This window comes from Choloepus didactylus, chromosome 4 (genome assembly GCF_015220235.1).
Source record: "Choloepus didactylus isolate mChoDid1 chromosome 4, mChoDid1.pri, whole genome shotgun sequence".
In the NCBI taxonomy this organism is placed as follows: Eukaryota; Metazoa; Chordata; class Mammalia; order Pilosa; family Megalonychidae; genus Choloepus; species Choloepus didactylus.
Window position 1 is genome coordinate 40,480,777 of NC_051310.1, and position 243,793 is coordinate 40,724,569.

At 41.4% G+C, this 243,793-nt stretch overlaps 1 protein-coding gene and 1 pseudogene across 6 annotated transcripts; one reads left to right on the plus strand and one right to left on the minus strand.

The window, feature by feature from the left end:
• Positions 1-31,320: 31,320 nt before the first annotated feature.
• Positions 31,321-32,045, minus strand: LOC119531294 (annotated as a pseudogene).
• A 38,693-nt stretch (positions 32,046-70,738) lies between these two features.
• On the plus strand, positions 70,739-240,221 carry SLC8A3 (solute carrier family 8 member A3). Of its 6 annotated transcripts, none has more exons than XM_037832412.1 (8): positions 70,739-71,337; positions 88,813-90,658; positions 223,495-223,598; positions 228,461-228,478; positions 232,388-232,512; positions 233,100-233,199; positions 235,360-235,635; positions 238,080-240,221. In XM_037832412.1, exons 2-8 carry the CDS (start codon positions 88,875-88,877, stop codon positions 238,454-238,456), a joined length of 2,784 nt encoding a protein of 927 aa, XP_037688340.1. In that variant the 5' UTR covers positions 70,739-71,337; positions 88,813-88,874; the 3' UTR covers positions 238,457-240,221. The 6 variants fall into 6 exon arrangements, with proteins under 6 accessions (XP_037688340.1, XP_037688341.1, XP_037688343.1 ...); XM_037832413.1 differs by having other exon boundaries at positions 235,363-235,635; XM_037832415.1 differs by having other exon boundaries at positions 89,389-90,658.
• The last annotated feature ends 3,572 nt before the right edge of the window (positions 240,222-243,793 follow it).

A 243,793-nucleotide genomic window follows, 5' to 3' on the forward strand; every position in this document is an offset into this window, starting at 1 on the left:
TCCTAAAAAGTTTTATTTTTGTGTATCTTAAGAATTCACAATAATATAGCCTACACATTTTAAATATCCAATAAAATGTTTTAAAAAGAGTGAAAATAAGTTGCCTGTATCAGTGGTCAGAAAGAAACATAAATATTGTTCTATTTTTCACATACATATAATTTGTTTAGTTAGTTCTATTAATTACTACTAACTGCCACAATTAGTCCTATTGTTTCATTTAAGAAATAGCATTTATGTAACAGAAAAGTCAATAACACAGAATGATATGTAATTTCACATAAACACGTTTTTCATATTTTTGTTAAAGTAATAAATCATATTGAATATTTATTATATAATAGATATTTATTATATATTACATTATTTATTATATATTATTTGATTGGGGGGTCTAGCATGGCTGTGTCCCAGGTTGGTGCTCTAAAAAGTTGGTTACCCTATTTAATCCTCACATAAACCCTATTATCCACCAATTTATAGATGAGGAAACTGAGGCTCAGATATATTAAGTAACTTACTTAAAACCACAAGATAATAAATGGTGGAGTTTTTTCCTCCCTCCCATCTAAGTTTCAGAAATTAGTAGCCCATGGTAGTGTGCGTCTTTGCACATATATGTGTTTTGGCCAGCAGTGTATTTTTTTTTATTTTTATTTTTTGTTCTTGAGATTGTTCAGATACCATACAACTATCCAAAGATCCAAAGTGTACAATCAGTTGCCCATGGCACCACCATACAGCTGTGCATCCATCAACACAATTATTTTTTTTCAATTTTTAGAACATTTTCACTACTCCAGAAAAGAAACAAAGACAAAAAAGAGGAAGCTCACATCCTCCCATACCCCTAACCATGGCCCCCCCCTCCATTATTGATTCATAGTTTTGGTATAGTACATTTGTTACTGTTGATGAAAGAATGTTAAAATACTACTAACTGTAGTATATAGCTTGCAACTGGTATATATTTTTTCCCCATATGCCTTTCTATTATTAACCTCTAGTAGTGACATACATTTGTTCTTGTTCGTGAGAGAGGTTTCTAATATTTGTGCAGTTAATCACGGACGTGGTCCACCACAAGATTCACTGTTTTATACGTTCCCATCTTTTAACCTCCAACTTTCCTTCTGGTGACATGTGTGACTCTGAGCTTACCCTTTCCACCACCTTCACACACCTTTTAGCAATGTTAGTTATTCTCATTACATGCTACCATCACCCCGGTCCATTTCCAAATATTTGGAACACCCTAGTTGAACATTCTGTTCATAATAAGGAACCGCTCCCCATTCTTTAGCCTCATTCTATATCCTGGTAACTTATATTTCATGTCTATGAGTTTGCATATTATAATTAGTTCATATCAGTGAGACCCTGCAATATTTGCCTTTATGTGTCTGTCTTATTTCACTCAATATAGTTCCCTCAAGGTTTCTTCATCAACCCGTTTCTTTTAAGATGGTTTTGTTCAAACACTATACATTCCATCCTAAGTAAACAATTGTTGGTTCCCCGTATAGTCACGTATTTATGTATTGAGCACCATCGCCACTCTCTATATAAGGACATTTCTTCCACAAAGATGGAGGAAGAGTCAAAGAAGGCAGAGAGGCAAAAGAAAAAGGCAAGAGAAAGAGAGAAAAACAAAAAAACAAACAAACAAAACTTGATAGCTAGAAGGTGACAAAAGGAAAGACAGCATTAACCTAAAGTAGAATAAAGAGTCAGACAACATCGCCAATGCCTGGAGTCCCATACCCTTCCCCTATTCCCCACCCCCCTCCCCATAAGCATTTAGATTTGGTATATTGCTTTTGTTACATTAAAAGAAGCATATTACAATGTTTCTGTTAATTCTGGCCTCTAATTTGCATTGATTGTATTTTCCCCCCAATCCCACCCTATTTTTAACACCTTGCAATGCTGACATTCATTTGTTCTACCGCATGTAAAAACATATTTGTACCTTTTATTACAATTGTTGAGCAACCTAGGTTTCCCTGAGTTACAGAGTCCCAGTCTTTATTGTTTGTCTTTTGTTCTGGTGTCCCACATGATCCCAGCCTTCCTCTTTCAACCATATTCACAGTCATCATTGTTCAGTGTACTTACATTGCTGTGCTACTATCTCCCAAAATTGTTTTCCAAACTTCTCACTCCTGTCTTTTCCTTTCTGTCTGCAGTGCTTTCTTTAGTGCTTCCTGTAGAGCAGGTTTCTTGTTCACAAACTCGGTCATTGTCTGTTTGTCAGAGAATATTTTAAGCTTTCCCTCATATCTGAAGGATAGTTTTGCTGGATATAGGATTCTTGGTTTGTGGTTTTTCTCTTTCAGTATCTTAAATATATCACCCCACTTCCTTCTTGCCTCCATGGTTTCTATTGAGAAATCCACACATAGTCTTATCAAGCTTCCTTTGTATGTGATAGATCATTTCTCTCTTGCTGCTTTCAGGATTCTCTCTTTATCTTTGATGTTTGATAATCTGATTATTAAGTGTCTTGGTGTAGGCCTATTCAGATCTATTCTGTTTGGGGTATGCTGCGCTTCTTGGATCTGTAATTTTATGTCTTTCACAAGAGATGGGAAATTTTCATTGATTATTTCCTCTATTGTTGCTTCTGCCCCTTTTCCCTTCTCTTCTCCTTCTGGGACACCAATGACACGTAAATTCTTGCTTTTCGTTTTGTCTTTAAGTTCCCAGAGATGATGCTCATATTTTTCCTTTCTTTTCTCTATCTGTTCTTTTGTGTGTAGGCTTTCAAGTGCCTTGTTCTCCAGCTCCTGAGTGTTTTCTTCTGCCTCTTGAGATCTGCTGTTGTATGTTTCCAGTGTGTCTTTCATCTCTTGTGTTGTGCCTTTCATGTCCATAGATTCTGCCAGTTGGTTTTTTGAACTTCCAATTTCTACCTTATGTACATCCTGTGTTTTCATTATATGGTTCATCTCTTTTGCCATGCCTTCCCTAAACTTTTTGAATTTGGTTATTATTAGCTGTTTCAATTCCTGCATCACAGTTGAAGTGCAAGTTTGTTTCCCTGACCAGGCCATAACCTCATTTTTCTTGGTGTAGGTTGTAGTTTTCTGTTGTCTAGGCATGGTTTCCTTGGTTACCCCAATCAGGCCTCCCCAGACCAGAATGGGCTAAGGTCCCAGAAGGAAGAAATAATCAGTATCTGGTTTCCCTGAGGGTGTTTCTTAGAAAATTGGTACACCCTCTGATATCACTGTGCTTTTCTGCCCAGCAGGTGGCGCCTGTTAGCCTATAATTCTTGACTGGTGTAAGTTCTGAATGAAAGGCAGGTAGTAGAGCTGGACCCCACCCCTTTCCTCTTAGAGAAGATAGACGTCCTAGGGGGAGGTCATTAGGATTTCAGTGGTCTCTCTCTGCCTATGCTATACCCTTGTCTGGGTCACAGAACTGGGAACTGAAAATGGCTGAGGGTTTCTCCACTGAGTTGAAAAAGGAACAGAGCTAGTCCGAGGTGACTCTCCAGCTCTCCAAGGTCAGTCATCACCCAAAGCCTCTGTCTACTTGTTGGGGATTCATACCTCATAGTGAGCAGTTAACTTGCTAATTAAAACCCCAGTTAGAGCTCAGCTGAGCTATATTCGCTTGCTGGGAGAAAGCTTCTCTCTGGCACCGTGAGACTTTGTAGCTCAGGCTGTGGGGGAGGGGTCTCCCAATTTGGAGCCGCAGTTTTTACTTACAGATTTTATGCTGTGATCTTGGGCATTCCTCCCAATTCAGGTTGGTGTATGATGAGTGGACGGTCATGTTTGTACCCCTGCAGTTATTCTGGATTATTTACTAGCTGTTTCTGGGTTTTTTCAGTTGTTCCAGGGGGACTACTTAGCTTCCACTCCTCTCTATGCTGCCATCTTAGATCCTCACAATCCAGCAGTGTATTTTTAAATTGGGCATTTTCACATAAAATCCAGATTTCTCTCCTCTCTTGAAAACTCAGATGGTCTGGCAACACTGGGCCCACATTCTTCCACAACAGCACTTGCTGGGCAGTAGCTGTCCCTTTAGTCACTCTCCAGTTTGCCACAGTTTCCCCTTTTCCTTCTCCCTTTCACTTATATCCTGCCAGCTTCACTCGCTGACATTACTCTTACTTTGGAGATGGTAGCATATCATAGTAGTTAAGACCATGGCTCTGCCACTTACTGGCTCCATAACCTTGGACAAATTACTTAACCTCTCTGTGTTTTGGTTTCTTCATCTTATAAAACTGAGTCTTAATAATATGTTCTTCATAGGGCTTTTTAAGGATTTAAAGTAATAATTCATGTAAAACCCTTAGAATACTACTCAGCATTTGTGTTTCCTATTGTTATAATTACTACCTGTCACTCCATAGATACTTCAGTTTGCATGCTTTGCTGTAAAAGAAATTCAATTCCCCCACCCTCCAAGGTATGGTCTAACTTCTGACTCCAGCTTTACAGTTAGATCCAATCATAATAGTTCAGCAGCTGTACATTCTAGGATATTCTATACCAAGTACCTTTACACATGGACATCAACCATCCAACCCATATAAAGCTAAGCCACGGCCAGTGGTTACTTTTTATATTCCCTGTTCTGAAGGGAAGATCCTGCCTTCACAGGCTTCCTGTAGTTTTCAGTTTCAGATATCCTGCATATAATTAATCAGAGAGGATCACTGAGGAGACTCAGGCAAGATGGCGGCATAGAGAGGGTGATGACTCACCTGGGAGAGCCAGAGGGTTGCCTTGGACTGGGTCTGAAGGGGACTATCTGTTTCTTTTTTGGCTCAGTGGAGAAAGCCCCAGTCATTTTCAGTTTCCAGGGCTGTGACTCTGGGAAGGGTAGAGACACCACAAGCAGAGAGCGAGACCATTGAGATGCTAATGACCTCCACCTGAGGGGTCTCTCTTCTCTAGGAGGAAAGGGGTGGGGCCCTTTCCATTCAGAACCAGACCCCAGAGCCTGGGGGAACACGGCCATACCTCCTCACACCAGTCAAGAATTATGGGCTAACAGGAGTCACCTGCTGGGCAGAAAAGCACCGTGACCTGAGGCATCAAAGGGGGGAGCAATTTTCTAAGACACACCAGCAGGGAAACCAGATACTGAATATTTCTTCCCTCTGGGACCGGAGCCTGTTCTGGTCTGGGAAAACCTGATTTGGATAACCAAGGAAACCATGCCTAGACAACAGAAAATTACAACCTACACTAAGAAAAACAAAGTTATGGCCCAGTCAAAGGAACAAATGTACACTTCAACTGAGATATGGGAATTTAAACAACTAATGCTAAATCAAATCAAAAAGTTTAGAGAAGATACTGCAAAAGAGATAGAGGCTGTAAAGGAAGCACTGGACATGTATACGGCAGAAATCAAAAGTTAAAAAAACCTACTAGTAGAATCTATGGAAATGAAAGGCACAACACAAGAGATGAAAGACACAATGGAAACATACAACAGCAGATCTCAAGAGGCAGAAGAAAACACCCAGGAACTGGAGAACAAAACACCTGAAAGCCTACACGCAAAGGAGCAGATGGAGAAAAGAATGAAAAAATATGAGCAACGTCTCCGGGAACTCAAGGATGAAACGAAGTACAATAATGTACGTATCATTGGTGTCCCAGAAGGAGAAGAGAAGGGAAAGGGGGCAGAAGCAATAATAGAGGAAATAATCAATGAAAATTTCCCATCTCTTATGAAAGACATAAAATTACAGATCCAAGAAGTGCAGCGTACTCCAAACAGAAGAGATATGAATAGGCCTACACCAAGACACTTAATAATCAGATTATCAAATGTCAAAGACAAAGAGAGAATCCTGAAAGCAGCAAGAGAAAAGCAATCCATTACATACAAAGGAAGCTTCATAAGACTATGTGCGGATCTCTCAGCAGAAAGCATGGAGGCAAGAAGGAAGTGGTGTGATATATTTAAGATACTGAAAGAGAAAAACCACCAACCAAGAATCCTGTATCCAGCAAAGCTGTCCTTCAAATATGAGGGAGAACTCAAAATATTTTCTGACAAACAGACAATGAGAGACTTTGTGAACAAGACACCTGCCCTACAGGAAATACTAAAGGGAGCACTACAGGGTGATAGAAGACAGGAGTGTGTGGTTTGGAACACAATTTTGGGAGATGGTAGCACAACAATGTAAGTACACTGAACAAAGGTAACTATGAATACGGTTGAGAGAGAAAGATGGGGAGCATGTGAGACACCACAAGAAAGGAGGAAAGATAACGACTGGGACTGTGTAACCGGGTGAAATCTAGAGTACTCAACAATTGTGATAAAATGTACAAATATGTTCTTTTACGAGGGAGAGCAAGCAAATGTCAACCTTGCAAGGTGTTAAAAATGGGGATGCATTGGGGGAGGGATGCAATCAGCATAAACTAGAGACTGTAACTAATAGAATCATTGTATTATGCTTCCTTTAATGTAACAAAGGTGATATACCAAGGTGAATGCAGATAAGAGGGGGGGATAGGGGAGGCATGTTAGACACTTGACATTGGTGGGATTGTCTGATTCTTTATTCTACTTTGATTTAAGGTTATTTTTCCTTTTGCTGCTTCCTAGCTGTCATTTTTTTGTTTTGTTTCCTCTTTCTTTTGCCTCTCTACCTTCTTTGACTCTCCCTCCTGCCTTGTGGAAGAAATGTAGATGCTCTTGCTTAGTATGAGCAGAATGTTCAATTAGGATGAACTTAAATGTTTGGAAATGAACAGGGGTGTTGGTAGCAAGATGTGAGAATAACTAACAGCGCCGAATGGTGTGTGAATGAGGTGGAAAGGGGAAGCTCAGAGTCATATATGTCACCAGAAGGAAAGTTGGAGGTCAAAAGATGGGAATGTATAAAACTGAATCCTATGTGGCCCTCTCTCTCTGGCTAAGCCAACTTGAAAGGTGAAATCACTGCCCTCCCCCCTACGTGGGATCAGACACCCAGGGAAGTGAATCTCCCTGGCAACGTGGAATATGACTCCCAGGGAGGAATGTAGACCTGGCACCGTGGGACGGAGAACATCTTCTTGACCAAAAGGGGGATGTGAAAGGAAATGAAATAAGCTTCAGTGGCAGAGAGATTCCAAAAGGAGCCGAGAGGTCACTCTGGTGGGCACTCTTATGCACACTTTAGACAACCCTTTTTAGGTTCTAAAGAATTGGGGTAGCTGGTGGTGGATACCTGAAACTATCAAACTACAACCCAGAACCCATGAATCTCGAAGACAGTTGTATAAAAATGTAGCTTATGAGGGGTGACAATGGGATTGGGAAAGCCATAAGGACCAAACACCACTTTGTCTAGTTTATGGATGGATGTGTAGAAAAGTAGGGGAAGGAAACAAACAGACAAAGGTACCCAGTGTTCTTTTTTACTTCAATTGCTCTTTTTCACTCTAATTATTATTCTTGTTATTTTTGTGTGTGTGCTAATGAAGGTGTCAGGGATTGATTTAGGTGATGAATGTACAACTATGTAATGGTACTGTAAACAATCGAAAGTACAATTTGTTTTGTATGACTGCGTGGTATGTGAATATATCTCAATAAAATGATGATTAAAAAAAAAAAAAAAAAATAAAATAAAATCAACATACGTAAATAAAAAAAAAAAAAAAAAAAACAAAAAAAAAAAACTGAATCCTATGGTGGGCAATGTCCATGATCAACTGTACAAATACTAGAAATCACTTCATGAACCAGAACAAATGTATGACAATACAATTAGAAGTTAATAATAGAGGGGCATATAGGGAAGAACTATATACCTATTACAAACTATATACTACAGTTAGTAGTATTTCAACATTTTTCAATAAACAGTAACAAACGTACTATATCAATACTAGGAGTCCACAATTGAGGGGGGTTGGTTAGGGATAGGGGAGGTTTAGAGTTTCCTTTTCTTTTTTTCTTTTTTCATCTTTCACTTTATTTCTTGTCTGGAGTAATGAAAAGTTTCTAAAAATTGAACAAAAATTAAGTGTGGTGATGGATGCACAGCTGTATGAGGGTACCCAGGGGCAAGTGATTGTACACATTGGATCTTTGGATAATTGTATGGTATCTGAACAATCTCAATAAAAATGAAAAAAATAAATAAAAGCATATTAAAACTTTCTATTTGGAAAAAAAAAAAAAAAAAAAAAAGAGGATCTGATAGCTTTATAAAAAGAAGGAACACTTGCCAAGGCAGTGCTCTCTAAATTCACACAAGCTAGCAACAACATCCTCTCCACCTTTACCTTGAAGTTAGAGTCTCAGAGACAGCTCCAGGTCAAACACACTTGAGAAGGCCCATTATCAAAGAGAATACTGGCCCCTTAATCTATATCTTTTGAGTAAGATGAAGGGTGGCCCCCCACCCACATGTGAAATCAACTCTCCACCTCCTTCAGGACTGAAAAATGCCCAAAAGATTCCAAAAGAATCTTAAAGATCTGGATTTAAATGATTATATCTAAATATAGATATAGATTACAAATATAATATGCATATAATATAAACAAAATAGATTCTACTATCCATAATATCTTAAAATCTGCTCTCTTCACTTAGCACTACATAACCAATATATTTCCATTTTGACCATCTACTTCTGCAATATTATTTTTAGTGGTCTTGTGGTATTTGGCTGTATGATTGTATCAATCCCTCTTCTTGGACATCTAGGTTGCTTCCTGATGTTCACTTAGACAATAATGATGTGATAAATATCCTTGTAAATTAAATTCTTTGAACAACTTTTTTTTATTTACCTTGGAAGGTTTTCCCAGATGTGGTTCTCCTATGTGCTGCTCAATCTTTGGGAATAATCCATTTGTACAAAAGAAAACTAAAATCCTTAAAATATCTAATTTGAGTATTTCATCTTTTTTTCTGTTAGACCCTGAATGACATAGAGCTATTACTTATCAAAATCTGTGTGTCCTGTATTTTATATTCTTTACTTAAATTGCCCAACAACCATTTGTGATGGGTATTATCCTCATTTAAGAAATGAGGCTCAAAGAAGTATAATGATATGCCAAGCTAGTTAGTAGCAGAACGGAAATCTGAATTCTTTTTGGTCAGACTTCAAAGTTCAGGCACTTTTCTTTCCACCATTCCTGAAGAGATTCCATGATTGGATTTTTTTAGTAGTTTTATTGAGATCTATCTACATACCATAAATCCATCTAAAGTGTACAATTAATGGTTCACAGTATCATCACATAGTTGTGGCTTCATCATCACAATCAATTTTAGAACATTTTCATTACTTCAAAAACAAAAAAAAAACCATACCCCTATCTCTTGTTGCCCCACCACCACCACCCCGTGATGGTTAGAAGCTATATGCACCCAAGAAAATCATGTTCTTAAAGCTAATCCATTCCTGTGGGTGTAAACCTATTGTGGATGGGACTTTTTGATTAAGCTATTTCAGATGAGACATTCTGCAGGTAGGTCTTAATCCTGTTACTGGAGTCCTTTATAAGAGGATGAATGACAGAGAGAAATATACAGAAGCTGAAAGAGAAAGCCAAAAGCAACAAAACCCAGAGGAGAAGGGAGAGACCAGCAAATGCTGTGTGGCTTGCATCTGACGGAGGAGTCCAGGTATCATATGATGATGCCTTGATTTGGACATCTTCATGGCCTCAGAACTGTAGGCTTGTAAGTTAATAAGTCTTCATCGTTAAAAGCCAGTCCATTTCTGGCATAGTGCATTTTAGCAGCTTTAGCCAACGAAAGCATCCCCTATTATTAACTCTTACCATTAGTGCAGTATATTTGTTACTGTTTATGAAAGAATATTAAAATATTATTGTTAACTATAGTCTATTGTTTGTAATAGGTGCATTTTACCCCATATCACACTCTATTATTCACTCCTGTGACAGTGATGTACATTTGTCCTAGTTTATGAAAGAGCATTTTTATATTTGTACTATAAATCACAGTCATTGTCCACCATGGTTTTCGTTGTATTTAACAATCCCATGTTTTATCCTCTAGCTTTCCTTTTAGTGACATACACAACTCTAAACTTCCCCTTTCAACCACAATCACATGCATAATCCAGTGCTGTTACACTTACCGTAATGTGCTACCATCACCTCTATCCATTTCCAAATACTGAAATTCAACCTAGTTAAAAATTCTGCACACATTAAGCATTCACTCCCCATTCTCTATCCTCGTTCTATCTCCTGGTAACCTATACTCTAGATTTTAACTCTATGCATTTACTTATTATAATTAGCTTATATTAATGAGATCATTCTATATTTTTCCTTTTGTGCCTGACTTAATTTACTCAACATTATATCCTCAAGGTTTATCCATGTTGTCTCATGCTTCAGGATTTCATTTCGTCTGACTGAAGAATAATATTCCATTGTATGTATATACCACAGTTTGTTTATCCACTCCTCAGTTGATGGACACTTTGTTTCCATCTTTTGGAAACTGTGAAAAAATGCCACTTTGAACATCACTGTGCAAATGTCTGTTCCCAGTTCTTCTGGGTATTTAACAAGTAGCAGGATCGCTTGATGGCAGGACAACTCTGTACTTAGCTTTCTGAGGAACCACCATAGTGTATTCCACAGTGGCTGTACCATTTTACATTCCCACCAACAGAGAATAAGTGTTCCTATTTCTCCACATCCTTTCCAACACTCATAGTTTTCAGTTAAATAATGGCCATTCTATAGGTATGAAAATATATCTCCTTGTGGTTTTGATTTGCATTTCCCTGATAGCTAGTGATACTGAGCAGATTTTCATGTACTTTTTAGCCATTTGTATTTCCTCTTTGGAAAAATATGTATTCAAGTCTTTTGCCCATTTTAAATTGGGTTGTTTGTCTTCTTATTGTTGAGTTGTAGGATTTCTTTATACATTTCTTTATATACTGTAGGATTTCATTATATATCCTTATTGGATATGTGGTTTCCAAATATTATCTCCCTTTGAATAGGTTGTCTTTTCACCTTTGACAAAGTCCTTTGATGAACCAAAGTACTCAATTTCGGGGAGGTCCCCTTTATCTAATTTTTCTTTTGTTGCTTTGGGTGTCAAGCCTAAGAAACCACCTCCTACCACAGATCTTGAATATGCTTTCCTATATTTTCTTGTAGGAGTTTAATGGTCCTGTCTCTTGTAGTTAGATCTTTGATGCATTTTTAGTTAATTTTTGTATAAGATATGAGATAGAGGTCCTCGTTGGATATAGATATCCAGTTTTCCCAGCACCATTTGTTGAAGAGACTGTTCTGTCCCAGTTAAGTGGACATGGCTACCTTGTCAAAAATCAATTGACTGTAAATGTGCAGGTCTATATCTGAACTCTCAATTTGGTTTCATTGATCAGTATGTCTATCTTTATGCCAGCATCTTATTGTTTTGACAGCTGTAGCTTTGTCATATGCTTAAAGCCAGGCAATGTGAGTCCTCCAACTTCATTCTTTTTCTTTTCAAGATGTTTTTGCTATTCAGGGCCTCTTACCTTTCCAAATAAATTTGATGATTGGCTTTGCCATTTCTTCAAAGTAGGCTGTTGGACTTTTGATTGGGATTGCATTGAATCTGTAAATTAATTTGGGAAGCATTAACATTTTAATTATATTTAATCTTCTAATCCATGAACATGGAATGTCCTTCCACATATTGAGGTCTTCTTTGATTTCTTTTAACAATGTTTTGTGGTTTTCTGAATACATGTCCCTTACATCCTTGGTTAAATTTATTCCTAGATATTTGATTTTTTTTTCTTTTTTTTTGCTATCGTAAATGGAATTTTATTCTTGATTTTCTCCTAAGAATACTCATTACTAGTGTATAGAAAAACTACTGATTTTTGCATTATGATTTGCATCCACTTTGCTAAACTCATTTATTAACACTAGTAGCTTTCTCATAGATTTTTGGGGGACTTTCTAAATCTAGGATCATGTCATCTGGAAATAGTGAATGTTTTACTACTTCCTTTCCTATTTGGATGCCTTTTATTTCTTTTTCTTGTCTAATTCTCTAGCTAGGACTTCCAGCACAATGTTGAATAAGAGTGGTGACAGTGAATAAAGAGTTGTGACAGTGGTCATCCTTGTCTGGTTTCCAATCTTAGAGTGAAAGCCTTCAGTCTTTCACCACTGTGTAGGATGTTAGCTGTGATTTTTTTCATATGTGCCCTTTAACATATTGAGAAAGTTTTCTTTTATTCCTATCTTTTGAAGTGTTCTTATTAAGAAAGAATTCTGGATTTTGTCAAATGCCTTTTCTGTGTCAATTGATATGAACATGTGGTTTTCCCCTTTAATTTGTTAATGTGGTATATTACATTAAATGATTTTCTTGTGTTGAACCACCCTTGCATACCTGGAATAAAACCCACTTGATTATGGTGTATGATTCTTTTATTGTGCTGTTGGATTTGATTTGCAAGTGTTTTCTTGAGGAATTTTGCATTTATATTCATTAGAGGGAATAGTCTGTAATCTTCTTTCCTTGTATTATCTTTATCTGGCTTTGGTATTAGGGTGATGTTAGTTTCATAGAATGAGTAAGATAGTATTTCCTCTTCTTCAATCTTCTCGAAGAGTTTGAACAGGATTGGTATTAATTCTTCCTGGAATGATTGGTAGAATTCACCTGTGAAACCATCTGATCCTGCGCTTTTCTTTTTGGCAGGTTTTTGTTGACTAATTCAATCTCTTTACTTGTGATTGGCTTATTGAGGTCTTCTGTTTCTTCTAGAGTCAGTAAAGGTTGTTCATGTGTTTCTAGGAAGTTGTCCATTTCATCTAAGCTGTCTAATTTGTTGGCATACAGATATTCATAGTATCCTCTTATTTTTTTTTATTTTTAGTGGTGTCAGTAGTAATGCCCCCCCCATTTCTGATTTTATTTATTTGCATCTTCTCTCTTTTTTCTTTGTCAGTCTACTTAAAGGTTTGTAAATTTTAATGATCTTCCTGAAGAACCAACTTTTTATTTTCTTGATTCTCTCTACTGATTTTTATTCTCAATTTCATTTCTTTATGCTCTTTGTTATTTCTTTCCTTCTGCTTGCTTTGCGATTAGTTTCCTGTTCCCATTATAGTTCCTCCAGGCATGCAGTTAGTTCTTTGATTTTAGCTCTTTCTTCCTTTTTAATGTAGGCATTTAGGGCTATAAATTTCCTTATTAGCACTGCCTTCACTGCATCCCATAAGTTTCAATATATTGTGTTCTAGTTTTCATTCATCTTGAGATATTTACTAATGTCTCTTGCAATTTCTTCTTTGACCCACTGATTTTTAAGAGTGTGTTGTTTAACCTCCATATATTTGTGAATTTTCCTGTTCTCTGCCTCTTACTGATCTCCAGCTTCATTCTATTATGATCAGAGAAAGTGCTCTGCATAATTTCAATCTTTTTAAATTTATTGAGACTTGATTTGTGGCCCAACATGTTATCTGTCCTGGAGAATGGTCCATTCATACTTGAGAATAAAGAATATTCTGCTGTTTTGGGGTAATGTTCTATAAATGTCTGTTATGTCTATTCATTTATCATTTTATTCAAGTTCTATGTTTCTTTATTGATCCTCTGTCTAGATATTCTAGCTATGAAGAGAAAGGTGTACTGAAGTCTCCAACTATTATTGTAGAGACTTCTATTCCACCTTGCAGTTTTGCCTGTGTTTGCCTCATGTATTTTGGGACACCCTAGTTAGATGCATAAATATTTATGATTATTCCTTATTCTTGGCAGATTGCCCCTTTAATTAATCTACAGTGTCCTTCTTTGTCTTTTATAAGTTTTGTATTTAAAGTCTATTTTGTCCAATATTAGTATAGCAACCCTCTCTCTTTTTTTGGTTACTATTTGCATAGCATATCTTTTTCCAGCCCTTCACTTTCAACCTAATTGTATCCTTGAATCTAAGGAAGATAATCCTTTGGTCTCTGGCTTTTGGCTTTCCCTACCCTTTCTCCTCCATTGGCCAGCTTGGGCCTCCTCCCAGTCAGCCCCTGGGGAGGCCCCACCCCTCTGTCCACCTGCAGTATGCATCCAAGGTCAGTGCTCAGGCCTTCAGACTAGGTTGGTACCTCCTCCACCTTGGAGTGGGAGCTGGGGAGGGAAGGGTCTTTAAAAATTAATAAAAGGAAAAAAACAGTGTAAAGTCACTATCAGTTTCTATCCATTGATATCCTCTAAAGCAGCAAGGTTTTGCTATTTGGGATTCTCTAGGAATTTCTCCTTGCTCAGCCCAGGGCCCTCCTGTGAGCAGAGCCCTCCCGGCCCTGGGTTCCCACCATCCCATGGGCCTGGCCTCCTGGGGCCTCTGGCCTGAGGCTGCTGAGCCCTCAGATATCTGGGGCGGCCTCCCTCAAGAGGTCCCTCTCAGGGGCCAGAACTCCTCTGCCCCCAGCGTGGATTCCTCAAGTTGGGACTGCATCACAAAAGCAGTCGCAGTTTTATAATTTTTTTTTTACAGCTTTTTTCCCAAAAATGGTTTGTAGTTGCATGTGAAGAACTTTGCCCTGATATGTGTGCTTTACAATAAAAATCAAATCTAATATATTTTTAAAACAGAAAAAAGATGGTTCATATTTTTAAAATCCATTCTGCCAATCTGTGTCTTTTGATTGGGGAGTTTAATCCATTAACATTCAATGTTATTACTGTAAAGGCAGTACTTATCTCCATCATTTTATCCTTTGGCTTTTATATCTCATATCTTATTTTTGTCATTCTTTTTACCCTTTCAGTTATCCTTTCTGATAATTTTTATTTCTGTATTCTCCTCCAAGCCTCTATCTCCTGTCTTTTCTTTTCAGTCTGAGAATTCCCTTTAGTATTTATTGTAGGGCAGGACTTGTCTTAATGAACTCCCTTAGCTTCTGTTTATCTGTGAATATTTTAAACTTGCCTTCATTTTAGAAGGACAGTTTTGCCTGATAAAGAATTCTTGAGTGGCAGTTTTTTTCTTTCAGTATCTTTAATATGTCATACCAGTATCCTCTCACTTCTATGGTTTCTGATGAGAAATCAGCACTTAATCTTATCGCAATTCCCTTGCAAGTGACAAATTGCTTTTCTCATGCTACTTTCAGAATTCTCTCTATCTTTTGCAGTTGACATTCTGATCAGTATGTGTTTTGGATGTGTCTATTAAGGTTTGTTCTGTTTGGAGTACACTGCTTCTTGACTCCTTTCCTTATATCTTTCTTAAGAGTTGGGAAAGTTTCAACCATTATCTCCTTGAATATTCTTTCTCCCCCTTTTTTCCATGTCTTCTCCTTCTGGGACACCCATGATGTATATGTTTGTGCACTTTGTGTTCATTCAATTCCCTGAGACCCTCATTAAAATTTTCCATTCTTTTCTCTATCTGTCCTTTTGTCTGTTCAATTCCAGATGTCATGTGTTCTAAGTCACTGATCCTTTCTTCTTTCCATTAAAATCTGCTGTTGCATGCCTCTGGAGAATTTTTAATCTCATCTGTTGTGCCTTTCATTCTCGCAAGATCTTTTTTTCTCTGCATACTTTCAAATTCTTCTTTATGCTCACCCAGTGTCTTCTTAATATTCTTTATCTCTTTAGCCATATTTACCTTTATCTCATTGAATTGGTTTAGGAGATTTGTTTGAATATCTTTGATTAGTTTTTCCAAATTCTGTATCGCCTTCAATTTTTTAATTTGTTCCTTTGGCTGGGCCATATCTTTTTGTTTCTTAGTATGTCTTGTAATTTTTTGCTAGTATCTGGGCAGATGATTATCTTGACAAGATTATTATGAAGGTTGTCTAAGATTTTTTCTAAGATTTTGTTCTTGATTGCGTTCATGATAGAGTTCTTCTTTGGCACTTGGTTTGTCAGTATTTCCCAGCCAAAACAGGATCAGGGTCCTATGCAAGGGGCACTGACCAGTTCCAAAGGGCCCTGGGGAGAGGGTAAGGAAAGCAGCTTCCCAAGACTGCACTTTCCCAGGCTGTCCAGCAGATGGTGATCTTGGACAACCTATTCTCACAGCCCTACAAAGCCAAGTTATTTTTAGTCCTCTGTCCCCTGTACTTTTGACACAGGTGGAAACAAGGGCACCATGGGCTCCTGTCCAGAAACAGCCAAGGCTGCAGTACCCAGAGGTCCAATTTCACCAGCCAGCAGTTGGATCATACTGTGCCACATCCCTCGCTGTTCCCTATGGGAGGGCTTCCCTGACTCAGTCTGCATCAGCCAGTCTCAAGTGTGGGGGATGGGTGCCATGAGCCATGGCCAAACAAGGCACTCACTATAGTTTCCCCATTACTTTGTCCAACAGTCCCCTGTATGTTGCATGGTCCTCCCCTGGTCTCCTGAGCCCCAGAACAGCTGCTTTGCCCAGTTTCTGCCTCTTCTCTAGGTATTTTTGGTGGAGGAATGAGTTCTGCCATTCCTTATTCCACCATCTTCCTGGAAGTCCTCTTCTATAATTCAGCTTTTATATAGATCAAAATTATTGTGTATACTGTGAAAAAGATGACCATTTATACTGTCAGTGAACGAATTTGCAGTATAAATGTTCATCTTGTTCAAAGCATATATGAATAACCACCCAGTAACTAAAAATTAATGGAAAATAAGATGTTTAGTTATTATATAGTTGAAATCAAGAGGCACTTTTTATCAACTGCTGTTCGATAGGTGCATGCTTAAGCTAAATGCCATGCTTTCCCCCTATGCTTGTACAAAGCTCTTTGAGAGTTCTCTATCAGAAGTCTGTCCATGCTCTTATACCATATGGGTTAATTTTTCTCCTTTGCCTGTTGTCAAAAACATAAGTGCTAATACTAACATGTTTTAGATTTAATAACAAAGAACACTTTTAAAGAATATGTCACAATACCTGAACTCAAGGCATTGTGAAATATACACCTTGATTGGTTCCTTTTCTCCCATTCTGATCTAAATCTCTCAATCTTCTAGAATGATCAGTCTGCACCAGTTGAAGGACAAATGCTCCCCTTTCACCCACCTGGGCAACTCCTAAAATTGAATTTGTTAGTTTGTAGCTTTGCAGTTACTATAATATTGAGACTGCCCTTCAGAAATGTTGGACCTTTCACTCATTCACCACCTTAAATCTGCATCAATTAGGACAGGTTGAACTGCAAGAAACAGTGTTTTGGTAGTTTGAATTATGTACCCCAGTGAGAGACATGTTCTTAATCTTAATCCATGTTCTTGTGGATGTGAACCCTTGGGTAATAGTTAGGGTACTCTAGGGAAACAGAATCAACAAGAGATATCTATAAATATAAGATTTTATAAAGTGTCTCATGCATCTGTGGGTATGCATGAGTCCAAATTCCATAGGGCAGGCAGCAAACTGGCAACTTCAATGATGGTATTCAATGAAGTCCTCAGGCAGCAAACTGGGAACTCCAATGACGGTGTTCAGTGTACTCCTCTGGAAACTCTTCACTGGCTAGCTGAAGAAGAAATGAAGGTCCTCTGTCTTTCTCACTTAAAAGTCTTCAACTAATTGAATTAAATCCAGCTGACTGAATTCTCTCATTGTGGAAGACACACCCTTTGTTGATGTAATCAGTCACAGCTGCAGCCAATTGACTGATAATTTAAAAAACCAGCCTTCTGGCTACTTAACCAGCCACAAATGTCCTTGCAGTAATGGTTAGGCCAGTGCTTGCTTGACCAGACACCTGGACACCATCACCTGGCCAAGTTGACACATGAACCTTACCATCACAGTCCACCCCTTGTCACCTTGACAGTTATATACATCACATTAAACCATACTTTATCTCTAAGTAGAGAACAATAACAGACATATATTTTGCCTAACAATACTCAGCTGTCCTGCATACAACCAGAAATGCATTAAATCTCTCTGGAATAGGGTGCAAGTCCTTGGGTGACATTAACTCTTAAACTTGATTTGCTTTAACTTAAATACTGCAAAATGAACAATACAGCTTATGTCATATGATAAGGGGATAAGATAGAGAAGAAAACAAAGATCTTTGCTTTACAGACAAATACAAACATACTCATAACAAAACAAGGAGGAAATATTCATGCCATCATAGTCCTCATTTCTGTAACTGGTCACGTGGGCGTAGTTCATATTTATTGCTACCTTCTTCCATTACCCATTCCATGTTCCCTTTACCCTCAGCAAGCACTTCAGCTGGCCATGGTTCTTTGCCTAGTGGGGTGACCCAAACCTTCATTCCTGAAGTTTCTTGGCCATTGGTAGTCCTGCCTGGATTGGGTTGTTGTAGTTTCCCATTGACTTTAATCACAGAGATGCCTTAAGGGATCTCCTGTATTCCAGGAAAACTCGTCTTTACTTCCATTGTGTAGTTGCAGTGTTATTTCCACTTGATAGTGAGGATCAATCACCCCAGCCAGTATAGTAATCCCCTTCTTGCCTGTTGATTCAGAGGCATAAGAAGTCCAAAGTGGTCAGGTGGCAGTCTTAACTTCCAGTTCAATGGAATTATTGTTGTGTTTCCTGGTGGAAGCACTCCTCCTTTTGGAACAGAGACTTGAAGACCAGCAGAGCTTAAGCTTGTGGAGACAGGAAGCAAAAATTTTCTTAGTGGATCACTAGCAGTGATAGTGAGTGGTGCCACTCCTGTTTCCACCCATTGATTCCTGAAACTGTGAATCCTGGCTATGGGATAAACAGCACCATAGAGTGGGTGCTGATTCAGAGCATACACAGTCTCCTGGAGAACACCACCCCAGCCCTGCAAGGTATTGTCATCTAGTTGGCAGTGAAATTGAGCTTCAGCAGGCCATTCCACCTTTCTATCAACTCAGCTGCCTCTGGATGATGAGGAACATGGTTAGAACAGAGAATTCCATGAGCATGTGCCCATTCCCTCACTTCATTTGCTGTGAAGTGGGTTCCTTGGTCAGAAGCAATGCTGTGTGGAATACCATGACAGTGGATAAGGCATTCTGTAAGTCCACAGATTGTGATTTTGGCAGAAGCATTGCATGCAGGGAAGGCAACCCTATATCCGGAGTATGTGTCTATTCCAGTAAGAACAAATCACTGCCCCTTCCATGATGGAAGTGGTCCAATGTAATCAACTTGCCACCAGGTAGCAGGCTGATCACCTCGGGGAATGGTGCCATATTGGGGACTGAGTGTGGGTCTCTGCTGCTGGCAGATTGGGCACTCAGCAGTGGCTGTGGCCAGGTCAGCCTTGGTGAGTAGAAGTCCATGTTGCTGAGCCCATGCATAACCTCCATCCCTACCACCATGACCACTTTGTTCATGAGCCCATTGGGTAATGTCAGGAGTGGCTGGGGAAAGAGGCTGACTGGTATCCACCAAATGGGTCATCTTATCCACCTGATTATTAAAATCTTCTGCTGAAGTCACCCTCTGGTAGCATTTACATGGGACACAAATATCTTCATGTTTTTTGCCCACTCAGAAAGGTCTAGTCACATAACTCTTTCCCAGACAATTTTCTAATCATGTTCCTTCCAAGTCCCTGACCATTGAGCCAAACCATTAGCAACAGCCCATGAATCAGCATACTAATGCACCTCTGGCCTGTTCTCCTTCCAAGCAAAGTGAACAACCAGTTGTACTGTTCAAAGTTCCACCCACTGGGAGGATTTCCCCTCACCGCTGTCCTTCAGGGACATCCCAGAAAGGGGCTGCAGTGCTGTAGTTATCCACTTTCAGGTGGTGCCTGCACATCATGCAGAACCATCTGTAAACCAGGCCTGAGTTTTCTCTTCCTCAGTCAACTGACTGTAAGGAACTCCCCAAGACACCATAGCTGTGAGCTGGGAAAGAGAAGGTAATGTGGCAGAAGTGAGGGCCATGGGTATTTGGACCACTTCCTCATGTAACTTGCTTTTGCTCTCAGGACCCACTCAAGCTCTATCTCATATATACCATTTCTGTTTAATGATGGAGTGCTTTTGTGCATGCCCAACTTTATGGCTTGGTGGGTTGGACAATACCCAGCTCATGATAGGCAACTCAGGTCTCATTTTCTGGAAATCAGGAGTTTTCCAGATTATCAGTTTCTGGTTTCTTTGCACCAAAGGGTTCAATTCTCAGTTTATCTCTGTCCTTTCACATTTTACTATAAGCTGCAAGGAGAAGCCAGGCTACATCCTCCACACGTAGTCTAGAGATCTCCTCAGTTAAGCATTCCAGCTCATTGCTTTCAAATTCTGCCTTCTATCCAATACCAGGACACAATTTTGCCAAATTCTCTGCCACTTTAAAATAAGACCTTCTTTCTAGTTTGCAATGACACATTTATCATTTCTGTTCAAGGCCTCATCAGAACTATCTTTAGAGTCCATATTTCTACCAACAGTCTCTTCCAAGCTGTCTAGGCCTTTTCTATCAAGCTCCTCACAATTCTGCCAGAATCTTCCCCTTATCGATTTAAAAAGCCATTCCAACATGCTTGGTATTTGCAAGCTCAGTAGCACCCCACTGTTGGTACAAAATTGTATTGGTTAGGGTTCTCTAGGGAAACAGAATCAACAAGAGATATCTAAAATATAAGATTTTATAAAAGTGTCTCATGCAACTGTGGGTATGCACGAGTCTAAATTCTGTAGGGCAGGCAGCAAACTGGCAACTCTGATGAAGGTGTTCATGAACTCCTCAGGAAATGCTTTGCTGGCTAGCCAAAGAAGAAGTGACGGTCCTCTATCTTTTTCACTTAAAAGTCTTCAACTAATTGGATTAAATCCAGCTGATTGAATTCTCTCATTGTGGAAGATACACCCTTCATTGATGTAATCAGTCACAGCTGCAGCCAATTGACTGATGATTTAATAAACCAGCCTTCTGGGTTCTTAACCAGCCACAAATGTCTTTGCAGTAACAGGCCAGTGCTTGCTTGACCGAAAACCTGGACACCATCACCTGGCCAAGTTGACACGTGAACCTAAGCATCCCACCTTGTAAATAGAACCTTTAGGAGATGTTAATTTTTGGTTAAGGTGTGACCCCACTGAATCAGGGTGGGCCTTAATCCAAATTACTGGAATCCTTTATAAGCAGAATAAATTCAGAACACAGAGAAAGCCATGGAAGGGAGCCAGAAGCAGAAGTCAGCAGAAACTGGAAGAGTAGGCACAGGAAGAGAGATTCCATGTGATGAGTCTGAGATCCAAGGCAAGGAACCCCAATGAATGCAGCAAGCCAAAACCAGAATGCTACAGATTTTGGGGAGAAGGCATGATCTTACTGAAACCTTGATTTTGGACTTCTAGCTTCAGTAATCATGAGACAATAAATTCCTCTTGTTTCAGCCAACCCATCATGTGGTGTTTGTCATAGTGACTGAGCAAACTAACACAAGTGCATTAAACCATAAGGAATTTTCTTGTTTCTTAGGAGGAATTACTGGAGTGGAGCAACTCCTGAATTGATTGGCAACTTAAAAATGTCATCAAGGATCCAGGCACTTTTTAACACAGCTGAAGTATCCTTAGCATGAAAAGCTACCTTTTCATACTCAAATTTTTGTCACTTCAGTATCAAACATGGTTGCCACAGCTCTAAGCATTAGGTTTTCACACTATATACATTTGAAGATGAGAAAAGGGAGGCAATGAAAAAAAACACATTTCCTGTTGTCAGGAAGCAAAATGTTCCTGGATGTCTCCCATCAGTTCTTTCTTATGCCCCACAGTTGGAACTGGACCACAAGGTCATCTCTAACTGCAAGATAAGCTGAAAAGTGAGTTTAAGGCAAAAGAGTTTAAGATTCCTGTGACTGACTTAGTTATGTTTATTTGACCTTTTTATTCCTACTTTTTGGTGGCTTTGTTATTCTTTTAACTCTTATTGTGGCCTAGGCTGAAGAAAGAGGAAATGATGTTTGGGCAGACAGCCTGCTGTCTGCTATTCATTTCGTGTGGCATCTCATCTGATCCTTTGAGCCCTGATAAGCAAAAAAGGACAGTAAATTTACTTACGTGCTCTGATTAGGGCTTGTCAAGAAGTGAGTTAGGTCTGTGATTGGCTCATGCTTCAGCCTTGGCCACAGTAAGAGTGAAAATGAGATTAAAGACACTAAAAAATGCAGAAATAAAAATGCCAATAAAAATCTTCTATTGGTTGAACACTTCCTGATTTCTTCTTCCAATTGTTCATTGCTTGTGAATAAACACACTCCTGAATTTTGAGTGTTGATATTGTACCCTGCTACTTTGCTGAATTCATTTATTAGCTCTGTGAGCTTTACTGTGGATTTTTCAAGATTTTCTGAATATAAGACTGAGGCATGTTAGATAGGGAGGGAGGGAGGAGGGAAGTGACCCAAAGACTCATAACAAGTTCTTTTGGCCCGTGAACACCTAGCTCCCACACACCTAGCATTCACTCAGGTTGGTGCCTGGAAAGAATCAATGAAAAGTGCAGCTCATCAATTCCTTATTAGCATAACTAGGGGGGAAAAGGCTCCTCCAAATCCTTATAATGCAAGGATCCTGACCTCAGATCTCTTCTCCTCCTTTGGAGAAGGCCCACACTCTCCTCTGTGGGCAATGCCCCTGCAAGTATGTACTTTTGCATTGGACTTTTTGACCATACACCCTGACTAGTCCTTGAAATCTTTCCTGGGGCTGAGTCAAGTATCTTCACAGAGTCAGTCCCTGGTTGAGGTCTCAATTTGAGAATTCCCAGGGCTCTCTGACATCAAGCCAAGAACTCCTGAGGCTCTCCAGCATTGAGCTTATTAAACTATTTGGCTGTACACACTGACTAGTCCTTGACTTCTTTCTTGCAACTGAGTCAAGAACCCTCACTGCACCAGCCCTTGGTTGAGGTCTTGATTTCTCTGAAAACTCCCAGGGCTCTCCATCATCAGGATAATGTCATTTACAAATAGGGAAAGTTTTATTTCTTCCTTTCCAATTTGAATACTTTTTATTTGCATGCCAAACTGTTCTGGGAAGAATTTCCAGTACAATGTTGAATAACAGTGATAGTGGGCATCCTTGTCTTTTTCTTGATCTCAGAGGGAAAGCTTTTAGTCTGTCACAATTAAGATGTTAGCCATGGATTTTTTCACATACTCACTTTATCACTTTGAGTAAGTTTCCTTCTATTCCTAGTCTTCTAAGTGTTTTTATCAAGAAGGGGTGCTGAATTTTGTCAAATACATTTTCTGCATCAATTGAGATGATCATGTGTTTTTTTCTCTTCATTTTTTTAATGTGGTGTATTACATTAATTGATTTTATTATGTTGAACCACCCTTGCATACCTGGGATAAATCCAAATTAATCAAGGTGTATAATTCTTTTAATGTGCTGTTGGATTCTATTTGCTGGTATTCTTTTTTAAAAAATTTTTGTACCTATATCATAAAGGATATTGGTCTGTAGTTGTATTTTTTTTTTTTGTGATATCATTATCTGACTTTGGTATGAGGGTGATGTTGGCCTTGTAGAATGAATTAGGGAGAGTTCCCTCCTCTTCAAATTTTTGGAAGAGTTAGAGCAGGATTGTGGTTAAGTCTTCTTGGAATGTTTGGTGGAATTCACCTGTGAAGTCATCTGGTCCTGGATGTTCTTTGTTAGGAGGTTTTTGATGACTGAATCAATCTCCTTACTAATAATTGGATTGTTGAGATCTTCTATTTCTTCTTGCATCAGTGTAGGTAGTTTGTGTGTTTCTAAGTATTTGTCCATTTCATCTAGGCTATCTAATTTCTCCAACAGGAGATTTAGATATCGGAAATATCACATACAGACTTTAAAATAACTGTGAGTGATATGTTCAAGAAAAAGATAGATGAAAAATTTCAGTGAACTGAGAATAAATCAGTAGAAAATATGGCTGAAACATGAAGATAAATAAAGAATAGAAAATCCAGAAAAAAAGCATATAAAAAATATGGGGCATACTTAAAAGGATTAGCAAAAAAAGAATAGAGAGACAATAGGACAGACATATTATTTAAAGAGATAATAGTGAAAATTTTTCAAAAATTATTTAAATTTATCAAATAGCAGATTCAAGTAATGCAATAAACTCCAAATAAGATATATTCAAGGAAAACTACACCTAGACACACCATATTAAAACTGATAAGAACCAAAGACATAGAGAAAATTTTAAAGACAGCTAGAGCAAAAGAGTAGTAATAAACTGACAACTGAAAGAGACATTTTGGAGATGGCCATTGAAGCAGACCTTAGCCTGCCCAGAGTTTTCCTGGAAGAAACTAAGAGAACACTCCCAAGATGCTTAGAGGGAAATGTCCTGGGAGAAAGCCATTTTGAAACCAGAAACCTGGAGCAGATGCCAGTCACGTACCTTCCCAGCTGACAGAGGTATTCCGGATGCCATCGGCCATTCTTCAGTGAAGGTATACGCATGTTGATGCCTTAATTTGGACATTTTCTTGGCCTTCAGATTGTAAATCTGTAACCAAATAAACCTCCTTTATAAAAGCCAATCCAATTCTGGTATTTTGCATAGCAGGGGCATTAGCAAACCAGAGTAGATTTTTTGTTTCATATTTTATTTTTAACTAAATTGAATGAGATCCATCTCCTCAGTCTAGCTTAATTTTTCTTAGTTACAAAATGGTTATTTCACCTCCTTGGCCTAGGGGTCAGGAGAAATCAATTGACAAGGTAAAATAAAGAGCTGTAACTGAAGATGCATTATTATATTGTCCCAAATACAAACATGAGCCCTTTACTTCTTGAAGGAAAGACCCCAAGGCATCCATTGCACTTTTATTTGAATGTAATATTTAGGATAATTTTCCAAAAGGACCAATATTTCTCGATTTAATCTGAGGTCATAGTAGAACCTCAACAAAACAGTATTTCAGTTCCTCGCCCTTATCATTAAGACTTACTGCCTCCCATCATCAATATTTATTGAGCATTTACAGTGTACTAGGTACAATAGAACATACAGAAAACATTGTCCCTGTTCTTGAGGAGCTTCCATTCTAACAGAAAAAAAATACACCTCTTTTAAAATGGTAATTTTGTTTGGCATTTTCTGCAAGTACTGAGGAAATAGTCTGTATGGTGAGCTTTGGGTATAACTTAGACCCATCATTATTTAGAGAATAGAGGAAGAGGAAAAATTTAAAGGCAGAAAATGACAGACCATTCAAAATAGGTAGGGCTTAGAGGGAGATAAGCACAACCTTTTCAAATAAGGAGAGATTTGCTTAAGTAAATAGGATGGGGGAAATAGTTTGTTGGATGCAAGCAAAGGAAGTAGGGTAGCATCTTAGACACTGAGTGGAGCCAGAAAGATCATGCAGTCTTTTTCCAACTACATGGCCACCAAATAGGAATGATTGGTGATGACAGAAGAAGGCTGAAAAAGGAAGGTAATCCTGTGTACCTGACAAATAGAAGGAATAAAGGATCAAAATTGAAGGCAGGGGTTATGGCATTAACACAGTGATGTAAGCAGCTACTGAAAACTTCTCTCCAGAGATTCAATGACAAAAAGGACAATTCTGAATTGTTTGAAATCATGAAAGAGGATATAGACTGGATAAAGGCCCTGCAAATGCCAAACTGAAGAAAGAGAAGAATATCAGGTAGGAATCTTCTGTCCTGGACCAGCTGGTCCTCTTCTCTCCCCCTCACTCAGTCTCATGTGGGAAAGGCACAGAATCAGCAGACAAGACCCCTCCCACAACAGGCCAAGACTATAAAATCTCTCAAAGCAGTAAGATATAACCCCACAGTTTGAAGACCTGGGGGACAGGGGAAGACATTTCAAAGCCCAGGTAAGTGAGAGAACAAAGAGACTGAGAAAATGTGGATGGAGACTGTGTTTCCAGCCCTGGGTATGAAAGCCCTTCCCCCACCCTTGAGGGAAGTGGCAACTGGTGGCCGTTTCCTTGCCTGGGGGGTGGCTGGAGTACTGGGTCAGCTGAGGGAGTACTTTGCAACATGTGGAGCCCCACGTCTAGCCAGATTTTGGATGGCAAAATGAGGGCATAGGAATTCCACAGTTTCAGCTCACCTGTGTAGATGCAGCCTGTGCTCAGAGGCAAAGCAGCTTCTGTGGTCAAATAAGTTACTGAACAGCACCATTTGCTGAACATTTCAGAAGGTGCAAGGGAATTGAAAAACTTTTTAAAAGATACTTTGGACTCTTTTCTTAGGATGACAGGAGCTGGTCTACATGCCCTGTATGGAAACCTGGCCCTATTTTGGCTGAGAAATAGGGAAGACCGAACTATTAAAGCAGGGCTCTAAAACAAACCCAGTTCTTGCTTGCTGGTGGAAAGCAGAGCACCACTGGAATACAGCAGATTTGTATTACCCCACACAATGAACCTGCTGGGGTGCCAAGTGCCTACCACCCATCACTGTGGCAGGCCATAGTGGATGTGTGATTTTGGGGGGAAGATTGGGAGCAGGGCCAATCTGAAAATTGGCCAGTGGGAGAAACAAAGAAAAGATAGAGATCTAAGAAAACCCTAAAAAGAGAGAAAACAATCTCCGGAATAAAATAATCAAGAAAATCAGATGCCTTGGACAGCAAAAAATCATGAGCCATACCAGGAAACATGAAGGTATGGACCAGTCAAAGGAACAACCCAACACCTCAACTGAGATTCAGGAGCTGAAAGAACTAATGAAAGATTTTCAAAGAAATCTTTTAAATCAAATCAATGAGTTGATAGAAAATGTGACAAAAGAGATGAAGGATATAAAGAAGACACTGGATGACCATAAGGAAGAATCTGTAAACTTAAAAAAACAAATGGCAGAACAAAGACAAAATAGAAGAGATGAAAAACACAATGGAGTTATACAACAGCAGACTTAGTGAGTCAGAAGAAAGCATCAGTGAACTAGAAGACATGACATCTGAAATCCTACATACAGAAGAACAGATAGGTAAAAGAATGGAAAAATATGAGCAGTGTCTCAGGGAACTGAATGATAATGTGAAGCACATGAATATGCATGTCATAGGTGTCCCAGAAGGAGAAGAGAAGGGAAAAGGGGCAGAAAGAATAATAGAAGAAATAATCAATGAAAATTTCCCAACCCTTATGAAAGACATAAAATTACAAGTCCAAGAAGCACAGCATACCCCAAACAGAATGGATCCAAATAGACCTACTCCAAGACACTTACTAATCAGATTTTCAAAATGTCAAAGACAAAGAGGCAATTCTGAAAGCAGCAAGAGAAAAACAATTGATCACATACAAGGGAAGCTCAATAAGACAAAGTTTGTAACTCACAGCAGAAACCATGGAGACAAGAAGGCAGTGGTATGTATTCAAGATACTGAAAGAGAAAAACTGCCAACCAAGAATCCCATATCTGGCAAAACTGTCCTTCAAATATGAGGGAAAGTTTAAAATATTCTCCAACAAACAGACACTGAGAGAGTTTGCAAACAAGAGACTTCCTCTACACAAAATACTGAAGGGAGTGCTACAGACAGATAGGAAAATACAGAAGAGAGAGGTTTGGAGAAGAGTGTAGAAATGAAGATATCAGGAAATAAGAAGAGGATATACATCAGACATTTGATGCTGAAGGAGTACAGAATGTTCAAGAGGATTGATTGTATAGATCTGGAAATGGATAGCACAATACTGTGTGATGGTAGCATAATATTGTAAGTACACTTAACAAAGATGACTGTGAGTATGGCTGAAAGAGGAAGGTTAGGGGTAGGTATGACACCAGAAGAAAATATAGAAGATAAAGACTGGAACTGTATAACTTAGTGAAACTTAGAGTGGTCAATGATTGTGATTAAATGTATAAATATGAGGATGTTTTTACATGAGGGAGAACAAATGCATGTCAACTTTGCAAGGTGTTGAAAATGGGATGGTATTGGGGAAAAAATACAATCAATGCAAACCAGAGCCTGTAGTTAACACTAACATTGTAAGATGCTTCCACTAATTGTAACAAAGGCAATATACCAAAGCTAATGTCTATAAGAGGGGGATATAAGGGAGAGGTATGGGACTCTTGGTGTTGGTGTTAGTGTCTGACCTTTTTATTTTATTTCATTTCTTATTTATTTTGGCATTGTTATTTTTTTCTTTTCTCTTTTTCCTCCTCTTCCTCTTTCTTTGCAGAAGAAATGAAAATGTCCTTATCTAGATTGTGGTGGTGAATGCATAACTATGTGTTTATACAGGGAATGGTGATTTAAAACTTCAACTTCTGTGTGAGACCAAAGGAAGAGGTGTTTATTTGGTGCAAAGATCTCTATTTTCTGTAGCAGACTATATAATTTAACTCATATGGTCAGTTTATTCAAACACCATAATTACATGGAACTTTGAACAGGGAGTGAGATCTGATTGGTTTGTACAGGTTAGTGTGAAGCTCGATACATCCCAGAGTAATTTGGGCAGAGAATAAAAATGTTTTTGCAAAGCCCCCTTGAGTGACTAGGGGAAAATGTGGAAATATTAAACTTCACCACCTGGGGAATTACTGATATTCTCCTAATCATTGGGGACTACCAATTTAGAAGGTCAAGCCCTTGATCTTGGGGCTTGCCCTTATGAAGCTTTTTACTGCAAAGGAGAGGTAAACCTACTTATAATTGTGCCTAAGAGTCACCTGCAGAGAACTTCTTTTGTTGCTCAGGTGTGGCCTCTCTCTCTTGGCCAACTCAGCTGGAAAACTCACTGCCCTTTCCCGTACATGGGATATGACTCCCAAGGGTGTAAATCTCCCTGGCAATGTGGGACATGACTCCTGGGGATGAACCTGGACCCAGCATCAAGGGATTGAGAAAGACTTCTTGACCAAAAGGGGGAAGAGAAATGAAACAAAATAAAGTTTCAGGGCTGAGAGATTTCAAATGGAGTTGAGAGGACATTCTGGAGGCTATTCTTATGCATTATCTAGAGATCTCTTTTTAGTTGTTAGTGTATTAGAATAGCTAGAAGGAAATATCTGAAACTGTTGAACTGCAACCCAGTAGCCTTTATTGTTGAAGATGATTGTATAATTATATAGCATACACTGTGTGACCATGTGATTGTAAAAACCTTGTGGCTTATACTCCCTTTATCCAGTGTATGGAGAGATGAGTAGAAAAATGGGGACAAAAAGTAAATGAATAAAAGGGATGGATGGGGGATGGGATTTTTAGGTCTTCCTTTTTACTTTAGTTTTTATTCTTTTTTTTTGCAGTAATGAAAATGTTCAAAAATTAATTGTGGTGATAGAAGTACAACCATATAAAGGTACTGTGAACAACTGATTGTACACTTTGGATGATTGTATGGTATGTGAATATATCTCAATAAAATTGAATTAAAAAAATTGAAGGTGTGCCACAAGATTATCAATAAATTTTTAAAAACCAAAAGTGGAAGCACAAAACTTACAGTTAATGCTACCCAACATCACGATGGGCCAAGAACATTGTGGGCTGTGGATTCCTAAGTTAGAAATGCCATATACCAAAAATGTAAATGAAGCACATTACTTTTATCCAATTGACAGCCCCCCCCCAATAGAAATTGATTGGGGGTGGAGGGAAGGAGGGAGGCAAAGGACAATAGGACATGGTTGGGAACAGTAGTTACATGAGTAGTATTTTTGTCATTATGATAAACTTCTTATGTAAACTTTGTAAAAGCCCATTAGCTGCCAAAAGGGAATAAGGAATAAATTTCCAAAAATGTACAATTTCTTTTAGAGAAGTTTCAAAACTTCTAATTTACATGAAGAAAGACTAATTTACGTGAAAATCTCTAGAAAAAGCAGTTGAAAAGTTCATTCACAAAATTTTTATTCCACTTACATCAACTTAATTCATGTATTCTTAACAATTATGCTTGGATTGTTCATGAAAATATTATAAGACATTAAACAAAGCTAGCTATCATCAAGTTATTTCCCTGTTAACTATTTTTACAGCAAATGCATGTTGGGCAAGTGTTCTGGTTTGCTAATGCTGCCATTATACAAAATACCAGAAATGGATTGGCTTTTATAAAGGGGGTTTAATTGGTTACAAAGTTGCAGTCTGAAGGCCATGAAAATGTCCAAAATGAAGGCATCAACACAAGTATACCTTCACCAAAGGAAAGCCAGTGGCATCCGGAAAACTTCTGTTAGCTGGGAAGGTACATGATTGGTGTCTGCTGATTCCAGGTTGTGTTCCAGCTCCAGTCTCAGCTCCTGTGCACTCTTCAAAACGTTGCTCTTATCTGCTCTCTAAAATATCACTCACAGCTGCTCTGAAGTCCTTCTGTTTGTGAACTCTTGTATACGACTCCAGTGGTTTAATTAACACCCCCCCGGAATGGGTAGGGTAACACCTCCATGGAAATTATCCAAACATTACCCTCACAGTTGATTGAGTCATATCTTCATGGAAACATTCAAAGGATTTCAACCTAATTAACACTAATATATCTGCCCCCACAAGACTACATCAAAGAACATGGCGTTTTGGGGGACATAATACATCCAAACCGGCACAGCAAGGATCAAAAAAATCACAAAAGCAAAAAACCTAAAAAAAGTTAAATACATGGGTTTTTTGTTTTATTGCTTTGCTTAATACCCATGAAGTAATGGATATCAAGCAACTCATTTTTACTGTATCATTACTTGTACATTTGTTCTAAGGTTGCCTAAAACATTTAAATACAAATAAAATAAGTGTAGGAAAAAAATAACACAAACAACAGGTAATTTTACAAATAATGGAATGTGAACCATTCTGCCCTTCTTCAGAGTAAAGTGGGTCAAAATTTTGTCTTAAGCAACAATTCTGCAGCTGCAGTCAAGGGTGTGGACATTGAAATTGTGTAGTCCATAGATACACATGGATCAACATGTAATATCTATGGGATATCTATTTCTACCACAGCCTTGAAAGTGACCCAAACCTTAAAGCACCCAAAATAACTACGTGTATGCCTGGAACCAATTATCCCTTTTATCTTCCACCAGGACAAACCAATATGTATGCAGTTTTATTTGCTTAGACATGGAAGCAGTTTTAATACTGGCCCTTGTGAAGATAGAATGTACCAAAAGTACTATGTCAAACATTTATAACTTGTATAAAAATTCCACATCTATATATTGGCCACCTCAAGATGAAAACAGCTAATTCTCTTATGTTAACAGGCTCCAATCCCCCTAATATTAAACATAAAAACCACATGAGAAATACAGAAATTCAAATAGAAGTAACATAAACCTGTCATAAATTGTAAACAAACAAACAAAAAAAACTATTTGTGGGATAGCATGGGTGACAAATGGTCTACTGTGTAAATTTTAGAATGAAGTAGACAGAAGTTAGAAATCTGGTTAATTTTCCCCTCCTTCTCCTGCTTCAGCTTCATTTCCTTGGGTATCTGATGGCCCACAATGTCAAGTTGTCTCTCAGTAATTACATTATTAGTGTGCTGTCTTTGTATGACTCCTCACTTAATGTGTCAAGTTCAGCAATGGCTTAATCAAAAGCTGTCTTTGCAAGACAGCAGGCTTTTTCCAGGGAGATCAGAATCTCATAACAGAACACATAAAAGTTAAGGGCTAGACCCAATCTGATAGGATGCATTGTTTGCATTTTTGTTTTGCTGATTTCAAATGCTCCTTGGTATGCTCATTGTGACTGATCCACAATTCCTTTCTTGTCATCATCTGCAGCAACCTCAGCCATGTAATGAGAGTCGTTCTTGTTTCATTTTCAAATAGAAGACTTGCTCTTTGCTTGTGAGGCAATGGGGATCAAGAACTTTTTGAAAGAGACAGTACATCACTGCAGATATCTCTTAGCTCAGTCACAATTTTCTCTGTATTCTGCGACCAAAGCTGTTTTTTCTCAGCATCTTCTGTCTTTGGCTTAATACTTGAGATGACCCTCCAAGATGGCTATGAGCTCCTACAACATTTCTATAAGCAACTGAGAGAAGATTCCTCTCCTCATTGGATAATTCTACTCCTTGCTCAGTTACAGACTTCATGATGGCTGCCATGTCATCATATCACTCCTGCTCAGCCAGTTTGTCCTTCTATACCAACCAGTTCATTTTTATCCATGACTTGATGTTTTGCATCCAGAGTAGGTGGTGGCAGATGGATGGGGCTTAGCAGTCTCTTATATTAAATTTTATAAAACAAGGTACATGTTGTACTCTCTAAGCCAGAGGTCAGCAAACTTTTTCTGTAAAAGGCAAGATAGGAAATATTTCCCACTTTTCACACCATACATCTCTGTTTCAACTACTCAACCCTACTGTTGTAGTTGCAAAAGCAACCATAGACAACACATAAACAAAAGGGCATGACTGTGTTCTAATGATTTTTTTATTTTATTTTGTATTTTTTACAAAATCAGGCAGCATGCTGGATTTGGCCAACGGGTCAGTTTGCTGACCTTGCTCTAGGCTAATCACTAAAAAAGGAGTAAAAGAATGTGTAACTAATAAGCCAAAAGAGGGAAAACAAAATGACAAAAAATGGTTGATTATTTAAAGAAGGACTAGAAAGGAATGGAAGAAGAGTAAGACAGGTAGCACAAATAGAAACCAAAGAGTAAGATCGTAGATTTAAACTCAAATACAAGTGTAATTATATTAAATACAAATTGACTCCATGCAAAACACAAATATTATCAATAAGGGTTTATAGAATGCAAAAAAATTAAACTATGTGCTTCTTAGAAGGGACACATCCTACATATAAGAATACAGAAACGTTGAGAGTAAAAGAGCTGAAAAAGTCCATACAAACACTAACCAAAAGATGGAAGGTATGGCTACAGTTATATGAAACACTTTAAAAGAAATATGAAAGAAAAAAGAGACGATAATAGCAATTTGAAATCTATATGCACCTAATAATATAACCTCAAAATATAGAATGCATATGTTGTCAGACTTAACTCCAAATCATGGTGAGAGATTTTAATATATTTTTCTCAGAAACTAGTAGAACATCCAGATAAAAGGTATAGCAAAATAGATTTGAGCAATATATTTAACAAACTTGACCTAACTGAAATAGAGAACACTGTATTTAATAGTTGCAGAGTACACATTGTCCCCAAGGACTTATAGAACATATAATTGGATGCTGGACTATAAAGCAAGTTTCAATACATTTCAAAAGACCAAACTTAAACAGAGAATATTCACTGAACCTGTGAAATTAAGCTAGATATCAATAACAAGAAGACAATATCTCCAAATGTTAGAAATTTAGAAGTACACTCCTAAATAACTCAAAGGTTAAAGAAAAATTCACCATGGAAATTATGAGATTTTTAACATAATGGAAACTGAAATTACAACATAAAAAAACTTATGGAATGACGCTAACACTGTGTATGGAGTGAGACTTATAGCTCTATAAGAACATACTTAAAAAGAAGAAATATTAAAAAAATAGAAAAATATGTATCACAATAAGTTAGGGAAAGAACATTAAATCAAACCCAAGAAAAGAATAACAGAGCTAATAACAAAAATTAATGAAATAGACATTATCCAATAGAAAAAAAATCAACAAAGCTAAAAGTTTTTTCTTTGAAATACCTTAAAAAGACAAATATGTAACCGTGAGATATAAAAAAGGAATATTGGTTAAAGAGACACAACACTGCTGGCTTTGAAAAGGGAGGATGGGGACCATAAGCCAAGGAATGTGGGTGGCCTCTAGAATGTGGAAAAGGCGAGGAAACAGGTTCTTCTCCAGAACCTCCAAAAAGGATGCCAGCCCTCCTGCCAACACTTTGATGAGATTCATTTTGGACTTCTAGCCTACAGAACTGTAAGGTAGGATTTGCATTGTTTTCAGTTATTAAGTTTCTAATAATTTATTTCAGTGACCACAGAATACATATACAATTTATTAAAGGAATTGAATCCCTAATTTAAAACTCTTCCCACATAAAAAAAAACTCCAGGCCCAGATTGGCTTCACCTGTGTTACACAAACTCTTCCAGGGAATATAAGAAGGGGGAATACTTCCCAATTCATTTGATAAGGCAAGAAAGCATGATACCAAATCAGAGAAGGACATTACAAAAACAGAAAATGGCAGGCCAGTTTCTCTCATGAATGCAAAAACAGAAATCCTTAATGATCTATACACAAAACAAATCCAGCAATAAATATGAAATGATAGTACATCACAACCACTTGCTTTGGGGGTGGGGGAAGAGCACCTGGCATTGCAATGCACTCCCTTTCCCCCGCCTCTCCACTCATGTACCCAGTGAATGCCTTGGGCCCCCATGGAAAAAAGATTGAGGCAGCGGGTTCCAGAGTGTCTCTCTCCAGCCAACTGTCAAACAGGCAGTTCTGTGTCCTTCTCTCCTGCCAAGGTGAGGGCTTTCCAGTCTCTTCCAGTTCCAGTTGCCCACAACATCCTGTCTGATGGATGGGAGGTGAGCACTGGGCACCACAGCAGAGTCTATTTTGCTATACCTTTTATCTGGATGTTCTACTAGTTTCTGAGAAAAATATATCAAAATCTCTCACCATGATTTGGAGTTAAGTCTGACAACATATGCATTCTATATTTTGAGGTTATATTATTAGGTGCATATAGATTTCAAATTGCTATTATCGTCTCTTTTTACTTTCATATTTCTTTTAAAGTGTTTCATATAACTGTAGCCATACCTTCCATCTTTTGGTTAGTGTTTGTATGGACTTTCTCAGCTCTTTTACTCTCAACGTTTCTGTATTCTTATATGTAGGATGTGTCCCTTCTAAGAAGCACATAGTTTAATTTTTTTGCATTCTATAAACCCTTATTGATAATATTTGTGTTTTGCATGGAGTCAATTTGTATTTAATATAATTACACTTGTATCTGAGTTTAAATCTACAGTCTTACTCTTTGGTTTCTATTTGTGCTACCTGTCTCACTCTTCTTCCATTCCTTTCTAGTCCTTCTTTAAATAATCAACCATTTTTTGTCATTTTGTTTTCCCTCTTTTGGCTTATTAGTTACACATTCTTTTACTCCTTTTTTAGTGATTAGCCTAGAGCAAGGTCAGCAAACTGACCTGTTGGCCAAATCCAGCATGCTGCCTGATTTTGTATAAAATACAAAATAGTGGTTGTGTGGAAGAGACGGCTCAAGAGTGCCATCTGCTGAAAAGACTGGGAAAGTGCAGTGTGGCAAACTGCTTTCCTGCCTCTGACAGCCTTTGGAGAGAGACTGCATCATCTGTAGGAGACCCCAGCCTTGGTTTGGCTGGGAATCATGGACAAATCAAATGCCAAAAGAGATCCTTAACAAAAGCAACAACAAAATCTTACTTGAGCAAGGGAAACCTATTTTCAAAATAATCTTATGAAGATGCCAAGAGACTGACAACAAAAATCAAAAACCATATGAGGAAGAAAGAAGATATGGCCAAGTCAAAGATCAAATTAAAAAGTTGGAGGAGATACAGAATTTGGAACAACTAATCAGAGATATTAATACAAATCTCCTAAATAATTTCAATGAGTTGGCCAAAGAGATTGTCTTAGTTTGCTAATGCTGCAGAATGCAAAACACCAGAGATGGATAGGCTTTTATAAAACGGGGGTTTATTTCACTACACAGTTACAGTCTTAAGGCCACAAAGCATCCAAGGTAACACCTCAGCAATTGGGTACCTTCACCAGAGGATGGCCAGTGGCGTCCGGAAAACCTCTGCTAGCTAGGAAGGCAGCTGGCGTCTGCTCCAAAGCTCTGGCCTCAAAACGGCTTTCTCCCAGGACGTTTCTCTCTAGCAAGCTTGCTCCTCTTCAAAACATCACTCCCAGCTGCGCTAACTTCCCTCTCTTTGAGTCAGCTCATTTATATAGCTCCACTGATCAAGGCCCACCCTGAATGGGTGGGGCCACGCCTCCATGGGAACATCTCATCGAAATTATCACCCACAGCTGGGTGGGGCACATTCCAAGCAAATCTAACCAGCACCAAAATTTCTGCCCCACACAAGACCACAAAGATAATGGCATTTGGGGGACACAATACACTCAAACCGGCACAGAGATAAAAGATAATGTGCCAGTTTGGATGTATTATGTCCCCCCAAAAGCCATATTCTTTAATGCAATCTTGTGTGGACAGACTGATTAGTCTGTTGGTTAGGGTGGAAACACTTGATTAAATTATTTCCATGGAGATGGGGACCCTGCCCATTCAAGATAAGTTTGAATTAAATCACTATAAGAGAGCTCACAGACAGAAAGAACTCAGAGCAGCTGAGGGGGATATTTTGGAGAAAAGCTAAGAGCTGACACTGATGCTGACACTTGGAGATGTATGGAGAAGCTAACCCAGAGTTTGCTCTGGAGAATCTAAGAGAGACAAGCCAGAGACATTTTGGAGAAAGCCATTTTGAAACCAGAACCTGGGAGCAAAGTTCAGCAGACACCAGCCATGTGCCTTCCCAGCTAACAGAGGTTATCCGGATGCCATCAGCAGTTCTTCAGTGAAAGTATTCTATTGTTGATGCTTGGACATTTTTATGGCCTCAGAACTGTAACTGTGTAACCAAATAAACCTCCTTTATAAAAGCCAATCCATTTCTGGTATTTTGCATACTGGCAGCATTAACAAACCAGAACAGATATCAAGAAGACACTAAGGTATGGGATTCTTGGTAGTAGTGTTGCTGTGTGATTTTATTATTATATTGTATTGTATGGTATTTTAAATTTTTACCTTTTTTATTAATCTTAAAAATTTTTTTTGAAGTAATGAATATGTGAATATGTTCAAGAGCTGATTGTGGTGATGAATGCACAACTATATGATGATACTGTGAACAATTGATTGTACATGTGGATGATTGTAAGGTGTGTGAATATATCTCTATAAAGTTGCAGGGAAAAATATAAACAGAGGGATACATGTGCTGGAGAAAACAGGGAGAGAGGGATGTATCTATTTACTGTTGATGGAGAAGTAGAATGGTGTAGCACATCTGAAGGACAGTGTGGTGGTTCCATAAGAAGCTAAGTATGTGGGTGCCATAAGGTCCTGCAACCACATTATGGGGTATATACTGGAAGATATGAGAGCAGGGACATGAATGGACATGTGCACACTGGTGTTTATAGCAACAGTATTCACGATTTGCAATAGATGGAGGTGGCCTAAGGATACATTGACTGATGAACAGAATGGTGAACTGTGATGTATGCATACAATAGAATACTGAGCAGCTGCAAGAAGGAATGAAGCTGTGAGACATGCAACTAGGTGAATGGATATCGAGGACAGCATTTTGAGTGAAGTACAGCAAAACAAAAAGACAAACCTTATAATGACTCACTAATACGGACTAACTATAATGTGCAAACTCCAAGAACTGAATCTTAGAGCACAGCTTATCAGGGGAATGCTTACTGCAATGGTCCCTAGACTGTAAGCTCTTATAGCAGTCACATCTATTCCTGAATTGTAATGGTTATCTCCAAATTCTGAGATGCTTAGCTCTTTGTGTATAACCTGGTCATTCTCTGGAACTTTGGGTATCTGTTTGACACCTGAAACTCAGAGCTGGAGTTCAGTAGCTATGAATGTCAGTATTACCTCATACAGCAACTGTTAGAAAAAAGCTGAATGAGAATTCAGACTTCAATTAGAGATATGAATGATGTGGATCTGGTTAGGATGAAGGCCAAAGCATAAAGAATGATACTCACTGTGTTTTAAAACTTCAACTTCTGTGTGAGACTGAGGGAAGAGATGTTTATCTGGTGCAGGATCTATATTTTCTGCAGCCCACTAAATAATTTAACTTGTATAATCAGTTTATTCAAACACCATAATTACATGGAATTTTGAATAGGAAGTGAGATCTGGTTGGTTTGTATAGGTTAGTGTGAAATTCCAATACTTCCCAAAGTAATTTAGGCAGAGAATAAAAGTATATTTACAGGGCTTCCCTGAGGAACTGGGGGGAAATGCAGAAATGTACTTCTCAATCTGGGTTATTCCTGTTTTTCTCACAAACTTTGAGGACTAACAATTTAGTAGGATGAGCTTGCAATCTTGGGGCTTGCCCTTATGAAGCTTGCTACTGTAAAGGAGAGTCTAAGCCTATTTATAATTGTGCCTAAGATTCTCCTCAGAGAATCTCTGTTGCTTAGATGTGGCCCTCTCTCTCTAAGTCCACATGGCAGGTGAACTCACTGCCCTCACCGCTATGTGGGACATGATCCCCAAGGGTGGAAATCTCCCTGGCAACATGGGACAGGACTCTTGGGGATGAGCCTTGACTTGGCATCATGGGATTGAGAAAATCTTCTTGCCCAAAAGGGGGAAGAGAAATGAAACAAAATAAAGTTTCAGTGGCTGAGAGACTTCAAATGGAGTAGAGAGGTCACTCTGGAGGGCATTCTTATGTGCTATACAGATATCCCTCTTTAGTTTTCAGTGTACTGGAATTGCTAGAAGGAAATGCCTGGAGCTGTCAAACTGCAACCCAGTAGCCTTGATTCTTGAAGGCAATTGCCTAACTATGTAGCTTACATGGTGTGATTGTCTGATTGTGAAAACTTGGTGGCTTGCACCTCCTTTGTCCAGTGTATGGACAGATAAGTAGAAAAATGGGGACAAAAACTAAATGAAAAATAGGGTAGGATGGGGGAATGGAATGTTTTAGGTGTTCTTTTTTACTTCTATTTTTATTTCTTTTGGAATAAGGAAAATGTTCAAAATTTGATTCTGATGTTGAATGCACAACTATATGATGGCACTGTGAATAACTGATTGTACACTGTGGATGACTGTAGGGTATGTGAATATATCTCAATAAAACTATACATATATATTTAAAAGAAGACACTAGAAGAGCATAAAGAAGAATTTGAAAGAATGGAAAAATAGCAGATCTTGTGGAAATGAAAGATACTGCAGAGCAAATTAAAAATACACTAGAGAGACTCAACAGATTTGAGAAGGCAGATGAAATAGTAAACAAACTAGAGGACAGACAACTGAATTTGAGCACACGCACACAAAACAAATGGTGAAAAAGATGGAAAAATTTGAATTGGATCTCAGAGAAATGATGGATGACAAAAGAATCATTGGTGTCTTGGACAGAGAAGAGAAGAATAAAGGCTAGGAAGATTATTTGAGGAGATAATTCATGAAAACTTCCCCACCCTTATAAAAGACATACATACGCAAATCAAACAAGCCCACCAAACTCCAAATGGAGTAAATCAAAATAGAACCACTCCAAGACACATACTAATCAGATAGTCAAATGCCAAAGAGAAGGAGAGAATCCTGAAAGCAGCAAGAGAAGAAAAGCTATATAAGATTAAGCACTATCATTAGCCACAAAGGTAAGAAGGCAATGGTACAATACACTTAAGATTCTGAAAGAGAAAACTAACAGCCAGGAATTCTTTTATTATTATTATTATTATTATTATTATTTTACTAGGTAAAATCAATATTGTTAGTTTTCTCTGCCAAATAAATAGCACATACTTAAATAGGTTCAAAACAAAGCATCTTAATATAAAACAAAGGACAAAGTTTTGTAAGAATTTAATTTGTAAACAAATACAGAAAAATAAGCAGTATAGCAACAAAAAAATTTTGCTTGTTACATAGCAATTTTAAAGACACTAAGGCTCTCAGCACAAAGTTTACATTACAATGGAACTGAGATTTAGTCTCTGGAGATTTAAGCCACAAATATTAAGATTCCTGCTGGTAAAACCCCACAAATACTTCCTGCCTGTTCTTGCTATTAGCCTACATCTATATTAATTATCAATCATAAATGGCATTTTTATTTGCCCATTACAACGGAAATTTTATGTGAAGCTTCTACTCTAAGTGCAGTAGGTTGCTGCTGTAAAGTACACTTGTATTAATGTTGTCCATTTAAAGTCTTTTAAATTTCTGATAAATCTCCTTTAAAGGGGAAATAATTCACATCTAAGGAACACAGCACTAACCTAGTAATGGTCTTCAAGCATGCCCATCTTGAATTATTTGAGGAACTATTGCCATGGAAAGTGATCTTCTTCCTGAGAAAGTTGTGTTACAAAATCAGCCAAGAATTCCTTATCCACCAAAGCTGTCCTTCAAAAGTGAGGGAGAGTTTAAAAACTTCATAGATAAACAAATGCTTACAGAATTTGTTAACAAGAGATGTGCCATGCAAGAAATACTAAAGGGGGTTCTGTCAGCTGGAAAAAAAGATAGGAGAGAGAGAGGCTTGGAGGAGAGTATAGAAAAGATGAATATTAGTAAGGGTAACTAAAAGGATAAAAAGAGAAAAAAAACTAGATCTGTCAAACAAAAGCCAAGAGGAAAAAATATTTGAAGCAAGGATAGTTTTTACAGTAATGACATTAAATGTTAATGGATTAAACTCCCCAGTTAGACACAGATTGGGAAGATGCATAAAATATATGATCCACCTGTATGCTGTTTACAAGAGACTCATTTTAGAACCAAAGACACAAATAGGTTGAAAGTGAATGGATGGAAAAATATATTCCATGCAAGTAACAACAACAACAACAAAAAAGCTGGTGTACATATACTAATATGAGATAAAATATAATAGACTTTAAATGCAAAGATGTTATAAGAGGCAAGGAAGGACACTATATATTAATAAAAGGGGTAACTCACCAAGAAGAAATAGCAATCATAAGGTGCTCCAAAGGACATGTGGTAAACACTGACAAAATTGAAGGGAACAATAGATGTTTCTACAATAATAGTGAAAGACTTCAACACACCACTCTTTCTTCAATAAACAGAAGAACAACAACTAGACAGAGGATCAATAAGGAAATAGAAAACCTTAAAAAAATGATAAATTAATTAGATCTAACAGACATATATAGATTGCTGCACCCTAAAATAGTAGGATACACATACTTCTCAAGTGCTCATGGAATATTTTCCAGGACAGATCACAGGCTGAGGCATTAAAAAGTTCTTAATAATCTTAAAAAGATTGAAATTATTTGAAGCACTTTCTCATCATAATGGAAATTAGCCAGAAATCAATAACCACTGAAGAACTGGAACTTTCACAAATATATGGAGGTTAAACAACACACTCTTAAACAATGAATGGGTCAAAGAAGAAATTGCAAGAGAAATCAGTAAATATGTGGAGACAAATTAAAATGAGAATACAACATATCAAAACCTATGGGATGCAGTGAAGGTGGTGCTGAGAGGGAAATTCATAGCTCTAAATGCTACATTAAAAAGGAAAAAAGAACTAAAACCGAAGACCTAAGGGAACAACTGAAGAAACTAGAGAAAGAGCAACAAACTAGCCCTAACGCGAGTGTAAGAAAAGAAATAGCAAAATTAAAGTGGAAGTAAATGAAGTGGAGAACCAAAAATCTATAGAGAGAATCAATAAAACCAAGTTAGTTCTTTGAGAAAATCAACAAGATTGGCAAACCCTTAACTAGATGGACAAAGTCAAAAAGAGAGAAGATCCAAATAGATAAAATCAGAAATGAGAGGGGGATCATTATCACAGACCCCGAAGAAATAGAAAAGATCATAAAAGGATACTATGAACAACTGTATGCCAACAAACTACACAACTTAGATGAAATGGACAATTTCTTAGGAACACACAAGCAAGATACAGACTCAAGAAGAAATAGAAGACCTCAACAAACCAGTCACAAGTAGAGAAATTCAATCAGTATTCAAAATCTCCCTACAAAGAAAAGCCCAACACCAGATTGCTTCACAGGGGAATTTTGCCACACATTCCAAGAAGAATTAACACCTTTCATGCTCAAACTCTTCCAAAAAAATTGAAGAAAAGGGAACACTAACTCATTTTATGAAGCTAGCATCACTCTAATACCAAAACCTGATAAAGATTCTATGAGAAAGGAAAACTACAGGCCAATCTCCCTAATGAGTATAGAAGCAACAATTCTAAATAAAATACTTGCAATCAAATCCAATGGCACATTAAAAGAATAATACACCATGACCAACTGGGGTTTATTCCACTAATGCAAGGGAGGTTCAACACAAGAAAATCAATTAATGTGATACAACATATTAACAAATGAAAAGGGAGAAGTCACATGATAATCTCAATTGATGCTAAAAAGGCATTTGACAAAATTCAGCATCTTTTCTTTATATAAACACTTCAAAAGGTAGGAATTGAAGGAAACTTCTTCAATATGATAAAGGGCATATATAAAAAACTCACAGCCAACATCACACTCAACGGTGAGAGACTGAAAGCCTTCCCTCTAAGATCAGTAATGAGACAAGGATGCCCGCTGTCACCACTGTTATTCAACATTGTGCTAGAAGTTCTAGCTAGAGCAATTAGACAAGAGAGAGAAATAAAAGGCATACCAATTGGAAAGGAAGAAGTAAAACTCTAATTATTTGCAGATGACATGATCCTATATTTGGAAAGTCATGAGAAATCTATGACAAAGCTACTTGAACTAATAAACAAATTCAGCAAAGTAGTGGGATAAAGGATCAACATGCAAAAATCCATAGTGTTTCTGTGCAATAGTAATAAGCTAACCAAGCAGGCAATTAAGAAAAAAATTCCATTCACAACAGCAACTAAAAGATTCACGTACCTAGGAATAAACTTAATCAAGGATGTAAAGGGCCCGAACACAGAAAACTACAAAACATTGTTAAAAGAAATCAAAGAAGACCTAAATAGGTGGAAAGACATTCCATGTTCAAGGATAGGAAGACTAAATGATGTTAAGATATCAATTCTACCTAAACTGATCTACAGATTCAGTACAGTACTAATTGAAATTCCAACAGCCTACTTTGTAGAATTGGAAAAGTTAGTTGTCAAATTTATTTGGAAGGGAAAGGGAGCTCGAATAGCCAAAAACATCTTAAAAAGGAAGAATGATGTGGGAGGACTTACACTCCCTGACTGTAAAGATTATTATTAGGCCATAGTGATCAAAAAAGCATGGAACTGCCACAAAGGTAGACATATTGATCAATGGAATCAAATTGAGAGTTCAGAAATAGATCCTCAGATCTATGGTCAACTGATTTTGGTTTTGGTTGTGGTTTTGTTTTTTGTTTGTTTGTTTTAGAGTAAGTGGCAGAAAATTTATTAGGTATGCATGTGCAGGCACTCTCACAAAGAAAAGAAAGGTCAGAGGTGAGAGACCCCAGCAATGTGGGTCCATTTACTTTTATAGATTAGCTTTACTTACTCCCCCTCCTCCTTCCCTGTTGGGGGCTTTCTCTTTCCCTCCCCTCTCTCCCGAGTGGTGCCTGGTGGTAGTGCATTTGGGTGGGTCAGTTGGCTCCACCCTTTTCTGTAGATGACTCACTCAGCTAGGGGTCATTTTGCTCCAGGTGGTATCTTTCTCTTTGAGGCCTGATTACTTTTGGGAATTTGCCCTTTGCTCAGCCAAGCCACCACCCTAATTCTAACCCTATCTCATTTCCCCCTCAGAGACTTCTAACTCCCCTTAATTTAGGCCAATGGTCCATCTTCTGTAATTGTTTCAAGTTGTCAATGGGTTGCAGGCCCTACTTGTGGGAGCATAGAAGTCTCTGGCTATGCTATTGAGGGTGGCTCGTTGAGCATGGAGAACAGGAGCATAGCCTCTGGTGAGAAGTTTATTTGAAAGGCTTCTAATCCGGAAAAAGCAAACTGGGTGAGAAATTGTATACACAGTGTGAATAGAAGCAGGTGAAAGATGGAGCTCAGGGTATTCCTTTGCCTTCTCAGGAACATTATTGGTTAGGGCTTGGCATCCTATGATGCAAGGGCCAGGCTCATCATTAGGAGTTATGTTTCATGTTGCCAGGGAGATTTACATCCCTGCAAGTCATATCCCACATAGGGAGAAAGATAGTTTATATGTGGAGTTTGGCTTAGAGAGAGAGAGAGAGAGAGAGAGAGAGAGAGAGAGAGAGCACATTTGAGCAACAAAAGTTTTCTGGGGGCGACTCTTAGGCACTAATTATAAGTAGGCTTAGTTTTGCTATTACAGAAATAAGTTTCATAAGGGCAAGCTTTAAGATTAAGGGCTTGATTTATTAAATTGGGAGGCTTTATTGCTTAAGAAGATAGTAGGATTTCCACAGGTGGGGAAGTTTAATAGTTTCATGTTTTTCTCTAGTCCTTTAAGGGACTATGCAAATACTTTTTATTTTCTGATTAAGATTTTATTCTTTATCCTAGGTTCCATGTTAAATAAAGCTGAATTAGATTGTTTTTATGATCTGTAACTTTTTAAAGAACTAAAACCATGACTAACAACATCTAACATCACATGGATCAGTTGTAGGACATAACATAGACAATGAGAACATTGTTAAGTTTTTAGGAATTTTATACAATTTTAAAATATGACAAATTTTAGTTTAACAGAAGAATCTAAACACTTTTTATGTAGTATGTTAAACTATTTTAGCCCTTCACTTTTTTTAGTTTTTTTAAATTCAATTATACTGAGATATATTCACAAGCCATACAATCATCCAGAGTGTACAATCAGTTGTCCACAGTGCCATCATATAGTTGTGCATTCATCACCACAATCAATTTCTAAACATTTTCATTGCTCCAAAAAAAGATAAAAATAAGAATAAAAATAAAAGTGCAAAAGAATATCCAAAAAACTCCATCCTCTCCTCCCACCCTATTTTTCATTTAATTTTTTTCCCATTTTTCTACTCATGTGTCCATATATTGGATAAAAGGAGTGTGAGCCACAAGTTTTTCACAATCATAAAGTCAGAGTCACACCATGTAAGCTACATAGTTATGCAGTCGTCTTCAAGAATCAAGATTACTGGGTTGCAGTTCAACAATTTCAGGTATTTCCTTCTAGTTATTCTAATATTCTAAAGACTAGAAAAGGATATCTATATAGCACATTAGGATATCCTCCAGAGTGACTTCTCAACTCCATTTGAAGTCTCTCAGCCACTGAAACTTTATTTTGTTTCATTTTGTTTTCTCCTTTTGGTCAGGAAGATTTTCTCAATCCCATGATGCCAAGTCCAGGCTCATCCCGAGGTCATATCCCACATTGCCAGGGAGATTTACACTCCTGGGAGTCATGTCCCACATAGGGGGGAAGGCAGTGTGTTTACCTGCTGAGTGGGCTTAGAGAGAGAGATAGCCGTTCACTTTTACAAGGTGAAAGAACAAATCCTATGTAACAGTTTTCCCTTCAGAGTGAGAGTAAGAAGACTTGTCTTCTGAAATAAAGGATGATAAGGTTGACATAAACATTAACAAGAATATTCTTCTGATATGATATAAAGTTTTGTCTTCTAGACAGTTCTTAGATGGTTAAGAAAAACTTCTTTTATAACTTTTCATTAAGAGCAGTTTAACAGAGAGCAGCATTGGCTATGATAGATGGAATTCATTTTTATAAACTCTATAACTTTTGTTTTGGAGTCAACAGTGACTTCAAACAAAACTCACTTTCATACTAGGAAAATGTTAGTTCACAAAATTAATATATTGCAAGACTATGCTTTGAGGTAGCTGGAGGTCAGTAAGGTCTGCTGCTAAGCCATTCTTAAAGATATAGGGAATATCTGGAATCCCTTGGGGCATCACTGACTAAGTGAGAAGGGTGAGAATCTTATGCTTAAGGCTTGCCATTTAAAAGCAAATGGGGGGAGGAGCTAAGATGGCAGCATAAATGACCAAAAAACTAGTAAATAAGCTGGAATAACTGTGGGGAGACAAACGTGACTGTCCACTCATCATCCACCAACCTGAATTGGGAGGAATGCCCGAGATTGCAGCATAAAATCTGTAAGTGAAACTGCGGACCCATGCTGAGAGCTGAGAGCCCCTCTCTCATGGAAGCCTCACGGTGCTAGAGAGCAGCACTCTCTCAACCCACCTCCAACTGGCATTTTAATGTTAACTGCTCAATACAGACAGCAAATCCTCAACAAGCAGACAGAGGCTTTTGGTGACAACTGACCTTGGGAGAGTTGGGGGACATATCTGTCTCAGGAAGGGGAGCCCAGAGGATTGGGTGCTATTTCTGGCTGATGGGTGAACCTGGGAGCTTTTCTGTCCCTTTCTCTCTCTGTAGAGAAAACCTCAGCTGTTTTCAGCCTGCAGCGCTTTGCAGTAACTACAGCCTCAGCCATTTTAAAATCCAAACACTTTGATCAGCAGAGTCAGAGAAACAAAGAACTTATTGATATGCAGATGGCATCTCTGGAAGGGGCATAGCTTCCCAAGAGGAAAGGGAGGGGCCCAGCTCTACTGCCCACCTTTCCAGAACCAGACCCCAAAGCCTGGGGGAGTAGAGCCGCAGGCCAAACCCTCTTACACCAGCTGGTGACAGGCTGACAGGTGCACCTGCTGGGCAGAAAAGCACAGGTGTATCAATCCTCTAAGAAAAACCATCAGGGAAACCAGATACTGAATATTTCCTCCTTCTGTGACCTGAGCCTGTTCTCATCTGGGAAAACCTGATTAGGGTGGCCTAAGAGGTCAGATGCCTAGACAACAGAAAATTACAACCTGCACTAAGAAAAACAAAGCTATGGCCCAGTCAAAGGAACAAACATACACTTCAACTGAGATACAGGAATTTAAACAACTAATGCTAAAACAATTCAAAAAGTTTAGAGAATATTTTGCAAAAGACATAGAGGCTGTAAAGAAAACAATGGGCATACATAAGGCAGAAATCAAAAGTTCAAAAAAACAATTAGTAGAATCTATGGAAATGAAAGGCACAACACAAGAGACAAAAGACACAATGGAAACATACAACAGCAGATCTCAAGAGGCAAAAGAAAACACTCAAGAACTGGAGAACAAAACACCTGAAAGCCTACACACAAAGGAGCAGATGGAGAAAAGAATGAAAGAATATGAGCAATGTCTCCAGGAACTTAAGGATGAAACAAAATACAAGAATGTACATATCACTGGTGTCCCAGAAGGAGAAGAGAAGCGAAAAGGGGCAGAGGCAATAATAGAGGAGATAATCAATGAAAATTTCCCATCTCTTATGAAGGACATAAAATTACAGATCCAAGAAGCACAGCGTACTACAAACACTTAGTAATCAGATTATCAAATGTCAAAGACAAAGAGAATCCTGAAAGCAGCAAGAGAAAAGCAATCCATCAAATACAAAGGAAGCTTAATAAGACTATGTGTGGATCTCTCAGCAGAAACCACGGAGGCAAGAAGGAAGTGGTGTGATATATTTAAGATACTGAAAGAGAAAACCTGCCAACCAAGAATCCTATATCCAGCAAAGCTGTCCTTCAAATATGAGGGAGAGCTCAAAATATTTTCTGACAAACAGACAATAAGAGACTTTGTGAACAAGATACCTGCCCTACAGGAAATACTAAAGGGAGCACTACAGAGTGATAGGAGAAGACAGTAGTGCATGGTTTGGAACACAATTTTGGGAGACGGTAACCCAGCAATGTAAGTACACTGAACAAAGGTAACTATGAATACAGTTGAGAGAGGAAGGTTGGGAGCATGTGAGACACCAGAAGAAAGGAGGAAAGATAAAGAATGGGACTGTGTAACTTGGTGAAATCTAGAGTGTTGAACAATTGTGATAAAATGTACAAATACGTTCTTTTACAGGGGAGAACAAGCAAATGTCAACCTTACAAGGTGTTAAAAATGGGGAGGCATTGGGGGAGGGATGCAATCAATGTAAACTAGAGACTGTAACTAACAAAATCATTGTACTATGCTTTCTTTAATGTAACAAAGACAATATACCAAGGTAAATGCAGATAAGAGGGGGGGATAGGGGAGGCATGTTAGACACTTGACATTGGTGGTGTTGTCTGACTCTTTACTCTACTTTGATTTAAGGTTACTTTTTCTTTTGCTACTTCCTAGCTGTAATTTTTTTTTCCTCTTTCTTTTGCCTCTCTATCTTCTTTGACTCTCCCTCCTGCCTTGTGGAAGAAATGCAGATGCCCTTGTATAAATAGTGGTGAAGGTGGTAAACACATAAATATGTGACCATACAGAGAACCACCGATTGTTTACTTAGGATGGGATGTATGGTGTGTGAACAAAACCATCTTAAAAAAAATGGGTTGATGACAAAACCTCAAGGGCAATATACTTAGTGAAATAAGCCAGACAAATAAGGACAAATATTGCAGGGTCTCAGTGATAAGAACTAATTATAATATGTAAACTCATAGACATGAAATATAAGGTACCAAAATATAGGGTGAGGCTTAAGAATGGGGAGCAGTTGCTTAGTATGAGCAGAATGTTCAACTAGGATGAACTTAAATGTTTGGAAATGAACAGAGGTGTCAGGAGCAAGATGTGAGAACAATTAACAGTGCCAAATGGTGCATGAATGACGTGGAAAGGGGAAGCTCAGAGTCATATATGTCACCAGAAGGAAAGTTGGAAGTCAAAAGATGGGAATGTATAAAACTGAATCCTATGGTGGGCAATGTCCATGATTAACTGTACAAATATTAGAAAACTCTTCCATGAACCAGAATAAATGTATGACAATACAACTAGAAGTTAATAATAGAGGGGCATATAGGGAAGAAATATATACCTATTGCAAACTATATACTACAGTTAGTAGTGTTTCAACATTCTTTCATAAACAGTAACAAATGTACTATACCAACACTATGAGTCAACAATTGAAGGGATTGGTTAGGGATATGGGTGGATTTGAGCTTCTTTTTCTTTTTCTTTTTTTTCTTTTTTCATCTTTCATTTTATTTCTTGTCTGGAGTAATGAAAAGGTTCTAAAAATTAACAAAAATTAAGTGCGGTGATCGATGCACAGCTGTATGAGGGTACCAGGGGCAACTGATTGTACACTTTGGATCTTTGGATAATTGTATGGTATCTGAACAATCCCAATAAAAATTAAAAAGGAAAAAAAAGAATAAAAAGAAACAAAAGTACAACATAAAAAATAAAAAAATAATAAATAAATTTAAAAAAGCAAATAGGTACTGAGAGTTAGGGTGAAAATGGATTAAAAAAAAAAAATGTGTTATTTAAGACCCAGGACTGAGAACTTGAATGCAGACAGGGGTTACTTGGCAGGCTCCCCTGGGTGTCTTTATCCCATATAGACAGGTTTATTTGCTTAAGGATCTCCTTTGGCATGCCAAGAGGCCTGGATCCAGTAGGGACCTTGGGGCAAACAAGTGATTAAACACTAGCCTCTTCTACCAGTCTTAAATTGGCCCCCAGGGAGTAAAGAAGATCCCTCCCTAAAAGGGGGGGGCATTCAGGAACAATGAGAAATTGCTGGGGCACAAGAATGTCTCCAAGTCTACAAAGGAGAGGGGTAGTAAAGGTTATAAGTTGTGGCTTTACTGTCAACTCCCATAAGTACAAGTGGAGGTAGGTCCAGAGTGGCAGTTTAGGACAGAGTGGCTTAAGTATTAAGAAATTAATAATCTTAGCTGCCAGATTGAGTGTCACCCAAGTCTCCTCTAGGTTGATGGTCAGATGTGAAGTCAGCAGAACCATAAGCAGCCTTGGGCACTCTCAGTATTCTTCACCTACTGTAAGCAGGGTTCAAGGGGCTGTCCTTTGTGAGACAGTGCAGTCCCTGGCCCAGTGCCCATGTTGGAGGCACTTGGGGTAAGGCCCCAGCGGGTCCTGAGGTTAAGAGTTGTCTTGAGGTTTCTGGCATTCTCTCTACCAGTGACTCTCTGACCCACAGTGGAAGCAAGGCTTTTGAGGCTTGGAGCCATGATTTGGGTGAGCCCAAGGGGGCAGTGCATCTTTAACAGCAACTGCAATAAACTGAGCCTGTTCCCTGATCTTTTGCTTATCTCTCTGCCTTCTCCTCCTCCTCAGCATTCTTTTGATTGTTAAAGACAGAAAGGCAGTTTTAATAGGTCATTAATGGGAGTTTGCAGGCCTATGGAGAGATTTTGCAGTTTTCTCTGAATGTCAGAGGCAGACTGGCTGGTGAAAGGGATGCCAAACAAAATGTGACTTTCCTGGGAGTCCAGGCTGACACTGGTTTACTTTTTAGGGCTTCCACTAGCCTCCCCAGGTTTTCCATTTTCTCCTGTGTGATCTCCCTTAGCTTATCATAATTAACTGGCTTGGTGCTACATTTTCTTATGCCTTTTAACAAGCAAGTTTTAGAAGGGGATTGTGATGGTGTTTAGGTCAAGCAAGCACTGGCCTAACCATTATTGCAAGGACAGTTGTGGCTGGTTAAGAAACCAGAGGGCTGACTTATTAAATCATCAGTCAATTGGCTGCAGCTGTGACTGATTACATCAACAAAGGGTGTGTCTTCCAGAATGAGAGAATTCAATCAGCTGGATTTAATCTAATCAGTTGAAGACTTTTAAGTGAAAAAGATAGAGAACCTTCACTTCTTTGACTAGCCAGCAAAGAATTTCCTGAGGAGTTCATGAACACCCTCATCAGAGTTGCCAGTTTTCTGCCTGCCCTACAAAATTTGGACTCATGCATACCTACAGTTGCGTGAGACACTTTTATAAAATCTTATATTTACAGATATCTCTTGTTGATTCTGTTTCCCTAAAGAACCGTAACCAATACAATTTTGTACCAAGAGTGGGGTGCTACTGAGCTTCCTGTTTCCTGAGGGCTAAAATGTGACCATGCTCTAGAAGAAGGGGAGCTTTATATTCGGCTACAATGGGTGTCAATAGAGGCTAAACAATTAGGACCTGGAAGGGAGACATTCTCCTTGGAAAGTACCTAGTTTCCATGGGCATAAACCAGAGGTGACTCCCTAGAATATTAAAGAGAACCCCTTGTTTGGTACAAGAATCCTTGGCTCAGAATCCTGTGTTACAAAAGATGGAATGTCTCAGAAGACACTGAAAACCAGACAGAGGAGAAAGAGGGAGAGTCTCAAGGAGACAGGGGAGAGAACCTCTGTGGAAGAGGTGAAAAGAACAGATCCAGCAGGAGGATGGGTCTGGGTCCCCAGAGGGGAGGAAAAAGAGTGTGGGGAATTGTCAGAGAACTGAGGGGATGGGAGGGAGAGAGGGAGAGGGAGAGAGAGAGTGTTCTAGTTTGCTAATGCTGCCAGAATGCAAAACACCAGAGATGGATTGGCTTTTATAAAAGGGGGTTTATTTGGTTACACAGATACAGTCTTAAGACCATAAAGTGTCCAAGGTAACACATCAGCAATCAGGTACCTTCACTGGAGGATGTCCAATGGTGTCTGGAAAACCTCTGTTAGCTGGGAAGGCATGTGGCTGGTGTCTGCTCCAAAGTTCTGGTTTCAAAATGGCTTTCTCCTAGGACATTCCTCCCTAGGCTGCAGTTCCTCAAAAATGTCACTCTTAGTTGCACTTGGGGTATTTGTCCTCTCTTAGCGTCTCTGGAGCAAGAGTCTGCTTTCAATGGCCATCTTCAAAATGTCTCTCATCTGCAGCTCTTGTGCTTTCTTCAAAGTGTCCCTCTTGGCTGTAGCTCCTCTTCAAAAGGTCACTCACAGCTGCACTGAGTTCCTTCTGTTTGTCAGCTCATTTATATGGCTCCACTGATCAAGGCCCACCCTGTATGGGTGGGCCCAAGCCTCCATGGAAATTATCTCATCAGAGTTACCACCTACAGTTGGGTGGGGTGCATTTCCATGGACTCACTCAAAGAATTACAATCTAATTAACACTGATAGGTCTGCCCACACAAGATTACATGAAAGATAATGGTGTTTGAGGGGACAAAATACATTCAAATTGGCACAGAGAGAGAGAAAGAGAGAGGGGGGAATGGAGACTTGATTCAGCTTCCATTGACTCCTACTCAATACAGGGAGAAGCCCCCAGTGAGGTCCCAAGGGCAGTATCACCTGCTGCCCTGAGCCTCCTTGGATCTACATGGTGTGGAGATGGGGTCCTGCCACCTCCAAGGAGGGAGTCAGAGGCTCAGAGTGAACCAATTTTATGTCATTGGGGAGCCATATCAGAGTCCCTGGATTCCTAGAGGAACAGATTTGCATGAGGACATGGAAGAGGATAGCAATGAGCTGAGCAAGAAGAAAAAGTGAAAGCATGTGGCCAAGCCTCTCCATAGCCATGAATTACCAGTTCAGATGGTTGGAGAGAAGTGTCTCCTGGCTGGCTTGTGAAAAATAAGTTGCCAGATTTTGACTTCCAGGTTCTTGGCCAGGCAATGAGAAAGAATTCAAGGGCACAGCACAGCACAGAGTAAGCAGTCAGAAAACTTATTAGGCACACATGAGAGAGGAACATGTGGGCACTCTCACAAAGACAGAAGTTTAAAAGGCAAGAGGCCATGATCAATTAATTTTTGACAAGGCCCCAAATCCACTGAGCTGGGACAGAATAATCTCTTCAATGAATGGTGCTGGGATAACCAGATATCCATATGCAAAAGAGTGAGAGAGGACCTCTATCTCACATCCTATACAAAAATGAACTCAAAGTGGATCAAAGACCTAAATATAAGAGCCAGTACCTAGAAGAAAATATGGGGAAACACCTTCAAGACCTAGTGATAGAGGTAGCATCTTAGACCTTATACCCAAAGCACAAGCAATGAATGAAAAAATGGATAAATAGGAACTCCTCAAGATGGAACACCTATGCACTTCAAAAGACTTTATCAAAAGGATGAAAAGGCAGCCAAATCAGTGGGAGAAAATATTTGGTAATCATATATCTGATAAGGGTTTGATATCCAGTATATATAAAGAAATCCAACAACTCAACAATAAAGGGACAAACAACCCAATTATAAAATGAGCAAAATATATGAATAGACATTTCTCCAAAGAAAAACTACAAATGGCTACAAAGCACATGAAAAGATATTCATCTTCATTAGCTTTTAAGGAAATGCAAATCAAAACCACAATGAGATATTATCTCACATTTATAAAAATGGCCACTATTAAACCAACAGGAAACTACTAGTGTAGGAGAGGATGTAGAGAAACAAGAACATTAATTCACTGCTGGTAGGAATGTAAAATGGTACAGCTACAGTGGAAGACAATTTGGTGGTTTCTCAGAAAAGTAAATATTGAGTTGCCCTATGACCCAGCAATTCCACTACTCAGTATATACCCAGAAGAACTGAGAACAGGGACACGAACAGGCATTTGCACACCAATGTTCATAGCAGCATTATTCACGATTGCCAAAAGATGGAAACAATCCAATGGTCCATCAACAGATGAGTGGATAAACAAAATGCGGTATGTACATATGATTGAATATTATGCAAGAGTAAGAAGGAATGAGGTCCTGAAGCATGCGACAACATGGATGAACCTTGAGGACATAATGCTGAGTGAAATAAGTCAGACATGAAAGGGCAGATATTATATGATTTCACTAATAAGACCTAACTATAACATGTAAAGTCAGGGACTTAAAATGTAGAATGTAAGGTACCTATAGATAGACAGAAGTTAGAGAAGGGGGAGCAGTTGCCTGATATGTACGCAGTTTTTAATGAAGTTGAATTTAAATGTTTGGAAATGGAGTTTGAGTAATAGCACTGCATGTTGAGTGAATTTGGCTGAAAGGGGTTGTTTACAGTCATGTATGTCACTGATTAACACTACAAATATAAATAAGTTCTTACATGAACTAGTATGATTGTTTGACACTTATAAGAAGAATTAATAATAGAGTAGGTTATGGGGAAAATTTACCTGTTGCAGGCTATGGACTATGGTTAAAAACAATACCTTAATGTTCTTTCACCAATGGTTGCAGATATGACACAGAGATGTTAGGGGTCAAAAATGGGGAGAGGATAAGGGATATGGGGTGTGTGCCAGTTTGGATGTATTATGTCCCCCAAAATGCCATTATCTTTGATGCAATCTTGTGTGGGCAGATGTATTAGTGTTGATAAGATTGCAATTCTTTGAGTGTTTCCATGGAGATGCGACCCACCCAACTGTAGGTTATAGCTCTGATTAGATAATTGCCATGGAGGCGTGGCCCACCCATTCAGCACGGGCCTTGATTAGTTTACTAGAGCACTATATAAGCTCAGACAGAAGGAGCAAGCTTGCTACAGCCAAGAGGGACACTTTGAAGAATGCACAGGAGCTGCAAGAGGAGCTGCAGTTTACAGAGACATTTTGGAGATGGCCTTTGAAAGCAGACTTTTGCTCTGGAGAAGCTAAGAGAGGACAAACACCCCAAGAGCAACTGAGAGTGACATTTTGGAGAGAAGCTCTAGCCTAGAGAGGAATGTACTGGGAGAAAGCTATTTTGAAACCAGAACTCCGGAGCAGATGCCAGCCATGTGCCTTCCCAGCTAACAGAGGTTTTCTGGATGCCAATGGCCATCCTACAGTGAAGGTACCCGATTATTAACAGGTTACCTTGGACACTTTATGGCCTTAAGACTGTATCTGTGTAACCAAATAAACCCCCTTTTATAAAAGCCAATCCATTTCTGGTATTTTGATTCCCAGCAACTTTAGCAAACTGGAACAGGGTGTTTTGAGTTTTCTTTTTTTTTAAATGTCTATCAGATATTTTTCTTTTTGAAACAATAAAATGGTCTAAAATTGAGTGTGATGATTGCACAACTAGGTGATGACACTCTGAGATACCGATTGTATACTTTGGATGGAATACATGGTATGTGAACAGATCTTGATAAAATTGAGTCTAAAAGTCAGTTAAAGTAGAATTGATTTCTTAACTGTGTTTAGTCTTCCAATCCATGAACACTGTATATTCTTCCATTTTTTTAGGTCCTGTTTGATTTACTTTAGCAATTTCTTGTAGTTTTCTGTGTACAGGTCTTTTGTGGCCTTGGTTAAGTTTATTTCTAAATACTTGATTCTTTGGGTTGCTATTGTAAATGGAATTTTTTTCTTGATTTCTTCCTCATGTTGCTCATTACTGGTGTATAGGAGTACTACTGATTTTTGTGTATTGTTACCATGCCACTTTGTTGTATCCATTTATTATCTCTTGTAGCATTGCATAGACTTTTCTGGATTTTCTACATATATGATTGTGCCAGTTTGAATGTACTATGTCCCCCAAAATGCCATTATCTTTGATGCAATCTTCTGTGGGCAGATATTTTAGTGTTGACTAGATTGTAATTCTTTGAGTGTTTCCATGGAGATGTCACCCACCCAACTGTAGGTGATAACTCTGATTAGATAATTTCCATGGAGGCATGGCCCTGCCCATTCAGCATGGGCCTTGATTAGTTCACTGGAGCCATATAAAAGCTCAGACAGAAGGAGCAGTTTTGCTATAGCTAAGAGGGACATTTTGAAGAATGCACAGAAGCTGAGAGTAGCTGCAGATGAGAGACAGTTTGAAGATGGCCATTGAAAGCAGACTCTCGTTCCAGAGAAGCTAAGAGAGGACAAACACCCCAAGAGCAACTGAGAGTGACATTTTTGAGGAACTGCAGCCTAGAGAGGAATGTCCTGGGAGAAAGCCATTTTGAAACCAGAACTCTGGAGCAGATGCCAGCCACTTGCCTTCCCAGCTAACAGAGGTTTTCCAGACACCACTGGCCATTGTCCAGTGATGGTACCTGATTGTTGATGACTTACCTTGGACACTTTATGGTCTTAAGACTAACTTTGTCACCAAATAAACCCCCTTTATAAAAGCTGATCCATTTCTGGTGCTTTGCATCCTGGCAGCATTAGCAAACTAGAGCAATGATCATGTCATCTGCAAATAGGGAAAGTTTCACTTCTTCCTCTCAAATTTGGATGCCTTTTGTTTCCTGTTTTTTTTTTGTTGTTTGTTTGTTTGTTTGTTTTTGCCTAATTTCTCTAGCTAGAACTTTCAGCACAATGTTGAATAACAGTGGTGACAGTGGGCATCTTTGTCTTGTTGCTGATCTTAGGGGAAAAGTTTTCAGTCTTTCCCAATTGAATATGATGTTAGCTGTGGATTTTTCATATATTGTCTTTACACTATTGAGAAAGATCTCTTCTATTACTATCCTTTTGAGTGTTTTCACCAAGAAAGGATGTTGGATTTTGTCAAATGCCTTTTTGCATTCATTGAGGGGATCATGTGGTTTTTCTGTTTTGCTTTATTGATGTGGTGTGTCACATTAATTGATTTTCTTGTATTGAACCATCCTTGCATACCTGGAATAAATTCCACTTGGTCATGGTGTATAATTCTTTTAACTTGCTGCTGGATTCAATTTGTGAGTATTTTGTTGAGGATTTTTGCCTCTATATTCCTTAAAGAAATTGGTCTAAAGTATTCTTTTTTGTGTGTAATATTTTTGTTTGACTTTGGTATTAGGGTGATGTTGGCTTCATAGAATGAGTTAGGTAGCTTTCCCTGCTCTTCATTTTTTTTGAAGGATTTGAGCAGGATTGGTACTAATTCTTTCTTGAATGCTTGGTAGGATTGACATGTGAAGCCATCTGGTCCTGAACTTTTCTTTTTTGGGGGCTTTCTGATGACTGACTCAATCTCTTTACTTGCAGTTGGTATTTTGAGGTCATCTATGTCTTCTCAAGTCAATGTTTGCTGTTCCTGCTTTTCTAGGAAGTTGTCCATTTCATCTAAGTTGCAGTTTATTAGCATATAGCTGCTCATATATCCTCTCATTATCTTCTTTATTTCTGCAGAGTCAGTAGTTACGTTCCCTTTCCCATTTTTGATTTTATTTATTTGCATCCACTCTGTTTTTTCTTTTTCTTTTCTTTTTCTTTCTTTTTCTTTTTTTTTGTTAGCCTAGCTAAGATCCATCAATTTTATTGATATTCTCAAAGAACCAAGTTCTGGTTTTGTTGATTACCTATATTGTTTTCATGTTCTCAATTTCATTTATTTCTGCTCTAATCTTTGTTACTTCTTTCCTTCTGTTTGCTTTTGGGTTAGTTTTCTGTTCATTCTCTAGTTCCTCCAGGTAAGCAGTTAATTCCTTGATTTTGGCTCTTTCTTCTCTTTTAATATAGTCATTTAGGGCAATAAATTTCCCTCTCAGCACTGCCTATCCTGCAACCCATAAGTTTTGATATGTTGTGTTTTTATTTTCATTTGCCCCAAGATATTTTCTACTTTCTCTTGTAATTTCTTCCTTTACCAGTGGTTGTTTAAGAGTGTGTTGTTTAGCCTCCAAATATTTGTGAATTTTCTGACCTTCTGCCTATTATTGATTTCCAACTTCATTCCATTATTATCCAAGAAAGTGTTTGGTATAATATCGATATTTTTAAATTGGTTGAGACTTGCTTTGTGACCCAATGTGTGGTCTATCCCAGAGAATGATCCATGAGCACTTGAGAAAAATGGGTATCCTGCTTTGTAGGATGCAGTGTTCTATAAAAATCTGCCAATTCCAGTTAATTTATAACACTATTAAAAATCTCTTTTTCCTTATTGATTCTCTGTCTAGATGTTCTATCATTGATGAGAATAGTGTATTGAAGTCTCCAACTATTAATGTAGAAGTTATCTACTTCTCCCTCAGTGTTGTCAGTGTTTGCCTAATGTATTTTGGGGCACTCTGGGTCGGTGCATAAATATTTATGATTGTTATGGCTTCTTGATGAATTGTCCCTTTTATTAATATATACTGTCCTTCTTTGTCTCTTTTAATTGTTTTACATTTGAAGTCTAATTTGTCTGATATTAATATAGCTACTACCCTGACTCTTTTCTGGTTGTTGTTTGAATGAATTCTATTTTTCCAACCTTTCACTTTCAAACTATTTTTGTCCTTGTGTCTAAAGTGAGTCTCTTGTAGACAGCATATAGTTGGTTCCTGGTTTCTATCCATTCTGCTAGTCTATATCTTTTTATTGGGGAATTTGATCCATTAACATTTAGTGTTATTACTGTAAGGGCAGTACTTTCTTCTACCACTTTGTTTTTTGGACTTTATATGTCACATATTATTTTTCTCTCTCTCTGTTTTTACCCTTCCTGACAGTATTCATTTCTACACTCTTCTCCAAACCTCTCTCTCCTGTCTTTTCCTATCAGCATATAACACTCCTGTGCCAGTTTGGATATATTATGTTACCCAAAAAGTCATATTCTTTAATGCAATCTTGTGTGGGCATATGTGTTATTATTGGTTAGGTTGGAATCTTTTTATTGTTTCCATGGAGATGTGACTCAGTCAACTGGGTGAAAGGTTTGATCAAATTATTTCCTTGAAGATGTTGGCCCCACCCAATTCAAGGTAGGTATTGATTTAATCAGTGGAGTCCTATAAAGGAGCTCACAAACAGAAGGAGCTCAGAGTAGCTGAGAGGGACATTTTGGAGGGACATTTGGAGAGATGCTTGCTGATGCTTGGAGATGGGGACAGAAGGACATTTGGAGATGCTAAGTAAAGAGATGAAGTCCAGAATTTGCCCCTGAGAAGCTGAGAGAAGACCCTCAGATGCTTAGAAATGCCCTGGGAGAAAGAAGAAACAATGCATAAGAGCCAAGAGAGAGGAGCTAAGGCAAAAACCCAGAGACCTTTTGGAGAAAGCCATTTTGAAACACAACCTGGGAGCAAAGGACCAGCAGTTGCCAGCCACATGCTTTCCCAACTGACAGAGGTGTTCCAGACACCATCAGTCATTCTTCAGTGAAGTTATCATTTTGTTGATGCCTTAATTTGGGCACTTAGAACATAAATTTGTAGCTGAATAAACCCCCTTTATAAAAGCCAATCCACTTCTGGTATTTTGCATAATGGCAGCATTAGCAAACTGGAACAGATTTTGATACCAGAGAAGTGGGGTGCTGCTGAGCTTGCAAATACCAAACATGTTGGAACAGCTTTTTAAATGGATAAGGGGAAGATTCTGGAAGAATTTTGAGAAGCTTGATAGAAAAGGCCTGGATTGCATTGAAGAGACTGTTGATAGAAATACGGACTGTAAAGATAGCTCTGATGAGGCTGTGAATAGAAATGTTGAATGTGTCATTGGAAATTGGAATAAAGGTGATCCTTGTTTTAAAGTGGCTGAGAATTTGGCAAAATTGAGCCCTTGTGTTGGATGGAAGGCAGAATTTGAAAGCTACAAGCTGCAATACTTAGCTGTAGAAATCTCCAAGCTAAATATGGAAAATTCAGCCTGGCTTCTCCTTTTGGCTTATAGTAAAATATGAGAGGAAAGAAATTAGCTGAGATCTGAACTCTTGGGTACAAAGAAACCAGAAATTGATGATTTGGAATATTCTGGGCCTCAGCTCCATGTGATGATATAATGGAATGTGGAACCAGCCAGCCATTTCAGTACAAGCCAGTATTGGAGACAGAATTATCCAGAAAGGATATGTGGAAAATCCTATTGTCTGGTAGTTTTGACCCCTGTATACTGCATGCCAAGCCAACAATTTTTTTTTTTCGGTGAGATCTGTATAAATGGAACCACTGCCAGCCTGGACCAGAGGGGATGGAGAAGGAACAAATTGAAGGGAAAAATTCTTCAAAGATGGAACCATGGAAATTGAGGTCTGGAGTTAAGAAATTGCAGGCAAGAAATTCCTTTCATTCCCATAAGTTCCGCCAATTGTTTTTTCACACTTTTGATTTCTTCTTTATGTTTGCCCAATGTCCTCTTTATATCCTTCATCTCTTTTGCCATATCTTCCCTCAACAAGTTGATTTGATTTTTGGATTGATTTAGGAGATTTGTTCAATTAACAATAGGTTGTTTCAATTCCTGCATCTCAGTTGAAGTGTAAGTTTGTTCCTTTGACTGAGCCATATCTAAGGTGATTTGAAATATTTTATTGTCTAGGCATCTGGTTTCCTTGATTACCCCAATCAGATTTTCCCAGACCATATGGGCCCAGGTCTCAGGAGGAAGATGTAATCAGTATCAAGTTTCCCTGAGAAACAGGTTATCTAACTTTCCCATGAGGCCTCTAGACTCAGTGTTTTTCTTATCCTGCCCAGCAGATGGTGCTTATCAGCCCACAGTTTCCCACCGGTGTAATTCACAGTGGACCCTGTCCTGGCCAGGGGTGGAGTGTGTCAGAAGCAAAGCTTAAGTTGTTTCTGTTTTTTTTTTTGTTGCCCCCCAGGCCCTGTGGTCTGAGTTCTCTGAGGGAGGGCCACCACTTGAACTATGCCCTGCCCCCATTTTCTAAGGGAAGATATGCTCCCCAGGGAATCTGGCTCTGAAGGGGGGCTTCTGCTCTTTTTCCTTTTTTTCTGATTTTCTTAATTAGTTTATTCTAGAGATCACCTTCACTCTTTTATCTATGATTTTCTTGTTGGTTGGCTTTGTTCTCTATTTGTTCTTTGACATTCAGTTCAACTTATTCTAGACCTCTAACATAGCTTCTGTTCAGTTGATCAGAATTTTTCAGCTCTTGTTTTTCTGGTTCTTGCCCTGCCTCTCTGTAACCTTTTTGTGAGGGGGTCTCTCCAGATATGATCGACCCCAATCAGATTTTCCCAGTTTAGACAGGCCCAGATCTCAGGAGGAGGGTGTAATCTGTATCAAGTTTCCCTGAGAATGGACACCCACACATTGTCAGGCCCTCCTGTGAAGCCTCTAGACTCTGGGCTTTTCCTATTCTGTCCAGCAGGTAGCACTTATCAGTCTGCAGCTCCCCACTGGTAAAAGACATACAGTGCCTCTTAATTTTCACAGCCCCTGTTACTGCCAGGGGCATGGCTGACTCAAGCTGTTTCTGTTTTCCAGCTCCTGGGGTCTGAGTTCTCCAAAGAAGGCCCGCCAATTGAGCTGGGCCCACCCCCCTTTTCTTGGTGAAGTTACGCCCTTTAGGGAATTATCTCCTCCACTAGATTCATTGCTTTGTCTGTTAGACCTATCTTAGCTCCACCCTTGCCTGGGTCCAGCTGCCAATTGTAAATATCTGTGGCTTTCTCTACTGTGCTGCTTAGAATAGTTTAAAAAAAAATTCCTTTTCTGAGCCTTTCCCAAGCCTCCAAGTTTTGCCAGCCAATACCTGGCTCCGTGCGTCCCCCTTCTTGGGACAGAGCTCCTTTCCAGCTCTCTGAGCTCAGCCAACTCCAAAAACATCCATCTTTATTTTTTATTTATTTCATTTTATTTTTTCTGTCAACCCCACCTCCTCTCTGCCAGAATTAAAGCTACCATTTTAGCTTTGCCTAGCTACTTTCCCTTGCTCCCAGTATAGACTATTTAAAGGTACAACTTTAGGGAATTATCTCCTTCACCTGATTAGTTACTCTCAGACAACTTTAACTTCTTCCATGCCCTGGGCAGTGCTGACTCTTGAGAGTTCCAGCAGCTGTAATGGGCTATTGAAAAGTTAAAAAAAAAAAAAATAGAGTATCAAAATGAAAAGAAAAAAAAGAACAATATTTTCAGAGCTGGACCCTAGCTCCCTGGATTTGCCAATCAAGAGCCATAGTTTGTATCATTTCTACGTGCCTCTGATTTTAGGTCCCAGCCCTTTTTTTCAGTATCCTGAGTTCCTCCAACTTCAAAAGTCTCTTTTGTTGTTGTTGTTGTTGTTGTTGTTAGCCCCACCTCCTCTCTCCTGGGCCAAAACCTCCTGGTTCCTTTCATGTTTGCTCTTGAGTTGTCTGTGCTTGGAGCTTTTATTCAGCAATCCAAATTTGTTAATTAATTCTGCAACTGGAGCTTGGTTGAGCCCCATCCTTATTCCCAGCAGAGACTGCTTCTTTCCCCCTCAATAACTAGCTCCAATACAGGCTGCATGCCTGTGGGGGATGGGCACCAGCCCCCTGGCTGTGGAAACTTACAGTTCTGCACTGTGATTTCAGCTGTTCCACCCATTCCAGATTGGTGTATGATGTTTTTCCACTCACAAAAGTCCCTCAAACATTTGTTCCAGATAGTGCCTAACAATTTACCAGCTGTCCTAGAGGAGTAACTAAATTCCACACCTCACCACTCTGCCATCTTGCCACTCCCACCTCAGATCTATTCTGTTTGGTGTACGCTGCACTTCTTGGATCTGTAATTTTATGTCTTTCATAAGAGAGGGGAAATTTTCAGAGATTATTTCCTCCACTATTCTTTCTGCCCCACTCCCCTTATCTTCTCCTTCTGGGACACCCATGACACATATATTCATGAGCTTCATGTTGTCAATTCCCTGACACTCTGCTCATATTTTTCCTTTCTTTTAGTTATCTGTTCTTTTATTTGTAGGATTTCAGATGTCCTGTCTTCTAGTTCACGAGTCCTTTCTATTGCCTCTTCAAATCTGCTGTTGTATGTCTCCATTGTGTTTTTCATCTCTTCTATTGTGCCTTTCATTCCCATATGTTATACCAATTGTTTCTTCAAACTTTTGAGTTCTTTCTTATGTTCACCCAATGTCTTCTTTATATCCTTCATCTCTTTTGCCATATCTTCCCTCAACTCATTGATTTGATTTTTGAATTAATTTAGCATATTTGTTTGACATCTTTAATTAGTTGTTTCAACTCCTGTATCTCATTTGAATTGTAAATTTGTTCCTTTGACTGGGCCATATCTTCATTTTTCCTGGTGTGGCTTATAATTTTTTGTTGTCTAGGCTCTGGTTTCCTTGATTACCCCAATCACATTTTCCCAGACCAGACAGGCCCACATCTTAGGAGGAGGATGTAATCAGTATCAAGTTTTCCTGAGGACGAGACCCAGTAGATTGTCAGATTTTCCTGTGAGGCCTCTAGACTCTGTGCTTTTCCTGTCCTGCCCAGTGTCTTGTGCTTGTCAGCCTGCAGCTCCCCACCAGTGTAAAGAGGTATGGTGCCTTTAGTTCTCAGCAGACACTATCCCTGCCAGGGATGGAGGGTGAGTCAGAAGTGAAGCTTAAGCTGTTTCTGTTTCTTTTTTCCCTAGCCCTGGGGTCCAAATTCTCTAAAGGAGGGCCACCACTTGAACTGGGCCCCATTCCCCTTGTCTTAGGGAAGATACACCTTTTAGGGAATTATCTCTTTCACCTGAGTTCTTCCTTTGTCTCTCTATTTTAACTCTACCCTGTCCTGGGTCAATGCTGGCAACTGAAAATGCCTGAGGCTTTCTCTAATGAGCTACTTAGAATGAGAGAAAAAAAAGAAAAAGAAAGAGATCCCCATTTTGAAGTCAGTCTCCAGCCCCCAGTTTTGTAAGTCAAGAGCCTGAGTTGGTACCAAGTTCTATGTGCCACTTTTCTTGGGTCACAGCTCTTTTCCAGTATTCTGAAATCAGAAAACTCTCAAATCCTCTGTATTTATTTATTTATTTATTTATTTATTTATTTATTTATTTATTTATTTATTATTCTATCAGCCCCACCACCTCTCTTCTGGGAAAGACTTCAGGGTTCCTTTCTTGCTTGCCCTAGTTTTATCGGTGTTCAAGGCTTGTATTCAGTAGTCCAAATTTGTTAATTAAAACCACAATTGGAGCTTGGTTGAGCTACCTTCCCTTGCTCCTAGTAGAGATTGCTTTGTTTCCTCACAGGGAAGTGTTCCAACTCAGCCTACCATGCCAGTGGGGGAGGGAAGCCAGGCTCTGCCATTTAGGGGGCTTTACTTACTGTGCTGTTTTCAGCCTTCTACCCATTCTAGACTGGTGTACGATGTGTGTTCAGTCATGGATAGCCCCCCAAACAGTTGTTCCAGATTATTTACTAGTTGTTCCTAGCTATTTCCTAGTGTCTCTAGAGGACTAACTAAGTTCCACAACTCCCTATGCTGCCATCTTGCCCCACCCCCTTATAAGATTTTAATACCCAGAATATATAAAGAAATCCTACAACTGAACAACAAAAAAGACAGACAATCCAATTTTAAAATGGGCAAAAGATGGATATTTCTCCTAAGAAGATATAAAAATTGCCAACAATCACATGAAAAGATGCTCAACATCCAGCCATTAGGGAAAAGAAGTCAAAACTACAATGATACACCATTTCACACCCACCAGAATGGCTACTATTTAAAAATTGGAAAATGCCAAGTATTGGAGAGGATGTTTAGAAACAGGGACACTCATTCTTTGTTGATGGGTATGTAAAATGGTGTACCTGTTGTGGAAGACAGTTTGGCAGTAACTCAGAAAGTGAAGTATAGAATTACCATATGAACCCACAATCCCACTATTAAGTATATATACTCAAAAGAATGAAAGTAGGTGCTCAAAGACATATTTGCATACTGATGTTCATAGCGGCCTTATTCATAATGGGCAAAAGATGGAAGCAACCCAAATGTCCATCAACAGATGAATGGATAAAGAAAATATTGGATCTATCTATTATCTATCTATCTATCTATCTATCTATCTATCTATCTATCTATCTTTGTATCTATCCACAATAAGATATTATTCGTTATAGAAGGTAATGATGTTCTGATACATGTGACAATGGAGGAACTCTGAAGACATAATGTTGAGTGAAATAAGCCAGAGATGAATGGATAATTATTTTATGATCTCACTAATAGGAACTAATAAGAATAAGCAAATTCATAGAGTCAGAAACTAGAATACAGGTTACCAGGGGGAGGGATGGGGGTATGAAATGAGACGGTGGGGATGAGCAAGTCTAAATTCCATAGGGTAGGCTGTAAGCTGGGAACTCCAATTAAAGTTTTCAATGAATTCTCCAGGAGACATTGGCTGGTTGAAATAGAGATAGAAATTCTCTTCCGCTGAAATCATCACCTCTCCTTTTAAGGCCTTCTACTGATTGGATGAGACTGCTCATTGTTGAAGGCAATCTCAGGTGATTTAGATGTAATCAGCCATAAATGCAATCAACTTAGTGATGATTTAAATCTATGAAATATCGTCACAAATACAATCAGACAAGTGCTTGCTTGACCAAACAACTGGACACCAGAACCTGGCCAATTTGACACATGAACTTAACCACCACACTTGGAATGACAAAACCCAAATACCTAGGAATAAATGTAATAACATATATGCAAGACTTTTCATTGAACATTTTAAAACATCACTTGGATTAAATAAAGAAGATCTAAAGAAATAGATATTTCATGCTCATGGGTCAGCCAACTTAATATTGTTAAGAGGTCAATTCTTTTCTTTTGTGGAAACTGACAAGCTGATTTTAAAATGTATATGGAATTGCAAAGGGACAAAAATAGCTAAGATACTCATGAAGAACAAAGCAGAAACACTCACTGTACTAGATATCAAGACTTCTTATAAGCTACAATAATTAAGACAGCATGATGTTGATTCAACACTAGAAAAATAAATCAATAAAAGAGTAGAAAGTCCATAAAAGACCCACACATACCTGAGCGTTGACTGATATCAAAGGTGACATTGCAGGGCAGAGGGGAAATGATGCCTTTTCAATATATTGTACTGGGTCATTTGTATATCCATATAGGAAAAAATGGAATTCCATCCCCACTTCACACTAAATACAAAAATACAATTTCAGGAAAATTGTAGATATAAATTTGAAAGGAAAAAAAAATTCTAGACACTTAAACAGAAAAATATTCTCATGACCTTGGGGAGACAAATATTTCTTAAACAGGAAACAGCACTTAGGATAAAAAAGAAAAAAAATGATAAAACGATAAATTGACTACATTAAAATAAAGAACTTCTATTCACAAAAAGGCACAACTGAGAGAGTGAAAAGGGACTGGGAGAAGATATGTGCAATGCATGTAACTGTCAGAGGACTCATATCTAGAATATGTAAAGAATCCCCACAAATAATAAGAAAAAAACAGACAAGCCAATAGAAAAATAAGCTTGACTTGAGCAGACACTTAAAAGAGAATATCCAAAAAGCCAATACACAGGAAAAAGTTCCAGGTCATTAGTTATCAGGGAAATGCAAATTTCAGAACCACAAATTAAAATTTAATAAACACCCACCAGAATGGCTAAAATTAAATAGAATGACAATACCAAGTGCTGACAAGTATGTGGCACAATGTTAGGAAGGGGGTTATAAATTGTTGTAACTAACTAAAAACTTATTATTAATTAAAACTGCATACTTACATACCCTATTAAGCCAAGAATTCCATTCCTACTTATTACCCAAGAGAAGTGACTATATATGTGAACCAAAAAACATGCATGCAAATGCACATAGCAGCATTATTCAAAATAATAAAAAATTGGAAACAACTCAGTTGTCAATCAACAGCCGAATGAAAAGTTAAATTTTGACATCCTCATACAATGAAAACTATATATCAATGAAAAATAACAAACTGCTGTTACATACAACGTGGATGAACCTCACAAACCTAATGTTAAGTGAAGAACCCAGACACATTCTATATGATTCCATTTATATAAATTTCAAAGCCAAGAAAAATATTGTATGGTTTTAGAAGTTAGAATAACAGTTACCTTTGGAGAGGAGGGGAAGTATGCTTGAGAATTGGCACAAGAGGAGTACCTGGGGTGCTGATAATATTTATTGTCTGGGTGGTGATTAAATGAAATGTATTTACTTTGTGAACATTCTTTAAGCTTACACTTATGATTTATGCTCTTTTCTGAATGTATGTTCTACTTCAATAAACAATTTTATTAAGGGAAAAAAATATTAAGTGACAAATATAAATTCAAACAAGGTTAAAAATAACATAACCCATAGGGAAGATGTATGTCTCATTAAACTTTCCTCATATCAAATACTGCTTATTAAAGTTTTATCTCACCTCGAGAGCTGGTCCAGAACTTACTGTAAGCTTCAACTTGATTGTCTGTTCCTGTCACTTCTTAGCTGCTATTAGGTGGTAAAGTCCAAGGGCCTGTGGAATGGTGGCATCTGGGTACAGCAGTGGCTGTGACAAGGAACATTATGATTTGTGTGGAATGCTGAGTTAATGACAGCCAGGGCAGGCAGCTCTGCTCCTTGTGAAGTTCCTGAGGACCTCTGTTTGGAGAGGCAGCAACTTGTGGAGTCTTGGGGCATAACAGTACATAATGGGGTATAACTGAGAAGCCATTCGGGCCGTTTCCCTCTATTTATCCCATTTGCCCTGCCCCATTGTGCTGTCTAGCCTCTGGAAAAAGAAAAGCATCTGCCTTTTCCTGTCTGTGTGACCTTAATGGATTCACTTCACCTGTTTGAGATTTCTTCAGCAGATAAAGGGCTAATATTTACCTCTCAACATGGGGTTGAGTTCTAAATGAAAATAGACCTCCTAACTTAGGGGCTTGTCATCTGAGTTACACTCTTCCTTCAGACAAGAGTATGGCTTTCTCCCTCATCATCTTTGGGTTTCTTGCTTGAATGCCACTTTCTCAAAAAGGCTTCCCCTGATACCCCTCCCATCTGCAATTCAAAAGTCTAACAGTTTCTCTCCCCCTATCACCTTTCCCTGCTTTGTTTTTCTCCATAGCACTTGCCATGCGACATGCCCTAGGTATTTAATCAGTTTATTTTTATCCTCTGTTTCTTCCTTTAGACTATAGGTTCTGTGGGGCAGGAGTTTTGTCTTCTTTGTTCCAGGCACTATCCCTAGCACTTAGAATAGTATCTGGCATATGGGAGCTGTTCCATAAACATTTACTGAGTAAATAACACTTGTAAAAGTGCATAGCACAGTGTTACAGTAGGCATTCAATAAAAGCTGGTTTCCTTGCTTCCTTTTTGTTAAATTGTAAAATCCAGGATGTTCCAAGTAACCCCAGGCAACTCCTTGAATTTGAAATAAAACAAGAACTCACAAAGTCAGCTAGAATACTTGGATTCTATCTATTCCTTGCTGAGCTCTGTAACTAGGTCAAATCCCCTAATTTGTCTGGGCCTTGGTTTCCTCCCAACTTGAAATTGAGGTTTGTGATTCCCTTGCTAGCTTTCCTGTGAAAATCCCAGAATTAAATGGACAAGCAATAGCATAAGCAGATTGTCATCAAATTTATTGTTTCCCAACCCTGTATGCATGTCAGAAATGTAAGGGGGGGGGGGAGAGAGAGAGAGAGAGAGAGAGAGATGGATAGATAGATAAATTGAGACCGTCTAGAGTTTAAAGGAAACTTTCAAGGCCATATGAAACTTGATTGAGAACTTACAGTAGGAGAGAAGCAGATTGGTGAGGAGGGGAGAAAAAGCAATTGGGGAGAAAGAGTATTAACATGTATTTGGGAATTACTCTATACCAGAAGCTGTAATCTCACTGACTCCTCACAGCAACCCCATGAGGGAGGCATTATTGTATTTGTTGTTTCCATTTTGCAGGTGAGGACACTGAGGTCCAGAATGCAGACTTGGGCTTTGTCCATTCAGTCTACCCAGAACCCAGAGACCCCACACAGGTCAGCTCTGCTGTAGCAATGGTTGAACATGCTTTGGCACTACCTTCCAACCCTGCAATGCCCTGTTTCAGGTGACAAGAGGAAGATGAAGCTCCTGTCTGGATTTTTAGTTGTTCGTCTACAAAAATACCAAGACCAACTCTGCTGTTCATGTTTAGTGAATAGGTAACGTCCACTGAAGAAAAATCAATAGATATAAATAAACAAAAGGAAGAAAATTCTAGAACAAGCATAACTAATCTATGGTGACAGAAAGCAGATCAGTGGTTGTTTGAGGGTAGGGGGTTGATGATAAAGGGGCCCCAGAGAACTTTGAGGGTAGATGAAAATATTCTATACCTTGATTTCAGTTGTTATATGTGTACATACTTTTGTCAAAACTCAACAACCTGTATTGTATGCAAACAGTATCTCAATAAAAGTAATCTAAAAAGAAAAATATATCACCAATAATCCCACCACCCAGAGATAACCACAATTATCATTTTGGTGTTTTTATGAAGCCAGAGCTCTTTCTATACAAATATATAGAACAAAAACTGTATTGCATTCTACGTTCTGTTGTCACACCACCCCCATCCCCCACCCCAACCCTTGCCAAGAAAATATCATGAAAACCTTTCCTCATCAATACATAGAATGATTGTCTCTGTTGGGATATTAAGATGTTTCCAGTTTTTCACTATTGTAAACAATACCATGAATATGCTTGTAACTAACTATTTGAGCACATCTTTAATTATTGCCATAGAATAAATTTCTACCAGTAAAAAACTTCATCAAAGAAGATTCATGTTTTTTTAAAGAATTTGAAATATCTTTCAAAATTGGTGTGCCTTGAAGGCTACACCAATTTACACACCCATTGGAATGTCTGAGAGTGCCTTCAAGGCCATTTCTTGGTCTTGACTGTGGACTGATCAGCACCATAGATCTACATGGAAAAAGATACCAATGGGCATATCCTAAAATCCCACAATATTTGCAGTCATTGAAACCCTATTACAGTCAGTGTCTCAGCCCCAACTTTAACTGAATTCAAGGCCCATAAAGTTTCAGGGGTCTGTCTGAGAGCACAGAGCTCAGACTCAGGACTGAAACCACCACATGACTTATTGAAGGAACCCTAAGCCAAGGGACCTGGAAAGAACTCACACCATCCCTGGTTCAGAAGCTCTCTAACCCTATGCCCACTTAATCTTTTTTGACCAAATCTTGTTCCAGAGCAGCATCCTAGTGGAGCCAGGAATCCCGGAGGTTGCACATAATGTTGTGTGAACAGGCTGGTTCCACCTTACTCCAGTCCTTGGTTCTGTTGCATATGGCCTTGGATGGTCATTTAACCTCTCTAGGACTCAATTTCCTCAATAGAAAAATGGAGTTAGTAATTGTACCTATCTCATACAATTTTTTGAGGATGACATAGATAATGCAATCAATTTCATTAGCACCATACCTGACCCTAAGGAGGTGCTCATTATGGTCTGTTGGCCCCCTCATCTCTCCTTATACTTGGCTTTAGGGAGCAGAGCCTGTTACAGCATCTGAACTGGTGTATCTACAGAGGTTGGCCACTGTGATCATTTTAGATTTAATGCCACCAATAAACTAGGGACATGAAAGCCCATTCCTAGGAGAGGCCTGCCCACCCTTCATGCTTCCAGAACCAAGCATGACAAATATAGCAGAAATTACAGGCATCTGATTTAAGACTACATGTGTACACTTCTCCTGAGCCAAGTCCTAAACCCTGGTTCTGCTGCTGCATCAAAGGACCATCTCTCTTCCAGGCTACAGGCCCAGAGTAAGCAGCAATTTGGGAGGCAGCCCCCTTTTATTTTTGGTCTTCAAAACCCCAAAGCCAACATACCAGCGCTCATCCAAGCGCCTCTCACAAGCTGTTGTTTGATTTGGGTTGGGAAAATGACAGGCTGGATTCTGCACCAAGGGAAGAAAAAAACAGGGAGGAAAAAAGGAGTTTTATTTTCCCTCCACTGTCAACCTCCACCCCCCTCAACCCTTCCCCTAAGCCTGGGTGGACCCTGCCTGGGTAATCGCCCCCTGCTATATTTAAAAACCATAGATGTGTTTGGTGGAGACTTAATTTCGGAATTGCAGGCGGCGTCTCCTGAGGACAAGGGGAAAGCCGGTGCCGCGCCCCGCCTGCCCGCCCTCCGCGCCTGCTGCCCAGAGCGCCGAAGAACTCCGTGGAATCCAGGTCAGGACACGCCGGCGTCTCGGAACTGCTGCCGGCCAGGCGACGCCGGCCGCCAGGATCCAACCATTGGGAGGGCGGGCGCGAGGTAGGGGTGGCGTCTGAATTCAGTCCGTGGGGGCTTTCTGGACGCTAGGTGCAGGCTCGGCTTCCCAACTGCTGATCAGGAAGCTATCTAAAAATCCCCTTCGGCGCCAGAGGATAAATATGCGCGGCTTGTCATTCGGTGCAGCTCTCTCTCCCAGCTGATAGGGTGACGTTCGATTTGGAGGCTTAGAGATTGGCTTTTTGATTTGGCTTCTTGCTGCAGCTTAATGGGCAAAGCTCTCGGGTCGCCCAGAAACCAGCCCCTCCGCGCGTTCCCTTCGCGTGCCACGAAACCGAGACATCTCCCGCGGTGACGGCGTGATAAGTGGAGAGCCCGCACGCTCCCAGCCCGGGAAAGCCCGGGCGACGCCACTGCAAGCCAGGGTCCCTCGGAGCCGTCAGGACGCGCCGGGCTCCTCGCCCTCCTCCCCATTCCGGGAGGGATCCCCCCGCTGCCGGCAACTCTGGGTCTCTCCCCGGCGTAGCGCAGAGCCCGCGCTCCCGGCCCAGGGTTTCTAGGGGGCTTTTGGTGGGATTTTCACTGTTCCTTAAATCAGCGCGGAGGAACCCCTCCCCAGGGCTCCTCACCCTGGCCCCAGCCCCCCTCCCCCCGAAACCTCGCGCTCCAGATGCGCTGCGGGGCAGCTCCCTGACTGCTGCGAGCCGACGAGCCCCAGCAGGCGGGCGGCGGCGGCCGACTGACATGACCCGGACGCGGCTCCGGCCAGCGGGCAGCCCGCGGGGGTGATGAGCCGCTGCCGCCGGTGAGGAGGCCCGGCGGCGAGGGCATCGCGCACCTCCCTCACCCCTCTACCCCCATTTCCCCACTCCGCTCGGGAGACCGAGAGGAAACGGTGAGTAATGGGGTGAGCCTCTTGCCCTTCCCCCCTCAGCGGGTGGCTGAGGCAGAGGAGCCAGAGGTTGGGAAGCTTGGGATGCCCAAGAGGGTCCCTGTTTGTGAATAATGGTGTTAATTAAGTTATGTCTCACGATCATTCATACGAACTGCCTTCCAGTGGGTTTAGTGCCAGAAAAAGTGGGGGGAGGGTGCCCCAGAAAGTGTCCGTTGTGTATGCGGCGGTGGGGGGTGGATGGGTGGGTGAGTGTTAGCGAGGGTTCTGGCACGGTGAGTGTGACTGAGGATGCCGGGGTGGGGGTCGGGTTGGGGGAGATGCCTGGAAATGTGTGTCGGGTCGGCGGGTGGGTTTGCTGGATTAGTAGCGGGTGCGCCCTGGAGCGACTGAGGGCAGTGTTGCATGCTGGATGCATGTGTGCATGTGTGTGCTGGCTGTGTCAGGGTGTGTTGTGCACCTGGGGCTGTGAGTACCCGTCGGGTTTGCAGGGCTAATGGGGGGGGGTGGTGTGCGGTACCCACTCCGCGCGTGCCCGCATGTACACGCACGCGCTCACCCCTACCTTGGATCGCCGCCGCCGCGGATATGGAACTGCAGCCCCAGCTCACCCGCCGCCGGCTGGCCAAGGGGGCGGGGGAGAACGAGGGTTTCTTGAGTCCTGTGCTCTCCACATCGAGGTGGTCTGAGCGGTCCCGGGTCGGGTGGAAGAAGCGAAGTATATAACTAAGTCGTTAAAGGCACCCCACCCCTGCCCCCATCACCAACACTACACACACACATACACACACACACACACACACACACACACACACACACGTAGGGACACAGACCCTTTTTTAGAGGCTAGAGCTGCTCCTGCAGGCCCTGATGACCTGCCCGCAGGACCTGAGCCACAGGGGAAGATGAGGAAAGCAGCGATTTGCGCCAGGGGAAAAAGAGATCAGTTTTAAGTCTTATTCATTGTGTTTCATTTTTAACCGTGGGGGAGGGGAGTTAAAACGCCCTTAATGCAGTGCCATAAATTTACCCGCTCGCTGCCTGCCTCCCCCCTCCCCCCACCACACACACGTCTGGCGATTAAAGCAAAAACGCTCGGTGGCTCAGTCGCCTGAGCTGAAGGATTAAAATTGACCGGGATACAATTTATCGGAAACGGAGGCTGCAGCTGGGAACATAGCGCGGAGCTTCTGAGTGGTCAAGAAACACTCAAAGCTGAGGGGTTTGTGGGTACAAGATACAAATACATCCGGCCTTCTGGTGGGGCATCAAAGGGAAGCCTCCAGGCCTCTGGCCACCGGGTGACATGCAGCCTCGTCTGACTAATCTTCTACCGCTGTTGTACCCTATCCACTTGAGCTGAGCTCTTGTTTACCTCTGTTTTCAAATATAGCTGCTGCGCCATGTTCTTCCTGAAATAGAGGGATCGGTTCGCTGTGTATGCGAACTTGGCCTCCGGCTGGCCCTTCTTACCGGCTTGGCTGGATCCAAGTTCGAGAGGAACCTGCCCCTTCATGCCTGGCAGTTCTCCCGGGCATGGTTGACGGTCCGGGCTTGGAGTGACGAGATGAGGGCTGATCACATCCCGCCCCTCATTGCAATCCACAGTTCCCATCAGCAGCTCCCCCCCACCGCACAAGTCTGCTCTTGTTCTTTAAGTAAAATATAGATATTGGGTTAAGAAGAACCAGAAGGAACCTACAGAACTAAATTCGGCTCAAGTTCTTTAACTTAATGGAGACAGAAGTCCGTTGTTCATACAGTTTCCTCAATCTGGAATGCTTTTTTTATTCTTCCAGCACTCTTGTACTTCACCCTCGTCCTTACCTAATGTACTCCCAGCCCCCTTCAGCTCTCAGCTCATTAGTTTCATCCTGAAGGAAGTCTTCCATACCTTCCCTGTCTAGACCAGATCCTCTTATTTTATATCCCCATAACCTGAGCCTGTCATTTGGAAGTCATTTAAAGATGCAAATTAAATTTATTTATGTGATTGAGTAATGCCTTCTAGGGAGTAATCTCCCTGAAGGCAGGAAAGATGGCTGTTGTTTATTCACATTGAAATCCCACCGCCGAGCCCTCAGTAAATGTTGGTTGAATGGACTTGGAGGGAAATTACACATCTTCCCTTCTCTGTTCCTCTTATCTGTACTTTGGCATCTCTTGCACTGTCCTCCACTGCCTCCTGGTCAGAGAAGGCAGAATAGGGTTATCAAACTGATCCTGTAAAAAAAAAAAAATTCCCTTCCTCTGTGCTCCTCCATGGACTGGGACCCTGGAGCTGACTGAGTGCTGTTCTTTTGCCCCAGCCCTTCCCTGTTCCTGTATAAGGCAGTTCCTTGTACGATCTCTGGGCACAGTTGTTGGTATTGTCCATGGGGAATGATTGTGGGCTTTGTTCCCTGGCCTGCATGAGCCAGTCTTTGCCCAGAATCTGGATTTTGAGATTGTGTCACCCATCTTGGCTTCTCCAAGTTTGGATAAGAAGAGAGGAATAACTCCTTCCAACCCCCCAAGCCTGGTTGCTTTGTCTAGAGATTCAAATATTTGGTGAAGTTCAGAAATGCACTGGAAGGAAAACTGTGGGGGTGGGGGGTGGAGAGTGGGGGGGGTGAGGAGAGTTATATATGGGAACTTTACTTTCTGCATGATTTTTCTGTAAACCCACAACTGCTCTAAAAATAAATTAAAATTAAAACTAAATAAATCTGAATAAAATATGGACTTAAGAAAAAAATACACTGGATCCTAAAACAGAAAGCATTCATCTTTTTATTGTCAGACATTTATTCAACAAATATTCACCAACAACTTACTCTGCCAGGCATGTGATAAGTACAAAGGCAAATAAAATAAGCATGGCCCCTTCCCTACCAAACTTATATCTCGGTGGGGATAACCAACCGGTGAACAGGCAATTACCCAATAATGTGATTCCTGCCAGTGGAGGTCAAGTCCCTGGTGCAATGGAAGCATATAGAAAGAGCATCTCCCCAAAAAGCTTAAGGAGGACTCCCAAGGTCAACGCTGCTCAGAAAGGATGAATAGGAGTTAGCCTGATGAAACTGGGATGAAGCAGAAGGGAAGTTGTTGGAAAGACAGTGTTATGAGCAAAGGGATCAGTATGCAAAGGCCTAAAGTGGATAAAGAGCTCTTTTAAGTGGCTGGAGACAGAGGGTGAAATGCAGGCATGAGTTTGGAGAAGCCATAAGGACCAAACCTTGAAGGGCATATACCCCATGCTAAAGATTTCCACTTCAACCTGAGTTTATGGTGGGGGGTTATGAAGGTTTTAAGTACTGAACCAAATGCTCACATTTGTGCTTTAGATAGTATGTTGAAACTGGAAGGTAGGTGGGGATAGAGGCAGGGAAATTAGGAGGCTGTTGTAGAAACCCAAGTGTGTGATCCTGGTGGCTTGTGAGGGTAAGGAGGGTCTTCTTTCTATTTTAGTGTAGAAACCAGAGCTGCCCTTCTTGGGAGACGTTCCACTGCATCTGTCTCTCTCTCTCTGTCTGTCTCTCTCTCTCCCCCCTGATATGGAGAGTGACTAAAGGCTAATTCCAGAATCAAGGGTACACAGATATGGTATACAGAGTCATATGTACTAAGAAAAACAGCTCTATTTCATCTGAGATGTAAATTGGAATAGTACAAGTATTTACTGCCTCAATATCTGGAATGACAAATTGGCTTTTTTCTGGTTGTGTGCAGGAACGCGGGGTCATGTGGAAACTGGATGTGGAAGTGGGACTAGAAAATGTAATCCTGCTCTGGCTTCCATGTGGTAATTTCCAAATCACTTGAGAGGGAGAGCACCTCAAAGCTATGTGGTAGTCCATGAGAATTAAGCCAAACAGCATAATCTTGGTTAACAGTCTTTTATATCTGGCTTTGTTCCTCATCTTTCCCTTTCACTAACTTCAGAGTAAAAAAAATCCTCCTTCCCCTCCTGCACAGTGCCCTGGAGTCACCCCTGTCCCATCTCTGGAATCTGCCTTGGGTTCTTTCTCTTATCTCAAGTCTCTCCTTCATCACTGAATCCTCTCCCTCCAATTATAAACATGCTCAATAACCCACACCTTAAAAGAAAATCACTTGTCCGATTCCTCTTCTCCCCACCTTGCCTTCAACAAATTCTTGAAATTTTAGGTTGATCATCTGTCTCTATTTCCACATCACTCATTCACTCATTTAGCCTCTTGCATTCCCACTTTTTTCCAACCTCTGCCCACCATCAGATAACACTGGCCATTCCTCCTTTTGGCATCTATCACAGGGATCTCTCCAGATTCCATGAATTCTCTAGGTGGTCCCTCTTCCATTTCCTTTCCAAGATTCTCTCCTTCCTCTCTGTTTTCCCTTTCTCTGTTACCCCTTGGCAGTCTCCCTCATTGGTTCGTGCTTTACTCCAACATGGATAGTTCCCTCTCCAAGCCCAGTTTCTCATTAACAACCACTTGCACAATCTCTCCAATGAGATGTCCCATCAGCTCCTCAAATTGAAGTTTTAGTAAACTGATTTCATCTTTGTTTCTAGGAGCTGCTCCTCCTAACTTCCCACTTTTCATTGATGACACCAACTAACTTCCAGTCACATGGGCTCAAAACCCCCAAGTTTATCTTTGACTCCTTCCTCTTGTTTCCCAAGTATTGCTTGATGACTTCTAAGCCCACTCCCCTCTTCTTCATCCCTACTACTACCTAATGCAGGTTTTTATGACCTCTTGCATAATAATAATAATTTTTATTATTATAGCAGCCAACATTTGAGAGTTTGTCATCATTCAGCTATTCTGTTGCACAGTGCTTCACATTGATTTTTCCCATCCAGTCCTTACCATACTATATGAAGTAGTTATTATTTTACTGTAAAAAAATGAAGCTTTCTAACATATTTCCAACTTCAACATCTCCCTCCTTCAATTCACTTTAACTAGTGTTACAAGATATGCCTCCTCACCCACTCTTCTAGGCTTGTCATTTTCCTGTGCAAAAAGTCTTGAAGGGCTTCCCATTCTTTTTTGCAGTAGTTCCTTGCATTGCTTTTCCACTCCATGTCTACTCTCATTTTTTACACTTCCTGAATGGGCACCTGAATAAACTCTCCCTTTCCTCTTCTGGGCCCTTATTCATAGTTTACCTTTCACTAAGAATCCTACCTGTTCTTCAAAGCTTAATTCAAATGCCTCTCCTAATGGGAAAGCTTCATGGAGAAGCAATCCCTTCTACCCCTGAAATTTGATAATACTGCATCTGTTTTTCATAAGGCTCTTACACTTTTTGAAATGGCAGTTTTTTGTTTTGTTTTGTGTTTTTAAAAATTTTTTTTTGCATGTGGCTTATCTCCTCCACTGGACCAACTGCCTTTTCTCTCTGCCACTCCCTATGGCATAATGCACAGTGGGTGTTCAATGAATGACTTGCCTTACTTTTGAAGTGGGTGAAACAGGTCAAAAATGATCCACATCATTTTTCATAAACGAAGCCAGTGGTGGAGTAAAAAATCAAACCAGGAACAGGCAATGTGGTTTAAGAGAAGAAGAATTCAGTTGGCAGAAAGAAGGTTATGATCTAGTTCTTATCACTTCTGAAAACCTCATATAAGACCCACTTCTGCTCTCTGGGCCTCAGATTCCTTAACCATCAAAAAGGTTATGCTGGATGTGTTGTCTTCTGGGCTGCCTCCCATTGCTGACAATTTTTTATTCTGTGACTCTTGTTCAACTGCTTATAGAGTGTCTCCTGCTAAGGACACTTAGTGCTGACAGTATGTTTCATTTCAGAATGTTCCAGCTATAACTTGAAGCCCCTAGTGTGTCTTTTATCACTAGGCTCTGACGTTGAGTCTCTAGAGGTCAACATAGCCAGCCAACTCAGCTAGCTGCATGTCTGGCCTGCAAGGCACCCTGAGCTGCTCCGTGTGCCTTTCTGCCTAATGGGCCCTAAGTAGGCTTTCCTCAGCCTGGAGTTGCCTCCCGGCAGCAGCCCCCCAGGAGATTCACAGAATGTGTCATCGTGTGCCACGCCCCCAAACTCTCCTTTGCATCTGCCTTTCCTAAAGACCCCAGGAAGGGTGTGTTTAGAGTCAGGTAGACTCTGTTGAGAGGTCTGTTGAATCTCTGTGCACTGTGGCTTTCCAGAGGTTCTTCCCTTCCTACCATACCACTGTACTCTCTGCCCGGAGAGACAGGAGGAATCTTCTTGAGTCTGTGCCTTTCAGCCCCTCAGAAGGAACTAATGGAGGAATCAACTTCAAGGGGGGATGATTAGGAGATCAAGGAGAGGGTGCAGCTGCAGAGACCATATCTAGATCTGCCAGGAGTCCTAGGAGTCTGCTCAGAAATGAAAGGATGAAATGATGGCCCAGAGCACCCCTAGAGTTGATTGTGCAAGAGAATCCCCCTACCATTTTCCAGAGAGATGACTTTGACTGATTGCCAGATTCCATGTGTCATTCATTCAGGCAAAGATGTGATGTAATTCCATATTTCAATATTTAAAAAATTGAGGGAAATTAAATGAGTTAAAATAAATCAGTCTCCTGGGGGATGAGCTGAAGAAAATGTACAAAAAAGGCAGCTGATCACCAGCTTCCCCTTGATGGGTAGGCAACAAGGAAGAGGGGTGCCAGCTCCCTTTCTGTGGGTATCCCCAAAAGACAGAGTCCAGGTGGTGGTGGGCAGAAACAGTGTCTCCCTCAGGCTTCCCTGGGTTTCCCACTCCTCACCCCAGGCCTCATTTCCTTTCAGTGGCAGGGGATGTTTTCTCCTGGTCTTTCCTGCCATGGCACACTCCTTTAGGCCTAGTGGAAAGAGACCTCCTGGCAGCCTGAGAGCCAAGGTTTGGATCTGGCTCCACTATATATTGGCATAGACACTCTTGGCAATTAACTGAACCCTGGTTGCTTCATCTGTACATCTGGACATCCTCACAAGAAGGATTAAATGTGATCATGTGAGTGAGAATGGTTTTGTGAACATTTGGCACACTAAATATTCATTGAATGAAGGATGCACTATTAATATTGGTTATAATTATGCCATACACTGTTGAGGAAAAGTAAGAGAGAATGAGAGGAGTATGCTGAAGAGAAAGAACTGTGTTTAGAAATAGACTCACAGCTGCTATCCAAACACCATGAGGTCCTGTTGGTTCTGAATGAATAAAACTACCTGCCCTCTGAGGTCACTGGCTTTGCCATTACTTCTCTACCCCAAGGCTTCCCAGGAAGTTTGAAATCTCCCCTCACAGGTGGATCTTTCCAAAATCACATAATCCTGTAGAGTTATCATTCATTCATTCAACAAATATTTACTGAGTGCTCATTATGCCAGGCTCTAGTCAAGGCTCTGAGAACAAAAAATGTAAGTTTCTTGTTACCATGGAGCTTATATTTTATGAGGGGAGATGTGTGATAAACCTGTAAGCAAACAAAAACAGTGATGATTTTGACAAGTGATATGTGCTAAAAAGAAAATGAAAATGACAGAGACTATTGGAAGTGAGGGGAGAAGGATGGGATCACCTTTAGATAAGGAGGGAGAGGAAAGCTTCTGAAAAGGTGGCATCTAAGACCTGGGTGAAATAAAAGTGAGCAATGTGGATATTTAGAGTAAGGGTCTTCTAAGCAGAGAGAACAGTAAATGCAAAGCCCCTGGGGCAGGTGTGTGTTTGGTATGGTGTGGTAACTTCAGAGAGACCACCTTAGTGGGAGTGGAGGGCAGAGGGAGCAAAATGAAGTTTTAGGAGATGAGATGAGCAAGTTATAAATTAGAAGGGAAGTCACTATAGGGTATATGTGTGTGTGGTGGGGGTAGTGATACAGGGAGAAAAGAGGGTGCCAAGAATGGCATGACCTATCTTAATTATATTTTAAAGATATTTCTGGTTATTTAGTGGAGAGTACACTAAGAGGTGGGACAAGATTGGCAGCTATTGCAGTAGTATAGGCAAGGGATATAATATTGAATCCCCAGTAGTAGAACTGAGTGTGACACATATTTGGCAACCAATAAATTTAATACATTCAGGCAGAAATGATCTTCAAAGAACCTATAACTTTGATGGGTGCATAGTAAGTGTTTGACAAATTTTTTTTCACTAATCAATGAGCAGAAACAGTCTTCCTTCTGGGCACTATGGGCTTTGAGTTAATCACAATATTTTGGATCTTTTAAAAATAATTTCAGTTTTTTCTTGGGAGAAATGAGTTCCCAAGAGAGAATGAGAGGAGTATGGTGAAGAGAAAGAACTGTGTTTAGAAATAGACTCACAACGGCTATCCAAACACCATGAGGTCCTGCTGGTTCTGAATGAATAAAACTACCTGCCCTCTGAGGTCATTGTTTTCTTCTGTGTGAATTTGTTTTCTTCTGTGTGAAACGTCATTCTCATTGAAATAGACATAAAATGTTCAACTTCACCACTTCCATGATGCTGTCAGCCAGTGTTCATAATTCCCCAAACCCTTTGTCCACTTTTAGTTATCAACCTTGTGTACTTTTCTGTGAGCTCCTCCAAGGAAGGGACCAGATCTGCTTCATCAGGGCATCTCCAGAGCTTATCACCATCTGAACTATTGCATCACCAAGTGGTTATTATCTTGACAAGACTGAGGAAGACTGTGATGCTTTGATGCAATTCCAGGGCTTCCTGCTATCCTTCCAGAGAGCCCAGAAAGCTCACTAGTCTGATTTGTCTCACAATTACAGGAAGACCCCAAAACTAAGCAGTTGTCTTAAGTTTGATGGTTTTGTGTTGATTCCTTCAGCTTCTGTTTCTTTGGTCCTGACTATCTGGAGATCGCTGAACTTTGCAGGGCCAGAAGGATGACAGATGTGCCTGGTATAGTTTGGTCTTTGCTATGCCTCGTAATTCTTCTGTTACCATCACCTTCTGTTTTCAGTTGGTCTCCAATGTGTACTGATTCTACTTTTCAAATAGCTCTCAAACCCACCCTTTCTTCACCAGCCCTACTCTCATTGTCTCAGTTCAGGTTCTTATCACCTCCCACCCAGAGATTGTGATAGTCTCTGAACTAATCTTCCTGCCTCCAACTCACCTCTCTAATTTCCACCCTGTCATCACTGTAGTTCTCCTTTCAAAAAGAAAAACATTGATTTTGTCTGTCCTGTAATTAAAAATTGTTAAGTGTTTCATTATTGCCTCTAAGATAATGCCCACATTTCTTGGCCTGGCATACAAGACCTTTAACCTATTCTTCACTTATTTCTGCAGTCTCTCTCTAGGGGCCCTGACCTTCAGCCATTCTGCTCACCCTTCTCTAAATACAAACTGGTCATTCATGCTTCCATGCTCTTTATCATGGCCATTTTATTGCCCCTGTTTGAAATGCAATGACTTATACCCAGTCAACTCCTATTCATCCTTCAAATCCTACATTCATGAAGCAGGTCCTGGCAATCCCAGGTAGTGTCAGACCTCCTTTCCTCTGTGCTGTTTTGGCACATTGCACATGCTTCCAAACCTAGTACTTGTTTTGTGGTATTGTATTTACTTGTTGTTGTGTGTTTTTTTGTTTGTTTGCTTTTTTACTGTTCTCCAGTGAACCATGTCCTCCTTAAAGGGGATTGTATTTTTTCCTATTACTCAAATTTGACAAACCTTGCTCACAGCATCCCTGACAGATGGCTTTCTATTTGAACACTGCCAAGTGTGGGAGAAATCACTGAATATTATCCCATCTATTTTTGCATATTCATTCAATGTATCCATTCATTCAATAAATGATTTTTGAGCACCTACTTACTATGTGCCAGGCACTGACTTAGCTGCTAGGAATATAGAAGTATCAAGCAGACAAAAGTTTGTGTCCTCTCGGAACTTATATTCTATTTTTTTTTTGAGTGTGCAAAAAAGTGAATTAAATACAAATCAGAGTAGCCTTCTTCCCATAATTCAGTGGAAGTCAATCTATGACACATAGAATGGACTTATTCAAGTACATGAATGAATGAATTAATGACAAGTGTGGATAAATAAACCTGTTATTGTCATTGAAAGGAAAAATATCTAGAAATATGCTTTGCTTAAAACAGATGAGTAGCGTCATTTGCCTACAAAGATGAGAGAACTCTTGATCTTTTATATTTTCTCAGAAAAAGTATAAACCAAGTAGAAAGTAAATTTAGGGAGAGACAAAGAGAAAATCTACTTAGTGGATGGGAAATTGGTGCTGACTGTCCTTAGCAAGGTGTGAAAGTCAGTGAGAGTCCAGAAGGAAGGGTGATTTGTCCAGTGCACAGAAAGGCCTCTTGGTAGCTCTTCATGAGTCAACTTATGATGTACTGACAGTCCTTCTCCTGGTCTAGAGAATGTCCCAAATGGTTGGAATCCCTGAGATCTGGATATCATAGTCAGGCTGTGTTCCTTGTCTTCACTCCCAAGATTCTCAATCTGGACCATTCCTTAAAATCAACCAGGGAGATTTTCCATAACCTAGATGTCTAGGCTCTACTCCCAGAGATTCCAAAACCTAGATCTGGGGTAGAATCCAGATGTCTGTATTTTTAATAAATCCAAAATGATCCTGATGTGCAACCATTTTTAAAATATGGTCCTAAGTTCTATCACTGGCTTCAACTTGAGGGATGACTTAAACGAAGATGTAGATCCAGCAGTGGGAGGAGAAGTATTTGAATTAAACTGGGCAAAGCCCTTCCTCTTCCTGGCTCTCTGCCCCACCCTTAGAGACTTCACAGTCATGTTAAGGATTTGCAGAGGTTCACAGTCCTCTGGCTTCCATGGAGTGGGGTAAACTTTAGGCTTTTTTGACTTATTGAATTTTAGAGGCAGAGAAGATATCAGGTGAGCTCTCATCCCTGTCAATAGAGTTCCAATGAGTGCAACTCCTCTTTGTTGCAGAAAAAAAAAAAAAAAGATTCCCTATATTGAGTTGAAATCCCTCATGGAGCATCCAGATGAGTGTGGAAGATAGACCTGTTAATAGATAAGCTCAGTACAGTGTGAGTACTCTGGTGGTGATATGGACAAAGGGCTAGAGGAATCCAGGAAAGTAAATCACTCATTTGGAATGTGAAGGAGGAGGACATTGTTAGGGAAGGCTTCCCAGAGGAGGTAGAGTTTTCTGGGATTCTGGGTTCTTGACCTAAGAGCTACAGATTCCTACCCTATTATTGTACCATTCCTTTCATCCCCTGAGGTTTAAAAGCAAACTTTGGTAGTCAACATATCAAATTTCATATCCCACTTGCACCACATGCTCAGCAAGTGGACTTATGTGAGTTATTAATCTTTGAGCCCTAGTGTCCTCATATATAAAACAGAGAACATCTGTCTCATTGTAGGGGTATGATATTAGTGTGCCTACTTCAGTACCAGTCATTGACTAGTACTCAACGAATGGATATAATTATTGTTGTTGATGTTACCTTTTTAAAGGCCTTGGTTTATATAAAGTACAAGGAGACAGGCTTGCTGGTGCCCAGGGCTGTCCAGGGGGCCTTTCTCTTCTTGTGTGGTGGTGACTGGGATTACATCAGTAGGGTATGAATTGTCAGTACGACAATTGCATGAGATCAAAGAAGCAAGGACGATATATCACCTATTACTGCAAGATTCTCTGTATTATAAAGCCATGCTGCATTGCAGCCACTGCCCGCATGGCTAGAGGCAGTTGTACAGTGACCAATCTGAGAGCTTAGAGCAGAATAAGAAAAAGATATCACTTCCCAGAACATAATTGTAATCAATTATTCCTGTAATGACTTGTATGTCTCTGACCCTCATCAGAAGATAAACTCTGTAAGGTTGGGGATGTGATGCAGCTCATTCGTGGCTCTATCCCCAGTCAATAGCACAGTGCTTGGCCCATCACAAGCATCCAATGAGCAGTTGTTTAAAAAAGAATGGATTTGATCCAAGGTGCTTTTGGTAAATCCAGAATGTAGGCGCTCCTTGACTTCTTGGCTGCCCCCTCTTCCCACCACTCTCCGTCAGCTTACTCTTTTATTCTCTGAGTCTCCTCCAGGGTCTAATATCCATGCCTGGCTCTCAGACTGTTCTGGGTCAACATAACTTAAATATGCTGCCTCACTTCTCTGCTTTTTTGAGAGACAGTCTTGCCTGTAATCAAAGCATTTTTGACCAGAAGGAACTAAAGAGATGATATGACAACCTGAATTTTATAGATAGGGAAGACACCCAGAGAGGTTCACTGACTCTCCAAGGTCTTATGGCTCATTGAGATAAAGCTGGGAAGCAAGTTCCTGCCTCCAGCTCCCAAGTTTGGGGCTCTACCACTTCCCCATGCTGCCTTGGAGTGCATAGAGCCTCCAAGCTTATGATGAGGTCTCCATATTCAGAAAGACTCACCCTGCCCTCCATGAGCCCTGCTCAAAAGGGTCCCCAAAGCCAGGGCTCTTACCAAACACAGTGGTTAACACTGTATGCTCCGGGTCAGACTGCTAGAGTTCTCCTTAGTAACTGTGATCGTGCACAAATTACTTAACCTCCCTGAACTCCAATTTTCCATCTGTAAAATGGATCTGATGATAATAGTACCTCTTTCACCGTGAAGATTCAAAGAGATAGTAATGCATGGAAAATGCTTAGCAACACTCTGTTTTCCTTGTTCGACCCGAATTCCAGTTCTGACTGTCAAACTGCCTAAGCAGCCAAGGTCACATCTTTCCTATCTTAAGAGAGGAGGGAGATTTGTCTCTGTGTTTCATGGAGGCAGAGGAAGTACAGGAGGAGATACAAAGCGCTTGGACTCGGGTGACATGTTGGAGCTGGTGACTTGCCTGGTTGTACCTAAAATTTTAATGTAAATTGACTGTGGTGTCTGTGCAGCGGCCCAGATTTAGAAGCAGAGCAGGACAGCTCTACCCAGGCTGGTGACAGGCCTGGTGGAGTGTTCCCATTGGAGGAAGTGGAGGGGATAGCAGGAGGGGGAATTTGCTCGGTCTGGCCTGGTGGCACTGTTTTATTAATGATCTGGAAGAAGAGGAGAACAGTGACTTTAATTAAATTTGCCAGAGATATTAAAAGATGTCAGGAGCTGCTGCTAAGGACACAGACACTTGCAGATGGCCCTGAGGGCATTAGGAAAACAAGCCAGGAAGGAGATGAGAGGCCTGAGCTGAGCTGGGGCATTAGTTAAGCTGAGGGAGAGGATTGTGATATGGGGAAGAGGGTCGTTGTAATGCAGAGTGTTCCATAAGCCCACCCTCATTATCTTTTTCTGTTCTGTTTGCAAGAGTTTTCTAACTTCTTGCTCCAGTGTTGTGCCTCTTTCAGCCATCCTAAACCCTTTGGCCAAATTGATTTTTCTGAATTACCAAATCTGACCACATCATTCTTTGGTTTAAAATCCTATCATTGGCTTTTCACTACCCGTAGGATAAAATCCCATCTTCTCAGTCTGTCATAGAAGAATCTCCATGAATTGAATCTTCCCTGCATTTCCAGCTCCATCTTCTTACACTCTGGCCTCACACTGAATTCTTTGTAATCCCATGAACATATCATGTTTTTTCATGTCTTCATGTCTTCGCTTGGGCTGTTATCTTTGACTTGAATGCCCTTCCCACTTTTCTTTTTTGATTAAGGTTTACTCATCCTTGAAGACTGGTTTCAGGGATCACATCCTTCAGAATGCCTCTCTGAATCCCTAAGCTGGCTCTGCACCCTCCTCATGCTCCCAAGCCTTTTGTCCTTACCTCCACTTATTGTGGTAAAATTGTCTATTTGTGCATCTGTCTACCCCTGCTAGATTGCACCTTCGAGAGCAAACCCTAAGTCTAATATTTCATTTTACCCACCAGCATCTAGCACCAGTCATAGCAAATCACAGTCTTTTGTCAATGTCTGTCATACTGAACTGAAAGGAAGAATATTCAGGTGGGACACTGCAGCAGGCAGCCAGGACATCCCGGGTAAGCCTGTGGACTAGGCATCTCTACCAAAAGGCTAGTTGCTCCAATGGGGGAGGGTGGGCAGTCACTATGTTCCAAAGTCCAGATCTGACTGGTGGCTGATCAGGGACCATGGGACATTCTACAACCAAGTGGGAACATCTCAGAAAATGCAGTGGTTAAAACCATAAATTTTATGTCATTTGTGTGCAAGTTCTGGCTCTGCTACTTTCTTGCTTTATACTTTGAGTAAACAACTTACCTATGACTCAGTTTCCCAAAATGTAAAATAGAGATAAGAGTGGTACTTGCCCCATAGGGTTGTTATGAAGATTAAATGAGAAGGTGCTTAGCACTATGCACACAGTCAGCACTTATAAATGCTAGGTATTATTAATATCTTTATTATTTTGGGTGCTCCTGGGGGTCTTAAGCTGAATCATATTACTGAGTATGCTTGGGGGCTGATTAAATCACCTCAGCTAGAAACCGTTTCCTGGCAAGCCTGGAAGAACAACTGGAAATTCACAGGCCCTTTCCCACCTTTAACTCTAAAAACTCAGTGCAGGCATCTAATAGCCACCTTCTTGCCTTGTTTTCTTTCATCCTTTCCTTTAGTTCATTTGTATTCTTATGCAATAGCCTTTCTCAACTGGCCCCTGATTCCGACCATGATAGCATATTCTTCATAAAAACCTGTCGCTGGGTAGTTTCTGCAAGACCAAGGGAGAACAAAGACCAGGATCTTAATTCCCCCAGTGGGTAAGGTAATAGGAGTCCTTGTCCCTGTTAATCAAGATGACTCCACTACCTCAACGTTCCATGTCTTTTTACTGCAGATGGCCAGCTGTCTCCCCATACTCTGTGGATACCCCACACTTGGGGTTTGCTGCCCCACAAGCTGCTACTTCCTGTCTCACCACATTGGCTCTTGGTGAAAGAACTGCTCCAGCTGTACCTACCTTCTGTCTCTTTGTGCATGGGGCATGTCAGAATCCACAAAGTGTCAGAGTAATTAGAGGTCAAAGCAAGGAACCAAGATCCTTCTCTGTCCACATTTCTCCAGGGTGGGTGAATACCAAACCTGTGAAGGGGTGTCTCTGTGCACATCACAGGTTATGGGCACTTTGTCAGCCTGGGAATTTGGATGCTCAGTGGCTTCTATCACGCTACCTATCCAAAGGCATCCTCACAACCTCTTTGAGTGAGATCAAAGCCAGAGGCTCCAAGTATCTGGTGGGATGACCCCCAGTACCTAGACTGATGGGGAATGTGAGCCTCAGCACTTCACTGTCATTCTGGGGAATTTGAAACCAAAATAATCCACAGAGCATTTGCAAGGAAGATCTTCATGGTTTTGGTATGCACCCTGGAGTACAGTGCTGCAAAAGGAATTTAAAAGGGTCCTACGTAGCCTCTAAAACCTAGTCAAGGTATTTTTATGATATTTATGTATTTTTCCAGAGTAAATAGCTATTATTAAGATCATAAAATGCCTTTAAAGAAGGCTGATGTTTGAGGAAGCTTCCTTCTTCATGCAGTTACCGAGCACTTACTCCAAACCACTTAGAATACCACGGTAAACAAAAAAGACACAGTATCTGCCCTTGTGTTATTCATAGTTTAATTAATGAGCTAGACATTAAGCATATGATCCTGCAAATAAACAAGTCATTTCAAAGTTTTATAAATGCTATGGAGGAAAATTAAAGGGTGGGATAAGAGGAGGAACCAAAGGGAGTTGACTCATTTTTAGGGCGAAAGAAAGTTTTTCTGAGAAAGTGACACTTACGCTGAGATCTAAAGCTTTAATAAGATTGGGGGTGCAAAGAAGAAGCACTTGTTTCAGGCATTGATAATGGCATGTGCAAAGATCCTGAGGTGGAAAGTAACTTGTGATCCAGGAGGTGAATGAAGGCCAGTATGGCTGAAATGTAGTTAGAAGGAGAGAGGCAGGAGATGAAAGGGGAAGAGGAGGGAGGAGGTAACTCACGCAAGGCTTTGAAGCTCATGGTTAGGGACCTCGTCTTAAATTAATGGTAAGTGAAACTACTGAAAGAATTCAGATAGAGAAGTGATGTGGTTAAGTTTGATTTTTTAAAAAAGTGACTGTGGCTGAATGAGGAAAGTGGAATAGGGGGTGTGGTGAGTGCAGTTAGAGGCTACTGTAATAAATGTATTAGGTGAATTACGGTGGCTTGGACTATGATGATGATGGCAGAGGTGGAGGGAAAGTTGATAGGATTTAGTGCTGGATTGGACAAGGGACAGGAAGGAGAGAAAGGCTTGCAGATAAGCTTCTCTGTTCTAGCATGAGTAACTGAGTGAATGAAGGTGCTATTTTATTAGATGGGAAACGGGAGAAAGAGGAGCAGATATGAGGACAAGGACTTTGAAGGTGTTGTACAAATGCAAATCAGGATTCCTCTATTACTAAAAGTATCCCCACATGGTTGAATCGGGGCGGGGGGGAGGGATGGTTTCATTTTTAGCCATTTCTTGGTATTTGCATTGTCTTTCCACCTAAATGAGGTGATATATAGAAAGATGAGTCTGTGGTTTTAGTTGAATTACTTCCTATTCTTCTGAACTCATACTCACCTATTGGTGGTTCGAGGCCAGCAGATGAGCAACATTTCACTCAAAATTATGTCTATAGTTTAAAAAAAAACAGTGATTTGTAGAACCACTTGCATATTTTAATAGTGATTTCTACCACTTGACCTTTCAGGGTTTGGGTTTGGAATTTGAATGACTTATCGATGTGCATCTTTCTATAACAGGCTGTCCAAATTGTTTGATAAGCATGTTCTACTGGATGGTTAGGGCTGCTATGGACTGGATCTTGAGCACAGGCTTACTGAACCTGTGCATTCATGCAGAGGGAAACCAACACATGTGAACTCCCTTATTTAATTTCTTTTTTCACCGATTTAACATTGTTCATTTTCCTTGTCTTTCTGCAGTACAGGCAGCATTCATTATGGAATTGACTCTCTTGATTTCCTAAGCAATCTTAGAAGCACAGCTTGCCCCAGAAATTTGAAGTTTAGAGGAGGAGTTTTTCCCAAGTGGGTTCAGTTACACAAAGAGCAGGGTGTTCTCTCTTGGAAGATTAGCCCATGATAAAAATTCAATTCAATATGCATTATTGCACACCTATGATATGCAAGATTCTTGAATATGATGACAATGAGGTAAGGAATGCTGAAAATCCTAGGAACAGTACGACTGGGAATGAAGATTCAGATCATCCTTGGCCTATTTTAAGCTGATTCTTGAGAACTCTCACAGTTCAGAGTGGGTTGGAAGGCAGGACTAGCAGGGTATTGCTTATACTTTCATCTCCAATATCCCCAGCTATTTTAAACCATTCTTCAACTGAGTCTCCACCAGATGGTCCTGAGGACAGAGCAGCTATTTGTTCCTCCACTGACATCTTTTTTCCGAGTGAGAGACTGCCCCATATGTTAGTGCAATATGTTGCTCAAGGTGAAGTATCAGTTCATATTGCTGGACACCTGCCATTTTCTGTCCCCCTGCCTCATGCTTTTCCTGCCTCTCTGGTCTTTTCTAGGTCTCGGGCCTGTCAGGAGGACCATTGGTGCTGTGGTGGAAGCCAGCGTCTAAATCTTGTGTATGGCGTGGTTAAGGTTGCAGCCTCTCACCTCTGCCTTCCTCCATTTTGGGCTGGTTACTTTTGTGCTCTTCCTGAATGGTCTTCAGGCAGAGGCTGGTAGCTCAGGGGATGTGCCCAGCACAGGGCAGAACAATGAGTCCTGTTCAGGGTCATCGGACTGCAAGGAAGGTGTCATCCTACCGATCTGGTACCCAGAGAACCCTTCTCTTGGGGACAAGATTGCCAGGGTTATTGTCTATTTTGTGGCCCTGATATACATGTTCCTTGGGGTGTCCATCATTGCTGACCGCTTCATGGCATCTATTGAAGTCATTACCTCTCAAGAACGGGAGGTGATTATCAAAAAGCCCAATGGAGAGACCAGCACAACCACAATTAGGGTCTGGAATGAAACTGTCTCCAACCTCACCCTTATGGCTCTGGGTTCCTCTGCTCCTGAGATCCTCCTTTCTTTAATTGAGGTATGTGGTCATGGGTTCATTGCTGGTGACCTGGGACCTTCTACCATTGTAGGCAGTGCAGCCTTCAACATGTTCATCATCATTGGCATCTGCGTCTACGTGATCCCTGATGGAGAGACACGAAAGATCAAGCACTTACGAGTCTTCTTTGTCACTGCTGCTTGGAGCATCTTTGCCTACATCTGGCTGTACATGATCCTGGCAGTCTTCTCTCCTGGTGTGGTCCAGGTTTGGGAAGGCCTCCTCACCCTTTTCTTCTTTCCAGTGTGTGTTCTTCTGGCCTGGTTGGCAGATAAGCGACTGCTATTCTACAAATACACGCACAAAAAGTACCGCACAGATAAACACCGAGGAATTATCATAGAGACAGAGGGTGACCACCCCAAGGGCATTGAGATGGATGGGAAAATGATGAATTCCCACTTCCTAGATGGGAACCTGGTGCCCCTGGAAGGGAAAGAAGTAGATGAGTCCCGCAGGGAGATGATCCGAATTCTTAAGGATCTGAAGCAAAAACACCCAGAAAAGGACTTAGATCAGCTGGTGGAGATGGCCAATTATTATGCTCTTTCCCACCAACAGAAGAGCCGCGCCTTCTACCGGATCCAAGCCACCCGTATGATGACGGGCGCAGGTAATATCCTGAAAAAACATGCATCAGAACAAGCCAAGAAGTCCTCCAGCATGAATGAGTTGCATACTGATGATCCTGAGGACTTTGTCTCCAAGGTCTTCTTTGACCCATGTTCTTACCAGTGCCTAGAGAACTGTGGGGCTGTACTTCTGACAGTGGTAAGGAAAGGTGGAGACACATCCAAGACTATGTATGTGGACTACAAAACAGAGGATGGTTCTGCCAATGCAGGGGCTGACTATGAGTTCACAGAGGGCACTGTGGTTCTAAAGCCAGGGGAAACCCAGAAAGAGTTCTCTGTGGGCATCATTGATGATGACATTTTTGAGGAGGATGAACACTTCTTTGTGAGGTTGAGCAATGTCCGCATGGAGGAAGAGCAGCCAGAGGAGGGGATGCCTCCAGCAATACTGAACAATCTTCCCCTGCCTCGGGCTGTTCTAGCGTCCCCTTGTGTGGCCACAGTCACCATCTTGGATGATGATCATGCAGGCATCTTCACTTTTGAATGTGATACTATTCATGTCAGTGAAAGTATTGGTGTCATGGAGGTCAAAGTGCTTCGGACATCAGGTGCACGGGGCACAGTCATCATCCCCTTTAGGACAGTAGAAGGGACAGCCAAGGGTGGTGGTGAGGACTTTGAAGACACATATGGGGAGTTGGAATTCAAGAATGATGAAACTGTGTAAGTAACCTTTCCATATTCTAACCACCCTCATGCTTTTCTGTCTCCTTCTATCCTCCTGTATCACTCTTTTAAAACTCTTCATTGCATTTGGTTAATGTCAAACTTTGGTTCCATCACAGGTATGCAGGATCAGCAGACACTACGGGGAAGGTTCTGCTTCCAAACTCTTTTTCATTTTCTCATTTTAAATTGTTTCTGGGCAATGAATCCTGGGGCAGGATCTAAGGACACAAAACATTAGATTCACTGATACCCAAAATGATGGCTGGTAGATGGGGGGAAGTGGGAGGGTGTGACAGAAATTTTTTAATATAAAAATTTGGAGAATTCTTGTGTCTAAGCAAGAGCTAGGAGACTTCTTGGAACTCTCCTTCCTCCTGTCCTCATGGCAAGGGCTTAAGTGACCTTTGAAAGCAACCCTTTGAAGTCTAACCAGGACATCCTCAAGAAAGCAAATGACATTGACTTTTTTTTAAAATACCATACTGCAGTTGTACTGTATAATCAGATTTCAAGCATGCCTCCTTCAATTTGGAAATTCCACAATTGTTTGAAACTTGGTAATCTATTTAAGTGCCCGTAAGCTGTTTTGTAGTGTGAGATTTGTCCAGCCCAGGCGAGATGGATAAGTATGGCTTGGATACTGGAGGTATCTTGGAGAAGCAGAATACCCAAGACAGTGGCCACCTGTTTTTAATCACAGGTAAACTCCAAAACTGGGGTAAGCAGTGAAGGAGAAGCTTTTAGGAATTGTGGGATAGAATGTGTCCACTGTGTGGTCATCTCAAAAGTTTCCACAGTCCAGGATTCTCCCAAAATACTCCTTCTCAGGCTACTGCTCCATTTAGTCCTTCAGAAACTGAGGGTATTGCCTTATGTTGCTTCTGTCACCCCAGGGCTTCTCCCCATTGAGCCTTCTTGAAAACTGGATGTTCTGTCCTTTTCCCAGTTGAAAGCTTTGAAGACAGCAGAGTGACTTACTCTGGGGTTTGCAGCTTATGAGAGGAATTCTAGGGTAGACTCTTCCAGGATGGCCAAGAAGAATGGAAACGAGAAAGGGTAAACTTGACTCTGAATTCCTTGCTCTTATCCACAAACAGTAAGCAATAGGAAGAGAAGGTATGAAGAATAAAGTGGGTATATAAGAAGGGGGATATCAAACTGCTCCAAAACCTTCTAATAAACATTTTTCAGTGGAGAGTTAACGTGTAGCACTTCCAGAAGAGTGAGGGAAGGAACCCATGGGAAGGGGAGCCACTAACTCAAGGGAGAGATGTCTTAGAAATGTCCCTTTCCATGTTCAGCCATGGGACAGAGCCCAAAGCAGGCTGGGTTCTGCTGGCAGCAGAGCTGAGTGACCCAAGAGACTACTCCGTCCTTGTCCTTACTCAACCCCTTTCTAATAATGTGATTTTGGGCAAGTCCTTTTGTGTCTCTGGGACTGAACAGTTTCACCTGCAAAGTGGGAATAACAATACTTTCTTTGCCTGGAGGGAGAGCAGGATCTTTTGTAGTTCCTCCCAGCTCTAAGATTATCTGAACCATAGACTCAGAAGCTCAGTGTGGGTCTTATTTGCATCTGCCAAAAAGGAATATTGTCTCCTGAAAGTGAAATAGCCATTGACAAATTGATTTATTAGGGCTCTGTTTAGTCATTTTGCTGGGAAGGATAATCATTTGTTAGCGTAAGTGAAAACCTCTGCCTTCCAGAGAATACTATCCATTTATATGTGCTCTGGGGAGAGTGTCTATACATATAAATGAAGGACATGCCCTAGCTGGGAAGATAAACTCCATGAAATTTCACGTTTATGGCAATGTCAGTATATAAGAGTTTATTGTCAGGCATTAAATGACATCAAGACCCAAATTTTCCATAATTGGATAGACGCATGGCTCCTCCAGTCCAGTACCCCTACCTATCAGGGGCACAGAAGGGTGGTTTTTAAGAAATCATAGGTCTGCCTGTTTCCTCATTCCATTGTGCATCTACAATCTCTGAATATGACTAAATCTGCCTCAAACCCATTTGTGTTTTAAACCCGTATAAAACCTGTATAAATGAGCCTCATAAATTATTATTTCTGGGTAACCTTGCTTCTAAATATATGTCGGTCTCCACAAGCTAGAGATTCTGGTTCTGATATCATAAGTTTTGGCAAATTATCTATTTCTTTGCATTCTTTTTTAGACTTCAATATAGACTTCAATATATTTTGTTCTCATCATTGCAGAATAATGAGTCCAAAATGTGCTAGTCTGTCTTCACATGGAAGCCCTACCCTTGATACTTTGAATCATAATTTTACAACTAGTGACAGTATGATGTGGAACAAAATCCATGGGCTTTATACACACTAGATTAGAATTCTGGCTCTATTACTGCATTAACCATGTGGCTTTGGGAAGATTTCTTAACCTGTGAGATAATTTCCTCACCAATAAAATAGAGGATCATAATATCTCTTTTGTAGGCTGTTCTGATGGTTCACAGTACTGTGTGTCATGTACCTGGTACATGCTATATGCTTAGTAAATTATGGCCCTTGATAGTAATGCTGATGAATTAACAATATTCTTTAGAAGACATAATTGAAGTGGTCAGGTTACTTACGTTGATAAGAGAGGTCTCTGGGTGACCCTATCTAATGAGCATGCTAGTTTTTTGGTTACCATTAAGAGATCTAACCTAGCCTTATAAAACACTAGAGCCATAAAGGACATTAGAATACCTTCTAGAGCAGTGCTTCTCAAACCTTAATGTGCTTATGAATCACCCAGAGATCTTGCTAAAATTCAGTTTATGAATCAAAAGTTCTAGGATATGGATTGAGATTCTGCATTTCTAACAATCTCCTGATGCTGCTTGTCTGAATTTAGGGTAGAAAGGCACTAAAGTTCATGACCAAACCATGAGCCCTAGAAAGGAAAGTGGCTTTTCAAGTGATTGCTTGATCAAGTCATGAATTCAACCAACTTTCAACCCCAACTTAGCTAGAGCCCAGCTCCTGAAGCTGTATTATCCTAAATTAGCCCCTACCCTGAATTTCTGCTTTTGCAATACCAGTTTGGAAACTGGTATTGAAACCTTCAGGGTGCTTGAACAGAAGCTGCATCACAATGCCTGGAACAAGTCTGCTTTCTACACCTTCCACCATTGGGTACCCTTTTTGCCTACCAACCTGATAGTGTGGTGGATTTTGCCATCACCTCTCTCCTCTAAATGTAATCAAGTTGAGGCCAGACCTATTCTATTCATTCGGGGCCTGTGAATTCACTTGTTTGGTTTTATGCTTTACTTCTTCAAGGGTGTTCTTAGGATGTAAAAGCATGAACTTTGGAGTCTGACAGATGTGGCCCCATCGTCACTTACCTCTGTAACTTTGAACAAGTCAGTTCACCTGAGTCCCAAATTTTGGGTTGAAATAATAATACCCATAGTGACAAATACTAAATACAAATATGAATAAAATGTATATATAGCACAATGCCTGCTCATAGAAAGTACCCTCTCATTTAACAAATGTTTTTAAATATCTGCCATGTACAAGTTACTTTCTAGGTGCTAGGGATAAACAAATGAATAAGACAAACTGGTATTTCAAGGATTTACCTTCCAGTGGAGAGGCATATCAGGTATAGAGACAAATCAAAATACATGGGAGAAGGTTATGGTTGAGATAGTTCCACTAAAAGAGGAATGAGAATTCCCTCCTATGTGTGTGACACCACTGATGTTTTTAAAGTAAACTTCATTAAGGATGTAGCAGTGATGGAGGTGGGATGGGGACGGGTACATGATTAATTTACACCCATGTTAAATAAACTCTTGACATTTGAGAAGGGTACTCTTGACATCTTCATGATTGATAATTCCCACCTTTGTGACTGCCACTACAGTACTTCTTGAGAATTATGGCCCTTGGGCCTCCTGCTTACAACAACAAAATTCACTGAAATATGCTAGTCTCACTCACTAAACAAGTGACTGGTTCCTATATTCCAGGCTTGCAACATGCCTCTGCAGAAGAACAGATGATTGCGGATCATGGGTTTTGGGTTCTCTGGGAATAGCAAGAACTGCAAATGTCAAATATTCAGATGTCAAGATCTACTATAGTTAAATAGCATGGGCCTGCCTTCGAAGAACACAGTGTTAGCTGTGCCACACATTTTCCAACCAAATCAGAATGTTAAGGCTGGAAGGTATCTGACCTCTTGTTTTTATAAATTATGAAACTGAGAGTCAGAGAGGGAAAGTGACTTGTCCAAGGTCACACAGCTATATATGATAGAAAGTTAGAGTTAGATAGGACTTTAGAGATAACTACCACCACCACCCCGCAACACATGTACATTTGGGACTTCGCTTTATTTTTATCCATCAGTAAAATGCTAACTTTGCAAAGAGTATGACAATTTTTGGGTGCAAGATGCTTTGAAAGTTTAAATCCAGTAGAGTAATGCGACTAATTCCTTAAATAAGAAGAGTAATCTATTATACACTATTTTAAATCTCTGGATTCACCTTGTGACTGTTTAGGAAGGAAAATATTGAGCCCACAGAAGGAAAAAACCTTCTTGATTCCAGTGATCTATTACTGCAAAAAGGTGACAAGCATAGCTGGGACATCTTTTAGGCAGCCCTGGTGAATTGCAGACTATACTCTGTTTCATGAAATAGTAAAGTTTTTCCAAAGTCATATGGGCCAGTCTCTTCCTGTGCTGCTTTCTCTGTAAAGTTTCAACCCCCATGAATCTTTCCCTCAAAATCTGTAAGACTCTGAAGTGCTCTAGGACACAATTTGCAATTCACCAATTTGAATAAAACAGAGTAGGTTTTTTTCCAGCTAAGCAATGGGTTAGGATATTCCCCTTCCAACCACAAAGGGAGATTATTTACATCTAGAAGTGACCTTTCTGTTCTGGAGAAGAGTCACAAGCTACAAATTTAGTGAGAAGGGAAGTGGGGTGTGGGTGGTGATATCTTTTCCTTGGCTGGAGTTCCTCCTTTCTCTTTTCTTCTGTCATCAGTTCCTGATTTCCAGTAACAAGATCCCTCCCAAGTTTTAGGTGGACAATTACCAGGAACCTTGGCTCTGTGGAACCCATAGTGGAGCTACATACTTGGCCCAGATTTGTCCTGAAGAGAGGAATCCACATCTAAGCCAATTATTGAGTAGGTTACTTAGGAGTGCAGTGGATCATTTCAGGTGGGATTGTTCAACCACAATTCTCCTCCTCTGGGCCCGAATGAGTGTTTAAAAGCTATGTGAATATTTTAGCAGAAGCTTTGAAAATTGTGTTCAGAAGGGCCCCAGGTCCTGATGTAGTTTTTTTCTTTCTTTCTTAATTCCTGAGACTGTCAAAGATCTTAAAGAATGACATACTCCAACTCCATGATCCATAAAGCATCCAAGTCTGCTGGGAACCTTACATGTCTGCAGAAATCTCCCAGAAGTCCAAAGCTTTCCTGGTTAATTTGTCTTTGGATCTAAGAGTGCAGAATCCCTGGAACAGTGGACCAGGCACCATCCCCCTCCCCGACCAGAGGCCATCCACTCTGCTCACTCCGGTCCTCTCCTACAACTCATCCTCTGGTGTGAGAAAACTCAGTGGCACAGAGCTAGAGAGCCCAGCAGGGAGAACGTCAGGTTGGATCTGAGAAGAAAACAAAGCAATCTCATCCTGGAGCTCTAGGGGTGCTAGTTGGAGCTTCCTGCAACAATAAAGGGTTGCGGGTGGGGATCCTGCCACAGGGCTTGCTTGCTTTGTCTTAACTCTTTTGGCTCAAAAGATCAAAGTTTCCTCATTCACTCAAAAGGATAAAGGCAAGGGGTATTTGTGCAAAGCGGGAAGATGAGAGGGAGGACTCTTCCTTGTCCAATCCTTCATCAGGTTCCCAGGAGCTGGAGGATGAGACCAGCCGCTCATTCCTTTTCCACCCTTTGGCTGTGTCCTTGTCTACCCCATGAGGAAGGTAGACAGGTAAGAGCTCTGATCTTCAGCTTATTCAAGGTGTTGTTTTCTTTCATTTTTTTTTTTTTTTAAGAGAAACTGAGCTATGCTTTGAAAACTCAATCGAGAGTCCTGGCATGGAGCCAATAGCATTGATAGCTGAAAAGAGAGAATTCCTTGATCTCCAAATGGATCAAAGTCCCCATATTTAAATTCTGAACAGTCTGGGAGCATTTAGCAGGAATCAACATGTTCTGAGGATTTTGTTAAGTGCCGTGAAGAAAAGCACCAAGTAAATATTGCCAGGTGGTGTTACAGTTATCATTCATGCGAATTTTTTTTTCCCACCCCTAATACCTACTAGTATTTCCAAGTAGGAAATTACCAGGACAAGTAAAGAAGTTAAAGTTAAACATGGAATTTATTTATAACGGAAAAATTTGTTTTTCTGAAAATGTAGTGATCACTGGCTGTGTGTGTGTGTGTGTGTGTGTGTGTGTGTGTGTGTGTGTGTGTATTTAAGTTCAGATGCCAATTTTGCACCGTTCCTGCCCTCTCTACCTAAGGGACATCATGCATAGACACATCTGGCTTAGCCTGACTCTACCTGAGCCCAGTTCAGTTACCATCTGATGGGTAAAGTTCATGGAGAACCAGTTATTTATGATTCAAACAATATCCTTTAGAGGTTCTTTAGTTCAGTTTAAGTAACATGTTGGTAGTAATTTAATACTCATAATCTGGCAGAATATGGCTGAAAAGCTATGGATTATGGGTAACTAATGTTTTCACTTTTCTCTAGCGCTCCATCTTTTCCCAGTCCTTTTGGTCTTGATTTGTCAATCCTTTGGCTTTTCTCCTTGTGTGCCCCATATGATCCTGGCTGGCCCCAGTACTATATCTGACCATCTCTTTCTGGGTTGTGATGATGCAAGAGGTACTCTGTCACCATCACTAGGGCTATCCAGGGCCTTGGCTACAAATCTTCATATATGTTCACTTTATTTCCATGCCTATGCCTTACTTTCTATTTTTATACTACTTTTTCATACTTGCTCTCTCTTCTAAATGTTCTCTTCTGCATCTTTTCTTTCTCTACTGTGTGTGCTCTAGGCACTGCAGATGATCTATGATTTCTTTCAATGATCAAGGAGCTGTGTGAGTATTCCTGTCACTTAGGCAGGAAAAACGAGCTTCATCATAGCACCAAGACTTATATCTCCTAGGAAACAAACCGCTCACTGTGATGATCTTTTTCCCTCCACCATAAAATGTTTGCCTGACAGTATGTTAAGACAAGAAGGTTTAATTGTAAGAATACAGCATAGATGGGGACTGGTATCAGAAAACCATCAGGGACTGAGATAGCTCTAGGGGCCCACTTCTCTTTCTGATTCGCTCCCTCGTGAGCCATGCAGTCTCAGTCTAGTGGTATTTCTATTTCTTTCTATGGCCTTCTCCCTTATTACTTCCAGCTGGCAATGATTCTTCACAGACCCACAGTCCTACCTCATGGCTCCTCCCTCCATATATGCTTTCAGCTTCTACCTGACAAGCTCTTTCTATTCTTCTAACTCAAGTTCTCAAGAGAGGGAACATGAATCACCTCTTTTCCTTTTTTTTTTTTTTTTTCCAACTTGGTCATGTCAAAGGCCACTGACAAAATATGGGTTGATTGACCTTCGTCAGGTACCACTTCCCCACCTCCTATGCCATAACTGGATGATGGGATAGGAAAATGAAGATTCATGGGGATCTCATGGTTACAGAGCACAGATGCCTAAGCGGTTAGGTCTAGAGGTGGTTGACAATACCACTTAGTAGGGAGCTCCAGGTGAGGCAGGCACCAGTCACCCATCATAATTAGCACCGGATATAAGGATTACAATATCTCAAAGACAGCACTGATTTTAGGGTAGTCTATGCTGAGGCAATAGGTGGGAGAATGGAATAAATAGCTACCTCTGGAGCTCCCAGCCCTATTGAATGCATCAACCTGACCACAGACCCACCAGCCAAGACTAAACTGGCCTCTGCCCAGATGAACTGTAAACCTTCCTAAGGTGTGACGCTCACTGGCACAAATCTCAAGGCTACAGGGCCACTTCTCCCCCTTTACCCTTTTCTTGTCTGTCTTCTCCAGGAGACTAGCATCAGAAGATAATCTGGTGTCATTTTCAGTTGCACTATTTGGATATTGAATCATTTTTAAAGCCTCTTCCTAGGTTTGGGTTTCCAGATTCATCTGTGTACCAGGCTTCCCTGCCAGTCATGCCCTCCATGGATAGAATGACAGCTCTCCTTGGGCATCTCCCCTCCCACACCCTCCCCTGCTGGGCAGTTGGTCAGCTGGACTTAGTTGGAGCTTGCAGGCACCCCCTCTTTATCCTAGGAGCTGTTATTTGATGCCTTTCCAGGAACCCCCCAGAAGCCAAAGTATTGTCATCTAGAGATGGTATAGTGTGTGACTTTATCATATACCAGCTTACAATCCTGGGTTAGGAAATAGTACTCTCCTTTTGTGTCAGCTCCAGGAGGTTGGTAGTGGCTGCCCAGGGGGCCATCTTGGAAAGGATTTGAGAGGCTGCATCTGGGCTCAGCTGTGGTTGTGAGAGGAAAGTGCCAAATATCTACCAACCTTGGTCCTGGGGCTAGTGATGGAAAGAACTTTATGGAATATACTAAGAATCTCCATTTCACTGAAGAGCATTAGCATCAAGTTGCTATTCTCTCTCCAATCCTGGGCTAATCCAGTGAGAAAAACCTCCTTCTTCCCTCTACATTACATAGAACTTTCTTCCTCTATTCCTTGGATGAATGTGAAGGAATAGAAATACCCATTGGGCACTTGAAGCAGATAATTTTCCTATCACATCAGAACCTTCCAGAACCCCTGTTAACCTGGTGGGTTTCAGGAATTAGACCAGTGGTTTGCAACCAGCTCCCTACCACAAGCCAATTTAATTAACTGACCCTCCCCATGGAACCCATGTTTTAGATTATTAGGTGATAATTAATTAGGTTTCTATGTTTTCCATAAAAGACAGCAAAAATAACTATTGTTAATGTACTGAGTTGATATAATTCTAGCCAAAGCAGAGAAATGATATTTGGATTAAGCTATGCAAACTTTTGGAAGATATATACTCCATTTGGGGAATAGTGGGTAGAGTAGGGCTTGAAATCAAAGAACTAACTGATGTAATATGCTTTGAAAATATTAGGCACTAATTATTTAAGTGGCTTTGATAAAGGCAGTTTGGTAGGGAGATGTGAATATTCTGGAGAGAATGGCTACAATATTGGTTACTTGGGATTTAACTTTGCCATTCATGCCTTGGAAAAAGATTACTACTGTTATTTTATTTTACTTTTTTGCACATATGAAAACTTCTAATGTTTGTAGGAAAATATTAAATTCCATTTTTGAAAGTATAAGGATTTTCTCATATCTTTAGGGTTAATATTATCACTTCTGTTTAGGTAACAGAGCCTAAGAAATATTAAATAATTTACCAAAGATCACAGAGCTTTTAAGTGGAAATATCAAAAACTAGATTTTCTGATTCTAAATCACATACTCTTTCTCTTACGTTACATATTTTAGCATCGGAATAAGGTCATGAAGCTGAGAGCAACAAGCTTTCTTCTCATATGGAGAAGCTGAGAGTGCAACCCATACCTTTTCTTTAACAGCAGGAGTTGGCTTCTTTCCTTTTAATTCAGGGGCAACTGGCAAGACCAAATAAACTCTTTAACACCCATCTCAGAAATCTAGATTCATCACCTTTGACTGCTGGCTCAGACCCACCCTTGCCCAAGCTGGTACAACAGAGGATTCTTGTTTATGTCACTTTGTCATCAGGGACTGTCAACAGACGATGCTTTGGCCCACTGCCTGGAGGACAGACAGAGCTGGCTCAGAACCACATGTTCAGATCCAGGGGCCTCCTTTGATTCTGTGTCTGAGGGTATCCAGAATGAGGCTGCAGCCCCCCAGAGAGCCTATGATAGCCCTCCAAAATCAACGAGGTGGGAAGCCACAGAAGAGTGTTGAGGGGACGGGGTGTCAGTATACAATCAGCAAACATTTGTTGAGCTCGTACTTGGCTGGGCACAGTGAAAAAAAGGCACATCCCTGTCCTCAGGGAGTTTACAGCTTGGTGGGGTGTATGATAGTTATGATAGTAGAGGGATTTGCCGAGGGCTGTGGTCACATAAAGGCACTCCCTCCTGCTTACTGTCAGGATTCAGTTTGGAGTCATTAAAGGCGACTTGTAAATTCAGAAAGGTTTGTTAGGAAGAAATGACTAATTGGCTTCAGTTTGGGGGACATATACGGTTATGACAAGTAGCAGACTGCTCAGGAATAAATGGTCTCCACGCAGGGCATGTCCTCAGACCAGAGCAGCACCTGACTCTTCCCTTGTGTCTGGAACAGTGCCTCCCACATTGTAGGTGCACAATAAGTGCCTACTGAGTGTGTAAATGAATGAACACATGAGTGAATGAATCAACCAATCCGTCAGTCAATGGGTGAGTGCCTGGCATGTCCTCTGGCTCTGCACCACCTCCAGGTTGCAGTGAGCCAAGGGAGAAATGGGATTGGAATAAACCTCTTGGGCATGAGGACCAGGGAGGGCCCACCATTCCCCACTTTCCCTTCCTTCTCTCCTCTCCCAGTTCCAGAGGGATCCATGGAACCCTCTGGGCACTGGCATCCCTGAGGCCCTCCGCAGCCTGACCCATGCCCAAGCACCAACTCCTCAGGGTGTCTGTTCTTGTGCTGCTCAGCTACCTCTGAGCACGGGCTGCCTTTGATGCTTGGGAGACACCCTGTAATTCAGTTAGAAGTTCCCTCCAGGGAGCACGTAATCATGTCCTCTCTGGGCCTTGTAATGACAGCCCCCTGCCATTGCACAGGGAACCGCCCTGATCAGCTGCCCAGAACCTTCCCCTGGGAGTGAACTAATCTGCGTAGCCCAGATTGGATGCAGTTGTGTGCAGCACTTCCCTGAATGCCTTGGAAATAAGTCCTGGCTAGCAGAATGGGCCTTCCGTGGGGGAACGTGAGGGTTTACTCTGTCCCGCTCTGCTCTCTGCCATGAGCCCCTCTGCCCAAAACTGCTCTTGGATTTGTGGGGATCTGAGAGCTCCATTCTCTTCTCAAGGCCAGACACCCTTTGTCTCCCCCAGTCCTCCTGGGTGTTGGAAGGGAGATGAAGGTAGACTGAACATGTTTTCCATGTTTGCTTGTGGGATGGGGAGTATAAGATTGATTGAGTTACCTTTGACATTGTCACTCGATAATTCAAATGCTAAAAGTTTGGGAGTAGGAATCCTATTCTATCTTGAGCTGTGGGGAAAGTTGCCTTAGTTCTTTGTTTGGCTTTTTTCCTTTTGACTTGATTTCTGGTGCATTTTAGATGAACAGGGCAGTATCATTCGATGTGAACACTGCTGAGTGGTCCCCTTCACACTGGGAACCAGTAGCCCCAGGCTGCATTGACACCAACCTGAGTCCTCTGTCTTGAGGAACCAAAATCCTTTCCTTGCTGTTATGTGGGATCTGCCCAAAATGCCACTGGCAAGCCCTGCACAATGCCCCTTCCAGACTTCAGTGTGTGAATTAGGGACCACCTGTGGTTAAAGGACTGGTAGCAAGAAGAGCTCTGCCTGTGGGGTTAACTGGCCCCCAGGATGCTGATCCTTAACTCCTGGCAGAAGGAGGCCAGGGCTCCTTTAACAGCCTTGTTATCTATGGGCTTTTACTGTAAACTGATTCAGTTCCTCTTTGGAAGTAGATAGAGTATAAAAAAATAAAATGACCACTTTCTCTAAGCCACATACCCAAATCACTTCAGTTACTTTATTACAGCTCTTATAACTGCCTCCTCTTCTATCTTCCAATTTTCTTAGCCCTGGTTTCTTGCCCAGAGGCTCCAGCCAATGCTCCTGAACTGTATGTCCACTTCTCCTTTTCTACCCTTCTAGTAGCTACACTCTGGGCCATTGAAAACAGTTTTTCATCCTGTGATTGAGGAGGCAAAGGAAGGTCTATTCTCTCTCCCTTTGGTGTTTCCTGGTGCCTTGAAGCTGGTCCTGAAATGCAGATGTTACCTGCTTTCCTCTTAAAGGGAGGCAGGGCTGGAAGACATGATGAAAATGCCATAGGCAGCCTAAGGGCAACCAAGGCCATGAACATCTGTGACACAAGGAGGGTAGTGCTGATGGGGGGTGGGGACATGAATGAGTGCTGGGGAGCTGAAGACAGAATTGTGTCTTATCATTGCCACAATGAAATTGCCAATAACAGAAATGTGGGAGCAACTACGTTGGTAGAAGTCCATACACACATAGGTGAGCAGCAGAGCAGTGTGATTGAGTGCATGGACCTGCTGTAAGACTGCATTGGAGTCTCAGCTCATCTGCTGGTTGATGATATGAACCAGGGAAAGTTACCTAACCTTTCACTTTACTGGTCTATAACATGGAGATAATAATAGTATCTGCCTCATAGGGTTATTGTGAGGATTACATGTGATAATACAGTATAACACTTAGCATAATGCCTAGTCCAAATTATTGTCAGATGCATTATGTGCTAATTATTGGTTAGTTAGGTAGTTAATTAGTAGAATCTTGGCAGAGCACAGCCATACAGACCTAACCTGGGCTTACATTTTGCTCAGGTTCTACCATCAGTAATTATATTCCTTCCTTGAACTCAAGGTGAGCTTTTAGGAATACAGAGTCGGTCTAAAGATAGAAAGTCAAAGAGTATTGTCTGGAGGAAAAGAGTATTTTCTGAAGGAAATACCACTATTGGTGCTTTCTTTGACAATGTCAAGGAACATGACAATGGGCTGATCCCCAAGGGGAGAGAAGCCCCAGGCTGGGGTAGAAGGTGACTTTGGGAATGACTCCTCCACATCCAGTTATAGACTCTATTGGACTTACTCAAGAGATGAAGGGAAAGAAAGAAGTAGATAAAGAAGGAGAGTAAGAGGAAAAGGAGGAGGAAGTTCTGGGAGGAGGAAGGGCAAAGTCTTTCTTGACTCACAGGTAATTATATGTGAAATCACTTACCAATGGGGCTCTGGGGCTGGAACAACTACAGTAATTACAGAACAGACTAGAGCATTCTCGAGCATGTCTCTGAGCAATATGTAGGCAGTGTTGAGGCATCTCTAACTCAACCCACCTCCCAGGCCCCATGGTACATTATCCATCCCGGAGCCAGTTGCTGCTCAGGAAGATTAAACAGAATGATTATGGTTTCAGAGTGGTGTCACATGGGCTCATGTGATGAAAACTGTAAGCCTGTCCTTCAGATGGAGAAGACTACTCTTAGTGGCCAAGTAATCCAGAGCAAGATAAGCAATGCTTCTATGTTGTTGTCCTAAAGGTGCAGCCATCCCCCTTCCCCAGAAGAGGATGTTAGATGAATAAACAATTAAATATTTTCTAGCATGTTTCTGGTTTTCCCAGTCAGGGCTTTATACTTTTTTCTTTTTAATCCTCATATTTGGAGGTGACTTACCATTGCCTTCATCTTCTACGAGCAAGGCAATTTCATATCATCAAATAAAATGCCAAAAACAATAATATTGTCATATATTTAGTACTTTCTATGTGCCAGGTACCATATCAGGTGTGTGACATATACTACTTATGATCTTTAACCCTGCAATGGCATGACCCCATCCCAGCTTTGGCCAGTGTGCATTTCCTTCCCCCATCGCAGCCCTAATTACACTGTGCTTCTCCCATTGTAGTCCTGACCATTCTGCCCTATGCTCCCGTTTCACAGCACAGGTTGTCACTAAATCAAAGTAAGCAATTTGAAAACCAGGCATGGTTTCATAGGTGTTCATTCCTACCCACTGTTGTGCAGAGCCCTCAACTAAAATTTCACATGGTTCGAGTATGAATGCAATCACTGACATTGCTTTCTCCTGGTTCTGAACATCTAGTAGTTTGATTCCTGCCTTGACAATGTCCCCTTTCAAATCTCTTCCCAATCAAGAAGTTCTGTCATGCAGAACTCTTGGCTTCTGTTCTTCTATTCGTTGCCCTGGCCCTTGCTTAACCATTGAATAAGCTTTGTCCTTGAAAATATTGGTTGAACCATATGTAATCGCCATTTCTGTAGGTCAGAAACAATCATATAATGACACTTTCAAGCGTTTCATCCAACACTAGGAGCCAAGCATTCTTAGTTTGCTCTGATTTGAATGCTGCTGCCCCCAGATTCCCATGGATCAGGAGTCTGGGCACAGCTTAGCTACAGTTAATGTGCCTGCTGGGGCTGTGGTTTCATCTGAGGCTTGGGGTCCTCTTCCAAACTCACATGCCTGTTGGCAGAATTAATTTCCTTGCAGCTGTAGAACCCATGGCTTGTTTCTTCCAGGCCAGCAAGAGAGAGACTCTTACGACTTAAAGGGCTCACCCAGAATACTTTCCCTTTTGATTAACTTAAAGTCAACTGATTAGGGACCTTAATTACATCTGTAAAAACCTTTCACTTTTGCCATGTAACATAATCATATCATTATTATATTCACAGGTCCCACTCAAATTTGAGGGAGGGGATTATTCAGGATGGGTACATGGGTGGGAGAGCAGAAATCTTGGGGGCACATGAGAATTCTACCTGCTATGCCGTGTGGTCTCAGGTAAATTACCTAATCTAAGGCTCAATTTCCTTACCTGGAAAAAGGCAGTAAACCATGCCATGGAGGGTTATTACAAAGACTAAAATGAGATACATTGTGTAGGAAAAGTCTGGCAGATAGGCACAAGTGTATGGCAATTTCCTATCTAAACCTTCCTTTTGTTGTTCACCTATCTTGCAGTCTCAGTGATGTGAAATACCATGGAAAACCATTCCAAGTAGCAAAATTATGCTGCAAAGTCTATGCAATAAACTTCATGTTGTTTTAGTCAAGAGCAAGCCCTTGCACCTTTAGAGCCTGGTTGCTTTTATTTTAATTTATAATGTCAGCAAACTTAGTGATCCCACTTTCCAGCACACAGAACTTTAAAGGTAGAAAATTAGAAGGGGAAAGAGAAACAGGGGTGTGTAGAGGCTGGCCCTGGCAACAGTAGGAACCGTAAATGAACAGCTAGTTAAAAAAAAAAAGCAACATTTATGAAAATCAGTCACACAAACTAAAAAAGCACTGACTTAAGGGGCCATTTAGTGTAGGAGCAAGTAACCCTATCGCTCAAACAGCCTCTGAGGACAGCATTATTGCAGCACATGACTGTGATGGATCTTCACAAAGATGATCCTGAGATAGTGTTCAGAGGTGCCTGGTATATTGTTTAAGAAGTCAAGAAACTGCTTAATACTGTATGTTTTAGAAACGTCTCTGAATATTCCTTTTCTTTTCCTCTTCTGTGCTTAGTCACACACTATTTGCCCTGCCTCTCCTACCTCCTCTTGACCCTATAAGGCCCAGGGCCAACACCACTTCCTCCATGAAGCCTCCCCTAATCCCTTAAACTAGAAATAATCCTTGGTTCCTCTAAGCATCTAAGGCCCTTTGAAAGCCTCTCTAGTCACTTTCTACTTGTAGTGTATTTGCATTTGTTAGTGTGAACACTCCAAGCTTTCCTACTGGTCTGTGAATTCCTGACGTGTACAGCTCATTCTGACTCATGTGTATGTCCCTTGAGAAGGCCAGCACAGAGCCTTGCACCAAATGTGTGCCCAATAAAGTTTGTCGACTGAAACACCTTTGAAAATATTAAATACATTTTGTTTTTAAAAGGTGCAGGCTTCAGTCATCCAGGAAATTCACTTTTGTAGGTCTGCTTTCCCCACTGGGGCTGCATAAATGAGGTTCTTCTCTTTTTCCCTTAGTGGGGTTAAGTTGCCGGACTTGGGGTAATTCTGCCCAGATTTAATTGCTTATGGGGTGTCAATTTTAGGGATCCCCTTTACTCTGAACCTGTTTGTCCAGCCGCTAATCCAGTGATTCTCAAACTAACATCAGAATCACCTGGAGGGCTTGTTAAAACACAGATTATCTGGGCCCCATCCTCAGAGTTTCTGATTTGTTTGTCTCGGGTGGGACCAGAGATTCTACATTTCCAGCAAGTTCCTGGTGATACTGCTGCTGCTTCTCCAGGGACCACACTTTGAGAACTCCTGCTCTAAACCAGGAGTCTGCAGACTTTTGCTGTAAAGAGCCAGATAGAAAATATTTTAGGCCTGTGGTCTGTATGGCTGGTTTCTGGTTACTCAACTCTGCCATTGTAATGTGAAAGCAGCCGCGAATAACACATAAACAAATGCGCATGGCTGTATTCCAATAAAACATTTTTTTATAGTCACTGAAATTGGAATTCCATAAAATTTTTACAAGTCACAAATATTATTGTTCTGATTTTTTTTCAATTATTTAAAAATGGTGAAAACCATTCTTAGCACTCAGGTTTTACAAAAACAGGTGGAGGGCTAGATTTGGCCCAAGGGCTAGTTTGCAGACCCCTGCTCCAAACCACCCTAGGTCAGCCAGATCCTAGCTCTCTGCCTGCCTCATAAAGAAGCCAGGTTTCTTTTCAAGTCCCCTCCAGTATAAGCATTGAACTCTTGTGGCCCTAAAAATACAGGTTATCCCCCGACCCCAAATCTTTTTATAGTATTTTTTCAATGAATAGATAGATGAGCTAGAGCAAGGGCCAGGAACAAGCACCCTTGTCCCTCTATGAGCCTCTTTAGAGAACATGCATTCCCTCAATGCATCTTATTATTCTTCTAGGCACTATTAAAAGAGGGAAACCAAGCCACAACTGATTAAAACAAACAAACAAATTCTAGTTTGTCACTCGGTGCTAAGGGTGGAATGTTCTGGGGCAGGTTTTTGAAGACAGGGACTCAGCCTGGCTTGATGCAGACCCAGATTCCCACCAAAGGGAGTTTGGCTTGAACTTCCATGGCGTTGTCGATATTGTAGAATGTCCACTGCTCAGAGTAGGGAGACATCTGCAGCAGCTGTTATATTTAGAAGACGTGTGGAAGGAGTAAGGCACAAGGGGCTAGTGTTCGGTGTGGAAAGGATGAGCAAGATGCCTTTTCCTCTCTTTCCTCTGCCCCTGGTGAAAGATTGCAACCAGCCCCAGCTGGCGGTGGCTTTGAAATACACTCGTAGTGTTCCAGAGGATACCTTACACTGAGCCTCTAATTCTGAAACTTTGGGACAAGCTGTGTTCCAGCCCTTCCTGCCTGCCTTCCTTACGTGCATCCTCTTTAAAATATGCTTCCCTGAGCTCTTGTCTTTGCACCTCCTCATTAGTGACTTTGAAACCCATCCCTTCTTCCTACCTGCTAACTGTAGCCCATTAGAACTCAATAGCAACAGCTGTGTGTGCTGGGAAGGAGCAGCTGTAGGGCCAAAAATGGGGCTGTTGGAGTGTTGGAGGGCAAGTAGTTGGAATGATTTTGGGGGGGAGGTAAAATCATTTGTTTCTTTCATTCTCCCCCTCCCCACTTTTACTGCATCAAAGAAAAACAGAAAACAATGATCTATTTGGCAACATGGCTATCCTTGGGTACCAAGCCTGCCATCTGCAGGGAAGCCTCCAGTATAACCAGTCAACAAAACCAAGCAGAACTCTGTGTTTTGGTAGCTGATGCAGCAGGGCAGCATCTCTAGTGAGGGGCAGGGCATCTCTTTTTGTCATTAAAAATAAAGAGCAGATGAGACTTCATATTTAGAAATTATACTTAGGTGCAAGTGTGGGTGTGCAGGCACCAACCAAATCCTGCCAGGTGCCACTGTCTTTTCTCTGTAGTAACATATTGAATTTAATAGTGAATGCGTATGAAATTGAGAGTGATTTGAAATGACGGTTTAGAGGCTTTGTGTAAAATTGATATGCAGGAGATTTGGGAGTGGGTGAGGGATTCTTGAATTTTTGGCCCGTTTTCCACATGTACTTCTTCTCATTCATTTTTGGAGTCAAATAAGCATTTAAAAAAAGCAAAAAAGAAATTGCAATAGTGTTCAGTCTGAGGATTTCTGTGCCTCCTATGAACCACATCTTGTAGTAAGAATTATGCTTTTTCATTTCTTACCAAATCAGCAGGTACAATTTGTGAGTACCTAGTAAGTTCAAGGCACTGGGCTAAAAGGGGTTACCAAATGCCTTCATTTAATAAAGTTCATTTGAGCCCCTACTGTGTGCCTGGGACTGCCATATAAAGATTAATACAAGAGAGGTGTTAGACCTCAAAGAGCTTATAGTTTGTCATGAGCGATCAAACAAGTGAATCAACAAAATGATGCCATCATCTTAGAAACAGGTTCTATATTCATGGAGTTTACAGTCTTGTTGTCCTTGTAATGCTCATAAACCTATGATCATTAAAAAAAAATAGTCACTGAAGACTGTAACAGAAGAATTCAATTTACAACTGAATTATACAGACTGTAATTACTATAAAAGTTCATAAAAAGAGATCACTATGAGCTGGGGATAAACCAAGAGACTTCCTTTTGGAGGTGGGTTTCAAGCCAAATCTTGAAGGGTGAATTACTTTTCATTTTTATTTCCTATAAAAAGTCTTTGTATCAAATGGAGGTGAATGGAAGGATAGGCTGTGGCAACAGAGAAAGATTTCACTAAGGATTTTCTAGTATCAGAATCCCACTCTTCAGGCCTGAATTCATTATTTCAACTTTTTTTTTTTTCTGAGTCCATCCTGTGTGCCCAGTGCTCTGCCAGTGGAAATACAGAGATGACTGAGACACAGCCCCAGTCCTTGTGCAGCTCACAGACCATCTGTAAGCAGATGATGACGGTACAATGAGCTACGTACTACACTAGGCAGAAGATTGTGTTGTCTTGGGAGCTCACAGAGGGAATGACTAACCATGGGGAGGGTGAAGGAGGGGGCATGGGTGCAGGTAAAGGATTCACAGAGGGTAAGTAAGCAACCAGGTGCTTTAAAATGTGTACACATCTAGCAGCCATGTTATATTTCAGAGCCCGATAGAAAGGGAGAAATTCCAGCTCGTGGTTCTCTGGAGGGTACAGGGAGGTGTGGGATTCCAGAACAGCAGCAGTGAAACCAGCAAGCTGTTGGAGTTGTTAGAGCTCGGATCAGCTCTGGGGTGTAGAAACAGACCACCTTCCCGGGACCTGTTGGGTTCTTTCCTGTGGGTGAGTGGTTCTTAGCCTGACTGCTCATTAGAATTACATGGGTAGCTTTAAAATATAGATGCCTGCATAACCCCTCCAGAGATTATGATTTAATTGGGCTGATGTGAGACCCAGGCATCAGTATATTTTAAAGACACCCCAGATGATTCTCATATGTGGCCACGATTGAGAACTACCTCTCTAGATTATCTACCTGCATTCTAGAGGTGCTCACAGGCCCATCACTTTGTGAGTAGATAGGCTTCTCGCAGTACTGAAGGGAGAGAATTCTGTGCCAGCCTCTGTAATCAGACACACCCGGACTTAAGACCCAGCATAACTACTTAGTAGCCATGCGGCCTTGGGCAAAATACTAAAATGCCTAAACTCCATATACTCCTTTTTTTAAAAATGGGGTCAATGATAGAACCTCCTCCTGGGATTATTGGGAGGTTTCCATGGACTAACCCAGCTCGTAGTAAGCACTCACACAGGTCCCTCAGCCTAGGCCCTCAAAATGTAAAGTTTCAGACCACAGGGAACAGCCAGAGGTAAGGCATTTAATGCTTCCAGGTCTGTGAGCAGTGCTCAGAAGTGGAGACTTGTCTCCAAAAGCTCTCATTTGGGGGACTTCGAGCTGCAGAAGGAAGAATGAGCTCCATAAGGTCTCCGGGGGGTAGCTGGGAACAGAATAAGGCCCAGGAAAACACTTGAATGTCAATCACATCTGTGCTCAGTAATAAAATAATGAAATGAGTATGTCCCCATAGACCAGGCCATTTTTGGTAAGGCTAAGGCAGTGAGTTTATTTGCATCCCTTGAGGGGAAATCTCTAGAACTATGACTTCTTTTTTAAGGAAGCAGAAGAATCTAGACTGTATTTGTATATGCATTGACTGATGTCAAGACATAGGCCAGAGTCTAGACTTCACAGGAAAAAGTTCAAATAAGAGAAAGCACAAAAGAGCCCTCCACCAAAATACTAATGTTCAGATGCCTGCTTTTGAGTTAAGTCTCCTGGAGAGTAGGTTTCACTAATGAATGAACAGATTTCTCTCCAGTCCAGTCATCAAAAGGCAATCTCTGAACTTAAGTGTGATTCGCAAGCGAAGACCCAATGTCATTCCTGTGTTTGCCTTTGAGAAAAATCAGCCAGCCTATGGTTAAATTACATGTATTTTGGTCCATGTATCAGGATTAGTGGGACCACAAATTCAGTCTAAAACTAGATCTAGCAAAGAATTACCAAACCACTTTATTTTACATAAATTTGTGAATAGTATGGAAGTTAAACCATCGTTTCATAGAGCCCTGTGGTCCAATGAAGGATTCTTCAGATGAACTAATGACCTTCTGTCCTACTTCCCTCACCCTCCCCACTCCACTTTTACATAAATCTGGATGATCATAGTCTGGGTTTCTGAAGGTACAGGGTTTCTTTTTTGAGCTCTGCAAGGACAGGGTACAGCGTCTCCCATGAGAACCCAGCACAGATTGTCTCGGAGAGACTGGAAGCCTGTCTGATCATTGCAGTAATAGGAATCCGTTGAAATGTCACCCTACACACCTGCCCTGCCTCTCTTGTGGTGTTTCTGAGTCAGCTGAACTTGTATTGCTGGCCCTTCTCTCTCCTGGCTCTCGCAGGGCTGCAGCGGCCATTAGGTGGCTAGGCTGGACTCTGTGGAGCTAGGTACTGATACCAGGACTCTGGTCACTGGTGAGAAGGAGGCCAGTGGGGCTACTTGGGATCCCAAGGTATGAGGTGGATCATTACTCCCTCTCTCCTAATCCATGCTCTCAGTCCGTCCTAGCATCTGGAGTTCAGCACATGGAGAGGAACAGGGAGGCAGTGGTCTGCAGGAGTTGAGAGCACTGGTGCAGACTCCTGTGAGACTTGTTGCAAGTTATTTTATTTCTTTAACACTCAGGTTTCCTCATCTGTCTGAGTGTAAATTACATGTATTTTGGTCCATATATCATGATTAATGGGACCACAAATTATATACACACACTTCAGAGGGCTTTGTAAGTATGCAGTGATAAAATGTATGTGCAACTGCTTCATCAGGGAGTCTGAACTAAGAAGGTATAACATGAAACAACTTTGTTTTCTACATTCAATGTCTCCAAAAGTCTTATGTTGAATTGCCCTTTCTCTCTGGGTAGCTGACATCTTTTTTCTTTTTCCCCCAGAATCCAAATGCTTTTAATGTTATGTAGTGTACAAGCTCCAACATTCCCTCATGTTTTAAACACTTCCTTTACCTATCTGACACCTAAAAAGGTATTTAGCATTTGAGTTTGCAAGTCTTTTCAACTCTCTTGAATGTAGTAACAACATCCTAAATAAATGCCGTACATTAGGATCACTAGAACAATAGTTAATTTCTTTTTTCCTACTGGCCTATAAGTTATTTGAGGGCAAAAGTTTTGTCTAGTGATCTTTAAACTCCCCACAGTGCCTAGCACTGACTAGGTCTTGCACACAGTAGGCTATCAGAAGAAATTAGTAAAGAGGAGAATTTTTCTTCAAAAACTCATTTCTAGGAATAGTTATACTTCTCAAAAGTAAGTGATTTGTTTCTTCCTTATGGATACTACTCTTCTATTAATTCCAAGGTGGTAGTTCAGGGGCTGACTTTAATGTTTGTTTGACCTACATAGTATGTTTTGTTTGACCAACATAGTATTGGCCCAAATAGTACTTTAAAACAGATTAGTGTCCAGTTTCTAAATATAGAGGCATTTCATATAAAAATCCATATTCATGGCTCCTCTCTCAATTGGAACAGTTGACAAGGCTGGGCCTTCATCCCCAGTTGGCCAAGATTAACTGGAGGTGGATGAAGAGTTGCTGCCCTCTTTCTCTGGGCAGGTGCTCTGAGTTCAGGTTTTTTGTGTGGCTCATTAGGCGGAACAGCATGGTGGGTGAGAGCAACAGCTCTAGACTCAGCCTACGGTACTTCGGTTTGCCTCCTGGCTCCACATTAGTAATAACTGTATGACCTCGGGGCTTGTGACTCAACTTCTCTTAGCCTCAGTTTCCTTGTCTTGGCCAGCGTCTCGCATTTCGGCAGGCGCTGATCTACAGTGGCACTATGGTCCACCTCCATCTTGATGATGCACCTGTCAGCCTGCTCCAAGCCACCTTCTGCCATGGGCCCTGCCTGAGCCTCCTTTGATGTCCCCCTGCTTCAGCCACCACTCATCACTCACACCAGAAGCCACCCGTTAGCTGATATCTCAATGACATCTTGGGCAGAACCCACAATTTCCTGGCAACTTTCAGCTACTAAAATTAAAGCACCAATCTCAAATCTAAGTTGACATTCTGCCGTCCAAGGTTAGCCAAGTTCATGACTCAAGGGACTTGAAGTCATATAGGGGATTTCAAGAGTGGTCTGGTGCTTTATTCCTCCTCCCCCACACTAAGTCCTTGGACTAGTGCTGGGTATGCATGGTCTGTCTCTGGGACATCTCCACCCTGCCCCCTTCTAGGCCCCAACTCCTCTGGTGTGTTGGGTCAGGGAGGAGGAATAGGAAAAATGTCTGGGGTTATCACTCACCCTGGCTTTCACCCTCTATGGACATGTTGGTTGTTTGGGAATGGTGTTCAGCTTTACCACAGCCCCTCAGTCACTGTGGACCCTCTCCTAGAGAGACCACCATATTTCTCTTAGGCCAGGTCCATTCCTCAACTCCTATCCATGTGGGACATGGCCTTGCTTGATCCAGCAGCTGCCTGGGCAGCCTCATGGCTTTCTCTCTACCCTCTAGCCTTTATCTTCTGCTTCATGGAGCCATGGGAACCTCTGGGTTCCCATTTTATACCTTCTGAGATCCATAGGTGACTGTGGTAAGGGAAGGGCACATTATACACTGTCCCTAATCACCTGGTAGGCTTGACTGCCCTGGCAAGCCACCTTCCAGGAAAGATGCAGCATGCATGAATTCACGTGTTCTCTTATGCCCCTAAACCCTTGGGATCTTGTAAGAACTCCCAACATCTGCTCTGCTTATTTTGATGGCAGCACCAAAGAGGGCACGCCAGTTCCAAACTGAGACTGAGATGCCAGTATCCCTTTCTTGGAGGCAACTCTAATCTTTCTTAACAGTTTTACTGCTGCCCCTTGCCTTGGCTTGGGAGGGGCAGGTGAGAGGAAGCACGCCTCTCCCTCATGGAAAGAAGGGAGAAATTGAAAAACTCCCCACTGGTCAACAACGCAGGCACTGCCCCCACACGCTTCTCTCCCTTCTTGTTTTATGGGCTGAGAAGGAGGGTTGCTGGAGAGATGTGTGGGGTTGACTGAACCAGTTCAGCTGCCTTTTACTGAGTCCTGAGGGAAGTGTGTGGATTCAGCTGTTGGCTCTTCTCTTTAATTCTGGGAGACTTAGGGCCTCTTTGCCTCAGCTTTGCTTTCCAGTTGCCAATGTTGGGACAGCAGGAAAAGTTCCACCCAACATCCTGTTAAATATGTACCAGGCTTAGCCGAGTGCCTGGCACTTGGAAGGTATTTTCTAAGTGGTAGCCAATGGAAGCCCTACTATCCTGTTTTCCTTTTTGCCTAACCTCCAAGGTGGCTAAGACCATTTGTTTGTTCCCACATAGCAAGATAAACAGAGTACCAAGACTGTGGTACTCTCTGCCTTGTGTCCTTATCCCACCTGAGAGTCCGGAAGGCAAAGCCTGGATGCATTCGTTCCACAAGTGTTTATTGAAATCTGCTTTATGCAAAGCACTAGACCATGGAGGCCATCTTTTCTGAACTCCACATCAGGGCATGCAGTTGGATAAGCAGAGCTCCAAGTTGCTATCCACAGTTGGTGCGCAGGTGAGAAGTTAAAAGACAGGTAGTGATGGGAGGGGTTTGCACCAGGATTCAGTCTGCTTGGTCCAGATGAGGAGTGGGGTGAGCCGTGAGCCCAGAACTGGAAGAAACCTTTGGTCCAAAGAAGCAGCTGTCAGATCCAGCTGCTTGGAGTGCCTGGCAAGAAGCATGAATGGCCTCCCCCCCCTCCCTCCCTTCCTTCTTTCCTTCCAGTCAGCAAAGATGTCTTGAGTCCCCACTACGTGCCAAGCACTATTCTAGGTACAAAGAGCAATGAACAAAGTAGATACAATCCCTGCCCTTTGGGAGCTTATATTTTATTGATTGAAAGTCATTTTCTCAGGGGCCGCTCTCTTGTTATTTGAGAAACCTCAGGCTATTCTCCTCCAGTCTGGGGCTGATCCCTTCACAGTCATTCAGGACATCAGGAGGCTCTGCCAGCCACCCATGCCCTCAAGGTCAGGGGCTGCAGTCACTGGCAGTGTGAGCAGGACCACTGCCACCCCTGCTACCTCCCCTTTCCTGGAAAAATGATCTGAAGGAACATCTGCCATCTATTTCCCCTCCCTGAGGGTCACCAAGAAAGGTGTCTGGAGGGGATTGAGAGGAGTGATGGATTGTGGCACTGCAAAAGTGAATCATTGCCCAACATGGAAACGAGGAAACTTGCTTAAAGGACAGGCCCTGCTAACTCATTCATCATTCTTTCATGCAGAGGTGAATTAAAGATCCCATTTTTCACAGAGTCAAATTAACAAGGTGCTGGAAAATTTCCCAATTGGAAAAAAAAAAAAAAGTTACCACCAGCTCCAAATCAGGCTGGTGGGCTGTTTTTTGCAGCAGATCATTGTATTTGGCATCTATCCCTGAAAAGGGGGTGAAGGCATGGAGTTCATACTGGAAAGTCATCCATCTCTGAGTAGGTGGTACAAATAAACATCTTGTGTTTTCAGAGCCAGAAATCACAGTTGTGCCTCAATACCAACTACCTCAATAACTACAAAGCTGAATTTTCATAAATTATGAGTTAGGAAATTGTTGCTCATTTTGCAAATTGGTTTACCTCAGGATTCTTTTGAAGAGACCAGCTTCTCTGTACTTTAAAAATATGACTTGATTTATTAAAACTTGATATATATAAACAGATTTTCAGGATATTATCAGCATAAACTGGTAGAGAAAGCAAGCATTTTAAGTCTTACAGGCCTTGTTTCAAATTCTAATTCTGACTCCAAGAAGCTGTGTTATCACCTACGTTGATGAACTCTTCTGTGCTCTTAGGGTTATAAAACTGGCATGTAGACGGTGCTCCAAAACTGTTAGTTTCTTTCCTTCAATAAAAGGGAGCATAGCAGGACAAGCCTTAAATATAGTATTCATTCTTTCATTCATCCACTCACTCAAAACCTATTTATTGAGTACTTTCTATGTCCCAAGTGTTGTGTGAAGTGCCAAGGACATATTGGCTCTTTCAGGACTGTGACCTTGAGCTGAGCTTAGAGCAACAATCCCATTTTATGGTTCATGCCCTTGTGCATCTTATATTCTAATGGAAGAGCAAAGTAAACAAATAGCTAAAAAAAATTAAACACTTTTAGGTGGAGATGGGTACTGTGAAGGAAATATACAGAATACTTTGAACCTGTGTAGGTAGGTAAGGTGGACTGGAAAGACCTCTAAGGTGGTGACATTTAAAGCAAAACCAAAAGGATAAAAAGATGCCAATTACATGAAGAGCTAGTAGAACAATGTTCTATGGAAAAGGAGAGAACATGAAAAGGACCTAATGGGGGATATTGACTGATTGTGTTCTAGAACCTGAATTAAAAGCCAGTGTGGCTGGAGTAAGGGCGAGAGAGCATAAAAGATCTAGGCAGACACCTCATCACACAGGTACTTAGAAGGCATGGTAAGGAGTTTGAACTATATTCTAAATGCAAGTCCTGAATTATCTTATGCTAGATGTGATTTATGTTTTAAAGGCTTGCCCCTTCTGCTCTGTGAGGGTGGACTTAGGGAGGTGAGGAAAGAAGCTGGTGACTAGCAAATGACTATAAAGGGCTGGTCCAGGTGAGAGATGATGAGATGATGGCAGGGACTAAAGTGATAGCAGTGGAGATGAGAGCAGTGGATGGCATTTAGATATCTTTTGTAGGAAGAATGGACAGCAATGCTTATGGATTGGATGTGGGATGAGGAAAAGAGAGGACTCAGGGATAGTGTCTGGGCTTTTTACCTTAATAGCGAGAGGATGATTGTGCCTTTTACCTTGTTGGGGTAGGCTCGGAATGGCTCAGATGTGGGGCTGGGAGTAGGATGGATGGGGAATCAAGGAATGGGAAAAATGAGATGAAAATTCGAAAGAACTTCCTTTCCCCAAAATCACCACCATCTTGCTTTAGTCTGAAATATCGTTAAGTCAAAACCATCCCTTTGGTGGAAAGTTTAATCCCCTGTGAAAATACAAATATTCCTGGGAGAGGAAACAACCAGACCCAGTGACACATAAGCACCTTTCCCCAAAGCAGCTATTCGTATGGAGATGAGACACAGCAGCAAACAAGACACCAGAAAGAACATGCTCAGGAAAAGAAAGAACAATGAAGGCCCAAGGCAAAGTGTCCTGACTCCACAGTTTTTCCTTAGACTGGCTGTGTGCATGTACATGCTCAATTTAATTCCATCTCAGTACTGAGGCAGGACCAGGGCTAAAGAGCAACTAGCCAAAAGTGCCAGCATAATGGGATTAGGAAGTAGCAAGTTCCCCCTCATAAGGACCAGCTGGAAAGGAGGACAGAGGGGAACTCAAGTGATGGGGGTGTTGTGAGAGAAACACATAAAACTGAGGAACAGGGCTTGGAGCAAAATGTGGGCTAAAAGATAAACTTTTAAAAGAAAAACACTCTCTAAGCTTGACCCACCATCACCATGGTTTTCTCTTGTCTTGGTTGTTTTTGATACCCCACCTTCTTCTATATTCTAATAACAGCTCTTCCAAGCCCCAGATTTTCACTTCTACCAGAGCTTGGGTTTTTTCACAGCCTCCCTTGCAGCTATTTCTTTGCTTTTGTTTGAATTCCCATTGGGTAACTGAATTTGGGCATTTGGGATGATGACCATCAAGGATGGCATCCTGGTTTTGGTAACTGTCTTAGTGAGACCCCACTGGTCTCTTCCCCACGTGTGGATGTGCTGTTGCTTCATCCTGGGTTCTCCCTCCCATGCATGGACTTGGCCAACACACATGCTCAGTATCCACAACCCTCCAGCCTCACTGCACCTTGTTCTGCATAGGATATTACCACCCAAGAGTGCATTCGGGCATTTTCCTGTGCCAGAAGGGGTTTCTAGCTCTCCTGTAGCATTTTAAGGCTGAGATAGTGAAGGAGAGGGTGGCCGCCGTGGTCTACCATCTTTCAATCAGCATCAGGACCAGTGGCCGAGCCTGCTGAGCAGAGGTTATTCTGCCTTGGCTAGGACTACTAGAGAGTTTTAAGTAGCATTTGCATCCTGTTTTGTTGTTACTCTTTTTTCCTTCAGGGTCTCATTATTTGGCTTGAACAAATGGTAAAGGCCATTCCATTAAAGGTACTAAGCCAAGCTTGCCTTGGTTTTATTGCCATGCTACCCTGGAAGGAAACCCCCTCTCCCTTGAATAACTTCAAGAGACATTCTGTTTGGTTTGGGAGACAGGAGGAGGGGACTGTTGCTGAAGGAAGGAGAGATTACCTAACTAATGTTTTTCTTGGTTTTTATTGAGTGTCAACCTAGCAGTAAACTAGAATCAGAAGACAACAGTCAGTGATAAGCAGAGACGCTGAGGATGTTGCTAGAGGCAGGCAGCAGAGAGAGGTAAATTGCTGGCTGGCCCTAAAAAAGGGATTTGAAGGTCTCCTCTTTCATGTAGTGAATCCCCGGATGCCTGAGGGTGGGTTATGATTGCCTGATCTCCTGCACCCATTGTCTCAGCTCACCCCCCCTTGGGACTGACAAACAGCACACATTTGCTAACAGAGGGCAGGTATTCTGCAGCAAATCAGAGTTGAATTTATCTGGTTAATCTAAATACCCCTCTTTGAATGCCAGATTACCAGGATCATTGCCTCAAAAGGCTACCCTGAGATGAGATTGGAGAATGGGACAAAGGGCTTCCTGTTTCTCCCACATTTGCCTTCTGAGCTACTTATTGCAGCACTTCCAAGCAGCCAGAGCCCTACTTGCTGGCCCACACTGCACATATATAATCATGTTTCCGTGGCTGGAAGTCTGAACACCTCAATTCTAGGCCCCACTTGGTGCGGACTCCCTGTGTACTTGGTAAGCAGATTCTTTCTTCTGTAAAATGAACAGGCTGTTCTATAACTTCTTTTTAGCCCAAATATACTAGTATTCCTACTAATAAACACAAATACCATATAGTGCATACTGTGGGTTTCCAAATATCACTGTGAAGCCTGCACAGCATTTCCTGACTTTGTTACTTTTTCTGATGGAAATTTTTCATTTCTCACTCCCATTCCAATCCAGCAAGAAATGATCACAAGAAAGGATACTCGCCAAAAGAGGACAGGCTAATTAATTCATTTTCAATTCATTTCAACAGAACAGATGTCATGGAAAGAGGCAGGGATTCAGGTTCTAGCTCCAGCTCTGCCATTAGCTACAGTGTGTAACCTTCTATCCATCAGTCATTCTGGTCTTCAGCTGCTTCCTTTGCAGGATGAAGGGGTAACCTGGGTGATCTCTAATCACTCCCCGCCACAGATAGAAATTTGCTCCTTTAGGAACTTTCCCCTTCACTCAGGCTTAATGCCTGGGTGTGTCCCGTCTTCTATTTAAAGACAGCCCTTCCTCCCACCCTGTTTTTTCATCTTATTTCTTCACTTCTGAACTACCACCACCATCTCCCAGGTTTACTTTCTGATGCCCTGAACTTCAACCTGACTTTCACATACACACACGGTGCCTTGCTAAACAGTTACAGACTAACACGCTCTGTAGTAGATACATTTCTCTTCATCAAGTGCAATGATCTAAGAAACTCATAGTTTACTTCCAGTTTCAGCAAGAGATATCAGAAGCACTTAAGTTACAGGCCTTGGGCCAATGTCAGAATTTTTCCTGTGTTCATCACTTCTGTTCGGCTGTGTTTTTTTTTTATTCAGTTTTATTGAGATATATTCACATACAATACAGTCATCCATGGTGTACAATCAACTGTTCATAGTGCTGTCATATAGTTGTGCATTCATCACCCCAATCTATTTTTGAACATTTTCCTTACACCAGGAAGAATCAGACTAAGAATAAAAAATAAAAATAAAAAAGAACACTCAAATTATCCCTCCCATCCCACCCTATTTTTCATTTAGTTTTTGTCCCCATTTATCTACTCATCCATCCATACACTGGTAAAGGGAGTGAGATCCACAGGTTTTCACAATCACACTGTCACCCCTTGTAAGCTACATTGTCATACAATCATCTTCAAGAGTCAAGGCTACTGGGTTGGAGTTTAGTAGTTTCAGGTATTTACTTCTAGCTATTCCAATGCATTAAAACCTAAAAAGTGTTATCTATGTAGTGTGTAAGAATGTCCACCAGAGTGACCTCTCGATTCCATTTGAAATCTCTCAGCCACTGAAGCTTTATTTCATTTCATTTCGCATCCCCCTTTTGACCAAGAAGATAGTCTAAATCCCACGATGCTGGGTCATTCATCCCCGGAAGTCATATCCTGTGCTGCCAGGGAGATTTACACCCCTGGGATTCAGGTCCCACATAGGGGGGATGGCAGTGAGATTACCTGCCAAAGCGTCTTAGAGAGAGAGAATCACATCTGAGCAACAAAGAGGCACTCAGGGAGACTCTTAGGTGCAATTATAAGCAGGTTTAGCCTCTCCTTTGCAGTAACAAGCTTCACAGGGGCAAGCCCCAAGACAGGGCTCAGCATGTCAAGCTGTCAGTCCCCAGTGTTTGTGAGAACATTAGCAACAATCCAGGTGAGGAAGTCCAACACCTCTGCATCATCCCCCAGCTCCTCAAGGGGGCCCCGAATATACATTTTTATTCTCCACCGAAATTACTTCGGGATGTATTGCTATTTCACTCTCACCTATACAGACCTACCATATCTCACTTCCTATTCAAAGTTCCATGTAATTGTGGTGTTTGAACAAACTGACTGTAGAAGTTATACTGTTTAGAAAATATAGATCCTACACCAAATAAACATTTCTTCCCTTGGTTTCACATGGAAGTTGATGTTTTAACACACAGTCAGTTCCAACCTTTACCCTTTGGCCTGATTTGCCCTAGTCTTAACCAGATCTGCTTCATTCATGTCTCTAATTGAAGTCTGGGCTCTTTTTCAGCTTTTTTTTCTTTTTTTTTTAAACAGTTGCTGTATGCATTAATACTGACATTCATATCTGGTGGGCTCTAACTCTGAGTTTCAGGTGTCACACAGATACCCAATGTTCCAGAGACCGATTAATCAGGTTATACACCAAGGGATCACATCTCAGAGTTTGGAGATAGCCATTACAATTCAGGAATATATTTGACTGCTGTAAGAACTTACAATTTAGGGAACATTACATTAATCATTTCCCTGTCCTCTAAGATTCAGTTCTGAGTTTACACATTGTAGTTAGTCCATATCAGTGAGCCATTATAGTGTTTGCCTTTGTTCTACCTATCTTTTAAAAAACTTTTCCTATGACCCTGTATTCTCCTCCAGATCTATTTATTGAGCATGTACTGTATGCCCTGTGAGCTAGCTTTTACTATATTCAGATGAAGAAACTAGCTCAGAGGTTAAATTGTCTACTCCAGGCCTCACAGGTATGTGGAATCTGAGATTCTAACCAAGCTCTGTCTGAATTCAAAGCATAGCAGAAGCTGCATCCTGTGCCTCCCCTCCTACATCATTGCATCTCCTTTCACTCTCTAATATCCAATTCTTATCCAAACTTCTCCACTGTCTCAGTGTCTCTGTTCCCCTACTTCCCTTTACTCTTTGTCCCTCTGCAGTCTTACTTCTGCTCTGAGGTCATCCAAAGCTTCTCTGCTGTATTTGACACTATTGATCACTTCCTTGAAGCTCCATGTTCCCATGTACTCTGAAAAAGAACATTCTCCTGGCTCCTCTCATTCTGTCTCTGTCTCTTTCACCGATAGTTTTATCTCCATCATAAATCATAAATGTTGGCGTGCCTCTTTGGTCCCCTGCTTCCTTGCCTTATGGTCTCCTTGATCTATTCCATTCACTCAACTTTAACCAGTACTTCTGTACTGACAACACCCAAATCTACATCTTCATTCATATATCCAATTCCCTGCTGGACAACTCTAGCTGATTGTCTCATAGTCACCTTGAACTCAACAAATCCAGTAATGTTCCCCATGGAACCGTCTCTTCCTCAATTGGCAATACCATCATTTACCTAGTTACTGGAACTAGTAACCTGGGATTCATTTGAGCCACCCCTTCCTTTGCTCTGATTCCAATCAAACCCCAAGTCCTTTCTCCTAGCAACTTTTTCTTACAGACATGTCTTAAATCCATCCTCTCCTTTCTATCTACCTATCGTTACCCTGTATCAGGCCTTCATCTCTATGCTTTGATTCGGAAATGACTTCCTAAATGATCTCTGTGTCTTTAGCCTTGTACCCCTTCAAGCCCGTCCTCCACATGGCTACCAAGATAAACATTTTTTCCTAAACTCTTTTGTGACTCCCCATTACCTACAGAACAAGATGCAAATTCCTCATCCTAGAGAACAATGCTCCCTGTGAACTGGTCCAGATCTACCCTGCCAACCTCATTTCTCACCATTCTACCTCATGCTTTATGCTTTGGAAGAATGTGAATATGGTTCCCTATTCATAACCCAGCTGTTCCTTCTTTCTGTGCTTTCATGCTGTTCCATTTGCCTTGAATGCCCTCCTCTCTCTCCTTGCCTGGAAACTCCTATGGACCCGGTAAAACTCAGCTTTGGGTCACCTCTCTAGGAAGCCTTCCCTGACACCACTCCAATAATCATACACATACATGCACATAGGCGCACACACACACGCACACACATGCACCACACTACATGACCCAAGTTGCCTTAAGTATTCTTTTTTGGTCTTTCCTAAAATAATTTGAACATTCTCCCACTCACATTACTTCATAACTATCTGCTTATGTGACTTTCATCCCTATCAGACTGTGAGAATGATGACTCATTCACTCCCAGTGCCTGGCGCAAGGCATGGAACACAGCAGGCACTAAACAAATACTTAAAGGATAAATGAGTGAATGCACTAGGTACAGAACATATCTTTGATTTAGGTATCCAGACATAGTTTCCTATCCCTTTCTCTTTTCCTAACCTGTATTCTTTCATTCTAATTAACCAAAACACTTGAGAAAATCTGACCTTTTGGGTTTTGAGAGCCAGAGAAGAGTCTTCTAGAACACCTTAGGGAATGGGAAAATATACCAACTATTTTATAGTCTATGTAAGTAATTTTTCTGGATCTTAGGGTTCCTTGAATTCATTTATGCACAGATGAGACCCTCCTAGGAAACAGTTTTTTCAAGGTGAAATTAACCAAGGGGCAGAGGTAATAATAATAGCAACAACAACAACAATATTGACAATCTTTATATATAGTGGTTATCATGTGCGAGGCGTTCTAAGCATGTTGCATATATTTACTTGTTTAATCCTCAGAGCAACCCAATGAATGAGGACCCTTTACTCTCTCATTTTACAGATGAGGGAACTGAGGCACAGAGAGGCTATGTAACTTGCCTAAGGAAACATAACCAGTAATGTTATGCATAGATATTTAAGCATTTATATAGCAAAAAATGCTGATGAGATCAATTCCACAAGCTGGGTTCTTATGAGTCAATTAGCTTACTTCATTCAGAACCTCATTACATCTTGAGAAGAAATGAAGAGAAGGAGAAAGAAAGAGCTGATAGTTTTTCGAGTATCTATTTGTGTCAGGAACTGCTTTAGGTAGTTTTCTAGATTGTCTTATTTGATTGTCACAGCAACCTGACAAAATAGATATTCTCGTTTCACGGATGGAGAAGCTGAGAGGTTCAGAGAGGCCAGGTGGTGGCATGTCCAAGATTGCATAGTAGGTGGCAGAGCTAGGGCATCTCCTCCACCAAGTCAGGTCTCAAGAAAGGCAGGGCTGATGCACGGGCACACTACCCAGTACCAGGAAACCCAATTCCAAGTTCAAGCCTTAGAGATGGTGTTTATATTGGTCAGGATAGGCTTGATTGCACTGCAGTAACAAGTAAACCTTGATTTCTCACTGGCTTAGCACAGTAAAGGCTTATTTCTTGTTCACAAGAATACGAGGCCCAATGCAGGTCACACTGCCTGCCTTCATCTCATGGCTACGTCCTCCGGAAGGCACGGCCTCTGGGCTCACCTCAGAGGGACAGAGAGAGAAGAGGAGTCACACAGACACTTAACTTCCTTGACCTTGGAATGACACGTTTCATTTTCATTTTATAGTCCATTGTCCAAAAGTGGTCACACAGCCCAATCCACCTGCAAGGGCAGCTGGGGAATGTAACAGAGGCCCTGGATAGTCAGGGAGCCCTCTCTCTGCCATGGTGCTTCGGTGGCATCTGCCTCTTACCCCCAAGGGTGGCCTGTTTACATATATTGTTTTGTTAAAGAAGTTGACGGATTGAGCTTGGAGATCTCCTGGTCCCCATTCACATCTTTCCAACACAGTCTTCAGAGCTCCCACCCCCTTTATAACAACCGATCCTGTGTGGAAGAGACACCAGGAATTTCTCGTCAGGCAAGTTAGCAGATGCCCTTTGTTTGAACCTGTGCCCTCTGGTCCTGGGACTTATGAAACTCTGCTTTATCCCTTTACCCTCCCAGGAGAGAAAACACACTGCTGCAAAACCCACCTAGCCATTTCTTCATTGCCCAAGAGGCAGAAAAGAGTAGTCCTGGAATTGGAGCAGGTTCAGCTTGGAAGAGGACTGGAGAGAGTACTCCAGTGGTCCTGACTCTACAGCCAATTCTGGACTCTGCAAGAGAGAGCATTCCTCTTTTTATTAAGGCATAGTGCCTTTTTCAAAATAATTTACAGCACACAGCCAGGCCTGCTGTGCAGCATTACAATTTATCATTAAAACTCTATCCCTCTTGCCAGAGTAAATGAGCCATTTACAGCTAGGGCACCAAGATGGACTGTTGTTATTTTTTCTGCCTTTGTATTATAAGTGTTCATGGCTCTTTGCATACACAGTCCTTGGGGATTCCCAGAGGAGTTGCCTTGCCATTCAGGTCAGTTAGCCAGAATTGAGGGTGGTTTCCTGGGTATAGGTATCACCCCTGCAGAGGACTTGAGGAAACCTGACCTGAGTTCCCCCAAAGTGGATGCTCAGAACTGGTGATCCTGAGAAGTATCACTTGTACCTGCATGTGCTACCACACATGTATACACACACAAGCTCACACGTGTACACACATGTGCATGCATAGGATACAAGCAAACACAGGGGGTCTCAGCCGTCTCCATTGCCAGCCATCATAATTGTTGTTTCTCTCTTAAGGATGGGAAAATGTAGATCAGCTTTGAGACAGGTGAACTACAGGTGAGTTGAGTATCATAAGGAAGATTATTAAATCCACTCGGAAATACATGCATAGACAGGCTCAGTAAGAGACATTCAGATATTTTAAAGGAGTGAAGCTTTCTATAACAGTCTTTCAGGTCTCAGAATCCTGGCCCCTGGTGCTAATCTGGATTGTCTGACCTAGATGAAACAGAAAACAGTAAAATAAAAAATCAAGTATTCATTAAGGCATGAGAGTGAGGAGATTTATTGGATCACTAGAGGAGGAAATAAATACTGCTTGTGAGTAACAAAGAATTTTTCCTTGAGGCCTGAGGTTAAAAGCTTTGTCTTGCTTACCTTTGTGTCCCACCCTCTTCTCGCTCACACACAACCCAGCACACTACCCAGCACAAGTATATAAAAGAGGCTTGATAAATAACCTAAAAGCTTTGATTCTGCCCTCAAGGGGATTACAGTTTAGTTTCACAAAAAGCACATGCTTTCCTGTCTCTGCCTTTTGAAGTCTGACTTAATCTTGCAAGGCCACTGGCCCAAATCCTTTCTTCTAAGTGAGGCCACTGAGTCAGTGCCAACCTCTCCCTCATCCTAACACAATCTAATTTACCTCAATGCCTAACTGTCTCCTACACTGGTCCATGAACTTCTGAGTTCTGGGAGCACATCTGATTTATCCTTCCACAAGTGCCTGGCACAGTACGTTGTATAAAATACTCAATAAATGCATTAAAACATGAATGAAGCTTATTAAATGTTCTGTTTTGTGAGTAACAAAACACAATGTCCTCTAAACTTTATTTTTCTTTTCTGTAAAATAAGGATCATCATCATCATAGTACCCATATTGGATTGTTGTAAGGAATAAGTGAGATAATGTATGTAAAGCTCTTAGCACGGGTACCTGGCTCACAGTGATAGTACCTACCACTGTAATGGTAATTTCTAGGGGAACTTTTCTTCACATTATATATCCCTCCTTTACTCAACATCCAGGAGTTGGGATCAGAACGGTCAGATCCTGGGACACCATGTTTTCTCTGGATACTTCTCCGGGAGTATAAATAAGGTTATTCTGTTTCACCCATGCTCTGTTGTACTCTCTTCCTTCACTCACAGGCATTGAGTGACTGAGTGTGGCCTTTCCAAGTTTGAAAAGAGTGTGATCTGAGATGGGTTTGAGAGTGGAAGGGAATGATATTTAGGCCTACCCTGTATAGGATAATATGCCTCCCCAAGGTCTGTCTAGCCTGGTTTACAGGAGGTATGCCATGGTATTTAAGCCCAGAGCCCAAGTCAGTAAGGAAACCCACTTCATACATTTAGCCACCTCCTACTATCAGCAACTACTATGTCCGTGACTACAACAGAGGCTAATTAACATGGTGATAACACTGACAAATGTCAAAGCATCCTATGTTCAGATGCCTTTTGTGTTCTGTAGAAGCTTTTAACCTGGTAGGAAAGGAAAACTTTTATATCCACGCCTATCGTGGAAAGCAGATGGTAAGAGAGAAAATAGAGGTAGAAGTACAATGGAAGGATAGAAGTGCTTTAACAGCCTGTGACCTAACCCATTCATTGACTGGAAAAAACATATTAAAAGGGTTTTGCTTTTGTATTGCTTTTTCTAACATCTTTTTTCATAGACTTAATAACCAGCTCATCAAATTAATTTTAAAAGTTTAAAAAGGCACAATTCTGAGAGAATGTGTGGGCTAGGGAACAGGGTACATGAAAGAAGTGGGTTTTGAAGAATTAGGGCTTTGTCAAAGGTGATATGGAAGGAAGGACCTTTTTGGTCAACAGAAGGAAGTGCAAGGTCTATAGAGGAAAGTGTGAGTAGTAAAATGTGGCTGGAGCAGGATATAGAGGGAAAGAACTACAGAGGACAGAACTGCAGAGTGTGACTGAATTATAGAGAACCTTGACTGCCATGCTGAAGAGTTTGGACATTACACTATAGTCAGTGACGTGACCTCAGCAGTTGTTGAGAAGGGAAATTACATGACAGTGTTTTAGATGTTAGTCTGGAAGAAATATGGTGGCTGGATAGGGGTGAATGGAAAGAATACAGAAAGAAGGTGACGAATTAGTAAATTGCCACAGTAAGGATGATTAAGGTCTGGATTGTATCCATTGAAATTGACAGGAAAAGATAGTAAAAAGGCATTCCATGGAGAGAACCAATAGATTTGGAGACTGAGTGGCACTATGGAAAGAAAATGAGAGGAAAAAGTCAAAGATGACTGCCCAATTTCAATCCCCCATGACAGAATGGATAGGATCATCATTAAGAAAGATGAAGAACCCAAAAGTGGGGAGCAAATTTGTGAGGTATTTGCACTCAATGATGAATTCCATTTAGGACATGCTGCTTTTGAGACAACAATGGGTCATCCATGTGAAAATGTTTCTAGGCAATTGGAAACATGGTCTCGGAGTTCAGGATAGGATCAGGGCAAAGCACACAAATTGGAGAATCACCAGAATGGAAGAGATTACACACTGGAGACATGGGGGTAAATGAGATCACCAATTTAGAGTGAAAAGAGAAGAGGGTGTCTTTTTTCCTCACGGTACCCTTTAGACTTGGGCATAAACTATCAGAGTGTCTTATAATGATCATGGGCAAGTCCCTTCTCTGATATCCTCATCTGTAAAATCAGGGGTTGAACAGAATGGTCAATAGTCTTTGAAGCTGTGTTTGGAGAGAATGTAACAAATGGGCTGCTAACAGGAGAAGACATTCTGAGGTGGAACTAAGCTAAGTAAGTCCAGTACAAGGAGGACACTTCCTAGCATTGGTCCCAGGCGGGACTCAGCTTAACCCACTGCTGTCACCATCACCAGCCCTCAGCTACGACTGCTCACACTTACAGAAGGAGAAACAGAATTGAGAGTTATCCCTTTGGAGACGGCCAGAGAACACTGGTCTACAAGGCTTTCAACAAAGCACTAAAATGCCTGGACAGGTTTGAACAGCCTACCTGCTTGGCACACAGTGCTCAGACATCTGACCTTTACCAAAGTCCACACTCACTGTATCTTCTATGGGCCTAGTCTCTGGGTCATCCAGACCCTTTTTGCAAAAAATATAACCTTTGGTTCTCAGTTGGTGGTGTCTCGGGTACAACTTACCTTCTTCCTCCACCAACCCCCAATCCTTTCTGCCTCTTTCTTATCTAATTTGCATGTAAATTACTTAAGCATGAATTTGGAAGCCGTTACTGGGAGAATGGAAGGCAGAGCTGACACGGAAGGGTGGAAGATGTTTTTTACTCAGTAATTAGGGGGGCAAGGATTGGTCATGGCTTGAATAAACTTGATTGTAGACTTGGGATGATACCAACACTCCGAGGTGAGAGAGCTGACCTGGGAATGACACAAGGAACACGGATCTTGCCCTTTTCTGGGAGCACCCTGGATGCTGTTACTGTCAGAGCTCTGTATTTATTCTAAACTGTTTTGTTTATGTTGATTTTCTTTCCCCATTTAGATTCTAAGCTCCTTAGAACATTATTTTGTGTTTCTTTGTATTCTCCACACAGCTCCCTTGCATAATTCTAAGCAATAGTAAGGATTCAATAAGACCCTGAATTCAGGCGGCTTCAAACTTTCTACTTAGAAGGGGCCTTAGAAGCAACAATTTGATTGGAAGAAGGGAAGTTTAGGGATTTGTCTTAAAATACATTTCAAAAATATGAGAAAATAACATTTGTGCATATCTGGAATAAGTGGGGCTTAGTGGCCCCTCAAGCTATGTGTTATTACCATTAATCAATCAGTTGATTGATTGATTTGAGAAACAGTGTTTGCAATGGTTAGAGCAAGCTGAAAAAGAAAAATCAAGAAAAGAACAAACATTAGGCTTTCCATTTCTTCTAATTCTGGGAGCATCTGATGAAGACCTTTAAATCCCTCAACGTAAGTGCTGGACTCTGCTGTTGGAGAAACTCTTTAGGAAATGGAGTAGAAATTGTTAGGACATGAATGCACCTCAGAGATAATACAGTAGAACCACTTTATTTTCTAAAAGGTGAAATGGAGACACAGAGAAGTAAAGTGATTTTTTTCCTAATTAAACAACTTTTTTGTAAAACCAGGACTCCTGATATCAACTACCCTTTCCTCAAACCAGTGGTTCTTAGCCTTGGGGAGCTTTAAAACTGCTAATACTGGATCCATCCCAAACTAATTAAATCAGAACCTGTGGGGATGAGACCTAGACATCAGTATTTTTTTTCCAAACAAATACCCTATCAGGAGTTTTTAAAAGTTCCCCAGGGTTGATAACCACTGTTCTCCCCTATGGGGCCTCTGCTTTATTGTAGTTCAAAATGAGTTTAGAAAAATTTATGGATCAATTTAAAAATATTTACCGAGTGTGCAAGGCACTGTGTTAAATGACTGACTGTGGGTAAATTAGATTGGGGAGAGGCGGGCAGGGAAGGCAGGGTCATGGGCTAGATGAGCTTTCAAACTAATTGAAAATACAAGGACTAAGAAAGGAACACCACCCTCTTTTACCACCATCCGCCAACCCCATCCTTTTGCTAATGACAGATATTGATAATTGATTTTGCCACCCTTTTTCTCTGAGCCCAAATATAGTCTCATAAGTCTTCTCAATACAGGACTCTAGACAGACACCACACTTTGCTCTCTTGTCATCTGAGAAGAAATCTATTTGTCATTTTGGGCGGATCACATATGGCTGGAGCTGAATGACTGAGTAGAGGAATAACAAGAGTTAAAGCAAGAAATATAGGTTGGCAGAAGTTAGGGGAGGGTTTTTGTCTGCAGGCAGTGATTTTGTACTTTATTTTATATGCAATCAAGAGCCATTGAAGTTTTTGCACAATAGACTGTAAATAAGACTAACTTGGTTACTGTGAAGGACAAAGAGAGTTATGAGACCAGTTGGAAGGCTTTAGTTGAATCATCAGGGTATGAGGTGGCAAGGTTGAATGTGAGGATCCCCAGTGGGAATGAAGGAAAAGGGTGAATCTGAGACATGCGAAAGAGAAGAATTGATAGAGCATCATGATTGATTGCATGATGTGGTGAAGAAAGGAGAGAGAGAGATGTCAAATGACTACCAGGTTTTGGGACTGGATGAGTGAGGAAATAGCCACTAGATTTAGCAGAGAGATAATAAACTTGGGATGACAGGCATTTTAACCTTGGAGAAAAATTTCCCCAGAGACATCAGCATACCTGGGTTCAAATTCCTATTTTCACCATTTGTTTACTGACTGAAATGGAAAAGGAATAGGTGCAACTTTTAATTTGTCTCAGTTGTCTCATCTGTAAAATGGGGCTGTTATTAATAGTCATATCACAAAATGATTATGAGGATTAAATAAGATAAGCATGGCAGAGCTTTGTAAACAGTAACATACGGTGTGCAGCTGGTTAGTTACGGATTCTTCTTGCCCATCCGCCAGATCCTTGGAGGAATGCCAGGCCTGGAGATGGAAAATTGAAAATATTCTCAGTGGAAAAGATAATTAAAGTTAGGAAGTGGTTAAAACCTCTAACGTAGAACTCAAAAAGAGACAAAATGTTGGATAACACCACTTTTAAAAATATTTTTATTCTATTTCCATCATAAAAGAGAAATACCATTCCACATATTCTCCCATTATTAAAGACAACTGTTGTTATCATTTTATTGTATTTCTATCTTCTGTGCTCTTTGTTTTTAACCGGAGACTTATTTTTAAGGGAAAATAAGAAAAGGAGAGAGTGAATAAGACATTTTAAAAACCAGTTGAAATAATCCTAACCACAGAAGGTAGTCATAGGACATTTTTTTTAGAGAAATGGGGATAGAAATCATAGTCTCCTACAATTAGGAAAATCTTAAAGGTCAACTAGTTCAAACTTTTTTGTGTGTTTTTGCTAAGGCTACCTTCGTTAAATATGCATTATGGTCCAGGCCCTTGGCTAGGTGCTATACATGCAATATATCATGCAATACTCCCAGCAATCATCTGAGGTAGATTTTATTACTATCCATTTTACAGATAAGGAAACTGAGACCTAGAGGTTCGGTATCCTGACCAAGGTCGTGGAGTCAGAAAGAGGCAGAACCAAGCAAGGCCAGGTCTGTCTGATAATAGTGCTCATCCTTTTTACCGTGGTGCCATCTGAGCCTCTCCATTTTCCTTAGCACAGTAAAATTGGAGTTCTTCACAAAGGATTGGTGGGGGATGTGGCCCTCGGGTTGTGTCTGAGTCAGAAACATCTGGGAGTGGGCTGAGAAATGAGACTTGTGTAAAACAGAGCAGGAGAAAAACTGGGTCAGGAGACAAAAATCATTGTCAATCTTGTGTGCATGTGTTATGCAGAAGTGGGGACAATAAAGGATTCTAAAGTCACAAAGAAGAGACTTGTGACTACCCACTCTCTCCAATCAACCCCCCCCCAAATCTTTTCTGATTTATCTATCTTTCTGCTTATATCTCTAGTTTCTTCAGAAAAGGGGTGCTCAGCCATCTTGTCTCAATAGGAAAGGGACATGGCTGTAGTAGTGAAGATGAGGAAAACTCTCCTCCTCAGTGAGTTTGAGTCCTTAAACAGAAAAGCCTATCCCTTAATCCTGCAGAAGGAGCCTTGGGCCATCTCCCCTTGCCAGCTGGGCAATGCTCTGAAAAAAAAATGCCCTATGGCCAGAGGCTGGGGGACCACTCTCAGCCTCCACAGGCATCAGAAGAGCTACCTTTTCACAAACAGCCTTCCTGCTTCATTAGGAAGAAAGCCCTCGCCCCAGCTCTGCTCCAAGGCAGCCTCCTGAAGAGCATCCATGGCATTGCTGAGCTGTTCCCATGGCAACAGAGTAAGGGGCTTTTTGTTTTCCTCATAAGGTTGAATCCTTTCAACCAGAAGGTGGCTGTTGGCTCTTCCTCACAACCCTCCCTCCACCCCCACCCTTGTTTGGCTGCACAACTAGTTTTGCAGTTAAGGATTTTTAAACAAATGGAACAGGTATGATAAATGGAAACTGAGGCTGAAAGGGAAGGTTAACAAAACTGAGGCTTCAGGTAAAGGAGCAACTGGTCCAGAGGTTTCTCAGCAACTACATGTCAGAGTTGTGGATGTTAGACTTGATCAGAGCAAAACTTGTCAGAGCCTATAGGGAGATTATTAAGAGTGTCCCCAAGAAATGCAAGGAATCAGGGTGGCTTGTAGTGGGAAACACTCATCTGCCCCCTCTGTGGGGCATATATTGGGGATGTTTTTTCAGTTTTCCCTCCTTTTCCAAGGCCAGGACTCAAGATGACTGGCATAGAGAGGCTGGACCCGATCTCAGTTTCAGTTAAATGACCTTTAGTCTCTCTGGAACTTACTTCTATTTGTAAAATTAAAGGAATATGAGATAATAGACTCCTTTTCAGGTCTAAATGCGGCAGTTTTGAGACTCTTTTGAGATGTTGTCAGGTTGCAGAGTCTGAGCTGTTCTCGCACGAACAGCTTTCTTAGAGCCCTTGGCTTGTGAGGTGGTCCTTTCCCCCTTCCTCTCCTATTTTATATCAAGATAAGTGAAGCCTGAAAGTGGCCACATAGGCAGAGAACACTGCACAAAGACCACCTCCACCGTGTCTGACTCCAAATCCCCTCTAGACTGTGAGCATCTTGAAGCTGGGGATCATGTCTTCAAAATCTTGGTAACTCCAGCACCCAACACAGCACTCAGTAATTGTTATTGAATGAATGAACTATAAAACTGCAAGTCATTTGAGCTGAAAGGATCCTGTAAGATCCTTCATTCCCTCATTTTACAGATGATGACTGTGGCTTGGCCAAGGTCTTACAGCAAACTAAAGGCAGAGGGAGGACCAGAACCTGGCTGTCTCATTCCCCCCTGCTGCCACTGTTCCTGCAACATTTCTAATTCTTCCACCATTCTCTTAAGGGATTTTATGGGAGTGTGCTGCTGGTGATGAAATAATTTAGAATCCTCTTACCACTCATCAGGAAATCTCTGTCAGCCCCTGAGAAGGACAGAGCTAGCCTGGACTCCGCCTCTTTGTTCTCTGCTGTTTATTTAATACAGCAGAAGAAGGTAGGCCTTCGAATTTGAGAATTAGTAAGTGGGGGTGGTACAAATCCACTGCTTTCCCCTACATAGATACTGCAACACTTCATGTTTCTATTAAGAAACCTTTGTAAGAAACCTTGCTACGATCAAGCATCCCCAGGGATCCCAACCCATCAGATCTGTTCACCCTCAGAATCATAGATGTTACTCTGGGTAAACATCCAATTTTCCCCTTCATTTTCTCAACATATTCCCTATTTTGATAATAATAAACAAAAGTGTGTGAGTCAGGGTATTTCATGCTAACTGTTATAACAAATTTCATTGGCTTACATAGTAAAAGTTTATTTCTTACTCATAGATCAAGCAGTTTTCCAAGCGACAAATCAAGGATGCAGGTTGCTTCCATCTTGTGGATCCCAATTTGGAAAATACAGTTGCTGTGGCCTAACCCAGTCAATAGATGAGGGAAGACAGCAAGCCTGTTATTTAACCACCTGGCCCAGCAGTAATGGGCGTCTATGTATACTCCTCTGGTGATACTTACACTCTTCTGGTGACAGCTCAGTCACATAGCCCTACCTAGATACAAGGGGAGCTGGGAAGTGTAGATCCTGACTGATCATCGACTTCCCAGCAACAACTCTACACTATGGAAAAGGAGCGTGAATCTTTATTGGTCTCTGCCACAAATAGGTAACATTTGTACAACACTTACTTACCAGGCAATGTGATAAATGTTATTTCATTTAATCTTTACAACAACCCTATGAGGTTCTTATCATCTCCAATTCTCAGATGAGGAAACTGATTGTAGAGAGGTAACATAACTAATTCAAGGTTATATAAGAAGTAGGTGGCTAATCCAAAATGCAAGCTGCAACTCCAGAGCCCAGGCTCCCAACTGCTACATTCTACCATTTTGAGCTTCTGGCCTAAGAAACTGTTATCAGTCACTAGGTAGCCTTGGGAGGTTTTCAGCAATTTACTTTTCCATTTGGGATCTTGGTTTTATCCTCTAAAATGAATGTGTTAAACTGGATGACATCTGTGATAGTCCTGTAGCTGGGACATCTGTGATTCTGAGGGTGAACAGATCTGATGGGTTGGGATCCCTGGGGATGCTTGATCATAGCAAGACCCTTCCAAAGGTTTCTTAATAGAAACATGAAGTGTCGCAGTATCTATGTAGGGGAAAGCAGTCAAATTATTCCCACTTACCTAATAAAAAAATCAATGTACAGGACAAAAAGGAGTGTGCTTTCCCCCTAAGGCTTCAGAATGAGTTGGAGATAGCCCAGGAGACAGGACTCTGTCTAATGCTCTTGCCACTAGAGTGGGAAGGGGGAAAAAGCATTGCTTCTGTACCCAAATTCTGGTTTCCAGAAAGGAAAAGCTATCCCATGGGAATAAGCCATTCCCAACAAAAAAATACTTGCACTTGAATAAAAGAGTGGATCTGCAGGGTTTTAAGGATCGGTATCCTATAGGTCACCAGATCCCTGCATTGACATGCTCCTAAGGGTTCAAGATCTAGGAACCACCCAGCATTCCTTCTCCTTGGAGATTTCAGATGGCACTAGAGTGAGCTCCAAACTAAGCCATTCTTGTTCCAAATCTTTAATGAAAGGACAATCCTCAAATAGCCTTTGCCGTTAAAGTAGTATTTCACTATGTAAAGAGGAGACCAGGTGTGCATGTGTGTGTATGTCCACACCCATAAGTCCTTTCTACCTGTGTCCTCTTCATGCCTCCATTCAGAGCATCCCAAGCCTCAACACAGGTTCCTCTCTAGATTCCCAAACTTGGGGAATATGAGTTCCAAGGTCCTCTTATAATATCATTTGGAGGCTTTGTACTGTGACAAGCTAGACAGGTGGCTAAGAAAAACAGAAAGAGCATGACCAAGATCGCTCATCTTATGTGGGGATATATACATGCATCAGCAAAGGCATCTCTTCTTGGGAATGAATGATCCTCATAGAAGCAGAATGCACCCCCACCCTGCCCCTCACAAGAAGCCAGGGAGGAGAAATAAAGACTTGAGTCTATTCTTTACCATGTGACCAGAGCTGAGAAGACCAAGTCCCAAGCAGAGAAGATCCCATCAGAAGACCCCTGAGCCTATTTGGTTAGGGCCATGTGAAGTAAATGGTTCTTGTTCATGCTTTATGGAGAATAAGATAAGAATGTGAAGTCAGAAGGTGAGTGGAAAGAAAGTGGGAAGCATGGAGCTTTTGGAATCTGCCTGTTGTAGCCCAGCCTAGGGAGGAATATTGGGCAATTTTCTGGAGAATGACTAATTCTGTTGTCTTCCCTATGACTCCTCCAGCTTAAAGGGTAGAGTATATGCAGGGACTCAGATATTTTGTTGGCTTGGAGAAACTTCTCTTTAATATATGCAGGAGGTCTAGTTTTACGTAATTAAGAGCAACCTAAGGGAGCTGATAGCTGCTGTTCCAGGTCAGGTTCCCCAGAAATCAGACTCTGAAACAAAGATGTACATGAAGGATGTTTAATGGGGACAGCTCTAAGGCTCTTTGCCTACACAGGAGACACTGGACTGTGAGCAGTCACAAAGGTCTCCATAGATCCTGGTCCACAAGGAGCTCTAGAGCACCAAGGCCCTAAAGAGACATCCCAAATTGGGGAAAGGGGTCAGACCAGTCACTGGACATGCCCCCCTCCCCACCTACCCCAGGAGGGGCAAGATCTTAGGTAAGTTTGCTCTCTTTAGCCAGGGCACTCTGAGGAAGACAGCTCAGCTGCATTGGTTGCCAACACTCTCAGCAGCTGGAGGAATGAGTGCTTCAGTCCTGAAGGGGGAATCTGGGTGGCTCATCTCTCAGCACCCATCAGAAATAAGCGAGGAGCCGCCAGAGCCACCTGGAGGACAGGGCTCATTTCTTTATCAAGCTATGTGGCTGAAGGTATTTGGTGAGACATCCTAATTTGCTGCTAAGGAGAATTCACCAAACCAGATTGACTTATTTGTATTGAAAAATTTGAGAATCATGCTAAGATTTGTTGAATATTCTGTTCAGATGAAATTTACCTATTGGTATGCTTATGGTACCATCACTAAAAATTCCATAAGAGGAATTAAATCAAAATGCAATTTTTTCCTCTCTTGGATTTGTTTTCAAGGCAGAAGTTTGCTTGGTGCCCCTTCTGGATCAGGTATGAAAGTGCTGGCTTTCTCTTTAAAGTGACCCTGCCAGAAAGGATGGCTGGAATTTCCCTTTCACAAGAAAAGGAGGACTTGGTGGAAATGATTTGTTTTAAGAGTCACAGATAAAGGCACACTGCAGCTTTCTTTCTCAGTCCAGTCCCTGCAAATCCAGTTATGCACACTTGCCTGTGTACCCAAGAATCAGTGATATAATGGGTGATGTGTCTGTTCACCTGTAGAGACCAAGGTCAGCTGGTCTTCATGGAAAGATGACCCACACATGGCTCCTAACCAACTTCCACTGCATCTGGGAAGCGCCACACTTCCTAGAGTCAAAGCTCTCAACCTGTACTTCCTGCAGGGCTCCACAGATCCTTCCTATTCCATCCTGAACACACACACACACACACACACACACACACACATCATGGTGCTCTCAATGCTTACCATTTAGCTAACATGCACCAAATGCTGTGTGGCATCTGATTCTACCCCTGGCTTATTTTGGGGAGGTTGGAGGAGGGTCCAGAAGACCCAAATATCATAGTATAACCCCCAACTGCAATAACCAGTCTATATTCAAAGTTCCAAACTCTGTGATTCCCTCTTTGATATTTCAGTCCTACCCCTTCTGGGGAACCCTGCCTCCCTTTCTTCTCACCGTCCCCTGGTGCAAAATAAACAGGCCCAGGCATTCTTTTAGAAACTTTGGTCTGACATGGGAAGGTGCCTGACATATGCTTTGTTAAAAGGGTGGCAGGAAAGAGGTCAGGTAAATGTGTTTTCAGGTAGTGGAGGACCCCTGCTTTTTCCCTTTTAGCTATAGAAAAGAAGATCTTTATAGACTTATACAACCTGAGCACTAGAATTGCCTTAGACATCCCCTGGTTCAACCCCCTCATTTTGCAGATCTGTGGCCTGAAGAAGTCAGGCAACTTGCCCTAGTTCACAGAGTTGCTAAGTGAAAGAGCCAGGAGTAAAATTCTTAGGCCCATTTGACCACCAGGCTTGTGCATAGCAATTAAGTCAAACTCATCTCTCCATTTACTGCCACCTAATATTTCCCTATTCCGTCAGAGCACCCTTTCCCTCTTTTGGCTGGAGTTCCCAACTACTTCTCTTCCAGTCTCCTTCTTGTACACGCTTAGTAATAATAGCAGCTTGTATTTATCATTACTTGTTCTCTGCCAAGTACTATGCTAAGTGCTTCACATGAATTAATCCACTTAGTCCTTATAATAAATTTGCAAAGAGGAGCCATTATTGCACCTATTTTGTAGAAAGGAAAACCAACGCATTGGGATTCAAAGCAGAAAAATCCCTGTTTTTAAACAGCACACTACCCCAGGCAAGAAGCCAGTAATGAAAAGATTGGTATCTGGATTCCTCTTTGAAAAGATTATGTTTTTACACCTTATCAGGGAAAGGGGCCCCTTTCTCAAATTTTGGTGGGAGAGGAGTTGGGCTAAAGAGATCCCGTAACCCAAAGCCTGATATAAGGAAAGTGCATTGGACTCAGAGTTAAGTGCTCTGGTGTCTAGTTCTGACTCTGCTTGGCTGAGTGTCTCCTGTATATCACTTTACCTTGTGGAACCTCAGGTTCTTCATCTAAAAAAAAAAAAAAAAAAACAGGAAGAAGCTACAGACAAGGTACTTAGAGCACAAACATTCTCAGAACCTATGATTCTATGTCCTTCGAGTCATCTCTGTGTAGGGAATTCCTGCTCATATCTCACAAGGAGTCTGACACTCACATCCATCAACCCCTCTTGGGGTCTGCAAAGTCCATTTCATATCTGCCTGCCCAGCCATGCATAGGGAGAGAACGGAAGAGGCTGAGACAAGGAAGCACTACCTCTGGGACTCTTTGGAAAATCCCCTCCATTCCCCACTTCTTTCCTCCCCTCCCACACAATCCTTTCCCAGGTGTAGAATTCTGTAGAGTCTGAACTCTGCTTAGAGCACCTGCAGACTCCCAGCAGGGATTTGGCTTTCCTCTCAGGCAGCACAGGCTCACCACAGTCATTTGGGTTTTGCTTGGGTAATGTGTTTGTTTGAGGGGTTATATAATCGCAGTCAATGACAATCTCCAGGCCAATTTCGAGTCAAAGCTATTTTTAATGGAATTGCCAAAGGGTGGTAGGGATGGGAGTGGGGAGGTGTTTAGAGCCTGCTTTTCTAAGGCAATAAATCTCCAAAAATTTTGGTCTTTGCATTTCTGAGCCTGAAATTTCAGGGGGAAAATTGGAGCATGCCAATTAAATCATTGCAGGTATATGTAAAGCTGGGTTCACTTTTATGCACCTACATTTTTCTTTTGGATGCTACTTATATAGTGAAAAGAAGACTGAGCTGAGTGTCAAGAGACCTGAGTCTAAAAGCCCAGATAAGCTCAGCTCAGCTAAAAGCCCACAACAAAAGCAAGTTACTTCCCATCTCAATTTGTTCATCTGTAAAATGAGAAGACTGACCCAAATGATCCTAATGTTCCTTCCAAAACCTAGATGATCCTCAGATGTCAATGCTGCTAAAGCCCCAGAACTGTGAAGTGTCAAGAAGTCCACAAAGGGTTAGGCTTTGCCTGTTTAAATTCCTTGCCTCACCCCAGACTTCTCCATACTTTGCTGACACAACCTCACCTGTCCTCTTATGTGACAGAGAACCTAAGGCTTTATTTTGCAAACTTTCTTGGGGAAGAAGACAAAAGAGGTCTACCTTTCTGGATTATGAGTGCCATCTGGGAAAAGCATAGTTTGAGTTATTCTCAGTGCTGGAAGTTCATGAGGCTTATTCTCAAATCTTCGGAGGATAAAATTCCATCAAACATCCAGCAACAACAGAAAAATAAAAGTTCCTGTTTTCCGTGGTCAGGTTAGGCTTTACCTGGCTGAATTCTTATTTGACCTTGAACTTGTTATGACTAGGTAAGATAGACAGGTGACCTAATGAAATGCTTTAAAATTTGTTGCTTCCTTTAGCACAGAGTTGGATTTCTGAACCCACTTTAAGCCGTCCTAGCTCTCTCTGTGGATGTTAATTTAGCCTGTGGTTATACTGTTACCAATTTAGCAATTTGCCTCATCTTAAATCTCCCTTTCCCTTTAGCAGGATCATTTTCTCTGTGTTAAGGATTAACATTGAGGTAAGAATGGCTAAATAACAGTCCTTTCTGGAATACAAATGACTATAGATAAAGGAAGATAAAAGGAAATAGGAAGAGTTTTAGCTCTATTGTGGTTGGCAAACACCATATGCTTTCTCCCCCGTGCATGGTCAGGCCAGTTGGGGTATTATGAGCCCATTTGTGGACGCTAGCTCAAGACCACCCACCCATGCTGGAGTCTCCACTGGGAAAAAAAGACCAAAGTGGAGAGGAGAACAAATAGGAAGAACTAGAAACTTCCAGCAGCCTTGGCTTTTCCGCTGCCCATTTTCTTCATTTTCACATCCAGACTTTGTGACCACAGGAAGTAGTGAAACCCGCTGAATGTCACCACCGTAAATCCTGCTCGCTCGTGGCTGCACAGCAACCCTTCCATTCCTCTCCTCGACTGCCTGCCCCAGCCCCTCAATGACTGTTCCAAATCTCTCTCACCTTCCTCAACGCCCCAAACCCACCCTGCCTGGCTCAGTCTCCACAGATGATTCAATATGGTAGTTTACCAAGAGGGACTGATATCGAGGCTGAGAGCACGCTTCTCTCCTCACCTCAGAACCCTGCTATTTGTCCTGTGTCTGAGGAAAGTGCATTTCTCTTGCTTGACAAGGAAAATCCCAGCTCACTCTCACTCCGTCTTATTCCATCAGCTAGTCTCACCTTGGCTGTTGCTCTCACTCTCTTCCTGCCCAGTGCTTTTTTCTCTCTCCCTGTTTGTATTGCATTTCTACTAGCAGGCCTATATCTCGCTTAATAAAATGAAATAAAACAAACAAAAACAAAGGTGCTCCTTGTATATACTACTTGATCTCTCCCTTTACCTTCAGATTTCTTTACCGAGCTAAAAGTGATCACTCCTTCTATGTCAGCAAACCCTTGTAGACAGACTTCTGCCCTCACCCCCCAAGATGATTTTCTCTTGAAAGTCACCAGGTACTTTCTGAATCAACAAGTACAACAGTCTTCTCTATAATAACATTGAAGATATTTCAAATATTAATTTTAAAGCATCACAGAGTCTCACACTTAAAACTTTTTTGAGTTTTTGCAGTTTGCCCTCCACACACGTATTTTTTATGTAATTATCTGGTGTACATGCATTCTGCAGCATTTAATGCTGATGACCACTTTCTTCTTGAAACTCTTCTTATTTGGTCCCTGGTTCTCCTCCTATCTCTCTGACTGTTCCTTCTCAATATGTTTTATCAGCTCTGCTTCCTTTACCTGCTTTTCTTTGGCTACTTTATCTTCTTATTCTGTAAAATCTCACTACTCCTAAAATTTCAATTTATAAATGCTGTGTGCTGCTGGCTCACAATTTCCTATCCTCAGTCCAGACCTCCCAAACTCCAGAACCTTTTCTCAAACTGCCTACAAGGTGCCTCTGTCTTGATGTCCAACAGATACACCCAAAGTTGAATTTATTATCTTTCCTCAAACATTCTTCTTCTTCTGTGCTCTTTTTCTCTGTAAATGACACCTTCATCTGCTCTACCACACTCCCAACTAAACTGAAAGTCATCTTGAGCCTCTCCCAGCTTCATCTTCTACCTCAGCCCCACTCCTCAGTGCCCCTGCTTCTATTCTTGTCACTTGTTTCTCAGTCACTCTGAGAACTAGATTGTTCCTCACATCTAATCAGTGGTCCAGGCTTCTGGATTCAAGCCCCATACTGTCTCTCAAAATGTGTTCTTTTGTTTTTCATTCCTAATACACCAATGAAATTTTCATGATATCTCATCTGAACTTTTGCATGGATCACTAATTAGCCCTTATGACTTGGGTTTCTCTCTGAGCCAATGTTAAGTTAAATGCTGACAGAAAAAAATTTTCCAAAGTGCTACTTGACACCTGTGTTAAAGGGAGCATAACTCCATCTTTCCTAAAAAAAAAAAAAAAAAAAAGAAAAGAAAAGAAAAAGTCTTCTTGACTTGAGTGGCAGAAGACTCAAGATGGCCTCAAGCTGGACTACAAATCCCTTCAAGATGGTCCAGTTATACCTCCCTCTACCCCCTGACACTCTTGGTGCTCTTCAGCCTCAGTGTCTTGGCTCTTGCCACAACCTCCGCTGTAAATTCCTCCCCACCCCACCCCACCCCCGTCACCATCTAGCATTACCTGTCAAACTCCAGGACACATTTTAAGATTTATCCAAAACCGTCATTGTTGTCATTACCACTGTCACTTCAACTTACATTTGAATAGTGTTTCAGTTTTTCACTTGCACTTTCTCAATGGGGCCTCACAAAAAAAAAATCTGTAAGGTGGGAAGGGCAAGTATTATTTTTCGTTTCGCAAATGTGGAAACTGAGATCAGAAAAGGTAAATGGCTGGGAATATTTCACAAACAGTAATGTCATGGTCTCTGGACTACTTTCTATAGTTCTCTGGTCTGCCATCATATTCTGCCTCCTTTTATTACTTCTACACAGGTTGTATCTTTCCTTCTGTATTGTGCCTTACATATGATAACAGTAAGTTATCACATGCCCCAGTGAATAGTTTCTTTCTTCTGAGTTCCCATAGGTCAGGTCCTGTGCTCAGCTTTGGGGATGTAAACACCAGTAACATAGTGTCCGTGTCTTCAAATTCCTTGCAATCTGGTAGGGAGACAGACAGAAGTAAATGTACCATGTGTGATTTAATATAGCAAAGGTATAAAAAGAGATTTGGAATGAAGAATTCAATTGAATTAAATCAATCAAAGCAAATAACATTTGTATTGTACTTGATGATTTACAGATGAGTCAACATATTGTAAGAACTAGAACCAGTGAATGGAAGAGGAAGAGGATTGCAGCTTTAATGTAAAAAGAACTTCATGACACTCAGAGCTCTTTATTTCTGTGTCCAGATATTATAGAGCTCATTTCTGCGTTAAGGAAAGGGGGAAGGTGAGGTAGGGTATATTCTTTAGTTATTCATTTATTAAGAAGTATTTATTAAGAACCTTCTATGTGCTGGTAACTGTCCTAAGTGATGATGATGCAGTAGTAAAAAAAAACAAGCAAACCAAAAAACCCAACAAAAAAAACAAAGTCCATCCCCCTTGAGGAATTTTCAGCATAGTGTGAAAAACTTTTTAAAAACCTATAAATATATAAATTAATATAAATAATAAATATATATTATAAATACATAAACTACATAAATATAATTAAAATTTATATAAATTACAATTTGCAAAAAGGCTGTAAAGAAGATGAAAAGATGACTGAGATAGACAATAATGAATGTACTTTAGATTCTCGAGAAAGCAACACTTAAGGTGAAACCCAGAAGAGTAGTAGAAACTACAGGCAGATGTTGAGGACAGAGCAATCCAGGCAGAGGGAATATCATATGCAAAGTCCCCAAAGTGGAGAAAAGCCTGGTGAATAAATGAAAATGAAGGAAGGCCAGTACGGCAGGATGATGGTAAGGGTGTAGAGCTAGGCAGGGACCACATTATGCAAGGCCTCCTAGGCCACAGAAAATGGCTTAGATTTTCTTAATGCAGTAAGAAGCCATGGGAGGTTGTAAGGTTTTTTTGTGTTTTTTTTTTATTCTAAAATAATATGATTGCTATTTAAAAGCTAATTAAATTAAGGTTGGCAGCTTCTTCAATAAACTCTTGTATGCTTGAACCACACCACCGTGAGCAGTAGCTGCTCCAACTCAGAGCGGGTCCTCTGAGACTGAGTGGAACAAAGCTCGGATTCATAAAGGGGGCATTTTTTCTCTGGGAGAAGTACGTGCCTGAGTCTAGGAGGAGACATGGCAGCAAGAGAAGACAGACTGCCAGAACAGGGATAGAGCAAAGACGAAAAGAGGAAAGGAGGTGTGAAGCCTGTCTCCCTAATCCACAGCCATCAGTGGAGTCAAACAGAGGAACCTGTGTCTTCACTGTCTCCATTCAATGGCTGGAGAGAACTTGGAAAAGAATCTCAGAATTCATTGGGGTTGCTCATCCAGTCATTCAGTGAATATTTATTGAGCCTCCACTGTGTGCCAGGCTGTACCAGGCACTGGGGATCTGTCAGTGAAAGAGAGGAAGAGCCCTTCCATCAGGGAGCTTACATACCAGTGGACATGAGTTGGTTGAAAGCAGCCCTTATAGGAGATCATTGCAAACATGTCCAAGAGAAGAGAAGCTAACACCAAACACATCAACTGGTACCCAACATCCGTCAGAGATGAGAGAGAGAGAGAAATTTTAAGACCAGACCTTAATGATGAAAGGAGGTTTTTGGAAAGGAAAGTGGAGAGCAATGACAAGAAACATTATCTGGGTGGCAAAATTGATCTGCTATGGTACATTGCTCTCTCCAGTCCTTTCCCACACCAGCCCCAAATTTGAAAGGATTGTAGGGAGCCCCTGCTGGAGTCATTTCTGGGAAGGTGAACGTGCAGAAATGAAGACTTCTGTACTGAGTTTGCAGACTTCCCCATTTCTCAGCCTTTTGTAGAAAGACAGTTTATGTAAGATGTGTTCTGGCCCTTCAATTTGCCTGGATTGTGTTAGAGTCCCACCGGCCAACGTTGGCATGAATTAATCTACTGCAGCATCTCTACAAATCAAGAGGCTGGTGTCTACTGGAATTTGTCCCAAGGCCTTATGCACAGGGCACGCCAAATATCTCCCCACACTGAGAATGAAAATTCCTTGGGTGCCCTTGCAGATAAGAACTGACATACAGATGCATGTCTACAAGCATGCAGGGGCTGCTGGCAACATTTATTACAAACCGGGTGTAAAACATGTTATTCCATTCAAGGATTCTGATAATGTTTATCACCTACACAGTAGGTGTATGTGAAACCTTGTCTCACTGCAGCTGACTAGAGTTACCTAATTTCCTATTACTATACCACCTTTAGTCTGGGGAACAATCAAGAAACTGCTCATCAAATGCAATTTCTCAGTTGTTACGGTGTGGTTATTTGGTTTTCTACAGTAATAGATATAAAACAATCAGATTAAGTCATATTCTGTTGATGTTAGAAGCAAAGGAACCACATTCTGGTCCCAACCTACCTTTCCAGCCTCAGCTCATTTCTATTCTTTATTAAGTTATTCTTCCAATCTACCTGTGAGATTCTGAACTTATCACCTTTGCTGAGACTGGTTCTTCTGCCAGCAATGCACAAGGAGAGTGTCTTCTCATCCTTCGTGAACCAGCTGAAATCTCAATCTGAAAAATTCTTCCTGCCCTACTGAATAGTTTTTCTTCTGGGTTCCCATAGGTCAGGTCCTGTGTGCAGCACTGGGGATATAAATACAAGTAACATAGTGTCTGTGTCCTCAAGTTTCTTGCAGTCTGGTAGGGGATAGACAGAAGTAAATGTATAATGTGTGACTGAATACAACAAAGGTATAAAAAGAGAGATGGAGTGAAGAATTCAATCTAATCAAATCAATCAAATCAAATCCAATCCAATGTGGGACCCAACTCTGATCTCTTCCACCATTATGAAGTTTCCAGTTGGCTCTTGTGATATCTTGATCCTACCCTGGCACCCTTCTAGGCACATTAACATCTTTTCTATTCTTAAATAAAGGTAATCATTATTCTCATTACAGTCAGCAGCAACCTGGCCACCACTATCATCATGAAATAACTTAAAACAGAGTTAACAGTGTGTGAACTGCCCAACTCAACAATATATGGGATGATTGTTCATATTCTAAAGATGATTCTTCATTTTCTAAAGGCATCTCTAAATACTGAGTCCCCTGCTACAATAAAACTTGGATTCAATTTACAGATATTCAATATAGTCTATTTTGTCAAGAATATTCCTTTTTTAATAAAATAATATTTAAAATGTGAGAGTATTACCACAAATGGGTTGCAAAATAAATTAATTTTAGTCGTGTTAAATGAGATCTTCATGCATTAAGGATGAGCACAGTGGCCCTTTTTCATATCCATAACATTTATATATATACATGTATAATCAACATTACTGTTCTTTGTAGTATTAGGGGTCACAATTAATGCATAGAGTACCAAGTGTTCACATGCCATCTATTAGAGGGATTTCTTCTTGTGTACCAGGTAACCTAATTTTCTTAGAAAAACTTCAGGTGTCATCTCATTTCTATGAATCTATCCTCGGTGGGGACTGGAAACTTGCTACCGTGTTACATTGATTTGCATATCCTTCTGTCAATGCCACACTGGTTTGATTAGTGTGGCTTTTTTAGTAAGTAATGTGAGTTTCCCCAATTTTTCTTCTTTTTCAAAGATTATTCTAGATCCTTTGTGTCACCATTTACATTTTAGAAACAGTTTGTCAATTTTTAATTTAAAAAACAGGTACATTTAAAAATTAAAATGTAAAAAATTTATTACTAAATATATACCCCAATTTGGGGAGAGTTAAAATCTTAACAGTATTGTTAAGGAGGCTTCCAATCCATTAACATTATATATCTCTCCATTTTTTCAGACCTTTGATTTTCCTCAGGAATGTTTTATAGTTTTCAGTGTAGACGTCTTGCACATATTTTGTTAAAATTATTTTAAAGTATTTTGTGCTTTTGACGTTATGTTAAATGAAATTTTAAAAAAATTTTCATTTTCCACTTCTTTGCCACTAGTGTATAGAAATACAATCGAGTATATTGACCTTGAATCCTGTGACCTTGCTAAATTCACTTATTAGTTCTAGTAGATGCTTTAAATTTTCCTTAGGATTTTCTATTTAGAGAATCATGTTTTACTCCTTTCTTTCCTATCTTTATGCTTTTTATTTCTTTTTTCTTGCTTTATTGCCCTGGCTAGGACTTCCAGAATGATGTTGAATAGAAGTGGTGAGAGGTGACCGCCTTACTTCAGTTCCCAATCTTATTTAGTATGTTTTCTGTAAGGTTTTCATAGATGCCTTTATCAGATTGATGAAGTCCCTTCTATTCCTGTTTCTTGATCATTTTTTATTATGAATGGATTTTGAATTTTGCCATATTTTAAAATTTATTTATTGATATGATATGTTTTTGCCTTTTAAAGCTATTAATATGGTTTCATTACATTGATCAATTTTCAAATGTAAACCAATCTTACATTCCCGGGATAAACCCTACTTGGTCGTTGATGTATTATCAATGCTGGATTCAATCTGATATTATTTTGTTAAGGAGTTTTGTGTCTATTTTCATGGCGGACATTGGTCTGCACTTTTCTTTTCTTTTCTTGTAAAGTCTTTAGACCATCAAGGTTATGCAGGTCTCATAAAATGAGTTATGAAGTATTCTCTCCTGATTCCTGTTCTTATTTTTATTATTTTCTTCCCTCTATTTATTTGAGTTTAATTTGTTCTTTTTCTAGCTTCTTGAGATGGAAGCTTAGTTAATTGACTTTGAATCTCTCTTCTTTCCTAATATGTGCATTTCTCTGTAGCTCACAAAAATTTTTAAAGCAGTTTTATTGATATATATTCACATACCATACCATCCATCCAAAGTATACAATTAATGGTTTTTAGTATAATCACAGTTGTGCATTCATCACCACAATCAATTTTAGAACATTTTCATTACTCCAAAAAGAAAAACCCCATACCTCTCAGCAGTCACCTCTCAATCCCTCTATCCTTCCCCAGCCCTACATAACCACTAATCTGATTCTCTCTATAGATTTATTTTTCTTTCCATTTTATATATATGAAATCTTATACTATGTAGTAGTTTGTGTCCAGTTCCTTTTGCTCAGCATAATGTTTTTAAAAAAATTATTGTTATTTTCTTAATTAGAGAAATTGTAGGTTTACAGGAAAGTCATGTAGAAAATACAATGTCCCCATATACCCCCTATTGTTGACATTTTGTATTGTGTGGTACCTTTGTTACAACGGATGAAAGAATATTAAAATATTACTGTTAGCTATAGTCCATAGTTTACATTAGGTATATTTTTTCCATATACCACCCTTTTATTAACATCTTGTAATTCATGAAAGAAACTTCTTATATTTGTACTATTAACTACAGTCAATCATCCAAAACAGGGTTTGCTGTGTTCTACAGTCTGATGTTTTATATTCTAACTTCCCCCTAGTAGCATACATGACCCAGAACTTCCCCTTTCAACCACATTCACACATATAAATCAGTCCTGTTAATTACACTCACAATAATGTGCTACCATCACCACTATCCATTTCCAAACATTTACAATCAACCTAAATAGAAATCTTGCAAAATTAAACATCAGCACCCCATTCTCTATCCCCCCCCATTTTATCAGTTGGTAACCTATATTCTAGATTCTAACTTTTATGAGTTGACATTATAATTAGTTCATATCAGTAAGATCATAAAATATTTGTTCTTCTGTGTCTGGCATATTTCACTCAACATAATGTCCTCAGGGTTCATCCATGTTGTTGTATGCATCAGGACTTCATTCCATTTGAATGAAGCTGAATAATATTCTAACATATGTGTACACCACATTTTGTTTATCCATTCTTCAGTTGATGGACACTTGGGTTGCTTCCATTTTCTGGAAATTGTGAAAAATGCCGCTATAAACATTATTGTTCTACTGTCTGAGTCCCTGCTTTCAGTTCTTCTAGGTATATACCTAGTAGCAGGATTGCTGGGTCATATAGCAGTTACCTTTTTGAGGAACCACCAAAGTGTTTTAAACAGCAGCTGCACCATTTTACATTCCCACCAGCAGCGAGTGAGTGTTTCTATTCTTCCATGTCCTCTCCAACACTTGTAGTTTTGTTTTTTTAGTAGTGGCCATTCTAGTAGGTGTGAGATAATATCTCATTCAGGTTTTGATTTGCATTTCCCTAATAGCTAGTACAGTTGAGCATCTTCTCATGTGCTTTTCAGCCATTTGTATTTCCTCTTTGAAAAAATGTCTGTTCAAGTGTTTTGCCCATTTTTAATTGGGTTGTCTTTTTATTGAGTTGTAGGATTTCTTTATATATTCTGGATATTAAACCCTTACCAGATATGCAGTTTCCAAATATCTTCTCCCATTGGGTGAGTTGCTTTTTCACATTCTTGATAAAGTCTTTTGAAGCACAAAAGTTTTTAATTTTGAGGAGGTCCCATTTTTCTGTTTGTTCTTTTGTTGCTTGTGCTTTGGTGTCAAGTCTAAGAAACCACCTCCTACCACAAGATCTTGAAGATGCTTCCCTCATTTTCTTCTAGGAATTTTATGGTCCTGGTTCTTATATTTAGGTCTTTGATCCATTTTGAATTAATTTTTGTATAAGGTGTGAGATAGGTGTATTCTTTCATTCTTTTGTATATTCATATCTTGTTCTCCCCGCACCATTTGTTGAAGAGACTGTTCTGTCCCATTTGTGTGGACTTGGCAGCCTTGTCAAATATCAATTGGCTATAGATGCAAGGGTCTACTTCTGAACTCTCAATTCTATTCCATTGGTCAATATATCTATCTTTATGCCAGTACCACATTGCTTTGACTGCTGTAGCTTTGTAATATGCTTTAAAGTCAGGAAGTGTGAGTCCTCCAACTTCGTTCTTCTTTTTCAAGATGTTTTTGGCTATGCGGGGCCCCTTACCCTTCCAAACAAATTTGATTATTGGCTTTTCCATTTCTGCAAAGTCGGCCATTGGAATTTTGATTGGGAATCAATTTGGGTACAACTGACATCTTAACAATACTTAATCTTCCAATCCATGAACACAGAGTGTCCTTCCATTTATTTAGGCCTTCTAAGATTTCTTTTAGCAATGTTTTCTAGTTTCCAGTGTACAAGTCCTTTACAACCTTGGTTAAATTTATTTCCTAGATATTTGATTCTTTTTGTTGCTATTGTAAATGGAATGTTTTTCTTGCTTTCCTCTTCAGATTGATCATTACTGGTGTATAGAAACACTACTGATTTTTGCATGTTGATATTGCACCCTTACACTTTGCTGAACTTGTCCATTACCTCTAGAAGCTTTGCTGTAGATTTTTCAGGACTTTATATATATAGGATCATATTATCTGCAAATAGTTAAAGTTTTACTTCTTCCATTCCAATTTCGATGCCTTTTATTTCTTTTTCTTGCCTAATTGCTCTTGCTAGAACTTCTAGCACAATGTTGATTAACAGTGGTGACAATGGGCATCCTTGTCATGTTCCCAATCTTAGAGGGAGAGATTTCAGTCTTTCACCATTGAGTATGATGTTAGCTGTGGGTTTTTCATACATGCCTTTTATCATGTTGAGAAGGTTTTCTTTTATTCCTACCTTTTGAAGTTTTTGTTTTCTGTTTTTTTTTAATCAACAAACAATGCTGGTTTTGTCAAATGCCTTTTTCTCCATCAATCAAGATGATCATGTGGTTTTCCCTCTTTGATTTGTTAATGTGATGTAATACATCAATTGATTTTATTGTGGTGAACCACTCTTACATACCTGGGATAAAACCCACTTGATCATGCCATATAATTCTTTTAATATGCTGTTGGGTTTGATTTGCAAGTATTTTATTGAAGATTTTTGCATCTATAGTCATTAGAGAAATTGGTCTATAATCCTCTTTTCTTGTACTATCTTTATCTAGCTTTGGTATTAGAATGATATTGGCTTTATAGACTGGGTTAGGAAGTATTCCCCACCCCCCTTCAGTTTTTGGAAGAGTTTGAGAGGATTGGTACTAATCCTTCTTGGAATGATAGGTAGAATTCACCTGTGAAGCCATCTGGACCTGGGTTTTTCTTTTTTGGCAGATTTTTGATGACTAATTTAATCTCTTTACTTGTGAATGGCTTGTTGAGGTCTTCTGTTTCTTCTTGAGTCAGTGTAGGTTGTTTGTGTGTTTCTAGTAATTTGTCCATTTCATCTAGATTGTCCATAGCATCCTTTTTATTACTATGGGGTCAAAAGAAATGTACCCCTTCTCATTTCTGATTTTATTTAGCTGCATCTTCTCTCTTTTTCGTTTGTTAGTCTAGTTAAGGGTTTGTCAGTTTTATTGATCTTCTCAAAGAACCAACTTTTGGTTTTGTTAATTCTCTCTCTCTCTCTTTTTTTTTATTCTCAGCTTCATTTTGTTTCTGCGCTAATCTTTGTTACTTCTTTCTTTCTTCTTGCTTTGGAATTAGTTTGCTGTTCTTTTTCTAGTTTCTCCAGGTATGCAGTTAGGTCTTTGATTTTAGTCCTTTCCTCCTTTTTAATGTAACATATAGGGCTATAAATTTCCCTCTCAGCCCAGCCTTCGCTGCATCCCATAAGTTTTGGTATGTTGTATTCTCATTTTCACTTGATTCAAGATATTTACTGATTTCCCTTGCAATTTCTTCTTTGATCCAGTGATTGCTTGAGTGTGTTGCTTAACTTCCAAATATTTGTGAATTTTGCACTTTTCTGCCTGTTATTGATTTCCAGCTTCATTCCATTATGGTCAGAGAAAGAGCTTTGTATAATTTTAATCATTTTAAATTTACTGAGTCTTGTTTTGTGGCCCAATCTGTGGTGTATCCTGGAGAATGATCCAGGAGTGCTTGAGAAGAATATGTATTCTGCTATTTGGGGATGCAGTGTTCTGTATATATCTGTTAGGTCTACTTTATTTATCATATTGCTCAAGTTCTCTCTTTATTGATTCTCTGTCTAGATTTTCTGTCTATTGATGAGAATGGTGTATTGAAGCCTCATAGTATTATTATAGAAATGTCTATTCCCTCCTTCTCTTTTGCCAGTATTTGCCTTGTGTGTTTTTGGGCACCATGGTTAGGTGCATACATATTTATGATTATTATTTCTTCTTGATGGATTGCCCCTTTTATTCATATATAGTATCTTTCTTTGTATCTTACAACAGTTTTGCATTTAAAGTCTATTTTGTCCAATATTAGTATTGCTGCCCCAGCTCTTTTTTGGTTACTGTTTTCATGGAATATCTTTTTCCAACCTTTCATTTTCAACCAATTTGTGTCCTTGGGTCTAAAGTTAGTCTCTTGTACACAGTATATAATTGGATCATACCTTTTTATCCATTCTGCTAATCTCTGTCTTTTGATTGCTGAGTTTGATCCATTAAACTTCAATGTTATTACTGTAAAGGCAGCACTTACTTCAACCATTTTATCCTTTGGTTTTTAGATGTCATAGCTTATATTTGTCTCACTTATTACTCTTTTAGTTACCCTTGCTGATAATCTTCATTTTTACACTCACTCAATTCCAAGCCTCTGTCTCCTCTCTTTTTCCTTCAACCTTCAGAAATCCTTTTAGTAATCTAGTAAGGTAACTCTCTTGTTGACAAACTCTTGGTTTCTTTTTATCTGTGAACATTTATAACTCTCCCTCCTTTTTGAAGGATAGGTTTGCTTGATAAAGAATTATTGGCTGGCAGTTTTTCTCTTTCAGTACCTTAAATATATCATACCACTGCCTTCTTGCCTCCATGGTTTCTGATGAGAAATCAGCACTTAGTCCTATTGCAATTCCCTTGTAAGTGACAAATTGCTTTTCTCTTGCTGCTTTCACGATTGTCTCTTTATCTTTGGCATTTACTATTCTGATTAGTATGTGTCACAGAGCAGGTCTGTTAGGATATATTCTGTTAGGAGTACATTGAACTTCTTGGACATGTATATTTATGCCTTTCATAAGAGTTGGGAAATTTTCAGCCATTATTTCCTCAAATATTCTTTCTTCTCTTCTCTTTCTGGGACACCCATTACATGTATATTTGTGTACTTTTTGCTGTCATTCAAATGCCTGGGATCCTGCTCATTTTTTTCCCAATCTTTCCGCTATCCATTCTTCTGTCTGCAAGATTTTGATTATTCTGTCCTCTAGTTCACTGATTCTCTCTTCAAATCTGCTGTTGTATGCCTCTAATGTATTTTTCATCTCTTTTATTGTGCAGTTCATTCCCATAATTTCTGTTATGTTTCTTTTTGTACTTTCAAATTATTCTTTATGCTCTCTCAGTGACTTTTTAATATCCTTTATGTCCTCTATCATATTTTCCTTCATCTCCTTGAATTGATTTATGAGATTTGTTTGAACATCTTCAATTAGTTGTTCCAAATATTGAGTCTCCTCTAAAGTTTAATTTGTTCCTTTGACTGGGCCATATCTTCCTGTTTCTTAGTATGGCTTATAATTTTTTGCTGCTGTCTAGACATCTGATTATCTGATGACTTTACTCTGAAGATCAGTTTCTCTCTCTTGCCTAGGTTTTATTATCGATTGACTTTGTGTTAAGGCTCTTCTTTGACACTTGTTTTAATTTATTCTAGACTTTCAGAATTTTCTGTGTTTAATCAGTTAGGTTTTTTCAGCTCTTCTTCATCTGATTCTTGCCCTGGATATGTTGTACAGTTGTTAAGATTGCATTATTTGTGCAATTGTTTCTCTCCCAGGAGAAAGCTTCCTTTCCTCTCTTCCTTCTCTGGGAATCTTGATCTGTTCTGTTTGTTTTTGTTTTGCCTCTCTCTATTTTTCTAACCCTCTTTTTGTTGCCTCTAGCTGATTTTGCCTAGAGGGCAAACTCTGGGAGGAGGGTCTCGCTGGAGAGGACTTTCCCAAGTCAGTATTTCCCAGCTAAAACAGGGCTAGGGACCCACAAAAGGGACACAGACCAGCTCTAATAAGCCCTGGAGAGAGAGTCAGGGAAGATGTCAAAAGCCTTTTTGATGACTCCCTGAAGCTATACTTTCCACCTGCCCAACAGTTCAGCAAACTATTTCCTGCAGCCCTAAGGAGACAGTGTCTTTAAACCTCTACCACTTCTGCCTCTGTTGTGAGCAGGGTTGAAATAATGGCCACAGTCATATCTGTCCAGGATGGGCTGAAACAGCAGCTCAAAGCCAGGACCCAGCCATCTGAATTCACTGATCAAAACCATGATCAGTTCTCAGCCATGCCTCTACTCCATGCCTTGGGAGTGGGGGGTGAGCACTGATAGCTGCCATGGAGCAACTACTCACATCTTTACCACAGTTTCTCAGTCTCTTCCTCCTACTCTTCCCTGGATGCTGCACAGTGCTCCCCTCAGCTCTGGAGCCCTGAAATAGTTGTTGCAGATAGTTACTGCCAGTCTACTAGCTGTTTTGGAGGACAGGTGAGTCCTTCAGCTCCCTACTCTGCCATCTTCCCCAGAAGTTCTCTCTAGCTCACAAATTTTAATGTTGTGTTTTCATTATCATTAAAATAAAAATATTCTAATTTTCTTTATGATTTCTTCTTTAGTCTGTGGGCTTTTTAGAAGTGTGTTGGTAATTTCCAACTACTTGGGGCTTTTGTAGAAATCTTATGATTGATTTCTAATTTACTTCTGCTGTTACCAGAGTACATACTATACAAGGTTTCATCCTTTTGAAATTTATTAAGAATTCTTTTTGTATGCTGTAGTTATTGAATGTAGACTTCTAGAAATTACACCTTGGTCAAGGTGATCAATAATGTTGTTTAGATTGTACCCTTTCTGAATTTTGTTTAATTATTCTATGAGTCACTGAGAGAAGGGTGTTAAAACTTAATAGTTATGATTGTGGATTTGACCATTTCTCTCTTTAGTTTTGTCAGTTTTGCTTCATGTAATTTGAAATACATATGCATTTATATTTTTGTATAAATGCATATGTATTTATCATTTTATCATTTATGAAATGCTCCTTCTTTATCTCTGGTAATATTCCTTGTCTTGAATTCTATTTTCTCTTATATTAATGTGGCCACTTCATCTTTCTCATGTTTACTGTTTGCATGGCATATAGTTTTCCATTATTTTGCTATCAATCTATCTGTGTCTTTAAAGTATGTCTCTGATAGACATTATATAGTTCATTGTCTTGATTATTTTTACTACTATCTGAAAACTTCTGCCTTCTAATTTAGTATATTAATATGTTGGGTTTAATTCTACCATTTTGTTATTAGTTTTCTATTTTCCTATCTCCCATCTTTTGTTGTGTTGTTCTCCTCATTTATTGCCTTCTTTTGGGTTAATTAAATGCTTTTAAGGTTCTATCTTAATTCCTCTGTTGGCTTTAAATATACATATACCTCTGCATTATTTTTTAATTGGTTGCCCTAAGGATAATAATATTCACCCTTAACTTATCACTGCCAAATCAGAGTTAATATTATGCTATGGCACATAAAATATAAGAATCCTGCAACAGTCTGTATTTTCTATACCCTCACCCCATCTTTTGTGTTGTTGTTGTCATATATATTACAGCTACATACATTATGAATGTTATAATTTTTGCTTAAAACCCTCATGTGAGTTTTTAAATTTTTATGAGGAGAAAAAAGTATTATTTTGTTTATTTTGTTTTTGCTCACATATTTACCATTTCTGTAGCTTTTCATTTTTCTCTCTAGGTCTGTTTCCATCTGGTGCCATTTCCTTTCAGTCTGAAAAACTTCCATAAGAATTTATAATGTATGACTGCTGGCAACATATTATCCATCTTTGTTTATCTTAAAATATCTCTATTTTGACTTTATTTTTTTTATCTTCATTTTATTGAGATATATTCACATACCACGCAGTCTTACAAAACAAATCGTACTTTCGATTGTTTACAGTACCATTACATAGTTGTACATTCATCACCTAAATCAATCCCTGACACCTTCATTAGCACACACACAAAAATAACAAGAATAATAATTAGAGTGAAAAAGAGCAATTGAAGTAAAAAAGAACACTGGGTACCTTTGTCTGTTTGTTTCCTTCCCCTATTTTTCTACTCATCCATCCATAAACTAGACAAAGTGGAGTGTGGTCCTTATGGCTTTCCCAATCCCATTGTCACCCCTCATAAGCTACATTTTTATACAACTGTCTTCAAGATTCATGGGTTCTGGGTTGTAGTTTGATAGTTTCAGGTATCCACCACCAGCTACCCCAATTCATTAGAACCTAAAAAGGGTTGTCTATATTGTGCGTAAGAATGCCCACCAGAGTGACCTCTCGGCTCCTTTTGGAATCTCTCTGCCACTGAAGCTTATTTCATTTCCTTTCACATCCCCCTTTTGGTCAAGAAGATGTTCTCCGTCCCACGATGCTGGGTCTACATTCCTCCCCGGGAGTCATATTCCACGTTGCCAGGGAGATTCACTCCCCTGGGTGTCTGATCCCACGTAGGGGGGAGGGCAGTGATTTCACCTTTCAAGTTGGCTTAGCCAGAGAGAGAGGGCCACATCTGAGCAACAAAGAGGCATTCGGGAGGAGGCTCTTAGGCACATTGACTTTATTTTTTTTTTTTTTTTTTTTCAAAACAAATTGTACTTTCGATTGTTTACAGTACCATTACATAGTTGTACATTCATCACCTAAATCAATCCCTGACACCTTCATTAGCACACACACAAAAATAACAAGAATAATAATTAGAGTGAAAAAGAGCAATTGAAGTAAAAAAGAACACTGGGTACCTTTGTCTGTTTGTTTCCTTCCCCTACTTTTCTACACATCCATCCATAAACTAGACAAAGTGGTGTTTGGTCCTTATGGCTTTCCCAATCCCATTGTCACCCCTCATAAGCTACATTTTTATACAACTGTCTTCGAGATTCATGGGTTCTGGGTTGTAGTTTGATAGTTTCAGGTATCCACCACCAGCTACCCCAATTCTTTAGAACCTAAAAAGGGTTGTCTAAAGTGTGCATAAGAGTGCCCACCAGAGTGACCTCTCGGCTCCTTTTGGAATCTCTCTGCCACTGAAGCTTATTTCATTTCCTTTCACATCCCCCTTTTGGTCAAGAAGATGTTCTCCGTCCCACGGTGCCAGGTCTACATTCCTCCCTGGGAGTCATATTCCACGTTGCCAGGGAGATTCACTTCCCTGGGTGTCTGATCCCACGTAGGGGGGAGGGCAGTGATTTCACCTTTCAAGTTGGCTTAGCCAGAGAGAGAGGGCCACATCTGAGCAACAAAGAGGCATTCAGGAGGAGACTCTTAGGCACAAATACAGGGAGGCCTAGCCTCTCCTTTGCAGCAACCGTCTTCCCAAGGGTAAAACTTATGGTAGAGGGCTCAACCCATCAAACCACCAGTCCCCTATGTCTGTGGTCATGTTAGCAACCATGGAGGTGGGGTAGGCGAATACCCCTGCATTCTCCACAGGCTCCTCAAGGGGGCACTACATCTTTTTTTTTTTTTTTTTTTCCCTTGTTTGTCTTTTTTCTTTTTTTTTTTTTTTTTAACTTTCCCTTCTTTTTTCAAATCACCTGTATGAAAAAAAAAGTTAAAAAGAAAACAAACATACAATAAAAGAGCATTTCAAAGAGACCATAGCAAGGGAGTAAGAAAAAGACAACTAACCTAAGATAACTGCTTAACTTCCAACATGTTCCTACTTTACCCCAAGAAAGTTACATAATATAGCAACATTTCAGTGAACTTGTTCCTACTACAACCATCAGAAATTAACAGACCATAGTCATTTCTGGGCATCCCCAGAACGTTAAATAGCTTATCTGTTCTTCCTGGATTATTGTTCCCCCTTCCTTAATTGCTCTCTACTGCTAGTTCCCCTACATTCTACATTATAAACCATTTGTTTTACATTTTTCAAAGCTCACATTAGTGGTAGCATATAATATTTCTCTTTTTGTGCCTGGCTTATTTCGCTCAGCATTATGTCTTCAAGGTTCATCCATGTTGTCATATGTTTCACCAGATCGTTCCTTCTTACTGCCGCGTAGTATTCCATCGTGTGTATATACCACATTTTATTTATCCACTCATCTGTTGAAGGACATTTGGGTTGTTTCCATCTCTTGGCAATTGTGAATAATGCTGCTATGAACATTGGCGTGCAGATATCTGTTCGTGTCACTGCTTTCCGATCTTCCGGGTATATACCGAGGAGTGCAATCGCTGGATCGAATGGTAGCTCTATATCTAGTTTTCTAAGGAACTGCCAGACTGACTTCCAGAGTGGCTGAACCATTATACAGTCCCACCAACAATGAATAAGAGTTCCAATTTCTCCACATCCCCTCCAGCATTTGTAGTTTCCTGTTTGTTTAATGGCAGCCATTCTAACCGGTGTTAGATGGTATCTCATTGTGGTCTTAATTTGCATCTCTCTAATAGCTAGTGAAGCTGAACATTTTTTCATGTGTTTCTTGGTCATTTGTATTTCCTCTTCAGAGAACTGTCTTTTCATATCTTTTGCCCATTTTATAATTGGGCTGTCTGTACTATTGTCATTGAGTTGTAGGATTTCTTTGTATATGCAAGATATCAGTCTTTTGTCAGATACATGGTTTCCAAAAATTTTTTCCCATTGAGTTGGCTGCCTCTTTACCTTTTTGAGAAATTCCTTTGAGGTGCAGAAACTTCTAAGCTTGAGGAGTTCCCATTTATCTATTTTCTCTTTTGTTGCTTGTGCTTTGGGTGTAAAGTCTAGGAAGTGGCCTCCTAATACAAGGTCTTGAAGATGTTTTCCTACATTATCTTCTAGGAGTTTTATGGTACTTTCTTTTATATTGAGATCTTTGGTCCATTTTGAGTTAATTTTTGTGTAGGGGGTGAGGTAGGGGTCCTCTTTCATTCTTTTGGATATGGATATCCAACTCTCCCAGCCCCATTTGTTGAAAAGACCATTATGGCTCAGTTCGGTGACTTTGGGGGCCTTATCAAAGATCAGTCGGCCATAGATCTGAGGGTCTATCTCTGAATTCTCAATTCGATTCCATTGATCTATATGTCTATCTTTGTGCCAGTACCATGCTGTCTTGGCAACTGTGGCTTTATAATAAGCTTCAAAGTCAGGGAGTGTAAGTCCTCCCACTTCATTTTTCTTTTTTAGAGTGTCTTTAGCAATTCGAGGCATCTTCCCTTTCCAAATAAATTTGATAACTAGCTTTTCCAAGTCTGCAAAGTAGGTTGTTGGAATTTTGATTGGGATTGCATTGAATCTGTAGATGAGTTTGGGTAGAATTGACATCTTAATGACATTTAGCCTTCCTATCCATGAACATGGAATATTTTTCCATCTTTTAAGGTCCCCTTCTATTTCTTTTAGTAGAGTTATGTAGTTTTCTTTGTATAGGTCTTTTACATCTTTGGTTAAGTTGATTCCTAGGTACTTGATTTTTTTAGTTGCTATTGAAAATGGTATCTTTTTCTTGAGTGTCTCTTCAGTTTGTTCATTTCTAGCATATAGAAACATTACTGACTTATGTGCATTAATCTTGTATCCCGCTACTTTGCTAAATTTGTTTATTAGCTCTAGTAGGTGTATCGTTGATTTCTCAGGGTTTTCTAGATATAAGATCATATCATCTGCAAACAATGACAGTTTTACTTCTTCTTTTCGAATTTGGATGCCTTTTATTTCTTTGTCTTGCCGGATTGCCCTGGCTAGCACTTCCAGCACAATGTTGAATAACAGTGGTGACAGCGGGCATCCTTGTCTTGTTCCTGATCTTAGAGGGAAGGCTTTCAGTCTCTCACCATTGAGTACTATGCTGGCTGTGGGTTTTTCATATATGCTCTTTATCATGTTGAGGAAGTTTCCTTCAATTCCTACCTTTTGAAGTGTTTTTATCAAAAAGGGATGTTGGATTTTGTCAAATGCTTTTTCAGCATCTATTGAGATGATCAATTGATTTTTCCCTTTCGAGTTTTTAATGTGTTGTAATACATTGATTGTTTTTCTGATGTTGAACCATCCTTGCATGCCTGGAATGAACCCCACTTGGTCATGGTGTATGATTTTTTTAATGTGTCTTTGGATTCGATTTGCAAGTATTTTGTTGAGGATTTTTGCATCTATATTCATTAGGGAGATTGGCCGGTAGTTTTCCTTTTTGTAGCATCTTTGCCTGGTTTTGGTATTAGATTGATGTTAGCTTCATAAAATGAGTTAGGTAGTGTTCCATTTTTTTCAATGTTTTGAAAGAGTTTGAGTAAGATTGGTGTCAGTTCTTTCTGGAAAGTTTGGTAGAATTCCCCTGTGAAGCCATCTGGCCCTGGGCATTTATTTGTGGGAAGATTTTTGATGACTGATTGGATCTCTTTGCTTGTGATGGGTTGGTTGAGGTCTTCTATTTCTTCTCTGGTCAGTCTAGGTTGTTCATATGTTTCCAGGAAATTGTCCATTTCTTCTACATTATCCAGTTTGTTGCCATACAGTTGTTCATAATATCCTCTTATAATTTTTTTAATTTCTTCAGGATCTGCAGTTATGTCACCTTTTTCATTCATTATTTTGTTTATATGGGTCTTCTCTCTTTTTGATTTTGTCAGTCTAGCTAGGGGCTTGTCAATCTTGTTGATCTTCTCAAAGAACCAACTTTTGGTGATATTTATCCTCTCTATTGTTTTTTTGTTCTCTATGTCATTTATTTCTGCTTTAATCCTTGTTATTTCTTTTCTTCTACTTGGTTTAGGATTGGTTTGCTGTTCATTTTCTAGCTTCTTCAGTTGATCCATTAGTTCTTTGATTTTGGCTCTTTCTTCCTTTTTAATATATGCGTTTAGTGCTATAAATTTCCCCCTTAGCACTGCTTTTGCTGCATCCCATAGGTTTTGGTATGTTGTGTTCTCATTTTCATTCGTCTCTATATATTTAGCAATTTCTCTTGCTATTTCTTCTTTAACCCACTGATTGTTTAGGAGTGTGTTGTTTAACCTCCAGGTATTTGTGAATTTTCTAAGTCTCTGATGGTTATTGACTTCTAATTGTATTCCATTGTGGTCAGAGAATGTGCTTTGAATAATTTCAATCTTTTTAAATTTATTGAGGCTTGTTTTATGTCCCAGCATATGATCTATTCTGGAGAAAGTTCCGTGAGCACTAGAAAAGTATGTGTATCCTGGTGATTTGGGATGTAATGTCCTGTAGATGTCTGTTAAATCTAATTCATTTATCAGATTGTTTAGGTTTTCAATTTCCTTATTGGTCTTCTGTCTGGTTGATCTATCTATAGGAGAGAGTGATGTGTTGAAGTCTCCCACAATTATTGTGGAAACATCAATTGCTTCCTTTAGTTTTGCCAATGTTTCTCTCATGTATTTTGTGGCACCTTGATTGGGTGCATAGACATTTACGATTGTTATTTCTTCTTGCTGAATTGCCCCTTTTATTAGTATGTAGTGGCCTTCTTTGTCTCTCAAAACATCCCTGCATTTGAAGTCTATTTTATCTGAGATTAATATTGCTACACCTGCTTTCTTTTGGCTGTAGCTTGCATGAAATATTTTTTTCCAACCTTTCACTTTCAATTTCTTTGTGTCCCTGTGTCTAAGATGAGTCTCTTGTATGCAACATATTGATGGTTCATTTTTTTTGATCCATTCTGCGAATCTATATCTTTTAATTGGGGAGTTTAATCCATTTACATTCAACGTTAAAACCGTGAAGGCATTTCTTGAATCGGCCATCTTATCCTTTGGATTATGTTTGCCATATTTTTCCCTCTCTCTATTAATAACCTTTATTGTACCCATACCGAATCTCTTTAGTACTGAACCTTTCTCCAAGTCTCTCTGTCCTGTCTTTGTTTCTCTGTCTGTAGGGCTCCCTTTAGTATCTCCAGTAGGGCAGGTCTCTTGTTAGCAAATTCTCTCAGCATTTCTTTGTCTGTGAAAAATTTAAGCTCTCCCTCAAATTTGAAGGAGAGCTTTGCTGGATAAAGTATTCTTGGCTGGAAATTCCTCTCTCTCAGAATTTTAAATATATCGTGCCATTGCCTTCTCGCCTCCATGGTGGCTGCTGAGTAGTCACTACTTAGTCTTATGCTGTTTCCTTTGTATGTGGTGAATTGCTTTTCTCTTGCTGCTTTCAGAACTTGCTCCTTCTCTTCTATGTTTGACAGTGTGATCAGTATATGTCTCGGAGTGGGTTTTTTTGGATTTATTCTATTTGGAGTTCGCTGAGCATTTATGATTTGTGTATTTATGTTGTTTAGAAGATTTGGGAAGTTTTCCCCAACAATTTCTTTGAATACTCTTCCTAGACCTTTACCCTTTTCTTCCCCTTCTGGGACACCAATGAGTCTTATATTCGGACGCTTCATATTATCTATCATATCCCTGAGGTCCATTTCGAGTTTTTCAATTTTTTTCCCCATTCTTTCTTTTATGCTTTCATTTTCCATTCTGTCATCTTCCAGGTCACTGATTCGTTGTTCAACTTCCTCTAGTCTTGTACTATGAGTGTCCAGAATCTTTTTAATTTGGTCAACAGTTTCTTTAATTTCCATAAGATCATCCATTTTTTTATTTACTCTTGCAATGTCTTCTTTATGCTCTTCTAGGGTCTTCTTGATTTCCTTCATATCCCGTACTAGGGTCTCATTGTTCATCTTTAGTTCTTTGAGTAGCTGCTCTAGGTGTGTCTCTTCTGGTCTTTTGATTTGGGTGCTTGGGCTTGGGTTATCCATATCGTCTGGTTTTTTCATATGCTTTATAATTTTCTGTTTTTTTTGGCCTCGTGGCATTTGCTGTCCTTGATAGGGTTCTTTTAGGGTTTGTAGACCAGTTGAAGTCCTTATCTCTAATTTATCAGATCTACAGCTTCGTGGAGTACACTTTCTCTAACTAACCAGCAGGTGGCGTCCACGAGCCACCTGTTCTCCACAAGCCAGATCTCCCCTGCTTAGCCTTTTTGGTGAGTGGGGGAGTGAGTCTTGTGGGGCCCAATTGGTGTCCCAAGCTTGCGTGTGTAGTTGGTGTTGCCTGCCCTGTATGTGGGGCGTGTTTCTGGGCAGTCGGGGAGGGGGGGTGGCCCTAACAATCAAATCTCCCTGATGATCCTAGAGTTTTAAAGCTACTGCAATAGTCTAATCCTTCAGTTCAGTCCTGCCACGGTTTGTCTCTGCCACTGACCCACAAGTCTTTGGTATTGGCGTATGGCTCCTGAGACTTGCAAGTGGGCCCCTCTTCCAGGCTGTGCACCCCGGGTCCTCTGTTGAGGGATGACTGTGCTATGTCACAGGTGAGTGCCGTCCCCCCAGGGCAGTTCTGGGCTGCTGGGCTGTGTTGGGAGGCTCCCAGTCTGCTCAAATGATGGCTGAATGGGGCTCTGTTAATTCACACTGCTCCCCCTTCCCAGCTCTGGGACATTCAGCTGAGGTTGCAGGGAAGGCTAATGTCCACGCCCAGTTTTGTGGTGTGTGCCTGTTATTTGAAGCACTTCCGTCACACTGGGTTGTCTGGGGCAGCTCTGGGCTATGGGGCTGGCGATGGGCAGGAGTGTTTCCTGTCCACCAGGATGGTGGCTGTGAGCGGACACCCCCCTTTTCTTGGGAAGTTGTGTTGTTTAGTGAATTTTCTCAGCCACTGGATTATTGCCTTTTGTCTCAGAGCTCTCTTATTTCTGCTCTTGACTTGACGTGCCCAAATTTCAATTCTTTGAAGCTTTCTGTATTGAGCTTCTTAGAGTAATTGTTTTAGAAAAAGCAAAAAGGATTTAAAAAAAAAAAAAAAAAAAACGGCCCTCCTCAGAGATCTAATGGGTTATTGAAATGCTAATAGACAAAGCAACCAGGGCCATTAAGGAAAGGTGCCCTGGGCAGAGAGATCAGCCTTGCTTCGGGATTTGCATATGCGCCTCAAGGCCTGATCTCCGCCCTTCCCCTTTCTGTGTTCACCAGAACTCCAAAAATCCTCTGCTATTACTTTGGAGCTTCTCGTGTTGTTTTCCTTCTATGCCCGTCTCCTCTCTGCTGGGCTGGCTGCTCTCAGAGTCTCTGGTGTCTGGCCTCAGTCTATCTATGGTTGGAGTTTGAATCAGTAGAATGAGTTTCCGATGAGAGCAGCCACTGCAATTCTCCCTTCTCCTTCCTGGAGCTGACAGCCCCTCCTCCCCCGGGACTGAGCCTGGCAGGGAGGGGCGCGGGTCCCCTGGCCGCAAAAACTTACAGATTTCGCTGATCTCAGCAGTTCCACGTTTTCATGAGTGTTGTATGAAGTATGCACAAAGATTGCTCTGTGGTGTCCAGTCCACGCAGTTCCTGGCTTTTTACCTACTTTCCTGGAGGAGTAACTAAACATACAGCTCACCAGTCTGCCATCTTCAGCCCTGTTCATTGACTTTATTTTTGAAATATATTTTCACTGGACATAGAGTTCTAGATTGTTCTTTTCTTTATCTTGAGTTCCATTTTCTCCTGACCTCCATTGTTTATACAAAGAAGTCAGCCATAATTTGTTGTTTACTGTATGAAGTATGTCACTTTGACTGGTTTTAAGATTTTTTCTTTATCTGTAGTTAGCAACATTTGAATATGATGTTCCTAAGTGCTGTTGTTGCTTTTTATACTCATCTTTCTTGGTGTTCCCTGAGCTTCTTGGGTCTGTAAGTTAACTTTTTCAGAAAGTCTGAGAAATTTTAAACCATTATTTTTTTTTCTTTTCCATTCTCTCTCTTCTCTTTCTGGGACTCCAATTACACATAGGTTATACTGCTTGATGTACAGGTCACTGACGCTCCATTCTTTTTTTTTTTTTTCAATTTTTTTCTCTTTGCTCTTCATCTCAATTTCTCTGATCTATCTTAAATGTGTATCTTTGCCTATGCTATCTTGAATCTCTTGTTAATCCCTTCCAGATCAAGAATTTCCATTAAGTTCTTTTTTTATGGTTTTTATTTCTCTGCTAAGATACTCCATCTGTTTATTTTTTTATGATCACATTTTCCTTTAAGTTCTTTAATATATTTTTATCAGCTGCTTTAAACTCTTTGTCAGCTAATTCCAACATCTGGGTCATCCTGGCATCATTTTCTTTTGAGTGATTTTCTCTTGTCCATTGGCCACATTTTCCTGTTTCTTCACATATATAGTAATTGTTTATTGTATGTTAGACATTGAAATTAAATATTGTAAAGAGTCTCAATATTATGTCATCTTCCTATAAAGGGTATTGCACTGTTTTCCTGGCAGGTAAATTATTATGTTTCTTTTTTCCTGTCAAACTTGGTCTAATTTTTGTTCGGGTCAGTCTATTTGAGTTTTAAACATAGTTCTAGGGCATTGCCCTTGCTCTGTGGTGTAGTTCTTACCTCTGCTGAGCTTACTCCTATTGACTGAGATGCTCAGTGAAGTCTCACCACTCTTGGTAGGCTGGAACTGCAATGTTGTCGCAATGCTGCCCATCATTGACTGTCTTCTGTTTTCATCATTCAGCAATCAGGCTTGCAGAAGGAGGTCTCGGCAGGGACTTACAGAATATTGCCTGCACTTGTCCATAGCCCAAGACCTGCAGGGGTGCTCCAGGGAGACTTCTGGCCCCTCCCCACTTACATAGCTTCTTCTTCTCCAGTACCCTACCCTGAAAATTTCAGCCTACTCAGCAACCCAGAACTCTGATCTTTGCCTTCTCAGCTCAGCTAAACTGCCACTCCAGTTGGACTCCAATTTCTTCCTCCACAGCAGGATAGTATCTCCAGGAATAAATGCTGGGTCTGGGTAATTGTGGAATGATTTTGGCACATACTTCCTTTCTCTCAAGATTCAATGTTCTGCATTGCTTGTTGTGCAATATCTGAAAATAGTTTCCTCAAATATTTTTTTCCAGTTTTATAGTTGTTCTCAATGAAACGTTAATTTTTGTACCACTTACTTACTCTGCCATGGCCAGAATAGAAGCTCAACACTGATCTATTCTAAAAATACAAACTGGATTTCGTCATTTCCTGCCTCACCCTTTGGTAGCTTTCCATTGCTCTTAGGATAAGGGAGGTCATGATCTATAACATGAGTCTTCAAGGCCCTACATGGCATGCATTCTCCCTATTTCTCTATTTTCTTATTGCACCACCTTTTTTCTCACACACTACACTCTAGTCATTATCGGTCTTCTCTCTTTCTTGAACACCACCCAGGTGTTCTCACATGTTGTTCTTTCTACTTTCAAAATGCTTCACCCTTTTTTTTCCTACTTCACTCATCCTCTGATTTTGACTAAAATGTCATTTTCGAGGATGGCCATCCCTGACTCAGCCAATCTTGGTTACAGGCTATTGCTATCATTATAGGTTATTGCATCATCCTGTATTTTCCCTTCAAAACACTTACTAAAATTGTATTTTTGTGGTTATTTGTTTGATGTCTGTCTGACCTTCTAGAATACACAATTCAGGGGACCAGAGATTACGTCTCTTTTATTGGCACCACATCCCGAGTATTAAATAGTGCCTGGTACCTGCTAGGTACTTAATATCTACTTGTTGAATATATGAATCTACCTCTGACTTTTAGATCATCTAGTCATTTTATCATTGATAATAGACATCATACCTTACATTTGTATAGTCCTTTTTACTTTCCAAAGATAGATTTCCCACATTGCTGCTCTGCGCCTCACAATACCCTGTAAGGACGATGTGTGAATATTATCAGATAAAGATTTTGAGACAAAGAAGAGCCAGATGATTTGCCAAAAACTCACACTACCAGAGACAGATACATGGCTAAAATGGTCTCCTGGCATCTAATCAGGAGTTCTTTCCAGAAGACCCCTTGGTCTCCTATTCTCTTGGGTTCTTTCTACCCTCTTTTTATGGGGCAAAATGTATTCAAAGTATTGTCCTCTTTTTGAAACAAGATTTCAGTTTTCCAGATGGGAATCACTGACTTTTTAGACCCTTAAAAATATCATTGAATGCGGTCGCGGTTACTGCTTCTAGGGGGAGGGGCGGCCGGTAGCCGAGCCCTCAGCTCTCGGGGCTGCTTAAAGGGTACCGGCGGCGGGTGCTCTTTCCCGGAGGCGAGGGCGAGGCGGAGGACGTGGCCGGGTCCTCGGCGGGAGGCGTGCAAGGTGTGGAGGGCGGCGATAAGGACAAGACACTCTTCATCCAGTAGGAGTATGCGCCAAAGAGAGATTTATTCAGGGGTGATCACAGGTTATATAGGCTGGTAAGAAGGGTAGGGCTGGAAAAGAGGTGAAGTAGCCTTAAATGGCAATACTGAAGGGAGAGGGGCTAGGATTGGTTCTGAGAGGACGCAGGAGCCGTTGCAGCGGGCGGGAGTTGTTCTGGCCACGGTGCATGCGCGCTGGCAGTGGCAGGAGTGGCCTTGGCACAAGGGAGTATGTGGGTAAGATAAGGAAGTGGGGAAAGGGCAGTTGAGAGAAAGGCGGTTTCCTCCGGCAAGCCTCCCCTGCCAGTGGCATTTTGGGTGAGGAAAAGGGAGCTGCCTTGACCTCGCTCCCCAGGCTCGGGGGGGCTGCAGAGGGCACTCACGCCCGTACCTACTACCCTCCCCAGGGGGTGATCAGGTCCCCTGGCCCAGGCCTGGCAAGCCGAGGTACAAGCTCAGTCACCCGCAATTGAACATGGAAGAAACTGATGGGTGGGTTTAAAATCATTTTGCTCCTGTTAATTTCCACACTGAGCAGTTTCCTCATTTCCATTCTTGACTTGTGGGACTTTTTTACATTCTGTTACACTTTAAAGTTGTTTGGACCCTTTTGTTGCAAAAATACATCACAAACACTAATACTTCTTTTTTTTTAAGCTAATAAGACTGTGCCAAAAATCAACCCTCAATTCAGAATGACCCTTCAGTCATTTGTGTGCTGTCCCTTAGTAGAAGTGAATGTGCTGAGCTGTACACCCTCCAGCCAACTCATTTCTGTTATTAGCTTGGATAGTCATAGAACAACTGGCAGAGGCTGAGAGCACCATCTGAAATTTTGACCACACAAGCTGAGTGGCTGTTCCATGTTTAACCTCTACTTCATCAGCACTACCTTCTTACCACTGCTTTGGCTCAACAGCTCATTTATTCTGAAGGATGCTAGAATGCAATGGTAGTGCATCTTTGGGGCTTTTGAACTAGCTTATTTATCTTGTTCAGTCACTTATAAAAGGTGAAGATGAAAAGGTAGGTCACAGAAGTTTTGTTACATTAAAGATTGATTTCTGACTGCCTTGTCTTTGCCACTTTTTGTTGTTGCAGAGTTCTGAAGACTATCAGTAAGTCAGCATAGGGATTTTAATGTGATAATGTTTGGCTTTCGTAGGTCTTGTGCATGATACAGACTTAGAGTACAGTGCTGTGAAGCAGTGATTTGGATGAACAGCTATTCTGTCTTTAGGTGCTCATCCTCAGAGCTGATATTAAACTCCTTGTGGCCTAGGATCCCTGCACACACTGACTGCACTGTGGCCTTAGACCTCTGGGAGTTTTAGGTCCTGAACCAATCATAAGGATGCGTATCCAATACCTAGTTGAACCAAGGAGTAGAATATTTGCAATTGGGGTCATTTGCCAAAAAAACTCCAGGTCATTTGCATGCTATACCTCAAACTTATTTTCCCATCCTCCTCAATGGTAGTGCTAACTATTATTATAGAGTTTTTATGCGCCCAAAACTATGCAAAATTGTTAACCTTCATTCTCTATGAAATAGGTACTATTAACCCACTTTTATGACTGGGAAAACTGAACTCAAAGAGATAAAATAAATTCCCCAGTCATTGAGCTAAGCCATGGAAGAGCTGGCATTTGAACCTGTATCTTTTGTTTGATTGCGTAATCTGCTGTTAACCAAGGGTCAGCAAACTGTTTCCTGTAAAGGACAGGTAGTAAACAGCTTAGTCTTTGTGAGCAACATATGGTCCTATCATGTATTCTTATTTCTTTCTTTTACAACCTTTATAAATATAAAAACCATTTTTTGCTCACAGGACATACAGAAACAGATCATGGGTCAAATCTGGCCCAGATTTGGCCTGTGGGTCCTAGTTTGCTCACCCCTGCTTTGACCAGTACACACCGTGTTTCTCAGGATGTGAAAACCGAGTGTGTTTCCAATGGGGAAAGTAGCAAAAAAATGGCAAGGTCCTGGGAGAGGCAGCAAGATTGCAATAGGTGCCGGTCCTCCTCTGGTGAGATGAACCCAGAGGTGATTTAACCACCCAGCAGCTGGCAGTGGAGGAATTCACCTTTCCTTTTGTGATCCTTTTGGGAACCTCATGCCTCCAGCAGCCCAGAGAACCGTGGGGCTGGAGGGAAATGCCTCCTTGCAGGAGAATGAAACTTTTTATTTGCCTGACCTTCCTCAACCTTTCTCCTCTGCACTGCCTTGATTATAATCAAAGCACTACCAGGAACCCTATGGTCAGCAGTTTTTTATTTTTGTATTAAAAAAAATTTTTTTGGCAGTTGCCAAGTGTTGGGCTGTTTAAGGGACTCCAGTGATAAATATTTGTCTCCAGCCTGGAGGAGGCTGTGGTTCCCTTTGGTGAGCTTGCACAGTATGGCTCTTGGAATGCTGTTGACCAGGACAGCTGACCATCTGCAGGGGTGCAGTCCCCAGCTGTGGACTGAACCCCTTCCAGAAAAGGCTGCTGAACCAAGAGGTCTCCTGTGATTTGCCACTGCCCCATTTTACCAACACCTGCTTCTCCTCCCCACATGCTTCCTTGCCCTCTCCCCTTCCCTGGCTCAGACACATTCTTCTGCCTGGCAAAAGGAATCTTGTTTCCATGGAAGCCTCATTAAATCTGCATCTTGCTCAGTTTGGGTTTGATCACGGCTGCCAGAAGTATTTTTAGCCCATGCCATTGCATAATGAGATAGGGATTGCAGGGTGGGGGGCGGGGGAGTGTGGACAGAGAGAAAGATAAAATATAAGGAGATAGGAAGGGGAAATTCACAAAAAGGTGGTAAGGTTGGAGCGCTCTTCTTGGGTGGCTGGGGCTGCTCCCTGGCTAACTCAATCCCATTGGAAGCACCTGGACACTTGCCATGACAACTGCCCCTGTCACATGTCAGAGGAGCCTCTGATCTCCCTTTCCATGGGCTCGGTCAGCCCCGGCCAGGGTATCAGCTAAGCCGGGGAGTGTGACTGATGATGCTGCTTTTGGGTTTCCCCCTTGCAGGCCCGAGGGGGCAGGGAAGGCTTAGTGGCAGAATGAAGGGCTGTTAGGAAATGGCAGGTACTTGGCTGGTACTCTTGGGATCTGCAGTGTGTCATGATGGCAGAGTGAAAGCAGAGGAGAGCATGTAATCTCAACACATTGGACAAGGATTTGGGATTCAGAGAGGGCACACAGTGTAATGAGTACTGAAACCTGATATCAAGTCCATCTTTTGGCTGCTTAGGTTCTTAGAACTTTCACTTCTGCCCTTCAGCCAGACTATGCCCTCATCCTGCCCCTGCACTTTAGAGAACTCTTGATAGTTGGGTTGGTTGTTTGCATTGGAGGCGTTGGGGTGTGTGCGTGCGCGCACGCGTGTGTGTGTGTGTGTGTCCATGTATAACAACACATAAAGAAATAAAAAAAAAAAAAACAAGGCAGAGATAATAGGTAATGTTTATGGAGCCCCCACCAAGGCCACACAGTGTTTTAAGCATTCTAATATATGTCAACTCATTTTTCCTTTCCATATGTCTATAGACTACTACTATCTCCATTCTACAAACAAGGAAACTTGAGGCACAGAGAAGTTGAGAAACTTACTCAAGGTCACCAGCTAATTAGTGGCAGAGCCAGCTTTTGTACCCAAGCAACCTGATTTGAGAATCTGCAGTTCTAGATCACTAATTTATCATAGTCTGTCATGCATTTTAAACAACTTTCTGTGCACAGAACTTTCTGTGCACAGAACCGTTTATAGTAACTTTGTATTGATGAGCTGAAAGTAGTCTGCAGACTTGCCGCTCGGATTTTCATTCATCTTCAAAGGCGTTTTTTGAAAGGGTTTCTGAGGGCGGTATCCAAATTCATAGTCTTTACAATCAAGATTTTCATGAGCTTCATTCTGACACTCCTGCATTGCCATTCTTTCCACATTTCCAGTTGGTTTTCACTGCTTCATCTCTCTTGAGCCCCCACTGCCTCCTCAACGTTGCTTGTAGGACTGAGCCCTCCCGTCACACTCTCAGGCAGCGGGAGCTTCTCTCCTTGCCCAGCCCCCCACAGTACTGCTACTCCTTTCCCAGGACAGCAGTCATTTAATTTCCCACTTTTCTCTCCAATTGCTTCCCCAAGGGATAGCTGCAGATGCCTTAGTTGGAGGAGGCAGGCAGCTTCTCCACTGTGCCAGCCAGTCTCTCTGATTATCTCTTTTTTACAATCCACCCCTTGTTCTGGTTTGCTAAAGCTGCCAAAATACAAAATACCAGAAATGGATTGGTTATTACAATGGGAATTTATTAGCTTACAAATTTATAGTTTTTAGACCTTGAAAATGTCCCAATTAAGGCATCAACAGGACGACACCTTCTCTGAAGAAAGGCCAGTGGCATCGAGGGTTCCTCTGTCACGTGGGAAGACACATGGCGATGTCTGCTGGTCCTTCTCTCCAAAATGTCTCTGGGCTTCTGTGTCCTTCCTTGTTCCTCTCAGGGCATTTTCTCTCTAAGCATCTGGGTCTGTGTTGGCTCTCTTAAGGATTCAGAGAACTAATTAAGACCTGCCTTGAATGGGTGGGGTTACAGCCCCATGGAAACAATCTAATCAAAAGATCCCACCTACAATTGAGTGGGTCACATTCCATGGAAACAACCTAATCAAAAGATCCCGCCCACAATAGGACTGCCCCCACAAGATTGGATTAAAAAAACATGACTTTTTGTAGGGTACATAACAGATTCAAACCAGCACACCCCTCATCAAGGCTTTCATTTTCTCTGAAGTTACAAGTTCCCCTACTCTCCCCTTAAAAAAACAATGGAGAAAATGAAACCAAAATCTATTCATAGCCCCAGCCATGGCTTCTCCTTTAAATGCTTTCTCTGTTGTGTTTAGGACATGAAAGTAACAGAGGGCATGAATTTAGGATTTTCTGTACGTTTGCTATACTATATACCTCAACCTTTACAATATCCCTGTGTGCTAGGTACCATAAATACCCCCATATTGCAGATGAGTAAACTGGATGACAGAGAGATCCAATAAATTCCTCAAGACCAAGTAGTTGGAACTGTGATGCAAAACTGAACAGTCTGACTGCAGAACCTGGGCTCTTAATCACCACTCTGTTTTCTCCTACTTGGAAACATCCAAATATAAGCTTTAGGCATGTCAGCTGCAATCTTTTTCCACAGTAAAGCAGAGGTCAGCTATCTTGGAGTTACACTGGCCTTATTGTTCATCATCAGTGGCCTGTGTTCAGTGATAGCCTCTAAAGTCCAAGGACTTGCCTGGGTGTCAGGACAACTGGGCACCGACAAGAACGGATGACCGAATTTCATCAGCGATGTTGCTCATTCAAGGCAGCGTAGGAAGAGCACCATATACTATCACTATCACTGTCTCTGTCTTTTGATCACAAGAACCAGGACCTCACCAAAGCTAGCTTATGTTAAAAAAAAAAAAAAAAAAAGTTGGATGTATAAGATACAAGGGTATCTTGCAGAACTCAAAGAAGGGCAGACAGAACTTATGAGGGGCTGAAACAGGAACTGGGAAGTTGTCAGTGTCTCCCTGCCTTTCTTTCCCTGGAACCACATGGTTTCTCATCTGCTTCTCTCTGCATCCTGCCTCATTTTTTTCTCTCTCTCTCTTCAGGCTGTCTTTCATTGCTTCATCATGCACATGGAAAAACTTGCATCAACACTCCCAAGTTTACTGCTCCTCATTTCAGGCAGCCAAAATCCAAGGAGAAAGTGTGGATCAGGGGCCAAATCAAAGGACAGGGAAACAGAGGAAAGAGACAGCTGCCAGGCCTATATATAGCAAGGAGGCTGGGCAGGAAGCTGCTGTCATGGTCTAAGTGACAATTTAAAAGGACGAGGCAGAAATAACTCACTTCTGTTTCAAAGATGTGAGAAGAGCCTTGGAGATCTAGATCTCTGGCTTTCATGCCAGTGCCAGGTCCACCAGACCTGGTGTCCGATCCCTGCAGAAGTGTGGTTCTCTGCTCTGTCCTACAGCCTTCCATAGAGCATGGGGCCCAAGCTCCACAAGTCACCCTTGGCTCTGCTCACTGCCCACAAGGCCTTGGCCCCCTTCCAGTATAGACTTAGGTCAAGAGTACCAAGCAAAAGCATCCAAAATGAAGTTCTGAAAGAGTTCAGACTCTGGAATAAGGACACTTGGCTTGTGGGGCCAGCTCTCTGCTGACCAATTATATGATGGCCTCATGAAGCTAATACCTAGTGCAGGCTTACCATGTGACAAGCCTTGCATTGAGCCCTCATTTAATCTGCACGACACCCCTTTGGAACAGGTGCTTTGGGACTCATATTACAGACGATCAAATTGGGGCTCAGAGGGTAATCAGCTTGTTCAAGGTCACACAGCTGAGCCAGGATATGAACACAATTGTGTCTGAATCCTAAAGGCTAGTGCTTTAACTACTTGCAATACTCCTGCTCTCTGCTTAATTTCCCCATCTGTCAGATGGGAACAATAATATCCAACTCATATGGATATTGTCAGGGGAAAAGTAGATTAAAAAAAGAGAAAGTGCTTCAAAACATGAGCAGCCCTTGCAGATGGGAATTATTTTTGTTGCTGTCATACCCCATCAGCCCCCGGGGCTTTGCTAAACTGTACCCAGTTCCCAGCTCTGGAGGTGCCTCCTCCTTGCCAGCAGCCAGGGAGGGGGTGGCAGGGAGCAGTGTGTCTTCATCCTGAGCATGGCCGACAAATTGAGCCCCACTCCCCTGCATCCCACCACAAGCCAAGGAAGGGATGTATCTCCTGCTGTGTTCTCCCTTGTTGCCAGGGGAATGCAGAAACCAGAATTTGGGTCTCAGCAGGTTGGAGAGATAAGGAGATGGATTTTTTTAAAAAGTTTTGCCAAGATTTCTTTTTGAAATGTTGTATTTGTGGATTCAGGTTTGTATGCAAGTTTTTGTTAGAGATATAAGATATCCCAATGATGGGGGTGGTTTGTTTTATAATTGAGGGATGGAAGAGAAAACTGCCATTTATGGAGCACCTACTATATACTGGACAGCTATGTGATTGTCATTCATTCTTTTCTCGCAATGTAAAGTGGCTTTGTTATCCGCAATTCACAAAATGGGAATCTGATCTTGCAAAGTTGTGTTCTGCATACTAGTTCCCATAGCTATGTGGTGGCAGTGCTGGGACTTGAACCCAGGTCTCCAAAGCTGTTCTTTCTACCACTGCCTCCCATTGGAGAGGAAGCCATGGGATGGGTGCCAGAGGTGTGTCCCTTTCCAGTCAAGGACTGGGAAGCTGCTAGAAACTATTTATGCAAGGATCAGCAGGGAAGGAAGCAGAGAGTCTGAACTAGATGGGACCCTTGGAAATCTGAATGTGCCAGCCTACCCCATCTGGCCAGCTGTCCTCCTCAGGTCTTAGACAGGACTGGCTGTGCTCTGCAGAGACACCCTGGATGCTGCCAAAGCTAGCAGAGCCTGTGAAGGAACAGTCTGTGCACAGTTTGAAACTGTTATGTAGCCCACAAAAGACTATGTTCTTCAATGCAATCTTGTGGGGGCAGACCTATTATTGGTGGGATCTTTTGATTAGGTTGTTTCCACGGAGAAGTGATCCACCCAACTGTGGGTGGGAACTTTTGATTAGATTATTTCCATGGAGGTTTGACCTTGCGTATTCAAGCTGGGTCTTGATTAGTTTACTGGAGACCTTAAGAGAGCTCAGAGGCCAACACATACCCAGACACTTGGAGATGCAGACAGAAAGACGTTTGGAGAGGCTAAGCTAAGAGATGAAGTCTAGAGTTTGCCCTGGAGAAGCTAAGAGAGGACTCCAGACACAGAGAGAAACACTTTGGGAGAACAAGCAAGGATGCACAGGAGCTGAGAGAGAGAAGCTAAGAGAGACAGAAGCCCAGAGACATTTGGGAGAAAGCCATTTTGATACCAGAACCCAGGAGGAAAGGGCCAGAAGACGCCAGCCACGTGCCTTCCCAGCTGACAGAGGTGTTCCGGACACAATCGGCCTTTCTTCAGTGAAGGTCTCTTCTTATTGATGCCTTAGTTTAGATACTTTTATGGCCTTAGATCTATAAATTTGTAACCAAATAAATTCCCTATATAAAAGCCTATCCATTTCTGGTATTTTGCATAACTGCCGCTTTAGCAAACCAGATCAGTCTGTCAGGATTTACTGAAACTCAGCCTAACTCATTAGCTAGGGCAGGTACCAGGGGGCATATTCCAAGGAATGAAACAGGTAAATGGGAGACTCTGGATCCATTTTCATGGCCTAAGGGTGAGCTGAAAGGCTTTCTACCCAATGGAAGAGTGGGAAGTGTGCAGAAACTTTGTTTGATAATCAAGCCAGGAAGAGAAGAAAGAAAGAAAGCATATTTCAGACCTGGGAGGACTCACCTCAGCTTCTTGATGAAGGCACATCAAGCCAGCACTTGAGGCAGTGACCCTGCCTTAGCTACATGTTTATCAAAGACACCTGTCAGCCCTGCAGTGGCCTCTATGTTTAGAGAAGGGCCTAACATGATTCCCTAAGAAAGGATTAACAACAACCAGGAAGTGCCACCATATGTGTTCTCTCATCTCATCCTCTCAATAGTCCCGAGACATATATGGGGAATTTCCCACCTCGCAAGTGAGGGAAGAAGGGCCCAGAGAAGTTAATTTCCCTGCCCAGGGCTGCACAGCTGGTAAACAGTGTCCATCCTAACTGTCCCCTCGCCCACACCCATGCTCTGTGTGCTATGCAGATAGGATACCAACTGGGCAGCCCACGATTCAGTACAGATACTGTGGTCTCCCTCATTTTGTCTTTCAGGGCTCTACCCTAGAAGAGCTAATCATTTTTGGTTAGACAAATAGCTAACCAGTACTTCTGCAGTCTAGTTGACCAAATGCCAGTAGAACAAACTCAGACCCAAATAGATGCTCATAATGTGTGTGGAGTCACTACTTGACTGTACAGCTCTAAGGTATGACCCTCATATATCTGTCACAGTGTAACATATGTCCACTCTCACCTCAATCCCTGATTCCATTACAGCAAACAAGATTTTAGGCTTTGTACTAAAAATGGATAAATTTATGGAGCCCCTATTGGATGCCAAGCTCTGAGTCAGCAGCTGGAGGTATAGAATTCATAAGACAACCAATAGTACTTGAGAAGATTTTGGGTTGTAAATATGGCAGAAAATCTACTTGAATTAGATTTGGAGAAAGGAGGATTCATTGGCTTACATAAGCAAAGCATGAGAAGGGCAGTCTTAGGGATGACCAAAACCAGCGAGCCTTCCTTCCTTCCTTCCTTCCTTCTTTCCTTCCTTCCTTCCTTCCTTCCTTCTCCTTTCTTGCCAGGTTTCCTTTCTCAGACTGGCTCCATCCACAGGGCTGGAGACTTAGCTTCAAACAGCCATCTGGCCCACATCTTCAGCTTACAAATGGGGATACGCTGTCCCTCTTTCTTCAGGGTCCGCTTCGAGTCAGATGCCAGGGAAGTAGGATATGTAAGAAGACAGCAGCTCCCATTTAGATCACAAGGTTAGAGGAATGAACATACCACAAAGCAAGGGTTATGGAGGAAGGAGGTTGATGTTCTCAGTGATAAAGGATACATAGATCCTGACCTTAAGGAGCTTTCAGTGTAGTGGGAGGTTTAGGGACAGACAAATAAGTCAGAAGCTGTAATATGTGTCATCAGAGCCCTGAGAGCCCAGAGGAAGGCCGTCCCTGTGGGCCTGGATTGGAGCAAGAGGGAGCATCAGGGACACATGAGAGGGATGTGAGGGATACTTGAGCATAATGTCAAAGGATGGTTGGGAGTCATCCAGGTGCATTCCAGACAGAAACAATCACATTATCAAAGGCACAGGAGAGTGTGAGCACCCAGAAAGGCAGGCAGCTAGCATTGTTGCAGGCCACGGTTCAAACAGAGGATGATAGGGACCTGATGTTAAGGATGTAAGAATAAACATCCTTCGAAAGTAATTGTGGAGTTAGGATCTCAAGAACCCTGAAAGGATTCGTTAGAATAGAACAAACAACCTGAATAAAGTATAAGGGCTGTGAGATATTGGATAGCAAGAAACATGGTGAGAAATTTGGTCTTGAAAATTCTATATCTAAAACATAATGGTGTTTTAGAGGATTTTCCTTTGGGAAGGGAGAGGAAAATCTCAAATTGTCTCAGTAACTAATGAGCTTCCCCGTACAGATAAAATCTTAATAAGTGCTGATACGAGGATGACGGTCAGATAGGCACAGTTGATCACTGTGCAGTGTTTAATTAGTGGTTACCAAGTTGGCTTCTTCTTCAAGGCACACTTTTAAACATGACTTTGAAAAATCAAAGATCAGTAAAGTTTGAAAAGAGTATTGAAGGAGGGAGATTATGTTGCCTCAGTTAAAAAGGACCATAGGAAACTGTGACTCAAATGATCAAAAGTAGCAAGTTACCTATTAGGATTCAGGGGAATGATATATGACTCAGAAATCAGATATGTGCAAGCAATATGGAATGTGATAAATACTAGACATTTGAAAGATTGGAACCGATATAGGATTTTCAGGCACCAGCTTCAAGAAAATGAAATGAGACCCGATAAAGGAGAGTAGGAGTCCAGGGAATATAAGATGTGAGAGAAAGTGAAGACGTAGGGTTTCCTGTGAAGGAGGGAAGACAGGCAAAAAGGGCAGCCCTTTAACACAGGAGCCTCTTTCTCTCCCTCCTCCCCACCCCCAAATGGTGAGGCAATTTTTTTTTAAAGAGCTATTTTGGGCTGACTTACATCGTAAAATCAGAGCTCTGTGCCATAAAATAACGTCTTATAATAGAATGAATAGAAAACTTGATACCCTGCAGAAGGAGAGACGGCAGCCCACTCAGCTCCATGCTGGGCCTGATGTACACAAGCCATGCATCCCCTGCTGGGAGTTGTAGCTACTGCCCAGCAGTTCAGATTTTCATTGCAGCTGTTTTCTGCACACTCTGAGGTTTGTGAAGTCCCTCGCCCATCATCAATTAATCTTTAGCCCTTAGTACAGGGGTCTTTAACCTGGAGTCCATGAACTTCTAAGGGGTCCATGGCTGGGTTTTCACAGGATCTGTGAACTTCCTGTAATTATATACAAAATATTGTGTGTGAGCATGTGCATTTTTATGACAAGAGGGTCCTGAATTACCGGTTTTTCATGACTCCTCCTCACAACAAAGGCTAAGAACCACTCCCTAGAACAAAAGTTTTTGCTACACTTGGAGATTCCATATTCGACCCAGGCATCTAACACAACAGGGATGCAGTTTCACACTTCAACAGCAGGTCTCCTTCCAGCTATACAAACTCATCAAGGATATATTGCAATATTTCTATAAGAATCAGAAATTCGGTTTATAGAATTTATTTAGAATAAGAACCACAAAATACAAGTTCCTCTGAATGACCAAAAGGTCTGCCCTTGGCAGGAAAGTACATTATCCAGTTCATAAAGGGCCTTTGTGCTGATACTTCAATCCTGAAAGATAACTGTGATTAAGCTAAAGAAAACCTTTATTCCACAAATAGGAAAATGTAGGCTAATTCTGGCTTCCTAAGGGTAAAATGTACCCCTTATGAAGTCCCAATGTACTGTACTTTCATCTACTAATAGGCATTGAACTTTTGAAATTGACAAGTAGGCAGGGGGATGTGCATATATTATGCAATATGTTTTAGTAGTCAAAAATATTCACTTTTGGAATGGGGAGGAATAAATTTACAATGCAAATTTCTTATAGAATGTAAACTTAGAGGAGGTAGGAGGGAGAGAAAGCAAGAATATTTCTGGTAAAACTTGGATGAATCAATAGCCAGCCAATGTATTGATCAAAAAAATTATCTTTTGGGGAAAAAATAGAGGACAATTGAAAAATAATCATCATGTTGCATAAAAACAGCAATCACAAGTCACAATGGCCTGATTGTGTGATGAGGTAATTAACAGCTGGAGTTAGCAAAATAAGCTCAAAAAAAGACAAAGAGTAGTCAAGGGAGGAAAATTAAAAAAAAAAAAAATTTAAATAAGAAAAACAAAAACAGCAGATCTTCAAAATCAAAGAACAATGGAGACAATTCAGAAAATTAAGACTAGAAAAATCTTACTTAGACCTGAATTATTGGGATGAGTGGTATAACTTCCTACAGGTAGGAGCCTCAGTCCTCTTCTCTTCTCCCTACAAATTCTATATTGAGGACATCATCTATGCAGATGGCTTCAAAGATATTCTCTTCATGTATAAGTCTCAAATCTGTAGCTCCCGAGCTCTGTTCCCACATCTAGTCATTTTCTCCAAGTCAACATGCCCAAAAAGGAGCCATCATTTTCATACCAAAATCAGCTCCTCCCCCTTCTACAGAACCCCTATTTCTGTCCATTGTGCCATCCTCCCTCCCTCCTTCACCTTGTGTGAAACTTTCAATTTATATTTTACTTTGCCTCACCTCTCATTTCTGCATTCAAATGTTTCTCTCATGCATCCCTTTTCATTCACTCGTTCATTCATTTCACAAATGTTTATGAGCTCCTGCTATCTTCTGGAAATTGTGCCTGGTGCTGGAGATGGTCTTGTGAGCGAGCAATTTCAATCTTTGTGATAAGTGCCATGGCAGAGGTAAGCACAGGGTGTTGACATAGGAGGCTCACCAAACTAATCTAAGGAGGTTGGCAAATGCTTCTCAGAGAAGGTGGTGTTTGAGATCTGGAGGATGTGGGAGCTGGGCAAGAAATAGGGCATGTAATGGCATTCCAGGAAAAGGCCTGCTAAAAGACATGCTGAAATATTTGGAAGGGAGTGAAGAACCATTAACAAGGTTGGAGGAATATAGGGGCGTAATGAAAGGCATCTTGGACAAATGACGACAGCTATGTGGGGAGAATAAATTCAAGTGGGCAGGAATAGGGCCAGAAAGTTGAGATAGGCAATAATTACAGGAATCTGGCCAGAGGTCATGGTGATGGTGGCAGATGAATAGAATTTTAAAGGGGAGTGAGAAGAAGAAAACATAGTCACGAGATATCAGTAGGTGGAAACAATGGGTTCTGGTGCCCAAGGGGAAGCAGGGCTAAACTGGAGAGGAAGCCAGGATGCAGGAATGAATGAATAGTGAGTCCATATGATCTACTGGCAAGGGGATTAAGGGAGAAGCAATTTTGGTAAAGAAGATCATTTGGCTTTGGGATGTTTGAACTTGATATCTCAGAAGTGGAAGAGCTCTAGGTGGTGATAAGGCTCGGGAGGTGGACTTGGGAGTGGATGGCTGAAGTTGTGGTGAAGATCACTAAAGATAAAAAAAAAGTGAACAGACTGAGGAGCAAGGATTTTGGAGCAGTCATTTTGGGGTCACTGATATCACCCACAATGCTGGCAGGAAGTCTGTGAGCCAGGTACCAAAATCTTCAATGTTGAGACAAGTGACTTAGATGTCAGAAGATAGTGACAGGAAGCAGCAGGACATGGGGTATAGCCTGATGGGAGAGGAGCCCTTACCTGGGGGTAATAGGGAGGATAGAATTATCCCCAGCTGACCCAGGGATTGTGTCTCTACGGCAATCCTTAGGAAAGAAACAGCGGCATCCATAGGAGATGACAGCTCATTGGTTTCCCTATAAAACCTGCCTAGATAGATTCTGCTCCCCTGGGACCTCTATGCAGATAACAGTGTTAGTTCTCAGAACATCATCAACCAGATATACATCTCATTACTCACCCCCACAACCCTTCTGCTCTGGCCACATGGGTAGAGCATTTTTCCTGTTTCATGCCTTGCTGTTCATAACTTTCTTCTCCCCTCCTCTTCACCTCACCTGCCTGAGTGACCAGTTCCTTCCCAGCTCCTCTGAGAATCCTTTGATGCCTACCAAGTGATCATTCCCTCCACTGACTACACACTACCTGTAGTTCTTGTTATATAATGAATCAAACACAACCTACTATGCACATATATTGCAATCTCTCAGTGGTCAAAAAATCTGATTTATACTTTGTCAGTTTCTAGCACATTTTCTCACATACAGTAGAAACACTATGCAAGTATGAAAGACTGGTTACTTGATTTCCTGTTTGACACAGACTGCAACGTTCTGGTCCACGTGTTTCTTTTATAAAGTAGGAATGACAGGCAGTACATAGACCTCAAATTCCATGAAGCAAAAGCATGTGAGGGATGGAGCTGAATTTTCTTTCCCTTTTAACTCTTGTAGCAATTGTTTTGAATTTGATTTGCCTAAAAGCTGAAATTGTGAATGGCAGCTCAAGTGATTTTTCTGTACATCCAGAAAATGGAATTGAGTGTTGGATAGAAAGTAACTGCTTAAGACAGGCAAATGAGGAGATTATACTTCTCAAGACTTCTTTTTTATGGCATAGTCGTGAAAATAAATGAAATCAAGTGGCAAGTGTCTGAATCTATTGGACACAAGCCCCTGTGGCCATTGATAGTGTTTATGTGACTGCTGGACCATCAACAGATAGATAATGTGCATCAGCAGCCAATGTTCCAGGAAGTTTAAGGAGATGAATGGAAGTGGCACAGCAACTCATGAGTTTTCTTAGGAAAGCAGTACTCCTTCTCAAGCACCAGTTCTCTGCCTGCTTGTTCTTTATTCTTCACATTAAACTAGGTACTTTTCTCATTTTTCTGATGGCTATCCTAATAATACTCCATCCTAGACTTTGACCAGGACATATGATGATCGAATGATTCTGAATTATTTCTCCCTTTTGGGCAATTATAGCAATTTAAAAAATCCTTTAGATAACTGGAGAACCTTGGAGAATTTTTTTTTTAATAATCATAAAAGACATTGAGGCTTGTGCCTTGGATAGTAGTACCTGTAGAAGGTGACATCATCAGTGGCCCCCAGGGTCCAGTCAGTCAGGCCTTTGGAACCACAGGGGATCATCGATTAATGTTCCCATCCTCTTCCCTCCAGCACCCCTAACTCACCACTGGCTCCATCTAGTAGGGGTCTGGTTTATGAGATCAGATTCAATTTCAGGAAGAGTTGGATGCAAACATATTCCAAGTGCAGAGGGCTTTCCATGTCTGGTCTTAGGCTGAGAGAAGTGGAAAAACATATCCTACTGTTCCTGAAATTCCAGCAAAAATAACCCATTATATAGGAAGAAGGAATGCAGATCAAGGGAAGGACTTTGGGGTTTGAGTCAGACAAAACTTGGCAAGACTCCTGGATCCATTTCACTTCTTGTTGTGACATTCAACATTTTACTGACTCTCACTGGTTCTTAGTTCCCTCATCCATAAAATGGAAAATCTATAGGTTATGAATTTTGACATGAGGGGTTCTAGGTCACTATTTCTCAACATTTGTAAGCCATATCATGCCAAGCTCCTTGAGGTAAATGATAATATCTTACTCATTTATGTAACGCCTTCAGCCCCTAATGCCTATCACATACTTCGCCCATAGAAAAGCTCAATAACCATTTATAAGTGCAGTTGAACTTCTGAAATCCAGGAAGGCCTTCACCTTTTCCCATTCCTCCCCTACTACACAGTTTTTCTAGCCATATCTTCCCTTCTCTTATCCACCTTGTAAACAGCATGTAAACACTCTCCAGGCACCAACCTCCTCCACTGCTCCATTGTTCTTGCCACCTCCACTGTTCTTTGTCTTCTATATTAAAAACTGCAAGTACCATTTATGAAACAGAATTCTAGAGATCTAGAGACCTAGGGCTCTTAATACCCTGTAATCTGGTTTTCTAACCTAGGACAGTTCTCTAATTTCTCTTCCCAACTCCATTTCTCCTCTTCCTCACTGAATATTTTCTGTGTCCCCATTTGGCATGTAGTAATTTCAGAAAATATTAAATTTCCCCTGCTCTTAATGCCACACTCCTGCATACCACATATCCTCCAGAGAGCAAACATTGGAGAGAGATGGAAAAGTACTTTGAAAGTGTGTGTGATGAAAATGCTAAGTATTCTGTCCGATCACTTCAATGACAACTTTTTGTTTTGGAGACTTGACTAGACAGAGTGGAGGAAAAATGAAAAGGCAGAGATGTGTTAAGCTTGGCTGAATAATGGCCAGCAGGGTGATAAGATAACCACCCACCCACGGGATTTCTGACCTCAAGCCCAAGAAGTTTGAAAACAGCAAGCATTGAAACTGCCTTTAATGGAGAATATGAACAAAAAGAAAATGTTCAGCCACTTTTAGGAAACAGGATCGGAAAGTCTGTGAAATAGAGAAGATGCCTAAATTTATGAGATACAACCTCCATCTTGACCAGTTATTGGAAAATAACCAAGATGATGTGATCTTATTCAGGGTCACTTAATTGAAATAGGTTGTTATCAATGTTAGTATTGTTGTCCACAATCACAGCAGCAGTTAACATGTACTGAGCAATTTGCGCTAAGCAATTGGAAGGAGGGTATCTCAATTCTCATGTTTTCCCCATTTTACGGATGAGAAAATCAAGGCTTAAAGAGATGAATTTTCCAATGCTATCCAGCTACAAGTGGTAGAGCCGTGACTCAAACATAGGCCAGTCTGACTGCAAGGTCTCTGCTCCTAACCTCTCTCCTGTATGGTTAAATAACTGAAGCTTTTAGTTTAGTGCTTATTGGAATGCACCATCTTTGTACAGTGCTTCTTTTGCCTTCAGAATGCCCAGGTGTGAATTAGGTAAAGCTTGTAGACAGGGAGAAATAATACGGTATTGAAAGGTTCCCTGGCCTGCTTATCTGAAGATGTGTGCTTAATCCATGCTCTGCCACCTGCCAGCTGTGTGATCTTGACTCAAGGTCTCAATTGCCACACCCCTCAAATGGAAGTGATCATATTGCATGGATCTCACAGGCCTGCTGAAACAATGAAATGAGATAACTCTATAAACAGAAGTGTCCAGTGCAAATGCAAAGGGTTTTTTGCACCTGTTCCCCTTTTCCAGTATTAGAAGTTGGTGCTCAGAAACTGGGAAGAAGAAAGAGAGTCAATTGTCTACTGACTGATGCTAAAGTTAATCTTGGCTCTCTTTCTTTTTTTCCTCCAAGTTGTAAAACATTATCCAACTGTCTTTCCAACAGGATTTTGTTTTCCTTTGGGTGAGAGGAACTGGACCATTATACCCCCAAAACTAGCTCCATTATTCCATTATCATCAATAAATAAGATGGAATCCCTGATAACTGCCCTTCTCACTCCACCGGGTAATTGGAAAATTCTTGGGAGGCCATGCATGAGAAAGCATTTCACAAACTGTAAAGGGATACCCAGAGAGAAGAGATCTCAATCTGAGGGCTCCATGCTTGAGAAATATTTCTTAGAAAACCAAGTATTCTAAATATGTGGCCAGAATCTGAGGGAGATGCTGGGTAGAGGAGCCAAGTCAGTCTCCAGAATGGAACAGTAGAAACTAATCCTGTAGCACCTGAACTTAGGAGGTCTTTAGAACCAGAATCAGCAAACTTCCTTTGAACCATGAGCTCAAATCACAAGTTATGACTAGGTCATGTCTTCTTCCTGCCCTATTCCCCATCTCCCTCTCACTTACTTCTCCTTAACCCCAGGAGAAAGCACTGGAATATGAGAGTAGACCAGATTATGATCCCAGGGAATCAGTACAAATAGGAAAGAAAGGAATGCATTCAAAAGCATTTCCACCCATATAGAGATTGTAACATAAGACTGGTAAATTTGGCCTACCCATTCCCATCTCCCTTTGTGATGGAACAGACCCTTTGCTTCCCTCAATTCCATCTTCCCTTTGATTCAAATTCCTGCTCCTGTTTGGAATGCTTGATAGCGTAAGTTAACCTCATTCTGCCAAGTGCTGGAGAAACAGAGAGGTGTATGATATGCTCAGGCCCCCACAGGGCAAACAGGACAGTAATAATGAGAGACAACAAAAGGTTCAGGGACTTGGTGCCAAGTGGTTTCTATAGACTGGAAATGGGACAAGATTTTGAGGAGAAAAAGGACCTGTGTGCTCAGGTCACTGGAGAAGGTTTCTGGAGGAGATGGGACCTGAACTTGACCTTGGAGGCAGGGCTTACATAATAAGTATGTTACAGTCCTTAGTTGTTTTTCCTTTTAAATAATTTTTAAAAGACAACTTTAAAATGCAATCTGCTAGCCCCCTTGAGGAGCTGGTGGAGAATGCAGAGGTATTGGCCTGCTCTACCTGGATGGTTGCTAACATGCCCACAGACATAGGGGATTGGTGGTTTGATGGACTGATCCCTCTACCACGGAATTTGCCCTTGGGAAGACTGTTGCTGCCAAGGAGAGGCTAGGTCTCCCTATAATTGTGCCTAAGAGCCTCCTCCCGAATGCCTCTTTGTTGCTCAGATGTGGCCCTCTCTCTCTAGCTAAGCCAACTTGAAAGGTGAAATCACTGCCCTCCCCTGTACGTGGGATCAGACACCCAGGGGAGTGAATCTCCCTGGCAACATGGAATATGACTCCCGGGGAGGAATGTAGACCCGTCATCATGGGATGGAGAACATCTACTTGACCAAAAGGGGGAAGTGAAAGGAAATGAAATAAGCTTCAGTGGCAGAGAGATTCCAAAAGGAGCCAAGAGGTCACTCTGGTGGGCACTCTTACGCACAATATAGATAACCCTTTTTAGGTTCTAATGAATTGGGGTAGCTGGTGGTGGATACCTGAAACTATCAAACTACAACCCAGAACCCATGAATCTTGAAGACAATTGTATAAAAATGTGCTTTATGAGGGGGGACAGTGGGATTGGGGGAAGGGGGGCATAGGGATCACAATCCCATTTGTCTAGTTTGTGGATGGATGAGTGGAAAGGTGGGGGAAGGAAACAAACAAACAAACAAACAAACAGACAAGGGTGCCCAGTGTTCTTTTTTACTTTAGTTGCTCCTTTTCACTTTAATTATTATTCTGGTTATTTTTGTGTGTGTGGTAATGAGGGTGTCGGGGATTGATTTTGGTAATGAATGTACAACTACGTAATGGTACTGTGAACAATCAAATGTACAATTTGTTTTGTATGACTGCGTGGTATGTGACTATATCTCAATAAAATGAATAATAAAAAAATGCAATCTGCTGTCACAAATATGGTGGAGTGATACTCTCCAGGGTTCCATACCTCCACAGAACTAAAGGAAATTAGGAAAACAACAGATGAAGAAAAAGAGAATTTCAGTAAAGGGAAAGAAATCATAAAAAGGAAACAAATGGAAATGCTGGAGCTTGAGACCACAGTAACTGAAATAAAAAATTCCCTAGAGGGTTTCAACAGCAGAGTGGAGCTGGCAGAAGAAAAAAGTCAATGAATTCAAAGATAAGACAATCAAAAATTTCAGTCTGAGTAACAGAAAGAAAAAAGAATGAAGAAAAGTGGGAACCGTTAGGCACACAAATATATGCAGTATATTGGTCCCAGAAGGAGAAGAAAGAAAGAAAGGGACAGAAAGAATATTTGAAGAAATAATAATGGGAAACTTAACAAGTTTTAAAAAAAGGACATGAATATATACATCCAAGAATTGCAGTGACTCCTAACAGGATAAATGCAGAGACCCACACCAAGACATCTTGCAATCAAATTGTCAAATGCCAAAGACATTCTGAAAGCAAGAGATAAGCAACACACTATGTACAAGGGAGCCTCAATAAGATTAAGTGCCAATTTCTCATCAGAAACCATGGAGCCAGAAGACAGTGGTGTGACATTTAAAGTGCTGAAAGAAAAAAAATTGCCAACCAAGAATTTCATATCTGGCCAAACTGTCTTTCAAAAAGGAGGGAAAGATGAAGAAATTCTAGATGAACAAAGCTGAGGGAGTTCATCACCACTAGACTGGTCCTCAAGAAATGCTAAAAGGAGTTCTTCATTTTGAAAGGAAAGGATACTAGACAGTAGATCAAGTCACATGAAGAAATAAAGTTCCATGGTAAAGGTAACTACTTGGGTAAATATAAATATCAGATTGTATTTTTGGCTTGTAACTTTGCTTTTTACTTCTTACAGGACTTAAAATTCAAATGCATAAAAAGTAATGATAAATTTATAGTTTGGACACACAATTTATGAAGATGTAATTTGTGACAAAAACAACATAAAAGTCAGAGGATGGCAGGGAATAGTAAAATAGTTGCATATACTGTTGAAGTTAAGTTGGAATCAAACCAAATGAGATTGTCATAGATTTGGGATGGTTAAATGTATACCCTATGGTAACAACAAAGAAAATGTTGGAAAAATATTCACAGAAATGAGAAGAGACTATAAAGAGTTCGTTACAAAAGAAGGCAGTAATTGAAGAATTGAAGGGCAAAAATGGTAGCAGATTTAAGAAAACCAAATAGCAAAATGGCAGAAGTCAGTCCTGTACTGTCAATAGTTACTTTAAATGTAAATGGATTAAACTATCCAGTTGAAAGGCAGAGATGGCAAAATGGATAAAGAAGCATTCCCAAATATATGCTGTTTACGAGAGACAATTTAAATTTAAAGACACAAGTAGGTTGAAAATGAAAGGATGGAAAAAAAATATTTCATGCAAATAGCAACCAAAAGAGAGAAGAGGTGACTATACTAATATCAGGAAAAACAGACTTTAAGTAACAAACTGTTAAAATGAACAAATAAGGACACTATATATTGTTAAAAGTGTCATTTCATCAAGAAAATGTAACAATTATAAACAAATATGCACTGAACAACAGAGGCACAAAATATATGAAGCAAACAGTGACATTAATTTTAAAAGAGTTAATACACCACTTTCAATTTCAATTAGACATCCAGAGAAAAAATCAATGAGGAAATAGCAAATTTGAATAATACTACAACACAACTAGACCCAATAGACATATATAGAACATTTCATCTAACAATAGCCTAATACGTATTCTTCTCAAGTACACACAGATCATTCTCTAGGATAGACCATATGTTAGCCACAAAAAAATCTCAAAAAATTAAAAAATATTGAATTCATATATCTTCTCCAGCCACAGTGGAGTTACACTAGAAATCAACAACAGAGGAAGAAACAGAAAATTCACAAATACATGGAAATTTAACAAAGTACTCTTAAACAACCATAGATCAAAGGAGAAATCACAAGGGAAATCAGGAAATGTCTTGAGACAAATGAAAATGAAAACACAACACACTAAAACTTATGGCATGTAGCAAAGATAGTGCTCAGAGGATATTGATAGCTATAAATTCTTACATTAAAAAAGAAGAAAGATCTCAAATCAGAGACCTAACCTCAAAACTAGAGGATCCAGAGAAACAGGACAAACTAAACCCAGTGAGGAGAAGGAAGGAAATAATGCAGATTAGGGTGGAGATAAATGAAATAGAGAATAAAAAACAATAGTGAGAATCCACACATCCAAAGCTGGTTCTTTGAAGAGATCAACAAAATCATAAGCCTTTAGCTAGACTGACAGAAAAAAAGGGAGAGGACACAATTAACAAGAATTAGAAATGAAAGGGGAGACAATACTAACAACCTTACAGAAAAACAGAGTATTATAAGAGGATACTGTATGCCAACAAATTAGATAATCTAGGTGAAATGGACAAATTATTAGAAACACATGAATTACCTAAACTGACTCACAAAGCATAGAAGATCTCAACAGACCAATCACAAGTAAAGAGACTGAATCAGTAATTTAAAACCTCCTGACCTTCACTGGTAAATTTACCAAGGATTCAAAGTATACCAATTCTTCTCAAACCCTTCCAAAAAACTGAAGAAGAGGGAACACTTTGTAACTTATTCTATGAGGCCAGTATCACCCTAACACCAAAGACAGATAACTATATCACCAGAAAAAATTATAAATATCCCTTACAAGTATAGATGAAAACATCCTCAAGAAAATACGGCAAATTGAATCAAACAGCACAATGAAAGGATTCTACTCCACACCCAAGGGTGGTTCACATAAGAAAATCAATCAATGTAATATACACATTAATAGAACGAAGGGAAAACTACACAAGTATATAAATGAACAGAGAAATGGCATTTGATAAAATCATTTATTGATATAAACACTCAGGAAACTAGGAATAAAAAGGAAGTTCTTCAATATTTTAAGGGGCATATATGAAAAACCCACATCTAACATCGTCAGTGGTGAAAGGCTGAAAGCTTGTCCTCTAAGATCAGGAACAAGTCAAGGATTCACATTTTTTTACTACTATTCAACATTGTCCTTGAAGTGCTAACCAGAGCAATTAGGCAAATAAATAAATAAATAAAAGGCATCCAAATTGGAAAGGAAGAAATTAAACTATACTGTTAGCAGGTGACATCATCATATATAGACAAACTCCTGAAGCATTTACAAGGAAGCTACTAGAGCTAATATATGAACTCAGCAAAGTGGCAGGGTACAAGATCAACACATAAAAATCAGTGGTGTTTCTATATACCAGCAGTGCACATTCCAAAAAGGAAATCAAGAAAATAATTCCATTATCCCAGAATAAAATATCTAGAAATAAATTTAACCAAGGATTAAAGGTCTTGTACATAGAAAACTGCAAAACGTTGCTGAAAGAAATTAAAGAACTAAATAAGAGGAATGAAATTCCATGCTCGTGTGTTGGAAGACAGTATCATTGAGATGTCAATAGTGCCCAAAGTGATTTTCAGATTCATTGCAATCCCAATCAAAATTCTAAAACCCTTCTTGTCAGAAATGGAAAAGAATCATCAAATTCATCTGGAAAGGCAAGGGGCTCTAGATAGCCAAAACCATCTTGAAAAAGAAGAACAAAGTTGGACACACACTTCCTGATTCCAAAACTTATTACAAAGTTACAGTAATCACAACAGTGTGGTACTTGCACAAGGAAAGATATATACCAGTGTATTAGAATTTAGAGTTCAGAAATAAATTCACAAATCTATGACCAATTGATTTTTGACAAGGATGCCAAATCCACTCAATAGGGAAAGAATAGTCTTTTTTTAAAAAAATTAAATTCAGTTTTATTGAAATATATTCACGTACCATACAATCATCCATGGTGTACAATCAACTGTTCATAGTACCATCATATAGTTATGCATTTATCAACCCAATCTATTTTTGAACATTTTCCTTATACCAGAAAGAATCAGAATAAGAATAAAAAATAAAAGTGAAAAAGAACACCCAAATCATCCGCCCCATCCCACCCAACTTTTCATTTAATTTTTGTCCCCATTTATCTACTCATCCATCCATACACTAGATAAAAGGAGTGTGATCCACAAGGTTTTCACAATCACACTGTCACCCCTTGTAAGCTACATTGTTATACAATCATCTTCAAGAGTCCAGGCTACTGGGTTGGAGTTTGATAGTTTCAGGTATTTACTAGTAGCTTTTCCAATACATTAAAACCTAAGAGGTGTTATCTATATAGTGCATAAGAATGTCCACCAGAGTGACCTCCCGACTCCATTTGAAATCTCTCAGCCACTGAAACTTTATTTTGTTTCATTTTGCATCCCCCTTTTGGTCAAGAAGATAAGGAATAGTCTTTTCCACAAATGGTGCTAGGAAAACTGAATGTCCACATGCAAAAGAATGGAAGTGGACCCTTACCTCACATTATATACAAAAAATTAACTCAAAATAAATAATTAACATATAAGTAGGCCTAAATATAAGAGCAAAACTATAAAACGTCTAGAAGAAAACAAGGAAATCTAGACTTCTTAGATTCTCAGACTTCACACCAAAAACACAAGCAACAAAAGAAAAAATTGATAAATTGGATGTCATCAAAATAAAAACTTTTATGAATCAAAGGGCATTATCAAGAAAGTGAAAAGACTACCTACAGAATGGGAGAAAATATTGGGAAACTATATATTTGATAAGGGTTTAATATCCAGCAAAAAGACAAACTGGTTTTTTTAAATGATAAAGGACTTGAATAAACATATCTTCAAAGTAAAATATACAAATGGTCAACAAGAACATGAAAAGATGCTCAACATATTGGTCGTTAGGAAGTGCAAATCAAACTATGATGCTACCTCACACCCACTAGAGTGGCTATTATTTTTTTAAAAAATGGAAAATAACAAGTGCTGAAAAGGATGTGGAGAAAATAGGAACCCCTGAACATTGTTGGTGGGAGCATACAGTTTGGCAGTTACTCAAGAAGTTAAACATAGAATTTGCATATGACCCAGCAATCCCACTTCTAGGTATATACTCACAAGAATTAAAAGCAGGGACTTGAACAGATATTTGTATACCAAAGTTCATAACAGTATTATTCACTATAGCCAAAAAGTGGAAGCAACCCAAGTGTCCATCAACAGATGAATGGATAAGCCAGATGTGGCATATACATACAATGGAATATTACTCAGGTGTAAAAAAGGAATGGCATTCTGATACATATTACAGCTTGGATGAAACTTGAAGACATCATGTTAAATGAAATAAACCTAACACAAAAGGACAGATGTATGATTCCACTCATATGAAATAACTTTAATAGGCAAAGTCAATGAGATAAGAAAGTAGAGTACAGTTTTCCAGGGGTGGGGGTGAGGGAGAATAAAGAATTAATGCTCAGTGAGTGCATGGTCTCTGTTTGGGGTGATGGAAATGTTTTGGTAATGGATGGTGCTGATAGTAATACAACATTGTGAATGTGATCAATGCTACTGAGTAATTGCATGCTTGGGAGTGGTTGAGATGAGAAGTTTTATGCTGCATATATATTACTACAATTTTAAAATTAAAAAATACTAAGGAGACAATGACAATTTAATGCAATACATGATCCTGGACTGTATTTAATAATGGAGGAGAAAATGCCCCAACAGACATTATTGGGACAATTGAAAAAGATGGTATATAGACTGTATACTTTATATCATTTGTAAATTTCTCAAACCTGATAACTGTATGTGGTTACATAAGTGAATATTCTTGTTCCTAGGAAATATACATGCAAATATTAACTGTTAAGGGAACATGATGGATGTGACCTTCTCTCAAATGTTTAGAAAATAGGTGACTCATAGAGCAATAGATGATATATTAGATAGATAGATGGATAGATAAATAGATAGATTGATAGTTTTCTGTATTTTTAAAATCATGTTAGCAAGTTTCCTGTAAGCTTGAATCTGTTGAAAGAGCAGGAAGCAGCAAGCACAAAATTGGGAAAATATCCCTCTTGGAGGTATTCCTTCACCTACCTAGTGCTGCATTGCCCAAAAGCATCAGCTAAGTAGGGTCAACACCCCCCAAAAAATGAGAAAAAAAATCATGAAATAATTTTACATATTTTAAAAACTCATCTTGGAATCTTAATTGGACTTCCTATACTTGTATAGGTTGGTTTTGGTTAAGAGTATGCATGGGCCTTGGAATCAGACCACTGGGATAAAATCCTGGTTCTATCATTTACTAGCTTGGGGACCTAAGTCAAAATTACATAACCACTCACAGCCTCATTTCCTCATCTGCAAAACAGGCATACTAATAGTACCTCATAAGTCCTGGGAGGGATTAAAAGAGATATTTGTATAAACCACAGCATCTGGCCTGTAGCAAGCTACCATTCATAAATATGGGGAGCATCACAAGGTCTTCAGAGCTTAGGATATCTACAGGTCTTAATCCATCCTTGTCTATCGCCTTCAACAGCAGCAACAGAACTTCCTTCCTTTGTCATATGGTTCTTTCAACACTTCAACAGTGAGAAATCAAGCATTCATTTCCCTGCATGCTTTTTCAGACTTTGTACTTGGCCAAGAAATATATTTTCAGTCCAAATCTCACATGCTTCTTTGGGGCTTTTCACCTGGCAGAGAGATAGGCTTAAGAGTCTCCCCCTGAGTACCTCTTTGTTGCTCAGATGTGGCCCTCTCTCTCTCTAAGTGAGCCATCTCGACAGGTGAACTCGCTGCCCTCCCCCCTACGTGGGACCCGACTCCCAGGGGTGTAAATCTCCCTGGCAACGCAGAGTATGACTCCCGGGGATGAATGTGGACCCGGCATCGTGGGACTGAGAGTATCTTCTTGACCAAAAGGGGGATGCAAAATGAGACAAAATAGTTTCAGTGGCTGAGAGATTTCAAATGGAGTCGAGAGGTCACTCTGGTGGACATTCTTATGCACTATATAGATAACACCTCTTAGGTTTTAATGTATTGGAATAGCTAGAAGTAAATACCTGAAACTACCAAACTCCAACCCAGCAGTCTGGACTCCTGAAGACAATTATATAATAATGTAGATTACAAGGGGTGACAGTGTGATTGTGAAGACCTTGTGGATCACACCCCCTTTATCTAGTGTATGGATGAGTAGAAAAATGGGGATAAAAACTAAAGGACAAATGGGGTGGGATGGGGGATGATTTGGGTGTTCTTTTTTCACTTTTATTTTTTATTCTTGTTCTGGTTCTTTCTGATGTAAGGAAAATGTTCAGAGATAGATTGTGGTGATGAACGCATAACTGTTATCATATTGTGGACAGTGGATTGTATACCATGGATGATTGTATGGTGTGTGAATGTATTTCAATAAAACTGAATTTAATTAAAAAAAAAAAAAAAAGAATAGGCTGCTTCCTCCCTATACCCCAACCAGAACTTCTTTAGCCAGACATCTGGGTCTGTTAAGCACAACGACACCACCAAGATCAGCCATTGGCTGTGGCCTTACTTGGATCCTGCCAGTGGTTCCCAGGCTGGAGCCCAGGGCTCAGCAACTAGCAGACCCAGAGGGCAACTGGAAAATTTCACAAAACAAGCCAGCCTGAATGTTTTGGGATGCCTGACCTTAGCCTGCTAGAAATGAGGTTGAGAAAGCAGATAGGAAAAAAAAAAAGAAAAAGAAATCATTGATGCAATTCTGTCCCATCTCCAAATTTTCTGACTCAAAAATTAATGATTTACCTCCAGTTAAATTAGTATTTATCAGACTTTCCTGGTTTCCTAGGTCCCTCTCCAGATCTACTGAATCAGAGTCTCTGGGACTGAGACCTAGGGATCAGCAGTTTTACATTTACCCCAGATGTTTCTAACATGGGTGCTTTCATGGCCATACTTTGAGAAGCCCCCCTAGCATTCTCTCTTCCTGGGAGGATGGTTTGTCCAAGAGGGACCCTCTATTTCAACCACAGCAGCTCTGCTTTTATCTGCCTTGTTTGGTTATATATCACCACAAGCTTTCTTGTTCACACACACAACAATATTCCTCACTTTAAAACATTGCTTTTGGTAGCCATTGATATACTGGAAAGGACATTGGATTTGGAGTCCAGGTAGTCTGGGTTCAAATCCCTGCTCTGCAGTTTACCTGCCGTTGTGACACTGGACAAGTGCCAGCCTCTGTCTGTGTCATTTCCTCATAAAAAGATAACCATACTTCACTAGGCCATTTTGAGGATCCTATGAAATGATGTGTGAGTATCGGCATTAGAAGCACTTGCTCAGTCTACAGTAGGAGTTTTTATCATCATCATGGAACCTGCCATGCCCACATTCAAATCTATGAATAGCAGGAGGCTTCTCTTCCTTTCTGCCCGTCTGAGACTTTGGCTTCCCCTGTGGACTGAATCTAGGATGAACTTGGGTTACAATATGGCTCCACTAGACCCAGTAGTTTCTTTCCCCAAGACTTCAGTTCTGAGTGACGTGAGAGTTTTCCCACTTTCAGCAGAAAGGGGTCCCAGGGGATTTTCTTTCTGGGAAGGAGTCTGGTCTGAGAATCTTCCAAATTCTAGCACACCACTGTCCTTTCTCCGTCCAACCCCATTTGCTGTCTCCTGGCTTGACTGATAGAGAAGCCATTTGAGAAAGGCTCCAGGCATTGAGACTGTGTCTGGGCCAGCAGGCCGAGCAGTTTTCATCAATCAACCCTCTTATATCTCCTTTTCATAAGAGTCTTCGCCAGACAGCAGCTCCTCCTAACTCCTTGTGGCATCTCCTGATGGAATGCAGAAAAGTAAGGCTGCTCAGAGAGCACCATGTCACTAGCAACAGTCGGCAGTCAGAGCCACCCATCTTCATGGCTTAGCTCCATCCTTCCTTTCCAGCTGTCCCCTCTCCCACTTGGCTATCACCATAGCAACACAGTGGTATAAAAAAAGATAAAAGAGCTAAGGCATCTAAATATAGTGTGAGTCTCAACACTTGCAGCATAGAGCCTAAAACCTAGGGAGTGACAGCTAGAAGCAGCCGAAGAATAACAGGTAGGCAGGAGAGAGGATGAGTAAAAGAAGAGGATAAGGATAGAAGGCAAGGAAAGGGAACAGTCATTTACTGAGTCTGCTGCCTGTGTTTTCTTATTTAACCCCCATAACCACCCGATATGGATATTATTATTTCTACGTTACTGCTGAAGAAACAGAAGCTCAAAGAGGTTAGGAACTTGGCCAAGGTCACACAGCTGTAAGCCTTAGAACTAAGATTTTAATTCAAGTCTCTGTGACCCCTGAGTTTATGTGTTTTCCCCACTACACCGTAAACACAGATGTGGGTGAGAGATTTTGTGGGGATCACTGGGATTTTTTATCAGGTCATGTAAAACAGCTGAGACCAGAGCTCAACTCAATTATTGGATTATTGGATGAGACTAGGTCTAGTGGGGGTGGGCAGGAGAGGAGGTGGAAAACATATGGCTCTAGCTCTACCTAAGCAGACTCTGTGTGTTCCTCGAGAGTTCAGAATGAGGGGGAGGGTTGGTGCGGCTGTATTTCCTAGGATATGGGGTGGGGGTGGAGGCTGTGATGATGCCTTGAAATGAAACTTACACTAGTGCATAAGGGTCATGACAAGAATCCCTATACTAGAGAATGCTCACTGTGATTTATACCATCCTTCAGTCCCTCATTCATTCATTCAACAAATAGTTTATTGAGCATCTGCCATGTGCTGAACTCTGAAGATATGGAGAGGAATAAAACAGCTCCTAACCCGGTAGAGCTCAGGATCAGGGGGAAGACAAATAATGAAACAATTACACAATTGATTGACTCTTTACAACTGTGACATGTGCTATAAGTACATAACAGAAGAATATCACCTGGCCAATGTAATCAGTAGAAGGGTGTTCTAGTTTGCTAATGCTGCCGGAATGCAAAACACCAGAGACGGATTGGCTTTCATAAAAGGGGGTTTATTTGGTTACACAGTTACAGTCTTAAGGCCATAAAGTGTCCAAGGTAACACATCAGCAATCGAGTACCTTCACTGGAGGATGGCCAATGATGTCCGGAAAACCTCTGTTAGCTGGGAAGGCACGTGGCTGTGTCTGCTCCAAAGTTCTGTTTTCAAAATGGCTTTCTCCCAGAACGTTCTTCTCTAGGCTTCAGCTTCTCTCCAAACTGTCACTCTCAGTTGCTCTTGGGGCATTTGTCCTCTCTTAGCTTCTCCAGAGCAGAAGTCTGCTTTCAACGGCCGTCTTCAAACTGTCTCTCATCTGCAGCTCCTGTGCTTTCTTCAAAGTGCCCCTCTTGGCTGTAGCAACTTGCTCCTTCTGTCTGATCTTATACAGTGCTCCAGTAATTTAATTCAGACCCACCCTGAATGGGTGGGCCAATACCTCCATGAAAATTATCCAATCAGAGTCATCACCCACAATTGGGTGGGGTGCATCTCCATGCAAACAACCTAATCCAAACGTTTCAACTTAATCCCCACTAATATGTCTGCCCCACAAGATTGCATCAAAGAATATGGCTTTTTCTGGGGGACAGAATACATTCAAACCGGCACAAAGGGAAACCCAGATGCTCTTACAAGTGAAAGTATTCTACTAGATCAATTCCAAAGGTGATGTCCATTTTCAAGGTGACTAGAGACTGTCCTAATAGTGAAGGCTTGCTCATGGGCTTGTGTGATCAGCCCACCTGCACACCCACTCCTTGCCCTGTATCTGCAAAATAATCATGACGTCCTTCTCCATCTGATAGGCTGACCAAGAACCATACAAAAGTTTTCAAAAAACCCACACACCAGACCCAAATGAAATCTGAGGGTCAGGAAATGTATGATGTCTTCTTTCTACAGCTATAGGTATCACTAGCATAAAACGGAGTGGTGTGCTGAGCGGTGGCTGTATCTTGGCTGTGTCTAGACATGGTGAGTCAAGCTGTGGTATTGGCTACTGAAGGTTAGCAAGAGCAGCAGTGGGAAGTACCTGTGAATTATGCAGGGGTGGGAGGGAGGGAGAAGGCATTAGAGTCTTGAATTTCTGAGGATCCAAAGCTTTTCCAAACTACTTGCAAGGCAGCAGGTATGGGGGATGTTGTATGAATGAACTAGAATTAGATAATATAATGTGTGTGGCGCCCTTTAGCTATTCAGAGAAAATGCTGTCTAAATACATAGTGTTTGCATCAAAGATAATGATACAGTACTCTGTTTATAATACTCTGCTCCTACCTGCCAGCTATTTCCCAGGGATGTGGTAAAGATGAATAGGCAAATGTGAAAGGAAATGAAATAAGCTTCAGTGGCAGAGAGATTCCAAAAGGAGCCGAGAGGTCACTCTGGTGGGCACTCTTATGCACACTTTAGACAACCCTTTTTAGGTTCTAAAGAATTGGGGTAGCTGGTGGTGGATACCTGAAACTATCAAACTACAACCCAGAACCCATGAATCTCGAAGACAGTTGTATAAAATGTAGCTTATGAGGGGTGAGAATGGGATTGGGAAAGCCATAAGGACCAAACACCACTTTGTCTAGTTTATGGATGGATGTGTAGAAAAGTAGGGGAGGGAAACAGACAGACAAAGGTACCCAGTGTTCTTTTTTACTTCAATTGCTCTTTTTCACTCTAATTATTATTCTTGTTATTTTTGTGTGTGTGCTAATGAAGGTGTCAGGGATTGATTTAGGTGATGAATGTACAACTATGTAATGGTACTGTAAACAATCGAAAGTACAATTTGTTTTGTATGACTGCGTGGTATGTGAATATATCTCAATAAAATGATGATTTAAAAAAAAAAAAAAAAAAAAAAAAAAAAAAAAGAAAGAAAGAATGAAAGCAAAAAAAAAAAAAAAAAAGATGAATAGGCAAGAGCTTGGGAAAGTGCTTTGAAATCCTTGTTTAAAGGCCCTCCAGGCAGATGTAAAATTTTAAATATATTATATCAGTGTCACTGTCGTTATGTTTTCTTTTATCACCCCGATTGCCACTGCCTTCAGTTTCAGGTGAGCAACTCAGCCTGATTGTTCCATGCCCTGAATGTCATCAGAAAGGCAGCAGCCCACAGATGTGCAGTATAAACAAACGTGTCTAACTGAGGGCCCCAGAGGCTTTCTGGGCTGGCTCCTGTCTGCTGGTCCTAGCCTCCCTTGGAACCTAGGCTTTCCTAGGGTCATTTTATTTTCACCAATAGGACAGAAATATGCAAATGTCCTACTTTGAATGGGCATCATCTGCACCTCTTCTGCCCCTGAACAGGGTTGAGAGAAGGGAATTGGAGAAAAGGCAGATGTGTTCTGAAGGGGAAACCAAATCTCCCTTCCACCACCTCACTTGGCTTGGCCAAAAGAGTGAGGGAGCAGAGCTTGGAATAATTCACTGCAGTAGGGGCAGGATGGAAAAGGAGCTTGAGAAATTGGGACTGGAACTCCAAAATCAGATTTTTGCATTGCTGGGAAAAGAAAAAGGGGGATGGGGTGGAACTTATCTATCAATAAGAGCAGCCAGGATCAGGCTAGAAGGAAGTGAGTTCAGCCACTGTCCCCACTCACTTGACCTTTCATGGAGAACTTCTCCTTATCCAAGGTTGTCAAATGGGGAGACTACAAATTGGTGCCATTGTTTCTTCCACACAGATCCCCATGGAGAGAAAACTAGAATGGACCTATTCTAGTTTGCTAATGCTGCCAGAATGCAAAACACCAGAGATGGATTGGCTTTCATAAAAGGGGGTTTATTTGGTTACACAGTTACAGTCTTAAGACCATAAAGTGTCCAAGGTAACAAGTCAGCAATCGGGTACCTTCACTGGAGGATGGCCAATGGTGTCCAGAAAACCTCTGTTAGCAGGGAAGGCACGTGGCTGGTGTCTGCTCCAGAGTTCTGGTTTCAAAATGGCTTTCTCCCAGGACATCCTCTCTTGGCTTCAGCTTCTCTCCAAAATGTCACTCTCAGTTGCTCTTGGGGCGTTTGTCCTCTCTTAGCTTCTCCGGAGCAGAAGTCTGCTTTCAAAGGCCATCTCCAAAATGTCTCTGTAAGCTGCAGCTCCTCTCTCAGCTCCTATGCATTTTCAAAGTGTCCCTCTTGGCTGTAGCAAGCTCATTCCTTCTGTCTGAGCTTATGTAGTGCTCTAGTAAATTAATCAAGGCCCATGCTGAATGGGTGAGGCCACACCTCCATGGAAACTATCCAATCAGAGTTATCACCACAGTTGGATGGGGCTCATTTCCATGGAAGCAACCTAATCGAAACATTCCAAATTAATCCCCACTAATATGTCTGCCTCCACAAGATTGCATCAAAGAACATGGCTTTTTCTGGGGGACATAATATATACAAACCGGTATAGGACCCTTGAAGGTCTGTCTCTAACCCATAGAATTTAAATATGCAAATATGCAAATATGTTGGATAATAGGGAAGGTCACCCTCTGAAAGGCATGCAGTGACCATTCGGAACAGCAGGACTTATGAATGGCCATTCGGGTGCAGTGGGTAAATGATCCCCATTTCCAAACAGACTTCCTGAGTCAGGAGGATAAGATCTATTGTGCAGTGATATGAAAGTGAAGAATGATATCGAGGACATTCAACACCTCTCAAGGCATACCCTTTCTGTAATTCCTCCTCAGGCCGTACCATGGAGTTCAGAAAAAATACCCTGCCTGGTCCCAAACTAGCACTTGTCAAACTTGTAATTATCTTACCTTCTTCTGATCCTTAGCCTGGAAACTAGGAAAAGAATAGTCCTTTTATTGGTTGCTTTCTTAGCTTAAGCAACAGCTCATCATCAAATTAAGTGACATTTATGACTACTGATTACGTGCCAGTTGCTATGCTATGTGTTTTACTTGCATCATTTTATTTAATCTTCTCAAAAACACTATGAGGTAGTTTCCCTCCGAGGAGGGAACTGAGGATCATAGAGATCAATTTACCAAAAGTTATAAAATTCTTAAATACTGAACCCAGAAATCTCTGATCCTAAGGCTCATGTCTTTAACCGCTAAATTATGGAACAGGCCAATATTTTCATAGCATCAGCCACTGGAAGGAACAATGGAGAATATACTTAACTGAGGTCAATGCTATTCAACCGAAGTGAGTTATTGACATTATCCCTGAAAAGTAATTTTATCTACCCATGCTGTGATTTTCTCATCTGAAAATGGGAAGAATACTACTGCCGCCTAAATGGGTGGTGAGACAGTAAGTTGATACTCCTCAAACACTTTAAGTCTGTAAGGGAAAGAAGCTCTGAAAATCGCACGTGATTCACACAATCAGTTGGTTTCCCTTCACAACTGAAGGTGTAAGTTCTTATCATGTTACTGCCTGGGTGCTGGAACGTTTCTCTTTGGGATCTTCAGGGAGAAGCTGTGGTTCCTGTTGGCAGGACCCACTGTGTCACTCCTGAATCTGTAACTTCTGCCATGTACAAGGAGCTGGCCCGCCCATTGGCATTACATCTGGCAGGTCTACCTCAAGGGTGGGCAAGGAAACCAACACTTTCAACCTTTCTGTATGCTGTTCCTTCCCTCAGGGCTCTGTGGCCATCCAGCCTCTCCGTACCCATACCCATGGCCTGCAGGGCAGGTTTCAGCTCTATGAGCTTGACAGTCAGCCATTGCTGCTGGACGGACTTCTTATTTCATGCCATCCCCGTCCTCTGAAGGTGGAATGTTTCAAATGGCCCTCACCTGCATGAAAGCTCCCACAGGCAGGGAATGGGTTGCCTTACTTTTCCCTATATCCTCAAAGCTTAGCATGAGGCCTAATTGTGAACTGAATCAAAGAAAGAAAGAATAAACAAATATTTGAGTAAATGAATGAATGAAGGGCACATATATGCCATATTGAGTTCAAAATCTAATACATTTATGGGGACTAGCTAGAGGACTGTTTTGAGAAAGATTTTGAGGCTGTATCTGAGCTTAGCGGAAGTGTCATGTCTACATTGTGGCATATATTTGCCACCCAAAGCTAAGTTCACTAGGGATTATAAAATTACAGAATATTAGGGCTGAGAGATATATAATAGCCACCCATTTCATAGATGATGAAAGGGAAACACAGATGTGTCAGGTACCACGCTAGTTTCATTGTGTATTATTTCCTTTCATCCTCACAGAAATTTGGCAAGTATTGTAGTCACCATTTCACAGATAAGGAAACTGAACTCAGAGGTAAGAAACTTGCCCAAGTTCAGGTATGTGGCCAGGGGCAGGCACAGTGGTCCCCAACACCACTGCCCTCGTTGGGGCAAGGGAGGCCCCTCTGTCAGAGAATCTCAAAAGCAGGGACCATCCGAACGCACTGAGAGACAGCTTTATATGGCAGCCTGCACCCCCCTACCCCAGCCATTCTCCAGCTTTTCTCCCATTGTTATCAACAAGGACAGGTGGATCGTGATCTCTGTGCCCAGGACCCAGATTTGGGGAAAGAGAACCAGCCCTGTCCTCCCTAGACGGGTGCCTCCTAAATAGGGTGTCAACATGAACACACATGAAACAATTAGGGGCTAATCAGGGACAGGTTGTGATAAAGGCAGTGATCTAGGAATTCTGGGGAGGGTGCTCCGCGGGGGCTGGAGTCATCAGAGGCTTCCTAGAGGAGGAGGGGTTGTAGCTGGGTCTTCATCCTTTCTCTGGTCCGGGACTGCACCTGCCCATGCCAGCCCCTTGTGATACTAGGAGACATGAGACAAGCTCACAGCCTCAGAGACTGGACAGGCTTGGCTCACTTGGAAGTAGAAAGAGCATTACAAGTGAAGGGAGCAGTGTGTATCAGACATCAGAACAGGAGTGTCGGTGACAGGCACAGAAGTCAACCAGGCAGAGTAGCAGAGGGAAGAGAAGGGGTGGGGAGTTCACACCGGTTCAACACCTGCCCTGTGCGAAGCACCAGGCCAGTCATTTGATGCTCACTGTCCATTCTGCTCTCACAACAGCCCCGGGAGAGCTTACGGAGAGTGAAACGAGGCTCAGCTCAGTTAAGACCTCCCAGCTACGGACAGCAGAGCCAAGGTGACTCCTTTTATGCATGTTTTGAAGGCCAGGGAAAAGAGTTTAGACTTATTTGGAGACAGAAAGGGGAACCCTGAAAGTGATATTTTCATAAGAGCAGCCCAACCACAGCATTCAAAGGGGATAAGTATCAGCAAGGATGGTGTTCTAGTTTGCTAATGCTGCAGAATGCAAAACACCAGAGATGGATAGGCTTTTATAAAATGGGGGTTTATTTCGCTACACAGTTACAGTCTTAAGGCCACAAAGTGTCCAAGGTAACACATCAGCAATCGGGTACCTTCACCAGAGGATGGCCAATGGCGTCCAGAAAACCTCCGCTAGCTAGGAAGGCAGCTCTGGCCTCAAAATGGCTTTCTCCCAGGACGTTCCTTTCTAGCAAGCTTGCTCCTCTTCAAAACATCACTCCCAGCTGCACTCCGTTTTCTCTCTCTGAGTCAGCTCATTTATATAGCTCCACTGATCAAGGCCCACCCTGAATGGGTGGGGCCACACCTCCATGGGAACATCTCATCAAAATCATCACTCACAGCTGGGTGGGGCACACTCCAAGCAAATCTAACCAACACCAAAACTTCTGCCCCACACAAGACCACAAAGATAATGGCATTTGGGGGACACAGTACACTCAAACCGGCACAGATGGAGTCAGGAAGTCGAGCCAAGAGTCTTCCACAGCTTGTCTGTCAGTAGAACCAGGAGGTGCTAAGAGTAATCTCAGTAGTCAGACAGTCCTGGGCTCAAATTTGGGCTCCACCACTTGCTCATATTCATTAATCATTTGTTCATTCATTTAACATTCATTAATTAGGTATGATCCATATGCCAAAGACTGTTCCAGGTGTTGGTGAACAAAACAGAGATGGCACCTGTACTCATGGAGCTTACTTTCTGGTGGGGGGAAACAGTCTGTATATAAATAAACAAATAAATGAACAAGATAAAAACATAACAGGGTGATTTGATGGAGAGGAGCTAGAGGGCCACATACAAGTTTGAGCAAGGCAGGGGAAGCAGAAGCCAGGGTCTCAGAGAGGCGGCCTTCATCTGCCCAGAGTGCAGTTCAAAAGCAAGGCCCTTGGAGAAGACATTCCAGTCTTCCCTGTCCCACCTGTCTTAAAGTAGGGATGACAGCAGAGATCTCACCTGTTGCAAACCTTGGACGGGCACATCAGAGCTGCTCAGAGAAGACCTGGTGAAGAAGAGGAGGTGGAGAGGCAGGTGAAGAGTCAGGGGTAGTGATGAAGGGATGACTCAGAAAGGTTGAGAAAGTTGGTGGGCTCCTGAAAGGCTTAGGGGGTAGCTCTGGAGGATGTGCTTGGAGCCCTGCATACACATACACACATGCACACATTTGAATTAGACCTGCAGTTTCCAAATGCAAGGATTGTGTTCTTCTCCTCATATCATTACCCCCAAAAAATCCCAAGATGTAAATAGGTCCTTTGGTCCTCCTTGTATAGGCTCAGAGAGGGCAAGTGGCTTAGGAGAACCCAGCCAACAAGGAACAGCAGCGGAACTCAAGCTCAGGTCTTTGACAACCTAGTCTAATGTCCTCTTCATTGTAGCATAAGGCATCAGATGACCATGAAGTTGATCGAACAAGGGCCAGGACTGAAGTGAGGTGAGGTCACACAAGCATAGAGTCGGATCTGGTTTTAAATTTTTTACATTTTACTCATCATAATTCTTTTTTGCATTCATTCTGATTTTTTTAAATATTGCATTCAAATATTATCTATCTTGATTACTGAATATTTTGATGTCTTCTTAAACTTTGCACCTAGGCCTCATTGTCCTCTCAGCCTCATCCTGGCCCTCAATCTATTACTCTTGATTCTATATCTGCCTCCTCTTTAGGCCATTAGTAGAACTTCAGACCTTTGAACACAAAGGAAATAAGATCCTCCCCACTCCTCCCACCTTGTGAAAAAGCTGTTTCTGCTTTCGGACTCTATTACTCTGGAAGGTTACCTACTATGTTCTTCCCAGGATCACCGAATTCTGTGAAACTTGCAATAGGCTAGATTCTCATTTTAGAGCGGATGCTCCCTTTTTGTCTCAGCACTCCTGCAGCTGAGCTGGGACTAGGACTCAGGCCCTCTGCTGCAACCCTTTGACAGCCTGAGCCAGTGTTGTCCTAGGTGGTCCAAACAAAAAATTGCCTTTTGACTGGTAGAAGAAGGGAAGAGCTGAACTGTAAAAAGGGCCATTTAGAAATCTCACAGATAGGATTTCTAACAACCCCTTTGGGCCCCACAACGCAACACATACAAAACATGACAGACACTGCAGCTGACACACAATCCACATGGCTGTTCTCTCATCCAGGGCCACTGCACTGCACAACTCCAGGGGGCAGCATTCCCACTGACTGCTATGTGAATGGCATCCCTGCTGTTGTTCAGTGCTGCAGCTCTGCTTTACTTTAGTCCTCGATTGATACAGTCAAAAATGTTTCTACATTGTAAGATTAGTCATTGGCAGCAGCAGAGATGTTTCTGTTTGATCCTGATATGGCTTGTTATCTTTAACATAAACAAAAAACAAACAAACAAAAAAAGCTGTCAAACATAATGACATGTTTATTGTGAACATTTGGAAATGTTCCAGAATAAGAAAATAAAATTTACTCATTATTCTACAACCCAAACATAAACAATATTATATGTTGATGCCTATTAGTTATTTATGAAAAAGGATCATATTGTACTTAAATACATATAAATTTGTAACTTCTTTTTCTACTTCTTATAGCATGAATTTTTTCATGCCATTAAATATTCCACTATAAAAGAATATTTCTAAAGAATCAACTAATCTTTCATGTAGGTAAGTCTCTAATTCAAGGATTTTCCCCACCTAGTCTAGGGACAGTACAGCTTTCCTGGATTTTCTATTCACTGAGATTTCCAGAAATTATCACCAGAAATATGGGCTCTGTAAATGCTCAGATTGATGGGGAATTAAGGTGGATTGCAGGGAGCTTTGACTGAATTTGACTCAGATCCTTAGGAGGCAGCTCCTCTCTTTCTTATTATTGGAAGGTTTTCCTTGGACCTGAATTTTCACATCTGTACAGTTCAAACACCCTTCCTTTCTGCCTGAATCTAAAGCATTCTTTAAAACTGAGATCCCCAGCAAAGCGAAAAAGCAAGACAGAGAGACCCAAAATCTCCAAAGCCATGAATCAGATAACCAGCCACTTGTTCTCTTCAGTGCTGGAAGTAAACACACTGTTACGTAAAATGATTTTATAGATTATTCTCACTGTGTTTTCAAGAAGGGGATTTATCAACTTCAGGGCACAGCAACCACTTATTCCCAGACCACTGATGTTTTTTCTTACCCCTCTTGACTTTGAAGAGGGAGAGACCTGGAATGTCAAGCCTTCCACAGCTCCTCTCCACTCACTTGGGGTGAGGCCAGGCAAACTTGGGACCGAAATAGGGCTGTAAAAATTTGAGTCATATATGGAGCTGAAACCCACACAGACCCACTGCTGTGGGGAGTGGAAATGTAATTCCTTTTTGAGAATAACTAGGCAAAAGCCCTACAGAGACTCCTTTCAAAAAGACCATATTCTCCCTCTTATGTGTAGTGGAATCTTCCTAACCTCGTGCCATCCCGCTGCACCCCCCTCACCCACACAATCAGAAAAAAGCACTGTCCACCATAGGGCAGCAAAGAGGGAGGAAAAGCTTTTCCAAAGCTTAAAGAGATGAGGACACTCTTGTCTTTACAAAGGAATTTTAACTAGACCATGGATGATCACGTTAATTTTCCCCGTGTGTACATGCACACACATACTCATACTTTTGTCTTTGCATGGTGGCAAAGAGAGATGGTCAAGCTCAAGATCATCCTTGAGGTTTGTGGTCTAATCAAGCCAAGACTTATTTGAGTTGCCTAAAGTGTGAATAAGTTGGTGCCCTCCACAGGGACACTAAATTTCCTGGATCTTGATATTCCCCCTATTCGATGGATAGTCCACATGAGCAGACAAAGGGGAGGGGCAAAAGGGATGCTTTCTGAACAAGGACACACCACCAGGCTATAAGTTCTATGAGAGTGGGAATAGGCCTCTGATAAATATTTAGTGGGTGGGTGGATGGATGGATGGATGGATGGATGAATGAATGAATCAGGGACCACATATCCGGTACGTATTTCAGAGTACCTGTTCTGTGTCCAAATCTGTGCTGAACACTGAAGAGGAATCAAACAAAGAGAGGAGGGAAGACATATTCTGAGACCCTTGAAATACAACCTAGATCAGGAGGCAAGATAATCACATATGAAGAAGCTAGAAATATATCAGGCAAATTCATTTACTGCAATGGTCAGGAACTCAGAACCTGGGAGACTCCGCATGGGCTAGATGCTACAGAAACATCTTCCTAGACTTGGGAGGTATCTGAGCTCTACTGAAGGGACAGTGAGGATCTAGATAGGTAGAGAGGGGAGCAGATCATCCAAACTGCCTAGCATGGCTTACAGGGCCCTCTATGTCCCGGGTCTGTCTCCTCTCCTGACTCATCTATTTCCACTCTCCCCCTCACTCTTGAAGCCACCATATATTCTCACCAACAAGCCTTTTTGCACATGCTCCTGCCTTTCTCTGAAGGCTTCTCTCCTCCTCGTAGCCAAACTAATTCATCTTGTCATTCCACCTCTGCTGAAATAACCCTTCCTCTGGGCAGGCTTCTCTGAGCTCCTAATTCCAGACCATGTGCTTTGTGAGCCCTTATCACACTTATCACACTTACTGTAATTACTTGCTTTACTGGATTGTGTCTCCCCTATGTGCAAAAAACACTTTGAAGGCAGAAGTTTTGTCTTTTCCTGCTTGACATGTATTATGTGCTTAAGTCTTTGCTGATTGAAAGGGACTGAAGGATGGCTGGAATGGGGTGGATGGACTATGGATGGATGAGTAGGAGGAAAGAAGGAAGGAAGATTCCCAGGGTGAATGGAATAAGGCAGGTTTGGGGCGTAATGAAGAGAGTTGAAGTGCAGAGTTCATGGGAGCAATTGTGAAGGAATAAGTTTGCAGAGATGGATGGGTGGGCGTTACAGAGTTTCCAATTCCTGGGATGAACAGCTCAGACTTTATCCTCTAAGAAAGGGTAGAGGGGGTAAAAATTTGTGATTTAAAAATCTCTTCTACCCTGTAGAGCTGCACTGAAAGGCATGACAGCCTTTAAAAGGAAGGGCACCTACTTTAGAAGACTGCTTTTATAGAAAGTGGAAATTTCCTCACTTCCTCTTGACCTTTGGGAAACAGAGAGGTCCTTTTGAGGTTTTTGAAACCACCTTGCCCCTGACCATATCCTGAAGCCTAGGTCCATAAACATACCGTTACCTCTTTTCCCTTTAACTGCAGGCAAGAAAGCTCCTCAGGCACTGGGAAAGTAGAGTCAACCATGAGCTGTGTGCCCAGTATGAGCCCAACTGTTCCACAGTGAACAGAATGAGCATCAAGTCCTCAAACATGTGGGTGTTTGCCCACAGATATGCCCATCAGTCAGGTCTTAACTGTCAGTGGAGACAAAATGTTCCCACATTTAGCCTAAGGGAAGCCACATCCTTGTAGGGTTTCTCTGATCAGCCTGTGTCTAGTCATAAGTCATAAGTATGGAGAGGCTGCAAGCAGCAGTTATCAGGCGGGCCCAGAACAGTTGCCAAAGCCACAAGGACCTTGTGTATGATCCCACACACACACATACAGACCCCAAGCCCCCTCCTTCCCACTCTGTACCTCCCCACCTGCTCATATTCCCATCCACCTGACCATCCCTTCAGATTACAGGAAGTTCTTCAGTGGAATCCATCCCTGCCTCAGTATGTCCCCTATTCCTGCTGGTTCACCAGACATGTATGTAGAATAGCGAAACAGGCAAGATTTTGCCCAGTAGGACTGTGGCATACCATTATGCAGTCTGTACACTGCATAAAGACCCCCAAGTGGAAGCTAAAATCCACCCAATGCTCTCCACAAGCCCTGCACCCTAGCATGGTGCTATCTAAGCCAGAGGAAGGCTCCCTGTCCTTGCCAAATTTTATATCCCCAGAGCTGTATCCTTTTTCTACTTTGCACAAAGGTGCTGTATAAAGCAGTGGCCCTACTATCAGGATGAAGTATTCTGACTACAAATAGATGCTGCATTTAGTTCCAAGAGACCATCTAGATCACTTCCTGCCTTCCAAGAATAAATAAGCCTCCTATATTATTTGCCTATTGCTGTGTAACAAATTGTCACAAATTTGTGCCTTAAACACAAATTTAAGCGTGTTAATGTCTTAAAACAGCACTCATTTATTATCTCTTAGTTCTGTAGGTCAGAAGACTAGACAGGCTCAATTGGGGTCTCTGCTTAGGGTCCCACAAGGCTGAAATCAAGGTGTTGGCCAGGCTGGGTTCTTATGTGGAAGTTCTGGGGAAAAAATCCACTTCAAGCTAATTCAGATTGTTGGCAGAATCCAGTTTCTTGCAGTGTATGTCTCAGATTGTTGGCAGAATCCAGTTTCTTGCAGTGTATGTCTGAGGTCCTATTTTCCTTGCTGGCTGTCATCCAGGGGCCAATCTTTGCTCCTAGAGACCACCTACATTTTTTTGCACATGGCCCCTACATCTTCAAACCAGAAACAGCATGTCAAGTCCTTCTCCAGCTTCAAATCTTTCTGGATTTCTCTTCTTCCACCAAAGAAAGCTCTCTGCTTTTAAAGGCTCATTTAATTAGATCAGGCCCACCCAGATAATCTCCTTATTTTAAAGTCAACTGTGTCACAGGACATGTAATCATGGGAGTGTATCTCATCATATTCATAGTTTTTAGGGATTAGGGCAGAACATCTTTGGGGAGCCATTTTAGAAATTCTTTCAACTATAACCTCTCCACCCACCCCATCTTCCTTTTAAAAACCTGAATTTTAAGCCTTTTCCCCAATGACTTGTTTGAATAGGCACTTTCATACCTCAGATACTTATCCATTTTGGTGCAAACACTAGAATGTGACAAGATTATTTGTAGATCAATTAGAACTTTCATTTCCCGTCATAACCATTCTCAAACATTTTGGCCAGCCCCTACCAGCTCACAAGAGCTGATTATAACAAGTTTAGAAATTTTGCTAGCCAGTTTTTTAAACATTAGTGACTTGAAATCAACTATAGTGGGAATATTGACATAATGGAAGGCAAAAGCTACAAAACAGTTTCTCCCCGCCAAGAGCTGGTTTCCTAACACACCCCTTGGTATGGACCATAAGAGGTTATTCACCTGATCTCCTATGGCACGCAGGAATTCTTTCCACAACTTACTCCTGTGTGGTCATCCGTCCTCTTTTTTAATACCACCAGGATTGGGGCGATCACCCCCTTATAAGTCAGTTCATGTCACTTACGTAATACACGGTTGAGTTCAAGTCTGCCTCCCTGGGCCTTCCTATCAGTGGCCCTAGTCCTTTGGAAGCAGCATCTGTGACCATCCTAGAACCATTTAGGATGTTTTATCATATCCCCCAGGAGATCCTCTGGATCACGCATATCAGATCCCAGTAGTTAGACGTGCAGTCTTTAGAGCCACGCTGTCTGAGTTCGATTCTCAGCTCTGCCACTTACTTAAGTATGACTTTGGGCAGGTCTCAACTTTTCCGGGCCTCTGATTCCTCATCTGTAAAGTGAAGATAAAAAATATTACCTACCTCACAGGTTACAGGTGAAGATTAAGTGAGACAAAGCAGAGAGAATAGCAGAATATAGTAGTACCATGCCTGGTGTGTACTTTGGGGTTTGTTGTGAAGATTAAATTACTCAATATTAGTCAAGTGCTTAGAACAGTGCCAGGCACAAAGAAAGTGCTACATAAATATTAGTGAATTAATTTGAAATGTGATTTCTAGACTCCTCATCATCCAAGTCACCCTCTTCTGAATGCACTCCTATGTCCCTCTCAAAATGTAGTGTCAGAATAGACCTAATTACTCCAGCCTTTGGTTGGAACTCTTGACTTTGATTCTGGTCCCTCACTTCCCAACTGGTACTAGCATTTGAGCAGTGGCCACACTTTCCCTAAGTATTTAGTAGAGTCAGAGAGACTCCTCCAAGGAATCTTGGGATCTGCTACTTAGAGTACGGTCCATGGACCAGCAACGTTGGCGTTACCTAGGATCTTGTTAGAAATGCAGAATCTCGGGCCCTGCCCCAGACCTACAGAATCAGAATCTACACTTTAACAAGATGCCCAGGTAATTCATATGCACATTAAAGTTTGAGAAACACTACTTTCAGGAACCCTATGATACAACTGTTTTCAAGAGAAAAAATCAATTAGAGCATCCTAAACTTCCTCTTGAGATTAGGAGCTTTTCCGTCAGACTGGGACAGAGGGGTCAGAGGGAGGTGTGCCTGCATTGGGGTTTTAGGATACGGTTGCATGTGGCCTTTCTGCCCAGGTTCACAGAGTCAGAAACCCAGCAGAGGAAGATATGGAGACTGCTGGCACCAAACCAGGAAGGTAAAGGAAACTAAAAGAAAAACCCAACACAGAGACACGAGCCTTTGGAAAGCTCCCCTCGGTAAGCTAACAGCTCATTCTCCGGCTCTGTCCTGCAGCCCCAGGTCAAGGAGGCTTTGTGAGCGTTAGCCGGCCTGGAGCAGTGAGGATAAATTTAGAAGTGATGAGAGGAAAGCCTTCTTGATATGGTGAAGTGTCATTTAGTAGGAATCAGGAGGGAAGAGGTCACCAAGTCAGAAGCTAGATTATTTCTAGCGTGGCAGAGCCAAAGGGTTAGGAAGCCACTTACTCACAATGCCATGCGGAAGGCAGATCCACTTATTACCTGCCTGTGCTACCTGAATTTAAATGGAAGAATTCTGTGCTTCATCACAGCTGCAGCTTGAGAGTGGTACGGAGAGCTTACCCAGAGGCTGGAAGGAAATAAGCTATACGAGTAATAAAGGGCATATGCTAAAATCTCAGCTCTGCTGCTTACTTGCTGTGTGACTCTGGGCAAGTTACTTAACCTTTCTGATTATCTTTTTTCATCTGTAAAATGGGGAAATAAGAATACCTATGTCAATGGCTGAAGCAAGGATGAAACAGGAGAGTTTTCAATGCGTAGGACACAACATAGCAAGTTATAGAACTTCTCCAATATTTTATTCATCCATTCAACAAATAAGTGCTATTTCCTCCCACTTTCACCCTAAAGGAACTCAACAGTTAGAGTGTCCTTCCCTTTGCAGAGGTCTGGTCTGTATTGAGTGTCCTCAATGCAAAGGAATGTTCAGGCTAGCCAGGCAGCCCAGACATTTGTGTTTCCTAAGCCTTTCCGGGCTGTTAGTTGGAGATCTCCCCGAGCATCTCCTTTTTGCAGCAGCACAGCCAAGTCTCGCTGGGAACATGCTTTGGAACCTCCCACAGCAAAAGGCTCCCAGTAGAGACAGGTGCAGGCCCTGGAGCTTCCAAAAGCATTACCGGCTCTAGGAACAGCTGCTCAGCATAATCTGACCCCATGACCACTGAGCAACTGCCACTGAGTTGGAAGAAGGAATTAGGAATAGGGGTAATATAGGCTTCAGAAACCCTAAGCTAAACCATTGGGTTAGATCCCATGTTGTTGCTGGGGAGCTCTCTGTAGCTGGGACAAATATAGTGGATTAAATAAACTGATGGTGTGTGTAGTTCAATGACACTGAGAGGCTCTGGCCTCTCTGTTCCACTGAGAATCCTCCGGCATTCCATCAAAGTCAACTTCAAAATATTCTTTTGTCCTGAATGAGTTGTATTTTACTGCAAAAAGGTAGAGGTAGATTCGTTTTATGAAGCCCCAGACTCATTACTGGTTGTTAGAAATTCATCATTAATTTAGTCACTCAGCAAGTCAAGATTGAGGACTCCCTGTAAGCCAGGCACTCTGCCAGGCGTTGGGACTACACCAGCAAGAAACAGAGACAGGTCACCCTGTTCTCATGGAGCTTACACTCTACTGTGGACAGACAGACAGTAAACAAGGAAACTAATCCAGCTCATTTCAGGCTGTAATAAGTGTGCTGAAGGGAATGAGCAGACTAATGTGCTGGAAAGTAACCAGTGGTGGAGAGGGGTCTCCCCTACATAGGGTGGCCATGGAAGGCCAGGAGGTGACGTATATGCTGAGACCCAAAGGATGAGGATAGGCTAATACCCTGGTGACGAGCCTCCCAGGCAGAGGGAACAGCAGGGTGACACACTGAGTGGGAAAGGACTTGATTTGAGGAATAGAAAGACCAGTGAGTCTGGGGCTCCTGAAAAAGGGAGTTAAGAATGTGATCACAGAAGTCGACAGGAGCTGGATTGTGCAGGATCCTGTATTTATTCCAGTGGTAGGGGATATGGTAGGACCTGAACTGCACTTTTTAAATTTTGTTTTGTTTTGTTTTGAATTGTATTTTTGTGTGTGTGTGTGTGTGTTAATTTTTTTTATTAAATTCAGTTTTATTGAAATACATTCACACACCATACAATCACCCATGATATACAATCCACTGTCCACAGTATGATAACATAGTTATGTGTTCATCACCACAATCTATCTCTGAACATTTTCCTTACATCAGAAAGAACCAAAACAAGAATAAAAAATAAAAGTGAAAAAAGAACACCCAAATCATCCCCCCATCCCACCCCATTTGTCCTTTAGTTTTTATCCCCATTCCTGCACTCACCCATACACTTGTTAAAGGGGGTCTGATCCACAAGGTCTTCACGATCACACTATCACCCCTTTTTTTTTTTTATCTTCATTTTATTGAGATATATTCATATACCACGCAGTCATACAAAACAAATCGTACTTTTGATTGTTCACAGTACCATTACATAGTTGTACATTCATCACCCAAATCAATCCCTGACACCTTCATTAGCACACACACAAGAATAACAAGAATAATAATTAGAGTGAAAAAGAGCAATTGAAGTAAAAAAGAACACTGGGTACCTTTGTCTGTTTGTTTCCTTCCCCTATTTTTCTACTCATCCATCCATAAACTAGACGAAGTGGAGTGTGGTCCTTATGGCTTTCCCAATCCCCTTGTCACCCCTCATAAGCTACATTTTTATACAACTGTCATCGAGATTCATGGGTTCTGGGTTGTAGTTTGATAGTTTCAGGTATCCACCACCAGCTACCCCAATTCTTTAGAACCTAAAAAGGGTTGTCTAAAGTGTGCGTAAGAGTGCCCACCAGAGTGACCTCTCGGCTCCTTTTGGATTCTCTCTGCCACTGAAGCTTATTTCATTTCCTTTCACATCCCCCTTTTGGTCAAGAAGATGTTCTCCGTCCCACGATGCCAGGTCTCCATTCCTCCCCGGGAGTCATATTCCACGTTGCCAGGGAGATTCACTCCCCTGGGTGTCTGATCCCACGTAGGGGGGAGGGCAGTGATTTCACCTTTCAAGTTGGCTTAGCCAGAGAGAGAGGGCCACATCTGAGCAACAAAGAGGCATTCGGGAGGAGGCTCTTAGGCACAACCATAGGGAGGCCTAGCCTCTCCTTTGCAGCAACCGTCTTCCCAAGGGTAAAACCTGTGGTAGAGGGCCCAACCCATCAAACCACCAGTCCTCTATGTCTGTGGTCGTGTTAGCAACCATGGAGGTGGGGTAGGCGAATACCCCTGCATTCTCCACAGGCTCCTCAAGGGGGCACTACATCTTTTTTTTTCCTTGTTTTTTTTTTTTTTTTCTTTTTTAACTTTCCCTTCTTTTTTAAATCAACTGTATGAAAAAAAAGTTAAAAAGAAAACAAATATACAATAAAAGAACATTTCAAAGAGACCATAACAAGGGAGTAAGAAAAAGACAACTAACCTAAGATAACTGCTTAACTTCTAACATGTTCCTACTTTACCCCAAGAAAGTTACCTAATATAGCAACATTTCTGTGAACTTGCTCCTACTATATCCATCAGAAATTAACAGACCATAGTCATTCCTGGGCATCCCCAGAACGTTAAATAGCTTATCTGTTCTTCTTGGATTATTGTTCCCCCTTCCTTAATTGCTCTCTATTGCTAGTTCCCCTACGTTATACATTATAAGCCATTTGTTTTACATTTTTCAAAGTTCACATTAATGGTAGCATATAATATTTCTCTTTTTGTGCCTGGCTTATTTCGCTCAGCATTATGTCTTCAAGGTTCATCCATGTTGTCATATGTTTCACGAGATCGTTCCTTCTTACTGCCGCGTAGTATTCCATCGTGTGTATATACCACATTTTATTTATCCACTCATCTGTTGAAGAACATTTGGGTTGTTTCCATCTTTTGGCAATTGTGAATAATGCTGCTATGAACATTGGCGTGCAGATATCTGTTCGTGTCACTGCTTTCCGATCTTCCGGGTATATACCGAGAAGTGCAATCGCTGGATCGAATGGTAACTGTATATCTAGTTTTCTAAGGAACTGCCAGACTGACTTCCAGAGTGGCTGAACCATTATACAGTCCCACCAACAGTGAATAAGAGTTCCAATTTCTCCACATCCCCTCCAGCATTTGTAGTTTCCTGTTTGTTTAATGACAGCCATTCTAACCGGTGTTAGATGGTATCTCATTGTGGTCTTAATTTGCATCTCTCTAATAGCTAGTGAAGCTGAACATTTTTTCATGTGTTTCTTGGCCATTTGTATTTCCTCTTCAGAGAACTGTCTTTTCATATCTTTTGCCCATTTTATAATTGGGCTGTCTGTACTATTGTCATTGAGTTGTAGGATTTCTTTATATATGCAAGATATCAGTCTTTTGTCAGATACATGGTTTCCAAAAATTTTTTCCCATTGAGTTGGCTGCCTCTTTACCTTTTTGAGAAATTCCTTTGAGGTGCAGAAACTTCTAAGCTTGAGGAGTTCCCATTTATCTATTTTCTCTTTTGTTGCTTGTGCTTTGGGTGTAAAGTCTAGGAAGTGGCCGCCTAATACAAGGTCTTGAAGATGTTTTCCTACATTATCTTCTAGGAGTTTTATGGTACTTTCTTTTATATTGAGATCTTTGGTCCATTTTGAGTTAATTTTTGTGTAGGGGGTGAGGTAAGGGTCCTCTTTCATTCTTTTGGATATGGATACCCAACTCTCCCAGCCCCATTTGTTGAAAAGACCATTATGGCTCAGTTCAGTGACTTTGGGGGCCTTATCAAAGATCAGTCGGCCATAGATCTGAGGGTCTGTCTCCGAATTCTCAATTCGATTCCATTGATCTATATGTCTATCTTTGTGCCAGTACCATGCTGTTTTGGCAACTGTGGCTTTATAATAAGCTTCAAAGTCAGGGAGTGTAAGTCCTCCCACTTCGTTTTTCTTTTTTAGAGTGTCTTTAGCAATTCGAGGCATCTTCCCTTTCCAAATAAATTTGATAACTAGCTTTTCCAAGTCTGCAAAGTAGGTTGTTGGAATTTTGATTGGGATTGCATTGAATCTGTAGATGAGTTTGGGTAGAATTGACATCTTAATGACATTTAGCCTTCCTATCCATGAACATGGAATATTCTTCCATCTTTTAAGGTCCCCTTCTATTTCTTTTAGTAGAGTTATGTAGTTTTCTTTGTATAGGTCTTTTACATCTTTGGTTAAGTTTATTCCTAGGTACTTGATTTTTTTAGTTGCTATTGAAAATGGTATCTTTTTCTTGAGTGTCTCTTCAGTTTGTTCATTTCTAGCATATAGAAACATTACTGACTTATGTGCATTAACCTTGTATCCCGCTACTTTGCTAAATTTGTTTATTAGCTCTAGTAGCTGTATCGTCGATTTCTCAGGGTTTTCTAGATATAAGATCATATCATCTGCAAACAATGACAGTTTTACTTCTTCTTTTCCAATTTGGATGCCTTTTATTTCTTTGTCTTGCCAGATTGCCCTGGCTAGCACTTCCAGCACAATGTTGAATAACAGTGGTGATAGCGGGCATCCTTGTCTTGTTCCTGATCTTAGAGGGAAGGCTTTCAGTCTCTCACCATTGAGTACTATGCTGGCTGTGGGTTTTTCATATATGCTCTTTATCATGTTGAGGAAGTTTCCTTCAATTCCTACCTTTTGAAGTGTTTTTACCAAAAAGGGATGTTGGATTTTGTCAAATGCTTTTTCAGCATCTATTGAGATGATCAATTGATTTTTCCCTTTTGACTTGTTAATGTGTTGTAATACATTGATTGATTTTCTTATGTTGAACCATCCTTGCATGCCTGGAATAAACCCCACTTGGTCATGGTGTATGATTTTTTTAATGTGTCTTTGGATTCGATTTGCAAGTATTTTGTTGAGGATTTTTGCATCTATATTCATTAGGGAGATTGGCCGGTAGTTTTCCTTTTTTGTAACATCTTTGCCTGGTTTTGGTATTAGATTGATGTTAGCTTCATAAAATGAGTTAGGTAGTGTCCCATTTTCTTCAATGTTTTGAAAGAGTTTGAGTAAGATTGGTGTCAGTTCTTTCTGGAAAGTTTTGTAGAATTCCCCTGTGAAGCCATCTGGCCCTGGGCATTTATTTGTGGGAAGATTTTTGATGACTGATTGGATCTCTTTGCTTGTGATGGGTTGGTTGAGGTCTTCTATTTCTTCTCTGGTCAGTCTAGGTTGTTCATATGTTTCCAGGAAATTGTCCATTTCCTCTACATTATCCAGTTTGTTGCCATACAGTTGTTCATAGTATCCTCTTATAATTTTTTTAATTTCTTCAGGATCTGTAGTTATGTCACCTTTTTCATTCATTATTTTGTTTATATACTATCACCCCTTTTAATCTACATTATTATATAATTGTCTTCAGGAGTCCAGACTGCTGTGTTGGAGTTTGGTAGTTTCAGGTATTTACTTCTAGCTATTCCAATACATTAAAGCCTAAGAGGTGTTATCTATATAATGCATAAGAATGTCCACCAGAGTGGCCTCTCGACTCTATTTGGAATCTCTCAGCCACTGAAACTATTTTGTCTCATTTTGCATCCCCCTTTTGGTCAAGAAGATACTCTCAGTCCCACGATGCTGGGTCCACATTCATCCCCGGGAGTCATACTCTGCGTTGCCAGGGAGATTTACAACCCTGGGAGTCGGGTCCCACGTAGGGGGGAGGGCAGCGAGTTCACCTGTCGAGATGGCTCAGTTAGAGAGAGAGAGAGGGCTACATCTGAGCAACAAAGAGGTACTCGGGGGGAGACTCTTAGGCACCATTACATACAAGTTCAGACTCTCCTTTGTAATGAGCTTCATAAGGGCAAGTCCCATGCTCGAGGGCTCAGCACATCAAACCACCAGTCCCAATGTTTGTGACAACACCAACACCAGTCCAAGTGAGGATGTCCAACACATCCACACCTTCCCCCAGATCCCCAGGGCTGGGGAGGGGGAAGCTGTAAATATATTTTTTATTATCTGCCCAAATTACTCTAGGATGTGTCACTATTTCACTCCAGCCTCTACTAACCTACCGTATCTCACTTCCTATTCAAAGTTCCATGCAATTGTGGTGTTTGAACAAATCGACTGTAGAGTTGTACCGTTTAGAAAATTTAGATCCTGTACCAAATAGATATCTATTCCCTTGGTCTCATATGAAAGTTGAAGTTTTAAAGCACAATCAGTTTCAACCTTTACCCTTTGGCCTGGCTTGCCCTTAACCAGATCTGCTTCATTCATATCACTAATTGAAGTCTGGGCTCTTTTTCAGCTTTTTTTTTTTTTTGACAGTGGCTGTATGCACTAATACTGACATTCATATCTGCCAAGCTCTAGCTCTGAGTTTCAGGTGTCTCAGAGATATGCATTGTTCCAGAGACCAATCAGGTTATACGCTAGGGGATCAGCATCTCAAAGTTTAGAGACAGGCCTTACAATTCAGGGATAGAGTTAACTGCTGTAAGAGCTTACAATCTAGGGACTATTACAATTATTGTGTCCACGTTAGGCTATGTTCTAAGATTCAATTCTGAGTTTACACATTGTAGTTGGTCCATATTGGTGAGGCATCATCCCTCTCACCATGTTTTCTCCAACACTTTTACTCCTATATATATATTTTCCTACAATTTTATAGAGTTATGTTCACATACCATACATTTATCCACAGTGTACAATCAGTTGTTCATGGTATCATCATAAAGTTGTACATTTATCACCACAATCAGCACTTGAACATACTGATTACTACAAGAAAAATTGTTGTTGTTTTTTTTAGCAATAAGAAAAAATGATAAAAAGAAAAATAACATGTCATAAAATACAATATACTACTAAGGACAGCAAATAACACCACTACCAAGAATCCCATATTACTCCCCTATATCCCCCTCTCATATACATTTAGCATTGGCATATTGCCTTTGTTACATTTAATGGAGGTATATTACAATGTTACTGTTGACCATAGACTCCAGTTTGCTTTGATTATGTGTTTTCCTGAATACCATCCCTTTTTCAAATTTCTACATGGTTGACATTCATTTGCTTTCCCACATGCAAAAACATTTTTATATTTGTATATTTAGTAACAGTCATTGGCCTTGAATTGCATTTTTAATTAAAAAAAACAAAAAACAAAAACCTTAGCTGTTATGGCAGGAAGGGATTGGAGAAGGAATGCAATGCAGCAGGAGGAAACTACTACACAGTCCAAATGCGAGGCAATGGATGGTGCTTTTATCTAACTCTCGGTAGCAGAGGGAAAGGTGGTGGTGGGTTAGATGTGGCACAAGGGTGTGCCCGAGGAGTGGCGGTGAGAGAAAGGAAGGAATCAGGCGGTGACTCAGGTTTCGGGCAGGGCTCGAGCAGTTCTGTAGGTGATAGTGCCATTGACCGAGATGGGGAAGAACAGGTTTGGAAAGAGGATTCAAGACCTGGCTGATGATTCTTACTAAATTTAAATGTTCTCATAGCCTATTTGTGGCTCAAGTAGAAGCAAGACCTTTCTCAGTTTTCAAAAGCTGGAAGGGATTTCTCTAGCCTCCAGGCAAGGTAGTGCCTTAACTTCAAGCAGATGTGATGCCTTCCTCGTGAATGATCTCAGCGGGGAAATCCTATGCCTGCCTCCTTCACTCATCCCATCCTCCAACAGGTTCTTCCAACTAGCTAACCTAAGTTTCTCTTGCTGCTGCTTAATGCCTGTCCTCTTTTCTCTGTCTTTAATTAAGATGTTGATGACTTCTCTTTTTCTGTTTATCTATTCACTAAAATTAAAAATGAGCATAAGCAATGCTATTTTGTCTGAAACACATGAGATGTCCAGCTCAGAACTTGTCACTGAACAGGGGCACAAGGCCAGATTTTGAGAGAATATGAGAACTGCTCTCTGTGTTATCATCCTTAACTCCCCAAGCTGTTCTAATAACCCATTTTGGAGCTGTCATTTTGTTTATTTCAAACCTTTTATGACCTAACTTCTGTTTTCAGCCTATGCCACCCCTGAGGTCACCAGGTCAATTTGTCAATTTTTTTCTGACTTAATGACTGGTGATGATGGGAGTTCCTTTACGTGGCTTACTCTCAAACCACCAAATTGGGCTCATGATTACTCTTAGTAATAATGGTTGCTATATATTAAACACTTACTAGGTGACATACATCCCACCAAGTATTTTACATGCATTATCTCGTTTAGGAACACTATGAAGTGAGTTTTATTAATTTCATTGATAATGAGACTTGGAAAGCTTTATCAAGTTGCCCAAGGTCACACAGCTAGTTGAGGGGTAAAGGCTGGACTTGAACCCAGGCCATCGGTCTCCACCACCAGTGCACTCACTCTACCAGTGCCCCTGACCTGGAAGACGGAGGCCACAGGATGTGGCCTTTCACAGGCTGAGTCCTTGTGCTTTCTCTGGTGGCTAGCCAGGTCTTTCTGCGACTGGGGTGATGAGGGTCAGGAGTCTTTTTCTCGTGTGTGTTGGGGTGGCAGGGCCAGGGCTGTCTTAGTAACTGCTGTTACATTCACTTCGAGAAGGATGGCCCCAACATTGGATTCTACAGGAGCAACAGTGAGGACAGTGGAAGCTCTGTGGACATCCACAGCCTTACCGAGACTTGGGAAAGCTCAGGAGAGCAGAGATTATTCTGAGCCAGGATGTAAAGGTATCTGTACTTTATAAAAAAATAAAGGGAGGGGCCGAAGTCTCCTCCACAAAGGGCAGGCTTTGAGACACCAGCAACTGAAAGGGTGCATTCCATGGGCAGCCTTCCAGGGCTCCAGCAGGGGGTCTGAACCACCCCCCCTCCCCACCACCACGCACCCCGCCACACACACACACACCCTCCTGGAGAGGACCAAGCGTCTAGTCTGGTCATCCTCGTTAAGCAAAGGTTGGGGGAGGCCTAGGTCCACCTGCATTTCTCAAGCTCCCATAATCTATTTTTTATTTAAAAAAATAGGGTTACTAAAATTGTTTTATATTTTTAAATTTTCACATTAATGAAATAATACCTTTTAATATAAAAACCAATGTAATTGCGCTATTCATAAGATAATTGTAGGACTTATAAAGTAATCATAATTCAGAGTGCCCCAGGGCTAATGTGCACCCAACCAGAATATCCCCGAGACTGCAAAAGCTCATTTGGAGATAGTTTTTGGGGGGTGTAGTTTTTAGGCCATCCGCAAATGACCCTCCTGACCCCCCTGGGAAGTCACTGCAGTGGAGAGAGGAAGAGGTTCTACCGTTTCCTGGGAAGACTCCCCCAGGCCAACTTGTCCCCCACCTTCTGCCCTTTCTATAAAGTAAACCTTTCAGGTCAACATTAGCAGATTGCAAAAGTCAAAGACTTCTTCCTTGTCCCGAAAGCAAGAGAGATAAGGAAATAAACATTACAGGAGGTTCTGAATGCTCATCTCTTTATTTGTCTGTCATTTCATTGCTCTCCCAGCTGCCCTGTGATGCTGTAAGCATTGTTTGTCTGGTTTGTGTATCAGTGAAATGATTTGCCCAAGGTAATACAGCATACCCAGCCTAGAGCCCAGAGCCTTTGACTTTAAAGCCTGAGCTCTTTGCCGTCTTGTAGTGTGATCCTGCCTCACACCACAGGGAGCCCAGGAGGAGCCCAGGGAGGCTGGAGGGGGCCCGGGGCAGCGGCTGTCCTCCATGCTTCTGCAGTGTTGGGGCAGACTTTGACTTTTCTGGATCTTCTCATTGGTTCCTTCTCTTCCTGTATCCTCTCCTGGCTGGTTTGCCCCCACTCTGCCCCCTGCTTATGATACTTATCTTTCCATCCACAGCAAAACAATTCACATCAAGGTAATTGATGATGAGGCGTATGAGAAAAACAAGAATTACTTCATTGAGATGATGGGCCCCCGCATGGTGGATATGAGTTTTCAGAAAGGTGTAGTACCCTGTCCTCCACACTAATGTTAACATTCTTCTTTCCTCTTCTGTTTCTTTCTTTCTCCAATCCATTCGTCTCCTTCTCCCCCTCTTTTCTTCTACCTCTCTGGTTCCCCTTCTCTTGTTTCCTCTCTTATTCTCTGTTTGGATCTTTTTTCACTCTCCCTTTCCTTTTTCCTGTCCCTGCTCCCAGCTCTGTCCTAACACCTGCCAGGTTGTCACATGGTATATACATAAGTGGATGCTCAAGTGCCAATGGTAATGTGGATTGTGTGGGGTGGGGAGATGGGATGCAAAGAGAGAGGGAGAGAGAAGGGGATGGCCAGAACCCTGGGAGAATCTTATGTGAGGCTCTCTGCTTCTTCGGAATGGCTTAGTATCCCGGAAAGGTACAGGCCAGATAGCACAGCATCAGGCAGCACGGCAGCAGTGGGAGGTTCACAGAGGCTCTCAGCACGGATTTCCACAGATTACTCTCAGGACTCAGCTAATAGTCCCTGGAAATGAGGAATCATCATACTGGGATTTTGGTTCTATTTTTCTATTTGGGGTTCACCTCGCTCCCCAAAACAGGCCTCAGGAGCCATCTCATCAGCCACATCCCTACTAATAAGGTGTATTTCTCTCCTTGACCTTGATAGAGCTAAAAACGCAGGTTTGAATTACAGGTCTAGATCAAAGACCTACCTGCCTTGTCCCCTAGTTTTCTGAAGAGCATCTAGACGTGGAGACAGGGTAAGGATAGTGGGAGAGAGGAACCTGGCCTGGGACGAAGCCTCTCCAAGAAGTCCAGGAGATTTCTCAGAATGGATGGAGACTTCAGCTTCAACTTAAATGACCCCATCCATCCCAAGTCTCCAACAGGGAAGTCAGAAAAATCCTCTCCTGACAGGCCCTACTGTGGGAGGGAGCTGCTGGGACCCGGGGCGGTGGGCCTTCCCTGGCCTAGACATTGATCATGACCCTCCAGCCCTGCCCGGGTTGCAGACGGCCCCATTCCCATCCCTCAGCAGGGTCCCTGCAGCAGGAAAACAGGCCAGGTTCACCCCTTGTACACAATTCCAGGTTCCCATATCCAGACCTTGGAAAGAAAATCCTGGAAAATGCTTCTTGACAATCAGCAAACTTTGTTTTTGTCCACTGGGTAAGGCATGCAAAGGTAGCAAAAAAGTGCCCAAAAGATGACCCAAAAAAGTACGTATAAAATACACATGCACAATGCAAGTGCATAGCAAATCTTTTACCCTGTGAACCAGCTCAGTTCAGTCTAGTCTTTTGCAGATCACCAAGCTTAGCACATCTTTGAAGATCAGAGGATCTGAGGAGACATTTTAGGCTATCATTCGTTGGCACCTTTTTGCCCCTTAGAGAGCATTGAGGTCCCAGGTCAAGAACACAAGCAGAAAATAACAATCACTTCTCATTAGTGACAACCTGTGTAGCTCCATGAAGGATCAGGAGAAGCCACAAAGTAAGAGTCAGGTCCAGAGAGCACCTTCTCCGTATGATGATGGGCCTGAGCCATCTTCAGACAAGCCTTTGGAGAGGAGTGATTTCCCTGGGTGATTCATTTCTAAAAGACATTATGTTGTGCTGAGACACCCAGAGATGAACGGAAACCTTCATCACCTTGTCCCCAGACCCATGATAATCAGTATTTAAGGAAACAGCCTTGGAACACAGCACCGTTATATGGTAGAAGCCAAAAAGGAGATTTAGAATTTGAGTTACCTCATTTTCTTCACCGTTTTCAGGAGTGCATCCACTGCAGATACTAAAGGATACCTATTTCATGTTGTGGTTAATACTGTAGATACTTATTTTAATTCCCACAGTTGAAGCCCTAAGAGATAAAGGACAAGAAAAAGAATAGAATTCTGCCTCTCTCTCCGTATCTCTCCCTCCTTCTCGCTCTCTCTCTCCTTCTCCCTCTCTCTCCCTCTCCTCTCTTCTCCTCTCCTCTCCTCTCCTCTCCCCTCCCCTCCCCTCCCCTCCTCTCCTTTCCTTTCCTGTCCTTATAAAAATTTTCTTTATGAGGCTCATGTGAGAAGTGGGTATACACCTAAAGAAAGGAAAAAAGGCTTTGGGTTCTGTTGACCATGTTTTCTGCTATGGAAGGGTCCTGTGTCACTCTTGATGGGCCAGTGCTTTACCCACTGCCCAAAGAAATGCCAAAGTGCCACCGCTACCATGTGACAGCCAGTGGAATGTGCCTCCCCACTCATCCCCTACTAACTGTCAGCAGGATCTAAAGTGACTCCTCCCCACCATCGCCCACCCCCCCCTCTTTCTTCCTATTCCCTTCCTGTCCTCCTGGCTCCTTTCCCCTGTTACCCGTGAGAACAACCATGACCAAGGAGATAAGAAAAACTAAGACCATTTTTAAAAATATGTGAGAACGACACAGTCCACCATAGTTCCGCCAAAAGCCACCATGGTGGGCCTGGGCTGCATGTGCCAAGAGCGACGGGGAATGATTTTAAAGGCTGTGCTGCAGGTGACCAACCACTCAACCCACCCGGTCGACACACTCTCTCTCTTGTTGTCCCTACAGGAAAACCGTAAGGGTTAACATAGTAGATGAGGAGGAATACGAAAGGCAAGAGAATTTCTTCATTTCCCTTGGTGAACCGAAATGGATGGAACGTGGAATATCAGGTGTGAGATTCTTTAAAAAAAAAAAGAAAGAAAGAAAATCTTTAAACAAACTGGAAAACAACAAAAAAGAAAAGCAACTATGTATTTTGTCCCCGCTTTTTCTTCCCTTCTCCTCCTTTCTTCTTTTGACCAGCGGACTTTTTTTGTTCTCTTCCCTCCTGTATTCTCACTCTCACCCTGTTTCGGTATCATCTCTGCCTTCTGAGCCTTAGCTTATTTCCAGTCCTCCTTTCCCACCTTATGGGCAGCTCTGCAGCCTCAACTCCTCATTACCATAATAAGTTATTTCCCATGTTTTGCTCCAGTTATCCAATTACCGCTGTCTCTTGCACCCCCCCATCCCCCACCCCATACACTATAACCTGTAACTATGCCAACTCTTTCTTGGTGGGTGGAGAGGAGAAGAAAAGGGTGTGATGCATGCCTGTGCCCCTCCCCTACCTTCTTACCCTCCCACCTCCTCGCTGTCCAGCCTGGGTGGAATGTGGGTGGGTCCGGGATGGGTATTGGGGTCCATGTTGCAATGATGCTTTGACAGTTTTCTGCTGCATCCCCCTACTTCTGTTGAGTGCTTGGCAGGTTATTCACTTGCAGGGTGGCCCATAGGCCCCTCTGCCCTTCGTAGAGGTAAGTGTATTATCTGGCTATTTCACAGTTGGGTAGACTATGGCACGGAAAAGTATACCAATTGTCATGTCATGTCATGGAGAGAGCTGGATTCTGAAGTAATCATGCAATCTGGAATCCTGAGCTATTCCAGGGTTACCCCTCGGCATACTGCCCCATTCCATTCTTCTTCTGTCCCGGCCCCAAGGTAGGCTACCTTGTTTAGGCTACTTGGGGTAATGCAAACTCTGAAGCAGAAAATTAAAAGTCTTCAAAAGGAAGGAAGTAATTCCATGTATGGAAGCCCCCTAGCCAACAGGCCCTGGAAAAGGACTGACATCGGGCAAGCCCAGAGTTTTGACTTGTGCAGTTGGTGCTGATCCCTGAGAGACAGGCATTGGACGACTCACTGAGCCTGCCTTTGCTTGGGATCTGCAAGTGAGCATATCACTCAGATCCCAAGATAACCCTCATCCCACACTAGAGAAGTGGCCTCATCGCCTCCTTCCTCAGGACGTTCAACTTGGAATATCCACCAGGGTTGCATCTCAAAGGACTGATCTTGTTGTAAACAGGGTACATGTAAGAAATTCTTCCCCTGAAGAAAATGATTGGAAGCCACTACTTTGGAAGTGTGGGAGGAATAAATATGGGAAGGGGTAAGGGTGCTCTCGATAAATATCCTCACACCCCCCTTCAGGTGACATACACTGCTGGGAGACTAATAGAAGATAGAGCAGTGAAACCCATCTGTTTGACAACAAAGGATCGTTATTCTGCAACTAGTTGATATTCCTATGATCAGGAGCAGCATAAAGGCTTTCCTTCAAGGACAAATCTAAGAGATTCAGCAACTACACCCTCACAGGCTCATCTACAGGTTTTCTTCTCAGTCCCGTGTGATTGATTAGTTCTCATTGTCTGCTGGGGACTCTCTCTGCAGAACTGACCACTTATGTGTCCTCACTGGTTTAGACACACCTGGTGCTCTAAAGGAAGAAACCTCTTCTATCTTCCACTGTTCATCCTCTCCATGGCCTCCCCATCTATAACTGCTAAGTGGAAACTCTCAGATTCATGGAGGCAGTGACTAGAACATGATGCAATTCCAACTGACTACAAAAAAAAACATTAAAAAACCTAATTAAGATGTTGCCATCAGCCTGACTGCTTTAAGAGTACCAGAAGAAAGAGAAAATCCTTGGTTCTATTGCTTCTCAGGTTGTATTCTTGCCAATCCTGTTCTTGCCACCAAGATATCCTCAGACGTTGTCTCAGCACCTTCTCTACCTCATTCCCACCTTTCTTGTGCATTTACTCAGTGTCTTCATCATTGCTTGGACGTAGCATATACCCAAAGCCATTGTAAGCCAGCTTCATCAATTTCTATAGTCCCAGCTACTTACGTTCAAATGAAAGAAGCACAAAGGATCACAAGGGGTAGCTGGAAGGGAGGCTGTAGTTCAGACGAAAAGGAAGGGATTGGGAATCCATCCATGCATTTATTCCACTAGTCAGGAGGCTCTTCTTTTCTGCCTCTTCAAAAAAATCCTACCAAGAGCAGGGCAGAGAGTGACCTAATATAAACCCGTGCTCTTCAAGATACCTGGCCAAAAGCAAGTGCTTATGGCTGGTCCCCACTTGAGGACACATTTACTTTCTCATTGGATTTTTTTCCATGGAAATGTCAACAATGCTCTGGTGTAGCCTACACCTGAGGGAGGGAGTGGGTGAGGAGACAAGGATTTCAGCAAGCTACCTGTGTGATACCGCCTTAGATCTGCCCAGTAACCAAGATGCCAGAATGGAATGTGCCGATAGGAAATGTGTCAGTTTTCTGGCCTCCTGTTCTGTTACCTATGGGATTAATTTTCAGTTTCTTCAATTCTTCCTGTGTTTTGGTATCAGACCATAAGATGAAAGGTCATAAAACTTGATTGTCTGTTCTCAGAATCAAACAAAAACATCCTGATTTCCAGAATTCCCTGCTGTTCTCATAGTGGAGGCCATACAGTGGAAATTTCATTATCACTGTTGCATGGGAGAGTCTCAGCATGGAAAGATGACAATTGCATTAAAAAAAAGAACTAGATTTAAAATAGGAGAGTCTATTCTTGGCAAACAAACCATATTTTAAAGGTAAGGTTAAACGCTCTGGACAAGCTGGGGGAGGGAAAAAAGGAGGACGAAATAGGAAACACAGCTATTTTGGAGTGGAGTGAGCCCTGGAGTCTAAAAGTTGGAGCCTGGGCCTGGATGTTGGAAGCCTCACGTTGAAAAGGAACACACTCTCCCCAAAGAATGGAGCCTGGTTGTTGCTATTTCCACGTCCACAAGCTCATGCAACAAGCTGCCCAGCTGCTTCCAATCACTCACAAGCTATGCTGTTGTGAGCAGCAATCAATAATTCTCACTTAACTGGGAATCAGTACAGGGAGAAGTTTCACTCCAGCTTCTCTCACCAGCAGCAGCAGAAAAAAATGCCCTCAAGATATTGTGTCATTCAAAGTTGGCCTACCTGGATCTCATGCCCCATCTATAACTGCTGAGTGGAAAGTCTCAGATTCAAGGAGGCAGTGACTAGAACAAGATGCCATTCCAAATGACCACAAGTCCTTTCAGTGTTCTAGGTAAGAGTTGGGTGTTGGGAAGGAAGTCTGAGTGAACAGCAGGACAGCGGGGACCCTTTGGGAACAGCTGCCTTCTCTAGCCTACTGGGTGCACTGATGTGTTGGTATCTCTGAAACTTGGGCCAGAGGCATCCCTCCATACAAACCCATGGAAAGAGCAGAATGAAAAATCTCTCTTGCTCACTCTCTATCCATCTCACTGCAGTGAGGAAATCCATTAATCCATTACTCCCTTGGAATTCCAAATAGGGCATAACGGAAAAAATCAACTCCTGTTCACCCTGCTTGTAGGTATATAGATTCTGGATCCTCATGTGTCTTCAATGACTGTGAATATGAGATGATGGATCACAGACCAGAGCTGCATTCCTAGAGATTCTTAGAAAAAATAATTCATAGCCCCCCCCCCCCTTCTCAGCAATCTCCATCAGTCACCAGCTGCACCAAGAGTCATACAAGATGTTCCCAGACCTTTATCTATAAGAGCCAAGAAGTGAGGGGCTGGAATCACACACCATTGAGATGATAATGTGGTGTGTCCCAAGAATTTTTGATTTGGAGATCTTGAAGTCTAAGAGAGTTTATCATAGGTACAAATTCAGGTGCTAGGGCAAAAGTAGGAGGGGGACAGCCTGTGCTGGATACTTCTTTTACTCAGCTTTCCAGTCTATATAGAGATCTTGCATTTGTCATCTCCTGTCTATGTGGAGCTTTTGACAGTCTCTTTGATCCAGAATATCTGAACTCTGACTTAGCCTATCCTTTCTGAAACAAAAAGACCACGATCCAGAGATGGAGCACCATGGGATCTATGGAAAGGGCAATTGCCAAAATAAGCAGTCAACAACAAATGTTTATTGAGCACCTACTAAGTTCAGGCACTTTGCTTGGCACCAGTGATGCAAAATGGTATGAGTCCATGGTTTGACCGCCAGGATAAATTCATAAAAAGATAAACTACTCAGGATAACATTCTGCAGGACTTACCTTTTCATCAGGTCATTTTGGGAGGAAAATCGAAGTTCTGGCTAACATGGTAGCTGGGAGGCCATTCATGGCCATGGAAATTTTATGAGTACTAGGAAGCTGAGCCTGGTCTGATTATGACCTTGGGGACAGAAGACATGGACCTGGGTTCTGTTCTATTCTTGCACACCACAATGCAGTGGCCTGAACTCCCATTCAAGCCCCAGGGTCATATTCACTACTGATATGCCAGCTACTCTAGCAGGGGTGCAGTCTACACAGTTTTTATGCTAACTGGATTTTCACTCTTTCTTTACAGAACAGATGTATTTACCTGATCCCCTAGAAGATCACAAATGAGCAATTATGTCCCTGCCCCACTCACTCAGTTTCCCCATTTTCAGTACTCCTCCCTAGCCCTCAGGTTGCAAGGAAGGCCTTGGTGCACAGCAGCCTGTCCAACTGCTCACACCTTTCGCTGCTGTTGCTGCGCATGCTTTAAATGCTGCCTTTTGCATGTGGCTGCAGAGCTCTCACCTACTAAACTCACTGCTTTCCTTATGCTGCCAGCAACCACAAAGCCTGGAACACTTTCAAGATGGAACCCTAATGTTCTTTCCTTTTCTTTCTTCTCCTTGTCTGGTACCCATTTGCAAACAGCGCTCCTGTTGTCTCCAGGTAAGAGGTGTCTTGCCCCCTCCTTTCCACATCTTGCCAGTGTCGTCATTTGGTTTTAGACCAGTGCTCTTTTATTCATTTAATAGGACTTGTGGGCTTGAGTTAACCTGACAGCTTCTCCAAAGGACTTGGTTTATTTCACCACTTTTAAGTAATCATGAGGAAGCAGATAATTCTGAGCACCATTTCCATCAGTTGATGTGGTAAAGGAATAACTGGTCCTCTCTGGGATCAGGAAGAGAAATGAAACTTATCAAAGAGATCATGGGTCACAGACTTCTCCTGAGTCTTAATTCATCTCATGTTTTGGGGTAAGGGAGGATGAAAGTCAGAGGAATCCAGGCAAAAATAATCAAGAGCTGCTATGAGGACATGAAAAGCAATTTTGAAAGAATCTGGAATTTTATTGGCCCTGGAGAACTTCCATCTCATCACAGCTGAGACGAACATTGCTAGAATTTTTGGTCATTTATCACTGGCCCTTGAGATCATGTGCCACAAATGATAAGAAGAATTAGGATGTTAGGGGTGGGGGTAATGTTCTGCCTGGAAATAAAATTCAAGGGAATTTATTTTGGAGAGCTCTTCATGCAGAATCTAGATACCATGTAGGACATATACCTGTTTTGGGAGTGTGCTTCCGTGTGTGGAATCCACCCATAAACAACATCCAGCTTTGAGAGTGGATAGTTAGGAAATTATTTCTAGCATGTACAGCAATACTGTAACTCTTGATGCAGGCAGAGTGGGCTATACAAGATGCTTCAATATATTTTAAAACAACATCTTACATTTCATCTGTTCTTTGAACACAGAAAAACAATTAAGACATGTAAAAGGCAAAATATCTTACAGATTTCATTGATATTCAGAATTACCTAGGGGCTACACCCTGGGTTTAGGAAGAAATATACATAATATGTACATTTGTCTTTTTGGAGCCTGAAATAAAAAATGTAGGTTACCCTTACATTTTCTCTTTTTAAGAAAAAAAAAATTTATTCCAACTTCCTTGAACCTTTGCTTCTCTTTTATATCAACAGAGTAAGGTTTACCCCCAACTGTATATATTTCTGCTATTCCCCCGGTGTACTGATTTCCTGCCACTGGGTTTTCCCTTTCCACTTCATTCATCCTCTTGCCTGGGAAGGGATTTGGGCTTCTTTGTTCCAACTCTTACCTCCATCCTCACCTCCCAGCCATACACCTATACACAGAATAAAGATTGTGATTTAATTTAAACTTATTTATACTTTTAATATCTTTGCACAAAAACAATGAAAGCTAAAATGGGAAAAGGGGTGTGTTTTCCTAGATCTTTCAATCTGCAAACCTTAATTTAGGCTTGATTAGGTTTTAAGTCTACTGGAAATCTCAAATCTTTGTTCTGATTTTCCTGGGTGGACTGGCAAGCCTGATTAACTAAGCTTGGTGGTGAGAGATGGAGAGTAAGTAAGTTCATTCTGAATGCTACCACCGGACTCAAGGTCAAGGGCCTTGGAGAGAAGTCACTGGCTGCATCATCCCAGTTCTCTTTGAAGATGCCAGTAGAGCCTTCACTGCAACCTATTCTTATCTGGCCTGGCAAGCTCTTTGTTTTTACAATTTTTGTTCATTGGAACATCTTATTCATTATGTTCTTTCCCCTCCTCTTCCCCTCCCTCTTTTTCTCTCCCTATTCCTACATCTTAAAGTTTGTTTAGTGCTATACCCACATTAGTCTAATATCTAGATCACCTATCATTTTTTCTCCTTACCTGAAATGCTGAACAATCACAAAAATTAGTCATCATAATCACTATGGTCTTTCAGGTTTGAGACATATCCCTCTCTCAAGAAACTAACTTAATTTGAATTTAAAGGAATGATCATTATAAAAAAAGAAAAAGGCAGGAATTACTGCCAAACCAAGACACTAAATCAGAGTTGCTTTAAAGGCATGTAAATCGATAAGTTAGCAATTATATATGGAGTGCCTCTGTGGGGCTGTGAGAGATCCAAAGATAAAGGATTGGTTATTTGTCAATGAGATTTTTGCAGAAAGCTGGGTAGAAAAACTGACTGTCACCACAAAAGTGAATAGGTCAATAGTAGATCAATATCCTACCAGATGGATATAGTGCTAAATTGATAGCTAGACAAGAGGTTAGACAGGTGCTTTTATATGTCACTGGAGAGCACATTGTATTGGTGTTGGGTTCTTGTGTGGCACATATAAAGTATGACATGGGGGAATTGGGAAGGGAGGAATGGAATAATACCATCACCACTAAGATAGGCATTGTGTGATGGTGCCAAAACCTGCACTGAGAGAAAAAGAGCACTCATGTTTTCAAGGAACCTGTATGTCTTTCCCAAAGGCTTTTTCCTGGAATGGATTGCAATCTGGCTTCTAGGACCTGTGACCTCATAGCCAGAGACCTGAATACACCCAGATTTACTTTCAGAATTAACCAACTGGACACTCAGATTCCATGGAATAAAAGAAATCAGGCTGCTAGCGAGTGTCTGTTGACTTGGAAATATACAAGAGGACACAGATCCTTGATCCTTAGCCTCGTTTCTGAAAGTGTTCGCCAGTGCTAGAGAGAGGAAGCACCATGGACAGTTCCCAAACATTTTGGGATTGCCTTCTGTGTTTCCTGCCAGAAACACTGAATAAAACAGCCAGCTCAGGAATGCACCACACACTCTAACCATCTTCATTCAGACCAACTATGAAAATCCTTACGTTAATTATAAGGCTCCCTGCTTGGTAACTTACACCCCAGGTTTATAGTCTTTTCAGTGAATTCCTTTCCTTGCAACCTCAAGAAAGTGAGTCTCATCCCTCCCCTCACTTCACCAATTCTCAAGCTAAAGGGAAAAGAAGATCTTCTTGGCATCCGACCCATTTTGTCCTTGAGATTTTCCAAGGAATAAAGGAATCCCTTAGGAGATTCGCTGTGTGGAATGAAAGCAATTAAGGAGCCAAATAAAAGAATTAATTACATGTGAGAATGTGGACTTGGATAGGAAGATGTTTAAATGAGCTCTGAAAGAAACAGTCTGCCAAAAGCAATTTTCTAATCAAAGGGGAATAAAAAGATTCGATCTCTATTTCACTCTAATCCAGAAAACATGTCTTCGTGGTGAAATGGTCTTAAAATGGACTCACCAGCTGAAACAGGAAAATTCCCTAACTGTTCAACATAAGGCACCATTGGTAAATGAGTCAGGATGCTGAAGGGTACAGGGAATGCCTCAAAAGAAAGTAAAGGAAGGGCTTTCTCTTGTTTTGTTTATGAACAACTATTTGTGTTCTGGAGGAAATGTGCCTGGTTCCTATAGAACCTGGGGATCTTTCACTGAAGATCCCCAAAATTTTTAGGGAAATCTTTTAAGTTTCTCTTTATGAGGATGATAGTCATACATGTGAAATGTAGATATTCCTGGAAACATCTCCCTTCTCTCCCTAATTGAGATGATACCAACAGTGTTCAAAACAGATGTTAATGTTAACTAGTAGACATTCCCGTTGGATTAAATGTGCTTTTCTACTTCCCCACCAAGAACTATTACATGAAGTAGTTGAACAGTCAGGCCCAACACTTCAAAATAGTTGAAGGTCAAGAGATTTGGCTTTTGTTCCCAACTTCTCTAACATCATGCCGAGTGACTTGGGGACTTCATTTTGTGTTATTTCTTGGAAGGCCTTGAGTCAGAAAGAGGAATACCTATCCCAGCCTACAAGGAACCCTCTCACAGTTTGGTTGTCATAAAGTGCTCAGCATTTCATGGAAAGAGGCACTAAATAATACACAAAGTCCCCATTCCCAGAAGCTGTTTGCATATACCCAATACTCTGAGCTATGGACTTCTGGAGAATGGAGAGTATTCTAAAGCTGGTCTGATTTTGCTTTGTTGCAGAGGTGATGGACAGGAAGCTGACTGTGGAGGAGGAGGAAGCCAAGAGGATAGCAGAGATGGGAAAGCCAGTATTGGGTGAACACCCCAAACTAGAGGTCATCATTGAAGAGTCATATGAGTTCAAGGTCAGACTAACAGTGAGGTCTAATTGAATAGTATAGTAATGGGGAGGGAGGCAGAAGACTTGGAGTTTTCTTCCAATTTCACCACTGAATATATGAAATTGAAACTGAACAAATCACTTACCCACCCACCCCAGCCCTCAGTTTTCTCATCTGTAACATGGAACAGATAATGCTGACCATTTATTTGCACTTCCTACAAAATTTGTGAAGAAACATAATATGGAATATGGAAGAAATGATCTAGATAGCCCCTAGATGTAGCATCACTGTTATTTAATTGTATTTTTTAAACGAAGCTACTAAAATTCACTACCATGGGGCACAGTTTATTGACATCATCATTATTAGTCTCTATTATATTACTTTAAACTATCTAATGTCAGAAATCACAACCAAAGAAAAGGAAATAAGATTGGCCCAGAAGATATTTACCAAGACCATTCCAATGCCTATGCCAACCCAAGACCCCTCAGAACCCATGTGGAACTTCCTGGAATGTGCCATCTTTTATTCCGTTAAAGCACAAGACTCCTCAATGGTTCTGAACATTCTAACCTCATGGCTCTAAGTTTTTCTTTCCCTGACAGAGTACAGTGGACAAACTGATCAGGAAGACAAACCTGGCCTTGGTTGTGGGGACCCATTCCTGGAGGGACCAGTTCATGGAGGCCATCACTGTCAGTGCAGGTAAGAAGGGTCTCAAGTTGGGTGGGCCTTGCTGGGAGAAGCCAGCACCATCTGAGAAGGGAGAACATGACCCACGTCAACAGAGAAGTGCTGTTTCTGGGAAGGCCTATGTGTCCAGTCTTCCAGCTCTAGTCCAAGATGTTTACCTGTTTCACTGGGTTAGTTTCCTAGGTTTGCCCCAAGAAAGCACTACAAACTGAGTTCTGGGGGCTAGAAGTCCTAAATCAAAGTATGACGGGGCCATGCTCCCTCTGAAGGTTCTAGAGAAGAATATTTCTTTGCCTCTTCCTAACTTCTGGTGGTTGCAGGCACTCTTTGGCATTCCTTGGCTTGTAGACACATCACTCGAATCTCTGCCTCTGATGTCACTTGGCTTTCTCCCTGTGTGTCTGTGATCAAATTTCCCTCTTCTTATAAGGACCTCACCAAATTGGTTTTAAGGCCTGCTCTATTCCAGTATGAACTAATCTTAACTTCAGTACATCTGCAAAGACCCTATTTCCAAATAAGGTCACATTCACAGGCTCTGGATGGACATAAATTTTTAGAGGACACTATTCAACCCAGTACACTTTGGAAAAGAATCATGGGGTGATTAAAAGAGCATAGATTTTAGAGTTGGTGACTTACTCTGGTTTCAAATCCTGATTCTGCTATGTGAATTTGGACAAGTTGAGCAAAATACCTAACCTCTCTGAGCCTCAATTTCCTCATCCCAAAAGAGGATTATCACTACCTTTCTCAGAAAAGTATTGTATTGTAGCATCTGGTACAAAATAAGTACTCAACAAATGCCAGCTTTCACCATTCCCTCCTCTCAATAATTTGTTCCCCCTTTTCTGCAAAATGGGGGACAATTCTGATTTAGAGCTGTGTGTGGGGGGGTGGTTATAAAATGCTTTGCATTGACTCTCTGAGACCACCCCCTGCTGATGATTCCAATCACTCCCTTGACCCACAGCACAGCCAGGAGCCCCCCAGAGGCCTAAAGATGGGTTGGGAGAGGGATGAAAAGAGTGTCTCCACCACCACCAATATTGCCTCTTGGCACCACGAAAGCCTCCTTCAACTGCCTTATAGCAAAGAGTAAACAGAGAGCACTACTGGCCTTGTCTTTCTTCATGAGGTTTTGTTGTCATAGTAACCCATGGGGTCATATGCCGAAGGCCCCAGAGCCAGAGCAAAAGTACAGCCATGCAGAGAGGTTTGCTGTGCTGCTATTGCTAATGTCCCACTTTTCACATCACCTGCTTCAGATCCTCCTGGTTTTCCCCTCTGATGACCTTACTTTGTCCCTAAAGAGACAATAAACAGAATATAGGCCACCTCGTCTACCCCTCACCTTTTACAAATGAAGGAACCAAGGTTCAAAAACGAGAAGTAATTTACCACCAGTTAAAGATTTTCTTCACGGCAAAGAGAGAATTAGAACCCAAGTGTCCTGACTCCCGTTCTTTGGAAACCCAGCTTTTACCAGTTATGCCAAAACATTACAGAGGTTGCCCTTGACCGGGCACCAGCATGTCTCAGTACATCCTCTCCTCCTGGACTGCTGAATGGGCAATTCTGCCCACATTTCCTGGCAGGGACAAACAGGGCCCATCCCTGCTCTGTCCCGTGGGATATCTGGAGGATGGCAACAGATCCCTGGTATGCTTGCATGATCTGGAATGACAGCCACCCCTCTGGGAATGGATAATGACCAGAACCAAGATGGTTATTGCTACAGTCAGGTCAGAAAATTAGAGAGGGGCTCTGCTGGTGTCCAGTGAAGAGTGAGCACACAGTGATTTCACCTTTTTTTTTGCCTAGGCAACCAAATGCAGCCTGATCCATCCTCCTTTCTTTCTTCACCACAAATTCAACACTGTCTTGTCCTTGTTGTTCTCTCCCACCCTATCTCCTAATCTCTTTCTTACTTCTCTTCCTTATTCCTTCTGTCTTCCCTCTCCCATTCTCCCTATACCCTGCATTCGAATTGGCTAATGGCATTTCTCACTGTTTTCTGGTACCCGTGCCGTGGCTCTCACCAACTTCCCACGAGAGAGCTGGAGCCCCTTCCAGCTGATGATGCCTGTGATTTGGGTTCTACTGGGTGTTTCTTATGAATGAGGAGCTGAGCTTGCTGCCCTTTCCTGGGCCTGTTTGTCTTGCCTCCAGCAGGGGATGAGGATGAGGATGAGTCAGGTGAGGAGAGACTGCCATCCTGCTTTGACTATGTCATGCACTTCCTGACGGTCTTCTGGAAGGTGCTGTTCGCCTGTGTGCCCCCTACGGAGTACTGCCACGGTTGGGCCTGCTTCGTCGTCTCCATTCTCATCATCGGCATGCTCACCGCCATCATCGGGGACCTGGCCTCCCACTTTGGCTGCACCATTGGCCTCAAAGACTCTGTCACAGCTGTTGTTTTCGTGGCATTTGGTACCTCTGTGCCAGGTGAGAGTGAGGGCTGCTGGGTTTGTAAAGGCAATGTTACCTGGTTCAAATGACCATGCTCGACTTTATCATTTTCCTAACTATCTCAGATCTGAGCTTAACCAGCTTCTGCCCTTCAGGTGCACTATAATCAATCAAAGAGGTTAATGATAATATTGATAATGAGAGCTAACATTTATTGAGCACTTTTGATGTGACAAACACCATGTGTGCTAAGCAATTTATATAATTTATGTGTTTTATACCATTAATTCTCACCAAAACCCTATTAAATATAAGGACAGTTATCATCCCAACCTGACATTTGAGGAAACTGAGGCCCTCAGAGGCTAAGTTACTTGCCCAAGTAAGTGGTCCAATTTCTTAACCTCTACATTATATGACTAGGTCACAAATAATGGAATTCAAAGAATGTGCATGTTATTCTCCCTCCATTTCTCCCTGACAATCAGTCTCTGAGAGGCTGAAGACTGGATCGCTTGAAGATGTCACAACAGAAATGGCCACATGTATTCTTGGCCTTCTCTGCTTGGAAGGACACCTGTAAGGACAAAGTGTCTCCTAGAAGAGCAGTCAAAGGAATCTCAGCAAGTTCTTGTCCTTTCATACAATGAATCACATACTCTTATATATATTTTTTTCTTATAAATACTCAGGGACAAGCACAAGTAAGCATCCGTTTATTCATTCATTAAACAAGTATTTATAGAGTACCCATTATGCCTGAAAAACTATTTTACTAGTTGCTGGGAATATAATGGAATGGAAGGCAAGACTGACATGCTTCCCTTTCCACGTGGAGCTTTTAATCTAGTGAAAGAGTCTACACTCAACCACTATAATTAATACCATCTCAGTAAGTTCTATGAAGAAAACATAGAGGTGCTACATAAGTATAAAACAGGGGGACCTGAGCTAGTCTGGGATCAGGGATGGCTTCCGAGGGAAGTTATGTGTAAGCTGGGCCTGAAGTAGGAGTTAGCAGGTAAAGAGGGGCTGTGTTAGCTCAGGTTCCTTACTTAACTTGTTTGAGGTCTCCAGGGCCTCTGAACCCTGAACTCCTGCCAAGTAGCTGTCATCCCAATCACCCAGGGAAGAAAAAGAGTCACGTGCCCACAGAAGGGTTAGGCTGAATCTCATCAGACAGGACTCTGCTGGACTGGACCAAAGGAAACCCAGCCTATACCAAGAAAACATATACTTCTGGGGAGTAGCTGAACCTACATCATGCCCTAGGAAAACTCTTCCTAAAACCTCAGCACAGATCAGTGGGATTATTTGTACATTAGTGATGCAAGAGGTTTGACTATGATGGCAATGCATCAGGTGGTAGTAAATTAGATGGATGGATCAAGGAAAGCTTTGTGGAGGAGATGCCCTGTGATCTCTGTTCTCCAGGCCTTGAGGCACCTGAACTATTTGATGGGAAAGGACAGATATGGCGAGAAACAGCAGGATCAGAAGCAAAGAAGCAAGGTCATAGGCAAGAAATAGCAAGAGGTTTTCTCTGGGAAAGCTCAGAAAATTGGCAGCATTGTGGCAAGCCAGGCAGGGAGATAACTTGGGGTGCTTCCAAATCCTTGTGGTTGGTCCAGAGAGCAGCTGACAGCATTAGGGACTTTAAGAAGGTTGTGGTCCACTCAGCTGGTTTAGTTGCTTTGGCTAAAACTCTTTGGATATAAGGTGATGGTATGTAATGGGCCCTTACATAAGGATTTTAGGGCCAAGTCTCTTCCTAACTTCCTATATGACCTCGGGTATATTCTTTGGCCCTTATTTTCCTCACTGAAAAATAAGTGTTGGACTAGATGTCCCTGACAGTCCTTCCAGTGCCTACAATTTGTGCAAGCCATTAAGTCAAACATCCTGTAAGTCCCTGTGATCCATGCAAGAAATGCAAAGGCAGAGCCCCACCTTCCTGGGGTCCACAGCCCATCATTACCAGAAAGCCTGGGTTCCCCAGCAAGTCCTCAGTCTCCATAAATCCAGAACCTAGCACCTAGCTTAGTGCTAAGCCCATAAGCCTTGTCAAATAACTGCCTGTGTTGAGTGAGTGAGTGCCCCATATGGCAGTTAAAATCAGGCACCTATTCTAAGCAGTTTCTCAGGATGTCAAGGGTCACTGGGGAGATAATATTGAATGGTAAACTCCCCTTGCTAAAAAAGTAGTCAAAGGGGAATGATAAATCCACTTGGTTTATCAAGCCCTTAAGAATCTTCCAGTCTACTGCAGATGAGACACTGGAAGCCCCAAGCAGTGAAGTGACTTTCCAAAGCAGAACTGGGAGTATCCTCCAAGCGCCTGCTTCTCATTCCTGGGCTCCTACCCACTGGCCCAAGCTGCGTCTTGAGCATACACGAGGAGAGGCCCTCCCTGGGCCTGGCCCACCTCTTCCCACATCTCACCCTCCTGCCAGCATCTGTTTGTCTCTGCCTTTTTCCAGATACGTTTGCCAGCAAAGCGGCCGCCATCCAGGACGTGTATGCAGATGCCTCCATTGGCAACGTCACCGGTAGCAATGCAGTCAACGTCTTCCTGGGCATTGGCCTGGCCTGGTCCGTGGCCGCCATCTACTGGGCCCTGCAGGGACAGGAGTTCCACGTGTCAGCTGGCACCCTGGCCTTCTCTGTCACCCTCTTCACCATCTTTGCGTTCGTCTGCATCAGCGTGCTCTTGTATCGACGGAGGCCTCACCTGGGTGGGGAGCTCGGTGGCCCTCACAGCTGCAAGCTCGCCACGACTTGGCTCTTTGTGAGCCTGTGGCTCCTCTACATACTCTTTGCCACACTGGAGGCCTATTGCTACATCAAGGGGTTCTGAGCCACAGAGCAAGACCTCGAGCTGGCAGGTCTAGGACTTCTCCTAAGAGATGGCACCTCCCCACCAGTGACCTCTCCAGGATCAGCAGCCGTGCAGCATCAGGACCCATGCCCCAGGAACTTCACCTGACCTAGGCCCTGGCAGTGAACTAACTGAAAGGGCAACGTCTTAATCAATCAAACAGAATGGAGGAAACACCCACCTTACCCAGTATTTAATTAAATACAAACCAACGGCAGCAACAAATCCACCTCCGCCCCATCTTCTGCCCATGTCCCCAGCCCATAGCAAAGGTCAGACCCTTTCATCACCTTCTGTTCCATCTTATTCTGGTTATTTCTTTGCTTCTAGTTTCCTTAGGGGCAGGGTTTCTCCTGTCTGTCCAATTTGATACATGACTGTTCTCTCACTTAGCTGACAAGGCATGAAAATGAGTCATTTCCATGAAGCTGGTTTGAGATTCTCTTTTCATTGTAAGCATTAGTGTGGTTGCTTTCATTTGCCATCAGGTTTTGTTTACTGTTTTTTGTTTTGTTTTGTATTGTTTTGTCTTTTCTTTCTGAAATTAATGATAAAAGTGATGTGAAGGATCTCAAGGTCTGAGCTGACGGATAGAGGCACACATTGTCAGACAAACACCCTCTCACTCTCACTGGGTGTAAGAGCTGTCTCTTGGCTCCATCAGGGTCCTGTCCCCCATTTCCTCTTTTCTCTGAATCCCTTTGAGGATGGTTGGCACTTGGGTGGAAGGAAGTTTGCACACCCACACAGGGCACCAAAGAGCCAGAGTGGCAGCTGGAGCAGAAGCTTTAGATGCCTACATGAAAATCAAGTCAAAAACACAAAGTGATTGTTCTCTTCCTTGCCCAAGCTTTCACATTCTGGATGTCTCATTGTGTCAGTATCTCTATGTTTACACCCTCCTGTAGGAAGACCCACCACGCGGGAGATGTGGGGGCAAAAATTGGAATGGTATGGGATGACAAAGGGGAGCTGGCAGAAACAAAATATGCCTTCTTGAGTATCATTGGCTTTGTGTCTGAGGCAGGAGAGGAGAGATGTCCAACTAGTGAGATCTTTAAGGGGAACAATGATAATTTAAAATGTCATTGCTTCTGAGAAATGTCAGTGTCACCACCCACTCACTTCCCAATGCACCACACCAAGAGGGCTGACTACATTTCTTGAAGTAATACAAAAACTTAAAGATTTATTTTTAAAAAACACAAAGGGGTCCTTCTATCTCTCCTGGAGCCTCAGGTCACATTTGAAAGCATTTTCACAAGATAGGAACTGGAATTTTTCATTTCTCCCATGTTCCTGCTGGTTTTTAAACCTCATGAAGCTCTTTTTTCCAGCCTGTAGGGTATTTCTTGTCCTGGTAAGAGGAGGCTTAGTTGCCATAATCCCACAGAGCCCAGGTTTATAGAAAAGGGGATTTTCATACCCTACAGACCCTCCTTTCTCAACAAATTTTGAGAGAGCCTGGCTTTAAAACATACACACACAAATAAACACACATACAAAATCACCACAAAACTGCCCACAGATCTGTAGGCTTTCTGCATTGACATAAATACATTTTTTAAGGGAAAAATGAAATAAAAAAAACACCTGTTTAATTTTAAACACATTTTTTAAGAAAAAATAACTGAAAAAGAAACAATGCTCATGTCATAAGCTATTTTGACAGTTGCCAGTGGAAATGTTGGATTGGTTTTAAAAAATAAAATAAAAAAGATATATTGATATCTCTCTAAATATACATCTTGCTTCTCCCTGTGTTTCTTGCGAGGAGGCCACCTTATGTTTCTTCTAGAGCAGATATGATTGGGATGAAAGTGTCATCTTCTACCACACTCAGATATCAATGTGCCAAACCTGATTTTTCCTCTTTTTTTTAAGCAAAAATACTTCATTATTCCCATGGAAACGCCACCTGTCAAGACCTGGACTTGAAGAAACTGAAGGACATAGGTATTGGAGCTGTGATGATTAAAGGGGAAAAAAGCTCTTTGTATTAGAAAGGCACAGAAGGGAAGGATTCTGGCTATGAAAATATTGCCCTGTATTTATCACTAATAGACCTATATTCATTCATTCATTTACTCATTATTCATTCAACAAACATTTAACACCTTCTATGCATTGAACTGCATCCTTGTGATACAAGTAAGAGTCAGGCACAGTCCCTAACCTCAAGAAACTCAGTGTAGAGGGGGGATAAAAATTGTTTTAATCAAAGCTCATGTAGATTACAAGAAACAGAAACCCATTAATAAACTAGCTCAAAGAAATGGAGAGGGGGTCAATAGTGTAAAGCTCTGGTAGGGGCAATTTTGTAGAACTCAAGATAGGATGTGTAGCCAGCCATGGGAACCTGAAAGCCCTCAGGAACACTCCCTCACAGTCTCTCCCATCCTTGCACTTTTCTCCCTGGTGGGCCCATTGCCTTCCTCTGTCTCCCAAGGAGCTTCTGCTTTGCTTTTCTTACACACAGCCCAGCACTGCCATAAGCTTTATCATGATACCATGATTTCACAGTTCCTCTCCCCACTGATGGGAGCTTCCTTCTCTTTCTCTGAATTCGATTTCTCAGTTGAGAGAATGTGGCTAATACCCCATTCCAAAAGGCAGTCATTTGTAGAAGGCTATGTCATGGTTGCTAGGGCACCTGTGGATTGGTGGCTTTGTGTCAGATGTCCACTCCTGGTCCAGACAACCGAGGTAAGGAGAGGAGGGTGGCAATCACATTGTATTTGGTATTGCCCTTTCCAAAGGCTAAATGATGGAAGAAGAGCAGATATGATTGGGATGAAAGTATCATCTTCTGTCACACTCAGATGCCAATGTGCCAAACCTGATTTTTCGTTTTTTTAAGCAAAACACTTTATTATTCCCATGGTATCCCACCTGTCAAAACTTGGACTTGAAGAAACTGGAGGACATAGGTATTGGAGCTGTGATGATTAAAGGGGAATCATCATATTGACCACCAATCAACATATTGACCACCAAGGTGCAAATAGAAATTACAGTTCTATGCCATGAGTACTCTAGAAGGGACATAAACAGAATACCAAAGGCTTCCCAAAGAATTTAAAAAGGTTCTGGAAGGAAGGATCAATAGTGATTAACCTTGGGGTAAGGGATACGGAATTAGGTATTGAAGAATAGACAAAAGGAAGAACATTCTCAAAGGCACAAGGGGAAGTAGGATATGGCACAGTCCTGGAATGGTGACGATTGGGTTTGGCTCGAGTGTGGGGTTCAAGAGGAAGGAAAGAGGTAGGTGGATCATAACTGTGGCCCTGCTTGTGTGGCCTGCTGAGGGTTTGAAGCTGTCTGCAGTGGACTCCTGAGAAAGTTTTAGGCCAAGGAGTGAAGCTATCAGATCATGTTGAAGGCTCTTTTCCCCCTTCTCTCTCTGGAATGTGGATTTTGAGCCCTAGTCTGGGTATAAACTTAAGGCCAGCCATCAGGCTGAGAAAGCAGCATCAGGAATACAGGGCCTGTCATGCAAGATAACCAGATAGCAATGGTATTTGTAGGTAAAACAAAACAGCACAAAAAAGCTGGCGAGTAGAAGGGTTCTGTTTGAAGGCTCATCAGTGTTTTGTCAGCCACTGAGTTACAAACGAAAAATAGCCTTTAGCCGATTAAATAGTAGATGAAAACCATGAAATCCATTTATGCCCATATCTCTGCTTTTTTGAGACAATTCTGGGTTATCCAGGTGTTTGTCAAGAGAGTATCTGGGATGAACTATAGAGAACAGGAAGGAGGTTTTTAAAGAAACAGCCCCAGAATCTGAAGACCTGGGTACCAGTCTAGGTGCCACTGCTAACTGGTTCTAAGGTCTTGAGCTGCTAACTAGTTCTAAGGTCTTGAGCCAATCACTTCTCTCTGGATCCAAGTTTCCTGAATTATAAATGAGGTTTTAATAGATAGTGTTTCAAGTCCATTACTTCTAGCTTTAGCACTGAGATTCTAGAATATGTACTAAATTAGTGTGTGGGGGGTTGTGTGCATGCAAACACGTGTCTGTGTGTGTGTATAATTAAACTGCCTGTCAACCATATCTGACTTGGCATTGAAAAGACCTTTTGCAGTTCATGAAGCCCCTCGATCAGATTGAGATGCTTAGATCATTAATCATTTCTGGCTATAGTTTTTAAACATGTTTGAAAACTAGACAAACATGCTGCCTCATTTCTTGTCCACAATAATGTGATACTACTAGAGTCTACAAAAATCTATCAATCTAATCACTACCCAAAACAAAACTATGGTCAGTTGAACATGACTTGTGTATATCCCTAAAGCTCACAATGTTCCCTTTAACAGGCTCTGAAACATGTTTCCAAGCCATCTGGCTACGTGGCAGCCTTCCCTTTCTTGCATCTTTCTTTCATCTTGCACCATGTTTTGGACTCATCTGGAGCATCAGCCTTTCTGAGCCACTTTAATCCATCCCTGGCAATATGCCTCTCCTTCTAGCTGTTGTACAATAACTTACACCAATTTTCAGGATGCCATCTCTTGTTTTTCTTCAAGGAAACATCGGTCAGAATGTCCTTTTTTTTGAAGACTCGAAAGTAATTTACTTGTTTTACTGCCAGAAAAAAATCTGTGAGAGAGGCAGGGAAAGTAAAATTATCCCTATATCCCAGATGATGTAAAAGGAGAAAGAGAGAGCTTGGGGTATGCGCAGCATATCACTGCAGCTGAGAACGGAAACCAATTCCTTGGCCTCATAGCCTGTATAGCCAGCTATTGTGCATATGTTCACTTTTGGTGCTTTCGGCTGCCTGAGCCACAACATTCCCATCCCCTCGATTTGTGTATTTCTTAGGGCCATGTTAGCAGCTGTAATAAATAGACTCCAATATTTCAGTAGCTTATCAAAATAAAAGTTTATACTTCAGTCACATAGTAGTCAAGTGAAGTTGTTCCTGGTCAGCAGGTAGCTTTCTACCACTTGACTCAATGATGTGGTTTCCTTCTGTTTTGTGACTCTGCCATCTCCTAGGGCCTAGGAGTCTTCAAATCCAGCCAGCAGATGGGAAGAAAATTAGAGATGGCACACACACTTCTTATGCCCTCGCTCCACAGTGGTACTTATCATTTTTGCTCATATTTAATTAGTTAAAAACTAGCCATTGCGGTCGCAGTTGACTCGTCTGGGAAGGGGTGGCGGCCGGTTGCTAAATCCTAGGCTCTCAGGATTGCTCGGAGGGTACCGGCGGCGGGGGCTCTTTCCCGGAGGCGAGGGCGAGGCGGGGGACTGGGCCCGGTCCCCGGCAGTGGCGTGCAAGGTGTGGAGGGCGGCGAGAA

Coding starts and splice junctions, on each gene's coding strand:
- SLC8A3 (XM_037832412.1), top strand. CDS start 88,875: ATGGCGTGGTTAAGGTTGCAGCCTCTCACCTCTGCCTTCCTCCATTTT. Junction 90,659..223,494: donor TTCAAGAATGATGAAACTGT/GTAAGTAACCTT, acceptor TTGTCCCTACAG/GAAAACCGTAAGGGTTAACA. Junction 235,636..238,079: donor ATTTGGTACCTCTGTGCCAG/GTGAGAGTGAGG, acceptor GCCTTTTTCCAG/ATACGTTTGCCAGCAAAGCG.